General features: G+C 45.4%; 1 protein-coding gene, 1 long non-coding RNA gene and 1 pseudogene across 14 annotated transcripts in view; 2 read left to right on the top strand and 1 right to left on the bottom strand.

The window, feature by feature from the left end:
* Positions 1-206: 206 nt before the first annotated feature.
* LOC102553083 (uncharacterized) lies at positions 207-110,548 on the top strand. Of its 5 annotated transcripts, XR_005496243.2 has the most exons (4): positions 94,472-96,028; positions 100,323-101,173; positions 101,521-101,622; positions 108,203-110,548. It is a non-coding gene; the product is annotated as an uncharacterized LOC102553083 (long non-coding RNA). The 5 variants fall into 5 exon arrangements; XR_010059861.1 differs by lacking the exons at positions 94,472-96,028; positions 100,323-101,173; positions 101,521-101,622 and adding exons at positions 207-378; positions 1,443-1,549; XR_010059862.1 differs by lacking the exons at positions 94,472-96,028; positions 100,323-101,173; positions 101,521-101,622; positions 108,203-110,548 and adding exons at positions 207-378; positions 1,443-1,549; positions 31,639-34,881.
* On the bottom strand, positions 32,727-32,824 carry LOC120098341 (U6 spliceosomal RNA; annotated as a pseudogene).
* A 26,310-nt stretch (positions 110,549-136,858) lies between the features above and the next one.
* Positions 136,859-288,358, top strand: part of Nedd4l (NEDD4 like E3 ubiquitin protein ligase) — a 332,907-nt gene continuing 181,407 nt past the window's right edge. For 2 of the 9 annotated variants that reach the window (XM_063277199.1, XM_063277200.1), the window contains exons 1-2: positions 136,859-137,250; positions 243,789-243,862. In XM_063277199.1, coding sequence (XP_063133269.1) covers positions 137,203-137,250; positions 243,789-243,862 — 122 coding nt within the window. In that variant the 5' untranslated portion in view covers positions 136,859-137,202. Of the gene's footprint in view, positions 137,251-138,114; positions 138,218-243,788; positions 243,863-270,287; positions 272,918-288,358 lie in introns of those variants that run through there. The other 7 variants (XM_063277201.1, XM_039096679.2, NM_001401320.1 and 4 more) reach the window with 7 other exon arrangements.

Genomic DNA, 288,358 nt, shown 5'->3' on the forward strand with positions numbered 1-288,358 from the left:
GTCAACATTTGAGCTTATCTGTGACAGTAACTCCAGACAAACACTGAAGGTACACCCTGTGAGGATCTCTGCTTTTTAGAGTCTGAAGGTCTTACCCAGGAACCTGAAACCACTCACAGGTCTGGCTCTCTCAGACCTGTGATGTCATAGGACTGAGGTTGGCAAGCCGGGGAAGGACCTGTGACATCACAGGAGCGAGGGTGGCAAGCAGTAAATGAACCTGTAACATCACAGGAGTGAGGCTGGCAGACAGTGAATACACCTGTGACATCATAGGAGAGAAGTCAGCTAACAGTGAAGGAGCCAGGGACATTACAGGAGCAAGGTTGGCTGGCAGGCGGTAGAGCAACATGAACAAGCTTTTAAGGAATTAATCTGGTGAGCGTGATGCATCTGAGTTCATGACAGTCGGGGAGGCCAGACAACCCTGAGTGTCACCAACAGGGATGGCACCCATACAGAAGTCCACGGGGAGGCAGTTGGAGTACCTGGTGTAGCCATCTTGGATCCCTGTGAGGTAGAAGGTGGCAGCCACTGTGGGAAACAGCTGTGGTGGTTGACTGAGCTTCCTTGTCAGCCCAGAAGGAGACATTTATCTTTCCCACTCCTTAAGAAGCCTAGCTTCTTATTTTGGAAAAAAATAATGATGTTCTAATTCTAAGAAGACTAATGCATGCTAATTTAGTCATGGCTGTGTCACACATAACCCTCCTCTCTTTTTTCTTAAATACAGTCTCTGATGTCACTTTTTATTAGGGCCATAAATATGCACAGATACCTCAAAGAAGCTGTCATTTTGAGCCTTGGTTTGATTGTTTCTTTGTATAAGTCAAGGTAGCCTGGCTTATGCTGTGGGGAAAAACAGCATTCAAGTCTCAGTGGCTTTAAGTACCAAAGATTGTTGTGTGCTGATCCACATCCCCTCAAAATTCATGTGTGGAAGTCTTAATTCCCCAATATGCCATAATGCTTGTCTATGTGGAAACAGTTTTTTAAGAGGTAATTAAGTGAAAATTAAGGCTGGATCCTTTTCCTATTGGACTGGTGTCCTTATGAACAGACATACCAGGGTCAGCGAGGAGAAGACATGGGCAGAAGTGTTCTCTAGTCATCTCATCTTACGAGCCCAAGAAAGAGGCCCCTCTCACAGCCTTGGGAGGAACCAGAGCTATCAACATTCTGATCTGACTTCCAACCTCCAGACTTGACAAACAACCTCATTAGAAGTGGAGGTTAGGGGGTTGTGCTGGGTTTGGCATTGCTTTCTCTAAACTCCCAGAACAAGATAGCATTGTAGATACTTAACATGTACTTGAATACATTTGATAATTTATGTTGAGGTCATAAGATAATAAAATTACGGTTGACACTGAATAGCTATGAGTTAAGAGTTTCTTCAAAAATAATATCTTTAAGCAATTTCTCTGAAATGATCGCTGCAGGTGTGGGAAACTGCTTCCTGGCAGCTCTGAGACTTGGGAGCTGAATATGTTGTTGTCTCTGCCCAGTCTAGAAGCAGATCATCTGTCCTTGTCAGGACTCCTGAGAGGTAAAGTAACAATGCCTAGCCCAATCTAGTTTAGAAATAGAAAGTTGTTTTCTTGTTGTTGTTTAAAGAAAGTTAAATAACCAGGTTCCAACCACAGAAACAACTGGAACCAGAGTTTTGAACAGAGTGAATGAAATAATTCTTTAAATAACATAATGTGTCTTACTCTTTCTGCCTCTCTTTTTCTGCTTCCCTGTCTCTTCTCTCTCTCTCTCTTTTTTTTCTCTCTCCTCTCTCATCTGGACGTCTTCCTCCCTCCATAGCAACCTGTGCTGTCTCCTGCTGCACACTGGCATCCTCAGCTTCTTGGAACCTATCTGTTGGGTCCTTTCCTTGGGTCCTATTTGAAGACCCTCAAAGAAGCATTTTTGATTTGGGATAGATGGTCCATTGCCAAGTCAGCTGAGGCTACAGCACCTCATACTATTGCAACTCTTGTTTACTGATGTTTACTCTTGGTCAGGGCTTAAGTTGTATGGCAAAGACATGGCTACCAGCTTCTCAGTATTGTATTATAAGAGGGTTTTGTTTCTCAATAGTATTGATGCTTCCTAGATCCTTGTTCCCACTTCAGACTAGTTGTGTGATCAGCTTTGACAAGTGTCAGTCAATAGCCAGTCTCCTTGATTATTCTGACCCTTGCTAAGACATTTCCTTGACTACTGGAAGTGTCTGGTTCTTTAAAATCTGACCACTTTCAGCAGATCATGGTTTCAGCCTAGCACAAACGAAACAGAATCAAGTGTTTGCAAGGCATGAGATTTGGAGAGCCTGTGCTCGGTGGGCCTCAGTAAGCACAGTATTTTGTGAGAGGCGTCAGGCTTTGGGCAAGAGCAATCCAGAATCTCGTTTCTACAATCGGACCTTTGTTCTCTTGGTAAGTTTTCCTATCATAACTTTAAAAATAGAAACATGAATCATGCTTGAGCTCTGTTGTGCACAGGGTTATTTTGACTGTCCGTTCTTTCCTCTCTACTTGCTGTGCGAGCTCCTCTTTTCCAGCATCTAGCACAATGAATGAGTAAGTGAATGAGATGGGAGTGGCCAGGGCCTGGTGGCATGTAGCAGAGAAGGTATGAACTACACTCAAAGTGAAGGCAGCCTTCCTTTGGGAATGACCAGAACCTGAGTCTCGCTTAGGTGAGAATCATGTGTTAGAAAGGTGGGCACAGAATTACTAAGGAGAAGGAACAGTAGAGGTAAGTCCCCAAGGCAGAGGAGTCACACAGTAAATTTCTGGCTGAGCCAGGTCCCCACCCCCACCCACACCCTTTTTTGGGGGTTGGGGGTCACAGGAGATAACCAGGTTTGGTTCTGTTCTGCAGAGTGTACTAGGCTGATGGTTTTTCAAATGCAACATGGTTATAATCATCATCAGACAGTGCATCCTGCCTGTCAGGCCACTCTTGAGGTGGGAAATTCTAGTGAGATTCAAGAGGAAGGTAGAACTGCCTTTTAGTCATGTTGCCGCTGCTGCCCAATAAAGAGACAGCACATAGTCACGTTGCAGCTGCCGCCCAATCAGGAGAGACAGCACATAGTCACGTTGCAGCTGCCGCCCAATCAGGAGAGACAGCATATAGTCATGTTGCAGCTGCTGCTCAATCAAGAGAGATAGCACATAGTCATGTTGTAGCTGCTGCCCAATCAGTAGGGATGGCACGTAGTCATGTGGCAGCTGCCGCCCAATCAGGAAAGACGTCACCCATTCTTTGTGCACATCTCTCCATGTAATCACAAGGATGGATAAGAAAATGCTGATTGGCTTAGAAGCCAGAGTAAAGAAGAAAGTCAATGATCTTCTATTTGCGTGATATAATTGACTCAGAGTGGACTAAACACCACAAATGGATGCAGTTGATGACCTTGAAGTCCAGAAGAAAATCCTTTATCTGAGCCACCGGTGCTTGCTCAATGGAGTTCAGAGTTCATCTAACATAATGCTAAAGTGCACAAATAGGAACCGACGAATTTTCACAGGAAAGGTAAGGACAGAAGGAAACAATGGACATGCTCACTCCATGTAAGACCTATCCTGTGTGGACGAAGCCCTTCTCTTCTGAGTAGAAGCACAATTGCATTAAGACAGTGTGAATGGATGGGGTTGGAACAATGACTCAGTGGCCAAAGACAAGTGCTGCTCTTGCAGAGACAGCTCTGTTCCCAGCACCAGGTGGCTTACAACTCCCTCTAGTTCCAGCTCCAGAGAGATCCAACATCTCTTCTGACCAATGCAGGTACAGCACGAACGTGCACAAACCCACACTCAGATATACATGCATGCATATAGTTAGAAAAGGAAAGAAAATTAGAGCAGAGTTTACCACATGTCGGCTGGCCGCTGAGATGGCTCTATAGGTAAAGGGACCAATGGCCTGTGCTCTATCCTAGAGACTCACACTGGGGAAGGAAGAACTGACCCCAACAACTTTCCTGGAACCTTCACCTACTTACTGTGCATACCTCCCCCCAGAATAACATTTGTAAATTTTTTCTTAATAGACACTCTTTTGTAGCAGTCCTGAAAGACACCTTCGCATCTAGTTCTTGGACCTTTGGTCAGCTTCTTGAGTAAGAGAACAGTGTGAGTGCAGGTTTTATCCAGATCTCACAGCCCTGCCTTCCTGTTACTTTTTCAAGGGTGTGGAGACATTTAGCACGGCTTCGCGGTCTCCTTGGCTTGTCCCAGATCATTGCTTCTACCTTCTTTATCTTATCACTATTCCAGTTCAAGAAATAGTCTAGATCCCCAGACTAATAGGTATGGTGTTTTTGTTGTTTTTGTTTCTTGAGACAGGGTTTGTCTTAGTTACAATTTTCATTGTTGTGAACAGACATCACAACCAAGACAACATTTAATTGAGGCTGGCTTACAGGTTCAGAGGTTCAGTCCATTTTCATCATGGCAGGGAGTATGGCAGCATCCAGGAAGACACGGTGCTGGAAGAGTCAAGAGTTCTACATCTTGATCTGAAGGCATCCAGGATAAGACTGGTTTCCATTGGCAGCCGGGAAGAGACCCTCTGTCTGGGTAGAGCTTGAGCCTAGGACTTCAGAGCCTGCCTTCACAGTGACACACGTCCTTCAACAAGGTCACATCTACTCCAACATTGCCACAACTCCTAATACTGTTACTTCCTAAGCCAAGCACATTCAAGCCACTACAGGTTTTCTCTGTGCAGCCCTGGCTGTCCTGGAATTCACACTGTAAACCAGGCTCCCCTCGAACTCGGACATTAGTCTGCCTCTGGGATTAAAAGGTATGCACCACCATGCCCAGCTTTTGGTACCCTTTAAGACCTTGCAGTCTAAAAACCTGTCCTTCTGAAAGTTCCCTGTGAAAACAGAGGGGCCTGGGGTTTACAAAGCGAAGTCCCTGAAAAGTTCTTACTTGCTTTCCACATATTTGCAGCATCACTACAACCAGGGCAAGTTCTGGAGCCCAAGGCCCTATTCTGTCTATACCGCTCTGTGATAATAAGTGTTAACTGTCAATGGGACACAGCCTAGAATCGGCTGAGAGAAAAGCCCTGCTTTAGGAATTAGACAGGTCAGATTGACTTGTGGGTCTGTAAGGGGTTATCTTGATTATAGTTGCTATAGGGGGGGCTCAGCCCACTGTGGGCAGCACCATCCCTGGGTAGATTGTCCTGGGTTATGTAAGAAGGCTGATGAAGCAGGAGACTGGGAGCAAAAAGGAGAAAGAAAACCAGGAAGCAATGCTCCTCCACAGTTTCTGCTTCAAGTTACTGCCTTGACATCCTTCATTGATGGACTGTGACTCATGGATGTAAGGCCAGTAAACCCCCTCCTCCTCCAAGTTGCTGGGGGCAGAATGTATTTCTGTAGCAACAGAAAGGAACGTCTAGAGTGGGGTTTCGAAAGTTTTCTCTAAATTTCTGTCTCCAACATCTAGAGTCAAAGAGGCCATTGGGGCGAGTACCATTGGTAGTCGTGGTGATACTATACATTTAGGAGACAAGACCTGGACCAGGCAATACATGTAGATAAATTCCTGTTACTGATGAGAAGCTCATTATAAGCAAGGTGATATCACTTCATCTGGTACAGTGACCTGGATAACAGCTCCCAAAGACACAAGCTTCAATCTCCTGCTGTAAAGAGCACTGAAGACTGGCTAGTTTATAAATAGTGTGAGTCTACTTCACCTCTGAGGCTTCCAAGTTCCAGACTGAGAGGGCTGCTTCCGGTGAGGACTCTCTCCCTGTCATAAATCGGCAGAAGGCTTCATGTGGAGAAACAACCGGGGAAAGAGATATTGTTATATAAACACTGGCCCAATCACTAGGGTACTGTTCTAGTTTCCTTCCTGTTGCTGTGAGAAAATATTCTGACTAAAAGCAATTTAGGGAGGAAAGGGTTTATCCCAGACCACAAGTTATAGTGCACTATTGAAAGAAATCAGAGCAGGAACTCAAGCAGGAATTTGAAGCAGAAACCATGTAGTGATATTGCCTGTTCGCTCAGTCACTGGCTCATGTTTAGATACTTTTCTTACACAGCCCAGGCCTAACTGCCTAGGGATTGTGCCACCTATAGTGGGCTAGGCTCTCCTATTTAATTAACAATCAAAATAGTCCCTAACACACATGTCCATAACCCAATCTAATCCAGGTAATTCCTCTATGCAGACTTCTCAGATGACTCGAAGTTGACAGCTGACAGTTAAGATTAATCAGGAAAGGTATTCACCATTATGTTCTAAACACCTTACCATAACCCCATATCCCGATATCATTCATTGGAGATTATTTTACCAACACACTTTCTGGAAGAAGACGTGTTGAAAATACAGCACTTATAAATATAACAGTTTGTGGGGGAATATCACTTATCACAGATGAGAGAACAGGAAGCATACTAAGATGAGGTAATTATCCTGGGCCCTCAAAGAAATCACGTTTATTGTTAGAAGGGGAAGCAGAGGACAATTTGGCACATAAGGGAAGGTGATGGAGAGGAGAAGCAGAGATTGGAGCCATGTGACCGAAAGTCAAAGAAGCAGTGTAGCCCCGAGAAGCTAGAGGAAGCAAGAGTGGACTCTTAAACAGGAGCAAGCAGGCCAAACCTTGATGTCAGCTCAGACACTGATTTCCGTTCTGACCTGCAGAACTGAAGTTCTGTTGTTCTAAGTCACCCAGTGTGTGCTGTGCTGTTATAGGAGAGGCAGGAAAATAGCGAGCCAGTTGTAGAGCATCAGCCAGGAGAAAGACACACCTTCCTCGTGTGGCCTTTCCCAGAACCAGGCGTGGCTGCTAAATTTTTATCACTTGGTGTCACACATTGAATGCTTGAGAAAGACACTGAGGATCTGTGAGGCTTTGTAAAGTCAACTACTAGACCAGTGGCAAGCAACCTAGGCCAGTCGATTTCTTAGAACGTGTGCTTCAGAAGACAGCCCAGGCAGGCCCGAGAGATGGAATCTCTGTCACTGCACCCCTGCCACTCTGAAGATTTCGTCACAAGTCCCTGGCCAATGACAACTTGTTGTCTGCAGCATTATAAAGACTCTTGTCCAAATTTGGAGCAGAGACTGAAGGAATGGCCATTCAGAGCCTGCCCCACGTGAGTATACAGCCCTTAAATATGCAGTCACCAAAACTAGATAATATTGATGAAGCTAAGGAGTGCATGCTGACAGGAGCCTGATATAGCTGTCTCCTGAGAGGTACAGCCAGAGCTTGTCAAATACAGAGGCAAATGCTAGCAGCAAACCATTGAACTGAGAACGTGGTCCCCGTGGGAGGAGTTAGAGAAAGGATTGAAGGAGCTGAAGGAGCTTGCAACCCCATAAGAACAACAACGTCAACCAACCAGAGCTCTCAGGGACTAAACCACCACCCAAAGAGCACACATGGACAGACCCATGGCTCCAGCTGCATATGTAGCAGAGGATGGCCTTGCTGGGCACCAATGGAAAGAGAAGCCTTTGGTCCTGCCAAGGCTAGAACATCCAGTGTAGGGGAATGTTGGGGGGAGGGCAGAAAGGGGGGGTGGTTGGGGAGGGAGAACACCCTTGTAGAAGAAGTGGAGGCGGTGGGATAAGGGGGCTTATGGCCAGGAAACTGGGAAAGGGAATAACATTTGAAATGTAAATTAAAAAATCCAATAAAAACAAAACAAAAAACTCTTGTCCAAGGGTTTTCTCTTCATCATCATACATCCAATGCATTGTTCAAAGGGTAAGCCTGGAACAGCCTTAAAGACTCAAATATTCAACAATGCAAAACCAAAGGTAAGGCCAACTGCTGATGATTGCTGGAGAAGGGCACAGGGCTGGTGCATCCCTAACAAATGTAGACAGGCAACTGAAGATGTGACTTTGCCTTTGAGTCAGGCATTGCCCTCTTTGGCTACCTATTAGAATCATTTGGGAAACTCTTGGAGAACTCAACATCAAAACCGTTACTCAGGGCCAGTTATGGAAGGGTCTTCTAGAAGTAGATACCTGGCACTGAGTGCTGATATGAAATGTCTCTCTTCCCATTTGACCCCAACTGGTGGCACCAGTTTGGAAGGCTGTGAATCCCTCAGATGGTAGGACTAGCTTGGCACAGTAGGCCAAAGGGGACAGGGCTAACACATCATAACCTGACCTTGCTTCTAGTCCCATCCTGCTTCCCAATGCACTGAGCTGTGAGAGTCCCATCACATGTTCCTGCCATCACAGAGATGCTCCACTATTGCCTTCCCCTCTGATGAACTGTTCCTTGGAAACCATGAGCCAAGAGAAAAACTTTTTCCCTTAAGTTACTTCTGCCAGGTCCTCTATTATAAGAGTCTTCCAAATTTTCCATCATTCTATGCTTATCAGAATATTTATTGAATGACTAGATGGATGAGTGTATATCTGTAACAGAAATGCAAAAGAGGACATAAGATCTAGAGATGGAAGCTGGAAATAGACTTTGTGGGTTACTTGCTCAGCAAACTGGGAGACCTGTGTGTGGATCCTAGCACCCATATTTAAAAAAAAGCCAGGAAGTCTGTATCCCCTATGGGACTTAGAGACAGATGGGAGGAGAGACAGATATATCTCTGGGGCTGGCCTGCTATCAGCCTAGCTCCACTTTCAGTAAGAGACTCTCAAAAGAATGAGATAGAGAGTGACAGAGGAAGACACCTGACATCCTCTTCTGGCCTCTTGTATACACAAGTCCAAGCAGTCATACACCACATGAATATTCCACACAAAGATCCAGAGAGCCTTACTTAGAGTGCGCACTCTTTATTTCTAAACTGGTGTGCAAAGTTTGTGTGTCAAGATTCTCAGCCACAATAAGGGCACAGAGGGCAGACTGCACCTATCTGGTTTTACAGTTTTTAAATTAGGGAGGAGAGTTTAAAGACAGCAGTAGAAAGGTGTCTTAGGGTTTTACTGCTGTGAAGAGACACCAGGACCAAGGCAACTCTTATAAAGGATAACATTTAATTGGAGCTGGCTTACAGGTTTAGAAGTTCAGTCCATTTTCATCATGGCAGGGAGCACGGTGCTGGAGGAGCTGAGAGTTCATCCAAAGGAAGCCAGAAGACTAGCTTCCTGGCAGCTAGGAGAAGGGTCTCCAAACCCACCCCTGCAGTGACATATTTCCTACAACAAGGCCACACCTACTACAACAAGGCCACACCTCCTAATAATGCCACTCCGTGGGCCAAACATATTCAAACCACCACAGAAGGCAAAAGTGGAACACCTTGAAAGTCAACAGAAACCCTAAAAGCAGAGAGACAACTCCATGAATTCTCAGGGTCCATCTCATACCAGGCCAAAATGGCCCAATCATACATATTCCCCTGAATGTGACATTGTTTTAGAACAGCGTAACTATGTCAGTAATAAACAAGACACTATCAAGGTGACATTCTGCTCCCTACACCATCTAAGGAGCCACAAGAGTCCAAGCAAAGCACTAGGCCTGGGTAACCAGGGTATCACAGGCTCTATCTTTGGAAACGCCATTGGGTTTAATAGTTGGCAGAAGCACTCACTATCTTGGAGATAACAGAAAAGCATAACCTATATCCTAGATGTACTTCCTAAGAGGCTCAGGGGAATTGTCTCAGGGAGCAGGCTGTCCCTCCTGTGTGTCTGGAAAGGCCTCCTATGGGGCAGAGCAAAGAAGGAGAACAGACCTCTCTGGAGAGAACATCCAGGTTGAGCAAAATGGTATATGAACAGATTCTTTGAAGAGGCTGGCTTTTCTCCCTTCTTACAAAATGCCAAAGAAAGTACCTTTCATTTGGAAAGGTTTGTTGCTTTCCTAGGGGGAGTTAGATTGCTTTCAAGCTGTATGGTGTTGCTTTGTTCTTGAGATCTGTGCTTGTCTGGGGGAAAGCAGGTCTAGACTTGGATTTCCATGGGAACAGGAATGGGCCAGGGAGGAGTCTGTAGACTTTAAGTTGACCCCACACTGAGGAAAGATTGTATAAAGGAAGTGGACTTACCTCAGATGCAGAGTCATTGAGATCTGGATACGCCAGAATGCAGGGACAACCCTATTACAGGTCCACCACAGGCCTACACAAGGCCTTATTGCAAGTTCTTTGTGGGGAAGGAGGTTTACTGAGTGCAATGGCTATTCCTGTGGGCCAGTCAGGAATCCTACCAGTCAGGAAGTCAAAACCTGAAAGGTAAACTTTAGCCTAAGGAAGGAAGAAAATTTCTTTCCTCTTCCTCTTCTGAGTCTTTGTCAATCTGGATGTAGTGGATGGCAGGATGGGAGCTCACCTGCAGAGGGCAGCGGTGCGCAAAAGAACAGTGAGGGCTCATTGGTTAGTCTCTGAGAGAGAAAGAAGTGGATGGCATCATAAGAAAAAATCTCTCTGTCTCTCTCCCCCACTTTGCTCTGTCTGTCTCTGTGGGTGCGTGTGTGGGTGCTTGCATGGGTGCATGTGCATGCGTGGGTGTGTGTGCATGTGTGTGTGTGTGTGTGTGTGTGTGTGTGTGCGTGCGTGCGTGCGTGCGTGCGTGCGTGTGTGTGTGTGTGTGTGTGTGTGTGTGTGTGTGTGTGTACATAATCTTGCAAAGCAAAAGCTATGGCAATAGACCCCCAGAACTCTACAAAGGACAAGCAGAAGGGTGTTAAGTCCTGATAATCAACAAATCAGGACTGGAGCCGATGTGATTTTAATATTTTGTGGAAACGATGTCCACAAAACATTGGTCCCTTAATATTTAGAAAACTGATGGTCATTTACAAGTTCTGTGACTCCAGGTAGCCTACTGATGCCTACTTTCATGTGGGACAACATCAAGACATAACTGGTCATAAGTCATAAGTCAGACTTCTGAAGGTCATTTTTTTAGGATCAAAGCAAGTAACGTTCAAATATGCCTTATAAGTGGTAAATATGTTGACCTGAACGGTTATTTTGCCTTTGAAAGTTTTCCAGCTGAAATGATGAAGCATACCTGAACATATTTTTTTTTATTTTTTTGCTTTTGCAAGTGTGTTTTTAACAAGCACACCAGGGGATTCTGCCTTGCAGGTGTGAGGACCACAGATGGTGCCTATCCTGACTGTCAGTTCACTCTCCTTCCTCTGAGGGAAGGACGGATCCTAGGAGGGGTCAGATGAGGGGACAGTGAATGTAGGTGCCAGTCATCCCTGGTTGACAGGAAGAACAGAAGCTGCTTCTAAAGATAATTAAGTATGGAAGAAATAACCCAAAACCTACACACTCAAGTTAACTGAGCAGAAGAAAATATTATTTAAGTACTAAAATGTCAACTTATATTTCAACATTTTTTGAAGGAAATCAATTGATTCATCAACAAATTCTTATTTAATCAGATTTGTTTGTTTGTTTATCGTGGTGCTACAGAGTAAGCCCAGGTCTTATACAATCTAGACAAGTGTCCTATGACTGAATTACCAGCCTTCAATTTACTTGAATTGGGTAATAATTGGCCAGCAGCTCTTTTAGAGGAGGCACTTTGGAAGTTAAAAGGCCAACCTGTTGTCTGCCTTACCCTTAAGCAGTCACACTCATAGAGAAGGCATGTATCTATGTGAAAGGTGCATATGACAGGCTAGACATCTCCAACTCAAGTGACCGGTATGACTGGTGGCCCTGAACCATGGGTGACTTCTGAGCCCTCATATTGTGGGCACAATGAGAGGGGTCACTTGATGGCCAATCTGGGCTATAAGTGTAACTGGACTAAGAAGTTCTCAGAAGGCTAAATTCATCCATAATACAGCTATGGATGAATCCCTGCGGTTGTTCCAGAGACAATTAGGTCATGAGGTCTCTGGCCTAAAGAGTGGTACCATCAATCAGAATTTGACTAGAGAGTAGGACGTGGTGTAGCTGTGGAAAGAGAGGTCTAGATGGAGACGAAGTTCCCTGGGAACAAACCCCCCAGACTGTACCTTGTCCCAGGTTCCTTGCAGCTCTTCCTGACAGCTGTCTGCCATGAGTAGCTTCTGTCACATGTTCCTGTCACCATGATTGTCTTTCTCACCACAGATCCAGAATCAATGGAGCCAAAGGCTGTGTACCAAAGCTTCTGAAACTATGAGCCGAAATAAAATACTTTCTCTTTCAGAGTGTCTCTCTCAGACATTTAATCACAGCAATGGCCAAGTAACTTATATGGGCTGCATGCCTGTAAATACACACCTAGATGTCAAATGCTTGGGGGAGACCTAATTATTAATGTTTATATATTTATATGTTGTACTAAATTAAAATACTGGGGTGAGGGGGCGTGGAATGGGAATGTGGCTGCACATATTGAATATACATTCTTGGGGCAAAGATTGTAGAAGACTCCAGGAAATGAGGCCAGGCTACAGAACCTCAAGGCCTGCCACTCTCTACTGACCTACTTCCTCCAGCCAAGTCCCGCCTCCCAAAGGCTCCAGAACCTTCCTAAGTTTCACTACTAATTGAGAACCAAGCATTTAAATGTGAGCCTATAGAAGGTATTTCATATTCAGACCACAAACTCAGTGTTAACCACAGCTCTGTCTATAGTCTGTATCCCCTTCCTTTCGTGTGTGTGTGTGTGTGTGCGCGTGCGTGTGTGTGTGTGTGTGTGTGTGTGTGTGTGTGTGTGTGTGCGCATGCGTGTGTGGCCCTGGCCTGGGAGCTCTTGGAGTTTCTCCCTTTTGCAACACCAACTCATACAAAGCAGGTCTCCAGCAACTCCAGGCACACTCGTTCCCTGTAATTATTAAGCACAAAAGATATAACTCAAGGAGGCTAGGTCTGAAAGTACAAATTCCACTTCCGCTAAGCACCTTACATCTAGTCTGGCCACTGGGGTGGTGGAGGATGACTCAGTAAATGCATTACTGACAAGAATGTCAAACCAGTAGAATGGCTAAATATTTTGAGCAACTTCTTTAAGTAGATATTTGGCTCCCTGGTGTCATCTCTTATAAACTGTTTGCCCAAGTTGGGCTACTTCAAATTTGCTTCTCTGCATTTTTATTCTTTATTTATAGGCATTTTTTTAAAGATTTATTTATTTTATGTATATGTATACACAGCCACTGTCTTCAGACATACCAGAAGAGGGCATCAGATCCAATTACAGATGGTTGTGAGCCACCACGTGGTTGCTGGGAATTGAACTCAGGACCTCTGGAAGAGCAGTCGGTGCTCTTAACCACTGAGCCATCTCTCAACCCCCTATTTATAGGCATTTTTTTATAGTATTTGTCAGATATATGCCTATTCCTTCTGAAGTGTCTGATGGGGTTGAAGACTAGATAGTCATAGTCTTACTCTAAGCATAAGTAGTTTAGGATTAGAAGATGTTTGTCTAAGAAGATGGTTTTAGGTTGATAATGCAAGTTGGGATAGAAATTGATTTAGATACAGAGCTCTGAACTTACCAGGATAGGATAGATAGTAAAATACTTTCTCCTGAGTTGCTGAACATAAACAAAATGGACTTTTGAATGTAACTCTTCCCTATTTTCATAATTATTCATAATTTTTCCTACTGTATGTTGTTTATTATTTTAAGAGAAAGAGCCTTTTTAGTTAGGAAAAAAGGGGAACTGTTGAGGTTTGGTCTGTTGCTATGTATGTGCACAAAGGGATGCTATGAGCCCTTGTTCCTTAATTTAAAACTTTTGGTTGAATAAAGATGCTTACAGCCTATAGCTAGAGAGGTAGGTAGAATTTCATTTCCTGGGCTTGGATGTCTGAGGCAGGAAACCACAAGAGATGAGGAAGAAGGTAGAGAGAGAAGACAACATGGGGTGGGTGAATTATGAAAACATGGCATGAGGGCTAGCCAAGTAGAATAAGAGTAGCCCATGCGGAACTTGGCTAGTCATATTCTCGGGGTTATTGGCAGGGAAGTAGACATAATACCATAGAGGGTAGCTATCTGCTCAGCTTTAAAACTGTCTAAGACTTAGTATAAATAAAAAGGTTTGTGTCTTTTATCTGTGAACTAAATGATCTAAGGAGGGGTAGAAACCCCCAAACTATGGCATTTGCTCCCCCACCCCTTTACAATTTGTCTGGTTCTTTAAAGAGAACATTTCTTTATTTATTTTGGGGACAACATTTCATGCTGAAGTCTAGGCTGGTCTGGTACTCACAGACCTCAACTTCTGTCTGTTTGCCTCAACTTCTGAGTCCTGGAATTCTAGACATAGGTCAGGATGCTTGACTACGCTCTATATTTTTCTTTTCTTTTCCTTTCTTTCCTCCTCCTCCTCCTCCTCCTCCTCCTCCTTCCCTCTTCCTCCTCCTTTCCTCCTCCTCCTCCTTTCCTCCTTTTCCTCCTCCTTCTCTTTCTTCTTTGACAGGGTCTCTCTATTATGTCCTTGAGTGTCCTGGAATTTGCTATGTAGACCAGACTGCCCTCAAACTCACAAAAGTCCACCTACCTCAGCCTCTCAGTTCTGGGATTAAAGACATGAGTCATGATGCCCAGATTTTATTTATTTTTCTTAAGAAAATATCTCCATGAACTGGAATTTTAATTTTCACTTAAAAGATTTAACTTGTTTGGGGGGAGCAGTACTAAGATTGAACCCAAGGCTTCCCATATGCTGGGTAAGCAACCCACCACTGGCCTATACCACAGCCTTCCTTCCTTTTACCTTTTACACGAATGCATACAGTTATCAAATCCCATTCATCTGGACAGCCAAGGGCAACACATTCCATTTTATGCCGCCTACACCTCGGTTTAGATACATGTTCTAAAGGCTGGGACTGTGACCCCTCCCCTACATAGTGAAGCTTCTCCCTTTCTGTGGATGGCTTCGCAATGGAGTGGAGGAGGGAGACAGCATGCCGAGCTCTTGCTCCTCCCCGTTCCTGAGTTTGTGAGATAGATTCCTCCAAAACCTTGGCTGGGAGGTTTGCATTCAAAAACCAACTGAATACATCTTGGGACTTCTGCGGGCACCCCTCCCCCTCTGTTTGGAAAGCATTTTTCCAAACTGTGGTGCATTTTTCCTGAGCACACTGTATTTAGAAGGCAGTCGACATTTGCATAAAATTAGGCCGTAGCCCACCTGCTCAAGGATTGTGTAAGAACCAACACCCACTCATTGGAGTGTGGCATGTGAACTTGTGCACTTAGGTTGTGAGCTCTTCCAAATAACGTTCAATAGCCCTGTGTTTTTGACACTGAGGGGGAAATCACAGGTACTATCCATTTTAGGGGAACTGAGTTGCCTGGGGCTTTAAATTTGCATCCCTGTGGCATCCCGCTGTAGATAAGCAAGGTTGTGTGAATAGTTTCAGGGAGTGTGGGCTAGAAGGAAAGGAGTTTGATTATTTCACCCTGATATCTTCACTACTGAAGACCACTTGTAACAGTGAAGCAGCTGGAGGGGTAACATGATTCATATTAATATATGCATGCAAATGGGTTAGAATGGAATTAGCATAATTCCTGCGCTTTGGTTTTCCCTCGGAAGTTGAGACTATTGGTTTATTTACAGTCTGCAGTGAGACCAGCCAGGCACTTACGTTGCTGACAGATGGTAGGGAAGAGAAGGCCATGTGCTGTGGCTCAATGGGTGAATGTTAACATTAGAGTGTGTGGGTACAGCTCTTCAAAGAGGCCGGAGCCAGGAGAGAAAGCCTGGGAAAACAAAGGCTCCCTTTGTCTAGAGTTCTCCGCCAGTCCATTGACTCCCTTTCTCATAGTTATCCCTACCAGGGTTTTAGAGAGAAGGGGAGTTGAGAGACACAGGGGTGGGCAGATGGGCAGGGGTGTGCCAGGACCAGGGCAGAATCCTGTATGAGGAAGGAATGGAGAGGAGGGTAGGAACTTTCACCCAGTAAGAAGCTGGGTTCTAAAATGCTGGAAACAAAAGCCAAGCCAGGAGAACAGTTCCCAAGCCTGGCCAGTCAGACACTATTCTGGAGGGAAAGGGTTGAGGAGACAAAGAGCAGACTGGGAGACAGGACGTGGGGTACCCTGAGAGACTCTGAGATCCCTGATATTGAGAGGAGGCCCTAGCCCATTTGTGAAATACTGTGGCCAGCCAGGGATAGAGAAGCCTGTAGCTAGAAGGTGAGTGCTTAGGCAGGCCTGGGCAGGAAACTCAGGTAGTTTGTAATTGCATTCCCTCTTTGGCCTCCCATCACAACCCATGTCTTCTCAGGCCAAGCTCAACCCCCATAAACAATTTCACACACACAGAAGACAAGTAAACCCCACCCCTCACTCTATTTCTTTGTGTGTCCAGAGGAGGACACACCAGTAAGTACAGAAATAAACCACAAGTGTTACAAGAATGGTTGTCCCCACATTTGGAAACATGGAGTAAGGAGAAAAATAGTTCCAGTAACACCTAATTGTAGGTTCTCAATATGTATTGATACATATTCTGGTGAATGAATGTGCAGTTTAGAAAGTGTGTTTCATTCTTCTGTAATCTGTCTTCATAGTTAGCATGATTTATGACACATATAACCTTTTGCTTCTTACCACAAGTGTATGTGTTATAAGCAACTGCGTGCACAGGCGTGTTTGTCTGTGCACATGTGTATGAAGACCTGAGGTTGAGTTAGGGTATCTTTTTCTACTGTTCTTCACCTTGTGGTTGATAGCTCTCACTGAACTTAGAGCTTGTGGGTTTGCCTAGACTGGAAAACAACCTCTTAGCACCCCCAGTCTGGGGTGGTAGGTATGAGCTACCACATCTGGCTTGTAAGTAGGTTCTAGGGACCCCATTCAGATACACATGATTGTATAGCATACACTTTACCCACGGAATCATCTCGCAGCCCCTCACGATGGTGGTTTAGAATGGTTATAAGCCTCCATTTCTTTGCATGGAACCCATCGGCTTCTCTGAGGCATCAGGAAATGCACTTTGACTTCCTTCACTGAATTTCCCATGACCTTATACTTTCTGTGAGGTTAACTGTATTGGTCAGGAAAACAGGGTGAGTCTTACCAGCTCCGGATGAAACCCTGGGGCCCGGCATTGGTTAGCGAGTCCGTGAGGGCAGAAGATGCAAGATATTTTGCATAAAGCATGGCTATTTTCAGAAGAGGTTATGGAGTCGTGCGTTTCTCTCTGGCCCCAAGTTCTGTGACGGTGCCTGGGCCTGGCCATTCTGAACACAAGTGTTAAGGGCAGTGAACATGCACACATTTGCTCTTACCTCAAAGACTCCAGTGCCACTGACTACCTCCCATGCCAGCCTCCCTCTGCTGACCATCTCCGAAATTCTGCTGTGGTGCTGAGAGTAGACAAGCTTTGCTAGCACTCACAGTGCCCCTAGAGGTTAACGTTAACCTTAGTTTCCACATCAGGAACTTGAGACTCAGGAGGCATCTGAACTAAGATTTTTATTCAAAGCTGCCCTGTTCCAAAGCCCATTCTTTTCGATTACTAAAGCCTTTATGATCCTGGTAGTTTCCCAATAAAGGAAAACCATGTGAAGCAGAATTAAGGGTCATGCTAACATCTTGCCTTTGTTATTGAAATGTGGGTCGGTAGCAATAGAGATTTGATAGACAATTACCCACGAATGGCAGAGGGACCTGCTAATGACAACCAAGAGGACAGAGAGGAACCGTGATTAGACTCTTTGGCTCGCTGTGCAGAAATCTAAGGGGAAAAACAAAAGAAAATAAAAGTGATGTCAGGAGGGTCATTCGTCTTTATTTTTGTAGCTTAGTATCTGACCCGCCTCTTATGTTCGGCATTCCTGAGTTAAGTGCTCTAATTTCCAAGGTAAGATGAACCTCCCAACTTCTCCCTCTCTTTTAAAAATAACAACTATGGGGGCTGAGACATAGCTTGGTGGTTAAGAACAATTACTGCTCTTACAGGAAATCTGAGTGGAATCTGCAGCACTGTCGTCAAGGAGCTTACACCTGAGTGTAACGCCAGCTCCAGGGCAGCTAATGAAGTCCTCACTCCATAAGATGGACTCAGAACTACGTATAATTATTTGCTCTGCAACCTTCCAGCCAAGCATCCCTTCCAAGACTGAAGGGAGGAATGCTAGTGGCATCAAGGCCGTCTAGGCCAAGAGTAGCAGTGTGCTTGAGAAAGAATTATATATTGGCCCAGGCCCTGGTGCGCGCTGACCAGGGCAGGTGGTCTCAGAGGACACTTCTGCAGAATGTTCTAGGGCACTCTTCTGAGCTTCCTTACTCTGATCATGGCTCTTCAGTCCCCCTCAGAAATCTCCCAACTGCCCAACCTCCCTCTCTCATTTAAAAATAACAATTATGGGGGCTGAGAAGTGGCTTAGCAGTTAAGGACACATACTGTTCTTGCAGAGAATCTGAGCTCAGTTCTCAACAGTAACATTGGGAAGCTCACAACTACCTGTAACGTCAGCTCCAGGCTACCTGACGATCCCTCTCCTGGTCTCTATCGGCACCCGTCCTTGCATGAATATACCCAGTCACAGGTATATACTCACACATGATTTCAAGAATAAAGCAAATCTTAAACTACTAGCCGTATGAGATCCATAATTCATACCCCAGAGAATCTGGTCTTCAAAGGTAAACAAGTCAAAGTTTCTTGGAATATTTTCAGCATTCCACAACCATCAAGGATATCTACTTATGAAGATATTAGATGTGACTCTGAACCTTTAATGATCTCTCCAGCTCTAGTTACAGATATGAATTTTCACTTCCTGTCCATTCACCTAGAGTATCCATTCACAGACACTTCCCATACCGTTCTCACCACTTCACCCTCACTCTGTGGGAATTGCTAATCTAGTGTCTGTTTCTGTGCATCAGCCTAGTCTAGATATCTTAGTGCATGAATAGAATCATACGCTATGTGACCTTCGTATTTGATTTTCTTTTTCACTTAGCGTAGTATTTTAAAGCGTGGTGAGCGTGAAGTGGCATTTTCTGACCAAGTGACATAGCATTGTGTTGGTAAACTACAATATGTTCCTCAGTTCACCTCTTGATTAACGTTCAGAGCATCGCCAGATGCAGAGGAAGTGAGTCATTGGGGGGTGGGCCTTAAGTATTAAGGCCAAGTTTCATTTCTAGTGCTCTCCCTGCTTCCCTACAGATACAATGTAAACCAGCGGCTCACATTCCTGCACCCGCCTTCCTCACCACAGTAGGCCTCACCCCCTCCAGCTGTAAAGCCAAATTTAAACTGCTTGTCAAGCAGTTTGATGAGAGCAAAAAGAAAAGTAGCTAACACACCTGGTAACTGTATACAACTTTCCAGCAAGGTATCAAGCTGTTTAACATAGGGGCTCACTGATATCCCTGCCAATGGGTGTCCGCACTAACACTTTTTGCATTAAAAATTGTATTCATCATTGTGTGCATGAACTTATATTTCTCTAACAATTAATGATGATGAATATTTTATGGGCTTACTGACCATCTGTTTATTTTATTTGAGGTTTGAGGACACATATGTTTGAATAATTTGCCCATGTAGAAATAGTTTTTATTCTTGAGTTATAAGAATTCACTATAGGGTTGGAGAGATGGCTCAGCGGTTAAGAGCACTGGCTGCCCTTCCAGAAGTCCTGAGTTCAATTCCCATAACCACATAGTGGCTCACAACCATCAGAGCCCTCTTCTGGTGTGTCTGAAGACAGCAACAGAATACTCGTATACATTAAATAAATATTTCTAAAAAGGAATTCATTATATATGGTAGTCTCAAGTCTCTTGTGTATTACTTGCAAATATGTTCTCCCTGTCAGCTGCCTTTTCATAACAGCGTCCTTCAAAGCACACATAGTTTCAATTCTGTTTCCTTGAGCTGCTTGTATTCTGTCTTAAGTAAAAAGCCACTGCCTAAGCCAAAGCCACAAAAATGTAATTCTATACTTTGTTCTAAGGGTTATGTAGATTTACATTTTCCACCCAGGTCCAGGAACCACTTTGAGTTAATTTTGTGTATAATCTGAGATAGAAGTTCTCGTTCATTCTTTTATGTATTGGTATCCAGTTGTTCGAGTGCTAACCAACAAATAGACTAGACTCATGGAATTGTCTTTGTAACCTCACCACAAGTAAATGAACCATATCTACAGTGTTTATTTCTATGATCTCACTTCTATTCACCTACGTGTCTGTCCTTATGCCAGTGTCTTCTTGACACAAACATCGGCGGTTGGGTTCCCACAAGGGACCTGTCAAGAATCATACAGTTTTACCTTTACAAAGCAGGGTTCTTCAGTATCGGTTCATGACCCTGATGGAGCCAGGTGTGGTGCTGAGGCCGATAGACTGTAGATTGTGAGTTTGAAACAAGGGGAGGGAGGGAGGGAAAGAGGGGAGGGAGGGAAGGAGGGGGGGATGGAGGGAGGGAGGGAGGGAGAGAGAGAGAGAGAGAGAGAGAGAGAGAGAGAGAGAGAGAGAGAGAGAGAGAATTTCTGGATGCATGATAGGAAAGGAATGGGAGAAGACTTGGAAGGAATTGGAGTCCGTCTGTTTTTTCAGTACTCTGTGCCAACGAGCAGGGAAGCATTTCTCTCAGTAGTTTAGTCTGCCCACTATAGTTGCCTCCTAAGCACAGTACAAGAACGGTCTGGTCACACACAGGATGCATATCATGTATGGTATATATTCTGTACATATTTTACAGCGGTATATGATGTTTTCCAGAGGTACATAGGATCTGACTGTAATCTGTTTCGTTTTGGTTTTTAGGATTGATTGATTGATTGGTTGATTGATTATAAGTACACTATAGCTGTCTTCAGACACACCAGAAGAGGGCATCAGATCTTATTACAGATGGTTGTGAGCCACCATGGGGTTGCTGGGATTTGAACTCAGGACCTCTGGAAGAGCAGTCAGTGCTCTTAACACTGAGCCATCTCCCCAGCCCGCGTTTTGTTTTTTAACTCTGGCCAGATGTACTCACCTCACTGCTCTGTCTTCTAGCAGATCTCAGACATTCAATCCCTGCCTCTCTAAGCTGGGCACACAACTCAGTTCTATCAGCGGATGTGGTACCCCATCCTCCTCATCCCTCAAGCCCTCCCCCCCGGCCATCTGCAGCCTGATATTCCCAGATGTGTTAGCTTCCTTCGGCTGCTGCAGCAAATGACTGTGAATTCTATGGCTTACAATTGCATAATGTAGCCTCGGGTGGTTCTACAGGTCAGAGCTCTAAATTGATTTCACTGTACTAAAAACCACACTGTCAACAGGGCTGTGGCCTTCTGGAAGCTCCAAGTAGAATCCGTATCCTAACCTCTGCTTCTAGATGCACATGTGTCCCTTGGCTCATACCCCTCCCTTCTACTGCCAATGCCAGCAGCCTAGCATCTTGCTTCCATGGTTACATTGCCTTCCACTTGCTGTGGTCAAATTCCCCTCTGCCTCCCATTGTGAGAACACCTGTGATTTTATCTAGAGAAAGCCTGGAGGAACCAGGATGATTTTTTATGTCATGAGATCTTTAATCACATCTGAGAGATCTCTTTTGCCATATAATGAACATCTCCACAGGGTCTGTATTTAGCCCCTGTGAACCCCCTATGACTTATGTGGCTAATGAGAGATAGGGTCTGTTGCGACCAGTTGAAGGCTGTTATTTCTTTGTATCTTAACTTTACTTTTGTTCTGACCAGTTTTAAGATATTATAATGGTATCCTTGTAATTAACTTTCTTTACTGAGTTGTTGAATAGATAAAAATGTGTAGGGGTGATTGATTGATGTGTGGTACTCTTCATGGGGAGACATGAACAAACATTTGCTTACCCCAGGTAGGGAACCAACCGAGGACCAAAGTAAAAATACCATCAGAGCCCAACTTGGTGAACCAATGATTTGGATTGAGACTACTTACCAGAATCTGAGTGAGGGGTTACTTGTAAAAGCAGAAATGACTCAAACACACATGCGTCACTGAAGCCCACCCCTGCATCAGTAGCCTGTGAAAGCCAGAAACCTGGAGCCCATTGCAAAGCCCACAGGCAGCTCAGAAGGTTGGAGAGTGTCCTTTCCTGGTAGCTCAGCTGGTCTTAGCCTCTTCCTGGCAGCTCAGCTGGTCTTAGCTTCTTCTGGGCAGCTCTGCTTGTCTAAGAGTGTCTCTCCTGACTGCTCATGTATGCTTGGGGAAGAAGGGGATCAGAGACTGGTTTGTTTCAGGGACTTCCTGAAGTGTACTGAATTGTTTAGTTCCTGGGCTTAAGAAGCTTCCCAGCAGGATGTGGGGAGGGGGAGTGTGTTCAGCTTTCCTTAGAACATTCTATTGTTTTATTGCACTGTAAATATTCTGGCCCTAATGAGCTTTCCCCATAGAAACATCCTATTAGTCCACCACCCTTTTAACATTCATCTTAAAATATTCTGATATTTCACCTACCCTTTAACGCCTGTGCCTTAAGGAGTTTCCCTCTAAGATTCAAGGTTTTAATCTAGACAATGGTATGTGGGTATTTGGGAGTGGGCTTTCATTGATACAGGTCCCTTGTGTCATCTCTACTTCTGTAAGGCACCAGTAAATAAATCCATTGGTTTACTAAGCTAGACATGGATGGATTCAACTCCTTGATTACCAGTACCCTAAATGGGGCTGAAATTGGTAACTAGGGAAAAACAACAAAATATGGAAATGATTTGGTACTGCTATAAAGAAGGTCAAATGCAATTGAGAAGAATTTTTTCAATTAGAAAAGTCCAGCGATGGCAATGAATGTGAAATAACAGAGGCAACTAAGAGAAGTTGCAGGTGAATGAATACCAACACTAAGCAGGTAGTAAGCACCCTGAGGGTGGATTCTGGGTTTTCACTCTGACCTGAACTTCAGGTAGGGAGCTAGCCTAGAACACCCAACAAAAAGGACTGTTTTCTGTAATCAGTTGATCAGTTGAGCAGAGAGCCTAGGCTAGCCTGGAAGTTGGACTCCAAAATGGGCTAAACAAACACCACCTTGTGTAATGCCTTTCTTACACCCAGGTCTCTGGACCTTCTGTGTGACCCTTGCAGTACTGCCTAGAGAGTCGCCCAGGGTCAGCTTGGTAAAAGGTATGGCATGGGCCCATATCACTAGAGTCTTTGGGAAAGGGACCTGGAGTCTAAATTTTTTTTTTTTTTTTTTTTTGGTTCTTTTTTTCGGAGCTGGGGACCGAACCCAGGGCCTTGCGCTTCCTAGGTAAGCGCTCTACCACTGAGCTAAATCCCCAGCCCCGAGTCTGAATTTTTATAAAAAAGGACAATCCTCACAGGCAGGAGCATGGTGGCTGTGGAGAATGGGAACCGGCAGTTGGGAGAATCCTGTGCAAATCGCTTTGAGTATTTAAAGGAGCACAGCCTGAGAAGGCAGAGAAGCTTCAACCTCATTGGCCAATTATGATTGACTGGCAGTAGCTGCCTAGGTCGTGATGAAGACGTGAATAATGAGGACTTGCCTCGGCTTTCACGAGAATAAAGCCATATTAAATTAGTGACGTTTGCCAAAGTTAGAGATGGTGAATCGTGTTGAATGCCAGTTCCTTTGCTTTTGTTTTCTCCTAGAAAGACCTAACTATACGTCTTCATTTTATGCCGAAGTACAGTGTATGTACAAAAGTGAATATATATATATATATACATATATATATATATTCAAGAATCAAAATAAAACACATGCTTTAAAAAAAAGTCTTTATATAGCAGGATCCAAAATCCTGGATAGCACACTGCATTGTCTCACAACTTTCTTAATGTCTAATTTAAATAAATCCCTCTTGGCATAATTTAAGCCCTTTCATTCTCTCCCCAGAGGAGAGCACAGCAGCTGCCCCTCCTCCTTTTCCTCCATATGCCTCCCTATTTTTAAGAATTCAGTTCTCCAGAAACACATTAATGAGACACTTCTATTTTAATGAGTTATTTGTTTGGTGGGTTGGCATTCTTCCTCTCTAAAGCTCAAAATTCTTTGTTATGGAGACAAATTGGAATAGGACATGGAGAGCCAATGGAATTCGGAGCCATCCAAGCTTGCTTTTCCTTTCACAGACGGGGCAAGAGGCCCTCAAGAATAAGGCCTGTCGGGGCTAGGGATTTAGCTCAGTGGTAGAGCACTTACCTAGGAAGCGCAAGGCCCTGGGTTCGGTCCCCAGCTCCGAAAAAAAGAACCAAAAAAAAGAATAAGGCCTGTCTTACCCACACAATAGAACCAGAACTGAGTCCCAACCGTCTCACCTCTTACACAGAGTTTCTTCCACCACGCCATGATGGTGGAACTCTGGGGGTGATTTGAAGTGAGAGAACAAGCCCCAAACTAACACTTATCAGATTCTTATACACCAACACCATTTCATTCAAGTTCCTGGTCCTTGTGCCAAGGTTTGAAGCCATGAAACAGTCCAGACCAGAAAGCTAGGGGACTCTTTTAGCAGGAATAACCTTAATCAAGAATGGATGGACATGGGTAGGTAAATGTTCAATTTATCACCCCTTCTTTGATACAACCACTTGTGCTGAGATCTTCGCAGGCAATGACCAAATTAAGGGGACGTTATCCTGTTTTGAAATGGGCTCTGAACACAAACACATGTATTCACAGGATACACATACATATATATACATACATACATACATACATACATACATACATACGATAAAATTCATGAAGTTACACTTTTATATGGGTTCATTACATTTGAACTATGTCTTTACAAAATTGGCTTAAAAATTTTATTTTGTTGCTGGTATTTTTTTTTTAACCTACAGATAAGATCTCACATAGGCTGGCCTAGATCTCACAATGATGGCGTAGAACTCCTGAGCCTTCCCACCCCCACCCCTACCCCAAGTGCTCACATAGGCATGTGCCACCATGCCTGGCCATTGTTTCATCGTGTGAGTGGTCCTGAGGATCAAAGGCAGGGCCTTGACTATGCTGATTCAGTGCTTTATCACTGACCTTCCTCCGTTGAGTCCCAGGAATGCATTATCTTTGGTTCAGTGATTCTGTTTGCAGGAATTCTTCATGTAGAAAAACTTGCGCAATTGTGCAAAGGTATACGAGTATAATTGCATCTTGCAGGATGGATTGTAGTTGTATAAAAACTGAAAATATGCAAGTATGATCAAAGGCTAAGGGGCTGCTGTAGCCTGCCCTGTAGATTCAACAGGGACATTACTCCATGCACATGGCATAGGGCAACTTATATACAGATGTGGATGGCAGATCAAGACAGTTTAATGAAAAGAAACCACTTGTCAAGTATACATGAGCCCACAGAGAGTAGGGAACTATTTATGCCAGAGGCCGAGCTCATTTCATGACTGAGGTTCTTGTGAGGAGCCTCTGCTCCTGGGTAAGACTGAGACATCTCTAGAGCAGGCAGATGAGGGAAACATGCTCTTTGCTTCAGGGAGGAAGGAAGTCACATGGTGAGGTGAGCACCAATTTTCCTTGTGTAACAGGCATCCACTGGGAGTGCTTGTGATCTATGGCTTTTCTTCAGTCATGGCTTTGTCAGTGCTGAATCCTGGGAGATGGCTTTATATCTGTAAGGTACTGTAACTGTAGTGCTCCGGACCCAGGGCCTCTTGGAACCTCCGAGACACAGGGCTGATAGAAAGGGAAAAGGAATGTGTGTCCTCCTCAGTGGGACCTGGGACTTGTGCTTTGGATCCTGAAGGGATGCAGAAATCATTCAAGTGAAAACAGAGGTGGACACAGTGGCATTGCCTGATTCCAGCCCCTGCTGGCATAAGTTGCAGCTATTCCCATCTGATAGGCAGATAAAACTTGAAAGCTGTCTAGAGTACACAGCAAGCAGGATAGAGCTTGGCACAAGGACTAGCTTGGCATCCAGCTACAGTGAGGGAACACTAGCATTTAGATGGACTGTAAGACCAAGGGCTGATGCTGTTACAGGAGAAGAAAGTCAAGAAAAACATCAGGAAGAAATACAAGTGACAAGTGACACGGTAACAGAAACGGGAGGATTTGGCAGCCAGTCATGAAATATCAAAGAGGGAACCAAAAAATGAGGATTCCCACCTGCACCTTCGAGAAGGGGGCCCAGCCAAGACTTTGGCCTCCAGAGCTGTAAGAGAATCAGTTGTCGTTCTCAACCCTACTTACGATTCTACTCTACAAAGACCCAAGGAAAGCCATACAACAGTGTTATCTAATAATATTAATATGTTATAATGCAGTGACATGATTCATGCTAAGGTGTAATAACAATCTTGTGATTACATTATTATTTTATTATTATGTAACATTATTATTAGTAATAATAACAGGAAGGTAAAATGAAGCAATGGCGTGATTGGCACTATTTGGGAGGCAAAAAGGTGAAGCAAGGCTGCACTGTGGGTCGGAGAGATGACTCAGTGGTTAAGAGCTTGCTTCTCTTCCACAGAGCCTGAGTTGGGATCCCAGCACCCACATCTAGTGACTTTCAACTGTCTGTAAGTCAGCTATAGGGAATCCGAGGCCCCTTCCTGTCATCCACAGACACTCACACATATGTGGCATACACACACACACACACACACACACACACACACACACACTAGCTTTTTACACAAGATGGTTTGTTTGTTTGTTTGTTTGTTTGTTTGTTTGGGGGTTTTTGTTTTGTTTCTTTTTGGGTTTTGATTGGTCTTTCAAGACAGGGTTTCTCTGTGTAGTCCTGGATGTCCTGGAACTCACTCTGTAGACCAGGCTGGCCTAGAAGTCAGAGATCCACCTGCCTCTGCCTCCCAAGTGCTGGGACCAAAGGCGTGCGTCACCACCAGCCAGAAGAGGAACTTTAAGTTAACTAAACTTAGAGGATAAGTAACTTGTCATTTCAGCAACAGGAGAAGATCCTTGGTTCTGGTTATCACTTTCCCACCCGTATAACCTTGGGGACATTGCTTAGCTTTTCTGGTGAATCAGTTTTCTGTTCGATCTTTAATCTCCCTCTCTTCCTTGCTCTGCCTTCACAATCCTGGGGTTACAGGTGAGTACCACCACCTCCAGCTGACGTCCAGCATTCTTTAGACCAGCATGTATGGCTGCTGCTGCTCTGTAGTCAGTCAGATAAGACACGGAGCTACCTCATGCTATTTTTGAGCTCCCTATAACTTGAAGTTGTTGATTGTGCTTCTAAACTGGAAAATGCTTTCCTATTGTCTATTCCGTGCACCGAATAAAGCTCCTTTGTAAGTCTCCCTGATGAGCTATCTCTCAGATGTGACAATGGTGTCACCTTTGCCATCTAGGTGTCTATCTTAGCCAGTGCTCTGTTGCTGGGAAGAGAAATCATGGCTATGGAAACACACATAAAGGAAGTCATTTAATTGGGGCTGGCTTACGGTTTCAGAGCTTCAGCTCATTAGCAGCATGGCACGAAACACGGCAGCAAGCAAGCAGACACGGTGCCAAAGAAGGGGCTGAGAGTTCTACATCTGGGTAGGCAGACAGCAGGAAGAGAGGGTGACTCTGGGTTTAGCATGAGTTTCTGAAACCCCAACACCCATGGTCAGTGACACATTTCCTCCAACAAGGCCACATTTTCTAATCCCTGTTAAGTAGCATTAGTCCGTAATAACCAACCACTCAATATATGAGCCTATGGGGGGCTTTCCCTTTGAAAACACCAGTGTCTCACTTCTGTCATTAGTTCACAGGGAAGAGCTGGGCTCAGCCCACACCCCACAGATTACCCTCACATGTTCCAACATCTGTATTTATCCTGTGCCTAAATTAATCCAGGGTCTGTTTTAAAGCTCATACATAAGTTCTGGGGAAGATATAGAAAGAAGTTACTTCCTTGTCTTATTGACCAAATACAAGCATATGGATGGTCTCCCCTTCCTCCTCTTATGTGGGAGCAATTAGACTCAAGTGTCAATTACTTGAGATGTGACATGCCAATATCTTTGTTCATTGTCTAAAACTGATTTTACTTTTAAAAGCTTAATTCCCCTCCCACCGTGTGTGTGTGTGTGTGTGTGTGTGTGTCTCTGTGTGTGTCTATGTGTCTGTGCATATGTGTGTATGTGTCTGTGTGTGTGTGTGTCATATGTGTATATGTGTGTATGTGACTGTGTCTGTCTGTCTGTCTGTCTCTCCCTCTGTGTGTGTGTGTGTTTGTGTGTGTGTATGTATCTGTTTGTCTGTCTGTCTCTGTGTGAGTGTGTCTGTGTCTGTCTGTCTCTGTGTGTGTGTGTGTCTGTCTGTCTGTCTGTCTCTCCCTCTCTGTGTGTGTTTGTGTGTGTATGAGTCTGCCTGTCTGTCTGTCTGTCTGTCTGTCTATCTCTCTCTCTCTCTCTCTTTCTCTGTCTCTGTGTATGTGTGTGTTTGTGTGTGTGTGTGTGTGTGTGTGTGTGTGTGTGTGTGTGTGTGTACATAAAAGCAATCCAAAGTCGGTACTTGGACTTGGACTCCAGTTCTCTGGAAGAGCAGCATGTACACTTACCCAACAAATCCCTTCGCTCTTAACTTTGATACCACATACACACAGCAACAACAAAAACCACCCAACAGTTCGAGTCACAATAGAAGAGGTTTTTTGTTTCTTTGTTTGTTTTGTTTTGTTTTTTGACAGATCCACTGAGCCTAAGGCCCAAAGATTGCATTTATAATCCTACATTACCCTCCAAAGAGATGGCCATATCAATTTAATCCCACAAGACTTGTTTTCCAGTGTAAAATTTTTGTTCAGCAAGGTGTAACTGATTAGGGACTCCGGGCATCAGCAGAGCCTCTCGTTCTGACAACTGTCACATCAGTTGGGATGAAAACCTCTTAACTAGAGAAAGAGAGAGCCAGGCTGCAGTCAAGCTTGCAGTCATACTGGGGAAAGAGACTCAGAGAGCCAAAGGCAGGACAGAAAGAGCGAATGGGAGGAAGCCAGGATCAGGACCACCACAGTGGAAGCTCAGCAGCAGAGAACAGCAAGTAGAGACTTCTCCAAGCCATGCTGGAGGCCTGGCTTCATTAGCCTAAGAACTTTCCTCTGAATAATTCACGCAGCACTCAGCAGGGTGTCACTTTGTTTTTATGCTGGCTTAATAAATATTGATTGTGATGTCAGAAAAGGTAATTAAAAATTAAAGCACTCTTATGTTTAAGACGTTGACCCTCACTCGCTTCTATTGCTTGGCAGATTGTTGGACGTGAACTTGGGTATCGCAGAGCAAATCTTTCAACAATAACAGAACAGAGAGTGAGTTGTAAGGTAGAGCTACTGAGTGAGCAAACTGCTCTATTTCCCTCCACAATGCATCTGTGTGAACACACAGCCTCCCCCCCATCCCGCTCTCTCTTCATCAGAATCCAAATATAAACCTATTCATTTAACCATTTCCCATTAGCAGCTTCTTTTGCTGTGACTAATGCGTAACTATTTCCGGTTGACTACATTCACAAATGACTATAAAAGAAATTCCAGGAAACTCAAGTTTATTTACTATTTACTTTGTAAAAAAAAATTGAAAAAATGTTCCTATTATATACTTACAAACTCTGTGATTCGTGATAAGTCAGCTAGCTATACTCACAAGCCAACCTCTTTAAAATTAGCATCCAATGTGTCTGATATTAAATGTATATAATATTAAAAATGCTGTAGTCAGTACTGGTGAGATGGCTCAGTGGTAAGGGCACTGGCTATACAATTCTGATGATATCCAGTACCCCCATAAAAGTGAAAAGTAGAAACAGGATCCATAAAGTTGTCCTTTCACCTCCACATGCTCGCATGTACCCGACTGTGAAAATGCACATATATAATAATAAATATATCTAAGTTATATAGTCTGCCCTCTGTTCCTACGTGTTCAACTACTGAAGGTTCAAAGGACTGCAAATTGGAAATATTTGAGCCAAGCGTGGGGGGCACTCCTGTAAGCTCCACTTGGGAACAAGAGTCAGGAAGATTATGAGTTCAAGATCATTCTCAGCCACAAAATGGAGTAAAAGCCTGACTGGATGGTGTGAGACCCTGTCTCAAAACAAACAAGCAAACAAAAAGAAGGAAAGGAAATATTTGAAAACAGTACATCTTTATTGACCCTGTCTTGGTTAGGGTTTTACTGCTATGAACAGACACCATGACCAAGACAACTCTTACAAGGAGAACATTTAATTGGGGCTGCTTACAAGTTCAGAAGTTCAGTTCACTATTATCAAGGCATGGCAGTGTCCAGGCAGGCATGGTGCAGGAGGAGCTGAGAGTTCTACATCTTCATCTGAAGGCCGCTCAGAGAAGACTGACTTCCAGGCAGCTAGGATGAGGGTCTTAAAGTTCACATGTACAGTGACATGCCTACTCCAACAAGGCCACACCTCCTAATAGTGCCACTCCAGGGCTAGGCATATTCAAACCCTGACAGACCCTGTGAATATTTTTTAATTGGCTCAATTTCTGGCACTCTAATTGAAGTGGAATTTGTACTATGTAAGGCAGTGGTTCTTAACCTTCCTAATGCTGTGACCCTTTAATACAGTTGCTCATGTTGTGGTGACCCTCAACCGTAAAATAATTTTCATTGCTACTTTATAACTGTAATTTTGCTACTGTTATGAATTGTAATATAAACATCCAATATGCAGAATATCTGGTGTGCAACCCCCAGAAGGCTTGTGACCCACAGATTGAGAACCACTGAGTAATTTAGAGATGACCTAAAGCAGAGAATAAGTGTGGGTTCTATGCAAACAATGCTGTATTTTATTTACAGACCTAAGCATATGTAGATTTCAGTATCCTGGGTATGGGGCGGGCTATGACAGAATCCCCACAGACAGCAGAGGTGGGAGCAGAGGGACTAACATGGTGATCCAAGAGGGACTGACAGGGTCTAGAGAGATGGCTCAGAAATTAAAACCACTTGCTACTCTTCCAGAGGACCCAAGTTCAGTTCCCAGCACCTCACATGGCAATTTACAATAATCTATAATTCTAGTTCCAGGGATCTAAATCCCTCTTTTGGCCTCTGCTGGCCACAGGCATGCATGTGGTACACAGACATACAGGCTGGCAAAACACAAATCACATAAAATAATTTTTTTAATTAAAGACTTACAAAGTTGATAAATTATTTAAAGAAAACAAGAAATCATTCATGGTAAACACAGGTAATCATGAATCCAATTTTAGCACGCTTGCTTCAACTTAACACGTGTACATTTAATAAAATGTTGGGATCACATTGCATGCACAATTTTGCTCTATTTTTCCACTGTTGTTATGTAATAATCATTATATATTGCCAGATATTTAGAATTTAATACTAGAAATATTTGATTATATTGAAGAATCTAGTAATAGAGGTAATAGCAATATGTCCATGCCAGAAATATAACTTCAGATACAACTGTGTAAATGTAGCTTTATTTCCTCAGATGATGGGATGAAAAGAAAGTGGAGCCCAGAACATTTCCTTCTGTGTTCAAACTATCCCTAGGCCTAGGCCTGGAAGCTTCTAGCCTCTGTACAATCTAATCTTCCAAGCTGACTGATTCAATTTGGTGTCTCTCAGCTTCTGACTGAATTACTCACACCACACATCACCACCATATATTCTCATTCTCTCTCTCTCTCTCTCTCTCTCTCTCTCTCTCTCTCTCTCTTCTGCTGCTACTGCTACTGCTGCTGCTGCTGCTGCTGCTGCTGCTGCTGCTGATGATGATGATGATGATGATGATGATGATGATCTTAAGAAGCCTCTCTTTCCTGCGGTATTTTCATGTGAGTTAGGTGTATCATATCTCTGACTCATTCTATAAATCTTTCTCTGATTCATCACTTTGTCTGCCCCTCAATTAGACGTCACTTACAAACATGGCTGCTTCCTCCACAAATTAACTTTCTTACCTTCACTGTTAAGTATTAAAGGTGTGTACTAGGGGTGTGTCTGTATTCTAGCTGGATAATACAGACCTAGGTGGTCTTTGGATGTGACCCCTTGCCAGAGCGGCCACAGATACAACTGTGTAAATGTAGCTTTATTTCCTCAGATGATGGGATGAAAAGAAAGTTGAGCCCAGAACATTTCCTTCTGTGTTCAAACTATCCCTAGGCCTAGGCCTGGAACTGCTAGGTTAAAATTACAATCGTATTATAGAATACTAAACTCACTCCTTTTTTGAGACTAGGACTCACCATGTAGCTCTGGTAGCCTGGAACTGTCTACACAGACCAAATTGGCCTTAACCTTCCAAGAGTCCAACTTTCTCTGCCTCCCAAGAACTGGAACTAAAGGCATGTACCACCATACCTGTCTAAACTTGCATCTAGTTATTTGCTACATCATGCGAGGAAAATATGTTTTTAAGAATAATATTTATTTTATTTTTAGTTATGTGTATATGGGTATATGCCCTTGGGTGCAGGCATTGACGGAGCCAGAAGGGTTTCAGATCCCCTAGAGCTGGAGTTGAAGTCTGCTGAGAACCAAATTCTTACCCTCTGGAAGAGCAGAAATCACTCTTGACAGCTGATCTGTCTCTCCAGCTATAGCCTTTACATAAACATCTTTTGCAGCATCTTTGAATGTATGCGATAGATTTTAAAGATTTATTTTATTTTTAAAATTATGCACACATAATTTAAGATATGCATATATTTAAAGTTATAAGTGTCTCTGTGTGCAGCCATGTGCATGTGTGTGTAGGTGTCTGCAGAGTCAAGAAGTATCAGAGTCCCTGGAGCTAGAGTCACAGGCAGTGTAAGTCACCCAGTGCTGGGAAACAAATTTAAGTCCTCCGAAAGAGTACTACCCATTCCTGTCCACGGAATCCTCTCTCCAAAAACTATGGGCCACTTCACAGATTGTCATGTCACCTTTGCACAGAGGCCAGGCTAACTTGTTCTGTCTCCTTCCAATTTTAGGATATGTGCTGTCACGTGTTGTGTTTTGTTTTTATCTGTTTGCTTTGTGTCTTGTTTTGTTTGAAACTGGGTCTTGCTCTGTCTGGCTTAGAACTTACTCTGTAGCTTAGTCTGATCTCAAAGTCTCAGACTTCTGTCTCATCCTCCTGAGCACATGGACTACAGGCTTTCACCATAACTCATGGATTAAACACATTCACTATAACTAACTTGCGGGCCACAGGCACTCATCATAACTCATGGACTATAGACATTCATCATAACTAACTCGTGGACTGTAGGCATTCACTATAACTCAAATGTGTGTCTCTGAGCAGTTCTAGGGCGCATATTTCTAGAAGTTGGATTGTAGGGTCAAAAATTATAGACACATTAAAGACTCTTAACTCTATGTTCTCCCACAGAGATACTTACATATCCATGCTTATTTTTACTCCATTCACAAGAACAAGGATCAGCCAAGATGTTCCTTAACAGATGAATGGGTAATGAAAAACGTTTTGCAAGTATACAGTGACAATTTATTCAGTCATAAAGAAAAATGAAACTCACAGGGAACTGAATGGAACTAGAGATTGTCGTTGAATTAAATGAGGTCTCTTGGACCCAAAGGCACAAATATCACACATTCTCTCTCATATGAGATAACTAGCTTCCCGGTTTTATGAATGTGAATTTGTGGAGGAGTAAGTGTGGGTATAGGTCATAAAATTAGAAGGGGGCCTTGAGGTATGGAAAAGAGGTTTAAAGTTGGGAAGAAGGGGAGTGATAGAACACCTTCCCATGGCTTCCTCAGTTTGTGTTCTTACACAACCCAGTACCAACAGCCTAGGAATGGAACCGCCCACAGTGGATTGGTCCCTGCCACATCAATCAGCCATCAAGAAAATACCTGACAAACTTGCCTACAGTCTGATGGAGATAATTCCTCAGCTAAAAATTCCTTTTCTCAGACATGTCTAGGTTTGTTGACAAAAATCTGACTAGTACAAATATTGATCAACAGCTGCTAAATATAGCTATTAAACAGTTAAATGTTGTAAACTCACCACTAAATAAATTAGTAGAAGCAAGGATGATAAACATTCAAGACTTATCATTTTATAATATTGCTACATTTCAGTATTTTATATTTATGTTTTGTTATATTTATCTTTCAGTTATTTTACATCCACTGTATCTCTATAGGAGCTAAATACAATCCCTTTCCAGCTCTGTGCTCAATGATGTCACCATGGCGGTAGCTTGAAATAGTTACACTAAAGAATTGGCCTATGCTTTAAATTGGTACTTGACTAAACATCTCGTTGTTGTCTAAACTTATAAAAATGATAGAGTTCTGGGATACAGCTCAGTGGGAGATCATTTGCGTAGCGCCAGTTCAATCCTGGATACCACAAGTGTCTTAGTTAGGGTTTTACTGCTAGTACACCATGACCAAGACAATGCTGTAAGGACAACATTTAATTGGGGCTGGCTTACAGCTTCAGAGATTCAGTTCAGTATCTTCAAGGTAAGAGTATGGCAGCATCCAGACAGGCATGGTGCAGGAGGAACTGAGAATTCTACATCTTCTTCTAAAGGTGCTAGCAGAATACTGACTTCTAGGCAACTAAGATGAGGGTCTCAAAGCCCACACCTACAGTGACACACCTACTCCAACAAGGCCACACCTTCTAATAGTGCCATTCCCTGGGCCAAGCATATACAAACCATCACAATAAGGAAAAAAAGGAATTCTGTCCAGTTACTGTGGTGTACACCTATAACCTCAGCCCTTGGAAGGTAGAGAGAGGAGGATCAGGAGTTCAAGGTCAGTCTTGGCTACATAGCAAGTTTAAAGCAATACTGAGCTACATGAGACCCTGACCCAGGAAATAAAAATTAAGCAAGAAAATGACCAAAAATGTTTAACAAATGGTCTTTTTTTTTTCTTTTTTTCGGAGCTGGGGACTGAACCCAGGACCTTGCGCTTGCTAGGCAAGTGCTCTACCACTGAGCAAAATCCCCAACCCCACAAATGGTCTTTTAAGTTGTCTATGTTGTTAGGGATCAAACCCAGGGCCTCAGACATACTGGGCAAGCACTCTACCAGAGAGCTGGATTTATAACTTGGCTAATGTAGATTAAACTTAATAGTGCATAATCTTGGGGGCTGGAGAGATGGCTCAGCGGTTAAGAGCACCGACTGCTCTTCCAGAGGTCCTGAGTTCAAATCCCAGCAACCACATGGTGGCTCACAACCATCTGTAATGAGATCTGATGCCCTCTTCTGGTGTGTCTGAAGACAGTTATGGTGTACTTATACATAAAATAAATAAATAAATATTTTAAAAAAAAGAATAAAAAAAATAGTGCATAATCTTTGCAGCTATTACATGCTTATTACAAAGTGAGTGGGGGGAGAGTGTTCTAGCATTGAAACCATTACCCAGCTCATCAAAGGTGACAAAGGGGTGACGCTCCAGCCTTCATCAACATCATTATGACGTCAAGTCCAACCAGCATTCACTTCGACACCACCTAGCAATGGCTACAACCACTATGCGGATTTAAACAGTGATCAAACACTTACCAATATCTAATTTTATGAAATGTTAGTCATGATAGAACGATTCAAACTGATAGTAGATTTTGAAGAAATTACAAGTCGTATTGACGTAGAAGTATAAATTGGAAACTAAAACCATGTAAAAGAAAATATAACGAAAAATCTCATATCAACACGCAAGTGGTGGGGCACAGCTAGACAACGTGGGCACGGGAGAGTGGAACTTGAGGGCTACAGGCTGAGTCCACTTTAGCCCAGTCGCTTACTTTAGTCTGATTCTTGACTCATTTGTAACCAGCCCCTATGCTTTGCCCACTGTGATGGACAGATATTCTCACAATGAATAATGATCAGAAAATAATTAATCATAATAATGATAACAGCAACAACAACGTCTTCCTCTATGGTGGTTTGAATATACTTGGTCCCTGGAGAATGTTACTGTTAGGAGATGTGGCCTTGTAGGAGGAAGTGCATCACTGTGGGGTGGGCTATGAAGCTCTGTCTGCCCTGTGCAGAGAGTCAGTTTCTCCTGACTGCAGTCAGATGAAGATGTGGAACTCTCAGCTCCTCCAGTACCTGTCTGGGTGCTCCCGAGCTTCCTGCCATGATGATAATCTAAACCTGGCACCTCTAAACCTGTGAGCCAGCCCCAAGGAAGTGTTGTCCTTATAAGAGGTGCCATGGTCTGGGGCTGGAGAGATGGCTCAGTGGTTAAGAGCACTGACTGCTCTTCCAGAGGTCCTGAGTTCAATTCCCAGCAACCACATGGTGGCTCACAACCATCTGTAAAGAGATCTGATGCCCTCTTCTGGTGTATCTGAAGACAGCTACAGTGTACTTATATATAATAAATGAATAAATCTTTAAAAAAAAAGAAAGAAAGAAAGAAAGAAAGAAAACCAAAATATTAAAAAAAAAAGGGGGGGCTGGGGATTTAGCTCAGTGGTAGAGCGCTTGCCTAGCAAACACAAGGCCCTGGGTTCGGTCCCCAGCTCCGAAAAATAGAAAAAAGAAAAAAAAAAAAAAAGAGTTGCCATGGTCATGGTGTCTGTTCACAGCAATGAAAACCCCAACTAAGGCTGCCCCCCTTACACTTCCTGACAGTTTCTTAACAGATAACTGACCACCATTAATGAATACAGTATGCCAGTGGTTTTCAACCTTCCTAATGCTGTGACCTTTTACAACAGTTCATCATGTTGTGCTGACTCGAATTATTTCATTGCTACTCTATTACTGTAATTTTCCTATTGTTATGAATATAATATATAAATATCTGATATTCATGATAATCTGATCTGTAACCCCCAAAGGGGTCATGACCATTGGTTGAGAACCACTGCAATATGGTTTATATAGTAGAGTATGAATTCATTATAAATTGTGCTAAACACCCATTAAGACAAAAAATTTGCAAACAGACACCTATGATTTGTGAGAGATCTATTGAGCAATTCCCAGCACACGGCTACCCCCATGCTATGCTGCCCATCCCATGACATGAATTACCGTCTAGGTTTCCTCCTCAGTTCTGGTCACCTATGGTGCTCTAGGCCCTACCTAAGACCTGTGCTTCAATGTCAAGGTCAGTACATTTGGAGAGAAGCCGTGCACAAGCCTTGGCTCCGCACAGCATCCTTCCCCAGTTGGACTGGGCCCCAGTGTCCCTCAGGTCTCTGGCTACTTTCCCATCACTGCAGAGAGAGCTCTTCTAAGATTCAGCTATCTCCCCTACCAGCCTCAAATCCTTGATGAAATCTGAAATAGTTCTACACTTCGCAGTTCGGGGTTTGTTTGGTTTTTATCCCTGCTCTGGAAGAAGTCGCCAAGTGCATATTCCGTCTCTCTGGGAAGTCTCCTGTTGACACTTTAACTTGTTGAAAAGGCTGCATCCTAAGCGGTTGAGGATGGATTTGTCTGTGGGAGTGAACAGGGTCTGCTCAGCCCACAGAGCAAATACACGGCTGGTTCTCACTGGAGCCAGCATGGTTTTGTCAACTCATTCCCACAGTGGTCTCAACGGGCCTCTGCCAGCTATAACTTCCCTGCCAATCAAAGTGAAGAGGTCCAGGGAAACCAGAAGGGCAGATGAAGATAGTGAGTTGTTATTCAGTGGCTTGTTCTCTGGCGTTAGACTTAGCAAAAGCATTGCCTTAGACAGCCCTGAGCTGTACATGGATTCGTTTCCAGGATCCTGCATCCCCGTGGCAAACTCCAGAGGAACGACTATGTTGGTGTTTTCAGAATTAATTTACGAGCCCCTGAGAGCCTCAGAACAGTCTCCTTTGCTCAGTTGGGTACCACAGGAACTGGCTGAGGGTTTGCACCAGGCAGATGCTGTCTGGAACAAGAACGAAATGCTAATGTGGCAAAGACAGCATAAGGTCTGAGCACACAGAACAGCTTATTATTTTTACTGTCTGAAAAGCCTGGAAGGTGGAGGCAGGGTGCAGCCAGCTTTGGGGCCATAAGTGAGTGAAATTAGCACAGGAATTCGGAATCATTTTTTTTTAAAAAACAGTGTGTACGGAGAGTAACCCCAAGGACATAATTAAATAAATCTTAAATAAATGAACATCTTAAATAAATGAACATTCCTTAGAGATGCTTTCCGTTAGTCCATTATCCTCCCTCACCGGGAAATTCTTGAGGCTGAATAACTTTAGAAAGAAAAGAAGTTTTGTGAGTCTGTCGGGGTCTTTTGTTGTTGTTATTGTCATTTAAAATCTCACAGTTCTAGGGATTTAGGGGACAGAGAGAGTCTCAACAATGGCAGGAACCCCTAGAAGACAGCAAAATCACATCATCAAAAAGAAGGAAGGACCCAGTTCTCCTTTCTTCATTAAAACCCTCTCCTGAGTACCTCTGGGTTCCATAAAAATTCTCTTTGCCCCTTCTGAGGACAGAGATTCCCCTAAGTACTCCACCCTCTCTATCCTCTTCCCACACACAAGCTCTCAGGAATACACTGGAACCCTATCTGTGTCCTAACTTGCTTGGCAGATAAAATTCTGTCTCCTTTTTTCAATTCAAGGTTTCAGAGAAACCTTGGAGGAAGGGTGGTAACTTGAAGCTAGTTTTCCCCCTGAACTTAGTAACAGAGTTTAAAGGGAACACACCTCAAAATACATAACAAACTTTAAGATCAATGACCAGGAGAACAATATCTTTCTTAAAAAGGAAATCCATAAAACATTTTCATTGAGAAAATTAGCCCGGTTGTAAACAATTACCTCCTAAATCCTTCCTTGTGTAGTTTCTCATTAGCCAGACAAAGATCCACACGCTCCAATTCAGATGCCAAGAAGAGAAAGCAACAGAAGGCTGACGCAAGGCATGTACCCAGTGCAAGCGTTTGCAGGGAGCCTGTTTCCTGCAAACACAATGTCCTGTGAGCCTTTCCAAAGCCCTAAAATAACAGGCCTTCTTGAGGCCAGCAAGCGGCAGGGTGGCCAGCACCTGCCCAGCACTGGAGACTGGGAAACCAGAAATCCTTTTGCCTGGCCCTGAAGTCTCCCTGGCTTTCTTTCAAGCTCGGCTCTACTCGGCATAGATAAGGCCCACCACAGGACAGGCTAACACTTGTCAGGCACCACCCACTCCCCTTGCTTCTGAGTGGGGATTCCTTTCACCTTTGTTGGCCATAAACCACTGGGAAATGACCTAGGGAGGAAGTGCTAAAATCTGGTTTCCGTTTTTTTAAACTTTGTTTCTTTTTGCTTTGAGACAGAAACTTGCTAGGACTGGCTTCAAACTCTTCCTACCTCAGCCTTACAAATGCTAAAATTATAGGTGCACACTACCCTACCTTACCCAGATGCTTATCCAGTTTTTATCATTGCCTAGAATTATGTAAGAAGATGTGAGGCATGCCCATGTGTACCCACATGCCCCCACACACAATATGGGCCTGGAGTGGGGAGACTGGGCTTTCTGCCTCTCCCGACAGTTATAAACGCTCTAATTTAGAACACGCCCATACATTCAAGATGTAGGTTTCTTCTTTTACAAAATGAGAGGGAAAGATTAGATGGTCCCTGGAGACTATCCTAGATGTGACAACTCTTGACACTTGAATGTCAGAGAATTGTTTTAGGGGGATTAAAACCAGCTCCCACCCTTCCCCCACACCCAGGGCCTACACACACAAACAGGGCCTCCACATACACCCAGGAACTACACACACACACACACACACACACACACACACACACACACACACACACAAGCTAAACAAACACCCAGGAACTATACACACACACACACACACACACACACACACACACACACAAACAAGCTAAACAAACACCCAGGAACTACACACACACACACACACACACACACACACACACAAGCTAAACAAACACCCAGGAACTATACACACACACACACACACACACACACACAAGCTAAACAAACACCCAGGAACTACACACACACACACACACACACACACACACACACACAAACACAAGCTAAACAAACACCCAGGAACTACACACACACACACACACACTCACACACACACACACAAACAAGCTAAACAAACACCCAGGAACTATACACACACACACACACACACACACACACACACACACAAACAAGCTAAACAAACACCCAGGAACTACACACACACACACACACACACACACACACACACACACACTCTTAGGGTCTCCACAACGGGGAACAGATGAAGATGTTTATTCAGGACAAGATCTACCCGGTTGTTGAACTGTCATCTTCCCATTTAGAATAGCCTGTAGTTATCACCCAGGAGTGTCTATTGGAATTTTCAAAAGACCCTTCCCGGGTAGAGTGAAGCTCTATCCCCCAATGCCTATGCTGTGCACCTAAGACCAGATGAAGTGACTAGATTGTTGCTGGGGGGAAAGGCAATGTCCTGGGGGAATTCAGAAAAAAAAAAAACTGAGGTAAGAAAACAAGGCCTATGGCACACAGAACTATCTAGATGGAATGCTCCAGCTCATGGAAGCCCACAAACTTCTTGGAGGTTTCCCTGTATTCTTATAGATGCCAATGTGAAAACCAACCGAGAGGTTCAGGCATTCCCTTCCCAAACACAGAGAAGCATCTTCTACTGCTCCCATCACCCCCTGCTGCAGAGAGCTGACTTCAAACAGCAGAGGTATTTCTACATTATGTGGTTTGGGCACCAAGGAAGGGTGCGGCTGAGTGATCCTTCTATTCCAGAGGGCATCCTTGGATGTCACTTAGTGACAGCTGGATGGACCACTATGGAGAGCTCACACCCCAGGACACTTCTGTTCTGCCTGACACTTCAGCAGGGTGGGCACTAGACTAGGCTTAGCTGGGGCTGTTGACTGAAGCACCCACAGAAGAGTACTTGGGCACAGGGAAATCTGAGGGTTGCCTGTGCCACTTTGCCCTTCTGCATGGGAGGGTCCTAGGTGAAGGCCCTCTCTCTAGATGCAGAACCCTCAACCTTGAACCTCCAAGAATCAAGAACTGTAAGGAATAAATTGGTTTTCTTTTTTTTTTTATCTTTATAAATTGCCCATTATCTAGGCTATGTGATAATAGGAACATAGAAGACACTTAAACAATAAGCACCTCTCGTAGTTCCAGATGTCACCATGTCCAAGACCAAGGTGCTAGAAAATCCAGTTTCTAGTGGAGGTTTCCTCTCTGATTTGTGTCCATGTGGCTTAGAGAGAAGAAAGAGTGAGTATTAGACTTGAAGTGAATCTTAACTACCGGGATACCCTCCAAGTAAGACACAAGAATGGAGTTCAATGCAAACACAAGAGGTTTATTTTCCCGAGTGTCAGGTCAACCTTCAATCAGCCCCTCGTGGCAAGTGACTGGAAGGCGACCCCAAATGGCTAAAACAAGCAGTTTTTATACTTTTTAGGGGTACAGGTTACATCAGCAAGATTACAGTTTAAACTTATTGGCTAAGAATATTGAATCTATTGTCTGGCAAGCATATGATGTGCATTCGAACTCTATCTGGGACCAGAGGGTCAGGTGACTATCAGTCAGTACATTCTGCAGATTTTCAAGAATGTCCCTGCTCCTCCTAAGAACTGTGGGTGGAGAATGGAACTTGGCCTAGCCTTGACCCAAGGCGGGAAGCTGATACTTGGCCTAATCTTGACCTGAGGCAGTGGGTATAAAGCTAGAGAAAGCCCTTAGGGTCCTTCACAGGAACTCCATAACCTACCTACTTTCTACCAGGCCAAGCCTCTTAATAGCACTTACACTTCAGTAAGAACTAGGGTCCTTCATGAGCATCTGCCCACTGTGTATTCTTTTGAGGCATTAATTTTATTACAGGGACTCCATCCTCATGAACTAATTGTCCTGAAAGGCCCCACATCCCAATACCTTCACACTGAGGCAAAGCTTCAACTGTGAATTTGGACATGGGGAAACCACAAACTACTTTCTGGCTTGTGTGTGTATTTGATTCTTATCCTGCTTCCTTTTCTCTTGGTATTTATTTATTTATTTATTTATTTATTTATTTATTTATTTAAGAATTTCGCATATGAGTACTTACATCACCCCTCCTCTCGCCTCTTCAATAAATAACTCACTGCCATTTTCTCCAGTTATCAAATGCACTTCATGAGCATTCGCCTTGAATGCCCATCTACCGCTCTGTCACACCCAGGGCCATAAGCCATCAGCGTATGGGTTCAGGTTGCTTGCCTTTGGTAAACAAGGATCTGCTCCTTCTCATCCATCAAAATGTGCCCCCAGGTTTACTATCCTGTTAGAAAAATTCAATGAGTAGAATCCCTGAGGACTCTGGGGTAACACTCCTTATTTTGAACTATGTCTTCTTTTAATATATGAGTCACTCTTACTTCTAGGATCTTACTCCTCACATAATTGGTTCTTAACATGACCCTTTTTCTTTTCTTCTGTATGTAGATGCTTATTAAAGTCACATGGCCTGGGAAGATAGGCTAGAAGTATGTAAAGTTCTAGAAAAAGAAATGAAAACATTAATTAATAAACTATTACTATTAATTTTAATGAAAATATTAAGTAATTATTCCTAATGAACCCAAAGAAGTGGGCACAAAAATCAATCAAAGGCTTTTTTCCAATTTTAAGGATAATTTTATTTAAAAACTTTAAAACATATATAAAATACATGACTAAAAGTAAATAAGTATCTGTATGCTATTATAACCAATATTGTTTGAGTAAACTTAGGCACTTCCCTACCCAAATTCAGATTGACTTGTGCAAGTTTAGTAAAGGTTGTCTAAAAGGTCACTAAAACATCTAATTTTGTCTTTTCATTTCAGCATTATATGTAAAGAGAAAATATAATATTTTAATGTTCAGTTGAAAGTAGAAATTTGCCTAAAGAAGTTTCAGAAAAATACCATGATTTTTTTTTAAAAGATTTATTTATTATATGCAAGGACACTGCAGCTGTCTTCAGACACACAGGAAGAGGGCATCAGATCTCATTACAGGTGGTTGTGAGCCACCATGTGGTTGCTGGGATTTGAACTCAGGACCTCTGGAAGAGCAGTCAATGCTCTTAACCGCTGAGCCATCTCTCCAACCCCCAATATCATGATTTTTAAAGAAGAGAAACATGGTCAAGGTGACAACTCTCTTCAATTAGAAAGCAGAGTTTCAGCAGCGTTGTTGAAGCTAAAATTCTCATCGCTTACTCTATAAAACCTAACACAAGACTAGCATCCCTTCAGAGACATAAGAGAGCACTCATCAAAAGAGCGTCGAGAGATGGCTCTACCCGAAAAATCGACTTTATTTTAGCAGCAAAATAACACATCAGTATCTGCTCTAAAGTACATAGAGTGACGGAGCAGAACAGACACAGAACAAGTTCTCAACCTGTGTGCAAAGATATGATGAGCTGTAAGAAAGCAAGCCAACGAGGGGGCTGGATAGTTGGATTCTCCTAAGGTAAGGCCTCTGGGACTGGATTAGAAGAAAAGTTAGTTGGAACCCATGCTTCTCATGGGCGATGTCACTGAACTAAATACTTTTTAATTTGTAACGATGGATAAAATAGAATCCTGAAAGAGATAAGCAAAGCAAGCCATCTGTACACATTTTTTGAGCAATGAAAGTCCCTGCCAAGACAAAGAACGTTACTAAACAAACTGTTGGGTGCTTGTCCTCACTAAGGAGGAGCTTTGGTTGCATGTTTCAGATTCACATGTTTTTCTTAGTAGGCATTCCTGATGCTCTGTGTAGGTAACAGCTCTTTATGAGGGCGTAGCAGTTCATCTTGGCCATCATTGCCACAGTAGGGTTTATAATCACCCCGCAGGTAAGACTTGGGGTGCATCAGTCTCCAGGGAAGTTTGAGCATGGAAGGAAGGCCTACTGTGAGTGTGGGCAGACCATCCCCTAGAGGAGTTTCAAACTGAGTAAGCTGAACACAAGTCTCCATCTCTCAATGGTCATGACTGTGGGCATGATGTCACCAGAGTCCTCAAGCTCCTGTTACCATGTTTCCCTCCTGTGATGGACTGCATCCCTCCTGAACCCTGGAGGCAAAATTAGCATTTCCTTCCTTAAGTGGCTCTTGTCCGGTGGCTTGTAATGGCAATGATAGAACTGATTATTACAGAAAGACGTTTTGTTTTAAATACACATAGAGAGCGGGGCATAGGAAGAAGTCCTTTGTGGAAAAAACCCTTCTTACAGTGAGCATTTACTGAACACATCTATCTCTAAATCTGGACTTTCGTATTCTGTTCTCTGTAGGAAGTGCTCTCTACAAATTTATCCTCTGTTCAAATTAGAATTCCTCTGTATTTATGCAGCCTCAAAAATGTCACTTCTAAGGCAAGTCACCAAGTCTATCAGATAAGTCCAATCCATCAAGAATTCTAGCTCATCTGGTCTTTTACCCATACTTTACAAACTAAAGCTCTCTACCTTAGTCAATTCATGCTACCAAAATGGCACACCAATGATTTGGTGGCTAATATACAACAAACATGTTTCTCACTGTTGTGGAAGGTGAATTTCAAGATCAGGGTGTCCTATGGTTGGGATCTGGTAAGAGTCCTCTCTTGATAGACTGCTGCTTTCTCATTGTGCCTTTGCATCATGGGAAAGAGGATAGGGAGTACTATAAGACGGTGTTCATAGGAACAGTAATCACATTGTGAGGGCTCTACTCTCAAGCAGCAGTCACCCCCTAATAGCATGACCTTGCGGGATAGGATCTCAACATGTGGATTTGACGTGATACAAACATTTGGTCCATGATAATGTCACAGGACAGAGAGGTGTCTGGTTTCTTTGTAAAACCTCAAGACAAAAGAGTAGTGCTGCTGCTGATTACTGTGTTAAGAAGAAGCTTTAGGTCACTAGGACTCAGTAGAGAAAGTGGAGAAGATGCACTTGTGTCAGTCACCACCCCAGGGAGGCGTTCATAACATCCGGTGTCAGGGTCTGGGATGTGGTTCAGCAGTGGCACAGTTGCCTAGCTCACACGAGGCCATGGGTTCCATCCTCTAATACTGCAAAATAAAACAAGATATCCCGTGATGTCAACGTGAACAGAGAACTGTCACAACTGAGCAGACATCTCTGGAGAATAATTTTGAAAATTGTCATAAATTTTTAAGTGCACCTATTTTCTGACCTAGTGATTTCACACTTAGAAGCTTTCAGTACACGGCTGTGCGTGTGCACGAAGACACATATTGAAGGATGGACATTCTGGTTGCTAAAACCGAGAAGCTGAAAGAGGACATATGTTCATTATAGGAAACTGGTCAAGCAAGTAAGGGCCATGCCCTGGAGTAATACCCAACACTTACAAAGGTATCATAATGTGAGCTAGAGAAATGGTGCAGCCATGGACAGTGATAGCTGCCCTACCAGAGGACCAGAATTCGGTTCCCAGCATCCACATCAGATGGATTACAACCTCCTGTAAATCCAGCCTCAGGGAATTAGATGTTTTCTTCTAGCTCTGTGAGTATCTGCATTTCTGTGTGTGCACACACGTCATAAGAAATATAAAATAAACTCTAAAAGAGAGAGAATGTGGTAATGCTACATGTTGAGAAATAAAATAAAGCTCAAAAGGAGAGACTGTTAGCAATAATATAAAGATACGTGTTCTGATTTATAAAGATTTCCAGTAAGGATAAGAAAAAAAAAGTACAAAAGGATACTCATACTCAGTTCTTCTGTTTAAAAACGAAAGCTTAGACCATAGAAGTACAGACGGTGTAGGTTGAGTTTAGACACAATGCATTAGAAGAGTTTGACAGGAATGCATGCACGTTAACATGAGGGATTAACTGTGCACAGCTAAGTTACATGCGAAATAGAACCTGCTTTTTAAGCCCCTTTGATTTAGTTTCATCCTTTAAAAAGGCCCACGCTACGTGGCAATTGCATGATTTTCAGTTTATAGCTAGCCTAGGACATTTGGGGTGACCTGGATACCCTTCTGATCCTGTCAGTGGAGGAGGGAATGTGCTTTTTCTTCAGACGACCACTTCTCAAGGGAAGCCCCAGCCAGGTTCCCACACTGCAAGGTCAGTCTTTCTTATACCCAGCCTCATCGCTTCTTCTGTAAGGAGGTTTCTGGAAGAGCACCCCCAGCTCTGATACTTTTCTATCCTTGGGGATTTTTTTTTTCCTCTTACAAGGCCATAGGAAAGATCATTTAGCCAGACTAGCATATATGTATTGAGTATGTTCAAATGCTGACCTTTCCCTCCATGTCTGTGCATCTTGGACAAGTTCTTTAGACTAAGTTTGAATTTGCTTCCAATAAATGGAGCTAAGAGTGGCGACCACCGCCTGATGCCGCTAAGAGCTAGAAGAGCTTAAACTCATTTCAGTGTCACACAGAGTGGAATCAGTGCCCTCCAGCAGGGCAGTGAGGTTACACACATCATTGTGGGTGGATTTAAAACGTTGAACTCACTTTAAACACTTAGCCACTATTTCCCCACTTATAGAAGCCTGTTCACAAATGCATTTGGTTTCTGAACGACACTGTGCTGCTGTGGGCGGCCATTAGCTTCTCCATTATATAGGGAAGACAGCCAAGGTTTGGGTTGGCAGCTAGGGTCAAATGAACAAAAGTTGTGGAGTCAGAATTTAAGCACACCACCCACTGTTTATTTTACAAACCACTTGAGGACACATTCTGTGTTAGATACTGAATGTCTTAGCTTGAGCTTTCTTGCTGTGAAGAGACACTCTAACCGGGGCGACTCATGTAAAAGAAAACATTTAATTGGGGCTGACTTACAGTTTAGAGGTTTAATTCATTGTCGCCATGGCAAGAAGCATGGCAGCATCCAGGCAGACGTGGTGCTGGAGGAGTCAAGCATTCTACATCTTGATCCAAAGGCAGCCAGAAGAAGGATCTCTTCCACCCTGGGCAGAGCTTAAACATAGGAGACCTTAAAGTCTATCCCTACAGTGACACACTTACCCCCAACAAGGCCATACCTCCTAATAGTGCCACTCGCTATGGGCCAAGCATTCAAACACATGAGTGAATGGGGACCAAACCAATTCAAACCCCCCACACTGTGGTAAGTATAAGGGTGAGAAGATGAATCAGGCCCGTTTGGAGGGACCACCGAGGCTACAAAGGGTACTAGAATAGTTACTGACACCTTGTTGCCTCAGTTTCTCTGTCTACGAGAAAGCAAACACAAAATTTATTTGGAGGTCAGCAATGCAAAAGGACTTCATGGGGACATCACCTCGATAAACCCATCTCTATGAAGGCCAGAGTCCTTAGAACAGAAGGCCTTGAGTTCCAGCTTCTCCAGAAGGATGAGTTCAAGTTTTAAAGCTGACCTCCTAACTAGCTGAGCACAAGGTGTGATGATCTCTGTCACCTCAACCTATAACCCTCAGTGATATAGGAAATCGCAGATGCCTGAACACATCATATTTTCATAAACAAAGCATTTTTGCTCCCTAGTGGTCCAAACCTTACTATTTGATAGACAAGCTTTCTCAGGATGATGCTGGATCCAGATGGCCAAGGTATTTGCATATATCTCTATATTTTCTTGATATTTTATGTTGACTCTGATTGATGTATTTTTTTCAGTAGCATGACTATTTTAACACTATCATTATTACTATGATTTTTAAAAGCATGTCCCATGAAGGCTCATGTGTTGAATGCTTAGTTCAGAGTTGTTGATGTTGTTTGGGGAAATGATTAAAACGGGATGTTGCAGGAATAACCAGGTTTCTAAGGGTGAATCTTTAGAGCAATCCCGTTCCTGTCCCTCTTGAGTATGTGTGTGTGTGTGTGTGTGTGTGTCTGTGTGTGTGTGTGTGTGTGTCTGTGTCTGTGTCTGTGTCTGTGTCTGTGTCTGTGGTGATTTGAATAGGAATAGCTCCCATAGACTCATGTGTTTAAAAGCTTGGCCCATGGGGAGTAGCACTATTGGGAAGTGAGGCCTTGGTGAAGGAAGTGCATTGCTGTGGAGATGGGCTCCTATTCTCAAGTTCTGCCAACATAGTCTCCTTCTGTGGTCTGTAGATCGAGATATACAACTCTCAGCTCCATTTCCAGCACCGTGCCAGCCTGTGTGCCACCAGGTTTCCCACCATGACAATAATGGACTAAACCCTGAAATTGTGAGTCCCAATTAAATCTTCCTTTAAAAGAGTTGCCATGGTCATGTTGTCTCTTCACAGTAACGAAACTCAAACGAAGCCAGTATGTGTGGAAGTGGGTATTTCCTACCCACCATGAGATGAACACCCTTATTCTTCCCACACTGCCACCACCATGATGTTGTGTCTTGTCAGAACCACAGAGCTGTGAGTAACCATGGACTGCAGATCCTGAAACCATAAGCCAAAATAAATTCCTCTCTGTGTGTTATTTCTGTGAGGTATTTCATTACAGCCACAAAAACAGTAGCTGGCATGGAAAATTGGTAACAAAGAAACGGAATTATTGCTTTGACTAAATCTGATCACAGACTTCTTAAGTCTTTTAAGTGATCTGTGGAGGAATTTGAAAGAGTATGAAGGCAGAGGCTGGAGAATGTTGAGATTGTTTTAATCATTAATGAATGATTCACATGTGATCCCAAGGATCTTAACAGGGGTTGGAATAGACATTTGTAGTAGAGCACTTGCCTACCATATGTAAACCCTAAGGTTAATTCCTAGCTCCTATAAAGGGTAGCAGGGACCCAAGTATCAATTGGAATGTGGATAGTGACGTCTAGGCTTATTAAGTTACAGGTGAAAACAAGGACCATATTAGGAGTTGTACTAGAAATATATTCGTATTACATTCAGGAATATTGTGCATATCCTGAAATTTTGGATGAGTTTAAAACTAAAAGTAACGTATAACCTAATGTGGTAGAGGAATATTCGAGACAGCAGAGCATTCCCACTGTGGTGTGATGGTTCCTGGCTGGTTTTATTCAGATTTGTATTGAGAATCAGGAATATAAGACAGAGCATGGAGATTAGAAAATTGTAGTTTGTGCTGAAAAAAAAAAGGAACAAATTTAAAGAGGTAGGTAAGAAATCTCTGGTTGTTAGAGAGTCAGGCCAGTCAAACAATATCAGGTACCTAACACCAGAACAGAAGGAAAGATGAACTAACTGGACCCCACCACAGTGATTGAAAGAGGACCTAGATAAAGGAGGTAGGTCACTGGTACTAGCTCCTTGGAGGCATCTCATCCCTGATCTCTTCCTGTTTGTCTCCCTGCATTCTATCCAATGTGAAGTGAAGAGACTCCATAGTCACCCATCCTTAGCACCACGGTGTTTTTTGTAAGCATATGGGACCAAGCAACTGTGGGATGAACTCTGAAACCATGAACTGTGCAAATCCTTCCTCACTTAGGTAGCTTCTCTCAAAAGGACAATAAAAGTAAAACAGGAATACAATTCTGACCTCACGTAGGGTGTGGCTGAAGGACTCTGCCTTCTGACAATAGGGTGAGAGCAATCACCCCTTCCGCAGGACAGTCCCTAAGGTGTTTCAGACAGCAGCCTCTTCCGTCACTACCCAAAACAATGGGGCACAGACCAACATTCACCAAGGTAGCGGTGCTGGCTGGGTTTTGTTAACTTGGCATAAGCCAGACTCCCCTGGGAAGAAGAAATTTCAGTTGAGGAAATGCCTCTCAGATTGACTATAGGCAACTCTACGGGGATTTCTCTTGATTAATTATTGATGTGGGAGTGCCCAGCCCATTGTTGGTGGTGCCACCCCTGGACAGATGGCTTATTGGAGTCTCATTGGATATAGCAACCACACGTAAGAGTAGATCCTATGCCCAGCAGGAGATGGCAAACACAAAACAAACTCAATGGCATTTTAGTAGACTTCTTGTCTCATATTACTTTGTTAGGACATTTTTCCTATTATTGGTCCTTTGCTTGTATGTTGTGATTTTCGATTATGATATAGGATTTGGGGTTGTTTTTATGGCTGTCATTTATGTGTGTTTCTTTTTTCTTTTTTTTTTTTTTTTTTTTTTTTTTTTTTGGTTCTTTTTTTCGGAGCTGGGGACAGAACCCAGGGCCTTGCGCTTCCTAGGTAAGCGCTCTACCACTGAGCCAAATCCCCAACCCCTTGTTAATGAGTTTCTTATGTTGTTGGTTTTTCTTAAAAATTCTGATTGTTTGCCTGTTTGCTTTCTAAAGAGAAAGAAAGAATGTGGATTTGGGTGGGTGGGGAGAGAGATCTTGGATGAATTGGAGGTGGGGGACTATGATCTGAATATATTGTACGAAAAATGTTTTCAATAAAAAGCTGTATGGTTAAAAAATAATGTCAGGGGAGAGTTTCAACATCAAGACCCAAAACCCAATGGAAAAGTATCCATTTTCATGAAGACTAGATACGTCTGTAAGTAATGTGTTTGGACCTTGAGGCAATGGTCTGGGGAGAGAGCCCAATCAGATCCGTCTGTTTATCTCATTCTGGCATTTCACAGTGTTTCTTGTTCCTGAGACTGGGACAGAGCCCTGTCCGTGATAAGGGTTGCATATTTTACTGTAAGACACAATAAATGGAAGAATTTCTTCATGGCCAGTCCTACTTACAAAGGGAGAGGAAGAGTTGAATAACATTTCAGTGTTTTGTGATTGACTTTGAGACAAAGGGATTCCAGGTTCCATGCATAGGACAGAAGCTTTGTATAGCATGGTGGTATTTTTGTCACCAACCCCTCTACATATAAAAAAAAGTTCTTCCCAAGGTAACATATTTTAATGTACCCATTAAAAATAGTGTCTGCATTTTTTTCCAGTTTAGACGGAGAGTCACCTCATTAAAGGGCTATAGAAATGCAGTCCCCCTTCTTCTCTATGGTGTGTTCCCGGATGCCTGTCTCTTCCAGATTCGAGTCCTGAGCTAAATCACTAAGGTGGAGAAGACTGACCTCAGGGTACCTCTCACCCCCTTTAAGCAGATCACTGCACAAATAACCTAGCAACAGAGTAGGCAGAGGGCAGCTGAAAAACAAAAGCAATTTTAATTTGTTGAGAAAGAAATCCTATTGGAAACAGGAAGTTCTTAGTGCTCTGCAAAGTTTCACACTGTGGTAAGGCTCAGAGTGCTCCAGAAAGCACTTCGGGATCAGAGCCAGTCCTGTTATTAGTAATCTGTTTGCTTTCTCACATGTGGCAGGTAATGCACGCCTTGGCTCTGTGGTCCAGGGGGCCAGCTCTGCCAGGAGAGATTGAGAAGCATTTTTGCAACGAGTATCATACAGGTGCCTGCAGGGTAGTGAGGAGCTGCCCTGCTGCCTGAGTTAGTAGATCCACTGGGGCGATGGCTTCTCCTAATTTATCTGGACAAAACAGATTTTGAGTCTTAGCTGACAGGAGGGTAGAGCCTGAATCCAAGGCTCACTGGGTACCTCTGGCGATATGCTACGTGCAAATGTCATAGTGAAATCTACTCCTTCCTACAGTCGATTTATGCTAATGAAAAATAATTTCAAGTAGGATAATTAATTGGGCAACGATCCAGAGAAACACAGGAAGGAAAGTAATGAAGTAGTGAAAAGCAGAGAAAACATTCAGTTGGATGGACATTATCAGGGAAGTTACCAATGCATGGACAAGTGGAGTTTCTTTCCTCCAGGGAAATACTCTGAGACAGTATAGACTCTGCACTTTAGAGTGATCTCTCCAAAAGGCAAGGATGCTAGGGAAGCTATATGGGCTTCTAAACACAACCCTGCAATTCTTGATGTCTTGTCACTTCTTCCTTCTGAAAGCTGAGGCGTAGCAGGTCTGACAGCCAAAGAAAACCTGGGTGGGAAAGGTAGGTGCTGGCAACCGGAAGTCTGCTTGCCGGGCACTGATGTGGCCAGTGAACCAAGAGTTTTAAAGTCAATGTCAATTAAAGCCAATGTAAGATAATACATTAAGGGCCACCCTATCGAAAGGGGTGTGATCTTTATGTGTGATTATCAACATACATCACACACGCACATAGGACACATATGTATGACACATACATCATAATGAAACCCTGAAATGCCAGAAGAGAGCAGCAGATGAGGCACCAGACAGATCACAACCAAGCTCGTGGACAGAGCTTTATTGATGCAGGAACATCTTTTAAAGAGACTAAGTCAGTTTCACTAGCAAGCAGCTCCAGTTCCAGAATCTCAACAGAAGAGCTGGACTGGGTGGATGGCCAATGTGTGTCAGAGTTGTTTCTATGGAGACTGCCTGAAGGCTGATCCCGTGGGTTTTCATTGATGTCTACTACAAACTGAGGGGCAAGGAAGGGAGTTGTTTTTCTTATACTCTGTGTTTGCTGCCAGGCTTCCCTGGGACAGAACGGCATGCTCGTGAAGGTGATTTGAAAGTTTATCAATATTTATGAAAGATGAAATTTTTTCAAAGCGTGTCTAACCATCTCAACCCTGAAGGTTACATTGTTCCTTTCTTCCCATATCATGCTTTAATTCTGTGTGTGTGTGTGTGTGTGTGTGTGTGTGTGTGTGAAAGAGAGAGAGAGAGAGAGAGAGAGAGAGAGAGAGAGAGAGATTGATTCAACACAAGCTCTCCAGGCAGTGGTAATGGTAATGACTTTCTTACTTAAGGTATTAATTAATTAGGATCTATTGATTGTCAAATATATGTATACATTTTTTTTTTACTAATTCTACAAAGAAATGGAAGCATTTTTCTGCAAGAATTAAAATAAGTATTCAGTGGTCCCTTCCCTGATTCTTTGGTAGCAATTGGTAAGATATGGGCTAATCAAGGGCCAGCAAGATGGCTGAGAAGAATAAAAAAAATTGTTTAAAGTTATTAATTCGGGTGTGTGTTAGGTACATGCCTAGAGGCAGGGTCTCTCTTGGTTCTTCGAAGCATCACCTAGATGGCCAGAGAACTTCTGGCTAATTCTCTGTCTCTGGTTCCCATCTCACCACAGAAGGGCTCCAACTCCAGACACCTGTCACCACAGCTGGATTTTTTACCTGGGCCTCAGGAACTGAACCAAGGTTGTCAGGCTTACACAGCCAGTGCTTCTGCTAGCTGAGCCATGTCCCTGGTCCTGAAAATATGTTGAAAATAAACATTTTTAGGAACCGTGGGACGTTAGATGAAGGGCTTGAATACCTAAGAAATTTTGGCAGATAATATTAACAAAGAATAATGAAGAGACTTGTAAGAGGAAATAATGAAAGACAATGACTGAGAATGCTGCCCAACTGTAAGTGAAACCTTACATCAAAAGTATCTGCTCTACCAACCATGATTAGACAGAAGCGAAAGGACGCCAAAAATAGCACAAGGAAAGAGCAGACTATAAATTCCACAGGGAAGGATCTCAGGAGCTACCGGCGAGAAGAAGCAATCTGGCTACCTTACCTAAAATGTAATAAACCCATAGTCCCAGGCTTCCCAGAAGCAGGAACAGATGCTAAGGGACCCAGAGAACTCATTTCACAGTGGCAGGGCTGATACAGATGACCAGGGAAGAATGAGGCCCAACCAAGGCCCCAGGAATCCACCGTCCACCAACATTCACGACAAAAGGATGTACCTCGGCAAGAAATGATGGGATCCCAAAGAGAGACCACAAGAAAGGCGGATGAAATCAGTAAACACAGTCTAGAAGTATCATTGGTTTTTACATTTGTATTTTAAGTTTCTAAAAGACGAAATTAAAATCCTAGCGCTAGGAGGAGCCTACCGGATGGCTTAGCTGATAGAGGCTCTTGAGCTGGGCCAGTGATTTGGGTTTCACCCCCAGGACTCACGTGACAGGAGGAAAGAGCTGAGTCTCATGGGGTGACCTTTGACCTCCACGCACACTGTGATTTACATGTATATAATTTCTAATATGAATGTATGCAGAGGTTCAGTAAGGCCTTATTCACAGTTGTCAAAACTGGAAACAAGGTAGGTGTTACTAAGTAAATGGACAAATAATGCAATATATTCAAGCCATAAGGAATTATTCAGGGGAAAGGGAGGCTGAACCTTTACCAATGCATATGAATGTTGAAGGTTTGTTGAATAGAAAGAGTGAGAACCATGAGAGAATGTAAATAAAGCATGGTTCCATTTATTCACTTATACGAACTTAGAGGATGGGCAAGACTTATTTTTTGCATCAGTAAGTTTTGCCTCAGAGGGGATATTTACTGGGAAAGGTCACAGGGGACCCATGGCATAGGGCAAATGTTCCACCTTGACCTTTTATAATTCATTGAGCTATAGCCTTAAAGTTTTGTGGAAATTATATATCAGTTAAAAAAAACCTCTACCATTACAGAGAAATTACGGAAGAAGTAAAAATTACCCTCGATAAAGGTCCCACGGCTGATTACTTTGAATTTATGGTCACTAATAACCAAATAGCAAAGAGTAGCGATGATGAGGACATGGGGATACAAGAAAAAACAAAAAAAGTGACCTTTATTTTATGTCTTCAGAAGACAGGAAAGAATATTTCAGATTAGAAGCGAAAGCATTAAAATTAAGGAAGCTCCGAGAACAAAGGCGAATCAGTAGACATTTAAAGGAGAACTTCAGAAAGCTCAACCAAAGAATGGAGAGCAAAGGTCATTTCCTGGAAATCAGAGCAAGGAACAAAGAGACACAAAACTGGGAGGACACATACAATTAGAAGACGCTTGTGAAAGAGGTACCATCTGAGTCGGGAACTCTTGGTGCCAAAGGTTCCCAGAGTGTCACGGAGCTTGGAAAGGGAGACGTACATTTTAGTTTTCCTAACTTCTAACTGATACAAAGTGTTGCTCCTCTTAAGATGCAAGCAAAGGCGCAATGTTTGCGACACGGTCACTGGCAGAGTCCACGGATGTTTTAAGCCACTGAGCAGTGATTCCCAGCAATATTTTTATAGCAAGAAGAATCGAACTTTCTGCTGGGCTTATCATTCAAGCACATGTAAGTAATTAGTCTTGTGATAGATCTATATAGATTAGATATAGATATAGATGGATATGGTTATAGATATAGATATGATATAGATACAGATGATACAGGTACAGGTACAGATACAGATATAGATACAGATATAGATACAGATACAGATATAGATATAGATATAGATGGATATGGTTATAGATATAGATATGATATAGATACAGATGATACAGATACAGATATAGATACAGATACAGGTACAGATACAGGTACAGATACAGATACAGATACAGATACAGATACAGACAGATATAGATATAGATAGATAATTTTTTAGACAGTCTCATGTAGCCTAGGCTGCCCTCAAACTCACTGTGTTCCCAAGGAAGACTTTGAATTTCTGATCCTCCTACCTCCACCTCCCAGCCACCAGCATCGCAGGCATGTAGTTTTTTTAAACACTTATTTATTTATTATTATATATAAGTACACTGTCGCTGTCTTCAGACACACCAGAGGAGGGCATCAGATCTCATTACAAATGGTTGTGAGCCACCATGTGGTTGCTGGGATTTGAACTCAGGACCCCTGGAAGAGCAGTCCGTGCTCTTAACCACTGAGCCATCTCTCCAGCCCTGCAGGCACGTATTTTTATATCTGCCTGAATTTCTTTTTTTTTTTGGAGCTGGGGACCAAACCCAGGGTCTTGGACCAAACCCAGGGCCTTGCGCTTCCTAGGCAAGCGCTCTACCACTGAGCCAAATCCCCAACCCCAGCTCTGAGAATTTAACCCCACGGCTTCGGCTTCCTAAGCGAGGCAAGGACCCCTCAAGAGAGCCACATCTGGCCCTGTCTCTTAATGTCTCCCCTCTTGCATCGCAACAGGGATGTTCTCCTTCACAGACGTGAAGCATCTTGCTTTTTTTTTTTTTTTTTTTACTTTGAAAGTAACATGGTGACATCAGGCAAGGTGATGAACGGTGCAACCCTCACCTCACCCACCCCACCCCTATGTGTGAGGCAAGACGATCAAGTACTTAAGCTCAAGAATCCACATGTGAGCAACATGGAAAGACCCTCTCTCTGTAAAAGGTTATTGTTCATAATACAAAAAAAAAATACCCTACAAGAATATTTGCTCTGAAAATTGCAGATTCTAAAGAGAACAGAAGTTATCAGGAAAATTTTGGTTAAGAAGTGAAACTTTCTACAACTGAAGGGCTCAGGTGGGACCTCCGCATGCTCAGGACAATAAGGAAAATATCTACCTCGAACCTGTGTGATAAGGAACCGCCCCCCCCCCCGTCCCCGAAAAGAAAGCTGCCCTCAAAGTACAAAAAAATAGCATACAAAGACCAGGACATCATAATATCAGTAGACTCCTCAAACAAGCCCTGGACAAGCCCTGGAAATCAGAGGGAAGGAGAGCAAAGCCTGAGAATTGAGAAGAAACGCTACTCCAGCCTGGGACTTTATTTCAGCCATCAGTCTTAACTACAGTGTGTTTAAAAGAAGAAAAATCCCAAAGAAGCACAGGGCATGGGACCCAGCAGAGCGACAGTGCAGGACAAACAAGCAAAAATAAATCTTAATATTGTTGGTGAGGCTATAGAGTTTTTTCTGTAGTTTTTCCATTTTCATTTTTAAGTGTACAGATATTTGTCCTGCACGTATGTATGTGCACCATATGTATGCCCAGTACCTGAAGAGTCAGGAAGGTTGGATCCCTAGGACCAGAGTCACAGACAATTGTGAGCTGCTGTGTGGGGGTTGGGAATCCAACTCTGGTTCTCCAGGAGAGCAGCCATGCTATAACCCACTAAGCCATTGATCCAGGCCCAGGGAAATTTTTCAGAGATTAAATTTTGAGAGATTAAAAACACAAGCCAAGCATAGTCGCATGAGCCTGTGGTCCCAGCACTCAGGAGGTGTAGGCCAGAGGATCACCTGTTCAAGGTCAGTCTCCATCATGTGGTGAATTTGAGGCCAGACTCGGCTCCATAAGACTTTATCTCAAAAGCCAAACAGAAACTTGAAGAAATCATAAAGCATAAACGAGGCTGGAAATAATCAGTCAATCTTACTAAAATAAAATTTAAGACTTAAAACCAAAGTCACCATATATAGATAAAATCAAGCCGACAGGAATAGAGGGCTCAGGATGTATGTAAGTGGTTCAGGAATAGTCTTCGGTATATTTTAACTCTCACAAATCAATAAGATAAGAATAAACTTCCGATTTTCATGCCCTGATCTCTATCCTCCCTCACGCCCCTGCCAAACCCACAGAAAATGTATTGCAAAATGGAGTACTCCTCGTAAAAATGTTCTGCAAATGACAGGAGATGAAGTTTGCCTTCAGCCCTCACAATCTCATCAAAACATACTGTTCTAGTCAGGCAGACTTTCTATCTATCTATCTATCTATCTATCTATCTATCTATCTATCTATCATCTATCTATCGTCTATCTATCATATATCAACTCTATCATCTATCAACTATCTATCTATCAACTATCTATCTATCTATCATCTATCCATGTACCTTTAAAGATTCATATATATGTGTATATATATGATATATATCTTTATATATTCAACATATATTGATCTTTAAAATAATGACAACCAAACCACAGATGAGATTCTGAGACTCCAGTGCTTGGTCATGGAGGCTGGATGCCTCAACTGTCGGAGTGGTCCCAGAATAGCTTCCCTCAGTCCATACAGTGGATGCCTCAGTAGTAATAACCTGGTGCTGGAGACCAGGAAAGCCGCTCATCCCTATTCCAGGATGAACTCTTGGAAATGCCAACTCTGCTTCCAGTGAAGGAATCAGCAGTGGCAGCACCAACAGGGTAAGCCAAGTCTGTGGTGAAAGGGAAGGCCAAAGGAGAAGGTGAGGATAAATTCCCTTCTGAAGTGCACCTTCCCATTTAGGCTGATACCTGACAGCGCTGCCAGCCATTGAGGTGAACTTTCTGATGTTACAGAGGCAGCAGGACAGTTCCTCAGATGAGGCTCCCCTATGGAAGCAATTCTAATGTGTGCCAATTTAAATTAAAACTAATCATAATTTTTTTTGGTTCTTTTTTTTTTCGGAGCTGGAGACCGAACCCAGGGCCTTGCACTTCTTAGGCAAATGCTCTACCACTGAGCTAAATCCCCGACCCCATCATAATGTTTTTTTAAACTTCCATTCCTCCACCTTCGCTTATTATGAACCAATAGCACCAAAATAATGAATTCCTTCCCTGAAATCCCTTCTCAGATTGCATGGTCATTTTTGCAGCTACCTACGAAATTTCTTGGTCAAAGAAGAAGCCAAGGGTGGGAATGCCTCCCAACAGCAGATGAGCGTGAAGGAGGATACTTTTCCAGTAACTGGCAGCATCCACCACGTGAGCAGCCATGTTTTCCGTACAGCTTCCTACAGAGCCCACCCTGACTGAGATTTAGTGGAACCAGGGAGTGACACCAGCATCTCCACTCGAGGCCACCTTGAGGAAGCTGTCAGGTAGCAGCGTTCATGCTACACTCTGGAAGTATAATGCTAGTGAGTCTCTTCTCAGAGTGAAGAGAAACTTGTTCTCGGTGATGGGCCAGCACTTGATGGGCCAGCATTTGACTACTCACTGCTCTCCTGTTGCCTAACTCCAGGTAGTCTGTCATGGGAAGTTGTGTGGGGTTTCCTGCAACCCCACCCCCCACCCCACCCCCACCCTCCACCAGAGGCAACCATGTGTTACATATTGTGGTGTGCACACGCCTCTGGGGTTGTGTGGGAGAGCCGTCACTACTTTAGTGTATGTGTGCTGCATATGTGTGCATTGCTACGGGACTGTTTACTAGCGCACGGCCAACCTAACAAGGGCCGTAATTGCCCATTCTCCTTAATCAGCACAGTGAGCCAAATCAGTGATGCTTGCCCATTTTTTTTTTAAACACAGGGAAGGTAAACATTGAGAATTTACGTATTTATGCTTGGGATTTATGAAGTGACTTTCCTCCTAGGAGGTCATTTTGATTATCAAATGGAAAACGTCCTGCCCACCCCAAGAACAGAGCAAGATGATAAACCCTTGGAAGACTTTGACCATTAAGACCACTGAATGTGGGAAATGACTGGGTTAGGGGGATGAAGCTTATTTTACAGGACCCTAATGAGATCTTTCCAACCCTTCATATTTAAGGCAAAAGGAATGACCAACTATATGCCCATGAATCTTTCCAAATTCATGATTCTAAGAACACTGTAAATAATATAGGTTGGCTTTGCATTTAGCTTCAAAACACATTCAGGGCATGTGTGTACTCCCCATGTACTGTATGCATGTGTGCAAGGAAGAGCTTTTAATCCAGCCCAGCTGCACTACCGACAATTACTCCAGTATCCTTTCTCCAGGACCATGACTCTGCATCGTTTGATGTCAAAATTTTTAGGTGTCAAAGCAGATTAGCCAACTCCTGTACAAGCTGCATAAAGCAGATAAACTTGGGACTTAGTGATTTTTACACACACACAAACACACACACACACACAAACATGCTCACACACACACAAACACACACACAGATACACACACAAACATGCTCACACACACACATGCTCACACACACATGCACACACACACACACACACACACACACACACACACACACAAAGCAACCAATGATTAAAGCCAGCTCAATGACTATGGAAACACTACCTCTTTATTTGTAAACTATGTCAAACGGACTAAACGTCGTGTAAACTAAAATAACACAGAACACACTATTGTCTCTGTTACTAAGATCCCCTGCTGTCAACATTGTGCCTCACAGCTTTAACATTTGTTCTCTCTCTCTCTCTCTCTCTCTCTCTCTCTCTCTCTCTCTCACACACACACACACACACACACACACACACACACACACTTACCTCATTATCCATTATTCTCCAGCACTTGAGTGCATATTTCAAAGGGATGGAACAACCCGTTATGTAACTGCAACACAGTTATCAAACTGATACATTTGGGCTGATTCGATATTCCAACCACCCAATGTTCCAATTTTTCATCTAACCCAATAACGTCTTCCATGATGTTTCCTCCCTCTTTTCCTCTGCAGGATCAGTCCAGAGTCTGTTATTTCTTGTCTCCTCTCTGTCTCTCCAGCCTCCTTCAGCCTGGAGTGCCTCTGCACTTGTCCTTTGTCTTTTGGTTGTGACTGCCTTTAAGAATATAGACTCTCCTCCCTTTTGCAAATAGAAGATCCTTCATTTTGGCTCCTGTAATATTTCTTTGGCATTATATTGAGATCGTAAGTACTTTGAGCTGGAATACTGCAGAGGTGTCTATGAGGGATATTCTCGGTTGTTAGCTTGAGAAGACAATACCTCAATTGAAGAATTGCCTCCCATCGAATTGGCCTGGAGATGTGTGTGTGGGGCACTGTCTTCTTAGTTCACTGATGTGTGAGGTCCCATTCCACTGGGGGTGATACTGCCCTGGGCAACTGGCCCTGAGAAGTTGCCAGATAATAATTTTGGCTTTATTACACCAGAGAAGTGCCTAGAAGCCACTCCTGTGTCCTGATGGCAAACTTATGACTTGCTGAACACTTTCTGAGAGGTATTCCAGGCCAACAATGCTCTTAGACCCAGTAAGTTTCATTTTTAGAGCCTCAGGGGGCTGTGTACTTAAAGAGCACCCATCATTCTTATGCTTTCAATACAAGTTCTCCTTGGGCTCCTGGGACCCTCTGCAGCCAAGCAAGTGTGTTATTGGCTGTGTGTCATGTTTCATTTTCTCCCTTACATTCCCAGATTTAATTGCTTGTTTCTTTATCTTTTGCATAAGATGCTTCTAGCCTGGACCATAAGAGCTAACATGCTCATCTAAGCTAATTTTCATTCATTGTGTAACAGGATGAAGTTAGATCCCTGGGCTACCTACTGTTTACTGTCTGCCTTAAGATTTATAGCCCATGGGTTCCTATGCATTGGCTCTTGCGTATCCACATTAGACCTGTAGTTCAAGGGTCTCAAATATTCCCAAGAGGGCTCTACCATCAAGCTTTCCAAGAGGGAACAATACAGAAGACTGTCCCCATAAACATCAAATTTGAATATATTCAAACCAATTTTAGCTTCTGCCATTCCCTAACAGGACTCAGAATACCCAGAAGACCATTACAGGAGCTATTAGCACGTATTACAGAGGAGGGGTGCACACTGTCACCTCACATGTACAGAGATAATACAGGAAAGAATCAAGACAAGAATCAAGAGCCCTGGCCAGCCTCTCCGCATGGGGCCATGGGTGACATTTGCCACACAGCGGGACACAAAGCGTTGCCAATCCGGAAGGCTCACCCTAACCATTTGGTGTTCAGAATAATTCTTGGGGTGCTTGTTTATATGCCAGATTTTTATCTCTGACTCTTCCAGGGATTGGGGTAACGCTTATGGTCTTCCACAGGTCAGAAATAAAATGGCCAAGTCCCCCATCATAATTCACATCATTGCCTGGAGACAAAGACCAGATCTCAACTTGAACGAAGTTGTTTCTCCACTATATACTTGGCAGCATCATTGAGGACTGCCATTCTGTTATCTCTTGGTTTCTGGATGACAGAAGCAAGAGAAAGAAACATTTCTCCTGTCAACAACACTCTGCCCTCTCCACCCATGAGTTCATCATGCTTTCTCTGGGTCGTTGGTCAGGTCTTTGTAGAAGTACAGCCATCACTGGAAGAGCAAATTCTAGGAAGGCAGTGATACAGGAATGCCAGAGAACACGTGGCTGGAGCTCACAATCTTCCACAATTAGCCTGTAAAATGTCTATGGTGACATGACACAAGTTCTAGTTTACCTGTGCCTGCAGACCTTAAGCTTTAAGTGTCATCGAAATACAGTCGACTGAGTTATTAAAAGTCAAGTGTTCCCTGAGAGCTCTCACGATGAAACAATGCCAGGTGTGAGTGGCATTAGGGAGATGAACAGACAAAAACTTGTCTCCTTTCAGCACAAACAAAAATACTGAGTAAGCTTCCCTGACTGGCAATGCTTTGTGTGTATGGTCCCACAGTGTGTCAAATGCCATCCCTGACTCCATAGAGAGAGGCTGGCTCTCTGTTGTCTGGATGCTCGATGAATCCTTTCCTGTGTAATCTCTGTGCATGTGAGGTGACAGTCTGCACCCCTCCTCTGAAATATGTGCTAATGCCTAGTGTCATGGTATTTCGTGTGTTCTGTGAGTCCTGTCAGGGAATGGCAGAAGCTGAAAGTGGCTTGAGAAAACTCAAATGTAATGATTATGAGAGCAGCCTTCTGTATTGTTTCCTCTTGGAAAGCTTGGGGAGGATCCCTCTAGGGATATTCAAGATCCATAAACTATAGGTCCAATGTGGACATTCGAGAGCTAATGCCTAGGAACACACATGGGATATAAGTCTTAAGGCAGACAGTGAACAGTAGGCTCTTAGGCACAGGCATGGTGAGCCATAACAATTATGAGACATCTCCTCTGGATAGATAGGAACTTGGCCAGGGCCAGCCAGCATTTCTTTTTCTGTCTGTTTTATTTTGTTTCATTGACATGGTCCTGCTGTGTAGCCCAATTCAGCCCTATGCTCACAATTGTTCTGACTCAACTGCTCAAGAGCTAAGATTATAGGCATGCATCTTCTCCGTGCCTGGCAAAAAAAGAACAGGAAGAGGTGGTCCCTGGTCACTGGGTAGATCTTGTTGAACTTGTTTGGACAGCCCCTGTCAGGAAGCAGCTCTTCTCAGTCTAAATCTTTACTGGCAAATTGCTAGAACTCAATGGAAGGAATTTTGAAGTTTATTTTATTTTATTTTTTTAAGATGTATTTATTTGTTTACTTATTTACTTATTATATGTAAGTACACTGTACTGTCTTCAGACACACCAGAAGAGGACATCAGATCTCATTACAGATGGTTGTGAGCCACCATGTGCTTGCTGGGATTTGAACTCAGGACCTTTGGTAGAGTAGTCAGTGCTCCTAACCACTGAGCCACCTCTCCAGCCCTTGAAGTTTATTTTAAAACCAAAACTTTTATCTAAGTAGGAGATTGTATTTATTACTTGTCTCGTTGTTGTGACAAAGTGCCCGACAAAAACAAATTGGGGAAAGGTTGATTTTTGTCTCACGGTTTGAAGGCGCAGCCCATGGTGGTGGGTAGGTCATGTGACTGAGAGTTGGAGGCAGCTGGTGGCATTGTTTCTGCAGTCAGGGAACAGAGAGTACTGAATGCTGGTGCTCAGCTCACTTTCTCCCTTCCATTGAGGCCAGTGGTTCTCAACTTTCCTCATGTGGTGACCCTTTAATACAGTTCCTCATGCTGTGGTGACCCCCAACCATAAATACTAATTTAGAAACCACAGTCATATCTCGGCCAGGTTTTCTTCCCTCCTTTAAACCTCTCTGAAAACACCCTCACATAGACCCAGAAGCAGGTCCACCATGTGAATCTAAATCCATTCAAGAGAATCACTGGAACTTAGATTGTTTGCCCAGTGTCCCACAAACACAGGGATATCCTTGTTCTTGGTCCATCATGTACCTCGTTCGACGCCAGTCCTGGAATCAATCTTTCAAAGTGGATTCCATGATACCACAGGCTACTTTGGACTCTTAGACGAGCTTGATGAACACAGGCTGAACCTGTCCTTTATGACTAGCAGTTGTGGTCTTTGATCAGCTCGCTGTAATGGAGACTAGAGTCTTGGGGCAATCCAATCTTCTTTTCTCCCTACTGATACCTGTTGTCTATAGTTAATGGGGAAAAGTAACTGTATCATAAGGAATCAAAAAGGGTCACGTACTCCTTTACCTTACTGCAACAGAGTCACATAATTGTAAGCATTTCCAAAATGTGGTTAGTTAGAGGTAACCTCAGTCACAACCATATACAATGAGATTTTCTCCTTCTGTCCCTGCTGTCCCATTCTGTGGAAAACCTTGGTTTCAGACCATTTCCCAAGATTTACTCATTGATTTCCTGATATCTCCCAACATTCATGCAACACGTCCTGTCTTCTTTTTCCTCTTCTCCCACCCTTGATGATCACCCTTGGGTTTATCTCTTAAAATCATGGATCTAGTCTGTTCACCATGCTATTTATCCCTGGGGCTTGGTTTTATCTTTGGTTGTTTTGCACCCCCCTGAAAAAGAGCAAAAACAAAACCAAAAACTCGCTGTTCACTCTGTTAAACTTTAGAATAGTCGTGATTGCCATTTGGTTTGTGATCTGGGAGTGCATTTGGTTAAAGTCTTCTAGAGCACGAGAGTGGAGTAATAGGAAATCCCTCCTCAACGCCAAAGTGTACAGAGTATTTAACAAGAGATCACAGCCTCATCGGCAATTGTTTAATTTGTGGTATTAATAAACAGCTTTCAAGGACACTCGAAATGTTTTACTATTCACAGAAAATATTCTCCCAGTGTATCTTATGACATGATGGAATGTTCAGTATTATAAATAAAAAGAAACTGAGAAAAAAAAGTAGGCCCGTTTCAGAAATATTTATTTGAATTTTCAAGACTGCGAAATTCATGTTGTTTGGCAAAATGAGCTTCACTTAAAATTTTTTTTTTATTTTGACCAATATAGAAGAATAGAAGATTTCATTTTATCCTTGTATGCTACCTACACCTGTGAGCCTGGTGTTAAAGATATGAGTTCTTCAATAGGGGAGCTAGTTCTAATTCACTTTTCTGTTGCTGTCATAAAATATTCTAATAGCAACTCAGGGAAGGAGAGGTTTGGTTCTCTTACTTCCAGGTTACAATGGATTACTTGGAAAAGTCAAGGCAGGAGCCTAAAGCAACGCTGCTTACTGGCATGATCTCTGGCTTGCTCAGATAGCTTTTCTATAAAGCATAGCCTAGGGATGGTGCTACCCACAGTGGACTGAACTCTGGGCCCTCCTCAAGCAATCATCAACCAATCTCTCACAGATATAACCAAAGGCCCAACTGATCAGGGCGATTCGTTCATCGAGGTTCTTTCTCCGAGGTAATCCAGGCAGACAATAAAAATTAACTGGGGCAACTTGTGAAATATCTAGTCATTACACTGTGTTTTCTATTGTTTAAAATTTCTACTCCATTAGAGTACACAGAGGAGCATGTTTCTGCCACTCTAAATAAAATTGTATTTAAAAATGTATAAACAATAAAGCTTAAGATTACAGAACAAGCCCAGTTAGCAAAGTGTTTGCCCTGTCAGTACGAGGGGCTGAGCTGATCTCCAAAAACCCACGGGAAGAAGCCAGGGATGGTGGCTTACACTTGTAATCTCAGCATGGGGTGGTAGAGGCCTACAGACCTTGGGGCTCACTGGAAAGCCTGTCTAGCCAATCTGGCAAGTTTCAGGCCAATAACAGATCCTGTCTCAAAATGGAAGAAATGTGGACAAGAGCAGAAAGTGTCCTTTAGTATACACACGCATTACATATGTGTCACATATGCCCACACTCACACTAAAAGTGTGAATGTGCACTTGGGAGCACATACACATGAACACCCCTTCAAGTGGATGGATGGATGGAGATAGATAGATAGATAGATAGATAGATAGATAGATAGATAGATAGATAGATAAAGATAGATAGGGTTTGGATAATAAGCTTAGATATTTTAAGTATATTTGAAAACCTTAGCGTTAGTGATAACGGTCTCTTCTGTTCAATGTTCAAAACTTGGACTCTTCTAGATTTGGATAAAGTCTCCCCTCCTTGTCCTCATCTTCCTTATGCCCACCCTAAAGGAAGGCATCTCACAATGCTCCTTCAATGTTTTTGTCTCCTCTGACAGTGAAGCAAGTCATTCTTTTCCCTGACTCTGGAGACTTGTAATTACTTAAATTCATTTTCACAGTCCATGATTTGTTTTCTCAGATAAAATAAGATCCCCGAAGGTATGAGCCACGCAATTTCACAGACACCCGTTACTACACAGACACCCGTCACTTCACGAGGTTTAAGTTCTACCCCTGCCCATCAGGCATCCTCGCATCTTCTTGAAGTGAAATGCAAACGTGTCACCTGCTTGCATGGCCTCTATGTCTTAGCTTCAAGCCACAAATAACTATTTTTGTTAGTTTTTTTTCTTTACAAATATCCTCATTTCTTATCTAAATGTGCTTATCTTAATTCCATAAACCTAAGACAGCAATTCTACTGCTTATTAAATTCTAGACTTTGGGTTTGGAGCAGAAGGTTGAAGAGACAGATCATTGAGTGCTAGAAAATTTTCTCCTTAGCTAACTGCAGAAGTCAGGAAGAGTACAATCTTAAACACTTTCCATCCCAACTGGGAGTCAATATCAAGTTATCCACTCACTCTGGGCCACCTCCAGAACAGCATGGATATCAGACACCAGCTAAATTGAGAGGTCCCCACAGAAACTAAGCAGCTGAAAAGGAACCTGTCCGTACCCCAGGTTTTGTTTGGTTGGTTTGCTTTGGTTTGGTCTCTAGCATTCATGCTGCAAACTCTCCTTCACTCTCCTTTCATTAGCCAATCACACAATGCTTACACATATCTGGAGTCTTGCGTTTCTGTAAGATAAGAGATCTGGCCACTCTTCCAGTTCCTTTCAGCCCTAACTTTATGAGAACCACAACCACCTGGTCACTAAAGTAACTCCTTCCTAGAACCCAGACAGGCATCCCAGCCTCCAGCATTACCCAGCACTTGCTCACCAGGCTGGTTTTGCCAACTTGACACAAACCTAGACAACCTGGAAAGGGAATCTTGACTGAGGAACTGCCTCTGTCAGATTGGACTGTGGGCGTGTTTGTGGAGCAATTTTCTTGATTACTGATTGATGTGGGTGGACTCAGCTCGATGTGGTTTCTACCTTCCTTGGGGAGATGATCCTGGGGCATCTAAGAAAGCAGGCATTGCAAGCCAGCAAGCAACACTCCTCCATGGTCTCTGCTTCAGTTCCTGCTTCCAGGTTCCTGCCTTAAGTTTCTGTCCTGGTTTCCCCCAGTGATAAATGATAAGCTGGCTATAAAATGAAATGAACCCTTTCCTCCCCAGGTTGGTTTTGGTCAGTGTTTTATCACAGCAAGAAAAAGCAAACTTGAACAGTCATTGTGTCTCAAAAGGCTCAGCCCTGGCTCACAGTATCTTTACCATGGAGGAGGGGCACGGCCACCATCCCCACCTTACAAGGACCAATGTTAAATTCTGGAGAGAATCGTTCTGCCTAGCAAGGCTCAAGTGCATGTGGAGCGTAGAGGTTTGAACTTGACCCCACCACCAGCATTTACATTGTGCTTCTGAGTTCCATCCACTCCTGACATTATTTTACCCATTGGTTTCATAGACAGAAGTGAAACAAGCAGAAGTTAAATATATTTAACATGTAACCCTAGTTTAAATTAAGTAGGGAGTTACAGAGTTACAAAATCCTGCTGTAATCAACTAGAAGTATTTTTAACCAATGCACGAGGGAACCTTGGGTTCCTTGTCCTTTAAACAAAGCCTATGGAGCTCACCCTCCCTCTCCCCTCCCCTTCTCCTCTCCCTCCCCTTCCATTCCCCCTCTCCCTCCCCCTTCTCCCTCCCCTCCCCCTCCCCTCTCCCTCTCCCTCTCCCTTCTCCCTCCCCTCCCCTCCCCTCCCCCTTCTCCCTCCCCTCCCCTCCCCTCCCCCTCCCCTCCCCTCCCCTCCCCTCCCCCTTCTCCCTCTCCTCCCCTCCCCTCCCCTCTCCTCCCCCTTCTCCCTCTCCTCCCCTCCCCTCCCCCTTCTCCCTCCCCCTCCCCTCCCCTCCCCCTCCTCCTCCCCCTCCCCTCCCCCTCCCCCTCCCCTCCCCCTCCTCCTCTCCCTCCCCTCCCCTTTTCCCCCCTTCCCCCCTCTCCCCTCTCTCTCATGCACCATCAGCTTAATTATTTATGCTCACAGTTCTGAACAACAACAAAAAGCAAAAACCAAATTTGTAGTTGAACCTCAAACCCTTAAATAACGCAAATAAGAGTTAAGATCGGCAAATTGGCCTTTATAAACCAGTTCCCAAAAGTCTTAAGTGATTTAAGTAAAAATACATGAATACATGAAGCTATTTTATATGGTGCTACTTCAGACAGAACATACATTTCATGTAGTGCAGGACTAGCAACCGGAAAGTCTCATCCCAAATACATATATTAGAGAACTGTTATGATCTGACGAACACAGACAGCACATACCCCTGAACAACAGGCCCGTTGGGGAATGTCTTGGATTTCTAAACTCAAGTCAGGTCATCTGCTTAGTCATTTGTTCCCTTAAAAAATTGCCTACTGTACTGGCAAGGGAGACATACAGAATCCGACAAGCTACAAAGCTAATGTGCCCGTCATCCTGGAACATCGTGTTTTATGAGAGTTGGTTCTACTAAGTAAACTTTTGCTAGGAGTGAAGTTTGACTCCTCTTGGCCATTTCCACCGCTGCAGGAACGGTCAGTCCGGGCTCTTGTTAATGAGTCTCCTGTTACAAACTGTTGAAGAAGGCAATTAGGAAAGAGCAGGAGGTATAATTTTCTCTAAGTAGACTCTGTCCCCATGCAGGAACAAGTTCAGATCCACCTGAGAACAGGAGTTGTCATTCTCTGGCTCTCATCACAATCTCAGCCTCCGTTTTCTTTAGAAGTGGGAGACAGATGAAGCATTCCCACTGTTTCTACCTGGGGAAAGCCATGCTAGAACACACCTAGTCCTGCTACACTGAGACCACAACTAGGCAGAAATTTCCTTGACCAGTTTTACAGGCTGGGTTTCCCTTGGGAAATATCACAGGCGGAAAGGAGAAGGTAGTCATGTTATTTCTTAAAGAGAAGCAACGTCTTAGCAATTTCTAGTGCTTTCAGGGGGACAGAGAGATACTTCAGTGGTTGAGTATTTACCTGGCATATTTGAAGACCTGTATTTGATCCTCCCCACTTAGAGGGAGGATTTCAAAGCACTCAGAATTTTTTTAAAGGTTTTGGGGGCATAAAAGGAGTTTTAAAAATATTTTATGTATTCTTTGATACTTGCTTACAATGTATTTTGATATAGTCACTCTGATATTCTTCTGCCAATTTTTCTCAGATCTATTCCACATCCATACCAACTCTCCAACTTTATGTACTCTTTTTTAAAAAAACAATCCATCAAGTTCACTGTGTGCTACCCACAATCTCCTAGGTGTCGAGCCATCCACTGGAGCATAGCTGGTTTATGAGGAATGGCCAACCTCTTAAAGAAAACTAACTCTCCCTCAGATGCCATCAACGGTCAATAGTTAGGGAAAGGGGCTTGTAAACCCCTTCTGATTCCATGCTGGAATATTGACTGGCTTGATCCTATGCAGGATTTGTGCATTAACCACCGTCTAGCACAAAATGAAATGTCCTTGATGAGGTCTAAGAGCTGCTCTAATCTATGGATACACAGATACAGATTAGGAAGGCAGCTTGAATATCCCTTTAGCAGAAAAACAGTAGCAGGTTCATCCCTAAAGCTTGTGAGCTTCCCAACTATGGGTTCTTGGCCAGACTCATGGTACCAGGTATGTGTTTCCTCTTTAGAGTGGGCCTTATATCTAATCGGAAGGTGGTTGGTTGCCACGGTCAACTACATGCCACGGTCATACCAATAGGTGTATTTTGTGGTACCAGTCATTATCATTGCAGTTGTCAAGGTTACAATTTAGTAAGACTGTCGATGGCATGCTCCACATTCTCCCACTTCCCCGGCAGCCTACATAGGACCTTCCAGGACCATGAAAGGTAGCCAGACGAGAAGAGGCTTCCTGGTCAGCATCGACCTTATTTTTCCATGCCATGTGATCATGGGTGTCTTCAGTATAGGGACTTACTGTCAAGTTCTGGTGAGTAACCAAGTGCAATGACAGTTGTCTATACTATTTCAGAGGTCTCTGGGGCAATTCTGACCAACATGTCCAGGGAAGAGGGAGGGGGAGCAGAGAGAGGGGAAGGAGGTGGAGGGGGAGGGAGAGGGAAGGAAGAGGGGGAGGAAGAGGGAGAGAAAGCAAATAATAGTAAAACTGATCAATTAAAGATTTCCAACCTTCAAAATTCACTCAGTCTATTAACCGTGGCTTTCTTGCCTTCCAAAGAATCCTGGCTTCTCACTGAGTTTGAGTTTAGACTCATCAGAAATATTCTCAAATTTGCCAGATGTTGCCCAGAGAGCATACACAGAGAGAATATAATCAAAAGAAAGGGTTATGGCTAAGCAATGCATGTTTACAAATCACGCCAGAGTCACACCCAAGCCTCTCCAGAGCACAGTCTCGGCTTTTATTTGGGTATATTTTCTGTTCTCTCTACCTCTCAGGAGCCTTCAGCATAACGAATTCCGTAAAATGGACTTGAAAAAGTTAAATACTGCTGGGCGGGGGATTGAAGAGAGAGTGAGAAGTCTGGGTAGAACTTCGGGAGGGAGGAAGAAGTAGATGCTGCCTGACAGAGTCTGAATCTGCACAGTCATGGAGGTCTCCTAATGCCTGCCTTAAGCATTCTCTCTACCGCACTTCCTGCAATTGCTGAGGAAGCCGGAAGTGGCGCCCTGGAGCCAAGAGTCGGAATCTCCTGAAGCCCTGCTATGGAGATTAAATAGGTTTGTGAGTGTTTATCTGAGTGTTTCCTCCAGAGATACTCCTTGCATCACTGTGAATAGGGACACAAAATAAAGACACACCCTGCTTCTGCAGTGGGCTAGAAGCTCTGGAAGCCTGGCACCCAGGCTCCAACAGTTAGCTAACGAATCACATGGACTGGAAGTGACTGTTCCTTGACAGCTCTATACCTCTGCTAAAAATAAGGTCTATCTGGAGGTAGTAACGACGGGGGTGCTCCGCAAGGACAGCAGGGGCCTTGCTTCGACTTGAATAGCTACCGTTGCGGCAGTATGGAATCGGGCAGCCACTTAATGGGTGTTCAAAACTAACAATGCCTCCACTCGGTTCTTTCTTTGTGGTAATGGACAAGTGCAAGCCCTATGGCTTCTTAAATAAAACAGCAGCCATTTGTGGCCTCCTGCTTCTCAGCCGCCATCGGAGCTGGCTCAATTATTAGCTCAAAGCTGCAAGGAACAGTTGAGACTTTACTCTGCAGGCTTCGTCATGCATCCCCCAACCCCTCCCCCCGCACTCGGTATAAAAGGAAAAGAATCAGACATTTAAATAATCACGAGTTTTAAAACCATAAAGCAGAACAGACGGTTTTTATTTCAGACCTCCAGGGACAACACGGTAGCATTTTCCCCTGGAATGTATGGAGCCGAGACGAGCGGCTCGCCTGTGGCCTGCTGTTGAAGCCCCGTTTGTTTGTTTTGTTTTGTTTTCTTGAATCCGATCTCTGCATAGCCATCCTTTTTCTCCCCTCCTACCCACTGTGGGGCTGACCCTTCTCCTCTGTTACTAGATTCCAAAGCAAATGTCACCAGGAAAGATGCGAAGCAGACAAGCGTGGCCATCTTGACGTCCCTCCCGAGGAACACTTTCTTTGTGTGTTACTCCCCGTACCCAGTGCTTGCTCGATCCTTGTTCCTGCATTTACCATGGCCTGGACCTCTGCTTTCGGGTCAGTAGCAACCGCTTTCCTTCCTTAGGTCCATCCAATTTTTTTTTTTTTTTTGAGCTGGGGACCGAACCCAGGACCTTGCGTTTGCTAGGCAAGCGCTCTACCGCTGAGCTAAATCCCCAACCCATCCATATTTTTAAAAACATTTTTTTTTTACCCAGGACTAAACAGTAACTATTCAGAAATATATCCAACTATAAAAAAGCAATGAGTTGATACGAACACACAAGAGAACTGCAGACCATTCTCAGGTTAAAGGAAAATTACTTGCTTTCCTTTCTTTTTTTTTTTTCTTTTTTTCGGAGCTGGGGACCGAACCCAGGGCCTTAGCGCTTGCTAGGCAAACGCTCTACCACTGAGCTAAATCCCCAACCCCTTGCTTTCCTTTCTTAAGTTCAGTTCTGTTCCTGGGTGACACGGAAGGGGACTATTGACAATTTTCTCTTTGTAAATCATAGAAAAGGATGCCCCCCAACACACGACTCTAATACTTTCTATTTCTTGATTTGTTTCTTTTAATAGTTGCTATTGACTTTTGCCAACAATAATAATAATATGTACTATTATTATTATTATTATATTTTTATCTTTGGGTGTTTCTGTGAGTCAACAGGGAGACAAATGGAGACCTAACCAAATGAGACAGGTAAAGACGCCCTTTTAAAAAAACAAAATAGGTACTGGAGAGATGGCTCAGCAGTTAAGAGCACTGACTGCTCTTCCAGAGGTCCTGAGTTCAATTCCCAGCAACCACATGGTGGCTCACAACCATCTGTAATAGGATCCAATGTCCTCTTCTGGTGTGTCTGAAGAGAGCAACAGTGTACTTATATATAATAATAAATAAATCTTAAGAAAAAACAAAATAAAATAAAATAAAAAATCTTAAAAAGAAAAAGATTTTGTTTAAATGTGTATGAGTGTGCCTGTGCATATACATGAATTACATGCGAGCCCAGTGCCCGCAGAGACCAGAACAGGGCATATTGCGTCTCCTCCCTGGAACTGGGGTTACAGATGGTTGTGAGATACCGTGTGGGTGCTGGGAACTGAACCTGGGTCCTCGGCAACAGCAACAACCGCTCTTAACCACCGAGCCATCTCTTCTACCCTACAAAGGGTCTGTATTCTGAGCTTGCTATAGAGCAGGAATCCACGACCCACTGTCACTGCATTTTGGCAGGGACTCAAGGTCAGGCTGAGGCATAATTCGTCTCTAGAGGAGAGATGGGGAAGGGCTTACCACTTGGTCTGGCTGAAGGATGATGGTTCCCGGAGCTGTAAGTACCCAGGAGAGGGCATTCTCTGAGGTTGGTTTCATAACTGGTTTCCTCTGGCATTAAGTTGCAACTGGGGACAAAAACTAAGGAAGGTACCACACACTATCTGAGTTGTCACTATTGGAGTGGATGATCCAGAGGTCATCATTTAGATTCCTGGATGTTCATAGAGATACCAATCCAGCCTGTCTACACCCTGACTTCCAGTGTCTGTCAGTCTGAATCTCTTTTCTCAGCATCCTGGCTTAATAATTTCATGGCTTTTTCTTCCTAAAACCCCTAGGATTTATGTCTTTTTTCCTTATTGCTCTGGGGTTACATGAGGATATACACTGTGGACCAAACATGTTTCCCAAAGCTCACATATTGAAAACCTATTCTTTAAGTGGCAGGATTTAACCATGGGACCTTGGGAAGTAATTAAGTGATGAAAGTGGAGGCCAGGTGATGGGACTGAGTTCCTCACAGGAAGAAGCATGAGAAAGTACTTCCTCTCTCTGCCCTCTGCTATCTAGTGCTACATAAGGTGATTACCTGTGAACACAAGGAGGGGCCTTGCAGAGAGCTCCACCATGCTGACATCCTGAACTATGGGAAGAAATGTTGTCAGGACCTCATTTTACCTTAATTACCTCTGGAAATATCATATGCTCAAATCTGTTTGCATTCCAAGGCACCATGAGTCCATTACAGCTTCAATGTACAGATGTGGATGAGGCACAGTTTAGCACATAATAAATACTCTAACAAGAGCCCACAGAGACAAAGCCGTACGCTTCTGGAAGTCAGAAGTACAGAAGGGGTGTCTCTGTGATAAAGTCCTTCTGTAGACTCTAGCAAAGGTTTCTGTCTTAGTTAGGGTTTTACTGCTGTGAACAGACACCATGATCAAGGCAACTCTTCTGAGGACAACATTTAATTGGGGCTGGCTTACAGGTTCAGAGGTTCAGTCCAGTATCATCAAGGCAGGAACATGGCAGCATCCAGGCAGGCATGGTGCAGGAGGAGCTGAGAGTTCCACATCTTTATCTGAAGGCTGCTAGCAGAAGACTAACTTCCAGGCAGCTAGGATGAATGAGGGTCTTAAAGCCAGCACCCACAGTGACACACCTACTCCAACAAGGCCACACCTTCTAATAGTGCCACTCCCGGGCTGAGAGTGCACAGATCGTCACAGCTTCCTTTTCTCACAGATTCTGAAGATCTTTTGGTATTCCTTGGATATAAGGCCTTCCTCCACAATTGGAATCCCGGCAACTGGGTCATGTTTTCCTCATTCTGCATCACTCCATCACTGTCCTTGCTGTGAGACAAGGTCTCACAATTCCTAGGCTTCCCTAGAACTCCAGATCCCCTTGCCTCACCACCCCTAGTGCTAGGATTATAAGCATGTGCTACCAGGCATAGCCTAACATTTCCCTTCTATGGTCAAATCTCCCTCTGCCCCAACCAGGGACATACAATGTATTTAAAGCTTTTCTGCTTCTGTGATAAAAATACAATGACAACTTGTCAGAGGGAGGCAGGGGTGGAGAAAAAGGGGTTGCTTTGACTCACAGCTCAAAGGCATAGTCCACCATCTGGGGGGAAGTCAAAGCAGCAGGCTCTTGAAGCAGTCGGTCCCATTACATCTGTAATCAGAAGGCAGAGAGAGACTGACCTTGAAGATGCCCTTTGGTATGTGTCAGCCAACGAGACCACATTTAAAGTATAGAGGCAATGGGGCCAATTGAATTAGTTGTTCTTGATGCTGTGAGGAGATTGCTGTGGCTTGCAGTATGATGGGACACAGTCCTCCCTGATGGGGTAGGAAGGCAGAGTTGTGGGAGTGTAAGGCAGCAGCTCACTTTGCATCCACATGAGAAAGCAGAGAGGAACAATGCCAGTGGCCCTTACACTTCCTCCTTTTATTCAAGAAGTTTTCTTTTACATTTACTCAACAGGGGTGGGGGCTATGTACCATGGTATGTTTAAGTCAGAGGACAACCTGTGGGAGTTCGTTCTCTCCTTCCACTGGTGTAGATCTTGGGAATCGAACTCAGATCTTCAGGCATGGCAGCAGGCTCCCTAACCCGAGGAATCTTGCAAACTTTCTACTTTTTCCTTTGTGCTCAGGACAGGACACTGAGCCAAAAAGTGGTCACACTGACATTCAAGGTGTTTCTTCCCTCCTCAATTCAAGTTCTCTAGAAACACCTTCACGCACAGCCAGAGGTATGCCTCCTAGATGACTAGATGACGTCAAACTGATAGCCAGGATGAGTCATTACATCAGCGATCCTGAGCTCACGCTTTGGTTGGGATACACATAAGGCAATATTATGTCATGCATGGTTTTTAAAGAAAAAAAGCTTGTATTTGAGGAACAATCATCAAAGAGGACATAGAAATCTCTGGTCTATCTCCTCAACCACTTGATATTGGGGAATATATAGGAAGGGACTTTCCGCCGACAGGGTGCTCTGTGATCCAGGCTTATGGGAGGTGAGATGGGGGGTGGGGGTTGTGGAGTCTCTCCCATCTTCATTTACTTTGTCACTAGGAGGTCCTTTCTTGGTTATGCCAGTCAGGAGACGAATTCTCCAGTGCTCCCGTTGCAATCCACCCAGTGGCTGTCATGTTGCCTTTTCCTGTAGCAGTTACCTCCAGGGGTTGCAGAAAGGCTCTCAGCTTTAGGAACCCTCGAACATTGCTGCTTCCCTCACAGCCCGCTATGCTCCAGCCATCTCTCTGGACACATAGTGCCAGCCTCCATTTGCATCCTGGACAGTCTTAGCTCTTAGGAGCTCTGCATCCCTGATATGAGGGAACTTTTCGGGCAGTTCCCACTCACCCTAGCCCTTCCCGAGCCCTACTGGGACCAGCCTTGATTGCTCCTTTATGAGAGGGAAAACAAATCACGCTCTGGCTTTTTCCCTTGTTCAGCTTGCTCTCTTAGAGAAATAGGATAGTTCTTTGGGTTTTGTGTTTTAAATCCTGACTCTTCTCTTTTAGCCCGTTACATGGAAATAGCTTCTAATCCGGTGGTACTCGGCCTTCCTAATGCTCCAACCCTTTAATACAATTCCTCATGTTGTGGTGATCCCTAACCATCAGATTATTTTGTTGTTACTTTACAACTATAATCTTGCTATTGTTATCTATCAAAATGTAAATATCTGATATACAGGATATTTGATATTCAACCCCTGTGGGGTTTGCGACCCACTGGTTGAGAAGCAACAATCTATCCTTTTACCTGGAAGAACAGATCACTCTCTTTTTTTTGTGATACGAGGAACGCAACAAAAGGTGTTCAGAGAAATTAAGCTACCCTGGGTGGTGCTGTAATGTTGGATGCACACCATGGCACATTTGTCAAAACCCATAGATGGCCACACACACCCCAAACACGCCCTCTTCATGCAAGCTATGAATCTGAGGAGTTGACAAGAGTTCATGGGTGTAATCAGATGTAATCAATGAACCATTATAGCGTGGGATACTGATCGCAGTGGAGGCTGTGCAGATGTGCCTGCCTGGGAGGTGCATGAGAACTTCTGTGACTTCTTAATTTGGGTGTGAGACTAAAACTGTCCTAAAACAGCTTTACTTAATAAAGTCACATGTATCCACAGGATCCCTGAAGGGTCTCGTATGGCTCTTTCGACCGCTATATCTAACTGCACTTTTGAGTTCAAAGCTCATCCTTCCCATAGATGTCTTTATAATCTTATCTCATGGGGCAGTGCCTGTAAAGAGTCAATGATTTGTACAGCCTGGCACGATTTCTAATTTTGTTTTAGCGATATATTCTGTGGATTCTCCTGAAACTTCAGTATTTAAAAATTCAAATTTGCCCAAAGAGTAACAGTGTTTTATTACGTGAAAAAAATCACATGCATGTGTGAGTATATATGCGTGTGTGAGTACATATGCGTGCGTGTGTGTGTGTGTGTGTGTGTGTGTGTGTGTGTGTGTGTGTATCTGCTTCCCTGCTAAAGGGAGCTAGATAGTTTCCAGCTTTTGTGCCACTGCCAAGAATGTTTCAAAGCATACCACTGCACATTTTCCACTACACTTATTTATTTGCTGCGTGTGAGTCCCTCAGTGCACTCATGGAGATCAAAAGACAACTTATGGAGGTGGCTCTCCTGTAAGTCCCCAGAATAGAATTCAGCGCATCAGAATTATCACCACCAAGTGCCTTCACTCACGGTACCATCTCATCCCCACCCCAGAGGTACTTTTCTCTGTGTGCTATTGATTTCTGGCTTCTGTCACCTGGAAGCAAACATCCAGGGTCATAGGAAGCGTCTTCAACATTAAAGGAGTTGCCAAATCTTCTAATGTGACCTGTCATTTGCAATCCCAACACATGATCATCACTAATACTCTGCTGGGTCACCAACACTTGATATTGGCAATCATTTGAATCTCCATCAGTCTGTTAAAAATACTAAGCCAAACCAAAAAAAAAAAAAAAAAAAATACTAAGCCAAGCTGACCGTGGCAAGACAGGCCCATCATCCCAACAGGGAGGGTAGAGCAGGAAGATGCTGAGTCTGAGGCTGGCCCGGGTGACGCAATGAGGCCCTGTCTCAAAAGAAACAAAAGCTGAGTGGTAGATCTTCACAGATGTCTGTTTGCAGGACTCGCTCTGTGCCCAGCCTGGCCTGGCCCTTATTACCTTTGCTCTCGAGGGACAAGATTGCAGGCATATGTCTCTATGTCCTGAAGAGTCCTTGACATTTTTAATTTTTTTTGAGAATCTTGTGCATGAGCACACTATATTAAATTATATCAACCTCTCTTCCCTGCTCAACTCCTCTCGTTCCATTCTTCAAATATCCCTTCCGAAAAGCAAGTCTTTTTCTTCAATTAGTGTTGCCCACATGAACATAAATACAGGACCAGCCACTAGCACATGGACAACCTGTCCCGGAAGAAAACTGACTCCCCTCTCAGCAGCCATTGTCTGTCTATGGCTCTTTGACCAGGGGTGGCCTCAGGAAATTTAACCCCCATCTTTGTCAGCTGTCAACCGTTGTGGTTTTAGGCAGGCCTCGTGGAGTCTGTTGACAGTTCATGGGTACAACAGCTTTGTTGTGTCTAAAAGATACCATTTCAGATCAATCCTCCTGGTTTTGTGCCTCTTATAATCGCTCTGGCCCCAATTCAACAATGTTTTTTGACCCTTGAATATAGGAGTTTTGTTACAGATGACTCATTTGTGGATGGGCATGGCACAATCAGTTGTTTCCCAAACTTTGACCAGTTATGGGTCTCTAGTATAGTCTATTTTTCTTACTGGGCTTTCTTCCTTTTGTTGTTTTGTTTAAGCTCTTTATATATTGTGAATATCAATCCTGTATCAGCATATTCATTTCAATTATTTTGCCCCATTCAAGGCTTCTCTTCTAACTATGTTCCCTTGGTTTCATAAGGGGTTTTTGCTTGTTTTGTTTGTTTGTTTCTGGATCAAGACCTCGTCATACAGCCCAAGGCAATCGCAAAGTCAATATCCTCCCATGTTAGCCTCCCAAAGTGCTGAGACCACAGGTAAACAGCACCATACATAAACACAGTATCTTTTTTATGTAAAAAAAAAAAGACTCTAAACCATCTTTTTTCTATCTGCATGTTTTTGCAGAGCTAAAGAAACCCTTTCTTGATATAATATCTTTTTTAAAATTCTAATTTTTAAAGATGTTTTCAGTTACATCTTAAATCTTTAGAATTGTTTTTTGAGGTATGTTTTATGCTCAGGGTCTCAGTTTTATGTTTTTCATACACATATCCAATGTCTTAAACTTATAACTTAAAGCTGCTTTCCTGATAAGCTTCAACCGATAGGAACAGGAAAAGATTTTCTGAATAGGATTCCAGTAGTACAAGAATTAAGACCAACATTTGATAAAGGGAACCTCATGAAACTCAAACATTTCTGTACAGCAAAGGCTATCATCATTTGAGTGAGGAGACAGCCTACAGAATGAAAAAAGTTACCAGATATACAGAAGACTAAGGTCTAGAATATACAAATGTGTGTGTGTGTATATATATACACATATATATATACACACGTATACATATATACACACATATACATATAATACATAGTATATATACATACACATACATATAAATACACACATATAATCCAATTAAAAATGTGGCATGAAAGCAAACAGAATTCTTTTTTTTTAATATTTATTTATGTGTTATGTATACATCATACAGCTTTCTGCCTGCAGGCCAAAAGAAGATGCTAGATTTGATTACAGACGGTTGTGAACCACCATGTGGTTGCTGGGACTTGAACTCAGGACCTCTGGAAGAGTAGTCAGTGCTCTTAACCTCTGAGCCATCTCTCCAGCCCCAAACAGAATTCTTAACAGAAGAAATATAGATGACTGAGAAATATATATTTTTAAATTTTCAATCTCCTTAGCCACCAGGAAACTGTAAATTAAAACCACTTTGAAATCTAATTGACCTTAGTCCAAATAGCTAAAATCCCAAATCCAAATACTGGCCTGGTACGGCTGTGGAGAAAAGGAAAGACTTCCTCAGCACCTATGGGAATGCAAACTGATGCAACCACTATGGAAATCAGTGAGAAGGCGCTTCAGAAAGCTAGAAATAGATCCACCCTGTGGCGCAGCTCTGTAACCTCTGGGTGTGCACCCAGGGTGTCCCCGCCAGCGGGGACCCAGTTATTCAGGGTCCTGAAGAGGCTTTCTACCTGTGGGCCAAAATGGGGGTGAAGAGAAGAAGGAGACCAAGCAAAAGTTCTGTTGTCAAGGTCTCGTTTATTGAGATGAACATTGCAGCTTTTAAGGCTTTCAGGTAGGGGGGAGTGACCTTTGTGAAACATGAAGGAGGGGGAGATGAGGGTATAGGCAGTGATAGCTGGAGGCAAAGAAGTCAGGCGATGAGGTCAGGTGGTGGAGACACTGGGTGTTGACTGAGGAGATAACTGGTATCTGTTCGAGCTGAGGCATCCCTTGAATGTTATACTCCTGTGCCGTAAATTCATGGGAGAGGCTTTATCCAACAATCTTAAGATTTATGGCAGTCATCTTCGGGGTGAGCCAAACAGCCCAGAGTCACTTTGAACCATGCAGTCAAAAAGCAGCTAGGCCCAAATCCAATATGGCTCCATGCACCAGGGGATTTTATGACCTGCTCCACAGACATTTGCTCATCCCCGTCCAATGCTGTTCTATGCACAATAGTCAGAAGACGGAAACAGCCTAGCTGTCCACCAACTGATGAGCAGACAATGAACACGTGGTTCATTAACACCACAGAATGTTTCTCAGCTGTAAACGAAAGCGAAATTATAAAATTCTCCTGTAAGTGGATCACTTTTGAGTGAGGTGATCCAGGCCCAGAAAGACAAACATCGCATGTTCTTTCAGATGCAGATGCTGGCTTTGACTCTTTGGTTATGTGTGTTTGACTTACGTTACACCTAGAGGTCTCCTTTCTGGGTTAAGTGAACAATAATCTCCTTAGCTGTGAGCTCTGCCAGCTACAGTCACAACGGGCCTGGTACATCTGGAACAGTAGTGGCATGAACACAGTGCAGTAACCAGTCGCTTTTTGGTTGGATTTAATGCCTGCTGCACAGGATGGAGCCTGTCTTAGATTTCTCTTGCTGTGATAAGACGCCATGCCCTAAAGCAACATACAGGAGAGAGTTTATTTCCAATTAAAACTCTCAAGTCAGGGGTTGGGGATTTAGCTCAGTGGTAGAGCGCTTGCCTAGGAAGCGCAAGGCCCTGGGTTCGGTGCCCAGCTCCGAAAAGAAAAGAGAAAAAAAAAAAAAAAAACCTCTCAAGTCACACTTCATCACCAAGGGAAGAAGTCAGGGCAGGAACTTAAGGCAGGAAACAGGAAACAGGAAACAGGAACTGAAGCAAAAATTCTGGATGAACCTGATTACTGACCAGTCCTAGCTTGCTCAGTCTGCTTCTTTATACAATCCCAAGTCTACATTCCTTGGGGCGGCACCACCCACAAAAATAATTAATCCAGAAAATGCCCCCCCCCACTGACTTGTCTATAGACATTCTGATATAGAAATTTTCTTATTCGAAGGTTCTCTTCTCAAATAATTCTAGCTTGTATTAAGTTGACAGGAAAACACTATCCAGGGGAGAGCCCATACCTAGTTCTGTTATCTAAGCTAAGATATACCATGGCTAAGTATGACATTGGTCTACAGACGCACCTACTACTAGTCTTCTGGTAAATGGACACACAGTTAAACTGCTCCCCAATTGCTTATTTTCATACTCATAGTTTAGTACGTGGAGGTTGATGTCATTATGCAGGTGAAGGCAGGTACAGGGTAGAACGAGACCTGTCATTGGACGAGAAGGAAGGATGGGCGGGAGAAAAGTTTTAGAGAGGAGAGGAGACTGGAGGAGGGGGGAAGCAGCCAAACATGGAGACAGATGTTAAGATTTCTCTCTGCACATTTAGTGCAGACTAAATTTAGTTATGACTACTCTTAAGGGATGGATGTGTACAGGATTTTGTGTGTCTAGACGAGCAAATTATATCTTATCTAGGTGGGCTGTTTCTATCCTTATCAATTGGTTATAAGTTAATCGTGTGGATGTAATTACATATAAATCTGGTTGTTGGGTTGCAGTTTGTTGAGTCATGATTTCACTGGGTTGTTGGGAGTGTGAGCAGGGTCCGTGACAGGAAGCCGTGCTAGTATGGCCCTCAGAACGCAATGTGTGTGTCAGGCATGGTAAGAACCCGCCAAAGGGACAGCGTGTGAAAGCAGCAAACAGAGAAACAGCTAGATTGCGCCGATCCGCACCGTGTGGGAACTCGCGAGAACCTTTTCTGCTGCCTTTTCAAATATTACTGCAACGAGTACATCTCTCAACCCTCATTATATAACCTATTTATAGTAGATGACAATTAATACAAAGACTCAAACTGGTCGATGTCAAAGAAAAAGTTATACAGTAATTGTGCCTAAACTAGACACCCACATCACACCCCTCCCTCAGGAGATCATTCCAGAGCCAGATGTAGTAGGTGACTCCTACAAAATCGTGTTTTCCGAGTTGGACACATGAACTCATGATATCTGAGACCCCTTGCACAAGACCTGCACAAGAGCAAGCCAGCCTCAATCACAGCATCGACACTGAAGTTCTACCTCTAGTTGAGAAGCTATTGCCAACCGATGGCTTCTGGAAGAGACAGTTTCCTTCAGGGACAGAGACCCTGAGGGACTAGCCACATTCTAATAGATGGCCCCACTCTCATGTCGTGCTGGGCAGCACCAAATGGACTTAATGAGTTCAAATAGAGAAAATGAAAGCAGGAAGGAAAGGGTTTGAGGGCTTTTTGTCAACCTGATACAGACCCAGATGTATCTGCTAAGAAGGAATCTGAATTGAGAAAAATACTTCCATAAGATTAACCAGGAGGCAAGTCTGTAGGGCATTTTCTTGATTGATGTGGAAAGGCACCGCCCACTACAAGCAGCACCATTGCTGGGCAGGAGGTCCTGAATAGTATAAGAAAGCAGGCTGCAAGCTCTAAGGAACATGTCAGGGAGCAGCGTCCCTTCACAATTCTGCTTTAGTTCCTGCCTCCAAGTCCGGCACTGAGTTCCTGACCCAGCTTTGTTTGATGATGGACCGCGATATGGACCTGGGCGGCTGAAATAAATCTTTTCCTCCCCAAGTTGCTTTTGGTCACTGTGCTTTATCACAGCAATAGAAGCTCTAGATATGGGTAGGGGGGACCGTTGAAGGATTCTGCAACATTATGTTTTATGTTTCCCGTTACTTTGATCACCGCGTCCACCGTTTGCTACATGGCCACTGTGAGTTTGGCTCTGAGATTGTCGCTGTATTCTATTTCTTCAGCCACCTGTGCTTGCTGTCACTGCTGTGGCATTTCAATAGGTCCCCATTAGCTGATAGGGCAAATGCCTGTGATTAATTCTGCGGCTGTAAAATTATAAAAAAGATTTTCTTTTATCCTGCACTAGATCTGGCACTGAAGTGTCCCAAGATATCTGGTAGATAATCTTCATCTCAGTCAGCAAAGCGTCTGACCTGCTCTGCTCCATCCCATATCATGCTGCCAATGACTTCTCTCTGAGCCTGGCAACAATCTCTCTACCCATCTAGTTCCCGAGGCAGGTTGCCACCATGCCAGACATACATGTGTCTACAGTCACCACATACTCTCTTAAATTCAATTAAATCACCACATGAAAGAACACACAACACAAAAATCTCTGATCCAATTGATAAGATATAATTGCCCACCTAGGCATACAAAGCCCCATACACATCCATCCCTTAAGAACATTCATAACAACCTGTACATGTGTAGATAGGAATCTTAACATCTGCCTCCGTGGTCTCTCTGCTGCTTCTCCCCGCCGCCGTCCCCCCCACCCCACCTATCACCCCACCCCACCCCGTTCCAGTCTCCTTCTCTCTCTAAAACTTTTCTCCCGCCCATCCTTCCTTCTCGTCCAATGACAGGCCTCGTTCTATCCTGTACCTGCCTTCACCTGCATAACGACATCATCCTACATAGTTCTTCTAAATTTACCCTTAAAAAGAAACCCAATCTTCCCAATAAAACTTATAATTAATCTGTTAAGGTCTAGAGAGAGGGAAGAAATCTGTTAGAATTTTAAGAATTAATGGGTGGAAATCTGTCATTTGTCTAGAAGGAAAGTGACCCCTTAGCAATACTCCATCTTTGACGTCACTGTGTTGCTTTTAGTTTAGTTTTTGAAGCTTATTTCTTTTAACCTGTGTCCAATCCGTAATCCTTTGTCAGAGTAAGCATGCTTCGGGATTCACAAAGCCTTAACCTTTAAAACATGAGAGGCACTATGATGCAAACATGTAATATGTTATTGTGTCATGGCCTGGTAATCGGTGACATTCATATCTTCTCTTCGTTTTGACAGTGCATAACCTCATATATCGAATAGACATTCTTCAGTGCTGATAGTGTTGTTTTTTAATTTACATAATTAGTTATTCTCATTAGCAGCATGTGACTTGGGGAGTCTAAATGTGTGGGTCATATGACTAAGGATTGAATTTTAAATTTTTATGTAATTGTGTCACATAGAGTGGTGCATTCTTATAATCCCAGAACTCACAAGTTCAAGGCTCACTTGCTCTAGATAGTGAATTCTACACCAAGCAGCACTGCCTACAGAGCAAGCACCTATCTCTTAAAACAAACAGCAACAAAACAGTAACGACAGATAAGTCAGCTATAGTAAATGTAAATGTAAACACACAAGGGCAAGTGGCTATCATAATTACAAAATGACACTAATTATTTCCAGAGAAACGGTTCTGGGACTGTAATGGTTTTCACCCCTTACTCTTCAAAACTATCTTGATTTGTTCTCATTGATGATTTGGCTAAGAACATAATTCTGAGGTTAAAAACAAATTTACCTTCAATTTGTCTATTGATGATGTGGATCACCTTGACATCCAAGCTGCGTTCAAGAACCGTGGTCAGTGACACTGAAATTCCCCACCTTGTCACAGTGAGCAGCATTTTCCCTTTGAACCCAGTGTGTTCTCAACCCTCCTCCTGCTGTAACACTTTAATAGTCCCTCATGCTGTGGTGACCCTCAACCATAAAATTATTTTGTTGCTACTTCATGACTGTAAGTTTGCTACTATCTGATATGTAGGACATGTGATATCTAACTCATGTGAAAGGGTCCGTCACCACCTCGGGTCCCCTACATCCACTCACACCCCAAAGGAGTCACAGCCCACAGGTTGAGAACTGCTGTTTTAACCCGAAGCACTTTCCTACTCCCTGCCTGGGTGCTTTTGTTGTGGGTTTATTTCCATTCATTGTTGTTGTGGTTTGCCCGGGAGTTATCTGTATTTTGATGCTAATTCCACTGTCCCTGGATAGCAGCCTAGTCACTACTCAGGAATCAGGTGACTTCACCAGAAACTTCTCCCCATTGAATTTGTAAAATACAGGTGAGGGGCAGGTACAGGATAAAAGAAGGCCTGTCATTGGAGGAGACGGAAGGATGGGTGGGAGAGAAATTTGAAGGAGGGGACAGGAACAGAAAGGAGGAGAGGAGAGGGAGAGAGAGAAGACATGGCAGGACAATATGGCAGGTGACTTGAAGATTCCAGGCTGTACCTTTACAGGTTGTTACAAAGGTTCTTAAGGGATGGATGGTACCGGGCTTTGTATGTTTAGGTGGGCAATTGTATCTTACCAATTGGGTCAAAGGTTATTGTGTTGTGTGTTCTTTTATGTGACGGTTTGAGTGTAGCAAAGTGTGCGGCAGTAGGAGACACTGAGCCACCAAGGAGTTGGGATGTGTTTCCGCCAAGATATGTAGCAGATATCTTGGGGCACTGCCGTGCGACCAAGCGGGGTAAAAGACAACAATACTTTTTTTTTTATTTTTTATATTTTTACAACAACACATTGTCTTCTTTTAGACAGCCGATGAGCCCTTTTGAGCAGGAAATTCATATCCAATAGTTCTGTGAAGTTTTCATTAGTGATTTCTTCGTTGCTTTTCTTCCTGTTCATTTGTTGAGCCGGGATGAAGCCAGGGCTTCCTGCATGCCAGGCAAGCATTTATCATTGAGCGATAACCTGACTCAATGATCTATCTCTTCCTCTTGTTTTCTATTTCTCCCCTCCCCTGAGAACTTCTATTACTTAGACGATGAACATCTTATACTTCTAGTTTTCCTATTTTTTTTCTCTCCTTTTTATCTATTCCTTTTTGGTCAGCACTTCTGGGAAAGTTTTCAGCCCTATTGAATTTATCATGTATGATCTCATAATTTGAGTATCTAGTAGGTGCTTCTCCGTTCTCTTTTTATCACAATTGGCTCTCATTTGTGGTGCGACTTCTTTATCTCTATGAGTATTTTGCTAGAGATTTGCTTGTTTTACATTTTCCTTTAGGCCTGCCATTCCTGTTGCCTACAGAACGCGTGTTCCTGTTTCTTTGCTCTGTCCTCTATCTTGTTCGGGGCTTCCCTTGGCACCCAGGCATCCTTGGCTGTCACTCATGTGTAAGTTCTGGAAAATAACATGTTCTTCAAAAGCTTTGGCCAGGTGCCTGGGGTCTGTCAGCAATTCAACTCACCATGAAACGGCCTGGCTGAATCCTTTAGTGGAGAAACCTGAGCTTACCTGTGTTAAGGTATTCCCTTTTTACTCGGTAGCCTGGCCCCTCCTTCTCACAGAACAAAGGGTCAAAGGGATTGGCATCCAATGGAGATCAGTACCCTTTCTCTTCCAACTTCAGTACCTGTCCATTGAGTGTAGAGACTAACTTCAAGGAAATGCCATGAATCTCAAGGGAAGGAATTACAGGGGAAGAGCTATAGACCTATTTTTAAACTTCCAAGCGAGTCTCCCCTGGCTAACAGTGTCTTTTTAACACCTCATGTTTCAAGCCACCTGGAGTCATTGTCTTGGTGCCTTTGGGACCTTGGTCCTGTGTTATTATAAATTAAGCGAGGTCTCTATTTTTCTCAGTTCCACTTAGATTTCAGCTTTTATGGCTCTGCTACTCTTTTCTAACTATTTCTCTAAATCACTAACTATCCTCGCTATTGTCTCTTCCCCCCTTGGTCTCTGTTCCTATGGGTTTATGTCTTTAAAAATTCTTTTACGGTCATATTTGAGAAGCAAGAGAAACGGTTGTAGTTGTTCCTCTCCCTTTTATAATGGCAGATGGGAAAGTAGCTTCCTTTCCTCTTTCTCCTCTCAAAAGCGGGTTGATTCCAATGTACCTGGCCCTTCGCTGCACAATCAGCTAGTGGACATTTAATATGGGTTAGCCTGCTTTTGTCACTCACATGACACCAAATGAATAGGTGTGGAGTGAGAATGTGCAGAATTGCACTGAAGCTGCATGAGTGGCTGCACTAATTCTGAAGGACCTGCGAGCTGACAGCCCAGGCCCCTACCCCCTGGGCAATTCTTCCCTTTTGCCTTTCGGTACCCATGACTGGCATGTTCTGGGCTTAGAACAAACAGACTATTTGATCTGATTCTCCTGAATCCTTTGTTCTCAGCGAGCATCAAAATGAAACGGAGTCAACTTTGAATTCTTGCTTTCTAAAACTGTTTTTCCATACATAAACGGAAGAAAAAAAAAAACCACCAGAAGCAAAACACATTAACTATAGGCTTATTGAGTCACCCTCATGAGTCACCCAGTCTCTTTATTTCTAACCCCATGGGACGGAACCAGGGCATTCTTAGCCAAGGTAACTCATATGGTGCTAAAGAAGTAGTGTGTGCTTAATTAATAAAGTGTCAGTGATTTCTATGTTTAAATAGCATGTTCAATGTGACAAAAGACAACTAAATCATCGGCCACTCTAAAATTGGTAGGACTTGTCTAAAGTTTATTTTTACACGTTAAAGTTTACATGTGCTGGGTACTTTTTGAAGTATGTTGTAAATACTGTATTGCCTCAATCGATCTCATAACAGTGCTATGAGAGGACTATCGTGAGCCTCCTTTCCATCTATGAAGCAATAGGCCCAGAAGGCCCATTTAACTACTCAAGGACCCACAGTTGGTGGGAGAATCCTCAGCAGTCAAAGATAGGCACCTAGAAAGGTACAGACTGTGCATCTGTGCCACTGGTCTTCTCCCTGGAGCTATTTGTCCTGACTCCTCCAGGGGACCTTTGGGAACATCTGAAAACATTTTTGGTTGACATCGCTTTGGGACACATTTAGGAAGTGAGCTATAGGCATACAGTGGGTAGATCTAGTCAAAGATGTTCTGCTAAATGTTCTACAATATCTAGCAGGGTTCTCCATGAAAAGAAATTTACAGCCAAGGTATTGAGGTTCTGTGAATGAGCAAACTCTAAACTACAGAGACTTCTAGTCATCAGTGTTCATGCCCAGTTTTGCAAGCCTTTAAGTAGGTATTGTTATATATCTTACACTGGCCAGTGTATTGTCACTGGCAATAACATGAGTCACTTCTAGGCAAATTTTAAAGACCAGTGCACGCCACTGAGCTTCCTTCTTTCTTCTTTGGTCCTCTTGAGTCTCTTAATGACATAGAGATGGATTGCTCCTAGCTAGCTGTGCTCTCAGTTAAGGATAAATGAGAACACAGTCCTTTGAATGACCTGTGGCGTAAGTACACCCTGAGCCACAAATGCTCTCTGTAGCTTTTTAAGCTGATAAGCTTTGGGGCTGCTGGTACGTAATTAACACAGACCCTCGTGCCTGATGAGGAGGCCTCCCCTGTAAAGTGCCCATTTCTCTGACTCAGGAAATGGCCGCGGGGCCTTCCATAGTTTCTCATCTGTCCCTAAGCGAAACACAGGATGAAGCCTTTGAGGCTAATGCTACACCCATATTGAAAGCCTGACTTTGTCGCTGAACTAAACACTTGGAGACTCGTGTTGTTTCACGTCATGGAAAACTTCCAAAAGAAGTTGCCCAGTATTTGTTGCTATAGCAACCAGGCAACTCAGTTTCCCCCAGTTAATATACACACTTGCTGGACTCAGTATTCCTCAACTAGTTCTGGTGAGGTTGGAGTCATTACCATCGCAATAGCCAGGATTGCACGAAACCTCAGATCCCAGGAAGTGTGAACAGCCCTGAGTCATAGTGTTCAACTTTATTCCCAGGGCTTCTCAAAGCTTAAGAAGTCTAAACCTGTGACTTTACAACTCGTGGACCTTATTTCCTATGTCAAGTTAATCTGCCCGGTGATGAATTGGAATTTCACTGCAGTAAACCTACTACAGATCAAATGGGGTGCTTTTATGATAATCTACCTGTGTTGGTTTAAATAGGAATGGCCCCACAGACTCATGGGTTAGAATGCTTGGCCCACTGGGAGGTGTGGCCTAGGTGTGGAGTAGGTGTGGCCTAGGTGTGGAGTAGGTGTGGCCTAGATGTGGAGTGGGTGTGGCCTAGATGTGGAGTGGGTGTGGCCTAGGTGTGGAGTGGGTGTGGAGTGGGTGTGGCCTAGTTGTGGAGTGGGTGTGGCCTAGGTGTGGAGTGGGTGTGGCCTAGGTGTGGAGGTAGGCTTTAAAGTCTCAGAAGCTCAAGCCAGGACTAGTATAGCATACAGTCACCTGCTGCCTACAGATCAAGACGCAGGACTCACGGCCTTATAATTTGTGGACTCCAGCACCACATCTGCCTGCATGCCGCCCATGGTGCTAATCAACTAAACCTGTTTTCCTTTATAAGAGTTGCCATGGTCATGGTGTGTCTTCACAGCAATAGAACCCTAACCGAGAAGATTATCTATGTGATTCCTCTTGTTTCAACTCATGTAAAATCTGGAGACTCAAACGTGGTCTAGACAGAAGAACCAGAGCAAAGCAGAAAAGAAGGAATTTTTGGAACCCAGCAGTTACAAAGTCAGAGATGTAGCAGGTCACTGCTGCTACTCCCCCCCTCCCCAAAGAAAAACAAACAAACAGACAAAAAAACCAAACACCTCTTCCCAGAGCATCTCCACCCTTCAAACGCCAGGCTTCCCTCTCTGAACATCCCATAACTTCACCACACTGTTCTTATGGTTGAAACGCCTTCCCTTCAGTTTTCACTCAACTCAAACACAACAAATCCTTCTTTAAAATCAAGTTCACAGTTCCCTCCTCTGAAAACTTCCAATGCAATGCTACCTTCTAAAGCTAGACTTTTTAATCCGGGCTTTTTCTTCACTAGAAAATGTGTCCCTTAAAGGCAAATGTGTGCCTATAGCAAAATGGCGGAGCTATTCAAGAACGGAGCGATGATTTCCAGATTGTAGAGGCACGTTGTAGTTGCTTGTATTCTAATACTAATTGAGTTCCCCGAAACTGTTTGCCAGAGGAGGTGTGCGCGTAGCTGCTGGGGACCTGCCCCTCGTTAGTTTTGATTGGTAAATAAAGATGCTAGCAGCCAATAGCTGGGGAGAAGAGAGAGGCGGGATTTAGGATCCCTGTGTTTGGGACCTCTAAGAAGCAGGACGTAGGGAGAGGTGCCATGCTTTAGAAGCCAGCAGGACAGAGACAAGAGCTGCCATGGGGTAGAGAAGCAAGGTGAGCACCCTGGGCTCTGGGCCAAGAAAACGTGGCCCAGAGGGCTGACTAATTGGAGTTAAGAGCAGCCAAGATAGACCATAGAAATTAGTTAGTAGTAACTCAGAGTTATCTGTGGGAGGTAGATTTTCACAGCATAGAGGTTAGGCAGTTACCCAGCTCGTTGTGCTGCACGGGGCATCTTAAAATATAAAGTGTGTGTGTGTGTGTGTGTGTGTGTGTGTGTGTGTGTGTGTGTGTGTGTGTCTTTTGTTCAGGAACATAAATGTTCTAAGGTGGGTAGTAACCCCGCACCAGGATTTATTAACATGTTAATACTATAGCACGTGAAATGGAGGAAGCCATGATCTCATAGAACGAGTAAACGAGAAAATATACAAGCACGTGACGGCCTAAATTATACCTGTGCTCCAGGGATGGCTTTGTTAGTTATGATAAATTAGAATACAATATGAGAGGTGCAGAGAAGACTAGAAGATAGTCTAACCCAAAATTCCTAAGTCAGAAGCAAGAACTGAGAGAGGAGGGCGTGTAAGCTTCCAAGGTAGGAAAGCAGCCAAGAGTTCTACCCAGCCATGATGCCAATGAACCGCAACGGCAACCACGGTGGCGTGATAACCGTAAGGACACAAAGGGGCACAGATCCCTTGGCAGTAACCGACAGCTCTCTAATTGGACTTAAGGCCTGCTCGATAAGATGGAAAACGTTATTCCTGGTCCTGGAAATTTCTGGTCCAGCCAAATGTCTGGGGCTGGTGAAGTCATGAGTATTGGAGGGGAATTTACAGCCTTCACTTTACTAAACCAGCATAACCCCTAACCGCATTCTAATTATTTATTCTTACACCCACAGAGAGGTGTAGTTCTCACTCTTCATCAAGAAAACCTTTGCAACAGATGGAGACCATTACAGAGAACCACAACGAATCAATCTATGGAAAGACCAGCTGACCGTGGCTGCTGGGTCTAAATGGACACAGCTACAACTCAAGTCCTGCACCTAAGGCTCAGGAATTACCACAGAAGCAAAGAGCAGAAAGTTTGTCAGGACCGGAGGGAGAGGAAGTTTACTGTGAGCTAGAAACATGAGAGAAGCTATACCTAGGATGCTTTATCAACATGGCTGCCTACAGAAGACCTGGACAATGATGATACCAATAGGCATGCTAACACGTTAGGGGAACTGGTGAATGCTGAGAGTGGTAGGAACAGTCTTCCCCAGGAAAAAGGCCCCAAACTGTTTGTGCGATGCTAGCCAATGTTTGTTCTGAGTTCACATACATACAAGTAGCATTATATGGATTAATCAGGTTGTATTTATATATTTAGGAATATATATATAGATATAGATATAGATAGATAGATAGATAGATAGATAGATAGATAGAGATAGATGGACAGACAGATTAAACAACAATTAAAGAAATGTGGTCCATGAATTTGAAAGAGAACAAGGGGGAAAGTATATTGAGAAGTGCTAGAAGGATGAAAGAGAAGGAAATTAATATAATTATATAAAATATATTTTTGTCGGGGTTGGTATATATATTGTCATAAGATATATACATATGTATATGCATTCATATACGTGTGTGTGTGTGTGTGTGTGTGTGTGTGTGTGTTTTGATTTTTTGTTCGAGGCAGGTTCTCTCTATTCTGTACCTAGCTGTCCTGGAACTTGATATTTAGACCAGGCTGCCCCACAGAAATCCACCTCCCTGTGTCTTGCAAGTGTTGAGATGAAAGGTGTGTGCCACTATACTTGACAACATAATTGTGTTTCAATTTTGAACAAATTAAAAACTCAAATAAAAAAGAGCTGAGAGAGATCAGTGCCAGAGTTATCAGTACCATTAAAACGTATTAAATGTCATTAAATGCCCTTAATCCTGGCACTTGGGAGACAGAGACAGGCAAATCTCTGAGTTCAAGGTCAGCCTGGTGTACAGAGTAAATTCCAGGACAGCCAGGGCTACACAGAGAAACTACAAACAACCAAACAAAAACAAAAACAAAAACAAAACCTTATTGGATGTCAAGGAAATACCTCAGGAAAGCAAGTCAAAATACAGGGGATATTGCCGGTACTTGATCTAATGACTATGGCTATAAGAATTACCCCAACATGTAGTTGTTTCAAACCATAACTTAAATTTTTCTTTAAAATCTCTGATTCGGACATGGCTCAGCGGGCATAGCTTGTCTGCAGTCTGTTGGCCATCATCTGAGGACTCTGCAGGCTGGAATTGGAGGTCTCCATAAGCCTCCTTATGATAGTTAATCTCAACTCGCAGTTTGAGGAGATGCAGAGTCACCTGTGTGTCTAGGCATGCCTGTTGGGGGTTATCTTAACCGGGTTACCGAGGCTGGAGAGATTTGCTCACCGTGGGTGGTACCATTCCCTGGGCTGGACTGCAAAAAGACAAAAGAAAAGAGAAAGTGAGCAGAGCCCACTCGCTGGTCTCTCTCGATTATGAATGCAGCGCTACCAGCTGCCTCAAGCTCCGGCCACTGTAACTTTCTAATCTATCTTGATTAACTGTAACCGCAAACCGTGAGCTGAAACAAGCCCTTTCTCCCTGAAGTTGCTTTTGTTGTGGTATTCTATCACACAAAAAGAAAATTAAGACACCTCCTTAATTTGTCTGAAGTGGATGTGTGAAAGGCTCAGATACCTAGGAGCTGAATTGAACGCTCCGCTTTCCGGAACTGTTTGTCCCCTTTATTGCTGTGTCACCTTTCAAGCATAGAGCCTCGACAGTGGCCGGGTATGTCTCGGTCACCGTGTCTTTAGGTTAGGCTTCAAACATGACTGTTCGTTGATGGGATCATCAGCCTAGGGTCTCCCGGGACTACTGTTAAAATGTCAATTAGGCTGTGCACTCATCTGGAGACTGAACTGGGACACCTTGCCCTGGGGTTGTTCAGGTTAAGCAGAGCTTGTTCCCCAGGGCTACAAGGCTCAACTTCAGGCCAACTCTATTCTGTTTCTATGTCTACGGGCTGTCAATCTTAGCTCCTGCCCGTAGTCATAGAAACAGAATAGAGATCCCACGTCTTAGAAAAATGTGTATACATCACATTAGAAGGAAAAACATGTAGGAATGGGACTCTGCTTCTGTTTGAGTTCTGGTCACAACCTACAGCATGCCCACATGCAGAATCCATTTATTTCCTTTCTCCCCATGTGGAATTGCTTTCTGAGATGTGGACCAAGTTTGGCCAAGTCAGAGGGAAACTCCTCATGTGGTTTGGGAGAAGACATTTTAAAAAATAAGTCTTGTCATCCGAGCTGACTTGGGAGAAGGGAAATGTGTTGGTACTCTGTAGGAACTTGTTAAACAAATGATATTCACTTCAACAACACAGGCTGAAGGCCCACTGTAGCTTTCTGTTCTAGCTGTGTGTTTCAAGCTCCCAGACAAGAGTATAAACTTTAAGAAAACAGAAATATTGATTGTTTTATCTTCTGTGTTCTTTGAGTACTGCTAGTCTTGGGGGAGAGACTCAGATCATCTGGACCGAAGACAGGAATTCTTCGATTCCCATGAGAACTCAGTGTGCACACTGCTGTCAATCTGTGAAAAGGGATGGAGGGAAACAAAGCTTGTTTATCAGCCTTACCATCTCAATAGCCCTTGGCATCAAGAAACAGGATGAACTGGGCATGGAGGCGCCTGCTAATGATCCCAGCACCTAGGAGGCTGAGCAGGATGGTATTGAATTCAAGACTAGCCTGAGTTATCTGGGTGAGTGTAAGCCAGCCTGGGGTATGCAGCATGGCGCTGTCTTGAAGGAGGAGGAAGAGGGGGAGACACAACAGTAGAACCACACGATTTTATGAAGGCAGCTGGCTGTCCAAGAACATTTCTTTCTCTTCGGAATCTATCTCCACCTGACTGAAGGGCATAGGAAGGATAAACAAGCAGAGGCATCTGGCTGTTCTCACAGACACATGCCTAGGTCACCGGAAGGTCTGGTCTTGGAAAATGTCTCCAAGTGCCTTCCTCTCCCCACCTCACCCTCAGTGGAATGGAACTAGAGAGAAGGGAACGGTTAAAGGACAGTTCTGTCTCCGTGCTACAGGGAAACACATTACAGGAGATGTTTTGATTCTGTGTTTGCTTCTAAAATGTCGTAAAAACCCAGGCTTACCCTGTGCAGAGAGCTCGTATACAAACCTTCCTACCACAGCACCCCCCTCCCCCACCATTTGTGCCATTTTTCATTCTAATTCAATCTTCCCCAGAACCATTACGAAATACCCTCCTGTGTTTAATCACGGGTTTTCCTCCTCCCTTGGCTTAGAAGCATACCATCTGTGATAAGGAAAGAAACTAAAATTTACTCAGGTGCAAGTGGAAATGACTGTAAATTGCTCAGGGCTTAATCCTCAAGTTTAATGAATATCTAAGGACCACCATGCAGATGCCTGGCCTGGTCCCAGGCCCTTGTGTGAGAACAAGGGCTCCAGAGTCTGCATTCCTAAACGCTACACTACACAGTGGGAGGGAGGCTGGGCAGAACCCCAGAGCCAGCAGCCAGTCTGATGGCAGTGGCTTCCCACATAGGGAGTCTTTCTCTCCCTTCTCTACCTGCCAAGCTTGTCTTCAAGAACAGAAATCAGAGGGCAGGCTTCACTGATGAGGATCCTTCCTGGTTTATCATTTATGACACTATTAATTACATCTGTTCATATCCTATATATTCCCAGTTGGCCATAGACTCCCTTTGAGACTGGATATTTTTCTTTTGAAATCAAATTAAGCATTTACTTACCAATTTCATTTACTTATCAATATCAATTTCAACTTCCCAAGTTCTGTTCCCTGTGGAAATACTTCTGATTTAAATCCAATTCCCAAGTGAAACTAAAACTTCGCATTGGAGATTGACACCTGAAGAAGATCCCCAATCTGTTTCTTTGCTCCAGGCTTTCAAGGCACCATTTTGTTTTTGCTAATTGTGCCTTTTTCTGATTTATCTTGCCTTCGTGGTTTGAATTCGAGACAAGTCTGAGCTACTTAAGTGAGCTCAAAACCAGTCTAGGCTTCACAATATAATCTTGTCTTGAAGAAAGAGGAGGAGAAAGAAGAAGAGAACTGAAGTTCTCCAGAGAGAAGTCTCAGAGGCTAAGAACATTGTCTGTTCTTCCAGAGGACCAGGATTCAATTCTCAGTACCAATGTGGTGGCTCAGAACTCTCTGTAACTCCAGTTTCCAGAGGATCCAATGCTTGTGAGGTCTCCAAGCACACATGTGGAACACAGACATATGTACAGAGAAAACCTCCATAAACATAAAAGAAACAAACTTTTTTAAAAGAAGAATTCAGAGGCTAACTACCTCCTACAACCCCTCGAACCACCAGCTTCTGTGCCATCAGCTGGAGATCATGGTCATAGCTCCTGAAAGACCTGAGCACCTCTGACCTCTGTCTGTGGGACTGCTTCTAATGTATCTTGTAAAGGCATCTCTCATTCATTCATTATAATATTCAAAGAGCCACGGGGCACGGGGGGAAGGCTGACATAAATGAGATGTTCTACAGGAGTTCTTGTGGTTCTATGGATGAAGACATAAGGTTTGGTTAGGGACCCACTCCCTTCACCACAGGTGGGATCAAGGGATCAATGAGAAAGAAAACTAGGTTAAAGACTTTGTAGCTGTATTTCCAGTATATGGATGGTAGAGTGCTGGTGCCATCATTCTTCAGGTAATGACACAGGCTTACAGGATGCCCACCATTCTACATGTAATGACACAGACTTATGGGATGCTATTTGATGACTACTATGCATCCTGTCTGTTGTCTTCTAACCCAGGACTCTTCAGACCTCAGCAAAAAGCAAGCTGAAAGAAACAAAAATAGCTTATGTCTGTTGCCATTTTTGTTTAAAGAAATTTTTCCTGGTTGCACAAATGGGGAAACTTTCAATCTCTGTGTGTGCGTGTTGTGTGTGTTCATGTGTGTATGCAGGCATGTGTGTACTTACGAGTACTATAGGTCTGAGCTCAGGTTCTTATGCCAGTGTGGCAAGCATTTTACACGCTGAGTCATATCCCAGCCCCCACTTTTCTGTTTCCTCAGTAAAAACACACGCTTGTGAAAGTCACAGGACTTCCTCAATTGCTGTCCATCTTGTTTTGTTTGGTTTGGTTTGTTCGTTTGTTTGTTTGAGACAGGGTCTCTCTGTGTAACCCTGTGTGTTCGGGAACTCACTCTGTAGACCAGGCTGGCGCTAAACTAAGAGGATCAGGACAACTGGTCACGTAACATAGAAACCCAGAGTTCTCCATGCTAATGAGGTACGGTCCCTGAAGGTTTAGCCAATAAGTTTCCGTTCCTGGGCGTTCCTTCCTGCAAAGGTATTAATCTCTGGTCTGTCCTGAGTAAGTCATGAGCATCTTTTTCTGCTGCCACGCCTAAGTCTCTCACAGAGACTCTCCACATCCTGGCACTCACCCTGAGCTAAGTAGGTTCCCCTACCCTTCTGCCCCAGGGATTATCTCAGGCCCAAGGGCCTCCCATTCTCAACTCTTCTCAGTTCCCAGGGGGTGTTTTGTTGTCCACAAGCTTGAGAACCACAGCCTCTATCCCAGCCTGTGTCAGCCCGAGAAACACAGGTTAGGACTCCTATCTTAGGCTGCATTTCTTTTCTCCTGAGTAGCCTGTTGGTGTCCCTCAGGCTCCGCACTCCAATGGGGAGAAAGGAATGTAGCTTAGCATCCCTGTGTTTTGCCTCCTCAAGCAGTGTTCTGACACCCATCCATGAAGCAAAACTCAGAACCACATCTGGTGCTGATTGTGGGGGGCTGTTCTGAATCCTAGGGCAGATAGTGAAGGTATAAGCTGATCTTTGGGTTGGGGTGTGTGTGGAAGAATCCCCCCCATATTAAGATGTCATCCTTATAATGATATGTAGTGAGTCCTTTGTCTAAATAAGGATTTAAAGCAGTGGCCACAGCCTCCTGACCAAATGGTTTGACTGTTAGCCATTCCCTGCGAGAGGACAGTCCATTCATATCATGAGGCAGGACCAGAGTTGTTAATGGAGGTACTGAGAATGCAAAGCATTCAAAGTCTCGGGGGTAGAGAGGGATGGGGAAAAAATCAGTCTTTTATATCTATTGCTAATAAAAGGACATTGTCAGGATGCCTGGGATGCAGGGCAGCACCCTTTGAGGGGAGCCCCAGACTTGCAGTTTTGTTAATTGCCCTCAAATCATGTATTAGTCTCCATCCTCCTGAGCTCTTTTTTATATCAAACATAAGGCTGTTCCATGACTTGAGGAGGGGAGGATGTGTTGTAGTAGAAGCTGTTCTATCACTTGTGTGAAGGCTTTAAGCTTCTCCCTTGATAGAGGCCACTGTGTACGCCAAATAACTTCATTGGAGATCCAATCAAGGCAGGAAGTATCAAATCTAACAGTGGGCCTTAGAAATGGGGGTGATTTGGAGGACGATTTTTAGGGTCTCCTTGGGTATAACTTTCCTTATATTGTCATCCATTTTGATGTGATCTCTTTCTGATTAGCTGATGAGAACTGCCTCTAAGGCTTGTAAGATATCTCTCCCTGGAGGACTGGTGGCTACTTGTGCTACAAGGGGGCATATGAGGCTGGTAGCTCCGTCAGGGTCCTCCCACCTGTAGGCCTGTTTGGTGATAAATGCATGAGAGGAACTCCCTGTGCCTAGGAGCTGAGGCCCAGAGTTTAGCTGCCAGTCATGTGGGACCTTGGTCTCAAAGTTGTCTCGTCTGCTCCAGTATCACTAAGGCACTTAAATGGCTTGGTATCTATTTTAATGGTAAAAATAGATAATTCTGAAATGCTGGACACCCATAAGGCTTCTGTGGGGGTAGTTGTCTCTCTTACTGTTACTCTCTTACTTAAGAGGGCTTACTTAAGTCTAAAGGCTCCAGTCATACCATCCATGTCATATAGGGAGTCTTTTCTCCAATGGAAACCTTCGTGTCATCGGGGAGAGATTGTCTTAGGGGCATCAGGATATGTTATCGGGAGGGAGTTTTGTGGCATTCTTTTTGCCAATGTCCTGTCTCTCCACATTTAAAGCAGATTTTTTTTTCTTCTTTAACTGCTCCCACTAATGCCTGAGCCACTGGTAATCTGTGTGATATGGTTCCTATATCCTGGGTTGCCACAACCCACCTATCATAATGTTCCTCCTAGAGACCCTGCAGGCCAGTCTGGGTCCAGAGAAGTCATACCTTCTCAGATGATGTTTTTTAGAAGGAGATCTCTGGCTGTGAGGTTGGGAATTTCTCTTTCTAGGCTGGTTCTAGTTTTGAGAATAAAATCAGATGGAGTTTCCCCCAGCTTTTGACTCAGATGGGGGTTCCCCCGGCTTTTGACGGAGAATTAGTAGGGAGGAAGCAGGGTCTTCTAAGCCTGAGGACGGAGTGAACCTGTCCCAAGCTTGGGTTGCACAGAGGCAGACCTGTTCATAGTAACCTGCTGGCTGGGTTGCCTGCTGTGCTCCAGTGAAAAAGTCTTCCTGGCCAAAGAGTTCGTTAAATCCCCGGGGAGTATCATCACCTCCGTCCTGATTTCTGCTGACTTGTTGGAGGCTTTCATCTTGAAATAGGGCCTCCCATTGTAAAAATGTCAGGCTGGGCAGGGAGGAGCGGCAAATATCTCTCTAATCTTGGGGCGTGTTTAGGTTGGCTGTGCGGCAGTAGTGAGATTTACAGAACAGGGCAGATGGAAGCCTTAGCAATGCCAAATTCTACCATTGTAGAACCCACACTTTCTCCAGGTATGAGCCCTGACTGAGCAGGCTGGTATATGATGAATTGCTGGCAGATTCTTTTTTTTCTTTTTTTAGTCCACACTGAATAGGATAGTTTGTGTGATGAGTAGCATGCATACCACACATTCGGTATGTTTAATGAATGCTATTAATAAAAGTGTGACTAACCAGCATTCCTCCCATTGGTTTCCCCTGGCTAGGAAGAAACTCTGCATTACATAATTCACTGAATTGGGCAGCCAAAGTCTGTTTCCTTCTGAGGAAAAAAAAAAAAAAATCACGCAAGGCAGGCCTGGCTTCCTTGGCTTCACCAGGAATCTTGACTCAGATTTTGCATATAAAATGGTTGCCTGTGAAAGGTAACATGTTATATTTTTTTGGCACTTCCTTGTTACATTGTTTGAGTTCCTCCCTGTCTGAAGCCTCTTTAATCTGCAGGTTTTGGGTTCCGCCTTGAAAGTTTTGACTCATATTATTGATTCCAAAGTAAATACTGACTAAGGTGGTGGCAAAGTCAACATATTCTTTGAAAGGCAATTAATCTTACTGTTGAGTGAAACCAGATGCCAGAAGTATACACCACGCAGCTACAGTTCTGTTGTACAATTGAGCTTACAAGAACCCCTCTTTCCACATACCAGTTACTTCATACCAACTGTTGTGAGGAAGGATGGCATCTACTTCTGTCAAGGACCAAGGAATATTTGATTACAGGAATCTGTAACTAGTCTCAAGACCACTACTGACCTCTGATCCACACATCAGACAGCAAGAAGAGATCGTGGCAGTTACATTGCTGATAAAATGCAAACCTGCTGGTTAATCATTTGCCAAAAGGTAGCTAGTGATGCCTGATTTGAGAGAGAGAGAGAGAGAGAGAGAGAGAGAGAGAGAGAGAGAGAGAGAGAGAGCGCTGCGGAATATCAGAGGAAACAGGTGTCTGACCCAACACACCCTAGAGGAAGATTTCTCTTCACTAAGGGATGGGCAGATACTCCTTTCTCTGACTCTCTCAACTAGCAAAAGGATTCCATGCAGTGAAACTGGAAGGGTATTTCAGTGGAATCTGTACTGGAAGGGTATTTCAAGTGTAGCTACATTTTGGAATGTTCTGGTGAAGTTGTTCCATTACCAACTGCCTCCTAAAAGGGGGCTGTGATACTTCTCTTATTTTTTCATCCTTTCAATGCCTGCAGTCATGTTCTGCACCTCATAAATACATTAAAGCGAGTAAAGTGTTATTTCCACTGGGCTTCAACTGTACATTGCACAATCATCTACTTGAACCCTTCCTAGATCCCGTCTCATGGTTCATTTAAAGCACCTATTTCCTGTCTGCTGCTACATCTTTTAAACAATATTTTGCCGCGTTGTTTCTTCGTCATGTGGTATAGGACCCGATAACTATAGGTTCAACTCTCGTTTTCACCCTTTCCAAGAAAGTGAGGCAGCAGGTAAGATGGGAAGATAACACTTCACAGGAGGAAACTCATACCTGATGTGCTAAAGAAGCTGAGGCTGGGGAATCCCGGCCTTGGGAATGAGCCTACAGCTGTTAATTTGTTAAATCAACACAGTATGAAACTACCATCTAAATATGTATATCTGTATTCGTAGGTTAGTGTAGCTCTCAGTCTTTATCAGAGCAGTATCTGTGCAGAGACACAACTGGTCAAAGTGGGGAGAACCAGTGTCCATGGAGTGCTTAGTCACAATGGGACATCTGTCCCATACCTTCTCCTTCCAGGGCTCAGGGAACATCATGAAACAGGGGGATGGAAAGTACAAGTGTCAGGGAAGGTTGGGGTGAAACAGTGTCCTCTGTACAAGACAGGACCACTGCAATCATCAACTGGCAGCCACTGTGGTTGCCCCCACAAGATCTCTACAAGATCAAGCCAGTCAGCACTCCAGGATGGATGGAGGAGAGGCATAACTTCCGCACCCGGCTGAGAAGTTACTGACAGTTAATGGCTACCCGAAGTGAAAGGCAAGTTCGCTTTAGACATGGGGCCCTTGGCAGATGGCTCCTCGCCCATTCATACATGGGCAGCGCTAATTGGATTCATGGGTTGGTTTTGCTTTGTGTGGTTTTTGTAAGAGAGCACGAAGCTGAGAGGACACATGGAGGGTGTCTGGGAGAAGTTAAGGGAGAGGGGTAAATAAAAATGTATTCTTTTTAGAGAGTAGGATAATCCTGCTTAGAAATATCTTGCTGATAGATTTGACAATCCTTAAATCTAAATACAAAAAAAAAAAAAAAGCTATCGCTGAGCTGAAATAGTAAGATCTGGATTCGCCTCATCAAAGATAAATCGAGAGGCTAAGGACTTTCATCTGCATGGTGAAACAAGGGTTGGACTGCAGCATTTACAGTGATTTGATGAAAGCCTTTATTAATATTTTCTGTGTTGGCTGAAGGAAAATGAGCAGCTGAGGGCACACTAAATAAGAAAACACCAGTGATGCACTGCACATCTTTAATTAGTGTTAATGGTGCTGTGTAATTAATTCAATTTGCCATCCCTTCTTCGGCAGAAACATTTCTTCCCCGCAGTTTCCGCGAGATGCTGGAGACGAGAAGTGATCTTCCGCAGAGATGCTGCTTCTCTTCTTGACAGTGACTATGCCGTGCAAATGCATACTGCCTTTCTGATCTGATAAGCTGGGGTCACACACAGGTGATCCTTTCTGGGTTTGTCTGTCCTGTGCCCTGCATGTGCTTGTTTGTGTGTGTGTGTATGTGTGTGTGTGTGTGTGTGTGTGTGTGTGTGTGCGTGTACATGCATTTAGAGACTCGAGATCAATTTCAGATATCTTTCTCCATGTGCTCCACCTTATTTATTTAGTGTGTGTGTGTGTGTGTGTGTGTGTGTGTGTGTGTGTGTGTGTGTGATGGTTTGTATGTGCTCAGCCCAGGGAGTAGCACAATTAGAAGGTGTGGCCCTGTTGGAGTAGGCGTGTCACAGTGGGCATGGGCTATAAGACCCTCATCCTAGTTGCCTAAAAGCCAGTATTCTGCTAGCAGCCTTCAGATGAAGATGTAGAACTCTCAGCTCCTCCTGCACCATGCCTGCCTGGATGCTGCCAAGTTCCTGTCTTGGTGATACTGGACTGGATCTCTGAACCTGTAAGCCAGCCCCAATTAAATGTCCTTTATAAGACTTGCCTTGCCTAGGACATGGTGTCTGTTCACAGCAGTAAAACTCTAAGTCTCTCTCTCTCTCTCTCTCTCTCTCTCTCTCTCTCTCTCTCTCTGTGTGTGTGTGTGTGTGTGTGTGTATGTGTGTGTGTACAGTTGGAAAACAAAAGGTGTCTTCTTCATCAGTTGCTCTCTACTCTCCACCTTATATATTGAGGCAGGGTCTCTTGGACTCAGAGGTTATTTTCATACAGCAGTCTGGGGATAGTGTGTCTCTCCCTCCTGACATTCCAGTGCTGAGATTACTGGATGCCTGCTCCATACACGGCATGACATTATATGAATACCTTCTTAGCAAACACTATACCCATTGAGCCCCTGCCCTTTGTGCCTATGAGCATAGGTACCTGTAAAAGCCAGGAAAGGATTACAGTGAGTGGCCTAGTATTGGTGTTAGGAATCAAACTTCAGACTTCTACAAGAGCCGCAAGTGTTCTTAACCCCAACGCTGGGCTTACAGAGACGCTCTCCAACAAGTCAACTTTTTACATAGGCACTGGGTATCTGAACTCTGATCCTTGCACTTGCCTGACAGGTACTTACATGCTAAGCCATCTCCCCAGCTTCAACTTGCTAGTCTTTTACACGATCTTTGCAGATCTTTTGGAAGTTTGAAGTCATTTTCCCTTTCTTGTTGGTCTAGCTCAGCTGAATCCTCACAAGCACTGTCCCTAAGACCCATGACTCTTCTGTTGTAACCCTATCCCTGAAAGTTCAAGTCCAAATACAGAGATCCTGGTTTGCTTACTCCACCCCTGCTCCTGCCTTTTGACACCGGAGTGACCTCAACTTCAGCCTTATTTCTCGTCAGCGAGTAATTAGCACTTCATAAGAGACCTTGTTTCCTGCTACTAATTCCTTTTCGGTAAGTTGTAAATGATCTCACCTCTACCCTCTGTCATATTTCAAGGTGAGTTATTAGCAAACTGTCAACCTTCATCCTCAGGAACTCATGTGACATTGGACTGCCCTTCTGATGAGGGACTTCAGCTAATACACAAAGACACAGGCAGTGACCATCTTTTGGACATGCCAGAGGAAATATCTTAAATACCGAGGAACGCAAAGCAAGGCGTGTATTAAATAACACACACCACTAAGGTGAAATAGAAGATGAAATTCTGGAAGGACGGGAAAGAAAAGAACTGCAAAGCAAGACAGAAGCCACCCTCTGCATAAGGCCAGATCCCGAACTAAAATTGGCTATAATCAATGCCACGTGAGGCAGACACACAGGGGTGTGCGCTGGGTTCCACAGTAGTGCTCCCTGCTGCTGGAAAATTGACCTTTGGAAGCATAGATGACAATCAGATCTGATAGCACTGCTCTCTGGGAAAGCCATTTCTATTTCATACTCCAAGAGCCATTGTGCCGGGGCCAGAGCTGTTGCCGTCTACCCTTCTATAGGAATTCGAAGTGTCCCTCTGCCCAAGCAGCCCACTGCCTACCACACAGGCCGTGTTGGTTCTGCCGTCCTCTGCCAAGTACTTTGAAGCAGCAAAAATGTCCCATCGTCTTGTGTAGCAGCCTTGCCTGTGCCCCACTTAAGCTCTTTCCTTGGCTTGTTATTGTTCTCGGTATACAATTTACATTCCATATTTTAGCTCGGCTTTCTTCTTCATCTTCTTCTGTTTCCTTGCCCCAGTGCTAGAGAGTTGAACCCAGAGCCTCACTTAAGCCAAGTACATTCTCCACAGCCAAGCAACGACCCCCTTTTGTGTCTTTTAACATTTTTTTATGTTTTTCCTCACTACGTGTCCTGAGTTCTGTAAAAAATTTTCTCCAGATCTATTCTACTTCACTAATTCTCTCACTGGCCATGCCTGAAACCGTGCTGAGCCTGCCCATTGAGCCCCCCATTACAATCACAGAGAGTCCTCATTATGTTATCACCTAGAAATACATCTTCTAGGGGTTGGGGATTTAGCTCAGTGGTAGAGCGCTTGCTTAGGAAGCGCAAGGCCCTGGGTTCGATCCCCAGCTCCAGAAAAAAAAAAAAAAAAAGAAATACATCTTCTCTTGTGTTTGTATTTTATTTTTCAAACTTACCTATTTGTTGACTTGATTTTGATCTTGCAAAAAAAATTTCTTTTTAAAAAAATAATTTCTGGATAATTTTAGGACTGAGGGTCTGTTATGTCTTGTTTTCCTCTTCCTTCTCTTTCACTCTGAAGAACCTTGTCTCCTTCGGTGCTGCATTGCTGATTCATTCCTATGCTCTTACCTTAGGGAGCAGTTTGGTGGAATTGTGTGAGATAAGGGCTGCTGTTCCCAGCAGCACTTCTGGTCTGGGAACTCGAAATAAGCTTCTGACTTAAGGTCTTCTGGGCTGCTCAGGATGTAAACTGTGAATTCAGCTGCAGGTGTACAAGTTGATTTATTTCTAGTATAGTGTCTCTGAGCCAGGAGTTTGGTGAACCCTTGACGTTTCAGATCCCAGCAGACTTCCTTTTGGGGTACATACATTTCTGTCTGATTCATTATTAGACATTATAAGAATGGAGCCCTGCAGGATCTCAACTTCACAGGTAGAGGATATACCTTAGACTTTTGCCTACTAGTACTCAATTATCACGCCAACTCTTAAATGGTTTCAAGGATTTTTTTTTTTAAGTACGTGTGTGAGCTTAAGCTAATTGTAATTTTTTCTAACAAGATGACCAATCAGAGCCTCTAGTTCACCTCAGCACGGGGAGCAGAAGTCTTATCTGGGAGGTAATCAAGGCCAGGTTACCCATCTCAGCAATATCCAGTCTGTCTCTCTGTAAAATGGACCACCGGAAGCACTCCGGAGTCCACCCGGGCCACCGGAAGCACTCTGGAGTCCACGCGGGCCACCGGAAGCACTCTGGAGTCCACCCGGGCCACAAGAAGCACTCTAAAGTCCACCCGGGCCACGGGAAGCACTCTGGAGTGCACCCAGCTTTCTGGGCCTGCTATCAACTCCCACCTGTCAGCTGCTCTTGCTTTGTGTGTCTATTTTAGAGTTTTTTGTGTCCTAGTTAGGCTGTGATCTGTGGGGAGCGAGGGATGGTGTGAGCCTTACCAACTCCATAGCCCTCCTTCCTATCTTATAACACAGCGTATTAGGTATTCACCAGGCATTGGGAACAAGCACATATATTTCTACACTGTTAAGTGATTACAGAGGTGGGGATGATATCCCAGTGAATAAAGTACTTGGCATACAAGTGTGAGGACCAAGGTTTGGATCCCTAGAACCTACATAAAAGCTGGGCAGGTGCGGCAGCCTTTGTACTCCCAGCACTTGGGAGACAGAGTAGAGGAGTCCAGGGCTAGACTATGGACAAGCTGGAACTGGTGACCTCCAGGTTGAGCCAGAGACCCTGCCTCATTAATAAAATAGAGTAATTGAACAAAACACTAAGTATCCACTGCAGGTCGATATACATGTGAATATGTACCACACACATATGAACATGTATATAGATATACATGCATGCCACATACACATAGGCATACATGCCAAAAAAAAAAAAAAAAGAGATCACAAGCAGGATGTAGCTACCCCTTGGTAGGAGAAACAAATTGATGGGTAATCCCCAATGTGATTGTTAACTTGTTGCTTTAAACATTTTATTGATTCTTTATGAATTCAATATCATGCACCCCAATGCCCCTTGCAGCCTTTCTGCCCAGAGAAAATAGTAAATTGATTTTTAAAAATCTCATCGTGGAAGCTACATTATACTGTATGTCACATGATATAGCCTTTTGTCCATACATCTTTACTTGCAAATGCTCATTGCAATGAACCATTGGTCTGGTTTAAGGCCTCTGGCTTCTGCTACATTATCAATACTGCATCCTTACCAGGACTCCTCCCAGATACCCTGGTGTTGCGGCTGGGTCATGGAGTTTCTGCAGCTTTGGATCTGCAGGGCTGGCCCCCATCATGTGTTCCAGCAGTTCATAGATGGGGTAGAAGTTGGGGTGGGTCAACCCAAATCCCTGACTCTGGGCCTGAATGGTGGCAGAGTTGATCAACTAGCCAGCTTGCTGGCCAGGCGAGGTGCAGGGCTCACTCTCCTGCTCTCATGAGAGATTGGTAGTTTGGGGTGTCGACTTGACTTGCCATAGAGCCCTTTGAGAAGAAGGTCTCGAGGAGGAATTGAATAGAAATGCTTGACCTGCAGGCAAGCTTGCAAGGAATTTTCTTAGATGAGATAACTAAATAAGAAGACCCACCCCAGACCTGCTCGCCCACGACCTGCCCCTGCTATTGGAGAGGCTGAAGATAAAGAAATCAGCAAGCAGCCAATGGTCCAAACCAGCCATCTGCCCACCGTGGATTCCGACGCCCCTACAACTACAGGCGCCGTCCCCGTCCCCTCAACGCTGTTTCACAAGATGGCAAAGAGACCAAGGCAGGTGAAGCACCAACTGAGAATCCGGCTCCAGCCACCGAACAGAGCAGTGCCGAGTGACCCTGGCTCCCAGGCACCTTCACCACCAGCAGGGTGACCTTACGAATTAATGACCATTCAAAAACAAGGCAAAAAGCACACCCACGACCTTACCAACACCAAAGAAACATCTAAGCAATAAAACGGAAAACTAACCAAGATTTGGACATTAGAATGTTTACTGCTATTCTCTACGAAACTAACAACTGCAAAGGGAAGGAGCCCGCACTGTCCATCAAGCTGCGTCCCGGGAACCTGCACAGGCAGGAGAGCAGCCTCCCCATTTCAGCAATCTAGTGCTTTATATTTTTTTCCTGGTTTTTACTGTTTTGGTAATATGAATTAAAAGAAGAAATATTAATACCACATGGGGATTGCCCCAACCAAAGAAATCTGAAAGATATAGTAAATGCTCTTTTTCCTTTGTTGTTCATTTTGGATACTGGTGCTAAACTTTCAAGTGTCATGATTTAAGAAGAAATTTTATGCCCTTATTTATTCCTAGGATGAGGGGAGAACATTTTTGCTTTCTTACATAGCTCTCTCTGAAATGTGCAGTAACAAGTTCCTCAAAAATAAAATTTTTACCTTCAAAAAAAAAAGAAGAAGACCCACCCTGAACATGGGTGACATAATTTCCCCAGCTGAACCCTGGCTTAAGAAAGGGTAGAGAAAGCAAGCTGGGCCTCTGAATGTGTGCGTCTCTTCTCCTTCTGCTCTTTACTGGAGATGTGACTGGCTGCTTCAAGTCGCTGTCACCCCAACTTCCTGCAAAGACTGACTGTAACCTAGAACCGTGAGCCAAGTAGACTCTTACCCCTCGTTAACCTTCGTCAGAATAGTTTATCATGGCGACAGAAATGAAACCGCCGGGCAAGTTTGGAAATCGGTCCAGGTGCAAAGACATCCACTGTCTACCTCTGTTTCCTTTTCTGTCAGCAGGAATAGCAGCGCTATCTGTGTGGTAGCCGTGAATATAGGGTAAGAACAGGTCTGTAAAGCTCTCAGTGTAGTAGCCAGAGTGTGGGGGAGCTCGGAGACCTCCAGCTGCTGATACTGAGAATGTGGGTCGAAGAGCCACCTGGTAAGAGGAGAATGTGGTGCTTTCCTTGTTTCAGAAAATATGTATGACATGGTGTTTAGATGAAATACAGGAGCAACCTTCGATGTGCCTTCCCACTTAGCATTTAACTACACAAATGTACACAGTTACACAAAGCGCCCCATATCCCACCACTCTCTGCCTTTTGATTTACATAGAGAGGGATGGCTTGTAAACATTTGTCACAAGTCACCAGAGCAAAGAGTGGAAAATGTGTCCTGCAGAATGGCAGGAAGGGAATTAATCTCTGAGGCTGAGAATCCATACGACCAGGCATCTGGGAAAATAAAATCCAAATGGCTCCTGAGTACAGGTGGAAAACACGGGCTGGCCTTGAGTCTCAGCCTTCTATGCACAGTTGGAAGCACCTAGGCCTAGATTTTGGGTGCTTTTTAGTCATAGAACTTAGCATAATTTCCAGGGTTGTCTTTACTACCCATTGCTGCCTTACAGATAGAGTATCAGGTGTGTGGCACAGGTATGCTATGGAAGTTAAGTTTGAACCTCAAGTGTGTATTTCAGGCCAGTGTTTTTCTCCCACATCTGAAATAAAGAAGAGAGATAACGTTGTAAAATGAGTACCAGCCCCCACTACGGAGGCTGGTGTCGGGGGAGGAGAGGGAGGTTTAGATAACTGAAAATAAATTGCAATAAAACCAACTGAAAACATCTCTTGTTCCTATCAGAATGATGCCTTCACACTGTCAGCCCACTCGGGGCAGCCTTCCTAACTGCCAGTATGCTGTCAGTCATAGCTAAAAGGGGAAGAAGCGTGTGTGCCTTTATTTGCATAATTTTTTAACAGGCTAGCTTAAATCGAGGAATTATCATAGCCTAACCGAGTGAGAACTAAAGGTCCTTAAAATTAATTGACAGGTCGTTGCACCGACCTGTCCATACGAATCACATAGTGAATTTTAAAGGTATTATGGAATAGAGTATTCTGATGTCATGTTACTGTTGTTTTGTTTCTTTTTAGTTTTTCCAGGTTGCTACAGTGCTGCACTTTTGAAAACTGAGAACTGGTGCATGGGGTCTGGCCTCTTGATATTGTGGAGTTGCTCTGAACAGCACTGAGGATAAGGAAAGTGTGTTCCCAATCAACGACAGAGGTGCCACTGTTTCTGATTCACAGATAGGCAAACCAAAGCCTAAATCATTCAAGGGTTTGTTTGAGGTCTAGGCCTATCACCGCTCAATGAACAAAGTACAGACCCTCAGCTCCCTCCCTCCTCTTCAATAAACAAGCAATTTAATACACTATCTGTTCTCAGACCTAGGGAAGATAGCAGATGTCAAATGGGAACAAGAAAACAAAAGCTTGTTGTCCCTGTCTGTGTCCATGAATTTCTGATTCAATGTCCTTCCCCCTTAAGGTTTGTTTGGTGGTTTGAATGAGAATGGCCCCCATAGGCTTATGTACTTGAATACTTGGTCTCCAGTTGATGTTTGGGAAGGATTAGGAGGTGGGGCCTTCTTGGAGCAGACACATCACTGAGGGCCAGCTTTGAGGTTTCTAAAAGGCCTTGCCATTCCCAGTTAGCCTCATGCTTGTGGATCAAGATATGAGCCCTCAGTTACTGCCCCAGCGCTAGGCCAGCCTGCAGCCACACTCCCTATCTGAATAGTCATGACTCTAAACTTCCATAAGCCTCAAATAACCTCTTATTATAGATTGCCTTGACAGTGGCTTCTTATCACATTAATAGAAAAGTAACTAAAAATAATAATAATCGTCTACTAACTGGCAGAAAACACAACGATCAAGTTCACACACCTTTGTCCCTGCCTTCCAGTACTACACTTCTACAATTGGGCCTCATGTGGAGAGAACAGGTCGCCTCCTACTATGTCCTCTGGTTGAGTCAATTGTTTGAAGTGGGACTCCCCCTTCAAAAAAAAAAAAGTTTACCTTTCAGGCTTATAGTACTCGTTTTCTACTCTGGTGAAAAAAATACCTGACAATAACAACTTAGGAAGAGAGTGACACACCTCACAGTTTAAGGGAAATAGTCTTTCATGGGGAAGAAAGCATGGCCCCTTGCGCTCCATTGGAGAGCTTGAACAGTAGCTGGGCTAGCTTAGTCTCTCGAGCTTCACCCCCTACGTCTGACAGCTAGGTCTCACACCTGTAATGATCCTCTCAAAACAGTGTCAGCGTCTGGAACCAAGTATTCAAGAACCAGTGGGGAACATTTCACACTCAAACTGTAATGATTTTCAAGTTTGGAAAAACTCAGTAGCAATCTGAAGAACAGAAAAATCTTGTCATGGAATCAGAGGTCTAAATTCCCATCATTCGTACCTCTCTCTGTCTCTCTGTGTCTCTGTCTCTCCATGTCTCTGTCTCTGTCTCTCCGTGTCTCTGTCTCTGTCTCTCCGTGTCTCTTTCTCTGTCTCTCTGTGTCTCTGTCTCTGTCTCTCTGTGTCTCTGTCTCTCTGTGTCTCTGTCTCTCTGTGTCTCTGTCTCTGTCTCTCTGTGTCTCTGTCTCTGTCTCTCTGTGTCTCTGTCTCTGTCTCTCTGTGTCTCTGTCTCTGTCTCTCTGTGTCTCTGTCTCTGTCTCTCTGTGTCTCTGTCTCTGTCTCTCCGTGTCTCTGTCTCTCTCTCTGTGTCTCTGTCTCTGTCTCTCTGTGTCTCTGTCTCTGTCTCTCTGTGTCTCTGTATCTCTGTGTCTCTATGTCTCTGTGTCTCTGTCTCTGTCTCTCCGTGTCTCTGTCTCTGTGTCTCTGTGTCTCTGTCTCTGTCTCTGTCTCTGTGTCTCTGTCTCTGTGTCTCTGTCTCTGTCTCTCTCTCTCTCTCTCTCTCTCTCTCTGTTGCTATCTAACTTTTCCCTCCTTTTCTTTTCCCCCTTTCCTTTCTCTTCCCTCTTGCCTTTTCTCTTCCCTTCACCCACCCCCTTTAAGTGCGGTGTACAGGGTCTTGTTACGTAGCCCAGGGCTGGGCAAACGTGAACTATGACTATTCCGCTTCACCCTTCTTTGTGTGAGATCACAAGTGTGAGTCACCTGACACTTTAAAGCTACAGGAAGAGTCTCCTTCATGTTAGCTTCCTGCTTCACGAAGCACTTTGATGAGGTGGGGCTCTTCAGATAGGCATCGACTCTCTGTTTATAAGTTGGTTGTCTGCCCACCTTGTCATGTTTTCTTCACCTCCTCCCTGCCCTCTCAGTCCCCCATCCCGGGCTCTAGTACAGTCTGAGGCATGGCTTCAACGCTGGTCTTCCTTTTTTTTTTTTTTTTCTTCTTCTTTTTTCTTTTTTTTTCGGAGCTGGGGACCGAACCCAGGGCCTTGCGCTTGCTAGGCAAGTGCTCTACCACTGAGCTAAATCCTCAACCCCAACGCTGGTCTTCCACAATCCACCCTCTCACTTCATCCCACTTCATTTGTCTGAAGCTGGAATGGGTGAGATTGGGCCTGGAACTCGTGACGGGAAATGGGGTTTCATGATCCAGAACTGTGGAAAGACTGACGTGTGACAGACAGACAATAAGCAGGAGAGAGCCTGAGTCTGTGAGGTGCTAAAGGACTTGCTGGAGTATTCTGTTGTTGCCATGGAGTATGTGCCCTTCGGTAGGGAACTGTGGGGTGTGTAAATAGTCTGATGCCTACACAGCCATAGTGTCAGTTTAGGAAGAGCCTGCTTGGGGTTGGGGATTTAGCTCAGTGGTAGAGCACTTGCCTAGGAAGCGCAAGGCCCTGGGTTCGGTCCCCAGCTCCGGAAAAAAAGAACCAAAAAAAAAAAAAAAAAAAAAAAAAGGAAGAGCCTGCTTATCATAGGGCCCAAAAGACAACGGGAGTTTTATGTTGGCAAACCCAAGCTTGGAGGGAGGACTCAACACTAAGAAACTCTTCACAGTGTCATATGTACTGGTGGCGAGAGGACTGCTTGGGTGCCTGGCACACAAGCTCTAGGAACTGTTGGAGAACGAGCGTGTCCATATAGTGATACCAATTAGACACAGAGATGGGCACAGTCGTGCTGTGGACCATACTGAATTCAGCTCGTCTGCATCCCTGGCTGAGTTTGCTGAGAAGACATCTATGGGCCTGTGTTTTCTTACTTAAATACTGTCTACTGTAGAGAGCAATGTGCTTGCTATTATCTTACACCAAAAAATGCATTAAGTGCCCTGCGTGTGGAGTTTTATACTTGGTATGAGACTAGCAAAAGATATCTATGAAAGTTTTAACAAAAGACAAAGTAAGCTTTCTCTAACTATACAATCTATATTTCAATGGAAATGCCCAACATGGAATGTAAAGATGATTAATATTAAATATGATCCTAGAAAAGTATTTTCTGAAAGTCAATATATTGAATATAAGCAATATATCGAGTGTAAGTTTCTAGTTACATCTCTAATGAATTTTCATTTTAAGAAAATTAACATAGCAGAGGTGCTATATGACATCGGCCTGCTTACCTGAATATTTAATTAAGCAGAAGGTCAAATTCCAGCACCATGTAATTGCAAATGTAGCCTCATCCTACATCAGTGGAAGATTGGAATGGAAAGGAAGCATGAAATCAGAATCGGGGCCTAATGGAACAGGTCTATAAGCCCAGAGCCCTAACAGGCAGAGTCAGCCGAAGGCTCACTTGGCTACAGAGTAAGTTCAAGGCTAGCCGGGATAGCTCAGTGAAATCCTCAAAAAAAAGGTAAACTAATTAAAAAATAAAATTAGCAGGGGCCCCACCTATGGGTAGATAAAAGGCTTCCTGAGTCATGTGTTCTCGTCCCATTTCTGTCATTGTGATAAACATCCCCGCCACTCCCGCCCCCACCCCTACCCCCAAAAGCAACCTAGGGAGAAGGGAGACTGTTTGACCTACAAGTCTAGGTTGTAGAATGACATCACTTAAAGAAGTCAAGGGAGGAATCCCAGACAGCTACTCACATTGCCTCCAAGAGCAGAGAGGGGATGAATGCTTGCATGTAATGCACTCAGCTAGTTTTCTTGTAGAAAGCTACAAGATTCCTACAGAGTCCAGGACTGCAGACTAAGTGTTGCTGAAATTCCTTCCCAGGAAGAGACCTGAGTGACATCTACTGCTCTCCTAAGGTCTCAACAACAAACCAAGGCACAATTCCACCAAAGTTCACTCTGAGGAACCAAAGAGTTTATTGGGCTTCCCTCCAAGGCGTAGGTGAGGGGATACCTAGAGGAGTGTGGGTGCCCCTCCTTCTAACAGACTAGACCTAGAAAGTCCTTACACAACAAGGATAAGGACACTCCTTGTCCTTCATCTAAATCCTCTGACCCTACCAATGACTCTACTACCCCCAACCCCATGACCACATGCAGCTAGAGTAATATTGTATCCAACTAGTTGGGAAGGGAGAGTGGATACTCAGGTGAGGGTTCTCACCACCTCCTTCCCAGAGTCAACAAACCTAGTCATGATGACTCCTGAAGATGGCCGCAGTTTGGCTCAGAAGATAGTCCTATACAGTTCCAGGGAATGACTGTCGTCCACTATCACACTGAGTCTTCCCATATCAACTAAGGCAGTTAAAACAACTATCATGCTCACAAGCTCATCTGATCTAGACAGTCCCTTACTGTAGCTCTCTTCTCAGCTGATTCTGGAGTGTAGCAACTTGACAAGTTAACTACCACATCACAGATCATTATGTGCAAACACCAGAACCCAATGTGGGTTACCTCCACTACCAAGAGTTGTTGGTCAGGAAAGCACCTGAGTCCCCCAAAACAATACAGGCAATTCCCCCTGCGGTTGGCTTCCCATCAGAACTAGATGGTAAGACCCTATTGCTGAAGGTTTCAGGACATCGATAAATACAAGCTCTAACTAGGTTGACTAGCTCTTAAGTTGCCGGAAGGTGCTGTGCAGACTGCTGGGGAAGGATCGTCGTCAATACTCTGATGTAGCTGTGAACACTGTGTGCAATAAGCCAACTGACTGTGCGAGATGTACCCACTGGGGCAGTCATGGAAGATCTGTCAAGGGCTGAGTACTTTCTAGTTGGCACTGGAGCCTGTTCCAGAGGACGAGATTCACAGACTGCAAACCTGCCCCCAAATCCCAGGGCTAAGAAGGTCATCTACCCTAGGGGGCAAATTACAGCTGCTGCTTTGCTAAGTGGGTATTCTGTACCCAGAAAATTGTCTTCCAAGTGATTATGTTTGTCTGTGTGGGTTAGCGCTGCTCTCAGCTTTAGTCAGAGAAGTTTCTTTTTCGGTGGGCAGTAGCAAGTGCAGAGTGTCATGACTTATCAACGTGCCGAGAATAAGGGACCTCTGAATGCCCAGTCATCAATGGGACATCTATATTACCACACCCAAGTCTTGGATAACATTGAGGGACGGGGGGTCAACAAAAGTTAAGGTCTGGAGGATAGGAGGAAATGTCGTGGAATACTGACTTCCAGATATGATGTGGCCATTGTCTTTAAAAAAAAATGTGGGGTTGGGGATTTAGCTCAGCGGTACAGTGCTTGCCTAGCAAGCACAAGGCCCTGGGTTCGCTCCCCAGCTCTGAAAAAAAGAAAAGAAAAAAATGTATATAATTTATTTAATTTTATTTTTATGTGCCTTCGTGTGAGGGTTTCAGATGCCCTGGGGCTTCACGTCTAGACAGTTGTGAGCTGCCATATGGGTGCTTGGAATTGAACCCTGATCCTCTGGAGGAGCAACCAGTGCTCTTAACTGCTGAAGCATCGCTCCATCCTGCCGTCTTAAACTCACAACCTGCTGTGAGCATCTACACAAAGTCTGAATAAGACTGGGCCCATTGGAATCTTGTCATGGAGGAGGAGGGGGCTGAGGATCTATAGGCAGTTGATGATTGCTGGAGCGGAAGAGACATTTTCTACAGCACTGTAAGTTACTGGAGAGGTGTCCATGATCCTGTAGACAGTGCGCCTTGCTCCTATTCATTGGTCACAGAGAAACAAAGTAAAAGACAGACTAGCTGGGAAGAGAAAGAGGATGAATAGGAGTTAATGGAGGTTGAATATAAGAAAGGTAAGTCCTGTACATGAGTGGAAATGTCCTACCACACCCATTTTGCATAACTAATATAGGGTAACAAAAAGTAATTTTTTAAAAAAAGTAATAAAGGACTAGGAATAGTTTGTGGTGGAACTTGCACTTGTCTAGCTTGTGCAAGACCCTAGGATCGGTACCCAGCACCATGGAGAGAGAGAGAGAGCATGAAGGGAAGAGAAGGGAGAAGAGACAGAGGATTCCAATGGAACTCTGGCCATGGGGCATCCTTTGTGTTTTGCGCCTTGGTGAGTCACCGGCTGTTTTTGTATGTCTCCTGAATGATGATTCATGAGATTCTAAAAAGCAAAAATAAAAATAAATTATAACTACTCAATTTTAGAAATAAGAGCCAAGTCTCATATACTTCATGAACATGTTTGCTTTTAAAAAATGATGACATTATACAATTTATGATATTTCCCCCTTACTATTCCAAAACACACTTTATGAGCATGAGTTAATTAATCTTAAAAACTACCCTTATGATGATGATGATGATCTTTATTCCTCACAGAGAGGAAGGAAGATCGTGTGATTAAATTATATGTTTCATTGGGTTCCAAGGGTCTTGGTACTAGTGCTCAGTTTTAACTAATCATTATAACATGTGGGCTAGAAAAAAAATATTAGATAACCTTTTATGGCCAATTATTCACTTCAGAACAGTCTGGTCATAAAAAGAATTTTCTTCTCTTAATAAACCCCTGTTGTCATGGAAATGTTTCCGGTCCCTCTGTCCTCCAATTGGCTGCCTCAGAACAGCCATAAACAAGCAGATTAGTTGTGGCCCAAAAAAATTCTTTCACGATGGATGCAAGGTTCTTAACAGGCTTCATTACAGCTTGGCTAAAGTCCATCTCTCAGGCTAAGGACCACGAGACGAAGCACTGCTAGTCTGTGGGACAATGGGTGCTTATCCCAACCTGCTTAACACTCTTCCCTCTTTCTAAGTCATTCACACACAATACACCCATTACTGTCCACTGTGCAGAAATCCCATTTTATCTTGTTCAGCTAACTAGCATGAAATTCTCTTTACTAGGAATGCTACAGTATCTCTCAGAAACTACTTTCCCCTAAAAATCTCAAAACAGTCCAGGTCTGCTGGTTTCTTTTCATTTGATGGGTGTCCTTTGTCAACCGAGAGACCATTCCTTTCATCTGGGCCGCGGAACCTGCCTGATGTATGTATGGTTTTATATTTACAAGAAAAGAAAATACTCCACTTAAATCGCATAATAGAAAAGCCCTGCACTGCATTCCATAATGCATTTACACATGGAGGTTCTAGATTATGAAATCATAAACGTTTACTCTGGCATGGTCTGTTATTTATTGCCTCAAAGGAGCGATGGAAATGTTATGAAGTATCCATCAGCGAAGACTGCTCTGACATGGGTTTAAGTCAATAGAAAGCCTTTATCAGCTCAATGTCCAGGTATCCTGGGTGTCCAGGATCCAAGTATAACCCTAAACCTTTCTCTGAGTGATCTTTTAAGTGTGCATGCACACAAACACACACCGTATCCCTGGTTGACATACTTCAGTAAACAAGAACAGTTAGCCAGAAGCAGAACTATAGAAGCCCAAAAGCAAGGTCAGTACATTTAGAGACCTTGACACAACTGCAGACTTTGATGGATTAAGTCTTTGATTTATTTTTGGCAGGCCGGTCTGTTTATATAATGAATCTTACGGCCTGAAAGGTACTTGCACCATGGAGTCAGTTGCGCTAAGGTCTGGAGGCCGCCTAAGTACCGGGTACCTGTTACAGAGGGAGGGTTCGTTTGGACTCAAAGTTCCAAGGTGCAGCCTATTGTGGTGGGCAAGTAATTGTAGCAGGGCTTGGGATAGCCCTAACATTGCTTCTGTAATCAAGAAGCAGAGAGGGATGAACACTTGTACAGCTTTTCCCTTTTCCTTCAGTGTGGGAGCTGCGTCAGAAATGGTACCAAGCACATTTAGGGTGGTGTTTCCACCTTAGTTAACCTAAACTAAGAAATCCCTCAAATGCCTGCCTAGAGATTTGTTTCCATAGTGAGTCTAAATCTCAAGTTGACCCTCAAATTAACCTTAACGCATAGTGACATACCCCAGAAATTCCACCACTCAGGGGGTAGATACAGGAAGTTGTAAGTGTGAGGCCAAACAACAACAAATTTCAAAAGGTATGTTACATGGAATTCCTAATGTCTCTAAATGAGCTTAAAACTCCCTAAAACATGTTAGTTTGGACATCACAAACTAGAGGCCTTCTACTTTCTTCATACAGGGGTTTTTGTCTGTCTTCTCAGTAACTCGGTTTTATTTTCCCTTGACGATATCTTCCAACGCTCAGATTTTCACATCCTAGATATTTCAAACCCCAGCTTCGTCCTGTCCAAGACCACCTCTGTCAAGTCATTCTTCCTGTATTTCTTCTCCCAGGAATGACAATCGCCTGCTCAGCAGACATCCACTAAACTGAGAGCTGTCTTTTACAAGTCTCTGTCCCTCCCTCTACTATCAATTGCACCCTCTTCTTGTGAACCTGACTCCCAGATTCCTTTTCAAAGGTATCTCTCCTTTTCTGTTTCGGCACTGCTCTATCAATCACTCTCTTAGGTCAAGCTCTTATCTGGTTTATTCTAAGTACTTGGTTTTAGGGACACGCAAGCATAGGGATAGCTTAGTAGCCATGCCCCTGCTTTGCTTGAGCCACATGTACAATACCTTTCCTGAGCAATGCAATTAGCAACCTAGTATGCCACCTGCATTAAACTGCGCATGCACCCCTCCCCACCCCCCCCACACATGCACGCACAAGCATGTACAAGTGAACACACACAGACATACCAACACATAAGTACACACACATGCACGTGAAGAGAGGGGGGGTGAGGAGGGGAGAGGGAGAGGGACCTTCTTTAAACAAAATCAATCTGTTCACTCTGACTTAGAGCTTCCCAGGAAGCCTGGTAACTTCACCCACTTTGTAGCCAAGTACACCCCAGGAAATGCCAGGAACTAGGAGCAGCGGTCTTGTGCTAGTTTATTTCCTGTTGCGGTGATAAACATTGACCAAAACCAACTTGGAGAAAGCACGGTTTATTACATCTTACATTTCCCAGGGTAAAATCTAACACAGGGAAGTCAGGATAGGAGCTCAGGGAAGGGACCTGGAGGCAGGAGTTCAAGGCAGAGAGAGCATGGAGGAGTGCTGATTACTGGCTTGGTTTCTGACTCACGCACTTTTCGTATATAGCCTAGGCTGACCTACTAAAAATGGCACCACAACCCCTGAAGTGGGCTGGTCCTTTCTCTATCAGTCAGCAATCAAGAAAATGCTCCCATGGTCATGTCCACAAGACGATCTGATTGATAAAGGCATGTAGGATGATGTCACAGGTGAGACAGGTACAGGAGATAAGGAGGCCTGTCATTGGAGGAGAAGGAAGGATGGGCGGGAGAGAAGTTTGAAGGAAGAGGAGGAGACTAAGGGAGAGAGGAAGGGACAGAGGAGAGAGAGAGGAGAGAAGCTGTGGCAGGACAAGATGGCAGGTGAGGTTAAGATTATGCTCTGTATATTTACAGGTTGTTATTAATGTTCTCAAGGGATGGATGGTACTGGGCTTTGTATGTTTAAGTGGCCAATTATATCTTATCAATTGGATCTAAGATTATTGTGTTGTGTGTTCTTTTATGTGAGGGTTTGAATGTAGGAAAGTGTGTGGCTGGGATGTGTTTCCACCAAGATATCTAGCAGATATCTTGGGGCACTGAGGTGTAGACCCAGCGGGATAAAAGACAACTTCTCAATTTTACTTTTATATATTTTTTACAACAACAGAGGCAATTCTTCAATTGAGCTTCTCTCTCCCCGGGTATGGAACGTTAAAAACCAAGATTAGTCAAGTTGACAACCAATCCACCCTCTACTGGTTTTGGATGCATGTGCAGTTAGGCCAACTGTCTTCTGCATGGATATGTAGGGGAAACTTCTCTTTATAATCTGATGTCTATGCATGATTGGGCCTGCAGCCATATTAAAATAAGGTGTTTCTTCAGAAGGGAAGTAAGTGGTGGACACAGGCTTACATAACTAAAGCCCATCAATACAAACAGAAACCTGTCCATTGACCAACTTCTCATTGACCAACATGAGCCCTGGGCAGTAATCAGACACTTCTGAAAGGTCCTCTGCTCTCTTGATTGCTTCTGAAGAACGCCCCCTTGCTGCTGTACTGTTGGCACACACTTCAGTTCTTAGAACAAGAAGCCAAGAACCTGGAAACACCAACTAGACTGCACTCACTTATAACAGCCTCGCTGTCTTCACTGATGAATGTCGCTGCTTCAATTAACTTTACTTTTCTTGTTGTTGCGTGAAAACATCGGACAGCGACAACATAAGGGAGGGAAGGCTTGCTTTGACTCGTGGTCTCAGAGCGGTTTTACTTCCATATGCAGGGAAGGTAGGCAGGAGGACTGGCTTTGTCCATGGTGACAAGACTACATGGCAAGGTCTTTTCTCATTGTGGGAGTGCAGGAAGTGGAGAGAGAAGAGGTGGAGAGAGAATCTTTACATTATCTTATCCAAAAGACTGAGAAGCAGTGATTCTTCAAAGGTCCGTCCCCAGCGAGCCACTCATGCAGCCAGTCCTCACCTCTTGTATTAGTCAGAGATTTCTAAAGGCACAGAATTTATAGAGTGAATACATATATATGTATTTATACGAGTGGCTTACAAGAGTGTGGTCTGGTTAGTCCAACAATGGCTGTCTCCTGACAGAAAGGTCAAGAATCAGTCTGTGAGACTGTATCTCAGCATACGGTGCTGGGCTCCCAGAGGATTCCTACAGAGCTGTTGGTCTTCACTCTATATTGGGATCCCAAGGAGCTTAGTTCTGATACCAGCAAAGGCGATCCAGCAACGGCATGCTGAACTTCCCAATGAGGGAAGGCAAGCAGGCAGAGAATAGAAGCTTCCTGCTTCCACCAGAAGGTGTGGCCCAGATTTAGGATGGGTCTCCCACCTCCATTGATCCAAGAGAGAAAATTCCTCACAGCTATGCCCAGCTGTTTGGGTTTTAATTGATCCAGATGTGGTGAGTTGACCACCAAGGTTAACCATCTCGAGTTCGCGTCTTGTCAATCTGACACACAACCATATCACTTTACATCATGCTTCACATGTCCACACCAGATGACAATAACAAGCAGGTCTTAATTCTGCCTGACATGATATAACTCTCCCATGTAAAGCTGGATCCTTTATGTATTTTGGAATAGATGGCAACATCCCTTGAGGATGCCTTAGTCTTCGAGTGTCTCATAACCAAACTATGATATTATCTCAGTCTATAGTACATTACACGAGAGAGAGATAGAGGAAAGAAAAAGTATCTGCTTAATGTGAGTATGTGTGTGTGTATGTGTATGTGTGTATGTGTATGTGTGTATGTATGTGTGTTTGTGTATGTGTGTATGCGTGTGTATGTATGTGTGTTTGTGTATGTGTGTGTGTATGTATGTGTGTTTGTGTATGTGTGTTTGTGTATGTGTGTATGTGTGTATGTGTGTGTGTTTGTGTGTGTGAATGTGTGTATGTGTGTGTATGTGTGTGTTTGTGTGTATGTATGTGTGTGTTTGTATGTGTGTGTTTGTGTGTGTGTCTGTGTGTGTGTTTGTGTGTATGTATGTGTGTGTTTGTATGTGTGTGTTTGTATGTGTGTGTTTGTGTGTATGTGTTTGTATGTGTGTGTTTGTGTGTGTGTCTGTGTGTGTGTTTGTGTGTGTATATATGTGTGTGTTTGTATGTGTGTGTTTGTATGTGTGTGCTTGTGTGTGTACGTGTGTATGTATATGTGTGTATGTGTGTGTATGTGTGTGTATGTGTGTGTGTGTTGTACACAGTCTCAACAAAATGGTGCTCTGCATGTTTGTCTGTTATAACCTTGGTTTCTGCCTCTAGTCACAAGGCCTTAGCTAGTATCTATACCAGCTCTGCCCGGTTCTTCCCGTATTTCCAAATCCATTCTGTATTTCCCACATTCTCAGCAAGCATCTAAGCAGGTCTTAGTTCGTTTCCTCGAGGAGTGACCCATACCTGCTTTCTTGAAGGATCTGAGCCCTTTGTCATCCTGCCTGAACTGGATTTCTGTAGTTTCTCGTTGACTTTGATCATATGACACCATAGCACCATAGGATCTCTTATAGTCCAGGCACACTTTTCTTTACCTCCATTGTGGAGAAGCAATCCAACTCCTCCTGGTAATCTATCTAGATTACACACGCATGCACACGCACGCACGCGCACACACACACACGCACACCAACACTGTTATTCTTTCCTTATTCTGTTGTTTCAGGGCAGTGATTCTTATCCTCCCTAATGCTGAACCTTTAATACAGTTCCTATGTTGTGGTGACCCCCCCCCATAAAATTACTTTGTAACTGTAATTTTGCTAGTGTTATGAATCATGATGTAAATATCTGTGTTATGTGATGATCTTAGGTGACCCTGTCAAAGGGTCATCTGATCCCATGGGGGTTGCCACCCATAGGTTGAGACTCCCTAATTTAAGGGGATCTGAAGCCTAAAGTGACGGGGGGGGGGGGAAAGTCTGAGCTTCAATGGATTTTTTTTCTTTTTTCTTTTTTTCTTTCTTTCTTTTTTTTTTTTTTTTTTTGGTTCCTCTGTCTGGAACCAAACTTCTAGGTCAGCAGAACGAACTTAAGATCTTGGGAACAGGAACCAAAATGTTTCCTTGTGAGTCACTAGGAGATAATGAGTGGAACAATTCCTATTTCTACCATTTGATTTCTGGACCTATGTTCTGCCTATGGTGGAAACTGTACATTAATTCAAAGTACATACTTCATTCTGGAGAACCCTGCCCCAGCCCCCTGTCCCCCACAGGCTACTGCCACCTAACTGGTGACAGAACTGTGCCTTCAAAAGGCCATTCCACTGTCCCCTCAAGTCAGCTGTTCTAGAATGGCGGGGGAACATGTGTAAGGGCTGTGAATTCCTTGATTATGAGCCCACAGTCTTACTTTTCTAGCTGTGAGCTGAGTTCCTGGGTCAGAAGCAATGCTGTGGAATATCATGACAGTGGATAAGGCATTCTGTGCACAGATGGTAATGTTGGCAGAAGCATTATATGTAGGAAAGTCAACTCCGTAACCAGAATAAGTATCTCATCCAGTAAGAACAAACTGTTGCCCTTTCTATAAAGGATATGGTCTAGTGTTGGCAACCTGTCATCAAGTTACTGGCTGGTCACCCCTGGGACCAAGTGTTCATCACATGAATCGCCTGGAGACTGTCAGACTCAAACAACAGCATGGTACTAGGCTACTTCCTATTGTCACGACTCCATAACTGAGAAAATAAGCTAAAAGGAGGAAATCTCTCCTTGGGCTCGCAGTTTCAGAGATTTTTATCCTTGGCTAGCTGTCTGTGTGTTTAGAGACAGAGTATCATCGTGGGGAGCAAAGACAGAGAGAGGAAAGGACCTGACTCTTAACACCACTTCCCATATGCCTACTGCCAATGACCTAACTCCTTTCCACAAGGTTCCATTCTTCAAGGCTCTCCTCTGTCTCAGTAGGGCCAAGGCTGGGGAGTCAATCTTCAATGCTTTGCCTATAGGTGGCCTTAAAAATCCAAACCAACTCAGAATGGTGGCAACACCCCTGTAATCTCAGCACTTGGGGGCTGAAGCAGGGGAATCCCAGGTTAAATATCAGCCTGGACCAAATAGCAAAATCAGTCTCAGATTAAAAAGAGAATCCAAGTACTAACATTGTGCTTAGAGGCAGAGCATGGCTTTACTCTTCCTATGTCTTTCTCCTTCCACCCACGGGGTGCTGAAAGTTTTATTTACCTCTAACTTGCACCTACAGCTAAAGTAAGTTCTCTAAAGTCCAAATTAGATTTCCTTTTTCTGACAGTACCTTCCTAAGGAGGAAATGGTAAAGATGGCCCTGGCAACTGTAGACTCATAGCCTATTACGTTGTCTTAGGAGCCCCACTTGGGTCATGTGACCATCCCTGAACTAATCATGTGGTTGGGAGTTCTGACTCTTGCGCTAAGTCTGGGTCCACTGTAGATACCTTTAGGGGATGGAGACAGCCATATAAATCAGAGAACTGAGAAAGATTGGACCCCCCTTACGCAAAGAGGAACTTGGCTTTCGATGGAGTAATGAAGCAAGGGTAAGCAAGCACTTCAGATACTGGTTAAAACCTTTATTTTAAATACTTTTTTTTTTTTAAGATTTATTTATTTATTCTATATGAGCACACTGTCGCTGTCTTCAGACACACCAGAAGATGGCATCAGATCCCATTACAGATGGTTATGAGCCGCCATGCAGTTGCTGGGATTTGAACTCAAGACCTCTGGGAGAGCAGTCGGTGCTCTAACCGCTGAGCCATCTCTCCACCCCCTGGTTAAAACCTTTTATCTCGCTTTTCCCTTTCTTTTTTTAAAACCTATTTGTCAGCATTCCCAGCATCTACCTTCATTCCTACGTAGAGCTTTGCCTCTGTCTCTCATCATATTGGCTGTTCCACTTGGAGTTTGTTTGAAAGCAGGTGGGTGGAAGAGGTGACGTATCCAGTGGACAGCATACTGACCTGGGAGAGAAGGTTTCAATGGACAGCATACTGTGTCCTGGAGTGGTTACTATGTGGCCAGGTAGATCTAGACATTCATGCAGACTGAAACTCAGAAGGGAGCTGGGTGAAGATATGTCAGGATTGCTGGGGAAGAGGTCACTGAAGCAAGAGGGCAGAAAACAAAGGAGAAAGTGGGAGGGGCTTGCAACAAGACTCTCAGATCTCAGAGGACATGGAGTGGGAGTGTGTGTGGGGGCGGGGAGGGAGGAATGGAGTAATATGGTGACTGGGATGTGCACCGGCTGGGATCAGAGGGACCCTGCCAGCATTACTGGACTGGGAGAAGGTACAGTAGATTGGAGAATGGATAAATTAGAGGGTGTGTGTAGAGAGGAGGAGGAGGAGGTCATCAGAAAGAAAAGTGAAAAGCACAGTGCTATAAGCCCATAATGCCAGCAGCACTCGGGAGCCCAAGAGAGAAAGTACAAGAGTTCATACCAGCCTGGGTTAGATAGAGAAACCTTGTCTGGAACAAACAAGGAAACAGAGGAGGAGGGTGTGGGGGTGGGGTGGGGCACAAGAACCTGAGAAGCCTGGAGTCAGAGGAACACCCCGATATAGATTCATTATTGTACCCCGGGAGCTGGGTGAGCAGAGCAGGGGTGGTCAGTCACTCAGTGTGTGTGGGCGAGAGGTGCTCTGTGGTATTTAAAATCTATTCTAAATATCAAATAAGAAGGATGAATTTTTAATGTCTGGCAGTACCCACACAGAGTAACCGGAGCTATAAAACACAGTGGACTTCTGATTTGTTAAAGGACCCGAGTCTATGTGACTGTGGGAAATTTCCATTGTCATAATTGGAGAGGTCTGTTTGTTGCATAGTAATTGGAGGTGAGGCCTCTCCTAGCAGTTCCAGGGGACCCCATGGTGTAAGTGGCTATTTGCCAGCAGGGTTGCTGGGAATTGCCTACCACAAGGTTACTTCTCCTGGCTCAGTTTCAACTGCAGGAAGCAGAAGATTCCCCTAGCTCTGGTCAAAGGTGTTTGGTTTTAGGAGAAAGAAAAAAAGGAGAAATGGCTTCTGTAAAAACAGGTGCCAGCATCTGGCCTTACAAGTCTGTGCTGAAACATGTAGGAAGTCCCCAGAGAACCCCAGTACCCTGAGCCATCCTCAGCCTTTTTGGATATGCTAAGACTGGTGTGGTGTGATGTGGTGTGGTGTGGTGTGGTGTGGTGTGTGTGTGTGTGTGTTGGCCGGAAACATCTTCCAAGGTCATTAGCTCCTTCTGGTAAGTGCCACCCACTCATCCCACTCTGGTCTCCATTACAACCACTCAAGGGAGTTCCAGCGAGGCCACACCAGGGAACCAGGGCAGGGCTACTTGGTAGGAAACAAAATGCCAGCCAGCCAGTACTGATTTTTATATTCTATCTTTGCAGTCCAGATTTCAAATCCAGAGCGAGAGGCAGAGGCCACACAACAGAGAGTAGAAAGAGTAGAAAATGCTCACAAAAACAGTTGTTCTAGCAAGGACATGAGGGTTGGACGCGCTCACCTGCTTCCTTAGAAGACCATTTCACTATACGTCTTGCAGCATTCTGTCACTAAAAATTGAGTTAGCGAAATAGAAAGCCCAGGAGTCAATTATCATATACTCTCCCATATTAATTAAATTTGGAACACTGAATAATGGTACAGAAACATCTTTAAAATGCTAATCCATGCTTAATATTCACTGCCGGCACAGCGGGGGTGGGGGTGGGGTGGCATCTTGGATCGCACATATTTGGAATTCTGAAGATTAGACATCATCTTTGTGCATGGTCTCATTTGTGTAAGTCTGAGTGTGCGGTGGCTTCCTTTTCCTCTTGGGGTCCCCCCTTTCCTCAGTGGATCTTTCCCCTCTTCCTGTCACCTAGTCCAGTGGATGGGGCTCTCAGCTATTCTACGGTGCCTTCTCCATATCTCATGCATAGGAGTGGACCAGTAACCGAGGCTGGGATTTCCATCGGATAGACTAGTTTGCAAAGGACCAGTTCTTTCTAACTTCCTTCCACTTTACCGAAGTCTTAGAAACAGAAGCTCTATTGTTGTGGTTTGCCTTGGAGTTCTCTCTGAATTTGTAAAATAAAGGCAAGAGCTCGAGATTTGGGCAGAGGGAGGAGTCGGGAGCAAGAGGGGAGGAGATAGGAGGGGGAGGAGTCAGGAGGGAGGAGTCAGAAGGGGGAGGAGTCAGGAGGGGGAGGAGTCAGGGGGAGGAGTCAGGGGGAGGAGTCAGGGGAGGAGTCAGGGGAGGAGAAAGGAAAGAAGCAAGGAGAGAGTTGTCATGGGAGAAGGAGAAGCTGGAGACCTGGCAAATAAAAGGTGCAAGGAATGAGGGATTTGGGAGCTAGGAATAGGACAGTGTAGGGTGGATCTGCCCAATCTAGACGCTAGATTGTTTTCATATTAATTGAGTTGCGTTTTCTTTGTACTGGCCGATTCGGGTTGGAGAGGAAACTGCAACAAACTGTAACACTCTATCAAGAGGACAAGAGGGGTTGGGGATTTAGCTCAGTGGTAGAGCACTTGCCTAGCAAGTGCAAGGCCCTGGGTTCGGTCCCCAGCTCCGGAAAAAAAAAAAAAAAAAGAGGACAAGAGGCCTTAGGTTACTTACTCTGTGAAAGTCCCAACCTTCAGAAGAAGCCAGGCTGAAACACTCAGCCAACTGACAGATTCCTGACCGTATAATCTGTACTTCTAAACCAAGGTAAGTCTACTCATTGGCACACAAATAGTGTCCCAGTGTAAACATGGCTGTGCTTGTGGATTTGTCTCCTTAGCCTTTCCTTGGGCTTCCTCTGCATCAGTATAGAGCCCATTCTCATTCATTTTTATAGCTCCTTGGTGCTCCACTGGACAGACGTACCAATGATAGTTTCTATTGATGGCCATTTGGGACAGATCCCAATCTTTTGAAATACACGTGCCGCTTCCTATTTTGCAGGGCAGATAGTCTCAGAAGCAGATTTCTGGGTTAAGTACACAGCTAGACACGTGATCTGCTAGACACGGGCTCTCCACAGAGAGCAGTGTGTCAAAGCCTTGGCTTCCTTACTGGCTTCCAGCAGCTTCTCTAGTTGTCTTAGTCACTGTTCTATTCCCGAGGAGAGACACATCACCAAGGCAAATCTTACAAAAGGAAGCATTTAACTGGGGGCTTGCTTATGGTTTCAGAGGCTAGTCCATTATTATTATGGTATGGAATAAGGTGACAAGCATGGTGCCGGAGAAGTAGCTAAAGCAGCAGCAGCAGCATCAGAGAGAGAGAGAGAGAGAGAGAGAGAGAGAGAGAGAGAGAGAGAGAGAGAGAGAGAATGAGAATATGAGCACCTGAACCTGGCATATTTTCAAACCTCAAGCCCCACCCCCAGTGACACACTTCCTTTAACAAGTCCACACTTCACAGTCCTCTCAAGGAGCGCCTCCCTGGTGACTAAGCATCCAAACATGTGAGCCTATGAGGACCATTCTTACTCAATCCTTGGTTCACTTTCTCTCCTGTGTTTTAACCCTGCCCTCCTTCAGAAGGTGTGTAGGGACTGAAGGTCGCTCTCGAAGGATGCAAATTAACGGGAGATGCTGCCAACCACATCTGGGGCTATGAGAAATCATCTGTCTTAACATCGCCACAAGGAGAGAAAAGCCCACAGGACCAGAAGACCTCCCACATGCAAAGGAGCAAGTGTGGGCTGCAGGTGGCGATCTCATGGGGTTGCGTTTGAGGCTGGAGATGGGAAAACTCACTGAGAGAAACAAGACTCTTGTCACCCGCTATTAGCCGGAGGGTGGCTTAGGCTTGTCGGGTGATAAGAAGGCGTTTCAAATACGTGAATTGAATAACTCTAGTGTGCCTTCCTCCCCTTCACTCACACCCTACCTGCACAGCAGAAACCTGTTTGACTTTGTTGGGGGCATCTTCAGAACTGTTAGGTGAGTCGTTTAAGCACTTTTCCTTGGTCATTCTGCATCTAATAAGAATGATACATACAGAGAGCATCCTGAACTATATACATTCAACATTTTTTATTAGTGGATTAGTGGGGTTTTTTTCAGGTTACTAAAGAAATTACTATATTTAAAAATTAGTGAGTTTAGTAAAATTGTTCCTTAAAGCATCTGTTTTAGAATTCTTACTATAGAGTTGAAGGAACTACTAATTTTTTCGCCTCTGGAAAAAGAAAATACAAAAAAAAAAAAAGAGTAAGATTTAAAAAAAATCCATGTAATTTGCTCTTATCTCCCCCAACCACTAGACTCAAATCACAAAGCAAGGATGGAGGAGTATGGCCATCCCTCTTTTTGTTGGGAGGACTTATCAGGTGCCCCTAAGAATCTTGAAACTGAGGGTGGTGCCACAGACCTGCAATCCCACACCTGATGCAGCAGGACTGAGTTTCAGGCCAGCCTGGGCTATTTAGCAAGACCCTGGTAGAAAGAAATAATAGGGAGAAAGGAAAGGAAAGGAGAGGGGAGGAGAGGAGAGGAGAGGAGAGGAGAGGAGAGGAGAGGAGAGGAGAGGAGAGGAGAGGAGAGGACAAGACAAGACAGGACAATGTTTGGTGAGATGGAGAGGTTACTCCCAGATAGGAGGCAAAGAAAGTCTGACTGTGAACAGAATAACAGTGGGTAAGGTTGTGCCCAGCAGAGAGGAACTTGAAGATGCCACTGGCTTCCAACAGGGCTGGCAGCCAACAAATACTGCAGTTCACCTGGAGAAATCAGAAGGCTAAATCACAGATTCTTCCCTACACACCCAGAAGAGGTCACAGCATCTTGGTTTGGGTCCAGATCTTTTACATAAGTTTTTATTTCATTAATTACTATTTTGTATGGGTGTGTGTGTGTGTGGTGTGTGTGTGTGTATGGGTGTGTGTGTGTGGTGTGTGTGTGTGTGTGGTGTGTGTGTATGTGTGTGTGTGTGTGTGTGTGTGTGTGTGTGTGTGTGTGTGTGTGTGTAGTTGCAGCAGGGAATGTGGAGGGTAGACTGCACATGTCCACAGCGTTCCTGTGAGGGTCAGAGAACAACTGTTGCTAAAATTCCTTCCCAGGGGGAGACATTAACATACCTACCCCTGTTTCCCTCCGAGGTCCCAAAGGCACCATTCCACCAAACTTCACTCTAGGGAACCAATGAGTTTATTGGGTTTCCTTACAGAGCAAAGTGAGGTGTTATCTACAAGGGTGTGGGCATTTCTCCCCACAAAAGGCTGAAGTAAAAGGCCTTACCCATCAGAAAGGAGGACTTCTCTACAGTCACATGGATGGAGTTCCCCTCAGTCTTCCCATTTCCAGCCTGTATACTCTAGGCCCTCCTTGAGGCCACATGTACATGACAGGTAGTAGGGAGTGGCTACATAGTCAGATAAGGGTCTCAAGACCCTTCCCACCACTCTAAGGGGGACTGTGAACAGTCAGTGAGCCTAGCTGGGGTGATCTGCTATAAGCAGGCACATCTAGATGCTTCAAGTTGGTGATTATTTGATTTATAGGATAGTCCTGTACAACACCTAATGACTCTCAGAAAGTCATTTCTTTCCCTTCACCCTAGGCTGCAGAAATGGATCTCAGGACAGCAGGCCTGCAAAACAAGTTTTGCCCAATAGACCATCTAGCTGGCTCTCTTTGTTTTGATGCAGTCTCAGGTAGCCCCGGTTGGCCAGGTAGTATCTGATGCCAAGGATGACTGTGAACTTCTGGTCCTCCTCACTCTCATGCCCTGGAGTGCTGAGGTTCCAGGCCTATAGGCCATGACTCCATTTTACCAGACGCAGGGGGGCAAACCTGGGGTCTCTGGAATGCTAAACCAGTACTCTATCTACTGGGCCACATTCCCAGCTACTTTGGTTGGCCCAGAAATACTGATTTTGAGCCCCTTTCCCTCTAGAATGTTGAAATGTATTTCTGCTATTTCAACCACCAAGCTTTTAGTCATTTGCTACCATGGCAAATTACCAGAAAAATTAATTAGCAGACTTTCTGATACTGTGATTATTATTATTATGGGGGTTTGCTACACCCCCTTGCTGCCTTTAAATATCTACTAGGGGTTTCTCCTCCACTTCCCTGTTCCCAGATAAAGGACACAGAAACCTTTAGATTTACAATCAGCTTAAAAGCACCAGAGCTAGGCAGATATCAACCCTCTGTGCGACTTTGTCTACTTCCCCGTGGTGATCCCCAAGATATCACTTACCACGTTCCACTCACGTGGTACTGTCCGTCCTGGCAGAGAGGGTGCGGTGGTGGAGCGGCTCAGGCTGTGGTGGCAGGAGCATGAGGCAGCTGGCCACATTCTATTCGTCGAGGACGCTGGGAGATGTGTGCTGGTGCTCAGCTGAACGTCTCCTTTCCCCTTCTTACCCGGTCTAGGATGGCAGCCCGAGGATGGTGCTGCCTACATTCAGGCTGGGTCTCCTATGTAAACCTGTCTGGGAACACCCAGGGCTATGTCTCTTAGGCGATCCCGGGTCCTACCATGTTGGCATTGAGTATCCACCATCACAGGCTAAAATATGCTTTGAAAATAATGTACCTCCTCATCCAGGCTTGAGGTACAGCTTCCTCCGGGCTTCAGAGTCCTGCAGGTGGGAGGCAGGAGCTCTGAAGAGGTGGCACGAACTTGTATGGCTAACAGTCTCTGCTTTGAGCTGGCCCCACGGCCACTTCTTACAGTAAGCCTATGTAAAATACATGGCCAAGTGCGGAATCCCCCGGGGCAGCAACACTAGAGAGATAGGGAGATGAAAACCAATGGACCAAGATGCCATGTCCCCATTCCCTGAAAAAAGATAGCTAGTCTCAAAAAAGTAGTAAGTAGGGGGTTGGGGATTTAGCTCAGTGGTAGAGCGCTTGCCTAGCAAGCGCAAGGTCCTGGGTTCGGTCCCCAGCTCCTGAAAAAAAAAAAAAAAAAAGTAGTAAGTAAAAGCTCCCCATGCCAGGACTGCTGAAGAGGCGAGAGCTAATCCTTCAGCTAGTGGCTAAACTGATACTTATGTATTGAATGGGGACTCTCAAGTGGACCTAGGGAGGTCTTGTTCCTTTGTTGGTTGCAGAAGTAAACCTAAAATCTACTTTTGATTTCAGGGGACTGGCACTAAATAAGATGATGACCCAATGAATTCACAATAGTCAAATATGAAATAGAGTTACTGTGAGTGAGAGCCAGCAGAAACACTGGTCAGTACTACTCAAATGTTTAGATGTTAAAATTGACACACTGTATAGTAGTTAGTTAAGACAATGGGCAAGGTTAAGACAATGGGCGGTGATACATATCTTTAGTTGCAACATTCAGGAGGCAGCGGCAAGAGGGTTGCTGTAAGTTCAAAGCCAGCCTGGTATACATAGTGAATGCTAAGCCAACCAGGGGTACACAGAGCAAGACCCTCTCTCAACAAATATAACAAGAAATTAAAAATTAATTATGAGACGTTTGATCAAGAGGCTGGGATATAACTCAGCGGTAGTGGGCTTGCTTAGTACATGTAGGGCCGTAGGACTTAGTCCTCAGCAGTGTTAAGAAATAGATAATAAAATAAACGATAGAAACAGAGCCAGAAACTATCAAGAATGATGACCGCCCCCATCCCCTGTTAAAACAAGCAAAAAGAATGATAGAATTGTTTTGGAAAAGAGTTTTTTTTTTTAAAGCTTATAATTGTTCAATCAAAACTCAGTTGCTGAGTTAAACGGAAAATTAGACTCAATGAAATAATTCTTTAATAAAGTGGGGGGGGGGAGTTGAAGAATTCATTGGAAATTTAGCAGAGAGAAAGGAGCTAGAGTCCGTGAAGGCAGCTGACAGAAGGAAGGGAACCGAAAGACGCAATTAGCTGAGTTCCAGAAGAACAGAACATAGAGAGTGGGCAAGAGGTCTAAATGAAGACATAAGAGCCAAGTGTTCTCCAGGGTTTATAAAAGATTTAAATCCACATAAGTGCAAGGGGTTTGAGGCAAAGAAAAACAAAAGTCCCAGGTGTGGAAATAATAGAGTTTGGAACACCAAGATCCTGAAAGCAGATATGGCAACCTAATTAGACCAAGAGCAGGCATTTCATCTCCAACAATGGGAGCTTGACTGGAGAGGCATAGCTCCAACCCGCTGAGACTGGGACACATTCCACAAGGACTTTGAGTCATGCACCATCTCGTCATGTGTCAAGGAAGGGCTAGGGGAGATGTTTTCAGATGAATGAAGCTTGAGTTTATCTCTCTTGATTCTTCACAAAGTCATTTAAAAGGACCAACTTCTAGAAAAGATGACCCTAGAGAAACATATAAAAAACGAGGAAGCTAAATGTGGAAAAGGCACCGACAAACTATATTGGCAAAGCTTTAAAGGTTGTATAATAATAATGTCCGATTTGCAGTAAGAGAGAGGGTGGGTCAGTGGGGAGGAAGGAGTGTAGCTCTCTTGCCTTGCTCTCCTGTGGCTCCAGGTGTAATGTTTCATCATCACAAATATAATTCAGAATGAAACTTAATATCAATACTGAATAAGGGATTTAAAAAAAGTAATACTAAGCATAACCCAACAACAGTGTTTTACCTAGTCATGGTGGCACATGCATTTAATCCCAGCACTTGGGAGGCTTGGTGAACTTCTGGTTCAAAGCCAGCCTGATCTATAGCCTGAGTTCCAGGAGAGCCAGAATGACACAGAGAATCCCTGACTGGGAAAAATGAAACCAAAATCAGCCAAATAGATAAAAGCAAAACCCAGCGTTTTTTTTTTTCTCAGAAGTGGGGACATAACTCTGACTTATTACCTTAGGCACAGGTAAAGAGTCAAGTGCAACCTGTGAAAGAATAGAAATGCGGGCTTGCTTGTCAATCAGGAGAAGCAGCACAGTAGGAAGGCAATAAGCAGAACACTCCTTAATACAAACTCTCAGAGGAGGAGAAGGGTACACAGTAACATGGGGCAGGTGTGTATCTTAGACATGATGATTTTTGAAGGAGGAAGTCACTCACACAGCCAGTCAGAGGGCAGATGCTTTGTCAATTGAGCGAATAAGGCATCATACGTTTAAATCTTGGTATTTTGTTATTTTTAGAGTGCCAGAATCGATGGGTCTTCAAAATATATTTTTGGAAGGTCTTCAAAAAAAAAAAAAAGTACAGGTCTTCAAAATGTACTTTGTAAAAACCTCATAAAATCTTAGCTCCTTTTATATAAAAGTAGTTATCTGCAAGTCATATGCTGTTATCTACATCTGTAACTGTCAAAAACCCAACGTTAGTCTAGTGCCAGGGAAGTTTCAGTGATCTCCCAAAACAGAGACAGGAGCCAATCTGATGCAACTCACAGAAGGGTCTTTATTCTATTCCAGCTAGCTTGCCCCCCTACTCCCCAACCGCACCATCGTCACACAGGGGATGGGCTGGTAACCTGGGGGTGGGCTTGTAACCTGGCAGTGCAGGTTTGTTGGGGGAATAACCTGGAGATGCTGGTCTTGTGGAGGTGTAACCTGGAGACACCGGTCTTCTTGAGGATTAGCCTAGAGACTGGGGCTAGGCTCGGGTTTTGTTGTGGGGTAACTTGGAAACTAATGCTAGGAACCAGCGTGTTTAGTTTACCTGAGTTCAAACTTAAGTCAGGTTCTCTACAATGGAGTCTGAACTTAAAAGATTTGGCCTCTCACTAGTTATTTTTTTTTTTTTCATATAATCACAAACACCTTGATTTTTCAAGGTTTTCTGGGACTCGAGGAATGTTGCTAAACTCCACGGTGACACCAGCCTTTCCCAGCTTTTCCTGGTCTGTCACCATTTTCAACATGTCTTCCTAGGAAAACATGGGTTTTCCCACTTGGGGAAAAAAATCAGCTTTAACTGATGAACCCATGCAAATTTGTGGTATACCACATTATTCTATACTATGGTTTTCCCAGATGGGATTAAGACTCCCAGAATTTGGGGCTGGGGATTTAGCTCAGTGGTAGAGCGCTTACCTAGGAAGCACAAGGCCCTGGGTTCGGTCCCCAGCTCCGAAAAAAAGAACCAAAAAAAAAAATGTAAAAAAGACTCCCAGAATTCTACTAGACAACTCGGTAACCTGCACACCGGCAGCTCAGCCTTAACCCGTCACCTGTTTGTGACTACCTTTCTCATTTGAAACGTGTGCTTGCTAAAACTTCATTTTTGATGATCCCACTGAGGATCATCTGCCAAACACCCCTCAAATATCAAGTCTAAAGTGTCTAAGACAAAACACAACAGCTTTCAGAAGAGAAGCCACTGCGTGGTCTCTGAATAGACGTGAAGCTGATGGGGGAGAACTGATTGTTTTACCTGATAACGTTGTGTAGTTTCTCTTAGCTATCCTTTTCCACCAACCCTGCCCATAACAACCCCGAGATCCCTGGGCAACGCTGATGGATATCCCCCCACGAAAGGGTAGATGTTCACATCCTAGCTTACTCTACAAAAGATCTGTGCGTGCTTGTAATATATAGTTTCTTCTCAAGTGAAAAAAAGAAGGGAATTGGAGCTATCAAAATGTACAAGTGCAAAAATAAGGCCCCGCTCCAGGGGCCCCTAACCCTTGCCGTGTTTTAGAATCATCTGGAGAGCCTTAAAACCAACCCCAGTATTAGTTACATTCTGGGTTGGTGGATCCTCAGGTGTTTCTCTGTGTAGCAGTCTGGGAGCTGTTGGCTTAGGATCCGGGTCTCAAGTTAACCTGCATGTGAGGGTCACCTGGGCTGCTACGGTAATCACTGACCCCTGCCCTCCTCCACTGACCCCTCCCCCTCCCCATGAGGACAACCCGACCTTTGGTCTATTGTTAAAGCTCCCCAGATGCCCTTTAATGTGCATCAAGTGTACAAGACCATCGGTGTGGGGAAGCTGATAACCAGCCGCCGCCAAGGAGACGATAGTTTTAAGTGGGTTCTTTTATGGCTTAATGCTCTACATCTCTGGGAAGCCAAAGTAACTAGGAAAAAAAAATCACAATCAAGTAAAACTTTTCGGTCATCCACAATGCAAAAACTCATCAGTTCCTTAAAAGACAATAAGGTTTCTTTATTATCCATATAGTAAATATCCACATAGTAAATAAATGTTCTGTTTGAGCCTGTTCACAGAGGACCTTGAACGATGTCGCAGATTATGATTTCGTAAACATGTCGTAAACGATATGTGTAGTTCAATATGAACGGTTGCTGACTCTTCCTTTGAGAATGTAACACATGCATACACTATTTTGATCACAGTCATGCCCCACTTCTACTATCTGCCCCTCAGTGACTGTCAAGGGCGTGACCCACACTGCAGGTGGCACTGGCTGTGATGGGAGCGGGAGGGAGCAGGATGACAAGAGGTTGGATGAGAAAGTTTGACAGCCCTCTACAGTATCTGGATGACTGTGCCTGTTGTCTGACTTTACCCGGAGAGATGAACAGATGTGTCTTCATCTCAGATAGGACACGATGAAACAGTTCCTCCTGACATAGCTTGGGGAACCGATGAGTTTATCGGGATTACTCAAAGGAACTTGAGTGACTCAAAGTCAGCTGCACCTCGGAAAAGCCCATCTATACTATCAGAAGGCAGCGTCCCTACAGCTCCCTGCCCAACTTGCAGGCACTGCTGGTCTTCCCTTCGGGAACTTACTGTTCTCAGTAAGCCTTGCAGCTGTCTGAGCCAATCTGAGGAGCCTCCCTCCCGGAGAGAATGTTTCGGTTTAGAGAGAATAGTTATTTAAGTCGGCCTCACCTCTAGAATGACAATGATAATTTTTCTTAAAATTTGTTTTATTTATACGTATGTCTGCATGGCTGGACGTGTGTGAAGACAGAGGAGCTCATTTGATCCCTTGGATCTGGAGTTGCAGGCATCGCAGGAGGATGGGCTTGTTACCAAATCATCTCTCAAGCCCCTGGAAACAGTTTCCTTTCAGGAAATTTAAAGAGTTCATCGCCCTTGCCCCATAACACAACGTGAACTGCAAATTTGACAAAGGCCTGCTCGTATATGTTGAGAAGCAATGACTTTCATTTATGTGGGTCATAGACACATAGAAGGTCGTCTGAAATTGTGTGTGTGTGTGTGTGTGTGTGTGTGTGTGTGTGTGTGTGTACCTTTTATTAAAAAGAAAAATAACATAGGTTTCATGGAAATCCTTGGCATGAAAAAGCCCAGGACAGCATTGGCCTATGACATGTGTGCTTTCACAATTTTTATTTCTTAGTAGGGATTGAGGGGCTCATGTTAGGGCTCATGTTAGGTCTCAAACCCAGGACAGATGGCTGAGGTGCCCATTTAACATATCAAAGTCAATGGGGGGGACAGGTTCTCTGGTCTCCCAGCATCCCTCAGTCCCTACTTGTTACAGGGTATGGTTAGCACACCCCCACTCAGTACCCTAAAGTTTTCCAGCCCAGGGGCTGGGCTTCCTTTCCCCCAACTACCCGGTTTTTTCATCTACTCCTTTGGCCCTGGCTGTCTTGGCTGGAAGTTGCTCCCTGTGTCCCCACCCCGTCCCCCATCTCAGGGTCATGTCCACTCCGGACTCTCCCAGATGTCCCTGTCTTTGGCCATGCTCTCCCACATATTTATAGTAAACTTTCTCCACCATACTTAGGAGCTTTTCTCCCCCACCCCCGTGCCTCCCTCCCCCTCCTTCCTTCCCCCCTTCCCTCTCTGAGCAGTGTGCTGATTCCATGGGGCTGACTTCAAAGGAAAGTCATCACATTGGGACACATTGCAATGGAGAAAAGAGAGGACTTATGTTTGGGGCTGGTGCAACATCCTTCGTTTTGATTTGCAGGTGCACAGCAAGTACTTGGCCGCTTAGCAGGGACAGGCGAGCTGAGTCAGTTGATCTTGTGAGTTCTCTCTTCCTTCAGTGAAAATCCTAAGCACCCAGACAATACCAGACACTCTGGTGCTTTCTATTTAAAGACAAACAAAATGTTCTTCCTGTTTTCTTTTCTAATTTACCACTGCACTCAACATTTAAATTTAAGGAGCAAACGGCTTCCTTTTTTTTTTTTTTTTTTGGGACAGTGTCTCTCTGTATAGCTGATTGTCCTGAATTTACCATGCAGACCTAGCTGTTCCTCGAACACACTAAGATCCGGTCTGCCTCTGCCTCCCGGGTGCTGGGATTAAAGGCACGCCCCGCCACGCCCCTCTCCTAGGAAAGACTTCTTGAAAAAAGTAGAGTGACGAATTCCTAAACATCGAAGGATTAAATGAAGGGCTTGCTAGAGAAACTCCCTATCTGGAACGTGGGAAGATTCCTACGGTGGCTAATAAGACATCTCCATCGTTTGCGTTTGTAAAGGACAAACTTAAACTTGAATTTGGTATTTCACGTTGTGCCTCACAAAACGAGCTTTTATCAAAGAACTAGGCAGCCGGTTTCAAGTGGGTGGGTGTGTACTTAGCGCGGGCGCAGAGTTGGTTTTGTTCCCAGTTGAGTTGACACCAGCAATGGCGACTCACGGCCACACCGGGGCAGCCTCTCCAAGGCTGGCCGCCCGGCCAGGAAAATCGCTTTGGTGAGCTGAAGCTCTTAGCCAAGTCTGGCCTGCCATAGCTGCCAAGAATTTAAAGGGGGTCTAGAAACATGCATCTTCGCTCTTTTTTAGAGCTCCTGGAGACTCTGTGTTAAAAAGGAAAAAAGAAAAAGAGAAAAAGACGGGCATAGTGGTTTTGTTGTTGTTTCACGGTGTCTTCACGGTCCCCTAAGGTCCACTCTACGGGTACCCAAAACAGAAAGAAGCGGGGCAAGAGGAGGGTCAACCCGGCAGGCCCAGCCCGCCAGGGCGCGCCCCAGCTCAGCACTGTGCGCCGGGTGACCCAGGAGGCGCGGGGGTGGGGTGGGCGTGGGGCGAAACACCACCACCCCCGCGGCCCGCCCCCCAGCCCGGCCTGTGATTGGCTTGGGGGGCGCGAGTGCCCGCCCCGGCGAGCGGGAGGGTCCCCTTGGGCGCCGGGCGGCGCAGGCGGGGCGGGGAGAGCCGGCCGGGCGGAGCAGGCGAGGGGCGGGCGCGCGGGTCCCGGGGATCGCCGAGCGGGCTTGGGGGAGGCCGGGAGAGCCATCAACCGGGGCGGGAGCCCGGCGGGCTCAGCACAGAGAGGGGAGAGCTCCGGGCCAGCTGCCGTTCGGCGCGCTCTCGGAGCCGCCAGTCCGCGCGTCTCCGCAGCCTTCCGGGAGGAAGCGGCGCCGCGGCCGGGTGCAGCCTCACCTGCCGGCCCTTCCCCGCCGGGCGGCGCAGAAGGACAGAGGGTCGCGGCCCCGCGACGCACTTCAGCCCGTCGCAGCGTCTAGGACCCCGCGCGGGACGCCGGCTCCATGGCGACCGGGCTCGGGGAGCCTATCTACGGACTTTCGGAAGAGGAGGTGAGTTCCTGCCCAGAGCGCTGTGAGGAGGGGACAGGGCCCACTCTGCTGTGAGCGTCCCCCGCCAGCAGGGGCTTCGGGACTACGGGTGATCCCGAGCGGTCCCGGGCAGTGGGTGGCTTGGTCCTCCCTCTTCACCCGGGCGGTGCGCTTCGCCCGTGGCTCTCGGGGTGGGCGGAGGCCGCGTGCGCCGCTGCCCCGCGGGTCCCTTTCCTCTGCAAGCTGTCTCTCGGGGCGGTTGGGCAACTTTTCTGGACTACGCTCCTGCAACCCGGAGTCCGTGACGTGTGTCACGTCTAGGTGGCCGCAGGGGTCTTTGCGTGGTGCCGGCGATCTGGGGGCTGCTAAGGAGCCTAGTGGTGTCTTCCCCCGGGACTTTTCTTGCTAATGGGCGCTCCGTAGCAGATGTGTGCAGATCCCGGCAAGAGTGAGGGACACCGGAGAGTTGCGTGCGGCTGACCCTGCTCTTGCAAAGTCTGGAGCTGGGATTGTGTGTTTCAGAGTCTCTTATTTTGGTGTGTGGAGGTGATCTGGGGAGGAGGCAGGTGCTGCAGGAAACTTAGGGGAAGCTTGCAACCCTGCCATTTCTCTCCGGTCCGGAGGATTCAAAGCCCGGCATCTCTGGGGTGGGTGGAGAGAAGAAAGCTCCATTGATCTCTTTTATTAATAAAACGAATGAAATAAGCCACACCCCCAAACGGTCGGTTTGACTGGAGAGGGCTTTGTTTTTAAAAACCCTACTCGCTCATCGCGGTCCCCACTCCCCCTTTTGAAACGATCCTGCTAAATCACTGCTCAGCCCTCACTCGACCAGCCATTCTCGACTCTTATTGGTGTGTTGCTCTGCCAAAAAGGGGGGTGGGAGGCCTGTCGCGGGCGCGGAGTGACAGGCAGGCTGGATGGAGCAGGTAGGAGTGGTTCACCATCTGGCGGGGTGCGCGCCCAGGTCTGGCTCCCCTTTCGAGAGGTGAATTTACAACCCATGAAGCATTACTCAGCAGGGAGGTATTTCCTATCCTGGTTGTGCATTTCATGAAAAGTGGATGCCTGGAAATTTGGGCTTTCTCGGTCTCTCTTACCCTCCCTCCTTTCTTTCTGAGGTTCCCTCTTTCTCTGGTGATGGGGGTGGGGTTTAAAGGGAGTCTATTATCTGAGACAGGCTCACGTTGTGGCTTTGCTTTTTCCCTGCTGGCATGGGGTGTGTGTGTGTGTGTGTGTGTGTGTGTGTGTGTGTGTGTGTGTTCTACCTAAGTGTGGAATGAAATGGGTATCTTGTGGAAGGCAGGGCGTGTAGGGGTTGATTTTATTTTATTTTTTGATAGTGCTGGATAAGCTTACTGGACTGCTTGTGATCAAAGAATGATCACAATGCAAGTAATGTGTGGTGTGTTTCTGATTTGCTTGTGTAGAATAAATTGTGTGTGTGTGTGTGTGTGCGCGTGCAGTCACCTGGAGATGGGCAAAAGTAGAATTGTTTTGTTTACCTAGGGGAGTCTCCTCCTAGCTCCTTATCTGGAGCTGGAGAGCAGTCAGATGTCTTGAGGTGCTGAGATTCTGCCCTTCCTAAACAAAGGGCTTCCTGGGTGAGGTATCAAGGGAGTTGAAGACAGCTGTGTTTCATCTTAGATTCTCTTTAATTTTTTTTTTAAAAAATAACAGGATTATTTTTAAAAGCTCCTTGAAAGGAACATTTTGAGACTGTTTTGGAAAATGTATCTGCATAAAGGAATTCTTTCTGTCACTGTTGCGTCCATCTCTGCTTTGTTTACCATGACAGCCTGTGACAGAATCCACCTCAGGGCGCATCTTGCCACTTTTGTTTTCCAGAGAATCCCTGTAGATCTTGACCGGTGTGGGGTGTGAAAGTGGAGAGCACAGACACGGAACCGAGTGTGTGTGGGCTCGCCTGTGACTCTCCCCTCCTCCTGTTATCAGAGGGACTGGATAGGGGATAGAATACACAATTTATCTGGGTATCGCCTTGCTATTGACGGTTCTGTTTAGTTACACACATCACATATGACACAAAATAAGCCTCACCTACCTCTTTTCATTTTTCTCTTACCAATAGACAATGGATGCCTTCATATTTCTAAGGTATCTGTTTGGTATGGGAGGTTTCTTTCTGTTCAGGGGGGCCCTTGAAGACAGGCAGAATGCCTTTGTATAATATTAATATCGATTTATTAAATGTATTTGGTTTGTCTCCGGAATTAGTCTGGAAGCAAACAAAGGCCAGCAATTAACAGGCTCTGGATGTGGAATGCCCAAGCACCTCAGGCTTGCCAAGTGTTAAAAAGGGTGTACCAGTGGGCCACAAGTATCACGCGAGGGTGCTTGTTTAGCTGTAGAAAGGAGTCCACTTATAAACCTCTCTGCAAGTGGAGGGTACCCAGGGTTTCCTTGTGAGTAGACTTGTGTTTATATTTGATGGTGCCAGAAAGCATTCTGCATTTGGAATGGACTTAGTCATGCCCCGTCTTATAAAGCACTGGCGAGCTCTGTACTGTCTGTCAAGCATAGTGCCAATCTAGAACCTAGCAAGATAGCAGAGCCAAGATGCTGCTGCTTGGGGTCATCGGGCTGAGGTCTGGCTAGTATACACATGTATATGGGAGAATGGTTGGGATGTAGGTTTTGCTCCTGTGGGCATACATGCCACACAGCTTTTTGCCACGCTTTGCAGCTGAATGTCTTCGGGTGATTTAGAATTCATATTCACTCTTATTTAAATCATTTCGGTTTCGGGAACCAAAATCAAAAGCTCCCTCCGTGGAGTTTGGGTGCTGAAAGGGATTGGGTAATGAACAGCAGTTCTTATTCACGGCTGAGGATCAGATTTGGTTTTGAATCAGAACGGCTTGGACTAGTTTCTGCAACTGGCCTGGGTCCTTGAAGAGCCTTCTTCTTGTTGGTACTTAAAATTGTGGCCATCTGAGGGCCTGCTGGCATGGTTTACTCAAGACTGCTATTGTTACTTTTTTGAAGTGTTTCATTACACCTGAGACAGGGGTCTTCTCTGGGTCGGGGAGAGTTTCTATTGGATTCAGGGTTTCAATGACAACCGTTTGAAAAGATGCGCTGTGGTGTCCCAGCACTTAGGGAGCTGAAGAAGGGCCGGTGAGCTTGAGGCCAGCCTCGACTAAATGCCAACAGACAAACCAAGAAGCAAACATCCACAACCCAAAAACAAACAAAATGATGGGATATGTCACTTAGCATATTTTTGGTGGCTCGAATGAGGCAAATGGCCGGAGCTGGAACTTGGAATGTGTCTCTCATTCTGTACAAATAAGGCTACGCAAGTACCAAGCCTTAAGCATATGGCATCTAACTTCCGCTTCATTAGAGACCCTACGGTACGCTGTTATTTCTGGCTGAGGAATGGAAGCTAAGAGCGCTTAAAAAAAAAAAAACCTGCAGGAAAGACATGCAGCGAGTGAGTGGACCCGTCGGTCCCACAGCCCTAGTTCTTAAGGTGTGAGGACGGATCTCCCTTTTCTTCAAAGCATCTTGAAAGGTTTTCACAGTTAGGTTATTCTTCGTGATAGTGGCAAGTGAGCTAACCATTGTGGGTTGCATTCAAACACTCCTTAACCAGAATGGCCTACCTGCCCTCGTTAGTGCGGTCTCCATACTGTGTTAAAGCTTGGGAGAGTTCATGAAAAAAAGGTGAGACATCTAGCTTCTCTGGGTCATGTTCTCACCTGGAAACAAAGTAGCCGTGCGTGCCTCTCCTGTGTGGCAGTGTGTGCAGTTGATGCAGTCAGCTCTCTTCTCCAGTGCCTTTTGGGTCTTTACTGATTTGTATATCATTATAAACTTGCTAATGAACACTTAAGGATAACTTGGCCACAGATAGCATATTGGTTTCATTCTAAGGGCAGGGTCCTCTTAAGATGCATCATGATTTTATATGCCCAAAACTAATATTGTTGTCCTAGTAAGACTGGCTGTCAATTTTAGGAAGTTATCTTTATTTCATAGATGTTAAAATATGAAACAAGGATGTTTCGGAACCGATGAGTACTATTGATTAGAAAATCCCAGTGATTTACTCCAAGCTTTAGGTCTACTTTAGAATGTGTATTAATGGAACATTTTTCCCTGTTCTTTGCCAGGATGTTTGGGCTTGAACTCAGGGCTCTGTGTATAAAGTAAATGCTTCTCTGCTGAGGTCGCAGCTCTAGATTAGCACTTTCAAGACCAATTTCTGCATCTGCATCTGAGCAAGTGTTAGAGGGAGAGAAACCATCTTTAATGGGCATTCGTGGAGGAAAACCCAGAGCCAAATAGCCATCTGTAGGTTCACCCTGGCAGCTATGGAAGACAAGACGGACAAGACAGCTTTACCGTGTACATAATGTTTGTGTCCTAAGGTGTGGGGGCTGCCAGACTGTTTTCCCAATGGTGTCATCCCTAGTGCTGTGTTAGGACTGCCGTTCTCATAGGCCGTGAGGGCAAGACCAGTGGGTGAATCGTCTGCTGCACACTTGCTAAACATTGAAAAACTAAAGCAGATTTGGTTTTACAGCGCCATTTAAAAACTTTGCTGTTTGTTTGTTTGTTGTTTATTCTATAGCTAGAAGCCAGGGCCTATGTGACAAGCCCTCTCCCACTTATGAGAGTCTCCTAGGTCCCCTTTTTGTCAGTGGGCAGGAGATGGCAAGCTGGAAGCTTAATTAGGCTACATAGTGAGACGGGGACTCAAAGAGCAACTTTGGCCTTTTCTGTATAGAACATTGTTTTCTTTTCCGGAAGCTTGAATGAATGTTATTATGGAAAAGCAGGTGACTTAACTGAAGGAATAAAATAATTTGTTGCAAGGGCTGAGAGCAGTAGCAACATGGAAATCCTGAGATGACAGCAGTTTGTTCTGCTGCCATGGAGAACGCAGATACCTTGTGGTTCTAGGGCATGGCTGAGACAGTGGGCATTCCTATTACTGGGGAACGTGTGTCTGGAAGTTGGTTTGGGGAATCTGGAGAACTTCTATAGGTTTACTGTGTGTTCAAAAGAAAAAGGAATGTGTTCAAGGAAGAAATTCCTGTGAATGGAGTAAATGCATTGAGTTCTCTCCTGTAAACTGGTGAGAACAGTTTACACAGGAATCACATGTCTTTAAAGCCATTTAAAGTTATGAATCATTTTAGAATGTAACATTATTGCAACAACACACGTGACTTCCTTGTAAATTAGAAGAACCCTCGTTCATCCACGGCTCATTTAATCACCTTTCTGCCTTGTGTAGTGTTTCAAATAGCATAATAAAAACAGGTAAGGCCCGAGGCCTTGGGTTGGATCCACAGCCCTGGGGGAAAAAACCAAACCCAAATCCTAATTTAAATGGCTCTGACTGAATGAAAGCTTACTGCTTTCTCTTTAAAACAATTTTCTCCTTTGAGTTAAAAGATAAGCAAGACAGATTTTATTGTCCTTAATTTTGTTTTGTTTTGTTTGTTTTTGAGACTGGGCTTCTCAGTGTAGCTGTCCTGGAACTCAGTTTGTCGATCAGGCTGACCTTGGACTCAGAGTCCCACCTGCCTCTGCCTCCCTAGGTCGTGCTGAGATTAAATCATGCGATACCACCGCCTGATTAATTTTGCATTTTGGGTAAGTAGCAGCTCTGAGAGGGAGGAGAACACTGGAGGACCAGGAGGAGGACTTGGAGGAGGAGGAGGAGAAGGAGGAGGAATCTCACAAGGTTTCAATTTTGGTGTTGCAGGTCTTTGATTAGATAAGTTTGTCATTCTGTTTTTTGTTTTGTTCCGTTTTAAAGAGATGGGTAAAGGTGTGTCCTGAGCCTCTGGCCTGCCATCCTCTCAGCTTCTGAGACTAGTGGTTTAGACTGCGCGCGAGCGCGTGCGCACGCGTGTGTGTGTGTGTGTGTGTGTGTGTGTGTGTGTGTGCTGCCACACCTGCCTTTGAAATATTTTTTAGTTGGGAATACAGGGCACTTTTGACAGTCCACATTGAGAAGAATGGACATTCTGTAATAATTAATCCAGTATTGGGCTTAATGAAGGGCGTGAGGAGGATAAACTGAACTACTGTTGTCACAGTGTTTCTCTTGCCGGTGGCAGTGCAAACTGATACTCTTGCTTTCCGACTATAGGTGGCAATGTTTATACTGTTTACTGTTATTTGAGCACTGTGCTGGTTGGTAGAAAATGGAAATGAGAGCATAATTTGGAGATGGAATATATAGAAACTAGATTTAGAAACCAATATATTTTGTAAAAAAAAAATCAGTTATTTAATAAAAACACCCAGAAGGCCTATTCTCAATGGATACAGCAACAGAGGCCATCAGTTTTTTCAGTGTTTTCAATGTTGTCTTTACCCAGATGTATACAAACAGTTTCAGGAGAGGGCGGCGGGCTTTTAGATTTGAAGAGAGAAGTTACCACAATGTCCCAGTGCACAGAGATCTCTTCTGCACCAGTCCTTCCTTGTCTGATGGTTCTGGTTGTGTCGTGTGAGTCTCCTCTAATTCCTTGTCATCGAGGAGCTGGTTAGCACCATCATGCCTAGGCTTCGCTGCTGAACAGATTGTTTTTTTTCTTGAAACACAGTTTCAGGGTTATTTGTATCTGGGTCTAGTTTCCAATTTACTGTGGAGCCCAGGCCAACTTTGAACTTCCAATCCTCCTGCTGGATTCTAGGCATTTGTCACATGTCTCCTTTATGTAGGGACCAGACCCAAGGCTTTGTTCACACTAAGTAAGCACCATATCAACTAAGCCTCATCACTAGCCCTGCTGAAGAGATTCTCCATTCCCAGTGCGCACCTGTAGCGCAGCCTGTTGCTGAAGCTGGTAGGTGTACCTGTCTAGACTTTTTATTATAGTCATTTAGGTTTGCTCTCAATTCAAATGTCCCGACTGCTGACTGTTGCCGTAATACTCGTAAGTGAGAAACCACCCCGCCCCCCACCACATGCGTCTGGGTAACTAGCTTGAATTTGACACTTCCGTTGACTTTTTGTCCCTGACTGTGGAGCCATGTACTGACTCAAAACTCACCAAGTCTAAAGTCAAGCCACTCAGATCCCCTAACATTCAGTGTTTGGCGACTTGTTGGCAGGCAAGCATCCTGAGGGAGTGTGGATTCTCTTTCTGTCTTCTGTTCTCCGAGAGAAAAGGGCCTCTCAGAGATGTTTTCTCTCAGTTGAAAGAAGCCGTGATGTGCTATCCATCTGGACTCCGATCGTGAAAGGGCTCATTGGGACAGTGGTCCCACAGAGAAGGACATATGCACTGTGGGAAATCTCCTGCTATGGGTGTGAGTGGCAGTTCCATGATACTTGGGCAGGGCTCTAGGTACTGGAGGTTTTCAGCCAGTTGAAGTCAGGTGGGAATAGTGCTGGAGTTCTTTCTGCTTCCTGTCTCCCAGGCAGAGGACATGTGTCCTGTTTGACAGGGTCTCACTATGTACCCCTGGCTGTCCTGGAACTTGCTTTGTAGACCAGGCTGGCGTTGAATTCATAGAGATCCACCTGCCTCTGCCTTCCAAGTGCTAGGGTTAAAGGCATATGCCACCACCTCCTAGCTACAAGTGTTTTAAAACAAAATAAGCAGATTTTTTTTTTTTTACTTATTTACTTACAATGTGAGTATGTATGTATGTATGTCTTTGTATGGTGTTTTGTCTGTGGTAGGTCTGTGCACCACAGGCATGCCTGGTATCTGCAGAGGCCAGAAGAGGGCATTAGGTCTCCTGAGATTGGAGTTCTAGATGGTTGTAAGCTGCCCTGCAGGTATTGGGAACCCAACCCAGGTTCTTTGGAAGAATCATCTTTCCATCCCTTAGTTTTATATGCACATTTTTGCGTGTGTTTGAGACATCACCACTGAGAAGCTCAGGGAGTCCGAATTGAAGAGTTTACTGGGTTCATTAGTTGTATTTACGTATGAATTTCGTTTCTAAGACCTGAACCCAGGGTCCTTCTAGGTAAATGCTCTCCCACTAAGATCACCCATCATCCCTGTCTTTCTTGTTTCTGTCTGTTCCCCTTCTCTCCTCCCCTTCAAGCCTGCTTCCGGGTGCCCTGGGGGCTAACCTATGGCCTCTGGCTTGCAAGGCAAGCACTCTACTGACATCTGGATATCCCCAGTTCCTTAGTCTTGCTAAACTCTAGAGTAGTGGTTCTCGAATACATGAGTTCAGCGGCTCTTTGAGCTGACCTCTCCATGATGATCGGGAGCCCTAGGGTACCTTCCTGTGAATTCTCCGAGAAGCTGGCATTTGGCATGCCTGCCTTGCAGTCATGTCTTAGCTTCCAGTGAACTTTAATCGAAGACGACACATTGAGCCCGGGGTGAGAGCTTTCCTGGCTTCACTTCCAGAAGGGGGCTTGAGGAGAGTCAGGAGGCTTTAGAAGAGTCGAGCAGTCCGGGGTGTGGGTAGGAGGTAGCACTGAAGAATATTGGCTAATATGGAAATGTGTTAGTAATAACATCTTTGGGAATGACACTTAGAGGCTTATAAATCCAGTATAATAGAATTCTGTTTATACATATTAAAAATGTCTAGGGATATCCCAGCAGGTTAGTGCCTGGATATGTCTGAACTTTTAGCAAAGGAATTACAGGTGATTTAAAAAATTATTTTCTTTGTTACCTGCGTGCGTGCGTGCGTGCATGCGCGCGCGCGTGTGTGTGTGTGTGTGTGTGTGTGTGTGTGTGTGTGTGTGTGTGTATGACCTTTTCTTTTTTCTTTACAAGTTTAAAAATAAGGCAGAACTGTGGGACTTATGACTGCAGAGAACCTATTATGTATTTTACGAATAACTAACGAGAGCGGAACCTGAAGACTCTAAACACAAAGGCGGCAATAGATGGAAGTGACCTAGCTCGGTCCCTGTAGTGTACGTGTAGCTGCAATCACATACTGTGTTTGAATAACTGTGTCCATAAATATGTATGGTTACTAGAGGTTAATCTCAAGTTTAACATTTAAGGAGATAGAGCAAATGTATAAAAGGAAAATAGAAAGAACGCCCTCTCCCTCCCCAAGCCTGTGCCTCAAGGTTCAGGTAAAAAACGTGAGAGCGCTTTGGTACGAATATGGATATGATATTTGCTCAGTCAGACACGTGTTTATCAAGGCTCTGCCTTGTGCTCTTTACCAAGGGTACCAAGGTCATCTCTTTGCCAGCTGGGTACTCCCCACCAGATGGGAGGAGAAAGGATACACGATTGGCTGGTAGACTGGATATTTTTACAGATGTTTTCTCTACCGTGACACTTGACCTTTGTGTTTCTATCCTTCTGTGGGTGACAGTTGCATGAAAATGATTTAATTCTAGTTGCATTTATATGCTCTCTGAAAGCTTTTTTGGACTGTTCTATGAAGATTATGGACTGGGACCTGACTTGAGTCTGTCTCTGTATCTGTTCCCTTAGGTTTGCAGTGACACCTCTTAATATAAATCTATGTCAGTGCATTGGCCTGGTGTTGGTTTAATTACATTTTGGATCTTGCTATCCAGGCTGGCCTTGGAACTCAGAGGCCAAAGTGATCCCTCCCCTCAACCTCCCAAATAACTCCCAAATAGCTTACGGGCACCACGTCCTGCAGGTATTTTCCTGTTCTAACACTGTGTACACTACAGAATTCTGCTCTATCTGTTTGCATAAATATCTAAGTGGTCCGAGGCTCTTTGTTTTGCCTTTCAGCTACTGCCCTTTAAGTGTTGGGTGTGACCTAGAGGTTGTCCCTTCCCAAACAAAAGGGTGGAGTCGACAAGTACTGTGCTGTCTCTAATCTGAGGCAGATCAGAGCTAGGCCTACCTCAGCTGACCAGTATTTCTGAGGGGATGAGCCCGCCTTCCAGTCTATGTGCGCATGGTCTGTCGATGGGCCCTGTGTATTCCGCTCCTAGTTCCCCAATCTCTCTGATTATAGGCTACAGTTGGCAGTGCCGTACAGTTTAGGGGTTTGGGTTGGCCAGTCTCTAATTGTATGTCATGATACTTAAGCTTGATGGCAGGTTGTAGTAGCTGTCCCCGGGACTGTAACTGCACTTGGTGTATTCACTGCTCATACGCCATTTAGGGAACATACTCCCAGGTCAGGTCTGTCAACCCAGTGATGTCATTAAGAAACTGCGGGAGCTCTTTGCTCTGCTCTGCCATCCATAATCCTGCTCTCCTCAGAGGCCTTATTTATCTGAGGGTAGTAGCCACTGGCAGCTGGAGCCAGACTCTTTGTATACTGCTTGGAGAGGAGAGAGAATGGCTTCCTGTGGCTTTCTCTTAAGATTAAGGACCTTTCATTCCCACAATAGCGCAGGAAGTCTCTCTCTGTGTGTCCCTCTGGTCCACAGAGGCTTAGATCTGCTCATCTCTCAGCAATATGTGTCAAGGAGACTGGAATGGCTTGTATTGCCCTACCCCTGGAGCTTTGCCCAAGTCAGCTGTGCTGCCCTGTGGTCCACCTCTTTACTACTCATTCCGTATTCAGAATACCCTTGGCATGGGCCTGGGAAGATGGTAGGAGCATGAACGCACGTGCGCGCACACACTCTCACACTGTGATAATGCTCTCACAAGTAGTGTACTTCTCTTGTACCTGAAGGAAAGGTTTGGTAACTCATGACAGACTTATTCCTTATGACATATGTCCTATATGTAAAGACAGAACAGGACAACTAAACACCCCCAATGAAGGTAAGGCTGAGGAAACGTGATGAGGTGGTTGGCCAAATCAGAGGAGCCAGCAGTGCTGGACTTGGTTGCCTATGTGGCAGCTTCTGGTTCTGCCCAAGTCTGTCCAATATGCCATCCTTCTTGGTCATTGTCTCTATGGCCATCCTTGGGCTGAACGGACATTGTTCCTTCCCTTGAGTCCAGTTTGGCATGACTTTAGGGTCTTGAACGATCATGAGATAAAAAGCACCAAGCTATGTTAGGTCTCTGGCCAAATTGGTTCTATGAGAGTGTGGGCTCTGGGTGACGTTATCAGCAGCTTATTCTTGGGCTGTGACTGCAGCCAGAGATCTCAGTTCAGGTGAAGACTCGTCCACAGGAATTCTGGGTCTTAGCATCAGGTCTGTTTGCGCTGCTCCCCCCACCCCCCGCCCCTTCCTCCTTCTCACAGAATTGACTGTGTCGACCATATTAAGCAGTTATAATATTAAGTACATTCACAGGGTTGTGCAGCCTCCACCCCCATCTGACCACACACATTGACAGAATGCAGAACTGAAACACTTGGGCTCATTGGTCAAGAACTGTTTCTCTATTTCGGGCATCCAAGCTTTGGTTTGTATCATCATTTCGATACAAAAATCTGTGACCTTGTTGTTAAGTGGGGTGTGTGGAGGTTAGAGGCCAGCTTACCAGCATCCCCAGCCCGTGTGGTAGTGATCTTGATGATGACCAACAGCAATCCAAGGGTGGAGAGAAGCCATCTGTGGTCTGAACGCTTGAAGTTCTGAAGACTGAGTCAGAAGGATCTCGAATTGCAGTACAGGTTAGCAAGACCTCAAGTGAAGCAAAAGCCAAAACTAGCATATTTTGAAAAAAAAAAAAAAAAAAACCAGATGGGATTGATCGAAGAAGTTGCACAGAAGTGCCTGCCTCGTTAAGGAGAAAAATGACTCCATACGTCCTTTTGAGTCTAAGCTGTGAAGAGGAGTCAAAAGACAGGTGCCAAGCTTTGAAGAGTGATCCCTATACTTGATTTTTAAGTAAAAATAAATGCCCTAGCAGCTGCACGTATGGAAGTCTAGCTGTTCTTGGTTGTCCTTGACCCCTGACCTATTTCTTGGATGGACAAAGATGTTTGGAAATTTTGGGACCAACTCACTGTCTTAGCGTCTGTTGCTGTCTTGAAACACCGTGACCGAAACAAAAGTTGGCTTACACTTCCAGGTGACCGTTCATCATCATCAAAGGGAGTCAGGACAGGAGCTCAAGGAGAGCGGGAACCTGGAGGCAGGAGCTGATGCAGAGGCCATGGAGGCGTGCTGCTGGCTTGCTCCCCCTGGCTTGCTCAGCTTGCTCTCTTATAGCAACCAGGACTACCAGCCCAGGGATGGAGCCACCCATACTGGACTGGACCCTCCCCCTCAATCACTAATTAAGAAAATGCCTTATAGCTGAATCTTATGGCGGTCTCACTGAGGTTCCCTTCTTTGAGATAACTCTAGTTCGTGTGTCCAGTTGGCTTAGGACCAGCCAGCACAGTCACCCCGGTTATCTGCAGACCTGTCCGTGTTGTAAGTGCTGATGTAGTTACATAGTATGTGTTCTGTATTAGAGACACGACACCAGTTGCCTACCGTGGCATAATAGAGTTAATAACAACGTGCTACATTTATTCATTGGGTGTTTATGTGCAGGCGCACCCGTGTACAGGTGCAGCGCACCCGTGTGCATAAGACACGTATTGCATTCTTGAAAGTCATGGAGCACATTTTGAGTGTTCTTCCCACAAAAATAATGTCAGGCAAACATGTCCCGGCTGACTCGATTTAGCCCAACTTACGTATATTTTAAATCACACACAGTAAATGTGATTTTTTTTGTCCACTAAAACGAAAGTTTTAAATGAGCCGAAACATTTACAATAGAGCTTTGAGGCAGGTTTTGAGATCTCATTTTGCAGCTGGGGAAACCAGGACACAAAGGGGTTAAATAAACAAGGTAGTAGGTATTGGGCAGGACTTGAACCTACACAGTCTTCATCCAGGAGTGGAAGCTTCAGGTTGTATTGTGTTGGGGAGTTGAGAGCTGAGGGGATGGTCTGGAGGGCAACCTGTGAAGTAGGCCTTGTGGGCCTCAGGAAGTGACTGGGCCTTGGTTGCTTGTGTGAGGTACTCCGAGGAATCTGTTGAGGTTTAAGTTTTCCTAAAGTTCATCCTGGGGCCTGGGGATGTAGCTTAGTGACTGCTCATCTCCAGTGGGCTGGACAAATAAACGAATCAATACAGAGATAAAACTTAGCACAGAGCACCAGTGTGATGGTTTGTGTTTGCTTGACCCGGGGAGTGGCACTATTTGGAGGTGTGGCCTTGTTGGAATGTGTGGCCTTGTTAGAGTAGGTGTGTCACTGTGGGCGTGGGCTTTAATATCCTAGCCCTAGCTGCCTGCAAGCCAGTCTTCCACTAGCAGCCTTCAGATGAAGATGTAGAACTCTCAGCCTCGCCTGCACCATGCCTGCCTGGAGGCAGCCATGATAAATAAATGAGACAACCAGGGAGAGCAGATTTAAGTCGGAGAGCCATAGAAGGTCACGGAGCTGTCCTGGTTGAATGGTGGTGATGAGGGTGGAAACTAAGGAGGGGATGAGGACCGAGGATATTTGGGGATAGGTACCCTGTTACATTTTGTTACTGCTCGTTAGGCAAGAAAGAAGAGTCTGGAATAATCCCACAGGTTTCTCAATTTCAGAAGACTGAGAAGAAAGGAGGTAAAAGTATCTGTTCATTAAGGACCTTCGACAGTGGTCTCACCTAGACGCCTGTCTTAGTTAGGGTTCCATTGCTGTGAAGTAATGCCAAGGCAACTCTTATAAAGGAGAACATTTAATTGGGGCTGGTTTGCAATTCAGAGGCTCAGGCCACTATCATCACTGTGGGAAGCATGGCAGCGTGCAGGTAGACATGGTACAGCAGAGCCAAGAGTTCTACGTCTTGGTCTGCAGGTGACAGAAAGAGACCTAGATGTAGCTTGAGCATATCATCTCAAAGCCAGCCCAGACAGTTGTCACACTTCCTCTGACAAGGCCACACTCACCCCAACAAGGCCATACCCACCCCCAAGGCCACACCCACCCCAAGGCCACACCCACCCCAACAAGGCCTCCTAATAGTGCCACTCCCTGTGAACCAAGCATTCAAACACCTGAGTGGGGGGGGCATTCCTTTTAAACCATACAGGGCCCAATTGCCTTGTTCCTTCTAGGCGTCTGTGACTGCACCAGCCTCGGAAGGTGCTATACAGCGTCTGGAGGATAGAAGCCAGGATTGCTGTTCAATATTTTACATGTCATTCTCTACGACAGGTTTCTGGCCTCTAATGTCAACAGTGCAAAGACCAAGAACCCCCTCTTCTATCGTGTTGCCATTCTTCATGGTTAATCTAATTAATCCACGAATGGGTCATGGAGATCATGCTGTTTTTCCTGGTTCCAGAACTGGGGAGTAGAGAGGATGGCGGATCACTTGGCCAAAACCATGTACTTAGGAAGTACCCAGAAGCAGGCTTTAAACTTGGGTCTTTGTGAAAACTTAAACCAAATCGGATAGGGCGTGTCTCCTGGGTGCCCCTCCCCAACCCTCTTTGACTTTCCCTTACCACCATCATCACCATCACCATCACCACCACCACCACCACCATTCCCCCAGGAAAGTTCAGTGACTTCTTGGGCTTGCCTGTCTCAAATGTCCCCATCCTTCCCTCCATCTCCCAGCCATGGAAGCCCGCTTGTTCACGCTGGGTTATGGAGTGCTTTTTAGTCGTTGCTGGTTTCATACTGGAGGTGGCAGGAAGGAAGGTGGTTATTTATAGTCCCGCTCTGCAGTGGATCGAATTTTCCAATCTCTAAGGACTCACAGTGGTAGTCAAAGAAATATAATTTAGTTGTCAGCCTTCTGCTGCAGCCTTGAGATGAGAACATGTGCCGCCATTGCCGTTAAGGTAAGACGAAGTGAAGGAAAGCACACAGCCAAAGCCCCGGCTCTCCGTGTGGCCATGAAGTATCCCAGGCGTCCACAGTAATGGCTGTGCCTCTGAGAAAGTCTGAAACGAAAAAGGGGAACCCAAAATGCCCTCTGGATTGAGAGGCAGTGGAACTAGTTGCTGCTCAATAAGCTTAATAAGTATCATCCTGTCCTGGGTGTCGTTTTAGATGCGACAGGTCCTTCCTATGCAGGTTACCTTCCTTAGTGTCATGTCAGGGCTCCAGGGACAGATGTCGTGGCTGTGCTCTTTGTAAGTCATTAGCAGTATTTTCAGTTACATATGTCTTTTAAAGGCTTTAAATTACACTTGTGTGTGTGTGTGTGTGTGTGTGTGTGCGCGCGCGCGCACACACACACACACACACACACACACACACACTTGGACCTACATAAGCAACATACATACAAGGTCAGGAGATGACTTTTGGGAGCCAGTTCCTTCTAAGACACTTTTTTTTTTTTTTGGTTCTTTTTTTTTTTTTCGGAGCTGGGGACCGAACCCAGGGCCTTGCGCTTCCTAGGCAAGCGCTCTACCACTGAGCTAAATCCCCAACCCCAAAATCTCTTATTATTTTTTTTTTGGTTCTTTTTTTCGGAGCTGGGGACCGAACCCAGGGCCTTGTGCTTCCTAGGTAAGCGCTCTACCACTGAGCTAAATCCCCAGTCTCTCTAAGACACTTTGACCCAGGATCATCAGACTCAGATCATTATCTTGGGAAGTGTGTGTGTGTGTGTATGTGTGTGTGTGTGTGTGTGTGTGTGTAAACTCATGTGGGCACATCTGCATACACAAATGAAGAATAAAGACATTTTTGGCCCACGTTGTCAACTTACAGCGTCAGTTTTGGATAGAACCCGCAAGCTGAAGGTTGTGTTTATTAATACATTAATATCGTTATTGCTCAGCATGCTTTTGACTCTCAAGGAAGTCGGACCTAACAGGGAGGGGACTCCTAATTGGCAGCAGAGGCTTCTTGAATGACTGATAGACCACGGCATGTCAGCTATGGAGGATTGTCACCTGGCCCCAGCTCAGCCCCGCTGAGATCTGTCATTTAGATCTAAGACATCTTGCCCACTGTCAGTTTGATTTTTTTGCCCAAACCCAGCCTTTGCTTTTAAAGGTAGCTCAATACAGAAAATTCCCTAGGTGAATGAATGTGCTTCATTTACTTGCTTATTTTCTCATTCCTTAGCAACATTTCTTTCCCTTGCCACCACTAGAAGACCTTAATCATGTCCCAGGTGGTAAATGCTTTCGCTGTGTGTTTTTTCCAAGGCAAACAACAACCAGTTGCCAGCTGTTTGGTGAGTCCAGGTGTTAGAGCCCAGACTTTAGGTCACCAGCATCTTCTATATAGCTTTGGCCCTTTTCCGCTTCTTTTTCTTAGCTAAGATAACAATGATAAAATAAGGAATGGTAGTTATTTTTAAAGAGTGAGGCCACACATGGCCATCCGAGTGAGCACATTCAGGACAGTCTTTGGGGAATCCTGTATTTACTCTTGAGTGGCGTGACCATGGGCCAGTGTGTTTCTCTAGATTCCTTACTCAGTACTGTTAGATCAGTTAGATCAGACCCATTACTTTACAACAGCACCTTAATAATGTGGTTTTTCCCTAAGCCAGACACTGATTAGCTGCTTTGAGAAACTAAATTTATCCCCTGGGAGAGCACACATGCCCACTACTCACTGTAGTGGCTGTCATGGGATGCAGGCTTCCACAGTGACAGCCCCAGCTGAGAAGGCCCAAGAAGGTATTGTATTAGCTGACGACTTCCAGTCGATGTGTGTAGAGTTCAAAGGTGGCCGTCAAGGCTCAGAAGACTTCCTGGTGTTTAAACTCTACTCAAGAGGAGAGAGCCTACCCTTGGGAATACTCCTGCCTTGGAAAATCTGCATCAGGGAAGAAATTCATTACATCTTACCTTGTAGAAAAAGGGAAGGAGTGGCAGTTAGCGGTGGATTTCCACACAGTACATGTGTGTACACACAGTACATGTGTGTTTTTCTTTCTTTACCGTTACTTCATTTATATGACTGTTTGCCCTCATGCCTTTGACACCTTGCTCTGTCTCACTGTCTTTGTGTTTCTGTCTGTCTGTTTTCCTGCCCTCCCTTGTGTGTGCATTCGTGTGTGTGTGTGTGTGTGTGTGTGTGTGTGTGTATACGTACGTACGTATCTCAGGGGTCAACCCTTTTCCAAAGCCTGCATTTTCACAGAAGTTACATAGATTACCGTTGATTTCAGCGACCTAGGAAATTAAAAACTAAAATTTCTTGCTGAATGCAGAACCTGTTTGGAGTTGAGCAAATATTTGTAAGCTTGGATCTTGTGCATATTCAGTGGAATTTAAAGGTTGTTTTTTTTTTTTTTTTTTTTTTTTACACCCAGTCTAATATTTTTTCTTTTGGTTCTTTTTTTTTTTTTTGGAGCTGGGGACCGAACCCAGGGCCTCGTGCTTCCTAGGCAAGCGCTCTACCACTGAGCTAAATCCCCAACCCCCTAATATTTTTTTAAAAGTGATTAGTACTTAAATAATTTAAGGCCCGGATTCTTACAGTGAGGTTAAATGTGATTTTGTTTTGGCCAAGGAATAATAATGTTATTGAACACATGAGAAGCATAAGAGAATGTAGCTTCACAGAAGCAAACGGTCATAGACAGTTATCTTTCCAGTTTGTTTTAGTGTTCATTTAAAAAAGAAAAATGGGTCTGGAGAGATGACTCAGCAGTTAAGAGCAATGGCTACTCTCCCTGGGGAACCCAGGTTCAATTTCCAGCCCACATGTTTGCTTACAACTGTCTATAACTCTGGTCCTCAGGGACCTGATGTTCTCTTCTCATCTCTAAAAGGTATTAGGCACACATGTGGTGGTGCATAGACATACACGCAGGCAAACCACTCATACACATAGAATAGTGTGCTAATAAATTGGACAAAAGTTTAGTTTATACAATTTCATAAACTGGATATGCATGTGCCCCAACTATCCTCATTCAGGCCCCTCCCACTCTGTCAACTTGCTGCTTCTTTCCAACATTCTCTCCTCTCCTTTGATGTCTTTAGTTAGCTAGGGCATGTGTTTTAGTCAGGTAGAGTATAGCTCCAGTGGAAACTTGTGATGTGGCTTAGAAGTGATTCCCCCCACCCCACCTCACCCCACAGTCTCTGCGCCAGAACCTTCTTTCTTCACGTGTTGATGTTGGGAAGAGGAAGGGAATCTTTGAGGCTCAGGGCTCTGTAGAGTGTTCTAGGTCTGTTGATGATATTGTGCCCTCCAATGGGACTAAGATATTTCTCACAGGATCCTAGTAAATTCTAGAGAGGGTGATGTTGGAAATACTCGAACCTTATATGAGGCTGGCTTCCTGTTTAGAATAGTAACTCCCATTGGCTTTTTTTGGGGAGGGGGGACCGTCACCAGTGTTTGTGCCAAGCTATTTGCATTTTTTAGCCAACCAACTGGCAGGTAAATAAATCTCTTCTTTATATAATTATCTTGTCTTGGGTGTTTCAATACAATGATGAAAGGCTGACTAGGTCTAGAGGGAAGTTCACATTTCGGTACCCTTCATAGGATGTTTGAATCTCGTTTTGCAGATAGACATATGTATCTGATACCATGTCTGTCGACATTAGACTTCCGGAAGTGAAGGCCTCAGATTCAGTGTCTCCCAGCATTCTCCCTCAGTGCCCTCTGAATCCGCTGCCATCAGCAGATTCACGGGTAGTGAGCTAACTTGACATTTAATGCTAAGGCGGTTTTTTAAAAAAGATTTATTTTTATTTTTAATTATCTGTATTAATGTGTATAGGGATACGTGCATAGGATCGCAGTTGCCCACAGAGCCCAGAGGAGGGTGTTGGATCCCCCTGGAGTTGAAGTTACAGGTACAGGCAGTTGTAAACAGCCCCATGAGGGCGCTGGTAACTGGACTCAGGCCTTTTAGAACAGAGAACATTCTCAGGAAACTGCTGAGCCATCTCTCTAGACCCTGGTTAAAGCAGTTTCTGAAGTAGGGTGAGTTGCTGGGGGCAGGCGTGCAGGAGTGGATTTAGCTTACCTGGCTGGGGGTCTGTGCGGGCACACCTGATGCAATTCAGAATCCCAAGGACTTGGGTCTATTAGCTAAGAAATGGAGGTTTATACCAGACAGTGAGCTTGTGGGACTCCACTATACCTTTCCAGCTCTTGTGGTCATCCACGCAGTGACTGATATGTGATTTGTGACCTCCTGGAGCTCCAGAGTAGTGGGACAAGGGAAAGGGATGCTTTATTACAGAAGCATGGAGGCAGGAAGTGAGGTGTGCAGCCCAGGAAGCTGGCCTGAGAGTGCAAAGATCTTAGATGAGGATGTTGTGGTGATGGAGGAATGCAGTCTCTGTCAAAGTAGGAAATGGGGGCAATCTCTCTCTCTCTCTCTCTCTCTCTCTCTCTCTGTGTGTGTGTGTGTGTGTGTGTGTGTATGTGTGTATGTTTGTTTGTTTGTTTGTGTTCTTGTGTTTTTACTGATTACACATTGATAATAAAATGGTTGCTGGAGTAAAATAAATTCATGTGCCCATACCTCACATGACCTAGTTATATCAATTGCCTTCTCCTTTTCTACCTCTGACCCCCAGACTTGTAAGATAATAAATAAGCCACTAAGTGTGGTTTATATCAGCAGCTGCAGGGGAAAGGAAAGCATGCGTGCTTCCTAGATTCTGTTTTAAGAATTATAAATGTAACAAGTCACTTTATAAAGTAAAACAAAGATACATAGAAATAAGGGGAGAAAAGAAAAGCCTTTTAGTTTGAAGTTATGTGAACTGTGGAAATTAAAGATTCAAATAATCTCAAGAATGATTGTTCAAGGAAGACATTGGAATCTTAGTAGAAATGATAATGCCATGGTTGTGCTCAGCCCTTAGTCTGTTTCTTCTCCCCACCTGTATGATGGTTGTGAAAACCATCAGTCCTGCAGCCCCTAGATGGACAGAATAAAACTGTAGCTTCTGGTCTCAACTTCCAACACACACACACACACACACACACACACACACACACAAACACAAACCACATACCACACACACAAACACAAACCACATACCTATACACACATGCATACACACACTAACACACCATCACATACGAACACACATACATGCACATACACACAACCACACACCACACACCTACACACACATGAAAACACATGTATACGCATTATACCACACACACACCACATACACCCACATACATGAACACACAATACCACGTGCAAACAAACAGGAACATCCACATGAACACACAAACACGCACACACACTGCTTTGACCTGTCTGATAGCTTTCCTAGTATAGCCCCTTTATGAAGAATGAACTTTTTTTTTTTTTTATCTGACTTAGCTTTCTTTGGGCAAACATCTCTGAGTACTTGTTGAAAGCAATCAGTGAACCTGTAACAGTCATAGATATTTGAAAGCATGCTGCTATTTGAGGCCAAACAACAACAAAACCGAACCAAAAACCCTCAGGTGTCTTTCCTTTCCTTTTCCCCGTTTACCTTTTTTTTTTTTTTCTTAAATCAAAATTTCTTGTTAGTTCTTTTATAATTCTCCGTATGCTTTGATCACATTCATTCACCCCCATAACCAGTTCTCCCTTCCTTCCCTTTGTGTTCTCATTTATTTTTATTAAATCCATCAAGACCCATTTGTGCTGCCCTGACGGGTGTGGACATCTGCTGGAGCACAGTAAACTTAGCAGAGTCTGTACTGTTAGAGAAAACGGACTGTCCCCTGCGGTTGGAGAGGTGGTTCAGCAGTTAAGAGCACTGACTGTTTTTCCAAAGGTCCTGAGTTCAATTCCCAGCAACCACATGGTGGCTTACAACCATCTGTAATGGGATCTGATGCCCTCTTCTGGTGTGTCTGAAGACAGCCACCCTGTACTTATATAATAATAAAAAAAAATCTTTAAAAAAAATGACTGTTCCCTTCTCAGCTAGCAGTTGCCAGTAGCTCAATGCCTAGAGGGGAGATTTCATGCCCTCTTCAAGCTGGGTTTTGGTCTTGGGCTTGTACATGCTGACACAACCACTCTGAGTTTGTATATGAAGCTACCTGTCTGTTTTCAGAATATACCGTTTCCCTGTAGTCATCCACCACTTCTCGCTCTTACACTCCTCCTGTCCCCTCTTCTACAATGATCCCTTAGCCTTGGAAGGAGGGAGTTGGGGTATAGATGTCCCGTTTAGGGCTGAACATTCGGCAGTCTCTTTTTGCATGTTGATCAGTTGTGGATCTCTATGGTTTTTGTTTGTTTGTTTAACAATTGTTTATTTTATGTACATGAGGACACTGTAGTTGTCTTCAGACACACCAGAAGAGGGCATGGGATCCAGTTACAGATGGTTGTGAGCCACCATGTGGTTGCTGGAAATTGAACTCAGGTCCTCTGGAAGAGCAGTCAGCGCTCTTAACTGCTGAGCCATCTCTCTCCAGCCCATGGACCATCAATTTCTAGTAGAAGCTTCTCTGATAAGGGTTGAAGATGCATTAATCAGTGAGTATAATGATGTCATCAGTAGGCAATTCAACGCTATATCCATTTAGCTGAATCATAGTAGTAGGGTCTCTTTTGGGTTCTGTGACCTGCCTACCCAGTTTGTGGTGCCAGGTATGGATGGATTTCTTCTTGCAGAGCAGGACTCAGATCCCAGCAGAGAGTGGTTGGTGACTCCTATGGTGCTTGTATCACTGTTGTACCTGTGGGCGTGCCCTGCACAGCCAGTTCCTATTGGCCTTGCAGGCTCCACAGCTGAGTAAGAACATGATCCCTTTCTTTCTCTGATGGTGTAGATATCACCTCCCAGCACTATGGAAGCTAGCCAGTAGGAATGAAGCTTCCAGGTTAATACCGGCTTGAGTTGTCCATTACGTCACACAAGTAGGCGCTGTCTTCCGCAAAAGGGTCTTATTGTCATGTGTTGTATGGTAACCAAGTGCATTGACAATAATCTGTAATGTTTGGGCGTCTGTGGAATCTCACTGGCCAACAACTCTGAAAGACGGAACCCAATCCCGGCACTGTGTATTTTATAGTGGAATAGGAAAGGTTAAAGGGAGGTAGGGCAGGATAGAAGTGGGAGCATGGCGAGGGGTAAAATAACACCATTAAAGACTTTTTAAAACAGTCATATGGAAACTGATATAGAAGCTTACACACACACACACACACACACACACACACACACACACACACACGTTAAAATGGAGTTGTGGCAACCACACCCACCCCTCCTAGATATTCATTGTTTTTTGAGGCAAAATCTCTTATTGGTCTGAGCTTACCACGTAGGTTAGGATAGTTAACCAGTGAGTTTAGGATTCCCTGCTTCCTTCCCTAAGGCTGGGATTGATTACAAGTGTGAACCACAATGCCCACACTTTTGCCAAGTGTCACCAAGCATCTCTGGATTGGAGGGTCAACTTGGTGACACGTAGCACATTTTAGTTGTCATTCTGGGAGGCAGGAGAGCCACAGACAGCTACTGAGTGAGTAGAGAGAGGCCAGGCATCCTGCTAAGCATCTCATAATATGCCAAACAGCTCCCCCAGCAAGGGAGGCATCGGAACCCAAAGAAATGTTCCTTTTACCAAGGTTGAGAGAGGTTGACAACCTTTTTCTGACTTAGAAGAAATTTCCTAAGAGGAAAAAAAAAAATGATGCCATGACGTGGGCTTTTAAGAGCCCAGGATGTGCCTTATTTTAAAATAAACCTCATTTTTGAAAATGTTGTTTCAAGATCAGTGACGTCCAGCATCCAGTGAGCGCGTGTAAAAAAAGGTCGCATTGTTCATGCCCACTGGCTTCTTGCAGGCCATCTTATGTAACATAGGAAAACAAGACAGTGCTCAGGTTTGTAGCAGTCAGTAGCGCGCAGGTCCACGGGGGAGAGCTGAGCTCCAGGGTGTGGACAGAGGTGGGGTGAGTGGGAGAAGGAGGCTCAGGAATTGTTAAACAGGCCCCGTCAGGTTTTGAATGCTAATCACATTCCTGGCACTGTGTCTTTTATTTGGGAACAGGAAAGGTTAAATTGGGGTAGGGGAGGTAGGGCAGAGGCCCTGTAGAATGAGAGGATATATTGTTCTTCGTACATGCCTAAGTTGACTGTGAAATGAATGGCTCTCCTGTGTCTTATCAAAGATGGCCTCTCTCTCTCTCTCTCTCTCTCTCTCTCTCTCTCTCTCTCTCTCTCTGTGTGTGTGTGTGTGTGTGTGTGTGTGTGTGTGTGTGTGTGCCCCACAGGTGTACTTTCAAGCATGCTTGTGTGAGGGCCAGAGGTCAGATTAAAGTATCATTTCCCGGTAGCTTTCCAACTTGTGTTTGAGACAGTCTCTCACTGGGACCTACCTGTGGCTTGCTCATTAGGCTAGGATGGCTGGCTGGCGAGCCCTAGGGATATCCCTGGCCCTGCCACCTGAGCACTGTGGTTACAAGTGCCACATGCCACCACACCTGCCCCACACCTGCCTCACACCTGGCTATTTACATGAGACCTGGGGTTTAGAATTCAGGCCCTTATGCTTGCATAGCAAGCAGTTAGTCACTGTCTGAGCTCTCTTCCCTTACCCTGAAGAGACACATTTTAATCGATGTTCTCATTACCTCATCTATGTTTCCCTGGTATTTAAGGAGAGAATGTGTGAATTGGGGTGCTGTGGAGAACACAAATCATAGGTAGGGTGCCTTGAAGGAGAGTGAAGGGAGCTGGTGTGGAATATGATTTTCTCTGAGGGAGAAGGGTGATAATGGCTAGGCCATTTCTTGTTCAGTTGGTCTGGGACCGGGTGGGACACATGGCCGGAAACTGACTGCTGGGTTGGGCTGAGTGGAAACGGGCTTCATTGCCCTGCGAGTGGCTTTGTATCACTGTCTGTTGTTGAGGGAAAGCGATAACCCCACTTGGCTTTGGGAAGACTAATGGAGACAGAGAGTGGACTGGTGTCACAGACACTGTGTGGTGCAAATGCTAAGTGCTCCTCTCCTCGCTGGAGAGAGCACGTGGGGCTGGGTGTGGCAGTTACTTGAGGCCCTAGCCCTGCAAGGTGTGGGTGCTGGGGGTATTGAACCTGGATCCGAAGGCAAAACAGATATTGCTCCATCCAGCTCCCCCAATCAGAATTATAGATCTAACTCAAACAGGAAGGAAAAAAGGAAGTGACATGACTCCATCCACCCCAAAACTGCTCCTGCAATTCCAGGTTCAACCTTCAGCTCTGAAGAACATAAATGTCCCTCCCTAGAGGTCCCCAGTCTACATATGGCCCTCAGCAGCTTTCTCTAAAACCCAGGCTTAAGGGTTTGGAGGTAGGCGGCCTGCATACTATCAAGATACATCAGTCCTCAGTCATGAGCTGGGCGAATCATGACCTTCCCAAGCCTCAGCTTCTTCATGTACATAACAGGAGTAGGAGTAGCACCCACCTTGTAGAGCGTTAGGACTGTTTTTGAAATCCCATGGTCAGGGCCCGAAACACAGTTAAGCACTCTGTTTGCCATTAAGAGGCCGTATGTGCACAGTCACTCGACAGTTCCCACCCACCACACTCATAACTCATGCCATTCTGGTTGCAGAAGTCCTTTCTTTCTCCTCAAAGCCCAACACCCAAAATGCATAATGCTGACAAGACTCAACTGTCCAAGGACCGCATTCTTGGGAAATTAAAAAAAAAAAAAAAAGGAAACCCCATTGAGAAGCATTAGGGAGTAGTTGGCCCAAGGACATAGGATAATCACTTCCAGAGTTGACAAGCTTCCTATGGTAACTGCTGGCTCAGCACTAGATGGAACAAGGTTGGCAAGTCGTCCCTCCAGGCATACATGCAGGCAAAACACCTATACGGATAAAATAAAAATAAAATAAACCTTCAAAATTCTGAAGGCAGTGTCGGTGAACAGGAAGAAAGGACAGTTTGAGGTGGGATGGGACCCCAGTGGTTGTGTAGGAGAGCCTTTCGGTGAGGAGCTGCCCTGGACCAGGCAGGCACCAGCTCTGAAGTGTGCGGTCAATCCGCACGAACAATTCCTCATTCAAGGCTGACGCTCTGGTCAACGCTTTGGGCTTGACATCATAATCTTTGAGGCTTTGGCCACTCCGGTAGAACTTGTGGCTTTGGTACAGGCAAAACCGGCAGGGGTATTTCTACTAGATACCTCATCCCTTTTTGACAGATTTGGTCTGGGATGGTGGGGAGCCACCTGTTTTCATTCCATTTGAGTCCCTTCCTGGATAAATGTATCTTACGACAAACACCTGACTGTAGAGAATAGGAGAAAGTTCCTCATTCCTGTGCCCGCTGCCTCCTGGGACCAGATCCCAATTCTCAGGGCACACATTCAGCTCTTCTCTGTGGGGAGTCAGGTTTGACCCATTGACTCTGAAGGAGAAAGGCAAAGAATGGTGTGCTTATTAGCTAGAGACAGTAGAGTAAATGTTGGACCACACAGGTAAGCTAAGGGGTCTGCATTGTGACAGAAAGTTACAGTGAGGTACTTGGTGACTCCTGCAGCTGGAGTGGACTTGGGACAGTGGTTCTCCCCGTTCAGCTCCCTGGAGCAGCTCACCAGCTGTGAGGAATAAGGCTTCCTCAGGGAGCAAGAGAGGCCAACTTGAGATGAGAGAACAGGTGACTATCGTTAGTGAATTTAAGCAACCCAAATCCCAAGCACGGTCACTCCAGAAAGGAAGTGTTGCTTGGCCTTTCTAAATGACCGTGTGCAGACTGCTGTTACCTCTATTTGCTGTTCTCCATGAACCGTGAACTTTCGGTACTTCAACTTCCGTGTGTGTGAAACAGGTGTCTGTGGACTCACTTTGGAAATGAGATCGCTCTTGGAGAAATGCATCCCAAAGTTGAAACAGCTACGCTGCTTTGGAAGGAAACCCATGCAGGAAATTTGTTTGGTCAAAAGGATGTTTGAGCACAAGGAAATCTGTGTGGCCCTGCCCTGCTGCTGCTGCTGCTGCTGCTGCTGCTGCTGCTGCTGCTGCTGCTGCTCCTGCTGCTGCTGCTGCTGCTGCTGCTGCTCCTGCTTCTGCTGCTGCTGCTGCAGTGTGTGTGTGTGTGTGTGTGTGCATGTGTGTGTGCTGTTAATTCTTGCTCTTCCTCTGAACCCATGTGTTTGCAGTCTCCCTTTCAGAGCACTTAACTTAATTATCATAGAAAAAGCAATTTCCTTCAGAGTTGGCTGACTAGATCAGGGAGAGGAAACCGTGATCAGAGTATATTCTATGAAAAAAAAAAAGAGAAACTTTCTTTTATTTTTAATGACATTTCTTTTTATTTTATGTGTATAGGCGGTTTGCCTGCATGTTTGTCTGTGTGAGGGTGCCAGGTCCCCTGGAACTGGAGTTACAGATGATTGTGAGCTGTTATGTGAGTGGTGGGGATTAAACCCTGGTCCTCTGGAAGGGCAGTGTTCTTAACCACTGAGCCATCTCTCCACCCCCAAATAAAAGATATTTTCAATTAAAAAAATTAGAGTTGGCCAGCTCTATGCCGAATTGTCTGGCCTTGCCAGCAGTTTCTCTATTGCATAGAACTCAGGTTACCTCTTTCCCAAGCATACCTTCCTTCTAGTGGGTTGTAACAACCCAATCTAATAATGTCTCCTTATAGTTAGTTGCCAGGGCCATGCATTTTATTTTAGCAGGAAATGAAGACATTTATGTTGTTTTAGGAAGGAATGGAACAGAAGGTGACTGGAAACCAGGATTAAAGATGCAATTTGAAATCTTTAATTCTAATTCTATTCATTCCCTCCCCCTCCCTCTTTTTTTTTTTTTTTTTTTTTTGGTTTGGTTTGAGACAGGGTCTCACTATGTAGCCCTGGATGTCCTGGAACCCACCATGTAGACCACACCGACCTCAGGCTCACAGGTGCACCAGCCTCTGCCTAGTGCTGGAATTGAGAGCTTGGGCCTTTAATGTCTGGCTTACAGTTCTATTTTTTAACACATATTCTTTAGCATATTTGGGATAATTCTGTTTATGGCTGTTATGCTGCCTTTTAAATTATAAAGTCATGTTTTAAAAAAAAGTTTTAATAAACAAATAGTGCAAATGCTTCCTTTTTGTACGGCACCCTTCTATTCTTTCTTCTTTAAAAAAAAAGGTCCTTTGCTGTCAGTTTCTTGGAATAACTCAAAGGGAGAAATATTTTTGTTAGGAACGTGGATTCTAAGTAGAAAAGTTTCTTTCGTCATCCTTGTGTGTGTATCTGTGTATATGGTGTGTGTGCATGTGTGACTGTGTGGGAGAGGTGTGTGTGTATGCATATGTGTGTGTACATGAGTGTGTGTGGGCACATTGTGGGTGTGTATGCATGCGTGTGCATGGTGCATATGTGTACCTTAGAGGACAGTTGCCCTAAATACACATTTTAATAGATCAAAACTTACAGAAACAGTGACTTATATGTGCTGTTAATGGCATATATAGATCTAATATGGCACTTTATGATAACAGAGACTTGGTGGTTGTTGACAGAAAGCCTGTAGAGAAAGGCACAATTAATCGTGTGTGTGTGTGTGTGTGTGTGTGTGTGTGTGTGTGTATGTGTGTGTGTATAGAAATGTGTGATAGTGTAGCATGAGATGTTTCTCCTGCTGATTATATCATGGCATTTGGAGAGTTAACCAGATCTACCTGCTGGCTTTAAGATCGAAGTGTGACTCCAGACTCGGGTGAAAATAGCCCAGGTGTTCTTTAACTATTGAGGACGAACAACAAAACATTGTGTGTCTGTTCTATGAATAGGCCTGAACCCCGAAAGGAATGAAGTGAAGCAACCAGTCCTAGAAGGCTGTGTGGTGTATGAGCCCAAAGATACAGGAGGAACAGCCGCTGGTTTAGTGGTGTTACACAGGATTCCCGGATAGACGAAAGGAAAAGCAGCTGCTATTTAAGGTGCGGTGTTAATGGCTGATGTTACGAGCATTCGCCCAGGTATTAAACCTTTTCTCCAATCAGGTGATTGTACAGCCTTCCGAGTACCATAAGAACTGCTGTAACTTTCGTAGGATTGAGTTGTCTGGTGTGAACTGCAGAGAGGCTGCTAAGAGCTGGGCGAGCTTCGGCGCTGTGGGAGGAAGGTAAGGGCAGTTCTATTATTAGTTCACTATGGCTGCCATAGCAAAACACCATCCCAGAGACTTAAAGAACATACATCTGTGTCCTCACAGCTCTGCAGGCGTTAAAAGTCTAAGATGAAGGTGTCATAGGATCTTTCCAGGTCTGTCTCCTGGGCTTGTGGCTGGCTGCTTTCTCACCATGTCCTCAGGAAGTCTCTTTGTAGACACACCCCTGGGGTCTATATGTGCCCACATGCTATAGGTTTGTGTGTGTGTGTGTGTGTGTGTGTGTGTGTTTTGTTTTTTTGTTTTTCTGCTGCCTGTCAGATTGGCTAGAGGCCCACCCTAATGCTTTCATTTTAACCTAACTTCTTTAAAGTCGTGGTCTGCAAATTCCGTCACACTGGAGGTAATGGGAGCTAGGACTTAAGTGCATGCAAACTTCCAGTGGGGCAGATGTTAAATCTCTCCGTTACAGTAATCTGGCAATGTGAGGATCTGATGCAGGTAGGAAAAGCTGTATGGGCCCATGGGGTGGCAGCAATGGGTCAAGGTGGAGGGCAGTGTGCCAGCCACTCCAGACTATGGTGACACATTTTAGATTGTGGCGGGGATAGGGGTGGACCTGAGGAGATATGGGACCAAAGGTGATATCATCAAAGTAGAAAAAGCAAAATGGATGTCTAGAGAGCTGGGGTATAGACTGATGGGAGAGGCTGGAAAGATAGGGTCTGATGTACGAGATGAATGGGCAAATGGGAAGCAAAGGGGCTGGAGACCTTGCAAAGACAAAGTATGCTCAAGGCTTGGAGCTTGGAGTCTCAGATGGGATGTCATCATTTGAAGCCTTGACATCTCTCAATGTGGAAAGGGGACACTTGGTAAATGAACGTGAATCCCCCATTGCTGGCGTGGTTGGTAAAGTCTCACAGGTTCTGTATTCATTTCCAAGTGGAACTGCATCTGTAGCTCTCTTCTGAGAGAGGACTAGTCATTTCTTCCCTCGTTAAGAGAAGAATATTTTATGCTAATTAACCACAGATTCTCCTAAGAGATTTTTCAGGACCCTGAACTGGAGGTTGGCGAGAGACACATGTGCTTGTTAATCATTGGTGTTGGCTCAGATTGTACAGATTTTACAGCTGGCTGCCTGGCCAGCCGATGACAGGATTCCTGATAATTATTATTTTGTGTTTTACCTCATTTAGAAGCATTAGAACATGGGGTGTTACTCCTCGGTTCCAGCTGACTTTGCTTAGATACTGAAGTTTGAGTTGTGCTTCCTGCATACGTCATCTTGACTTGTAAGCACGTAAAACCCTCGGCTGGAGCGTCTTTGGACTCTATAGATTGCCTATACCTATACCTCTGTGAAGGAATGGCCTCTGGAGTGGCTGGCTGTTTAGCTTGTTCAGATATAGCGGTGAGATAGAGGGAAGGAGGTTTTTATATTTGCTGGTATCTTTAAGAAAGACTTCAGAGGAATTCCCAGGAACCTAGCAGCAGCTGGGTCACTGTGGAGTATGTGTAAGTGGGCAGGAGTGGGGCAAGAAAAGAGACCCAGAGACTAGCATCAGAGAGGGATGTTTGCATGGTGTGTATTCCAGTGCTCATTTTTGGATCATTGGAATATATGACCCATTTAAGAAGCTAACTGTTTGTGTGCATTGGTGTGTCTTATGCACACATGTTTGTGCATGTGCAGGTACCGGAGCAATGCACAGGACACCCTCAGGTGCCTTCTACTTTGTTTTCCAGATAGGGTCTCTCATTGGCCTGCAACTCATCAAGGAGGTTGGACTGGCTGGTTAGATAGGATCCCCCTGTCTCAGCTTTCCCAGCACTGGGACTACAAGCCTGCCCTGGCTTCTTAAAATGTCTTGTATTTTGAATAAGATCTGTGGGGATTAGATCTTCTGTCCAGTCCTTTAAAGATTGAGCCCACCTCCTCAAGCCCCAAACTTTACAGAAAACTTTACAGAAGAATTCCTGAGCCCGGAGTCTTAGTCCCTTACTGTTGTGGTTTGTTCTGCTACATCAAACAGGGCTGGTGATCACATGGCCAGCGTAGTTTAAGTGTAACTCAGGCTTCGAGTTGGCTTCCATGACTCTCTCCTCTTTTTTTTTTTTTTTTTCTGAGAAAAGCATTTTTTAATCCAAGGCAATTAGTGGATGGATAATCTCGAAACTTCATCACATGGTTTTTGGGGGAAGTGTATAATTAGTATATTATGTAAGGCTGTGTGGCACACAGCTCCAATGTTTGGCACTAAACAAGCACTCGCTATATCACATCTGTATCATTTTTATTGACCAGCTGTGTGTGTGCATTCCAGCCGCTTCCTACCGGTAGAGCACCAATACTAGTGTCTCTGTGTCTTTCAGTGCCAGTTGAAGTGAGGTCTTCCAGGACAGTTCTTTCAGAAAAGGTTGTGGGCCTTTCCAAGGGTCACTTCACTACAAAAGCAACAGCCACTGCTTACCTCAAGACAAGGCACCCGTGTGCTGCTGTTTGGCTGACGCCGCTGAGAGCAGTACCCTGGCTTTTAGGAGCCTCTTTGTTTGCCCTGATGCTTCCCTGAAGCACTTTAAAGTTTTAGATTAAAACAGTTTAATCCCATGAAGCTTTCCTTTTTATATGTGCCTATTTTTAAGTAAGTGTGTTTCAGTATATATGTTCATCACATGGTGATAAGATCAGGGTAGGTACAACTCTTACCTTTAGGGCTGGAGAGATACTCAGTGTGTAGGAGTTGCTGTTCTTTCGGAGGACCCGAGCTTGGTTCCTAGAACTGCATCAGGTGAATCCTTGGGAAGCAAGCAAGCAAGCAAGCACGCACGCATGCACTCATATAAATAAAATAAAACAAATCTTTACAGAAAACCTGACTTTCCCCACCTCAGAACTTTTGGAAGCATTTTGATTCGCATGTATTGTAGTAATTACACATTTATGAGCTTACAGTGTGGTATTTCACTACATGTACAAAGTGTGTACGGAGGGTTGGGGATTTAGCTCAGTGGTAGAGCACTTGCCTAGCAAGCACAAGGCCCTGAGTTCTGTCCCCAGCTCCGGAAAAAAAAACAAAACAAAAAAACAAAAACAAAAAACAAAAAACAAAAAACCAAAGTGTGTATGGAACAAATCATGGCCAATCTAATGGGCTCGTTGTTGAATGATGCACCTTATAGACGACTATGACATACTGTGATAACCTGGTGCTAGTGGCCCATGTTACTGACAGCCCATAATATGCCTCCTCTGAACTTCAACTGCGCTTGCTACTTTGTTACCGTTTGGTCTCTAGAGAAAGCTTCTTACAGAAAAGGTGTCCCGGGTAGACAGTTTACTTTGTTTCATCTGCCATTGCAAAGACTAAGAACTTTATGGTTGTATCTTGTGTAAATGCACCTGGCGCATTACTTTTCTTCTTCAATGCCAACTGTAAATTGTTTAGAGAAGCGCCCCGCCCCCTTCCTGTGTAAGGAAAAGCTTGGTTTCCATGGTCACCCTGGCCGTGAGGGAGCTAAGTGAGACTTGTGGTTCAAGTGTGGTGATGACACTGACCAGACTGCGTGGCATATTTCTGCCTGGCATATTTAGTATGTCTCTATGTGGAGGTTCCAGTTTATGTGGGGGACAGAGAGCTAAAATAAAATATTTTCAAATTCTACAGATGCCCATTCAACTCATCTTGCTAGCTTCACATCATTGCATGTGCCGAGGGTTCAGGAGACAGACCGGTCTGTGTGTCCCTGCAGCTGCAGCCTCAGTACTAGAGATGACTTCAGTCTTTCCTTGGCTGTCTGCAAGTTGTGGTCTCAGAGAAAGCATAACTTTCATGCGTTGCTTCCCCGTCCAACTCAGGGTTTGCTTCATTCTGTTTGTTTACAGAGGAAATGGCTGGAGAAAATGCCGCTCCAGAGGGTTTGGGAGAGGTTGATGGGCAGTGAACGAGACAGGAAGATAAGAGGTTTGGAATGACAGTTGACAGGAGACTCTAGATTCAGATGTCTTCCAGTATACCTTGTGAGCACCAAAGTGGGATGGGCTATGTAGTATCATCAGAAGAGCAGCTCTGAGCTAGGTCTGTCTTATCAAGGTGTAAGTGACAAGCTTATGTCTGCTCATACTTCTGGGAGCTAGGACCCCAATATCAAGGTATGATCCTGGTTACTTCTGTGCCTCTCCTTGTTTTATTGATGGCTATCTCCCTTTGCTTATATGAGTTTTCCATTGTGCGTCCGTATCCTTAGTACAAGGGTACAGGCCCACTGGAATTGGGCCTGCTTTGGTGATGTCATTTACAATTTGATGCTGAGTACAATTTGAAAGGCCCTCCCTCCCTGTTGCAGCTACATTCTCAGGTAGCAGCCCATCGCAGAGATGGGCAGAGTTCAGTCTTTTCAGGATGATTGTGACATTTTGAGGGTTTTCTGTTCTTGAGCTGTAACCCCGGCCATGTCAAATGTTTAGAGGCTTGGTCAAAGACAGTATTGCTAAATTATTATAAATTATTTTGAGAGTTGGTGTGAGGACTCAAAAGCCTAGGCCACTGTATCATAAGATCTATTAAAACTTTAAAGAGTGTTTGTTGGACTGGGTGTGATGTTATGAGCCTTTAATCCCAGCATTTGGAAGGCGGGAAGGCAGAAGCAGGTAGATCTCTTGAGTTTGAGGCTAATCTGATCTACCTAGGGAGTTTCAGGCCAGCCAGGGCTTCATGGTGAGACTGTGTCAAAGAAAATAATTGGTTGGTTTATTCCATTTTCTTGAGCCAACCACATTTTCCTGTCTTATTGACATTAACGCCTCTGATTTGTTTTATTGAATGTGCAGGTAAGATCTTTGTTCTTTTCATAGAAAGTCTTATATAGGGGCCTGCTATTTGAAAATACGCTGATTGAGAGCAGACTCAGCTTGGACGAAAGCTGGGATGTCTTCTTGTGTTGGGTCCCCACAGATGTCCTCTCATGTCACGGTGGCATGTCCTTGCTGTCCATAACTCCATGAGGAGAGTAGCATCTTCCTCATTCTGAGGTGTATCTGTTACACTGTGCATGAGGCCCACACACCTTATTCCACTGTGAACCTAAAGAAGCAGTTGTGAGCCCAAGTGCTCATGACAGCCCCTTGAGGTCCTTCTGCGTCCCATGAACATCTCCCACCACATCAGGACCCAGGACCCTTCCTACCCGCACGATTCTCTATGAGCCTTGGAGCAGTTGGTCTGTGTCTTGAAGTGTGGTGAGTACAATTTGACACAGCGATGGAGGGAATTCCAGCACTTACCAGCCCACCATGGTAGGCAGAGATCAGACTTTGAAGCTTCTGAGATTTTGAGTTGAATCTCCCTGGTCTTTGGGATGATGGACCCTGCTTGGAACCCTTCCCCCATTTTCTCATCTACAAATCTAGTATATAATGACACAGACCTTGGTGTGGTGGCTGCTCATGGACAGTGGCCACCTGCATACAGAGTGCTTTTTCTGAGCCAGGATTTTGGGTGAATTCACTCCTTTCATCTCTGCTACAACCTGGAGTGTGTGCGCTTTGTCTCTACTTTGAAGAGACCTTAGCATCCCAAGCAGCTAGGGCTCCTGGCAGTGCCGCTGTATCTGCTAAACGAAGAGCCAAGCTTTCCACTCAGCGTCTGATCTCTTGCCTCCGTGCTGGGTCCCGCTAACACACTGTGGCACAAGATTCGTCTTCATGGAAACACACGTGTAATGTGTCACTGATGTTGCCCATGACACTAGGAGTTCCTTTGCCCACTATCTGTATATTATGATTACAGACTCATTCCTTCTTTAGCGATTGGAGCCAGGCATGCCTTGGGAGGGAGTTTGTCCTCTCTATCCTAGTTCTTCTCTGGTCTTGGTGCTCCAATGTAGGCATCCACTCATTAAATGTCATTTCAGGAACTTACGATTCTGTCATCCTCGATTAGGTGTTCTTTGTAGGCCCGTGTGAGCCCCAAGTGTGGCAAGCAAGCCCTTTAAGAGCCATGGTAAGTTGGATCCGCTGGTGAATGGCTTTGATCTCAGCTTTTCAGGAGGATGATTGCTAATTTAAGGCTAACGGGGGTAACTAGTGAGGCCAAAGTAAAAAGAGGGCTGGGGGCATAGGTCAGTGGTAGAGAAGATGCCTGGCGTGCAAGGTTCTTCTTGCAGGGATTGAAAGAGGAAATTAGAAGTTACCATACAGGTGAAAGGTGGGATGACACGGGAAGGGTGGAGTTGGAGAAGCCTCAAATTCTTGCCACCCACACCTGCCCTTCAGTCGGGCTATGTAACTAACTAGGGGCCACTGGCAGCATAGGAGGTAGAAGTGTAGACAGTGAAGCCGTGTGGACTCTCACTGTGCGTGAGATGGATGGTAGGATGCTGGAGGCCGGCATGTATGTCATTTCCTAGTTGCAGATGCAGAGGTTGTGTTGAATAAAGAGGAGTTTCTGAGTGACTCTGGAATTGGGAATACGGTAGGTCTGGTGGGGCACGAAATGCTATGCATATCCAAGGGGCTTAGCAGAAGCCTTGAGTGTCAAACCGACAGGGAAGGAATATAGGCCGTGAGTAAATGGTGGCACTTAAGAAAGACCGACGATATATGAGGATTGTATAGAGTTAGTGAATGTGAGATAAAGACTAGAACTTTTGTGATGTAGAAAACTTATAAAAACACAGACGCCACTATGGCCCAAATTCAATTTTTTTGTGTAATTTGAGAACCACAAATTTGAAGGGGATATAAAAAATTCTGAACCTTATTCTAAACCCAAGAGACTAGTCTCTTACTCAAATGCCATTTCATCCATACACAGTTTCCTTTAAAGCAATAATGTAAGCAATACTTATGCCAAAACAACGACGACAACAACAACAGCAACAATAACAACACAAAGATACTTCATTAAAGTGGGCAGGGCAGGTTATCAGTTACAAGTTGTGAGGGATTGGGACTGTGTGTTTTGCTAAATGTAAAATTAGAATTTTTTCCCCCCCAGATATCCAAGGTGGAGTATTTCAAGAAGTATTAATCTTGGGGTTGGGGATTTAGCTCAGTGGTAGAGCGCTTGCCTAGGAAGCGCAAGGCCCTGGGTTCGGTCCCCAGCTCCGGGGGGGAAAAAAAAAGAAGTATTAATCTTACAGGCATCTTGAATAACTGAGTGCTGTTTGATAAATATGAGAAAGGCGTGTTAACTACTCATATTTACCCAGCTTTTTAGTCTGTCAAAGGAGTCACTAAATACCTCCCTCAAACTACCCAGATCAGGGTGTGTGTGTGTGGGGTGTGATGTGGTGTGTGTGTCTGTCTATATGATCTAAATCAATGAACTAGAGTTGGTCAGGGCGTGTGTGTGTGTGTGTGTGTGTGTGTGTGTGTGTGTGTGTGTGTGTGTGTGAGAGAGAGAGAGAGAGAGAGAGAGAGAGAGAGAGAGAGAGATCTGCCATCCCTCGCATCAGGAGGGTGAGCAGCCCCTATCACCAGTGTCACCAGTGTATGAATCTGTTTCACTGTGGAAGCTCACTGGAAACTTTGTCATATAGGGAGACATGTCATACATTTGGGGGGGCTGCTTGGTGGCCTGGGCTTATGAGTCATTTGACAGCAGTGACTTCATTTGTGGTAAGGGAAAAAAAAATCCCACCAGTTACCCAAACAGTATTCCACACTAGAAGGGAATTATGTGTCTGAAGGGAGAGCGATGGAGAAGGCCTGGAATAGACTAAAGCTGGAGCCTTGTAGTCACTCTCATACAATTGGCGCCATTTTAAAAAGGTATTTATGTGGAAGGCATACAAGATGTTAGAAAGGGACACGGGAGATTAGGGGTGCAGCTTAATGACAGTGTATACCCAAGATGAGTGAGGCCCTGGATCCTAACACACTCCTTCCCTCCCTGCCTCCCTCCCTCCTTCCTCCTTTCCATCCTTCTCTCTCCACGCATTGACTTAGTTGAGGCAGGCCTGAGGTTTCTTGGAACCTTGGCCCCTTTCCCTCCTCACGGTGTGCTGTGGCCACAGACAGTAGTGCTGTACCCTGTCTGCATAGTTAAGTACCACTTCCTTGCTGTCACTGGAGCTTGCAGAGCCCTCCTCAGGGACGCAGCCTGCAGCTTAGCCTTTGTACATTTCTCTTTGTCACTCTGGTCACCCAGGCCCTGGTGAACAACTGCTCCCTTTTTCTCCTGGTCCTTCCCTCGTCTTCCCTTGCTCACTGCTGCCCATGGACCTCTGCTGAGGTGATGGCTCCCCTCCTCCCACGCTGAGTAGGCTTGGTGGGCTCATGGCCAGGCTGCATAGGGGTTGTTTTGGGGAGGGGTTGCAGTTGAGGTCATGTGTGTCCTCAGGTCCGACGAGTGCCTACAAAGAACACCTAAAATAACAATAAAGTTAGGTTGTCCCCCACCCCAACCCTGCCCCACACCCTGGCCTTGGCTTATGGAACTGAAAAGAGATATCCAATGTCTTTCTGTTCTTGTCTCATTAGCATGATATTGACTGTTATCTTTTGACAGGTTAGAAAGATCTGAGTGTGTTTCTGGGATTTCAGACACATATTCAGTAGCTCTTGATATTCTTGCAGATCATAGTTAAACTGTGGAGGGCTAGGCTGTGGTGGTGCACACCTTTAATCTAGCCCTCAGGAGGCAGAGGCTGAGGCAGAGGCAGTCAAATCTCCAGACCAGCCTGGTCTACAGAGAGGACAACCAGGGCTATACCGAGAAACCTTGTCTTGAAAAACAAAACAAAACAAAACAAACAAACAAACAAACAAACACAGAGAGAGAGGGTTGTGTGTGTGAAGGCCTTGCTCTAGTCTTTAAATCTTCTGTCAAATACTATAAGACTTGTGTTCTTTCAAGATTTATTTATTTTACTTATGAGTACACTATTGCTCTCCACCACAAGAAGGCATCAGATCCCATTACAGATGGTTGTGAGCCACCATTTAGTTGCTGGGAATTGAAGTCAGGACCTCTGATAGAACAGGCAGTGCTCTTAACCACTGAGCCATCTCTCCAGCCCAAGACTTGTTATGACAAGACATAATATCTCTCCCCACCTTGTAGGACTTTTAAGCAAAAGTTTTAATCTTCCCCTCCTAGTGAAACCTGTTTACCCTGGAGGCCCATTGCTCTATTCTAAGAATTTGGTGGCCTGGAGCAATGACTCTTTTCTCCTTGAAGTCGTGACCATTTCCCCTTCCTGTGCACCAGTTCTCTTCAGCCAGCACATGGCATCTATAAATGTAAATGTCACGTGCTTATCAACATGTATAGCTACTTTGAGATGTGTTTAGTCCTTGAGCCACAGGTTGGACACATCTAGAACGGTATGGACAGTGGCTAGCACTGACGGCACTATCATGGTGCATCTCTCTGCACATGGCTGGCCCACCCTCAGGTACACATCCCACCCCTGCACATGGCTGGCTCACCCTCATGCACACAGATCCTGAGACTCCTCTCATTCATAAGCCCTCAACTTCCCCTCTATTGCAGTTGGAATCTTGCTTCTTCCTCTCTCGCTCTTCAGCCTCCATGGGATTCAAGCTGTCTTTACACGGTGAGAGAAATGGGGAGTCAACAGATATGGAAGGCAGTTTCAGGCACTGGCCTGGGGGGGGGGGGAGGGAATGACAGAGGGTAGGTAGAGAGGCCTAGAAACGTGGGTGGCCTTAGAATCCCAAGGTCCTCCCAGGGCTCTAAGAGAGGGAGGGACAGGGCACAGGGATCAGCCCACACCAGGGGTGACATGGAGGAACCCTTGCCTGCTGGGGTCCTCAGCAGTTATGCCACCAAGCTTGAAGCGTGGCTGCCAGTTCCTTGTAGGCATTTCTGTAGCCTCTTATTTCATACTGGGAGCGATGCCTGCATACCTTAAATCCTGTCAGAAAACCGCCTTGTGCGATCATGTTTTACCTTATAGCTTTTTCAGGGTGCCAAGTGCTTATCTGGGGCTCCTTCTTTGGGATGATGAGCTTGCTTTTTTTCTCTGCTGAGAACTCCTTCAATCTGCGATTTTCGTTGTTGCTGTTTTTTTCTTTAATCTGGGCAGATACTGTGTAGTCAGCAGCTCTGTGCCTGGAAATGGTGGATTAATGGCTTTGTGTAGACCCACTTCTTTCGGGGAGGTTTGATTTAAGGCATTCAGTGGTCAGCCATGTCCCCCCTGTCCCCTAATGGATCCACCTTCTAAGTTTCCCTTGAAATGAGGAAACCTCAGCAGGTTCTGCTAGCAGCTCCACCACCATAATGGCTTTTTCCTTTCCAGTGGAAAACTACAATTGATCTTTCCCGCTGGCCTGTAAATGCCCATAAATCAGGAATGCAGCCATGTTGGGATGAGAATTCTTTTGAGCCTTGCAAAAATCTTTATCACGGTGGCAGATTGTTAAGAGGAGCAGGTGGCAGTGATAACTGGGGAGATATTTTTCTCTACAGATTACTCATTGGCCATTTAAGGTTCTGGTCTTCTGAGCATTGGGAGCCAGCTCTTCATAGCATTTCAGACAGCAAATCTCAGGAGGCGAAGCCATTTGGAACTCTGCCTTCAATTACAAAAGAGAAAGTGAACGCCACGAGGACTGTTTTGTTCCCAAGAATTATGACACAGCCCTCCAGCTCTGTGGCCTTTTTATTCTGATGGGGGAAGAAACGAAACCATTGTCAATTACCGTGCAGAATAATATTTTAGTGGCAGCTCTTCTCAGAGTGCCGTCAAGAACAGGGAGAGAGCCATAGAGTGTCCTTCTGAACTGTCGCCCAGGCCACAGGGTGTGTGCACTTGCAGGCGGCTGCAGGGCCTGCTCCAAGGGGAGAAGCATTGTATTCACCAGAGGAAAAAACAGAAAACCTAAAATAAAGCCATGCTTAGTTGAACTAATAAAGCACCGGCTAAGAAGTTCCTTTGATTTGTGAAGGACCTAGGGAAAAAAAGCCCTCCTCTGCTGCTGCTTGGTTACCTTGGGGCTCTACCCAAGTCAGTCCCCCAGAAAGTGATATCTTATCTAAGGGTTTATCCTAACAAAGGGCCTTCACTTCTGAGCAGATACCAGATATGCCTGTCGACAGGGATGTTTTGCATACTGATCTGGTGGTGGTGAGTGCTGGAGGGGATTTAATGGAAGCATTTGCATGCCAGAGGTTGAAGTAAGAGACTTCAACAGAGGATCATAGGGTGGAGGGCAGGCTGGACTACAGAATGAGACATGAATGAATGAATGAATGAATGAATGAAGCATTTAACAGAAATAAAAATAGAGCTGGTGGGAGAGTTACTTCTCTTCTAGTTTTATCCAGAAAATTGTTAGAATAATCTGGCAGAGGGCAGAGTGCTAAGCTGTTTGCAGGGAGAGCGCAGGGTTAGGATGAGGCTAAACAGGATTTGCCGAGAAAGGACAGGAGGTCTGGTTTCCCTGGTCGGGAAGGCAGGCAGTTATGGCTGCCATGATGTCAGGGGTGTGCCATTGAATTAGGGGTTGCATATAGATGCTCTGGGAGTCCTAACCCCATCAGAAGTCACTCTGATGGGCCCCTCCATGAAGTTCAGACTCTCAGTCTTAAGATACCAGATAGGAGCCACTGCTGTCTTCTCCATGTCTTCTCTATTCCCAGTAATTCTTCTAACCTTCAGGCCTTTGATCATGGGCTGCCGTGAATACAGGGGAATGGTGTCAGGAGCTCCCAGTGACAGCTGTCTGGGTTCAGATCATCTGCTGTTTTTTTTGTTTTTTTGTTTTTTTTTTTTTTTCAGTTCTATGCACACTCCGTACCTCAGTTTCCTTCCTCATCTGCACCATAGGGATAGCATCTATTTTACAGTGTTGTTGGACTATGTGTCAATCACTGTGGCCATTAGTATATCGTCCTCCTATCTCAGCAGTTTCCAGAGCTCTCAAACACTTGGAGGTTCCCCCGTGGAGGCTGGAGAGGTCGCAGGGTACTTACTGGTTTGCAAGGATATCAAATGGCTTATAGCATCGAGCCTCAGATTTTCAGCATGAAAAAGGGGTGCAGGTGGCCATCAGTTCTCACACATTTTTGTCGAGAGACCCAAGCCATAGTACGAACAGGTGCTCACAGCCAACAGTGTCAGGTGGACAGAAGCAGGAGCCTAGTGAAGATACTTTGGGGGTGCTAGCCCCAATGAGAAATCACTCTGGCCCTTCTGGGCTCCATGTTGCCTGCTAAAGGTTCATACTCGAAGTCTTACCAGAGCTGGTCAAATCCTTGTCATGTAGTACTTGCCATGATGAGTTTTATGTGCATTCTTGTGCGACAGTTATGATACTTATTCTACTGTCCAGTCACAAATTACAATACACCAATGACAGTCAATGGGCTTGTCCAGATTGGTCCGATTCCAAATGTTTTGATTTTGTTATACAGATAGCTAGGCCTTATGCAGAGGAACTTTTGAGGCTGCACCTGTCTGGTTATATGGGTCCTTGTTTCCCTCACGGCATCCAGCCCACAGTTTTACTGTGACAACTGTTTATTAAATGCCCTGGTTTAGTTTCGAATGGTGAAAGCAAGCAGGCCTAGATTCTCTTGTACGTCACTGACATTCGCTGAACGTCTGCTATGTTCTAGGCAGCAGCTTTCCTTTTTCAGTGTTGCTCGGTTAGGAGTGGGAGAGGGGTACTTCACCAAGTCACCCAGTAAGCAGCGAGGACTGTCTTAAGGTAAAGGAAACTTCCTTTATGGCTTAAATAAAGCCACCTCCCGAGTGCCATCAGAGGGCGCAATCCACCTCATACCCAGGAGGCCTGCCTACTTGGATGTTAGCTAAATAGGTTCAGATTTCAGGATGTTTTGGATATTAGAGCTTTGAATATCAGTGGATAGCACGTGTTCAAATATTTCTAAATTCAGGAAAGTCCGAATCAGAAATAATTCTTGTCCCAAGCATTGTGAATAAGGACTTGATCTTATTAGAGGAAATATAGTCTAACTAGGGATGGAAGGATAATGCTTTGGTATTAAGGTTTAGGAGGGGCTTGCAGGGACACTTTCCTGGTTATACCCTGGGCCACATGCCCAGTATGGGAACATTTAAAAGCAACTTCAAGCAAAATGGGTCAGACTCCTTTTCTCTTTTCTTTTCTCTTTATATTTTACAGAGGAATTTGCTGTACATTCCTTGCAGAGAGTGAGCAAGAGAGGGAGAAAGAATGCTCAGACAGACAGACAACATGCAGAGCTCCTATATAGCAGGAAGTGTCCCAAGCAATGGTGTACCTATGAACCTCAGTGCCTGGGGAGTTAATGGGGGAGGGGGGGCGGAACGCAGAAGAAAGGGAGAAATGGGAGATAGAGCGGGCTGCCCTTCCTGCCCGTAGCTGTCACAACATTGGTTCAGGTACTCACTGCTGTGTTTCCTGGCCTGACTCACGAGCCACATAGGAATAATGGGGTGTCTTTGAGAATGCTGGAGCTTTTCTCAAGGAATCCAGGAACTACAAAGGGTATATTTTTGGAAGAAGTCTATTAAAGGTTAAGACTGGGGGTACATAGGACCTCCATGCAGCAGGATACGTTCCAGGAAGTGGGTGCTTAAGATGTCCCATTTCTGCCGCTTGCTTAGTTTCTGCCTGCTTTCACAATATACTCGAAGGCTGTGTCTGATAAACGGGTAGGCCCAATAAAACAAAAATGATTAACGCAGGACCAGGAAGGAAGGGATAGGAAGTGGATGTCAAGGACTTCCGGGACAGATGGTAGTTCTGCGCTTCCTGGCAGCCAGGCCAAGAAGAAGCTAGGATGATGTATGTGCTTCCCCCACCTTCTGCTCTGCTTCACTGGAAATGGGTGCTAGGTGGGGGACAAGCAGGACACATCCTTGGGTCACCAGTTCTTAGATCTTTCAGCCTCATAAGTGAGTGAAATTATCCTGTAGTCTAGTGGTCCTCAACCTTCCTAATGCTGTGTTCTTTCATACAATTCTACATGTTGTGGAACCCCCCCCCCCAACCATAAAATAATTTTTTTCTTTTTTTTTTTTTGGAGCTGGGGACCAAACCCAGGGCCTTGCACTTGCTAGTCAAGCGCTCTACCACTGAGCTAAATCCCCAACCCCCATAAAATAATTTTTGTTGCGATTTCATAACTGTAATTTGCTATTTGCTACTGTTAGGAACCATAATATAAATATGTTTTCTGATGGTTTCAGGCGACTTTTGAGAAAGGGTCTTTCTTCCCAAGGGCGTCACAACCTGTGGGTTGAGAACCATTGCTCTAGCTGAATATGGCGGTATTGGTGATAGCTTGTGAAGATGGTGTTAGGCAGTAGTTTTGGGCCAGTTCTCTCTGAAGTCAGAATGAAGACTGTGTGTGAAGACTTCTGACACCTGCTTGTGGGAGATAATTGTCAGCTCATGTTGGTAGATGGTTGCTTCTGAGGGGGGCCTGCTAGGACAGTCTCCTGACCTGTGCCTGCTCTTCCCTGCTCACCCATGATCCTGAAATCACCTGTTAAAAGCAGGATTGGACCATATTTAGTCAAGCGCATGCTCAGTCTATCCAAAGCCCTGGGTTCAGTCCCCAGCATCAAAACGAAATCGTGCTCTCTGAGGAGACTTTTTACTGGGACAGCATTGCCCTTTATTTGATTTTTGAAGACCTGCGGCCTAGCTGTAACATCCCAACTCTTTCTTCTGGGAGAGAAAGCGAAGCCTGAACAAACAAGACCAACCAACTCACCAAAGAAACAAACGAAACCCCAACGTTTTTGGTTTTGAACACAGCTATCTTTCTCTCCTGCTGGCCTTCCGCAGTCTGTCCACTGAGGGGTGTGCAAAACCCCAGTGTGCTCAGGAGAATGGCGGTGCTTCCTTCTCTGTGAGCCTTGAGGAAGATGTCTTCTCTCTCCACACTTTACTGATAGAGCAGTTAAAGGAGTTATGGATGCTGGAGGGTGAAGCTCCTTGTAAGGGCGCAAAGGAGAGAGCTGATTTTAGACTAAGGGGGTGTGGTCACAGCTTTACAAAGTAGCGGCAGGGCGAACACCCCTGCCTTTTTTTTTTTTAACATGAAATTTTAGAATTGAGCCGAGACAGGGCTGAGTGGAGCCCTACATCCTCTGTGTAACATTGTGTCAACACTGTTACCTTTCACATCTTCAGCCTGACGAGCTGTGTTACTGAGGGTGATGTAGTCCTCAGAGCCTGGGAACCGCTGGACTGAGAACAAGGGCCTAGCAAGCTGCCGGTTCTCAATGAGGGTTTTGTTCTAGCGGTTTAATTTGCACTTGGTGTGTGGGGCGCCCGTTGATGGGAAGAGCTGCTCTTTGTTTTGGGTAAGGAGGGCTGAGGTTTCCAATAAGCATTTCTGGCTTCCGTCTGTGTTCAGTGTCATTTGAGGAGCACGGAGCTGCTGCTCTTCTGCTGCTGCCGTTCCCCTGAGCACACTGGGGTTTTGCACACCCGTCAGTGGACAGACTTCGGAAGGCCAGCAGGAGAGAGAGACAGCTGTGTTCAGAGATGGAAATGCCCTCCCTGAGCTGTGCCTTCATAGTCTGGGGCAGATAGGAGACACCTTCTCCGGTTCTTCCTTTGGGTTGGTTTGCCTTCCTTTCCACCATGAGCCAAGACAAGGAAAGGGCCTCTCTTCCCCTCCTTTATTGTGCCAAGCTAGGTGCTCCTGGAAAAGTGAATAAATTATTCATGAGGAAGTAAATTTGGAAACAGTTAATGCGGAAGCAGTGGTTAAAGACCATTTATTGAACTCCCCACTTTGCTCAGGCTACCAGAAAGGTCTGAAGCAAGAGCCAGCAGTTGGTGTGTGCTTCGGTTCGTTTCTGTCTATCTGCCTAATTTCTGGCCTATGAATCCTCTGGTTATGTCCTCACCCACATCAGAGGTCCTATTCAGCTCAACAAGAAAAAACTCCTTGTGATCTAGAGAATATATATTCTGGCCCGGTTGGAACCTAACACCTTGCCTTCCTTTCTTTGATTTTTTTCTTTGTTGTTGTTTTTTTTGTTTGTTTGTTTTTTGTTTTTCAAGCTCTGATAATTTGTTTTAAAGTAAGATTGGGGATCTAGTTTCCTTCCTTCTTCTGCCTTTATCAGAGGTGGTATTTACAGTTTGGAGAGCTATAGTCACATGCCTTTAGGACCTGGTCCCTAGAAGTCTGCTTTAGGATACCAGTGTGCACCCCCTTTTGACTACAGATCCCCTGTCTGGAAGTTACTTTGCTTTGTAACCCCCACATAGAAGACATGGTCAGAACCAGGAAGCACACACAACTGCTCCTTTGAGGTCTCTGGCAAAAATTATGTGTTATTGATAGACCATACTTTTCCCCTGACACATTTTTGGACCAACTTTAACATCAAGATTTCTTCCTTTTAAAAAAATCTGAAATAAATAAAACCGGCATGAAAGTGTAGTAGAGGTTTCACCCAATGCCTGTTGCTGCTTCCAGGGCACTCAACCCTTGCTGGCTTGCCCAAAGTCCCATGATTTAGTTTCCAAGTTCACAGTGAGGGCGAAAGGTTGAAACTGCTACCCCCTGCACTGAGGACTGTGCTTGTGTCCTCCGGTGGCCCCGAAGTCATAAACACCGCCCACCTGAGAGGATGGTTCCGGGAGGGGCTAAAGGTGATGGACACGAGACTGTCCTTCGCATGTTTCTCTGTCGTTATGGTGGCCCATGATTGGTTGAACTGTTAGCTAGCCTCAGATTAATTATGAAATGCTCCAAATCCAATGTGTGCTATACATAGATCTCGTCTATAGTCTCTCACTGTGCTCACTTCTAAAACACACACACACACACACACACACACACACACACACACACACACACACACATTTCCAGTGTTCAAAAAGTAGCAGTCCCAAGGTACAACAGAATTCAAATTTTACTTCTACTGTGTAAGTCAGTGTAGTATGTGTTTGGGTGTAAAACACACAAAGTCATGCTGGCACTTCTGTTCAGGAACCGGATGAACTTGGACCTAGAATCAACCACGGCCCTTCTTACAAAACCCTTGTGACTGATTTACGTTATATATTCTTGGCTCACATGCAAGAAGTGAAATGCATCGTTGTGTGGCCTTCCCATCCACCAGAGATACGTTGCTGTGACACTTACCAAAATGGCAGGAACCCTAGAGGACTTGTGGCTTATCCTGCCCAAGACAAAGTGGAGCTTAAGGCCAGGGACAGATAGAGATAGATAGATAGATAGATAGATAGATAGATAGATAGATAGATAAGATAGATGGATGACCATTCCAGTCAACCCAGCTCCATTACTTATCCCGCCCCACCCAGGCATCTTCTACGTTCCCTGGTTCTGGTTCCCACGGCCATCTTCACCCAGTACGGCCATCTTCAGAGTACGGCCGGCCATCTTCCCCGAGTACGTTTGCGTTCGAAGATTCTACCGAGTTCCTCTTCCTCCTGCTCCGGCTTCATCATCGATGTATGAGTCCCAAGGGTGCTGGCCTGCTTTTGTAAATCAATTCTTTTTAACCATTACTTTGAGGGTCCCACCCGCTGTTTACTGTAGTGGCTGATCCGTCCCTACCCCACCCCCACCTCCCTCCCACACAGGCAAAGAAAGTAAGACAAAGACATAAGATTGTAACAGTATCGAGCGTGCTGTCTGTGAGGTCGCTTGTGTGGATTGGCAGAGGAGCGAGTGGCCACTGGGAAGTTGGCAGCGTGGCCACTGGAGACAGTGTTGCCTGGAAAGCAGTGACTGTGCAGCCTTGTCCATACAAACAAGGAGAGTGGAAGCTGAGAATGAAGGACCTGGAGGCTGTGGCAAAGGAGCACAGAGAGCTGGATCCCAGCATAGAGGGCCCAAGGGGTGAAATGTGTGCGTATGGCAGACAGTACTATTACAGCGGTTAAAGGCCATTCGACCCCATTATTGTCAGTGTACGCAGACCACAAGACAATAAAGTGGCCTGTGGATTAGCAAGTAGCTGTGGCGTGGCATAACTGTGTAAGTGGAGTATTAGTGTACTGCAGCATGGACAGCCCATAAAATACCACACAATGCTAAGAAGCCAGGGACTGGAATGACGGACCAGTGGTTAAATGTGCTTCATGCCCAGTTGTGAGAAACAGAGCTCAGCGTCTGTGGAACACCCTGGGCATCCCACATAAGCCAGTTCCAAGTGAGCAGTAGAGGGAGGAGGAACGTCGGGGCTTTCTAGCTTCAAGTGAAGCTGAGGAGAAAGCAGAAGCCCCCAGGTTCAGGAAGAGACTCTGCTTCGAAGGAGTAGGCAGAGAGAAACAGACGACAAACCTTAGGGCTCTCTTCTGGCCACTCAGTGTATATATGAGCATATATACTGCTCTGTGTATCCAAGTTCACAGTGTATATAGTCTCTCAGTATCATATCAGGAGCATGACCCTGCATATGTACACATACTCTCGAAGATACACTTGCAACACACATAAGTACGCAAATCTGAAACAACAGAACAATAACAACAGCAGCAATGAAACTGTATTAAGGGTCTGCAGAGACGGCTCAATGTTTCAGAACACTGGCGGCTCTTGTGGATGATCCTGGTTTAGTTCCTAGAACTCACTGGGTGACTCACATTTTATACTTGAGTTCCAGGGGCTCCATGGACCCTGTAGGTGCCACACACATTTAATGGACACGCTTACACGCGGGCGAGACACTCATACATAAAATAAATCTAAGAAAATTTTGCAAAACAAAAGCTGTAATAAGCCACACACTAAAAAGTCACACGTTTTAAGGTTTCGTGCGTGTGAAATGTCTAGAGTAGGTCCATCTATAGACACAAAACAGAGTGTGGTTGCCAAGGTCTGAGGGAGTGAGAAATGGCAGTGTGTGAATGAACACAAGGTTCCCTTCCCGGGACATACAATGTTGCAACAAGATAGCAGTGCTGTAGGTACTGTGAAAGCACTAATCCTTCCTTTTAAAGTTGTTAATGTTGATGAATTTGACCTCCCCTAAAGTAGGGGTACTTTTTACCAAGGTATGAAAAAGACACGGGTTTCCAATAAGGAAAGATTCCACGTACTTTAAAAACTATAAAACCATGTCATCATCCGCAGGGTTTTATAAAATTAGATTTATTTTAATTATGTATATGTGCGCACCTGTCTCGGGTGTTCGGAGGTGGCATGTGTGCACAGGAGCAAAGGTTCCTGGAGGCCAGTGGCCTGGGGCCCCTTGGAATTGGAATCACAGGTTATTGTGAGCCACCCAATGGGTACTGGGCACTGACCTCAAGTCCTCTGGGAGAACAGCAAGGGCTCTTACCTTTGAGCTAACTCTCTAACCCCTTTCTTAATGTTTTGAATGACCAGTGTACTGTTTTCTTTTTTTTTTAAAGTTCCTGCACATTTATTTATTTATTTATTTATTTATTTATTTATTTATTTATTTATTTATTTATTTTTGGTTCTTTTTTTCGGAGCTGGTGACCAAACCCAGGGCCTTGAGCTTCCTAGGCAAGGTTCCTGCACATTTATAATTGACTTCTTAAGAAAAGTTTTGCTAATTTTCACAGGTCAAAGAATGATTGCAGTGTTTCCCCCTATGACCGCTAATGTTTCCTCACATTTTTTTTATGATATTAGTACTTTTAATTTTTATGACATTAATACTAGACAGATCTTGGGGATTGCCTACACATGTGTACGTGTGACAATTAATACTCAACACTCCAGAGAGCCAACCCTACCTTTTGCCACTGAGAATTCCGAGAGAATTTTATTATCGAAGAGGTGTTACGCGGGTGCCCTTAAAAACAGAGTAAGTTTTATTAGTGCTTACGTTAGTATTACCTTGGCTCCTTCTGGGATAGGGGAGGTAATGTCTAGCGGGCATAAGAGCTTGGCAAAGAGCCTAGACTTTAAGGGTAGGCACAGCATCAGAGAAGCTCACGAGGACTGACTAGCGGCTGTATGTCAGATATGATGACCTGGTTATGTCTTAGCTTCAGGATACCAGGAGGACAAGGGCTGTCAGGTAAGATACCTGGTCATGATGATGCCATCACTGGGCCCTGATGGTGCAATGTGCCATAGGATGCTATGATGATACTTGTATTCTACTGAGGCATGATATTCTCATGGGCCACGGGGGCTTATGGTACTGTTTACTATCAGTTCGCTCTACAACTGTGTTTTGTTTGCTTTTATGCTTCTGGTTTGAGGTCTTGTTTATGGAGCCCAAGTTGATCTTGAACCTTTGTGCCCCCAGGCTGGCCACCATCTTTCAGTCTCCACCTGATGCTGTCTTCGGTGGTGTGTGTTGCAGTTTCTCCTGCTGTCCAAGGATTCAGGCTATGCTTGTGTTGCAGCTGGTTTACTCGTACTTATCCAGAGGCTGGGAGATAAGCATTAGTCAATCTGGAGGCACAGTGCTTAATAAACACTTGTTAATGACAAGTGTTATTAAGGAGGTGATACTTGGAATACAAGGAAACCAAGATCTTAATCTACATCTTTTAAAATGCCAAGGGAGTGCTGGAGAGATGGCTCAGTGTTTAAGAGCACTGGCTGTTCTTCCAGAGGTCCTGAGTTCAAATCCCAGGAACCACATGGTGGCTCACAACCATCTGTAATAGGATCTGATGCCCTCTTCTGGTGTGTCTGAAGACAGCTACAGTGTACTCCTCTATAATAAATAAATCTTAAAAAAAAATGCCAAGGGAATCAGTTAATCTTTGCTTACGATCATTGGTAATGTGTTCTGCTCCAAGCCGTCTCTTTCCCACACCCATGGTCTTTAAATTATTTTTTACGTCTCTTTCCTATTTATATTTTGAACATGGTTAAGAACAATAGACCGTACCCACCATGGCCGGATGTAATAGGTCAGTGTATTACCGTGAAGCCGACTGCCTAGGATGGCTCATACCCTCTGCTCGCATCTTAGACTTTATTAAACTAAAATCTAATTAATCCAGATTTTCTCTATCGGGGTTGCTCATGGGCTCTCAAGTGGTGCCGTTTTGGATGAAAGAAACTTGAAAGCCAACTTAAAAGCACTTGCCGTTGGTGAGAGCAGCCGGCGAGGCAGACCCAGGGATAACTTGTAAAGTGTGCCATTCCCCTCCGGCAGCCAGCCTTCCAAGGGTATTTAGATCAAGGACTGGACTGGCCCCGAGTAAAGAAACCCTAGGAAGCCCTGCAGCCTGACGCGTACACCCACAGTCCAGCCAGGGCTGTTTCTCGAGCTGTAGGAAGAAACTCATTCCTGGCCAGCTGTGTGTCCCGTGATCTTTGTAGCATCTGTACCTGGCCCAGGTGTCAGATGGCCTCATCCAGGTACAAACACATTTTTAGTGCTTGTTTGTTTCTGCTCAGCTATCTCTCTCCAGCACTATAAACTTCAGGACCCTCCACCGCTCTGCTCAGGGAATGAATGATGCCACCCACAGTGGGCTCTCATGCCCACAGGGCAACCTGATTTGGACAACTCCTCAACTGAGGCTTTCTTCCTCAGGTGATTCTAAGTTGTGGCCAGTTGACATTTAAAGTTGACCTCCACAGTATTTTAAGATAATTTCAAATCACTGGGTTGTGGAAAAGTACCAAAGAGGGCAGAAGCTGCCACTCACTAGGATGTTATAGGCTGGTCTTTGCTGTGTCTACTGATTGCCTGACACTGAATGAAGAGAAAGCTGGATACGCAAACTGTGCAGTGGATTGGGTGAGGGCTCAGCATATGAGGGGTGCGGTCTGGGGCGGGGGAGGAGACTGGACCTCATACTTCTTTGAGATGTTTGGGCAGTTTGCTTACTTAATTCTCAGGCATTCTTCTTCTACATCTACAGAATGCTCTAATGAGGGACTCATCCCAGAAGATTAGGTAATTCAGTGCATGCCAAGTTCTGAGAGGATTGGCTGGCAGAGAGAGTAAATGTTTAAAAAATACGCTCGCTATAGAAATATGGCACAATAAAATGTCTGGCCACAATTAATCCGCAAAACATTCATGCAGAGTGGGTGGTCTCAGTCTGCAGTGAGGAAGTAAGAAATTTCATCAGTTGCCTAAGGCCAAGGAGGGAAGAGGGATTTGACGCAGGAGCTAGACTTGACCCAGTGGCCCTTGTAGCCTGTGTTGCTTGACTGACAAGCCAGGAGAATGGTTACAAAATGTGTTCTTTGCAAGGACTACCAGAAAGGACCACCATTGCGTGGCTTAAATGACAGACATTTATTTTCTAGAAACTGGAAGTCCAAGATCAAAGTGTGAACAGATTTGGCTTCCTCTGGCCTGGTCCTGGGCTGGCAGATGGCCACCCCCTCCCTGTGCCTTCTCCAGGCCTTCCCTCTGTGCTTCCAAATTTCCTCTTCCTGTAAGGAAGTCCTATTGGATTAGGGCCTGTGGTAGTCACCTCATTTGAACTCGATTCTCTCTTTGTGGATCTGTCTCCAAATGCAGTTGCAGTCAGGGGTCCTGAGGTGGGGTGGGCCTTGAGTATATGCATGCTCTGGGCACTCTTTAGTCATGAACAATGGGAGCTGACTGCTGGAGTTCTTGGCTGGTAAGGGTTAGAGAAAAGACATCTAGCACCTGGAACACAGCTAGTGGAGTCAAGGGTTTGCTCCCTGAGATGTTTGAAAATGACTTTCAAGGGACCAAGTCCCCAAAGGTGGAAAGGCCCATTAGTATGCTGAGTGAGAGTAACCCCGCCCCCCATATAGGTGCTTGGGATGGGATATGGTCCACTGTGGTGTGAGGCTGTGTTGGTAGAAGAGGGGACGGTAGTTACATTGTGCCAGCCGCCTGAAAGCAGAGATGAATGTTGGTGCACAGTTGACTTCCTCCTTTTCCTGTTTTCTGTTCAGTCTAGGAACCCATCCTGTGGGATGGCACCGCCTAGATGTAGAATGGACTTTGCCCCCTCAGTTAAACCTCCCTGAAAACATTCTCTCTCTCTCTCTCTCTCTCTCTCTCTCTCTCTCTCTCTCTCTCTCTCACACACACACACACACACACACACACACACACACACCCCAGAAGTGAATCTCCTTGGTAATTCCACATCCAGTCAGGTTGCTGACTGCAAAGATTAATCATCCCAAATTCTTCACGTTAGCCCCAGAAATCAGTGTTTCATTTTGACACGTATTTATTTGACATTTGGATTTGCTGAGTAAATAAATATGGTGCCATTGGGACTGGGGGTGTGGCCCGGTGGTAGAGCAGCTTGTGTGAGGCCCCATGGAAAATAAAGCGGTAAAGCAGAAGCTTCTAATGGGCCATGGTGTAATTCTCATCATGGTGTCAAGTAGAGAGGACAGAATTTGAGTTTCGAGTTATAGCCTTGGAAGTGGCTTCTGCTCTAAAACTGTTACAATGTTTTCTTCTGTTAATGGCTCTCACTATGAAGCACCTTGCTCCTTAAGCATGCTTTAATTTCATACTGTTATTATTTTAATGAACACATTATGGTGTGGCAGAGATTAAAGACTGGGGATTAAGTCCTAGCTCTGTCACCTAGCAACCTCACATAAATGGATCCAGCGGTCGCAACAGTATCACACACCTCTCCTTATGTTACTGCATGTAGCAGTGCATGGAAGGTTCTAGCACTGAATTATCGTCCAGGCTGGCACTCAGGGTGATACTGTCTATTGATGGAGGCAGACAGGTTAAAGGTATTTACTTATTCATCCATTTTTGTAGCTTTTATGCTTTAGAGATGGCACTGCGCGTCCCATGTTTCCCTGGAGCTCACTGTGGAGCAGAAGATAATCTTGAACATCTGATTCTTCTGCCTCCGCCTCCAGAATGCTGGATTGCAGGTGTGTGCCCTCATACTTGGTTAATAACGGTGGTGGGCATCTAACCAGGGTTCATTTGAGCTGCATCCCTAACCCAGTCATCAGATAATGCAATGTGGACAAATCAGGGAACTCTCTCTCTTTTTATAAAAGTATTGTTTTTAGTAGAGCGAGGGAAATAGCTAAGAGGAGTGGTTCACTATGCTTTATACAGGCGGTGGAATGGCCCCATGGGTCTGGGTACTCTGGGAAAGGACCTTGAGTAGATGAAAGCATCTCTTTAGGGCCTTGTCCATGAGGGCTAGGACCTGGGATTTGGAGTCGAGGTTGTTTGCAGATGTGGATCTCTATCCACAGAATAGGTAGAATTTCTCATCCCATGGAGCCTCATGGGTGGTAGTCATGTGACTACCCTTTAAAGAAGAGTAGGATGGGATAGGATGTGGATGGTCTCCAGTGTAGCTCAGGCTAGCTTCCAACTCACCAGCCTCGTGTCTCCGCCTCCCTCCCACACGCTAAGAGGCATGTGCTACAAGCCCTGGCTGTGTGACCACCTTCGATGCTGTGTGAACCAAGAAGCTCCTACTGGTTTTGAGCTCAGCAGTCCCTGGAGCCCCAGAGCTCTGACTCTCCCTACCAAAGCGTCTAAGTGTGTTCTAGAGGGCAGCTCTGGTGGTCCTTGATGGAGGGAGGGAATCTATGCTCCAGAAGGACCCTTTGTTTATGAATAGAGGATGGTGTGGGCATCCGGGAGGTATTTTCATGAATGCCCTCGCCCATTTGGACTTGTATGTGAGAGGCTGAACCCTACTTGTTTTTGAATTGCCAAACCACACTCATTTTGAGTTTATTGTTTCTGTCATTGTGTATCGGTCACATATGCAGATAGATACGCATAGTTGGAATACTATAAATAATGTAAAAGACATTTCTTTTTGCTCACAGTATCCCTTTAGGGATACCCTATAGGATGGTAAAATGCTTTGAGTGTCAGCAGTGCACATAAAGCTTATTGAGATAAAACCCACATATGCACATGCGCTACCCATTTAAAGAATATTGCTGATCAGGGTATGGTAACTGTATGTAACCTCAGCAGTCTGGAGGTTGAGGCAGGGAGATCTGATCTTCAAGTCCAGCCTGGGCTACACAGCATGACCCTATTTCAAAGAAGGAAACAAGGGGGCTGGAGAGATGGCTCAGTGGTTAAGAGCACTGACTGCTCTTCCAGAGGTCCTGAGTTCAATTCCCAGCAACCACATGGTGGCTCACAACCATCTGTAATGAGATCTGATGCCCTCTTCTGGTGTGTCTGAAGACAGCTACAGTGTACTTATATATAATAAATAAATAAATCTTAAAAAAGAGAGAAGGAAATAAAGAATACAATTGACTTTTTTTTCGTTGTTGTTTAAAATCATGGTCCCATTGGGACACCCTCGTTTTAATTTTGGAATATTTTGTTATCCCACAAAGGTGGTTAGCACCACACACCCATCAATTTCCATGTCTCCCCCACACCCCTTTCTCTTGCCTTTAAGCAATTGCTAACTTACTACCTGAGGCTTTAGATTAGCCTGTTCTGGTTGTTTCCAATAACCAAATCATTCCCTGTGTGGTCCTTGACAACCTCAGTTAACATAGAGTCCTTGGGGTTATCCACACCATTGAAGCAAGTATTGGTACCCCATTTCTTTTTTAGTCATCAAACCATATCCACAGTATGGGCTACAGTATATTCTAAAGCTGTGCCATTTTTGAAGGTGCAAACTATGTGGACACTGTAAGGTACTGCTTTCTATGTTGATGGACAATGGGCTTCTACTTTTTTTTTTACTTTTTTTTTTTTACTATTAAAAATAGTGCAGGATTGTCACTAAATTAGTTAATTAACTAGTTAATTATTTTGAGATAGGTCTTAATATATAGTATAAACTGGCTTCAGCCTAAGCAGTCCACTTGCTTTAGCCTCCTCCCGAGTGTTGAAACTGTGTGTAGCCCCAGGCTCGCTCATGACAGGTCTCTGTACACAGAGATATGCACTTGCCTTGGCTCTGTGTCTAGAAATCCATCGGCCTCCTCGATCATGTAGGAAGTCCACAATTGACCGTCCATGGAACTACCAGGCAGTTCTCAAAAGAGCCCCTGCCACTCTCCATCCCCATTGGTAGCAGATAAGGGCTCCCAGATTTCCTGTGTCATGGCCGAGAGCCCTGTGTGTCTGAGTATAGCTGTCCTAGGAGTGTCATGGGCTGTTTTCTGTCACTTCTAGTATAGTGGAGAGCAGTTTTTCTCTCCCATATGTTTGCGTTTTTCCACTTGTAGCTTAAGCTGTTTTTAACTGGGGCAGATGTATAGTGTATGGTTGCTTACTGAGAGATGTCTACACGATAGTGTTTTAAAAGGCAACACTTCCACTGCCTACTCAGTTTTAAATGAGCTTCTTTTTCTTTTTAAGTATTTGACTCTTTAGCTTAATCAGTTTGCAAAACCTCTGATTTAGACTCAGGTTTAAACTGAGACGTGTATTACGGTTTTAATGTGAAATTATATCCTGTCACTTGTATGTGTGTGTGTGTGTGTGCGCACACGTGTGCAGATGTGTATTGTGTGCGCCCATATGTGTTGGAATGTGTTCCTGGGGGTGGCTGTATAGATGCAGGTACACGTGAAGGCCAGAGGATGATCAGGGATGTCTTTCCCTGCGTGCCATTCATCTTGTCTTTTGAGGCAGGGTCTCTCACTGGCCTAGAGCTCACCCAAGGAGTTTGAGCGGACTGGCTGATCCTACCCTGCTTCTTGGCTTCTTTTGTCAAAGCCAGAGAGGATTTATTTTTGGGTTACAGCTTGAGGGTTCTGTCCGTCATACAAGGAAGACAGAGCAGCAGGACTTGAGGGGGCTTGTCAGATTGCATCTGATGCCTGGAAGCAGAGTAGGAGGAGGAGAGGGAGAAGGAGAAGGAGATGGGGAAGGGGAAGGGAGAGGGAGAGAAGGGGAGGGGGGAGAAAGGGGGAGGGGGGAGGGAAAAGGGGAGTGGGAAAGAAGGGGGGAAGGAGGGGAGAGGGAAAAGAAGAGTCAGGAGGAGAGGGAAGAGGGGGAAGGACAGGGTTGAGGGGGAAGGAGAGGGATGAGGGGGAAGGAGAGGGAAGGGGGGAAGGAGAGGGTAGAGGGGAAGGAGAGGGATGAGGGGGAAGGAGAGGGTAGAGGGGGAAGGAGAGGGATGAGGGGGAAGGAGAGGGATGAGGGGGAAGGAGAGGGTAGAGGGGAAGGAGAGGGATGAGGGGGAAGGAGAGGGAAGGGGGAAGGAGAGGGTAGAGGGGGAAGGAGAGGGTAAAGGGGAAGGAGAGGGTAGAGGGGAAGGAGAGGGGTGAGGGGGAAGGAGAGGGATGAGGGGGAAGGAGAGGGATGAGGGGGAAGGAGAAGGTAGAGGGGAAGGAGAGGGTAGAGGGGGAAGGAGAGGGTAGAGGGGAAGGAGAGGGTAGAGGGGAAGGAGAGGGATGAGGGGGAAGGAGAGGGATGAGGGGGAAGGAGAGGGATGAGGGGGAAGGAGAAGGTAGAGGGGGAAGGAGAGGGATGGGGGGAAGGAGAGGGATGAGGGGGAAGGAGAAGGTAGAGGGGGAAGGAGAGGGATGAGGGGGAAGGAGAAGGTAGAGGGGGAAGGAGAGGGATGGGGGAAGGAGAGGGATGAGGGGGAAGGAGAAGGTAGAGGGGGAAGGAGAGGGATGAGGGGGAAGGAGAAGGTAGAGGGGGAAGGAGAGGGATGGGGGAAGGAGAGGGATGAGGGAGAAGGAGAGGGATGAGGGGGAAGGAGAAGGTAGAGGGGAAGGAGAGGGATGGGGGAAGGAGAGGGATGAGGGGGAAGGAGAGGGAAGGGGAAGGAGAGGGATGAGGAGGAAGGAGAGGGATGAGGGGGAAGGATTCAGGTAAGTTTCTATTTGTCTTTTTTTCTTTAAATCTAGTTTGTAGTTGGTAAAAAAAAATAAAATGCTTTTTCAATGTCTATATTTGACTTCATATTGTCGAACCATATGGTTTCTGCTGTGGGCAGAATGTTTAGTCTCCCCACAACCTCGAAATCCTGTCCCGCAGTGACGTGAGAAGGTGGAGCCTTTGGGAAGTGGTGAGCCCAGGAGCCCTCTCCTGGGGCCAGTGTCCTGAAAAAAGACAGACCCCAGGGGCCCCGTTAGCTCCCGACCCTCAGAGGCTGCAGCTGGGAGACCTGGCTGTGAGCCAGGAGGCGTCCCTCCCCAGACACCGGAACTTCAGGAGCCTTGATCTTGACCTCACAGACCCCTGGGAAGGGAAGTCTGTTTGTGACCCGTCACGAAGGGAGTTCACCTTAGGAACCCAAACGACGATGGTTTCTAAAGACGAGAGCAGTGCCCTGTGACCTCTCTGAGTAGCCAGCCTGGCATCATGCCTGCTTGGCTCTCTGTGGTGACAGAGCAGATGGCCTGTGCCTTCCTGGAGTAGATGGGCTAGCTAGGGCCAGATGGTAAAAGAACTAGTGTGGATGTGATTGCACAGGGCTGCGAGGAAGAAGTCTTTCCCCGTGTGTAATACATATATAATGCATATTTAACGAGGCAGTTTTGTGACATTCTATGTAGATGACTGTTGTCCCACGGGACTGTGATAGAACAGAAAAATCCCTGGTCTTTAGCGAGTTTTGGGCTGAGTCATACAGGCCATCCTCCTGTGTTCTGGTGACGCAGCTATAAGTGGCTGCTGTACTGTCAGCAAGTCACGATACAGCAGAACCTCATACACACCGCACACGCTTGCTAAAGGGAGACCGCAGTCACTTTATCCATTTGCTGTCACACCTTTGGCTGTCATTTCAGAGTATATACCTTCTTGCGGGTTTTGGATTTCGTGTGCATATGTATGCGTGGTGTGGGAAGGGCGTATAGATACAGTTTTATTTGGAAAACAAAACAAAACAAAACTACATGACTGGTGCCCAAGTAACAGATGGATTGGAATTGGAGGTGTGTGGACAGAGGCAAGGACGTGAGAACCCAGAGGGGTGGACTGAAGCCGAGGCGGTACTGGGGATGCTTCCTTTTTAATGAGTCTCCTTTTCCTTGATGGTACGGGCTTTCAGACACTTCTGCCTGCTTGTGTTTGATGTTGGGATAAATCTTTACGTGAGCCTGGAGAATTGGCTGAATGGTTAATTCGCTGTGTGAATCAGAGGACCCGAAACTATTTGCCAGGTCCCATGCGAGAAACCACATATGATGGCATATTTGCAGTCTGGGACTTCCTCTAGCAAGGTGGCTGGCAGAGACGGGAGGATTGCCTGGAAGTGTACAGGCCAGCTAACCTGAGATACACAGTGGAGAAATGAGAGAGACCCTTCTTCAACAGAAGGAAGGTGAAATCTAACTCCCGAACGCTGTCCACCGGCTGCCACGCCACGCCACTCCATGCCACGCCCACACGCCACGCCCACACGCCACGCCCACACGCCACGCCACGCCCACGTGCTGCGCCAAGCACACCCACACAACCACATAGAACAGTTAAATGCTAGAAATTGAAAATGAACACCTCTTTTGATAAGGGCCAGGCAGAAACCTCTTTTAGAGTTTGCAGAGATATATCTTAGATGACTGTTTGAGGGAACTTGTGCAGTGATAATGCAGCAGCTGAACTAGAGAATGTGTCCTCATGGCTTGCTCCTGCTCTGGTACATTTGGAAACTGCAGAGTTTGCTTTGGGTCCAGTCTGCTAGGTATGGCACTCACAAATTGTAGGGGAAGATGCTTCTGCTATTGGCATCCCTGGAAGGCCTTAGAAAGCCTGTTTCTAAAGTACGTTTTTTTCTTATTGGGGTTACCAAATGCAGCATGCATTGTTGGGTAGCATTTGACACAGATTAGTAGACATCATTCTGGTTGGTGGAGAAACTAGACATTTATGTGGACACACATATGGGTTCCTCTGCCTGGGGACACTTGTACACAGATGTAGCAGCTTGAAAACATCAGGGATCTGTTATTTTGCTTTGTGTGTGTGTGTGTGTGTGTGTGTGTGTGTGTGTGTGTGTTTATATTTGTGTGTTTATGTGTGTTCCAACATGTGTTCACTGAGCTAAAATCAAGTGCTTTGGGGGCTACATTCCTTCCTGAGGTTGTAGGAGAGCACTTCCCGAATGTTCAGCTTCTGGAGGTGCCTGCTTTCCAAGGTCCCCCTTTCCAGTTTAATGGCCGCTGAGCCATCTCCGCGCACACTCATGGCTACAGCTGTCTGTCCGTCCCCTTTGCTCAGGCTTCTTTTCCTACTTTCAAGAAAGAACTGTTGTGATTACGTCATGCTCACCTGCATAATCAAGGAGGGTCTTTCTGTTTTAAGGTCAGCTGACTGGCAACTTGAATTTCATCTGCAGACTGAGTGTCCCCTCTCCATGTAACCCAGCAGAGTCAGGGAGTCTGGCTCAGGCTGTGGGCACCTCTTCAGACCATCGTTCTGTCTCCTGTAGTGGTAGGCTTAATTTTAGTCTGCCTACGTTTTGAATTTATTTAGCTTATCGGCCTTGGTCTGTCTGTCTTCGTTCTCTCTCTCTTCCTCCTTTTCTAGTCTAGTCACGCGGCACGAACTTTAAAAATCACAGAATTAGATTTCCTTCTGGGAACGGAGGCCTCCGTGGAATTCCTGTCTGTTGGCGATTGTTTTCCTGAAGTCTTTGGGTAGGTGCTGAAGAGTTGTTTAGGAAGGCCGGAGAGCTAAATTGTGTTGACTCTCATTAGTGCAGGATATTAAAGCACTAAGAGGGGTGCCCCAGGGGTCCTCTCATGATGAACCTCAAAGCTTGTCATGGGATGCTCAAAAGAAACACTGGATTCTTACATCCAGTGCTTTGATGGAGGAAGAAACCAGGTCTGGGTTGAGATGGAGGAGCTAGGGTTCTATTATTGGACCTTCGGAGAATGACTTGCACTTTCCGTGCTCGGTTTAATATCTTCTTCAGTGGTGAGAACACATCTATCTTGTACGTGTTATATAGCAAAACAGGACGGGGGTGGGGAAGTGAGCCGAACTGAGCCCGTCGATGGGAACACTTCTGTAAGCAATCTTAATAGAGGGGATTTTTAACCTCCACTTGGGTGTGAGCTTGACGTTAGAGATCTTAGAATACGATTCTCTCCCCTTACCCCCTAGTAATATAGGTTAGAGGAATCAATGCACGGCATATATTTAGCAGACTTTAGGAAGAAGCCCTCCTGTACTTGTGAGCTGTAAATTCCAGACGGAGATGGGTGACCAAGGAGGAATGTTGGTGTTGGTTGAGGCTCTGCAGGTTTTTTGACCATACCCAGTAGGACCCAAACTCTCACCCAAACTCTGTGCCTTGAGAAGCCAGGCACACCTCATAACCTGCCTTCTGGGACCATGGTTAACTTAATGCTCGCATCCTGGCTGAACCGAGACCAACTGGGTCTTTGTTTATGGTACCTGGCCCAGAAAGCTTTTCAGAATAATGACTTTCTCGTTTGCCTTTCAGCAAACCAATGTAGGAACATATCCGGGCCCTTTGGCAGCTTGCTGTGGGTCAGCAGATTGTTCATCAGATCACCTCGTTTTTACGGAATTAGAGTATCAGACTTAATGTCATAGATGTGATCCTTAGAGCTCAGTGGTGTGTGTTTTTCTGTGCCTTGTTTGAGCCTTGATTATTCATCCCAGATAGATTCCTGATCCTCTCCCCAGATCTTCTGCAGCAGAATTCAGGAGTGTGGGTCTCAGGACCCTGCGGGGAGAAGGAGCTTCTGAGGAAGCTCACACAGTATTGATGTGGCGCCAGAGATGTGCCTCAGTAGGCTACAGAGCAGAAGAATCTGCAGAGGGGACCAAATGACCACATTCTTTCTCAGTGCCAAAACTTGCAGCCTAGGGAAATGTAGGGTAAGTCGAGTTTGCAATGTGGAGCTAAGCTGATGTGCCTCACCCTGGTGATCGTGGGCTGGAAAGGGCAGACTCATTCAGCAATGAGATCAGATCTCCATGTGCAGGATGGTGAGGACCAAGGCAAGGAATGGGCTTGAGTAGCCGGCTTTCCCCCTACAGCCATGCACGACTTCCTGGCTGGCTCTGATGGGATGAAGGATGAAGGGTAGATGTTAGAGGAGCTGCTGGCTGGATCTCCCTTCACCTGAATGGAAATCCCAGGCTCGCTCCAATAGGAAGGCAGGGCTTACCTCATAACAGGGGAAGGAACCAAGGCTCTCAGGACATAGAAGTTTTGAGTCCAATGCAAAACTGGCTCCTCTCTTTCTGGATGTCTTGTTTTTCTTCCAGAGATAATGTAGTTCACCCAGACACTAATTGTAAACCAGCGAGTGGGTTGATGAGAACATAGGAACATATCCAGCAGAAAAACATCTCATCCTTATTTCCATTCAGAATAATTTATGCTCAAGGTAATATGCAATCAATTAAATTTTTCATCGGGTTCAAATTTGATTTGGGTCCATTCTGCAGTTTGGAAGTCAGCCACCTCTCTACCGAGCATTTGTCTTTATTTACCGGGAAGCAATCAGCCATTTTTTTTCCTTTTTGTTAGGGAGCCATAGAGTGGTGAAAAGAAAAAAAAAAATCATAAGTTAATGAGACCATTTCTGTGTACACGAATAGTCAACCTCATTACTTCCTGGATACTGTTTGCCAGGGAATCCAGAACCCATGCTTGTGAATTGAATAGGAAAGTTCCCCTCCTTGTGGTTATCAGTGGAAGCCTTGATTTTTAACCTCAGGGTCCTGGCTGCCTCTGCTGCACCAGATCTCTCCCAACCCCACAACCACTGGTCCAAATACGTAGTGAGTCTGGGTGACACGACAACACAGCAGGATCTTCTTCTTTTTCTTTGGACACAGGGACACATGGCCTCATTGTCTTTGACCCTAACATGATTTAAGGGGCTAGCTTACCATTTCAATCATGACACAGCATAGAAGCCGGCACAGCATTATAACAAAACTTCCAGCAGACCTTAAACTTTGTGACTCAGTGGGGGCCGGTGAGATAGGCCAGGTATAGAGTACTTGTGTGCAAACACGAGGGCCTACCTGAGTTGTATCCTTAGCACCCATGGACACAGGGAAGCTTGGGCATGGCGGCATACACTGGTAGCCCCAGGGTTAGAGAGGTGGGGATGCACAGACCCTTGAGGCTTGCTGGGCAGCCTGACTAATCTAAGCAGTGAGCCCCGGTGTCAAAAAGCAAAGTGGGCAGCTCCTGAGGAGTGACACCTAAGGGTGACCTCTGCCTCCACATGCGTATACACACATATATTTGTACATACGTGCGCGCGCGCGCGCGCACACACACACACACACACACACACACACACACACACACACACACACACACACAAGCAAACAAAAAACCCATTGTAACCAAGCAGTTGGTTAGACCCAGCTCTGTTGGAAAGCACACTGGATCAAGAGTACGCCCCTTCTCTGCGTTATATAGGATTCGCTTAAGCCTTGGCCTATACTAAGCCTTACTTCTGAAGTGCCTTGGTGTCTGGGACCAAAGTAAGGAAAAAAACCTGAGCCCTAAGAACTGCCTCATCCCCTCCCCAGGCTCAACCTTCTGGCCCAGGCTTAGTCACCACACCACGAACTTTTGTACCAAATCTTTGAAAATTTCCCAACGTTTTCAAGAAGCCGTGAGCTGTTGATGCAGAAGAGAAATCTGTCTGGCTTCTTCATTCCCAAGGTTGCAAGTGACCACTTCCATCAAAATAGCTGTGACTCAAGGAGAGGCACCTCGCATCTCTCCAAGGAACAGACGCTCCCTTCGGGGCCCGTTGGTTCAAGAGAGCTGCTCTTATACTCAGTGTTCATCCCATAACACCTTTGCCATCCTGGCCCAAGCCGAGTTCCCTCTGAAGGCTCCAATCTTTGATGTCTTTCTGAGGCCAAGGCTCGGTATCTGTCTTGGTTCTGGCCCAAACTAGGCCTCAAGGTTAGTTAGCCTCAGGCCTGTGATAGCCCACTGTGCAAATGAGCTAGCCTCAGCACTTTTCACATAAGTAAGTCCAGAAGAGTCTCTCTGCATTTAATCCAAGCCCTGTCCAAGCTGGAATATGACTTATTTCTAAGCAGTCACATTCTGTAGCCTTGCCTGCTGACCGGATGCCTGCATCTCACCTTTCTGTGGCCCTCTTCATCCTCTTCTGATCTAGGGGACCTCATGGGGCAGCATATCAGAACTGTGTAGGTGGACTTGGAAAAACCTTAGCTGCCTGTTCACGTTTCCCAAGGGCCAGAACTGTAGGGTAAGCTGATGGAGGGTGGCAATGGTAAGATAGGAACCCAGTGGGTTCTGATGTCCCTCCCTGTCTCCAGTCTGTTCTTGTGCCTCCCTGGAATGAGTCTGGCAGGTGTGTTTTGTAGCCGTTTATGGCCGTATTCCTGTGGACTCATTCATGAATTGGTTCCACAGTGCTTTTGTACCCACACTGTGTGCTTTTACAAAACTTAGTCCACAGACCTTTGCCTGGGTGCACCAGGTAGGCTCTGGACTAGTTTCTGACATCAGAACGTTGCTATGGGACATCACCATGTACTGCCCACTTTGGCTAAATGATTAGCAAGAGTTTGTATTCCAGTCTCCAGCCTGTTGGTAAGGTCCAGTCCTTCTGTGACTCACAACAGCTCCTAACTGTATTGGCTGTGGCGGGTAGGCACGGATGGAGGGTTGATTTCAAAGCTTGCCTAGGTTAGTCTGAGAAGCAGGCAGAACTGAAGCTTGACTTCTGATGGTCACTGCCTCCTTTAACTGCCTTCTAGCTGAGTGTCACCTTGGAGCTGTCAAGCAGGGCAGTTGGAAGTCCCTTCGCCTGTCGTTATTTGAAATTCCATATTTGAAGGTCTTCCCTCCACCTGCCGACAGTGCCCAGGGATGCCATATACTGTCCCTCATCTCTCTGTGGTCCCTGTTAGGTTTCAATGTGAAGGGCCTCCCACAGGCCCTTGGGTGTGGGAACACTTGTTCTCCCGGTTGGGAAGGCTATGGAACCTTTGACTGTAGTGTAGCTAGCAGAGGGGGGTTGATGAGGATGGTGTCTTAGTTGAGGTTGCTCTTGCTGTGTTAAAACCAAAAGCAACCTAGGGAGGAGGCTTATTTAGCTTACACTTCCACACCATAGTCCATTACTGTAGAAACTTAAACAGGACAGGAACCTGAAGGCAGGAGCTGACGCAGAGGCCATGGTGAGGTGCTGCTTACTGGCTTTCTCATCATGGCTTGCTCTGCCTGCTTTCTTAGAACCCAGGACTCCCAGCCTAGGGATGGCATCACCCACCCTGGGCTGGGCCCTCTCCCACTGATCACTAGTTAAGAAAATGTCTTACAGCTGGATCTTATGGGGGCATCTTCTCAGTTGAGGTTCCCTCCTTTCAGATAACTCCAGCTTGTGTCAAGTTGACATAAAGGAGCCATTACAGTGGACTTTGAGGATGATAACTGCTTTGGGTCTGTGCAAGGTCTTTGCTTCCTGACCCACTAAGATGTGAGGGAGGAGCTCTGCCACATGCTCCCACTGCCGTGAACTCTCCCATGCCTTCCTCACCATGATGGGCTGAGTCTGCAACTTCAGTTCCTGTCAGGTATTTTGTCCCAGTGATAAGAAAATAAACTACCCCCCGCCCCAACACACACACACACACACACACACACACACACACACACACACACCTTCCCACTCTTCAGGACTCTGGGCCCAGGAATAATCCCCTGCTTCCCGAATGCCAGCTGGATTAGATGTTGTAAAGAACACTGTTTGGGCCGGACAGCAAGGACAGAGAGGGAGTAGGGTTGCAATGAGAAGGAGGGAAGCTGGTCTTTCTGATCGGCTCCTCCCAGGACTTGTTGGGAAAAGACGGAGGAAGTGGACTCCGGTTGGCATTCCAGTCTTGCCATTTCCAACTGCATGACAAAAGCCTGAAGTTACCTCGTGGAGGGTTTGAATGAGGCGACTGCACGGATGCAGCTTGGAGGTTGTCTTGCTTAGGGCTTCTGTTGTGATGAAACGCCATAACCACAGCCACTCGGGGAGGAAAGAGTTTATTGGGCTTACATGTCCGTATTGCTGTTCACCACCAAAGGAAGTCAGGACAGGAATTCAAGCAGGACAGGAACCTGGAGGCAGGAACTGATGCAGAGGTATAGACCAGGTGATGACTGGGGCCTTAGTCACTCGTTACGGACGCATGACACTTTCTATCAAGACTTGAAATGGCAGCAGGTGGCTGGTAGCATGTAGGAGGGGGTCACAAGCTCTCTTCCTCGACACCTCCAGGCTTTGGGAAGGAGTCAAGAGAGCAAAGAACAGGGTGATGATTGGCAGGCAGAGAGCTGATGACCAGAACCTTCATGCTAACACACAGAGCCGAGGCTTCCAGTATTTGGGGGTCCTGAAGGACAGTTGGGCTTAATTTCCTTCTTTTACTTAAGCTGACGAGTGTTTTGTCCATATATTTTTATGTACTTTATTTCTTAATTTTCAAGGCATTTAAAAATGATGTCAGCCTATGGAAATACTTAGTGTGACCTACTCCCCTCGTGGTCTCTTCACACCCTTCTCATTTGCCCGGAGATAAGCCATTGACTAGGAATGATAGCCTTTGAGACCCTTTTCTCTGCATACCCACGTACAAGTCTATTTATTTTACAACATTTCACGTTCTTTGAAAAATACACGAACAAAGTTTTGGAACCCGAGAGAATTTTCAGATTGTTTTTTTGTAGTTAAAGCAGGGCCCAGGGAATTGCTCAAGTTTTGGGGCTGTGTCGCCCTCTAGTGGTAGCAGGCTTTGGCTGAAAGCTGTCATCCTGCGTAGGCAGGAGTGCATGGCGTAGAAGAGGGAGGTCATAAGCTCACTGCTATTGCTGAAACAGGGTTGAGTGAGCTCTGAAGTAGCTATTGCCCTCGGACTGCCGGTTTGTCCTGAGGTAGACAAAGAGTTTGGATTGGTGCACCTTCCCAGATGAAGCCCGTTTAGGCTGGGTGAACCACCTACTGTCACTCACGGATGATAATTTGCTGTTGCCGACCATTCATTCCGTGTTTTCTCCAGTCTTTGTCTATTAGGCTATTAGGTCCTCATGTCCCGTGTATCCCCTCAGTGTCCCATCACGTTCTGGTCTCTTAGAAGCTGAGCAGGCTGTTCCCGAAGACACCCCTTGTAGAGTCCCTTCCTGTCATTTGTATCTTGTCTGTCTGTCTGTCTGTCTGTCTGTCTGTCTGTCTCTCTCTCTCTCTCTCAACCATTCGTTTTTTCTTCTGTCTTAAAGCTTCACCTCCCTCTGATCCTTATGCCACCAACCATCCCTCCCTCCCTCCTGTGCCTCCTCACCGAGGTGCCTACCTCCTGCCCCTGCCCTCCTATAGGCATGGCTCCCTCTGGGGTCTTCCTGGCTCCACTCCTTGTGGAAGCCTCTATGTGCACTTACACCCCACTCTGTCACTCTTGACCTCTTAAGCTTCAACAGCTTATACCACTTTTCAGTGAGCCTCTTTAGGCCTCTCTGTCCTGGTAACTTCTAAAACACAGATCTGAGGCCTCCTCGTCAGTGGATTTCATTCCTTTCTTGCTTGAGATTCCTACTTGGAAACGGAAAGTTGGATCTTGGCACACTCATGGGTCTAACTTCTCACTCAGGCTTCCTCAACACAGACCCTCTAGGACACTTCTGCAGATCAGATGTCAAGAGTGCCCTCTTATGAATAAGCAAACAGCCGTAGGTCCGTTGGAGAGACTCCAGCCCTGGTTAGATTTAAAATTTCTGTTATTCCAAAACCCTGGCTGTTCCACAACTGCCACAGCCCTGTGAGACATCTTCTTACACCTTTAAGGTAATTTTGTCAGTTTGGAGAAAGCCATTTCGCACTTTCTACGTTTTTTTTTTTTTACTCTACCCACGTATCGTTGGATGATGTCTTGGCTTTTTATGCCATTGAGAAAGAGAAGCCTGGCGTTGGTAGGTCAAGCTTATGGTTTTAGCCACGAGATCTGTCTTTCTTGCAAAAAACTACGACTGGGTCACGCACGCCCTGTTCAAGGAGGTGTCTCGAGGATGTCACTCCTGCAGTTGGCTCCTCCCATTGCCTCGTCTAAAGGAAGTCTTAGGTTTTGCTTCTTCATTCTCAAGATTCTTCTGAACCATGCAAAACAAACCTCACAGCGCTCAGGTGCTCTAAGTCCAAATTCCATGTTCTGGGTCTGGAGACAGAACTAGGTGACGCTCTGGTGAGGACCACGGTTCAGTCCCGGCATCCTCATGGTATCTCACAGATGCTCACAGATGTCTGAAATTCTAGAGGATCTGACGCCCTTTTCCACCTCTGTGGGCACTGCAGGCACACAGTGCACAGATGCACATGCGAGCAGAACCCTCAGACACATGAAAACAGTTTTGAAAATCCTTATTTTTTAAAAATCTTTATATTATGTGTGTGTGTGTGTGTGTGTGTGTGTGTGTGTGTGTGTGTGTGTGTGTGTGTGTTGCATGTGTGCTGGATCCCTCAGAGGTCAGAAGTGGGTAGCAGATCCCTTGAAAGAGTGACAGTTGGTCGTGGGCCAGTATGTGTGCTCCTAACTGATGAGTCACCTTTCAAGCCCTTAAGAACAAATCTTAAAGAGAAAAAATGAGAAAACCATGTTCCTTAGCCACCACTTTGTTTTGCTGTTCACTCTGTAACTGACCATTGGACAGTCCATCCACCACCTGACCCCTGTTTCCTTTCCTCTCCAAACCACTGGTTTCTTCCCTCCCCTTATCTTGCTACTTGGAGGTTCCCACTAGGTTGACGGGGTGATCAGTTGTCACTTCTTAGAGGGCCACGTGTCTTCCTTACACCAGACCCTGTTATTCATCCCAGCATTCCTTGTGGCTGCTAGCAAAGCTGGTAGCAAAAGAGCTTATGAGGTGAGAGAACCTTCCCTTTGCAGTTGTTTCCATAGAGGGGATAGAGACGTTTCCAGGTTCACATGTCTATATTGTGGCCCTTGAGCCAAGGATACAGGCACCATGACAATGTGAAACCTTTTTTCGTTTGTTTTTGAGACTGGGTCTTGCTACATAGCTCAAGCTAGTGTCCAACCGAGAATATTCCTGTCTCCACCTCTGAAGTTGTTAGGATTATGGGAGCCTATAGTACAAACCCTGGCTCACATGGGGTTTTGAGTTCCAAGACAACAGGTCTGTTATATAAACAATGAAATCCTAATTCCTAAAGCCCGTTCATTTCTCCTGTCTACTCTCATTGCCCGCTCTTATCCATGCTTCGTCAGATTACAGAGTGTAAGGAGGGCGGGCAGTTTGGGGCGAGCCTCTCTTTCCCAGCTTTGGTGGGTAGACATGGCTCGCTCTGGTTCTTAACCACTGTTCTGCTCTGTGCTGGGGTGTGTGACCCTGCTTTGTGTGGTACAGTGTGGCAGAGGACACACTGAAATGCCTGGAGCATAGGACGAGGTCTAGGCTGAAGTCTAGGAGGCTGAGGGCAGAGGGCTTTTTCTCCTGGGTTGAACTTGGCCTCTGGGTTGCCTCGAGCACTCTCACTGTACAGTTAATGATTCCCTACCTACAGTAACCGCTCCACTGAGTGCATCAAATACAGTGTGGTTAGTTCCACACTGTGGAGCGCCCGTCACGCATGCATAACGGGCTGTGCTCGGGAAGGGGCTGAGTTTGGTAGGAGGTGAGATTTGCTCGCAGCGTTTGTTTTCAAAACAGAATTCCAGATGACGCATGTGAGATTTAAAAAAAAAAAAAAAAAGGAACCCTTGTGCCTTATCGTCTTATTGAGCGTATATACGTATGTGTTGGGGGTTCAGCTGTGATCACTGATAAAGTCCCAAGAAGGTGCCCAGTGGGTTGTTTATGCCGAGTTACAAGGGAGTTCATGCTGGTATAGTTCTCTGTCACCAAGGGAAAGAGGGAAATGCAGTTTCAGTGACAGTCATGTGCCTTTGTCCTCCTTGTGCCACTGCCCTGAAATTCGAGTCTAGCGGTGTCTCTGTCCTGGCTTGGGATCAGATAAAAGAACAGAGACTTACAGTGAATTCATCATTTCTCCTGGCTGGCTGTCTCCTACCACAGAGCACCTAACTTTCCTTCAGCTCTCTGGCCCCATCTGCCTTGGGGAATCAAGTGTTACAGTGTTTCAAACCCTGTGGGGGGGGGGGCACGATACGTGAATGACTCTTGACAAAGCACCTGCCCACGACTCTTTAATAAACTCACTTGTAAATTATTTATTGCTATTTTTATTTATTGTGTGCGTGTATCTGTGGCACATGTGTCTGGGTGCCCTCAGAGGCCAGGAGAGCGAGTTGGATCCCCTGGCACTAGAGTTACAGGCTTTTATGAGCTGCCTGACATCGGATTATGGGAGCCAAACTCTGGAGGAGCTCAGGTGCTGTTAATTGCCAAGCCATCTCACCGGCCTCTTGTAACAAACTTGGATCCGAAAGGCTCCAATAGGGCTCATTTAGCCCATGCTTTCAGGGCTGTGTGTTGGTGGCTGTAGTGTGAGCAGCTAATATAGTAGGAGACACACACGCCTACTACCGTTCAATCACCAGCTTGCAGCCTTTGAACTTCTGTGCCCTGTTCCTTTCTCCTCGTGGGAACTTAAAAAGAATTCCAAAAGCAGCAGAAGGAACTTCAAGAAATGGGAAGCAAAGAGGGCCAGCACCGAGTGAGCAGTTGCTAAGGCCTGTTCACCCACGGCGAGCTTTTAGTAACCGAGACTGAATGTCTACGCAGAATTCCAGGGTAATATAATATGTGGTTTGGCCAAGAGGCAACTGCTTTAATTGTGACTGAGTAATCCTTACTGACATTTAGAAAGGCAGCATTAGCCTGTGCTCCCCATCCTGACTGCTGAGTACCCCTAACCCAAACAAGCAAAGCCTAAAATGCTGCCCCGACGTGGCCCCACAAGCTTGAAAACCGAACAGTCTGGAGATGTTTCATGGTACAGAGTTATTAAAATTATAATTGTGCAAAATTACCTTCAGGCTGTTCACAGGACGTTATGTGTTCCCGGGAGTGGGTTTTGTGTTTGGAACAGAGTCCCAGGCTCGAGATGTTTATTGTGAATGTGTAAATACTTCAGAAAGCACAAAGAAAACACTGAAATCCAGAACACTCTGGACGCATGCCTTTTGGGGGAGGGTTATTCAACCTGAAGTATCTTTTCACTTCACTCTGTGTTTTGTTTTAGCTGCACACACACACACACACACACACACACACACACACACACACACACACGAGTTATAAGGTTTCGTAGTGGTGTTTTTGACAGTCGTTGGAGTGGGACTTGAAGGCACCATCAATGGGACATCTTTGGGATGACTTACACCAGAGGTCTGCCACAGAGGAGTGGCTGCCGTGGATGTTGCGCCGGAATGATTAAATTCCTTTCGCTGTGCTGAATTTAGCTCCGCAAGAAGTTCTACAAAAGAGTTAGACATCGCTGAGTGTGCCTGAGTATATCTGTAACCCTAGCCGTTGGAAATCGGAGGCAGGAGGATATCAAGTTTGAGCAGCACCCCTGTACTCTCCCTAGCCTCCCATATAGCCAGTCCCCTGTCTCAACCACAGAGATTAAAGCAGTTCTGAGGTTTGGTTGGTATATAGCAGAAGGTGCCCCGGCTTAGCCTTAGCTTTTGAAGCTTTTCGTGTCGGGCAGGGTATGATTACTTCGCTCTGGGCATGCTTTCAGCAGGTTAATTATCCTGTCACCTACTCTGGGGTCCTTGTGTGTAAGGGGCCATAATAACAGTCTCAGTTGGAAACTAAGGAGTCACAGGGAACAGTGCCCAGCCGCTGTGGTGCCCTTACCTGTGCGGTGCCTTTCTGAGCTGAGAGACCCTAGGGCCTATACAGGCTTGGACTCACTAGTCAGTATTGTTTCCTGCTTCCCCCCCCCCCCCCCTTTTAGTCATTGTTTATTATTTTTCTGAAAGGGCTGCAAGCTCTGTTTGTTAAGTTTGAGCTCATAAAAGCTGAAAGGTTTTGTTTACGGAAAATGAGCAGAACCAAGTTGGGAGACAGAAGATGGAAAGCCTGCAGCGACTGTGGCCGGAGGCTTAGGCGCCCACAAGTCAGGAGGCTAGGATTAAGTGAGCAGCTCAGTCAGTATGGAGCATGGCCGCTCACACCTCAGTCATTAATATTGGCTTGAAGAGCCAGCAGGGACTCAGGACACCTTAGGTGAACACTGGAAGGGACAGTCAGAACAGCTGGGAAGAAGGGCTTTATTCCCTGTGCTCTGCTTCTGCTGAAGGTTTTCCATGCTTAAATAAATGTTTCCCTCGGTTTTACTCGGGTGGGTGGGCGCTCCTCCTTGAAAACTTCTATGCCTGTTTCACCTTTCATATTTGCACAGTAGTTTAGAAGGTTCTCAGTGGCCCCTACTGAACCTTGTCCTGGAAAGTAATACCACCTCCCCTTTATAGAGTTGGGACTCAGGAATATCAAAACAAAAAGAATAGTTTGTTTGTTTATCAAGACGGGGTTTATCTCTGTAGCCCTGGCTGTCCTGGAACAGGCTCTGTAGACCAGGCTGGCCTTTGAACTCAAAGATCCGATTGCCCCTGCCTCCCTAGTACTGGGCTAAAAGGCGTGTGCCACCACACCCGGCTAAGGAATGTATTCTTACTGCCCTGAATTCTGCTGGCTGATGTGAATCTTGAACCCAGATCTTCTTAGTTCAGATCATAGAGTGCACAGACGATGGCTCTGTGGTGAGCATAACTGTGTACCAGATATGGAGTTGAGCTCCTGCACCTCTCTATTCTTATTACCATTTTTAGAGAGTTTCTTACAGCAAGGGCTGGCCTCGGATCACTGACCTTGACCCACCGGCCCTCCTACCACACCTGTCCTTACTTTCCCTGTTATCCTAACTCCCACAATTCCATAATCTTACTTTTGTCCTGTGCGTGAGTTAGATCATCGTAATGAAGGTTGTTATCGGTAACCATGAGCGGCTCACAAGCAAGTACTTTGCTCTTCGCTAGCCAGTGTCCAAATTCACATAACCCCCATGACACAGCCTGGATTGGATGTCAAGGCCCCACCCCCAGCCAGCCCATTTCCCCTTCCCAATTTGGGGATGCAGGTGTCAGATACAAAGGAGTGGGCTTTGGGGCTTTTATGGTTTTAGTTTGGCTGTTATTAGGATCCATCAGTTCAAGCAATTCTGTTTCCTTCAGAGAAGATGTCAGAATTCGGGTCCGGGAAGGTGGCTCGGAGGATAAGCAGTTGCAGGAACACGAGGACTTGTGTTTGATCCTAGCGCACAGGTTAAATGCTTCCATGCTCCTGGTGTTCCACAGAGAAACAGGAGATGGGGAGAAGAGAGTTCTCCAGAGCTGGAGGGCCAGCAGTGTGCACAGCCAGGAACGAGAGGCTCTGTCTCACATGGTGGAAGGTGATGGCCAACACATGCATCATGGCCTCTGCATCTATACATACAGGAACGAGTGAACACACGTGTCACGTACACACATCACACATCGCACACGCATACACACACACACACACACACACACACACACACCCCGTTTCCCCCTAAAGGTCAGAACGTCTTTCTCTCTTTTTGTAAAAAAAATTGGTTGTTGAGGGTTGAGGGTGGTGGGCAAGGTTTCATGTACCCAAGACTGGCCTTGAACTCTGTGTAGCTGCGAATAGCTCTTCCCAGGCCGTCTCCATCATTCCTCATTTATGGAGCGCCACGGCTCAAACTCGGGGTTCCCTGCGTGCCTGACAAGGAGTCTCCCAGCACGGCTCAAACTCGGGGTTCCCTGCGTGCCTGACAAGGAGTCTCCCAGCACAGCTACATCTCTTTACCGGGCTTTACCCAGAGTCGCCTGCTTCTGTATTTCTGAAGGCATCGGGTAGGATCCCTACTTGTTTACTGAAGTGTAGACCACTGAGATAGAGGATGGTAAGGAATGAGTGCCCGTTCCTTTCGAGCAGAGAACAGGGGTAAAAAGAAAGCAGCATTAGCTCCGTTCTGAGCTCTACAGCAGCCCTAGCGTTGGCGATGCACTCTTGTCTAGCAGGGAGCCCTCCCTTTAGGCTACAGTTTGTCAAGAGCTTGTTTATGCCTCTTAAGAGCCAACAGTGCGGTCCCTGCTGTGTCTGTGCCTCCCCTCTTTGTCTGGTCGCTCTTCTGACTATAAAATTTATGTTGGTACAAAAGCTGTCCGACCATAATGAGCGATAAAAAACACTTTGTCTTTCTCGAAGCTGTGTTAGCGTAGACTGTGAGATCGCAGGTTCTGTTCTCCAGCTTTTTGAAGAGCCTGACCTCTGGCCTACTTGGACACAGCCAGCCAACCTCTTTCTAGTAAGTTCCGCACTGCTACTTGGCTTTTCTGCGGCATTAACGCACGAGGTTTGCTTCATTGACATTCCTAGTGCGTGGCCTGGAATATTCCTCAGCCCTTGACTTGTGGGATTGTTTGGTTTGGTTTTTGAGTCACACGTTTAATGAGAATAAAGTCGATGAGTCAGATGAAGTGTGGAAAGAACGGAATCGTCACATGCGAGATGCTTCCGGGTTAAGAGAGTCACTGTGTGCACTTCCTGAAGACCCTGGATTTTCTCTACACCATGGGGTCAATGCCCCTTGCTGTTGTCCAGAAAGCCGCGCCCACCTGTGGCTAATTTAGTGTGCATGGCTCCCCTGCCAGACCCAGTAGCCTGTTTACCTTCTAAAGAATGAAGAGAGGATTTAAATGTAAACTCAGTTTGAAACTCTTTGTGACTAGAGGTAAAAGAAAGAAAAAAAAAATGAAGGTGACAAGTGTCACGCCGAGGGTGGTTCATATTTATTATGGTGGATATTAATAGCTCTCTCTGGGAAGAGTTGCCCATCTTTAGTCAGCCTGAATATCAAGTGCTTCAGGGAGATCCCTTCTGCGCTAGCAGAGAAAGTGGAGTCTCCAGTAAGACTCTCTGAGCCTGTTCTGCCACTGGGTGGAGATAATGTCTTCTGGATTTATCTGCAGATAAAAGTATTTATCACACACTATCTGCTTGCTCGGGTGGCTGTATGTGGTGTCTTTTGGCCAAGAGCTCTACTCCCAGAGTTGGAGCGGATTTGCAATGAGTCACAGATGCATAAAAGGTTGCCATCAATGTCTTCAAAAATTGAATTCCGTTTGCCAGGCAGGACGCAGGGGAATGAGGAAGCAAGAAGCCTGGTAACTAATTTCCAGCTGCAGCCAGTTTGTGCTCCAGGAAGACCTGCAATGCAGTGCTTTGAGAAGTAGTGAGGGGAAAAGGTGAGGAAGGAAGACAGAACAGAGGAAGTTTTGCAGGCTTAACAGCCAATGAAAAATGAAAGCAGCACACCCTAGAGCAGTGGTCTTCAACCTTCAGAGCGCTGCGACCCTTTAATACAGCCCCTCATATGGTGACCCCCAACCATAAAGTCATATTCATTGCTACTTCCTAACTGTAATTCTGCTGCCAGTATGACCCAGAACGTAAATATCTGCTATTTCCAACGATCTTAGGTGACCGATCTCCAGAGGGATCGAGACCCACGCTCTGGCAGGACCTATGAGTTCCAAGAAAGTAAGGCATTGAGGTTTGTGGACTGTGAGGACAGGCGATTTAGATACAGCACTGTCTAGGACTTGTCTTTGGGCACATTTTTTATATTTTGATTCCTTCTAAATAGATAGCTCAGAACTAAACATGCCATTTCACAAGGGGTCAACCATCACTGGACATTAATTAGCAAAAATGTATGTACAGTTACTCAGCACTTTCGCATTTATACTTTATTTTGACGTTTTGGTACCTGCTGTTATGTGTTTATGTAGATAAATATAAAAGGATGGCAATAATACATTATATCTATATGTTACATAAACAGAGGAATATATGATGGACAATTTGGCAAAAATGTGTGTGTATGTGGTTGTGTGTGTGTTAGTGTGTGTGTTAGTGTGTGTGTTAGTGTGTGTGTTAGTGTGTGTGTGTTTGTGTGTGTTAGTGTGTGTGTTAGTGTATGTGTGTTAGTGTGTGTGTTAGTGTGTGTGTTAGTGTGTGTGTGTTTGTGTGTGTGTTTGTGTGTGTTAGTGTGTGTTAGTGTGTGTGTTAGTGTGTGTGTTAGTGTGTGTGTGTGTGTGTGTGTGTATGTGTGTGTGTGTGTGTGTGGTGTGCATACAACTAAATCCAAATTCAGGGCCTTGTGCACACTAGGCAAATACTCTACCGTTAAACTACACCTCACTTGTCCTAGACTGGAGACAATTAGTATGGAGGTGTTATTTAGCAATACTTACTGGATTTCAAGAAGCAGACAGCACTGCCTCAGTGGGTTCAGTGCCCCTTCAAGTCTGGAAGTGCATTCTGGTTGTCCTCCAAGGAGAAATGTGTCCATGGTCCTGACAGCCATGATACACAGCTTCTTCACTTATTCCTGTGGCATTAGGTAACACACCGTGTCATATGTTCCGTGTTGTATGTTCCATATCAAAGGGCAGGGAAGGAATTCTGTCCGTGACCAGCAGGACTTGCTGGGATAGTGTGGGGTGGGGCTCTGTGAGGAGGAGGCAGGCCGTCAGGCATCAGTGGGAAGCCGGTTTAGTATCTGGGAAGAGAAGCTTGGATCTCTGACAGTGGGGAGAAAAGCCTCAGAGTCCAGTCAAGCCTCCCATCCTCACTTCTTAAAGGCTGCCACTTCTGTCACTGTGACGACTCTTCCTCCTTTATCTCCAAATCTCCAGAACATGGTTTTGCTGCTACTTCTTTAGTTTCCCCATTATCATCTTCAGCAGGTCACCCTCACCTGTCCCCCACCGCATCAGGTACTGTTCGTAGTGAGTACCTGCAGTTTGGTTTTTTGCATCCACCTTGTTCTGACTTTGGGAACATGCGCATGGCTAGGCGCAGATGCCCCAGGAACTTTCCTTGCCCCACTCTGCCTCTTCGAGGTTTGTGATTATTTGCTAACACTCATCCCTGGTGTTATATGTTTCTGCATTTGTGAAATCTTTTTATATCACTTTCCATGTCTAGACAGTGTCCCCTGGCTGACTGCACATGTTCTGGGCTTGCCTGCTTAGTTTGAGTTTCTGTTGCTGTGACAAAAACATCATGACCAGAGAAACTTGGGGAAGAAAGAGTTTACTTCACCTCACAGCTTCGAAGTCCGTCATCCAGGAAAACCTGGAGGCAGGAGCCTGGAGGCAGGAATGGGACTGAAGCAGAGGTCACAGCTGAATGCCGCGTACTTGCTTGCTTCGGGCTTGCTCAGTTTGTTTTCTTATACACCCTAGGACAACCTGCTTAGGTGTGGCACTACCCACAGTGGGATGGGCCCTTCCCGTTTACCATCAATTAAAAAATATGTCCTTCAGACTAACCCACAGGCTAGTCCTGTGGGGACATTTTCTTGATTAAGTTTTCTTCCTCCTCCTCCTCTTCCTCCTCTTTCTCTTCTTCCTCCTCCTCCTCCTCTCCCTCCTCTTCCTCTTCTTCCTCCTCCTCCTCCCCCTCCTCCTCCTCTTCCTCCTCCTCCTTCTCTTCCTTCTCCTCCTCTTCTCCTTCTCCTCCTTCTCCTCTTCCCTTCTTCTCCCTTTCCTCCTCCTCCTCTTTTCCTCTTCATCCTCTTCTCCTTCTTGTCCTCCTCCTCTTCTTCTCCTTCTCCTCTTTCTCCTCCTCCCTCCTTCCCCCCCCCCACCAGTGGTAATCATTATAATCAGAAAAACAAAAAATTAAAGCAACCCAAGTCTCTGAGAAATAAACAAAAAGAACAGAAAAGAGGGAGCTGGGAGTGTAGCTCAGTTGGTAGGGTCCTTGTCTAAGACAGATAAACAGCAGCTGGGTTTTGATTGCCAGTACCTTCTGCACTGGTGTGGCGGCCACCGGCCTATGATCCCAGATCCGAGAGGTGGTGGCAGGAAGGTCAGAAGTTCAAGGTCATTTCTCAGCTACAGAGTGAGTTTGAGGCCAGCCTGAAATGCCTGAGCCGCTGTCTCAAACAAACACCCACCACATAAAGAGCAAGGCACAGAGTGAGAAACCCTTGTTCTGGTTTCTCGGGGGCTGGAGGAGACGATGGTTTCTGCATTGCTTAATGATCGATGTAGCCAGTCTGCATTTTGGTGGAGCCTCTGATTGGTTGAAGCAGCTGGGCTGGAGGAGTCCAGCTTTAGGACAGCTGTGCACACTCATTTGTCAGCTTGTTCCTTTCAAAAGCTGGGGGCGCGGGAGTAAGGGGCCAGGGGTGGACAGGAAACCACAGCTGAACTGCCAAGTTCGGTCTGTGGCCGCAGTTAGGCATGGGACATCAGTGGTGTGGGCAGGAGTGGTTCTAGCTGAGAGGTTGATGAACTGTGCAGGTTTGGTTAAGGCCAAGGTATAAAATTTCTACTTATATGAGGGAGTCTGGCCTCAGTGGGAGATTTGCCTAACCCTCACACCTAACCCTCGCACCTAACCCTTGCACCTAACCCTTGTGCCTAGCCCTGGAGAGACTTGTGGCCCCAGGGAGTGGGGGAGGTCCGGTTGGGATACGGGGGAACGTCCTTTTGGAGACCTGGAGACCGGAGAGAAGGGATGGGATGAGGAACCGTGGGAGGGCAGATGGGGTGGGAAGGAGGGGGAGACTGGATTGTAAAAAAAAAAATAAATAAAAGTAATAAAAAAAATAAAAGTAATAAAAAAGGAAAAAAATTTCTACTTATATTTATAGTTTGTCTTGCCAGTAAATGTTGGTTCCCTGTTCACTGTACTGAGCAAGGTCAAGAACAGAGGCAGGGAGCAGTTAGGAGGCCGCGTAGACCATCCTGGGGAGAGATTAGGCCTGCTTTAGGATTGGAGCATCCGGAAGATTGCTGGAGCGGTGTTATACCGGTTCTCAGCTCCAGAGGGCTCTGGACCAGCCAGGGTCAGAGTGTGTGGTCTTCCAGCTGCCAAGAGGAAATTTGCCACAGGGAGACAAGTGGAAGGTTCTATTGCGAAATCAAGGGCTTCTCAAGTTTTGGTGGCTGAATTTGCTACTTGATTAGCATAACAATTCTGGATCCTACTGTTCTCTCACAAAGAGCCATCAGAAGGAGGAGATTCAGTCTGTTTCCTTGTCTTGTCACAGAGCTGCGTTGGTACTGTCTGCTATGAAAATTCCAATCAGATGGCTTCTTTGTGTAGAAATCAATGGATCCATTTGTCTGTTCCTTTCCATTTTTAGTGGTGCATTCTCCATAGTTCTCTCTGTGGAGGGATGCCCGTCTGGCATAATCTGTCCTTTTTGCCACAGAGTCGTGCTGCTCACTGCAGCCTTTTGTGTTGGCCAGGCCTGCCCCATTCTGGGGTCTTTACAAGAGGGAAAACAGGTGTCGAGGGCCTGGCTTTGAATGGCTGCTTGCTTTTCTGAGATCACCTGTGGCTTTAAAAAGGAAGTATTGAGAATGTCATCTGGTCCAGGTGACTGTCATGTGATTATCAATAATGTGGCTCTGATGAGAGCAATGGCTGGAGAGTGGCTTTGTGGGTTGACAGACCTGGGTAGAGACCTAGTTTCCTGTGGCAAACCCACCACCTTTCGGCCTTTGGGTGACCTTCTCTGAGCTTCAGTTCCGACAAATTTGGGAGAGTGGACTCCTGGACAAGCAGAGGTGGAAGATGTGCCTGAGCTCAGCCAGCGTATCATAGCAACCAAGTTTGTCATGGACGGTGCTTCGGTCCATGCTAGCTATGACAAGAAGGTAGTGTTAGCAGGATTGGCGATGGCCCTCCCTGATTATGTTGTCCGTCACCTGGCAGGGGAAGGAGAAAGTGCTTTAAAAGTGGGAGAAACAACGTGAGGGCTGGGAGTGTGGCTCAGTTGGTGTACGTCTGTCGAGCCTACAGGAAGCCCTCCTTTTGATCCTCAGTGTCACGTAGAAGCTGACTAGGGTAGCACACACCTATAATGCCTCCATTTAGGAAGTGAGTGGGAGGATCAGAAGTCCAGGGTAATTCTTGACCACAAAGCAAGTTCAGAATGAGCCCGAGCTACTTGAGACCTTGTTTCACACATAAAATAATTCGGATTGGGGAACATAGGGCCCCTTCATTTGTGTCACAGAGTACAGCGGGATAGTTGGGAGGGTTTTTTTTTTTTAAAAGGCATTTTGAGCTATGTAATAAAACAGTACCAAATTCTACTGATACATTGGCATAGGCAAATGACAATGTGAGATATTGAAGCTTTCTTTTAAAGGTGATTTGTTTGTTTGGTCTTTTGAATAAAGTGCTTAAATCATACCGTTTGGTGACGATTGCTGATGGGAACGATGCATATTGATGCAACCTCTCAGAGGTTGGCACACGGGTTCACAGATATCCCAAATGTGGAGGTTTGCTGAAGGACAGAGTTTGGAACTCAAACTGTGCAAAAGAAGTTTCTGGAATGCTCCCTCCTATTGTGTTTTGTAGAAACACTACCTTTACTGTATTTCTTATTGGCTTACGGAAGTTGCTTTTTTTACTTTCCATTTTAGTAGCCGCGTTTAAGGAACACTTAGACTTCAATTGGAAGAATTCGGAAATGAGAATTTAACTCCTGTCCCCTTAAAAAGGGCAAATAAGCTAACAGAGTTAGCAAATAAGTTAGCAAACTATGCTAACCTTAGAGAGCGCTCAGCAGGAGATATACGTCCATGTGAATTCGGGTGGCCCTTGCCTGCCCTGTGTTTGGTATCAGAGAGAAGGTGTGTTTGATGGTTAACAATGAAGCCTGGTGGAGTAGGCTGGCTACTATCTGCTCCTGGCTCTATAAAGACTTGCATAGGTATTCACCCCTTTCATTTCTCTAAAACAAAATACCAATTCTATCAAGCCCAATCCATCCTTTTTGTTTGTTTTTGGTGTTGGACCTTTTTGACACGGCAACATGATACTGTCCTCTATAGCATGAGTATCCTTGAGCACTGGCAGTCATGGTCCTAGAACAATTGCAAAGGACCTCCAGAATGTTTTAAGTAACTCAAGAGTCTATGACCTCGGGTTGGGCTTCGCCCATAGCTGCCCTTGACCTCATGTGGGCTGCAAGGTGTGAGCAGGACACGTCTACCACCATTGGGCAGTTGATAGACAGGCCAGGGAGGATTTGGAGTTGAGACACGGTGAAAAAAAGAATGCCCGTACTACGTGTCATCTGTACTGGTTTCTTTTCTGTTGCTGGGATAAAATACCATGACTAAAAGTGACTTATGGAAGAGTTTATTTGGGCTTATAGGGCCAGAGGATTAAGTCCATAACTCAAAGAACTACATGGCTGCAGGTATGCATTTTTGACTGAAATCATGAAGTGGAGAGAGCAAACTGGAAGTGGGGTGAGGCTATGAGCTCTTGAAGTATGCCCCCAGTGACATGCTTCCTCCAGTATGGCTGCGCCGTCTCCCCAGGTAGATTGCTGAGCCTGGGTGATATTTCTTATTCACTCACTATGTTGTCCTTAAGTGGTAAGTCTGAAGGCAGGTTCCGCTATGAACTATACGTCTTCAGCATTGGTGTGTGTGCTCTGCATTGTTTTCACACGGGCGAAATCTGGTGTTAGCTGCTGATCAATGTCAGCCGCACTTGACATTTAATGACTCAGACAGCCTTCTCCTCTTTTGGAAAGTCCACTGAGTTTTAAGGGTTAACTGGCAAAATGGCAAAGTGTGGTCACTATATTCTAGATGACAGTACCTGGTGATTGTCAGGGTGATGGTCGTTGCTGCAACTGAGTTTTCTAGTACTGTTGGACGTATAGCTAAAGAGGAGTCCTTCTTCTTAATGAAATTCTTGCAAGGGTATCTGCTCATTTGTCTGATGCTTCGTGGAAGAGGCTTTGAGAAGCACTGTCTGAATCTCTGCCTCCGGGCTCCGCATAGATCTAACCACATTGTTTGAAATGCCACATCAATTTTCCCCCAAATTCTTGCCCCAACACGATCACCAGTTCTGGGTGGTTTTATTCTTTTTACTGGTGGTTAATATTGTGGTGTTTTAGGCGGGGTTTTTATTGCTATGACAAAACACCATGATCAAAAAAGCAAGTTGGGAAGGAAAGGGTTTATTCAACTTACACTTCTGTATCACACTGCTCATCATGAAGGAAGTCAGGACAGGAGCTCACACAGGACAGAAACCTGGAGGCAGGAGCTGATGCAGAGGCCATGGAGGGGTGCTGCTTACTGCCTTGCTTCTCCTGGCTTGCTCAGCCTGCTTTCTTAGAACCCAGGACAGCTAGCCCAGTGACGGCACCACCCACAACGGGCTGCTCCATCCAATTAAATAATTTTTTAAAAAAGCCTTATAGGCAGATCTTACAGAGGCGTTTTCTCCATTGAGGTTTTCTCCTTTCAGATAATTCTATTTTGTGTGTGAGGTTGAGGTAAGGCTAGCCAGAGCAGTCCAGTTTAGAAAAGCATCCTATTGTTTATTGCATTTATCGGTAAATTTGCCATTGTTTCTCAAAGACACAAATGGAGACAGTCGTACTTTGGGATCAGGGCTGAGGAACTAAACAGACTAATCAGTGCATGGGGTAACGGACTGACTGACAGTCTGAAAAGGTGAAGTGCGCATGGCTACAGGCATAGGGAAAAACGCTAAAGATTCTTAGTCATGGTGGCCATGGCAGAATAAAACCTCACGGAGATCCCATCTCACTGCAGTCAGAATGGCTGTCATCAGAAAATCTCCAGTGAGATTGTTGGGAGAAAAGAGGGCACCCCCATACCCGGCTGGTGGGGATGCAGGTTAGTCCAACCATTCAGAAATCAGTATGGAGGCTCCTCCAAAACCAAAAACTAGGAGTACCCCATGACCCAGACAGACCATTTCTGGCTGTTAAAAGAATTCTAAATCAGCCTGTCACAGAGACACTTGCATGTCCATGTTGACTGCAGCTCTAGTCACAAAAAAACCAAGCCGTGCTGGTGGCAGCAGATGGCGGCATGAAGAAAATATGGTCACACTGGAGTTTTATCCAGCCATAAAGAAAAACGAAATTGATCTGGGCAGATGGCTCAGTAGATAAAGCCTTTGCTATGCAAGCGTGAGTGCCCGAGATTCATCAGACATGGTAGCAAGCATCGGTAATGCTTTCACTCCCACAGTTAGATGGGAAGGAAGCAGAGACAGGAGGATCTCTGCGAGCTTAAAGGCCACCTAGCCTGCTGGGAAAGGCAGGGACTTCCCCCCACTTATTTGTCCCGACCTTTATCCATTATCATTTACCTATGCAGAGGTGGGAAGGAGGAGAGAGGAAGAGGACAGAGAATAGTGGGGGGAAACCACGAATTGTTATTTGCAGAGAAAATGGATAACATTTGGTGAAGTTAGACTGGCAAATATTACCTGGTTTTGGTCACTCACAGGTCCTAGACTTTTATATACGAGACGAGTATATTTGTATTTAGGACATCAAAGTAGAGTGAGATTGTTTAGATGAGAAGAGGATGAGGGGACAGAGAGGAGGCCGACTAGTGAAGGAGGAGGAAATAGGAGGAAAGAGAGGAGGAAGCAGGGGAGGAAGCAGAGGAGGAAACGGGAGGAATCAAGGGGAAGCGGAGGAAGAAACAGGGAATATAGTCAAAGTATATGACGAACTTGTATGAAATTGTTCTTATGACACCCATCTCTATGCCCAGTGAATGTACATCAAAACCCTAAGCATAATTTTTAAAGAGCCGGAGCTGGGAAGGTGGTTCCCAGCTTGTTCTAAGAAGCCCAGCATCCTCCCTGCAGTGCCAGCATCGATTTTCTCCGCACGGGGCGGGGCGGGGCGGGGCGGGGCGGGGCGGGGCGGGGCGGGGCGGGGCGGGGCGGGGCGGGGCGGGGCGGGGCGGGGCGGGGCAGGGCGGAGGCACACACAGAGGGTTACTCTGAGATGACGGGAAAGTGTTCAGTTATGGGGCCTTTGGTGGGTACGTGCTTGGCTCTTGCTAGCTGTTGGATGGGCAGGCAGAGAAGCCTGATTAACAGAGGACCCTTGAGTGAGGTGTTCAGAGACAGAGAACGCGGGGAAGATGCCCAAGTTCAGTGTCGGTGTGGATGGGGGTTCAGGGTGGGTGCAAATGTCTGGAGGTCTGGACCAAGGGTGCTGCAAGGGCAGAGGCCTTAGTGTGATCTAAGATGGTGCAAGATTTGGGTCCGAGAAACGTTAGCGACACAGATACCAGTCACTTGCGAGGATGGGATGGGTGCCGTGATCGTGAGTGGCTGCCGGTAAAGACAGGATGATTGATTTGGTTGCTATAGGGAAAGTTCCAGGGTGTGGGCTTGGGAACCGCCCTCCCAGGCCTTCCTCAGAGCCAGGCTTTGGCTGTCATCAAGTAGCTGAGAAGGTGACCCAGTTGTTAAAGTCTTGCTGCACAAGCAGGGGGACTCGAGTTCAATCTTCCCAGAACCCTCGTAAAACAAAACCCAGATACCTGTCATCCCAGCGTTTAGGAGGAAGAAACAGGAAGATCCCTGGGGCATACAGGGGCCAGATGGCCTAGAATCCTCCATGTTCACCAAGAGACTCTCAGACAATGAGATGGAAAGCATTTGAGGAAGGTACCGGCAGGCTCACATGAAGACATACAGAAGTCATGGGGGCCATTTGGGAATAATGATGCAGTAGAGGAACTGGAGAGGCAGAGGACAGCCAGCTCATGGTGGGCTCTTCCTGTGTGTCACTGGCCCCTCACACCAAGGGATTTGGTCTGATACTTCGTTCTTGGCATCTCATTATTAATAATGGTAGATAGAGCAGGGCCTCTGAAGGTTTTGCTTCTGTCTTTAAAGGTTAGAGAGTATGATGGGAGGTTGGCTGAGACGGGCGTGAGCTGAACACACCACGCAAGTGTGGACTCATGTGGGCTTGAAGGACCCGATGACCAGGCGACGTCTGCAGGTTACGTAAAGGGAGAATGACTTCCAGTGGGCGCGTGATGGCAGAGCACGGTTACTCTAGGTAGTGCTTGGAAGGCTGAGGCTGGAAGGTTAAGAATTTAAGGATAGGGCCTGGAGCCATGGCTGAGCGGTTAAGAGCACTGACTGCTCTTCTAGAGGTCCCGAGTTTGATTCCCAGCAACCACATGGCGGCTCACAACCATCTGTAATGGGATTCGATGCCCTCTTCTGGTGTGTCTGAACATATCAACAGTGTACTCATATAAAATAAATAAATAAATAAATCTTAAAAAAAAAGTTCAACACAGGCTCTGTCCAGAACTATAAAAATAAAACAATAGAGTCTGAGAAAGGTTGCCATGGGGAGTATGTGCTGCCCGGAGCTCCTCTAGATGTAGCAGTACTGGTGGTTTGGGAAGAACCATTTTCTTTTAGAGAGTTGTCCTGCGCCTGGGGGTATGTCCTACACATCCTAGCCTGTACCCAGCAGATGCCCGTAGCATGTCATTCCACTGTGATAGTAAAAGCCATCTTCATACAGTGCCCTGATTTCCTTTTGGGTTGTAAACCCACCCACCCTTACCCCAGTTGCAAAAAGCCTTGAGCTCTCTGTCAAAAAGGTCTGAGCTCTCTGTCCAGCCTCAACTTCGTGCAGCCTTTGAACTCAAGGCAGGCATTGGTCTCTTCGAAGGCCTCAGCATGCTGCTGTCTGATCGTTTTAATAGTTGTGAATACCGTACGCTGCCTTGTAAGTACCCAAGTGTGTTAACGGTTTTAGAGTTCACACATTTCAGAAATATCAAAGTACATGTGATTTTAATTTTGGATGGAGGCCGTAGCAATCATGTTTGTCGTTGTTACTGGTTTTTTGTTTTTGTTTTTTGTTTTTGTTTTTTTTTTTTTTGAGACAGGATTTCTCTGTGTAGACTGGTTGTCCTGGAACTCACTCTGTAGACCAGGTTAGCCTTGGACTCAGAGATCAGCCTGCCTCTTCCTTCTCTAGTGGGTGCTGGGACTAACGGCCACCACCTCCCAGCTCATAAGCATTATTAATATGTTTGCTCACGGTCTATTGCAGGACTGACCCTCTGCCCAGTTGTCCTGTTTGGTTCTCCCCTGGGGAGTCAGAATGAATGTGATCTCCTTTTCTTTTTTTTTTTTTCCTTCGGAGCTGGGGACTGAACCCAGGGCCTTGCGCTTGCTAGGCAAGCGCTCTGCCACTGAGCTAAATCCCCAACCCCGTGATCTCCTTTTCTTGTGATTTTCCTTTGGCGCCAAATTTTACCCATCCTCTGAGACCCCTCCACTCCTGGCACCTTTGATATATGATCAACCTACTGTGTTCTGGCCATGCTCCTGAGACAGAATTGAGGTCTGAGTGGAGGTTGCTACTCAAATTGTTCCTGGCCAAGAGCGTTGGACCCTGGAGCTCACCTCTGTCTTTCCCCTGACTCAACAGTGTTTTGGCTCTGAAGAATGTTCTGTCATATACTGTCGCCTTGCTTATTTGCTCAGTGACTGTTACAATGCCTTTCTCTTTCTACAACAAAGAAAGACCACATGCTAGTTGGCTCCTAACACGAATTAACTTCTCAAAGTTCTGCAACCAGGTCACCTCTCCAAGGCAGCAGCTCTTGACCTGTGGGTTGTGACCCCTTTGGGGGTCGCACATCAGATATCCTTCATATCTGATATTTACATCATGGTGCATAACAGTAGCAAGATTACAATCATGAAATAGCAACAATATAATTTTATGGTTGGGGGTTCCCACAACATGAATAACTGTATTAAAGGGTCGTAGCATTAAGGAAGTTGACAACTGTTGCTCTAAGATCTTCCTTCTCAGAGAGCAGATGGCTAATCCCCCTCCCTCCCAACCCTGCCCTCACCCCACCCATGTGTGTGATTTTGGTTTCTCTGCCCAAATATCCTCCGAGAACGGCACCAGTCACGTTGGATTAGTGGCATCTAAATGACCTCTGCTTTATTTAACCCCTTTATTTAAAGGGCCTGTCTCCAAGTGCAGTCACACTGTGAATACTGGGGGATCAGCATGTCCAAGGGTGAATTTTTAGCAATGTTTTAGAAAATGGTACCTTAGATTTTTTTTATTCATATGTGGCTATGGGTGTGCCACATTACTTGTAAGACAGAGGACAGCTTGTGTAAGTGGGTTCCCTCCTTCTAACATTTGGTCTCCGGAAATTTAACTCAGCGTATCAAGCTCAATGATAGGCACTTTTACCTGCTGAGCCATCTTCTGATGTGAGGGGACTGGTTTAGCCGCTAACTTAATTTTACACTTTGTTTTTGAGAATATACCTATGTACAGAAGATCATTGAATCGCCTTAGAAGGCGGCGAGCTTTCTAAGGTCTGGCATTGTAAGGTTCTGTTGTTCGATTGCTTCTGGTTGGAGTGACTGGATGTCTCTTGGGAGAGGGATGGCCGCACATTTACGAGGACATTGATTGTTTGTCCTGATTGGGAACAGTGTTGACCCTTTTTCTTCTGAAAGGTCCACTGCCAGGTGTGTGTTTGCATAGGCTGAGAGAGACAGAGGAGAAACTTTGCACAAGGTAAAGATGGGCTATTCCAAGGGTTCCTTTAAGACACAGTGTATTGCCAACATTTACCGAAGGAGGAGGGATGTGTGCAACCGATGATGTCTTCCCAGGATGTTCTGACTCTGCTCTCAGTGCACTTGGAAGAGGCCATCTTGACAGGGAGTCTGAACTTGGGCGTCCAGGTCGAAGGCTCTTTAGACACCTGGGATGTGATAATTACAGGTAATAAGGCAGGCGTGATTCAGAGAGGAGCACCAGCGTGCACTGCTCCTGGGAATAGAATTAGAACTGCAGTTCTTTGACCTTGGCACCACCGTCGGGGAAGTTACCAAGCTGCAGTCAAGACTCGTGTAGATGCTTCAGAACACAGGGATGCTCTCGACTGTCTGCTTCTTTCACCTTCGTTGTATAGAACTTTTTCCTGTGGGAGCCATCTTACCTCCAAGAGAGCACTGATGCTGGGTAAGGGTCTTCTCAATGGGGGAGAATGGCTTACCCAATGCCTGTAGCATTTAACAGCTCTATAAACCCATCCTCACTTATAATACTTTTACATTACCTCAGGATTCACTTAAGAATCTCTTCAGTATAAGTGTGTAATCTGTATGTGTGAGTGCATCTCTCTCTCTCTCTCTCTCTGTGTGTGTGTGTGTGTGTGTGTGTGTTACATGTATGCCACTCTATGTATAGGAAAGTCAGGACAACGTTAGGTATCAGCCTTTGTCTTGTCCTCTAGTGGAGACAGAGCTTCTCCACTGCTGCGCTTGCACCAGGCTAGCTGGCCTCTGAACATCCAGGGATTCTCTCATGTCCATTATTGCACGACTGTCCACAGCTATGTGGTTTATGGGGATTCCAACTCAGGTCCTTCTGGTTATACAGAAAGCACTTTACACATTCAGCTCTCTCCTCAGCGCTTGTAAACAGTTTTCGGTGCTGGGGATTCAGGCTTGCTAAGCAATCACTCTCCCGTTCTGTCACAGAGCCACGCCCACAGGTCTACGGCAAGGTCTTTGAGCTATTAATACAACATCAAGGTAGTTTCCTTAGCTTCTATTTTGCTCCAAGCATCTCGTGTAGACCTCAAGGTGGTGAGCTTTATTGAGCCAGGGCAACCCTGAAAGGGCCTGGCTGGTGTTCTAAAGGCCGGTGTTGCTTTGGGAAGTAAATCAAGAAAATGAATGGATTGAAATGGAATGCGCGAACACTGTGAAAATTGTGAATCTCTTTTTCCTTACCGGTGGGGGAGGGGGAACTGTTATCTTTGAATACTTGTCAGGTGTGTAGTGAGAACCGATTTACGTGGGTAGCAGTTGAGTTCTCTGTGGTTTAACCTGGTCAGGCCCCTTTGGAGTTTTCAGTGTTGAGACTTGCTAGTATGTTTGGAAGAGGTGGATTTTTTTTTTGTGAAGTCATAATGTCTCCTTATTTGCCTGTTAAAATAGTATATTGAGCGTCTTAGTGGACCTGGCCAAAGATAACTTTTTGTGTCCCTAAAGAATAGCGCCTTCTCTGGAGCCAATATCTCCGTTCATCTGCTGTCCACATTGCCGCCTGGGTCATCTGTGTTTCTGGTTTTGATAAATAGTACATTTTGGGTTGAAACTTTTGCTCCCAGGGTTTAAGTAGAAAATTAAAAGCACTAATGAGTGGCTTAGGCTGACAAGAAGCATTTTCGGTCTCAGGAAGCTAGAGGCCACTGTGTGTTTGCTGAGGAGCAGAGAAGGGACAGGAGAGTCGCTGTCTGAGAGGGCTGTGCTAACTTCTGTGGTGCTCTTGGGCTGTGGCGGCTGTCTTGGGGTGGGCACACTGCTTGGCTACTCATGGCGGCTGTGGTTAACCAAAGTCTCGCAAGAGAACTTTTCCATCCTTGGAGGAGGGCTGATGTTCTAAATGCCCTCCATTTGCTGAGGTCTTGTCACACTCCCCGTCCTGCCCCTGAAAATAGTCCTTGATACCCCGGATAGAAAAAGGACTTTGAACTTTGACTTTAATGGGAGACCAGGCCACATCTCAAGGAGGCAGAGAGATTGGAATCTTATTTTTAATAGACCTCTTAGAGATTTTATAACTCGGCTTTTGGAAACCCTTCCTGTTTCAAAGACACATTCCTCAGGTGCTTGCCTCACAGATTCTTAACCTTTGCCTGTCCATGGGTCTCACTGGCCCAGGGCGCTGGAGCTGGGCCAAGGGTAGTAATCTTGGATAGCGTTGCACATTGTGGCTCAGCCTTAGCCAGCATCCTTCCTTGCTTTGCTCCACCTTTCTGTTTTCTTTCTCCTCAGTGTTTGTTCATCTCCCTTGTCAAAGCTTAGCATCCTCACTTTGTTTCTCGATCATGAATCATGGCCTGCTTCACAAGCAGTGAGTGGTAGTCCTTCTGAAAAGTACTTTTCTGTTGCAAAGAAGATACTTAATAGTGTTTGCCAAGCAGAAGGTCAAGGGTCCGGAGTCAGTATGAATTTACAGAATTCATCATGGTTGGGCAGTTCAAAGGATGGCTCTATTGCTAGTGGGCCATGAGGGAACTCAGAGTAGTGTGTATGAATGAATGTGGATATGCATTTATGTGCAGGTTACGTGTGTGTGTGTGTGTGTGTGTTAGAAAGTGTTCAATCAGCTGTAGAATTTTCACGGTGGAGTCTTAAGAGTCTTTGATGAATAAAATCTTATCCTCTGCAAATAAAGATATTTTGAATTCTTCCTTTCATATTTGGATCCCCTTGATCTCCTTCAGTTGTCTTGTTGCTCTAACAAGACTTAATTAAGTACTATATTGAATAGGTGAGGAGAGAGTGGACATCCTTGTCTTGTTCCTGAATGCTTTGAGTTTCTCTCTATTTACGTTGATGCTGGCAGTGGGTTTGCTGGAAATCAACTTTATTATGATGAGATATCTATCTCCCTTGTATCCCTGCTCTTTCCAGGACTTTTATTATGAAGGGATGTTATATTTTCTCAAAGGCCTTTTCTGCATCTAATGAACCTATTATGTAGTTTTTATCTTTCAGTTTATGTGGTAGACTCTGTTTATTAATATGCATATGTTGAACCATCCCTGAGTCTCTGGAATGAACCAACTCTTTGTTGTTTGTTTGTTTCTATATCATTGATTTAAGCCATGATTTTGATTATTTTTTCCCACCTATTTTGGGTGGATATTATCTATTTTTCCTTGTTTTTGTGACTCACTAACACACCTATTTAGAGGCTGTGCCTGTACAAGTTCTCTAATAGAGATCCTGTCTTGCAGTTTAAATAAAAGCTAAATAGACATCTTGACTTAGTTTACACTTGAAATTAAGAGGGGGTTGGAAGGGGTTGGGGATTTAGCTCAGTAGTAGAGCACTTGCCTAGGAAGCGCAAGGCCCTGGGTTCGGTCCCCAGCTCCGAAAAAAAAAGAACCAAAAAAAAAAAAAAAAGAGGGGGTTGGAAAGAGGTTCATGGTTAAGAGTGGGAACTGCTCTTGCAGAGGACCAAAGTCAGGAGACTCACAACTGCCTAGCTCTAGGGTGAATCCTATGCCCTTGACCTCTATGTACACACACACACACACACACACACACACACACACACACACACACACACACACAGCAAGAAGCCCAAACCCTGCAAATTAGAACATAGACAGACAAAACCTCAGATCGCAGGTATTTTATGAGGAAACTGGCCACGCTTATCCATTTTTTGTTTCATGTTTTTTTGTTGTTTTTGTTTGTTTTTTAAGAAAGGGTCTGCAGCCTTTGGCAGTCCTGGAACTCACTCTGCAGACTAGATATGTCACAGGTAACCGCTTGCCTCTGACTCCCAAGTGCTTGATTATGCATATGCCACCACCTCCCAGCCTCTATTTCACCATTTTCAAGGTGTCGGTTGAAACACAAGGCAAGTTTTAGAAGTTGGAGTTTTGGAGCCAAAGTTACCTAGTTAATATGTTACCTTGTGGTTAAGAGTACATCTCTGTAAAGACATGAATGAAATGATGAGGTTGCATTGCACAGGCTGTGGACAGACACATTAAGTGTAGTCTGATGGTGGCCACTCACACATTTAAGGAGATGAGGTTATAGAAGCATGCGTCTTTGAAGTCACTGAGTCTCACAGGCTACCCTCTTCCCCAAGGCAAAGCTAGTGACTGTGAACACGATAGTATTCTAGATGAGAGGCAACCATCATGCATTCGCCAGGCTAGAGAGAAGGCAGGAATTAAGAATGTGTTCAAAGTCTGGTTGACTTTGGGAGTCTTTGGCCTTGGACGAGGAGCCATGCCATCCATGTATTGGCTGGCCTTTGGCTGGAGCCTGCAGCTCTCTTGGTCCATTACATTGGGCCTTGGGGCCATCTCGGTGTTTTTAAGTTGGCTCAGTTCCCTCTGCAGTGCTTCCCGAGGCCAGGGTTGTCTTCTCGCTCTTGCCTAGTGGTGATTCTGCTTTCCCATGTGGTGTCATAGTCCATCGTAGGGCTGGAGCTGGCTGGACTGCTCTCCTAGGCTGTCTTGTCACGTTTATATCCCGAAGCGTCGAAGCACGAGTGTCTTACTCTTCCTAAGAGGCTTTTACATCTTGGCAGAGTGGGCTCTGCAGTGTAAATCATTTTTGGAATAAGAAAAGTAAGACACAGGACTTCCAAATGCTGGAGTCATAGACTAGTATTTCATTGCTATGTTCAGGCTAATTGGAGACAGACGGTGAGGAAGTGTAAGCTTTTGAATGAAGTGTGCACTGTGAAGGTAGTGGGAGTGTTCATTGTTCTTGTGCTTTCTCTTGGAGAAGCCCCAACTCCGCGTGTCAAGTATTCTGTGATACTACACTTCCTGCTGAGATGAAGGTCTAGCTTCTCGAATTTGAGTCTGAAAGAGCCAACATTCAGGAATGAGGAGGGACATGGAGACCCTCTGGTTTATTTCCAGCCCCTGTTGGTGCCTCCAGTGGGATGTCAGCCTTAGGTCTCTGGCTAGAACAAACTAGGGTCATCGCCTATTCCCGGAGGCCACCTGTTCCCAGTGGGACTCTGGTAAGGACCAGAAGTTCCCTCCCTACTGTGAAGTACATCTGCTTTCTGCAGTTTCCCCTGAGTTCATCTTTCTCCCCACTCCCAGCAGAAAATGACCTCACTGTTCTGGTCTTTTCCTGCAAAAGGATTATGCTTGCTTTTTCTTTCTTCCCTAAACCACGATTAAACATTCATTCGTACACTATTTTTTTGGTTCTTTTTTTTCGGAGCTGGGGACCGAACCCAGGGCCTTGCGCTTCCTAGGTAAGCGCTCTACCGCTGAGCTAAATCCCCAGCCCCGTACACTATTTTTCTAAGCTTATTCATGAGTGTTTTGCCTGCATGTATGTACGAGTACCGTGTCATGCCTGGTCCTAGTATCCGAAGAAGGGTGTTGGATGGCCTGGAGTTGTGGATGGTTGTGAACTACCGTGTGAGTACTAGGAAATGCACTTGGGTTCTTAGAACAACAAAGTGCTCTTAGCTGTGGAAACATCTCTCCACCCCCTCGTACACCATTCTTAAAATACCTTTTGTTATTTTGGTTATTGGCTATCCTGGCTAATCAACACACATTTTTAAGTTCTTTTTTTTTTTTCCGGAGCTGGGGACCGAACTCAGGGCCTTGCGCTTCCTAGGCAAGGAAGATTTAGCTCTACCACTGAGCTAAATCCCCAACCCCATTTTTAAGTTCTTAATATAACTTGATGGTTTTGATTTCAAAGAGTCAAGGAGGCTACATAGGGAGGAATCTTCTCTGCCTCTGACCCCAGAATCTTCCAGTGTCACCAGGTTCTCATGTCCTTACCAAGTTTTCATTATGAAACCTGCAAGCAAATATTTGTGTGGTAGCTGCTCCCTCCTCTCCTTCTTATATAAAGGCTGCCAGACTTCACACAATGTTCTGGTTCTCTCTCTTTTTTAATGTGCCAGTCTATTTTGGACTGTCAGTCACGCCTGTATGTACAGAACACTGTCATCCTTTCTAAGGTTGGCTGGGTTCTATTGTATACATCTCACCCTATTAAAACAGAATACTGGGCTGGGGATTTAGCTCAGTGGTAGAGCACTTACCTAGGAAGCGCAAGGCCCTGGGTTCGGTCCCCAGCTCCGAAAAAAAGAACCAAAAAAAAAAAAAAAAAAAAAAACAGAATACCAAACCAACAGAGTTCATCTTAGATCATGGCTGTTAGGTTTTAAACATCATGCTCGCCAGGGCAGTTGAAATGAAAGCCCTTGGTCTAGATTGGGAACAATCCAAAAGGCTACCCTGTCCTGCCACTCAGTCATGTAGACCTTGAGACCATAAAGCCCCCAAGATCCTACAAGTGTCCCACTTTGCGTCTTCTGCCTTTCACCCTGAAGTGGGTAGCCATTGCACACACCACCACAGAGCCCAGCCTATGCTGCTTGGCCCATTACCCAGTCTGATGAGAGCCTTGTGGATTCCGATGTGGCCAGCTGATATCTTACCCGGTTTGTAGATCCACTTCGAATTGTATTAGCCTGCTGTTTGGGGTCCCCTTTTGTGTTCTCCTGTCTCAGAGCATTGTGCTGGGTGGATCTAGTCACAGGTCCCTGCTAGCATTTCTAATGGGTAGAATTTGGGTGGGAGCTGGCACCTGGGCACAGCGGAACTCTCGTTAATTCTGCTGTGGCTATAACTTTATGTGATCATCTGGTCCAGAGAAGGGGTGAACCAGCTGGTGGATGGAAGTCCTTGCCTGCTCTGCTGGCAGCACTTCCTAAAGCTGTTAACCCCCATCAGAAAAGGAGTTCGTTTTCAGGGTTGCTTCCTCCTTTCTTTACCTCCTGGTGGCTCTTGGGCTCAAACTCAGGATTTTATATGTGCTAGGTGGGTACTTTGCCTGCGGAATTATATCCCCAACTCTGTTATCTTTTTCTTTAAAATGGATGTGTATGTGTACAGGCGTGTGTGTGTGTGTGTGTGTGTGTGTGTGTGTGTGTGTGTGTGTTTGTTCGTTTGTGTGCGTGTGCATGTGTGTGTTCATGTGTGTGGGCGTGTGCATGTGTGTGTGTTCATGTGTGTGTGTGTGTTTGTTTGTATGTGTTCGTGTGTGTGTGTGCATGTGTGTGCATGTGTGTGTGTTCGTGTGTGTGTGTGTTTGTTCGTTTGTGTGTGTGTGCATGTGTGTGTTCATGTGTGTGGGCGTGTGCATGTGTGTGTGTTCATGTGTGTGTGCGTGTGTGTTTGTGTGTATGTGTTCATGTGTGTGTGTGCATGTGTGTGCATGTGTGTGTGTGCATGTGTGTGTGTTTCTGTGTGTGTGTTCGTGTGTGTGTGTGTGTGTGTGTGTGTGTGTTCCTTCGTGTGTGTGCCTGTGCATGCACATGTGCTATGATACCCATTGGAAGTCAGAGGATAACCTGTGGTATTCAGAGTTCTCCTTCCACTATTCGGATGCCTGGGATCCAACTCAAACCAGCTCAGGCTCGATGGTCCCTGTGTCCCTGAGCCATCCCTGCTGTCCACTCCTCTCCTTTTTAATGTTCACTATTTGTGGTTCACTCTCTTGCTTTCCTTTACGCCAGCACCATCTAGTCAACTTCCCTGCACTCTCAGGTGCTCCGTTCTTGGCCAGCATCTGGGAGGACCATCTTGCGTTGAGCTATGTGAAGGGCACCTTAGGACTCTCCGGCCATGAGAAGTTGCATGTGCTCCATGGTCCCTGCTCCTGAGGGCTTCATCTTCAGGGAAAGAGCTCTTTGGAAAGCCCTGAAAAGAAAGGGCTGGGAGAGTGTCGGTGTACTATGGGGTAGTGGAAGGACTTAACTGGCCTAGGGCTAGAAAGGCTGTTCAAACATAGGAGCAGTTGTGCCGACCATCCCAAGGTGGGCAGCTGAGCTCTGTTGCAGGTTTGCAGAAGCATGGCCACCCGCAGTTGCACCTTCAGAATCAGAGCATTCGGTCTGCAAGGTTGAGATGTGTACTTGTCTCTGTCATCCAGCAGAGAACAATGGAAGTCTCTCAGCGACTATGGGCATGACTTCATAGAGCCAGTGGGAAAATCCAGGTAACAGGTCCTGAAACTCGGTTTCCCCACTTGTCTTCCTCCTGGTCACAGAGGATCAGCACAGAGTGGCTTCCAGCTGTAGCTCATATGTGGAACCGTGCTCCACGAGGGAATCAAACACACCCTAGGGCGGAATTACATTCTGAATAGGAATCCAGCAGCACATGAGGGAGTTATAGGAACAAATTCAAGGATTATCTATGGGACTGAAGAAACAGAGAGCAGCTGTGATGCCAATGTAGGGCACTTGGGCACCCTCTGTAGGGTGGGGAGGGGGGCTGTCAGTCATGTCACATGGTCAGCATAGGGCCTGGTGTGGAAGCAGGCGGCTGTCTGGAGTCTAGGAAGTAGATGACTCCGCGGGCCTATGCAGTGGGGAGTGTGGTCCTTGGGAAGCAGCGGCAATGAGCTATGTAGATGTGCCAGTCTTGAAGCTAAAGCCTTGCTCTGAGTATGCACCAGGCAGCCTGTGTTGAACTGCAGTTTACCACACTGAGGATGCTTGGCCATTGCCTCTGTGTCTTCCCGTGTATGCAGTTCCTCAGTGGAAGGGCCACATCCGACACTTGGCCAAAGCTCTTACATGTATGCTGCTCTAACCAGAATCTTACTTCCTGTTGAGTTTTACCTCTGAGGCCTGGGGGCATCTGAGGGCCCTTGGGACCCTGGCCCCTCTCTGTTCCGTTTTATTTAGACTACACATCCCAACCAAAACCCCCAGGGCTCAATTTTTACAAGAGGTCACTTACCTCTGCCATGAAAAATGTAGAAATTTAGACCCTGAGCTAATGGCTTTGGACTGTAACACAGTTCTGTTGTTTATTACGGTCATTTTTAAACACAAGATGATTCTCAGTGATCTCAGAGGAACTTAAAAATGTTTCCTGTCTTCTGATTAGAGGGGCGGAACAAAAGAACCATTGACAGGCAAGATCCTTTGAAAACCTTTTACAGGGAGTTTGACCAACTGTCTGAATAAAAAGAATTTTTAATTAACTGAAGAAAGCAGCCATTTGAGTTGGCATGTCCATGGACTTGTTTGGTGACTGCCTCCTCTACTCTCCCATCATCTCTTACTCACTGTGGATTTCTGACATGTGACGATTTAATGTTTCTAGCTGGGGTCACTGCCAAACTAACTCCACGTCCACCTGAAAGAACTTGCTTGCTCTCTGTTTGGGGTGTATAGTGAGCACACACCAGGTATTCTGACCATACTACACTTGTGTATTCTAACCATGCATCTTCCAACCAAGTACCATGATTGACGGGCCCTGTAGCTCCGAGCTGTGTCTGCAGCCCTCTTTTTATGTTCTAAGTTTGAAGCAAGGTCTCACTAAGAGGGTCATTTACTTGCGATCCTTCTGCCCCAGCTTCCTAAATTGGTGGAAATACAAGTCTTTACCACACTGGGATTGGTTAGAGCTGTCGTCTGTCTGTCCACGTAGACACTCACTATATCCATCTGTATCGGTGTGTGTGTGTGTGTGTGTGTGTGTGTGTGTGTGTGTGTGTGTGTTCAGGCACACTTGTGCCTGCTACTGTAAGTGATCATAGGAACATCTCCCTTGAAGACTGTTTTTTGCCTTCTGCCATGCTTGAGGTAGTGTGCCCTGTCGTGCACTGCTGTGAACACCACTAGGCAAGCATCTAGGGTTTGTCCTCTCTCTGCCTCACATCTCACGGTAGCAGCACCAGGATGGCTGACTTTCACTGCTGCACCTGGTGTTTGCTTGAGTTGTAGAGATTCGAACTCAGGTCTTCTTAACTGCATGGTAAAGTTTTTTACCCTCTAAGCAGTCTGCCCAGCCATAGGCCTTTCATTCTTGCTAACACACATTGAGGGGATATTTCTTGTCATAGCACTGAGGCTGGCCCCCACTCCCTCCTCAGCCTTCTCCTTGCTTTCACCTCACCCGCTAAGCTCTCTGTTCCCAAGGGAGGGAGTTTATGGCTGGAATGATGTAGAACAGAGAAATGTGTCAGGAACCCAGGTTAACCACTTCGAATGCCAGGCCTCTGCTTTACTCAGAGCCAGACACAAAGGTATCTACTGTTGTCTTTGTGGGGAGAACTATCACGTGAGCACTTTGAAGTCATGGGTCAAAGAGGATTGAGTTCTTCGTGTGATTCACTGCAGACCCAGTGATACCAGCACTGGATGAACAGGAAGATTAGTCATAGTTGAGAGCCGTGCTGCGGGAATTTGCTGGTCACCGCCACAGCTTTTCTGACTCAGATGGTGTGGCTGTAGCCTCGGTGGGCCCTCACTGGACACAGTCAGTTTCTAGACCACCTTGTCTTGTATTTGGTTCCTCCTGGAGCATGCTGTGTGCTTGGCTTCCCTTTCTTGCCAGAGGTCCCCAGAGGCAGCTTGGAGGCAATCTCACTCTCCCCTCAACAGTTTTCAGTCAACTTGAGTTTCAGTTCCAGCTTCCTGCCAGTCTGTTTCCTCTGAGAATTTTCCAGAATGTTGACAGTTCTCATAAAAGGGCCAGTGGCCCCAGCTGGGATTTTTACCTGTTTTTTTGTTCCCTGCTTCCTCTTTCTGTGAATACTGCAGGCAACGTGGTGACCTTATTGGGGTATTATGCTGGACTCACACAGAAACTTTCCAATCCTCTTCTTCTTGTAAACTACATGTACTGTGTGTGCCTGCATGCGCCATGGTGTCTATGTGCAGGTCAGAGGACAGCTTGGTTCTCTCTTGCTACCACGTAGGCCCCAAGAACTGAACTCGGGTCGTCAGGCTTGGCAGCATGCCCATGGAACCATTTTCCCAGGCTTTGTCACACCGGTTAACTTCATATGTGTACAGTGATTTTTTTGACATGTATACATGCAGGAAGATGGCACTGTCACTAGGCTTTATAGCCATTAGCTTGCAAGCATTCAGGTCTGTAAACTTTTAGAAGAAACACTGACCCTTGACTGTGCAGTTGGACAGGTCTGGTCTCATTCTCAGGTTGCTGAATTCTACAGAGAAGTGCTTCTGACACGTTCTAAGTTCTAATCCCCTCTGCCTTTCTCCTCTTTACCTCCCTGCCTCCCACAAGAGCTTGTTCAGACCCCCGCAGCAATTGTCACATTGAAGACGTGACTGAAATTGAGGATTAGGTTTTAAGTATGTTAGCTCCCTGTTGCTGTAACCAAAAACTTGATATACATTTCCTAAAAAGGAAATATATACATATGATATATATGCAAATATATTATATACATATATTTATATATATATAGATAGATAGGTAGTCCTCAGTTTGGCAGGTTTCAGTCCATTGCTTTGGGCCTGTGGTGATGTAGTGCATTGTAGGAGAATATGTAGTGAACAAAGATGACTGGCCCCACCTCCCAAGTATCCATTCACCTCACAGCACTGCCATTTACTGACAAGCCTAGCATCTACCCATTGGCTTTTGAGGAACATTCCATATTCAAAATATAGCACTACCTCAGTCTTATGGCTGTTAGATAGGAGGCCTCGGTTTCTCTCTGTACAAACTTCTCATAACACTGTAGCTGCTTCTGTCCCCTTGCGAGGTGGCAGGGTAAGGCAGAGTGTCTCATGGCCTATTCTTAAAAGTCACATCTGTCCCATCCTGTATGTTCTACTGTACAAGAGTTACTCAGCTCGGGTCCTGTAGCATCGGGGAGAACAAAGGGAAGAACGCCAGGAATTGGCAGCCATGTTTTAAACATTTCCTACAGTGTTTGAAGGCAGAGTGCTCTTGGGCAGTTCCATGAGAGGCCAGCCTTGCTCTGAAGAGACATTCCCTTCCTTTCTCCTACTTGTTAGCCGTACCTACTTGGTGTGAGAGTGGCCGTTTTCTGGTCAGGATCAAGGGGTTTTCGGTGAATGGAGCCCTCCAGTTCCTGCAGTGTTAAGGTACCATGTTCTTCAGTCACTGGTTACAGCGATGCGGGGCTGAACTTGACTGTGTGTCCTGTGTTGGTAATCATGGGCTGACAGCCATAGGAGCCAGTCCTGTGAGTTGGGACTTGGTGTCGTCACTCTTTGAGCTGGGGCTGTAGTGCAGGCATCGGGCCACGCCCATTCTTTATCCTTCTTAGCTCTGAGCCTTTCCACCTCTAGCCGCTCGGGTGGGAAAGATAACTGTGCCCATATTTAGCTCCACGGTTGTGGGAGGGCAGAGTTCATTCAGCAGTGTGTGGCCCCCTCAGTGCTAGTACCGTGCCTTGAATGTGTTGAATGTGAAATAGTCAGATGTGACCTTAGACAGGCAGAGTGGGGAATCCAGGGAAAAGTTGCAGAGACGTTCCTGAAACCTACCATGGGAGCAAAGAGTGGTGAAGGCCTAGAGGGCAGGAGATAGGGTCGAGGAGGCAAAAAAGGAAGGATACAGATGACAGGAATGTATGTGATATGAGGAGGAGGTAGTAAGGATTCTATTTAGAAGATAAGGAAGGGCTGCACTTGTCTGTGCACACACATCGACCACGCATTGTTCAGCATGGACGCTAATGGAGGTTGGAGATCCTGCTTTGGTCGTATGCACTTTCACAATTGGATCGCTGGTAACAAGCATCAGAGATGCAGGAAGTTTGGTTGGGGGCGGGGTAGGCTGTACATGAGCATCCTAGGAAAGTAGATAGCCCGTAGGAGACCTCTGTACCTTTCATTCACTTTTGCTGTGAACCCGGAACTGTTATTTAAAACATAGAAGTCTTCCAGAAATATATGATGCACGATTTTGTCTGAGCTTTGAGAGAGGGGTACAAAGATAATGATAAGCTCTTGGGTACTAAGAGGGCAGCTCCCATACGTCGGCTTACTCTTTCTAAAAAGGCAGAGTTGTATGCCCTGTGTGCAGGCTGTGGTGGAGAACGGTGGTGCTATCTTTTAGTCCACTGGTGGCTCTCCAGTGTCACAGGTACTGACTGGGTTTATGAATAGGCCATAGGGTAGGGAAGACAAATACATAAATAATAAAGAGACTAACGAGCCAGATAGTGAGATCCCTGACTTAGGACTTCCTTATCCATGTGGACAGCTGGTGTGCGTGAAACCTCGGGTCAGGGTCAGCGCTTGGTTCCCCATGAAAGAAGAAGGTGATTTCCCAGCTCGGCTCTCACATTCTTTCAGAGGTAGCGGCTGCTGTCAGAGATAAAACTAGTAGATAAGTACTCGCTGTCTAAGGGAAAAGTCGTTGGGGAGAAGGCAGATCCCACCCAGCACCGAGAATTTGGGGTAGACTTGAGATGCTTCTTTTGTTTTGTTTGCCAGGAGGAGGATTTGGACAGATGAGGTATTTCGGAGACTTTATCGGTGGACATCACCTGGTACCACTTACACGTGGTCTAAGTATGTCTAAGATGCTTGCCATCGATGCCCAGGAAAGTCACATGTGCAATGTGTCTGGGATCACCCCTGTTATATAATGGCCACGCAGAACAGGAGATTAATAACAGGAAGAGACATAGAAACTTGGGTTTGGTCTGACCTTTTCTCTGACTGCTTTTTTTCTGTGCAGTCTTGTCTTTGAGTAATATTTTTACTGTCGGTGCAGAGCCAGCCACCTTAGTCAAATATTTGATTCCACTAAAGTCATAAATAAGGACCAAAATATCATGCATAGATTTTATGAAAGTCATAACATGCTTCAGAAAGTACAGTCATTCAGCCTGCAGCCCACGGCATGTGGTCCATTAGTCACATACCTTTACCTGCTTCCGTGCTCTGTGAGGACCTCTGCTTATCTGCATTTAGGCTAGTCACTTTGAGAAAACAAAGATAAGAAATCTTTACTGTTTAAAAATGATTTTTATAGTGCGGCACTCTTCGCTTAAACTTCAGAGAGCAAGTGAGCGAGTAAGCGAGCGAGCGAGCTTTCTTACAACATCTGCTTGTAAATAGTGTTCCATAAAAGGCTCTCTCCTCTCTCCCTATCTCCCAGCTGCTGGCTGCCTACTGTTTAAGATTTCATTTCATCCCAAAATGAAGTGCTATATCTGTGTGACTTGGCAAAACAGGACAAAAGCCTCTGGGTTTGTTTGTTTGTTTGTTTGTTTGTTTGATAGAGTGGGCTTATTCATTTTAGAAATGCAGCAAGCTGGATGGGTCCTTGACCCGTGACTTACTTTTTTAAACATTTTCCTTATCATTTGTTTGTGCTGAGACTTTTGTAAAAGTTGGATTCCCTCCCAAACCCCCCGCCACGGCCCCTCCTCCCCTCCCGTTTTGTTCTTTGTGGTGCTGACTATGGGAGCTACAAACTTTTTTTGTTTTTTAAATAGTTTATGTTTCAAAGGAAAAACTACAAGTAAATAAGACATTACCCACTAGCCAGAAGTCATCAGTATGTGGCTTCTTTCCTAGATACTCTGCTGCATGCACATGTCATTGACTTTTTTTTATAAAAATAATTATTGTGTGTGCATGAGCACGTGCAGAGGTGTGCCTGTTGAAGCCGGTGTGTGTGTGTGTGTGTGTGTGTGTGTGTGTGTGTGTGTAGGTCAGGGGACAGCTCAGGAGTCAGGTCTCTACTGCCATCTTGTGGGATCGGGGATCGGACTCAGCTCTGTGTCTCATCTTCCTGCTGAGCGGTCTCTTTAGCCCTGTCATTGCCACAAAACAAAACAAACAATAAGGTGCTGAATAGAAAGGCAGGCTCACAGCTGCTTCAGTTTTTGGTTTTCAGGGGGACGATGATCTTCTGATCTGGGAGGGGCAGCAGGTCATGGGGTTGGGAGTGGGAGGCTTCCTTTTACTCTCTGTGAAGTTTCCCTCTCCAAAGCATCATGTATCCCTTTCTCCATTTAATAGAGAGATGGTGATGCAAACAGAGTGTGTCCAGCCATTGGCAGAAGCCCTCATTTCTTCCAACAGTCCATTGGCCAGAACTTAATCATGTGATGTCTCCCAAACCACAAGGAAGGCTGGGAAATGTAGTCTAGTTTTGTGTCTAGGTGGAAAAAGGAATCAGCATGTTAACAATTTGCTTGGCTATTAACTCATTTTTATTTTGTTTGTTTGACTCTTTTTTGGTTGTTGTTGGGTCTGTATGTAGCCTCGACTATCATGAAACTCACTGCGTAGAGCAGTCTGGCCTTGAACTCACAGAGATTCACCTGCCACTGCCTCTGGAATGCTTGGATTAAGGCATCTGGCACCACGGCAGGCTGGGATCAGATATTTCATTTTTAACAGGTTTTATGACTTTGTTTTGTTGAGACAGTGTCTAACTGTGCTGTCCCTGTTGGCCTGGAGCTCATGGTTTCCGTCCCTTAGCCTCTGAGTACTGGAATTACATGGACACACCACCATGCCCCATGCCCCACTGGATGCACTCTTGTTTGCTCTGTCTGGGTTACTTCTGCATCCACCTTGCTGGAAGCCCCCACAGGTTCTCTCCCTCCTTTCTGTGTAAGCCACGATGGTCACCCATGTTTTATATATAGCGCTTCCATCAAAATGATTGGTGTAATGTCCACCCTCTTCTAAACATTCCAGTCTGGTCTCTGACCTCCTCACACCATAGTGCCCTTCTGGGCACATTCTTCACTGGTCTGTCCATGTGTCCCCAGGTTTGCTGATAGCCCTGCCTGAAACTTCCTGCTCACACTCAACACGGCCTACCAGGGCTTCACTCACATGACTTCCCCTCAGGGTGATCTTCCATTACCATTGGCCATGCATCATCCACCGCCTGCCTTGATCAGCTGCTTCACCGACTGTCATGATGTCTCTAAAGCATTTACTGCCAGCCGGCAGAAGCTGTGTGTGTCCAGTCTGTCCTTCTGCCTCATTCGGATTGAACTCTGTCTTGTTTACATTTCTGTCCCCAGATACTATATCTCTGACACACGGTGGTATTCAGTAAGTGTTCATTAGATGGAGGAGGAACATCACAACGTAGTATGTGTGTGCATGTGTGTGATACATACTTATAAAATACATTAATTTAGTTTTTGAGAATTACATACACTGATCATATTGTTTCTTTTCTCCAACTCCTCCCAGATTCTCCACCACCTCTACCCATCCAACTATAAGTTTTTCTTTTTTAAGAGAAAAAAAAACAAATATACTCACAATCTCTCATACACACACACTCACACACATACACATACATGTTCACACACATGCTCACATACTCTCACACAGGCTCACACACACATACCTACACACTCACACACACTCACACACTCACATACTCTCATACACTCACACATATACACACATACACATACACACACATGCTCACACACATTCTCACACATGTTCACACACTCACTCTCACACACATACTCACACACATACTTTCACACTCTCATACACACACTCACACACATACACATACATGCTCACACACACATTCTCACACATGCTCATACACTCACACTCACATGTACTACACACTCACACACACATATACACACATACACACACATGCTCACACACATTCTCACACATGCTCACACACTCACTCTCACACACATACTGACACACATACTTTCACACTCACATACACTCACACATACTCACACATACTTTCAAAGCACACACATACACACACACACATATTCCACATACTCACACTCACACACATACATACACACTCACACACAGTCACATACTCTCATACACTCATACACTCACACACACACACTCACACACTCACTCTCACACATGCTCACACACTCATACTCACACATGTATGTACACACTCACACACTCACACTCTAACACACATACATTCATACACACTCACTTTCATACACTCACACATACACACACACATGCACACACATTCACACACACTCACACACACTCACACACACTGTTGTATCTGGAAGATGCTGTTTCCTTGGAGCCACCCCTCACCTTTGGCACTATCCGTCACTCTACCTCCTCTTTCACATAGATCCCCAAGTTTGGGGGAGGGTCTGATAAAGAGATCCTATCCTTTAGGACTGAGTGAGCAAAGTCTCTCACTCTCTACACATTATCTAGCTGTGAGACTCATGTTAACTCCCATCTGTTATAAGAAAGGTCTGTGATAAAGGTTGGTCAAACAAGCTCTGCTTGAAACTCTGGGTTCAGACTCAAGGCAGTCACATCAGAGGGGCAGTGGTAGGGGTGGGTGGTAGGTAAGCAAGGCAGGGCCAGGGTGCCGTGTGGTCCTTGTCCCAGGACTCAGTGGTTGGTTAGCTGACTTTGGGAATCCTTACTTCAAGGTCTGGTTGGAATTCAAACTGCAAGCAGTCATTATTCCATCTTTATATGTAAGTACACATGTGTGTGCAGGTACATGTGTGGAGGGCCGAGCTCCATGCAGGGTCTCTTCTTCAATAACTTTGAACCTTATCTTTGAGACTGGGTCTCTCACTGAATGGGTTTGACTAGGATCCCCCAGGAACCATCTGATCTCCCCTTCAACATCACTAGGATGGCTGGCACTTGTACCCAGAGGGTTTTGCTTCATTTTGTTTTACATATGTGTTGGATACTAGGGATCCCAACTCAGGTTTTCCTGTTTACCTGAACCATCTCTCCAGTCCTTTATACCTATTATAACGATATTATACCATTATATGATAATTACATCATATTGCTACGATATAGCCTATTATACCATTAGAATGATAATATTGTAAGTTCATTGTTGTAGAGGCTTTTAGATTTTTCTCAGATGAAAATGAGTCTTGACCTCCAACTCTCAAGATACCTTTTATACTTATCTATGACTTAAAAGATCTTTCAGTGTGTGTGTATGTGTATGCATGTATGTGAGTGCATGTATGTGTGAGTGTACGTGTGCATGTGTGTGTATATGCAGAAAAAGGAGTGTATGTGTATTTGTATATGAGGGGGAACATGCATATGTGTACCACACATAGTACACATGTGAAGATCAGAGAACAGCCTTTGAAAGTGGCTTTGAAAACACCGCATGCACGTGCTAGTTCTTCTGGAGCTCCTGGGATTCTGTGTCCACCTTCCATGCTTCGTAGGAGCACTGTGGTTACAGACTCCGTGCCTGGGCTCCGAGGGTCTGAACTGAGGTCCTCGCATTTGATATGTGTGGCAAGCGCTGCTCACTGTGCTTTCTCCCCATCCTCCTAAGATTTGCTTTTTTTAGGACAGATTCATAAATGAGATTCTGTTGAGTAGATCATATGAATGACATTTTAGGGGATTTAGAGACACTAATCCTTTTAGCAAGCGTCTGCTGGGCTGTGACTTCCTGTATTATGAGGGCTCATGGGAGGTGCTCCCAGAAGCAGGGAAAGGCCGGCTGCAGGGCAGGTTGACCTCAGTATCTTCCTTGTAGATTTCAGGTCAGGTGCTCACATTCACTAAGGGGAGGACCTGATTTCTCCAGAAAAGTCTAGCTTTCTCTTTATTTCAGTTTATTTTTCATCATTTACCTATATGTGAGTGTTGCCTGATTTTTGCTTAATTTGGGAAATGGGCCACCCAGGTAAGACCATTCGCTCGGTGGGAACGCAAATACTTGGAACCCGGGTGTGAACTAGCCTCATCCTGTTTGCTTCTCCAGACCGCATAACAGTTTGGTCGAGGTCCTAACAAATTATCTTTGCTGGGCAGGACTCGGGATGTCTGAGTCTCCCGAGAGGAGGGTGAGCAGCTTGTCTTCTACCCCGTGGCGTGTGACCGTTAGTGCCTTGCGCTCGATCATAACTGTTATCCCTTCCTCTCCCCCATATCCACCGTCATGGGTGCAGAGAGCCACAGCTGTGTCTGAGTTGAACATAAGTGACACTCATGATTGAACAGGTACTCGCTTCTCTGCATCAGGGCCATTTTATACATCTCCCCCTTGCTGCCAGATGTCCCTTAAGTGGCATCTGGGACTAGCCTGTCAAAAGTCCAGCCATTGTGGTGACCTCAGATTCCACCCCTCCCACTGTTCCACCACACAGGTCATACACACACACACACACACACACACACACACACACACGCACACGCACATTCACATTCAGTATGGCTACATTTAGGAGCCTTCTTGGCTCCAGTATTTATATTAAGGCTCCTTGTTCTCCCTGTGATCTGGCATGGACCTGTTTATTTGGTAGGTGCTTGGCCAGTGCTCAGTTCTTATGCATTGGGCACTAGCAAGCCACACATACTTCGTAGGCATGCAGAGAATTCTGCAGAGGCATGCTAACAGATTTTGATCCATATGTAAAAAGTAGTTTCACTGTGTCATCATCTCTCAGTATGAGCAGGCTCTGGGAGGTACTGACCGTGAGTAAAGGACAGCTTGGGGAGAAATAGAAAAGAGCCTCTCTCTTTAGAATACCATGTGCATTGAACTCTGATCTGTAAGTATATAAGAGATAAGTCGGGGCTATCCCAGTGGCACTCAGAGGTGCTTTGGTAACTGCTTGGGAGGCTGTCTCACGAAGGTGGCATGGTGTCTTCGTTATCCCTGATGACTCTGCCCTTGCTTTCCCTTTCCTGGTTAATCCTTCAGGGCTGCCAGACCCTACTGTTGATTTGGATGCTGGGGAATGAACCCAGTTCCAGCGAGGTACCACCGAGCTGGTTCCCCCAAGCTCAGATACGATGAGAACTTCTTCCTTTATTTACATCCTTGCTTTTTCCTCTGTATCTGTGTGGAAGCAGGGTTGTCAGGGAGGGAGCCAGGTGCGATAGGGGATGGATGCAGGGTGGATGGAAGGCTCCTGGGGTGCAAGTCATCTCAAGCATGTGTTCTAGTTGTCCATACATACATACAGTGGACCTGTGGCTAGTTGGCAGATTTCCATCCACCTTTGGTTTGCCCTGGCCTTCTCCTCTATGGTCACGTGACCACACAGCTTTTCTTCCTCGGCAGATGAGTGTTTGGTTGCGGCTCTCCCATTGCTCAGCACTCCTGTGCCAAGATCTCCATTCCTAGTCATTGCTTCTGTCTTGGATAACTTTCTGCAGACCATCATCAATCACTACCAACCTCCAGGCCTATGCTGATCAGCTCTGACGTCTCCAACTCGGACCCAGTCTTTGTCCCATTAGCCATCTGATTTGTAGCCTCTGTGTGCTGGACACAATCCTCTATTTCAGCTTATGTTGTTAGTGAGCCAAACTCAGACTTCTGTGACCTCAGGCTAGCCCTCCTTCTATGACACCTCATCCATTCTCACGTGTCCCTCGACCTTTGGCCCTTCACCTGCTACCGGTGTGTCCGTGTCTGTTACTTCCAGTAGACCTTTGTTTTTATCTGAAGGCCAAGTTCAGTGCCGGTGCGTAGGAGAGATACTTAAATGCTAGCAGGAGTGAAGAAATGGCTGACTGGGTTGGTGGATGAGAAGCTGACTAGCCAGTCTGAGAAGGTTACTGCCCAGAATGAGGCTTTGGATTTCTCTTTATCAGAACCAGGGAATTATTTTCGATCGCTATTACTAAATTTTGAAAAAACACTTTTGTTTTCTTAGGAGATATTTTACTACTTAAAACATCTTTCTATTCTATTGCGGGCCACACTTAAAAATATATGCACCTGAATCGTTTTGTAAGCTTGAAAGAAGGAATTATTTATAGTGATGTTGGTACTTGGTCATTAGAAGATACTGCCTCAGCGTCCCCAGTGGTTGTTTGTGATCTTGGTACAAGTGAGCAGTATTTCCTCAAATATCCGAAGTAATCAATGTGATGACCTGCCTGCTTAGAATTAAATCTGGGTTTGATTAATCAGGAAGCTTTAGTTTCCAGAGTTTTAATATCTTTTCCCATTGGGTTATGTATCAAATGTCACTCCTCAGCGTGATGTCTACCTTGTTTGTTTGTTTGTTTGTTTGGTTTTGTATTCTCCTCACTCCTCCCCTCCCCACCCCTCCCCAGCCCTCCCCTCCCCTCCCCTCCCCTCCCCTCTCCTCTCCTCATCTCTTCTCTTTTCCTTTCTTTAAAGACCTGGTTTTCCACTGGCCTATAATTCAGCAGATCAGTCAGGCTTGCTGTTCAGTAGCCCCAGGGATTCACTCTATCTCTGCCCAGCACTGGAATTGCAAACTTACACCATATATACCCAGTTCTTTTATGCGGGTCCTGAGCCTTGAACTCAGCTTCTCCTGCTTGCAGGGCAAACTCTTTACTGATTGAACTATCATCCCAGCTGCCCATTTGGACTTTTTAATACGGAGTCTCAGTATATATCGTTAACTAGCCTGGATGTCACCATGTAGACAACGGTGGCCTGGAATTTGTGGCGAACCTCCTATGTCTGCCTCCTGAGCGCCAGGGTTATCTGTGTGTTACCATTCCTGGCTTGAGTCTTAGCGTTGTGTAGCTGCTCTGTTGCCTTCTGAAGACTGTGAGCAGGAATTGTCTAAGCGTATTTCAGTGTTGGACTGAGTGGAAGTTACCGACTTGAAGCTTCAAGTTGAGAGAGCTGTCTATTACGGGATCGGTTTTAACCTTGTCGTTTTTTCCTCCCCTTTTCTAACAGGGAGAATCCCGTATTCTCAGAGTAAAAGTTGTTTCTGGGATTGACCTCGCCAAAAAGGACATATTTGGAGCCAGGTACGTTTGCTTTTTGTGTGTGTGTAGGGGGTGGGAGTGCTTCTGGAAAAGTGATAAGCCTTGGTGTTGATGGTAGTGGTGGGGTTTTGGGGATTGGTCCTAGGGCCTTGTGCATGTTAAGCAAGTGCTCAACAACTAAACACACACACACACACACACACACACACACACACCTTACTTTTTCTTTTGAGGCAAGGGCTCACTAAGTTTCCTAAGGACCAGCTTTGAACTTGTGGTCCTGTTGTCTCAGCCTCTTGAAGGCTGGAATTATAGGCCTGAGCCTGAAGGCCTGGCTGGTAAATCCTTTCAAACTCAGGTGTGCACCTGGACCACCCACGGGCTTCTGCAGAGGTTTGGTGGGAGGATGGCGATGGTGATGTCTGATGATGATGTAGCTGGCCAGGGCTGGTATTAGCTTGGATATCTAGTCATTATCACCAAGTGCATTACTGTGGTACTTAGCTGAGGCCCTCATTAGGGCTGACTGCTTGAGGAAAGTAGATCCCAGTGAGGTTTTCTTCCTCCCCTCAGTTTGGGAATTTGACTGTGCTTATGTAATTGTATCACTCCTGCTGGTTCTGGATCCGAGGAATCTGCCAATCCCCAATCAGAAATACTTAGGGGAAAATGATGTTGGTGTTGAACTTGTACAGTGGTACCCACCCCCACCCCATCGTTATTTCTTAAACAGTACAGTACAACAGTGACTGACACAGTGTTCAAGGTAGGTATTAGGAGAGATGTAGACTTGAGTCAAAGTCTTTGGGAGATGTGCACTGGTTATTTATTTACAAATGCCGCAGCACAGAGATTTATTTAAGGGACACAAACATCTGACATTGGGGATCCCCGGGAGGAAGTGGAGCAGTTCTCTACACATGTGGAGGGCGTGGCCTTTCTGGGGTTTGTTTTGTGCTTTCAATTCCTAACTAGGGGGAAATAAAAGTCTGTATCATTTCTTGACCTTGGTGTCATTGACGTGTCTTTGTCCGGGGATGGGGTAACTGGGTGTTGCTGGGGATGGACATTGTCTCACCAGTGCCCTGGCTATGGAGCTTTCTGAGTGCTTTAGCACTCACCTCTTAGTGCTGCTGGTGATATTCCTGGGCCTTTTTGGCCATTTAGGCTCTCTGTAGTGTGTGGCAGTGTGTTATGGGAAGGAGGCGGGAAGGTGGTGAAATAGCTTGAATGGATTTGAACAGACTCTGGAGCACAGAGCTCTTGAGCTTTGACCCAGCTGGGACCTAGAAATGTTTAAACCTAGCTTTCTCGTTTATGCTTGAGATAGTTTGGTGATGTACACAAAGTCCAACTAGTCGCTTACATCACACAGGTCAGCAGCTGTAAGAGTGACTAGACAGACTCCTGCCCCTGTCCAAGGCCGGTTTCTCTTTCCTGGTGGAATGATCTCGAAGGAGGGCGGGTGCCTATTGAAGATTCGTGTCATCATGTTCTTGTTGGCCCCATGTTTTACCCTATGGCCCTCTTATGACAGCATCTCTGCCTGATTCAGGAGACCGTGCACACTGGGGCCTCTTTCCATGTCACTCCCTGTCCTCCCTCTTGCCCCCCAAATCCCAGTGAATGTCCCATCCCTGTTGTCTGACTGCTCACACCTCACACGTCACTGGACTCTGCCTATTGATGATAGCATGCGAGTTTATAGAATGGAACCGAGGAATTATTAAGATATAAAACTGAAGAAAATATTGGCGTGTTGTTTAAAGAGCTGTCTTCTGTGTGCTTCAAACAACTAATGGAAGATAAGCTCCCTGGGTGGATGGGTCCCAGAGAATGGGAGTGTCTGAAAGCCTGGGCATTTTCCCTGTGCTTGTGGAACTGTGTGAGAGACACACATCCCACACATCTCTCCTTCGACTGTGAACTTCCACTGCTGGGCTGACCACCTTTTTTCCTATGCTTTGGCAAGGGAGGCCTGCCCTGGAGGTGGGGACAGGAAACCCTGTGCTTCCCTCTCTTTCCTTCCCGGGCAACCCTGCCACTGTTTCCAGGAATCCTCCTCTTACCAGTCTGAAATGACACCAATTGCGGGAATTCTCAAATTCCGTCCCTATGAGAACTTCACCTCCTATCCTGCCACTACCGCCCAATTTAGCCCAGATGACCTTTGAAATAATAATAATAAAAAAAATCGTGTGTCTGGGTATCCACGTGCTGCGCTGTGCATGTGGAAGTCGGACGACGGCTTTGCAGGGTTGCTTCTCTCCTTGCACTTATATGTGGGCTTGGGACATCAAGCTCAGGCTGTCAGACTTGCATGCGCTTTATCTGCCAGCCAGTCTACCAATCTTTCCTTTCTTAACCCTTTAGCTTCCAGAGACAACACCGTGTCCTTTCAGCATCTGTCGGCGGGTTACCTGGAGGTTTTGCTTGTCTCTGTCACTGAGAGAGAGAGAGAGAGAGAGAGAGAGAGAGAGAGAGAGAGAGAGAGAGAGATAAAATATATTAAGAGACATTTTTAAAAGATAAAAAAGATTAAGGTCCCATTTCTCAGTTTGTTATTAATATAATGGAATTGGGCTCAGAATGTTATGAGAACACAAGAAATTTCAGCTCTAACATTTTCCTATTTGTATGAAAATAAGGACTTTTCTTAGGGACCGTGTGCAAAAGGAAGATGCAAATTGCAGAGACAAATAGTATAGCCTAATAGGTCAGTGCCAGAGAGGGACCCAGACACAGAGTGCCTTCCCTTTTCTCAGACCAGCAAATGAAAACACCCCAGCACATGTATCCCCTTCCTTTTTTCCTCCCCTCCCCTGCCCTCTACTCCCCTCCCCACCCTTGCTTGGTGAGTATGAAGATAATTGTTGTTGTTAGTGCAGGCTAAGGCGGTTTGGCATTTTGCTCTGGCCCCTTACTCTTGCAGTCAGAGAGCAGACACCAATTGGCCCCTACAGCAGCCTTCAGAATCTATGTGCCCATGGGGTCATAGGATAGCTTCATGGAGGGTGGGGGTCTGTTCTTTCATCCATCTTATAGGTCCTGAGGGTAGAACTACTTGATGGTAGGTATCTTCTGAGCCATCTCCTGGCCATGAACTTGAACTCTATTAGGAAGACATTTTAACGAAGATTTAAACATGAAAATTAGCAGAAAGACAGGAGTTCAGGGATAGTACATGCTCAAATGTGGGTCTGGGCTCCTTGAAGAAACTGGGTTCAAAGGGTTTCCAATGACTCTGTATTTCGAATGGGATCACAGGGTGCCTCCTAGGGTGCTTTGGATAGGATAAGAGTCTGGTACGGGAAAACAAGAGTCACAGGACTGTAGAGCAAGGGGAAGGTATGCCTTTTACTGTGGGGTTTCCATGAGACTCTCAGAAATGTTGAGGTTTTCAGTTCTCCAAGCTGTCCTTGGCCAGATGTGCTAAAGCCTTAAGCATTGCTGTTCAGAGATTCTTCTCTGAAGTATCTCTGTATACAAGGGGTCTTCTTATACAGGGGGCCTCGGCAGCAAATGTTGTTACTAATGTGCTGACATGCTTGACTCAGCTGTCTGGAGTCTTCAGCCAGATCCAGGGTCTCCTTGTTGCTCCCTCTTTTTATCGACTTGTTTGTTCTTGTTTGTTTGCTTTGATGATGTTTTAAACCTTGCCTCATTGCTTGGTATTTTTCTGATGCCCTCCATCCTCTTTCAGCCTGACCTTAACAAATCTTTCAAAACCATCTGTGTCGCGGTATGTCTGTGAAACAGATAACTCCACCCTGCAGCAGAAGGCTGGAAGCCAGGGCGAACCTATAGTGATCAGTCAGAGGACGCTCTGAGGTCTCGTTAAGCCATGGTCACGAGCACAAGAGCAGGTTTTGCAGTGTGTTTCCTGCCATCCACTGTGTCCTTCCGAGCCCTGAGCTAGCAAACATCCTCCCTTCACCCCCAGCCTCAGTATTACCTAACCCATGCCTTGCTGGAACCCTGTCTCCCTGACAACAGTCAGGGTAAGAGTTGGAACTCTCACTGCGGAAGTTCTTTGGCTTGAGGCACAACAGGGGATACTGGTGTAGGAGGCCAGGGAGACAGAATGTGATACTTGGCTTGCATGGTAATTTGGGGTACTTATGGAGAAGTAGGGTACTTCCTCTTTGTTCTTCTAGCATGGCGATGGCTACCCCCGAAGGCTCGAAGATCTGGTGTTGGGAGAGCTGCACCCTGATGGCCTGGATCCCCCTAGTGGGAGCTCACCAATCCTCTCTTGAGAGACCTATGCAGAGATGCCCTTCTCCTCTTTTGGTTCTCTGGGCCACAGTCCAGGACTTAGGATGCAAGATTGTTTTTCGTCTCTACTGTCGCCAAGTCCAAGTTCTATTAAAAAGACCCTTTGTTCAGAGCAGATTGGTTATCTGAGCTTTGGTGCAGACTGCCCATGTGAAAAATGGCAGCAGGGACTTCCCTGCCAGCCTCACCTGGAGGTCAGGAAAGGACAGTCATACCATTCTTCATCTAAGATTCGGACACTTCTGCCTGAAATCAGCACTGTGTAGAAGGGGATGGCAAGGCGTAAGATGCAGATCGAGTCTCTCGTCACCCTAGGTCACAGACACCCAGTCTTTACACCCTTTACAGTGACAAAGAAATGCAGTGGTTTTCCCCCTCCTTCCAAATGTGTTGTTTGTTTGAGACAGTCTTGCCGTATCCAGGTGGCTAGTTTAGCCTTAAGCTCCTGATTGTCCTGCCTCTGCCTCGCATGTGCTATGCTCACACGCATATGCTGTGCACACACACACACACACACACACACACACACATACACACACACACACACTCACACACCTCCATGCCTAGCTCCAGAACAGTGCAGAGCAAAAGATAATCCTTTAGAGAGTGAGAGGACATGTGAGATGCCCGTGAGACACTAAAGCATTGTTCTGCCATCTGCAGGGGCAGAGTGAAGCCCGGCTGCTTCTGAGCCCTTTTGTTCTGTCTTGCTGCCCCAGGGTTGCAACTCTATCTTGGCCTCAGTCAGCTTTGGCTTTACCGCCCCCCCCCCCCCCCGTGTGTGTGGTATATTTGTATGTGCACTTATGTGTGTGCACTTGTATGCACATCTGTGTGTGTGCACATGTATGTATGTGTGCACGTGTGGGTGTGCACTTGTGTGTATGTGTGTGTGCACTTGTGTAATGTCCATCTTGTTTGTTCGTTTGGAATTTTTGGAGTTTGTTTTTTTTTAAAGACAGGGCCTTCCATTGGCCCCAGACCTCACTGATTAGGGTAGTCTATTTGGCTAGCAGGCCCCAGGGATCTAGCTGTGTCCACTTCCCCAAGCACGTCATTACACTTGCCTTTTAAACATGGGCTGTGGGAATTGAACTCAGGTCCTCATGCTTGTGTGGCAATCCCTTTACTGACTGAGCTTTCTCCACAGCCCCTTGGCTGGCATCTCTGCTAGCTTGGCTTCTGATGGCTAGGATGGTATTCTATTTCTCACCTTCTAGAGTCTCTTATAGCCCCTACTGTCCTAAGAAACAACCTGGAGTCTGCATGAATCTGGCCCTCTTCACCTCTTCCTTCTTCATTGTCACCACTTCTACTCTGTCATTGAGAACTCACCACACAGGTTGCTGCTGCTTGTCCTGGCTACTGCTTTTCACTATGCTGGGAGTCTGTTTATATCCTTTGTGGAGGCTCCTCATTTGGCGCTCTCTCTCTGTCTCTCTCTGTCTCTGTCTCTCATTGATCTGTTCCAATGGCAGAATACTTGTAGAGGTCCCTTCCCTGTGATGTGGCCCAACAGGGTGGAGCAGCCATTGTCCCTGGTCTACAGTGGGTCACCGAGTCTCCATTTTCCTCCAGTCTCACCTCGCAAAGCTGGTATTGTTGGAGGCTAGCCTTGTTTCATCACTGTTGTAGGCCCAGGAATTTTGCACGCGACTCGGGTCAGTACCACTGACTTGAGCTCCTTAAGTGCAGTGTGACTGGAGTGTTTAGTGTGTCAGGGCTGCTAGCCTAGAGAATGGGTATTTTTTTCTTCCTGGGGGTGCTGTGAGCTCCTTACCTTCCTTCCCTCCTCTCTTGGGCATTCAGGGGAAGTTTCTATTCTGATTCTCATGGGAGCTCTGGGACACAGCAGAAGTCACATGCCAGATGAGTGTGGAGAGAGAGGAGGCTAAGAAAGGCAGGCAGGAGCATCCATAAAATAATGTTGGGCGAAGGGTATTCAGTACTGACATCTGTGAAAATGTGCATATCTTACAGAGGGATGAATTTATCCATACCATAGTAGATCCCAGAAATTTCTCTTTGGATAAACAAGGCCAAGCTGGGTCCAGGAATGAAGGGTGAGGGCCCTTGTACCAACCCCTTAGCATTAGGAGTCAGGGAAAAGCTGTGGACATGGGAGATAGATGGGGGACACATGTAGGTGCTATGGGCCACCTTGGCCGCCATCCCACTCAAATGCCGGTAGTGAATCAGGCATTGTTTGAGAGCCAAGGTTGAAGCTGCATGCGGTCAGCAGGCCACTCACCTTACCCAGACATCCTTGTGGATACGTTTGGATGGGACAGGCACAGGTCCTGCTTTTTACCACAGTGAAGTATGCAGTCAGGATAGGAGAGGCGTGAGGTGGGAGTCATGGTCTCTCATGCTTATTAGACAAACAACACATGAGTACCAGTACCACACAGATGACATGGCAGCATGTTGGTGTTAGAGGCCTTTACTATGGTACCTTCCTGTGCTGGCGGAGGGATCCTGTCTATCTTTGGGACCCTGGTTGAAAATGAAGCCCAGCTTATATAGCTGGCCTTAATACCTAGGCCTCAGTTTAAGTCTTGGCGTATGGCCAGCCCAGTACAGGCCAAAGAACTGTGGATGTGGGTACCTGTGTGAGTAAGTAAGGCCAAAGTACACAGGTACCTGTTTATGGTATTCATTTCCTGTGTCGATCTGGTAGTCCAGCTGGCAGCTGACACCTTTGGGAAACGTACAAGAGTCTTGGCATTTGTGGCCTGAGTCATCTTGGCCTACGAGTTCTTCAGATTCTCGTTGGGCTTCTTGACAGGGTACAGTCTGAAGAATTGAGAGTCTCTCCTGTTAGAGATTAGTATCTGTGGTAGAGGCTTACCCGTGTGTTGTGGGACACTGTGCACTGGCCGTGCACACACTAGCCAACGCTGCTTATGTGACTGGGACTGGAGGTTGGACCTGTTTACACACAGTAGGTACCTTTGTTTTTCTACTTTGCATATGAAGAAATCGAGGCAAGCCAGAGTCAGTTAATCTCCACAGTGGGTGTGTGGAATGCTGCTCTTGCCAGACACTGCCTGGGTTGTCAGAGCAAGTGACCAGCAGAGATCTTCCACCCTTTGATGATTTTTGTACTCTGTGAGCAGATTCAACCCACTGCCTGTTGAGTTCCATGGTAACTGACGGGTGCTTTTTGAGTTGGGGCTGGTAGGTTAGAATAGATGTGCTTCGCCGTATCATCTGTGAGTTTTCCTTTAGACCTAGATCATCTGCTCTTCTTCAGCACCGCTTGAGTATCCAGACATTTGACTTTTTTGTCATAGATGTAAACAAGAACTGAGTAAGGCTACGTTTTAGTAGCTGCCAACCTTTCCTCCCTGAGGTCTTCTCAGTGTGAAATTTCGGAAAGAGGAAAGCAGAACTACTCTTTAAAATAGAAACTAGTTCTGGGATTTCATATTTCCTTACTGAAAGTGATATTTCACAGGGCTGAGTGTGTGGTGAGCTCTACTGTGCCCTAAAAGACTGGATCACTGTCATGTGTGGTGAGTCCTTAGTACTGACCTGTGCATGGTTGGCTCACTGTCATGTGTGGTGAGGTCTTAGTACTGACCTGTGCATGGTTGGGTCACTGCCATGTGTGGTGAGGTCTTTACCATCATTTGTTCTTTTGGCAGCTTCTAGTTTGAATTCTGAAACAGATGGGCTTCGGGGCTTCGGAAGTATAACATGTAGAGAAAGTCCTCTGTCCTCTGATTAAGAATCATAAAGCCAATGCCATGTAATAAAGGTTCACATCCCTATGGTACCAGCTCACTTCGGTCTCCTTTATCTAGATCTAAGTTAATATTTTCCAGTGTTTGCTTCATCAATTTCCCCCCAGGAGTATTCAAAAGCAAATTACAGATAACACGATTTTAGTCCCTAAGTACCTCAGCCCACATCTCAAAAAAAAAAAAAAATCAACAAATAATGCCGGTATAACCACAGAACTGTCTTCACAAACTTAAAAGTGATTGCTTAATGGACACTATGACCTTGTCCATTAACTGAACTCCCCTGAGTGTCTCTAAAATGCCTTTTCCAGCTAGACTGATAGAAGTGGGCTGAGGCGCTCATGTCGCATCTAATCGTCAGCTCTGTTGGACTCTGGTCTAGACTAGTTCCTCTCCTCTTATCCTTGAAAGACTGTCTGTCTCATTGAGTACATTACATTGTTTCCTGCTGATGTCATCAATCGGTGAATTAATATGTTTATCTCAGTTTGGTCTCTGTGATAAAACGCCATGACCAAACGCAACTTGGGGAAAGATGGTGTTTCTTCAAAGGCTTGCAGGTTCATCCTGGAGGGAAGCCGTGGTTGGAACTCAAGGCAAGAGCTTGGGGCAGAAGTCTTGTACGAACACTGCTGGTAGGCCTGCTCTGGCTTGCTCAGCTATCTTCCTTAAACAGTCTGGGCCCACTCATCTAGGGATGGCTCTGCCCACAGGGAGCCGGGCTCTTGTCCATCAATTAGCAGTTAAGAAGACACCTTACCGATAAAGCTACAGGGCAGTGTTATCTAGGAAATTCCTCAACTGAGGCGTCCTCTTCCTGACTGTGGGATGTTGACAACGGAAGCCGACCATGACAAGGCCCTCATTCTCGTGTGTTTCCTGCATATTAGACGTGAAATTTAAACACCGGGACAGGAGACACATCACAGTATCTTGTCATGCTGTTGTTAGTGGTGCTAAAGTGGTTCTTGGGTTTCTGTGGGGACAGTTTGATCCCAACAATATCAAACATTTTCCCTCTAGAATGGCAGCAAGTAAATGACCACTAAGTTGATGCGTTGGCTATATCCTAAAACATTAATATAGATTCAATATTAATTTATTTTGTCCCTAAAGATTGGTGGTGTTTTTTCCCACCCCTTTGAAAATAGCACGTAAAGCAACCCCCCTTCCTTGATTTCGACTGTAAGTACCTTGAAGTCCCCCTTTATCGATCTCAGACACTTCTAGAATAGCATTCAGGCTAGCGTGTGGGGACTGTTGATCCCCCTCCATGGACTAGAAGAAATCCACAGGTCTGTTAATTTTGCTTGTGGTATACTAAGAAAATTCTGAGCTAACATTTGGAAGATGCTGTCTTAAAAACCCAGATTTCCAGGAGATCTTGGTGATCTAGAAATGTCATGCTATCGTCGGCGTAAGGATCCATGACTGAAGGTCACTGATGGATTTCTCTTCTAAGTAGAACTGAGGACCCTGGGTCCCAGGGACCTCATGCCTCTTGTATTACATACACCTGGCTTTCCTCAGTGGTAGAGCTGGGCCTGCATTTGGTGTTTCTCCCAGACATTGTTTCTTGAATAACTGGAGCTGACTTATCTTACTGTCTTGCCACAGAGCACTGACATTCTCCAGAGCCTAGGTTTAGGGCCTGTAGAGTATTTCCCAGCCTCCATATCCCGCCAGGGGCCCATTGGGAGCAGCCTTGCCGTCCCGGGGCATTGCTGAGCATCACATCTGCGTTTGAACCAACATGTGTTTGTCTTAAAACCTCTGCACCAAGTAGTGCGTTGCTGCTATGATTCATGTGGAATCCCAAAGAACCTGTTCTCGTTCCCTACCCCATCCCAGAAAAATGCCAAAATAACCTGAAAGAATATTAACCTTCTTCCTCAGCTATAAATACCTTCCGTTTACCCTGGAAAGACCACGTTGTTGTTTATATTTTATCCTATTCCTGGTCTTTACGTGGATGAGTGCAGTGTCCTGTAAAAGTAATAGCGTACAGCTTGCATACCACCCAGCCCACCTGGTTCCTGGAGGTGAAGGAAGGAGCGAGGCGAGTTGACGCATACCCAGGACAGCCTGTATCTAGGTTGTCAGACCTTCAGGCTTACTGCACTCTATCCGTGCCATTTGCACAGGTCTTTCTGGAGATCTTGAATCATGGAGAAAAAGCTGTGGTGTTTCTGGTGTGCAGTCTTACAGGGTATATGTCTAAACATTTTTGAAGATATATTTCTTCATAAGTTATAGGTTTTTTTTTTATTTTAAGGATCTTCCCTAATGTTAGCAAATGTCACTCCCTCAGAAGTGTGTCTCCTGCTTTCTCTGCCCTCCTGATTTATGAATATGCTCAGATTAAGGAAAAGCAAAAATAATAAGACTCTTTCCTTCCTTATTTCCGAACCTCAGTGATGTAGAAGTCACCGAGGATCTCTTTTCAGGAATAGAATGCTCTGCGTGGAGCAGGTGCTTGGTCGAGTTTGTTGTCGTGGCTAAAGCCAAAAGCAGCTGAAGTTCTGTGTGTGCTACAGACTTGATCATGGCAGGCCCAAGGGCAGAGTGATGGTTGTCCTGGGATAGAGAAGGGGTCTGCCGTGCAGTCTCACTAGTAAACGTTCTACTGTTCCTAAACTCAGGCTTTTAAAAATGCACAATACAGAATTTATGCTGGAAACCTGGCACTGGAATTCTTAAATGTGTGTGTATATGGTGTTTGCATGTGTATGGGGTCACATATGTACATGGGCATGTATGCATGTGTATGCACATGCATGTGAAAGCTTGAAGCTGCTCCTGGGTTCCTTCCTCTTCATTATTCTTTTTTGTCATGTCCTTATAAAACCTTTTCATAATTATATTTTGAGGAACAAAATGGTTGAAAGACAACCATTTTTAAAATTATTATCCTTAAGCAAAAAGAATAGGTTCTTAAATGGAAAATAAAACCTTTCCTGGTGGCTATAGGTAGTTATCTGAGTCAGAAGCCATGTGTGCGCGTGAGTGCATGCATGTGTCCAAGTGTGTGTGTGTGCGTGCGTGCGTGCATGCGTGCGTGCATGCGTGTGTGTGTGTGTGTGTGTGTGTGTGTGTGTGTGTGTGTGTGTGTTTCTGTTTCTATTTCTGTTTTCCAATAAAGGGCCAGATAGGTAGTTGAGCTTTAATAGGACTTACAATCTCTTGACAACAGCATAAAACATATTTGAACAATCTATAAACAGTAATGCAGCCTTTCCCCTTGATGATTTGAATGAAATCTACTCTGGTGAGATGATAATGGAGTAACAAAGGTACCTAAATTTCCTTGGATCCCCAAGATTGGCAACTGAAAGGTTGAGTTTTATGCAACCAAGATAGCATGTAGAATGTGGCTGGACAGATAGGGTCTGAGCTCATAGAAACAGACTGACCAGGGCTTTCCCTGGCCCCTCAGTTTTAACATGTCTTCTTCCTAAGTCTAGGGCAAGACCCCTCTAGGAAAATAAATAATAATGGAAAATAAAACCTTTCCTGGTGGAAAGGGTCTTTATTTCTTTTGGGCCAGTTGTTATACAGAAAAGCAATGTTGAACATTAGAGAAATACTGTTGTGTTTTATGGCTGGCTTTGAAGAAGAGAGGTTCTAGTTTCTATGATCTCTCTTGAAAAAGAGATTAGCTTGTTTCTTTCTAGCTTGCTTCGTGGGGAAAGGTGGGGTGAGAGCAGGAGAGTGCAAGAAAGTCACCAAAAACCTTGCTTCTGAGATTTTGATTTGGGTATATTGTTTCTGGAGTCCCAACTAAATACAGGGACGTGGCTATATGCTAGTGATCTACAGGCCGTGGTTTGAATGTGTAATACAGGCCATCGATTTATAGAATTTATAGAATTTTCTATAGGAGATAAACTTAGAACCAGGAATGGGGTGTCAATAGTACTTGGTTATGGTTTTTAAATTAAACTCTTTAATGGAGATTCTGGGTGGCAAATGACAGAGTAATTTTGCTTAGTGTTGGCTTTTAGAGCTTGAGGGAGTCTGATTACTAGAGAGTGCAGCAACTTTTATTTATTTTTCTCTTCAGGGGCAGGCAGCCTAAATATATTTTACGAAATTTTTTGATGCACATCACAAAATCTAAGACAGATCATGGATACAATTGCAGAGTGTTTTTTTGTCTTAGTGAAAATAATTATTCTCGTCGCTTCGTGCATAAGATATGTGAATAGTAGCCAAAGTTGGATTCATGCTTGGGCAAGCAGATGAGAGACATATAGCTGTGTATCAAAATTAAATTATTGTCTGTCTTCCTTCCTAAATATTTTGGAGACTTATGACCCTAGTTCAAATAATGTTTAATAAGGAATCTGCAATCTGTTAACTGCCCAGTAAATTATTGAAGGGCTGGCATGTAGGACATCAGCACAGTTAGTAAATACATGCTTGACTCTAGTGAGTGTTCCTATGGTTCAGAGAGAAAGGGTGGTGAGTTTATCTCCAGGGCTGTTTACATTTCTATCCCTCTGTGTTCTCTGCCTATTGTTGGGCTTGTGCGATTATTGTCTTACATCACTGCATGGTAAGAAACTGCAGACGTTTGAAAGAAAGACTTCCAAATTTTAGTGATCGGACAAGAAATCAAAATGGGCAATCAATCTTAACACCATTGTCACTGTTTTCTCAGTCGGAAAGCGGTATGGTTGGTACATCAAGACATCCCCTCCTTCTCTTGCAATAATTTGAAAGTTCCTTGAAAACAAAGATTTAGTTGTTTTGTGGGGTTGTGCATGTACACACACGATGTATAAATTTTCAGCCCCAGCCAACCAGCATCGAGTATCCCGGCAAAGCAAGGTTTCACTTTAGTAGTTCTGATATTGTTTAATCGCAGCTGACTCTTCAATCACAGCTAACAGAACAACAGAGAATTCACAGAAAAGGTCAGTGGAATCTTTGCTGAAAAGTCACAAGTCCATCTTCTGTATGCTTCCAACATTCTTATCCTCCAAGGTCCTACAGAACACCCCACTGAGCTCTCAACACTCAGTGGCTTTTATAGCCCAAAGTTCCAAAGTCCTTCCACAATCCTCCCCGAAACAACATAGTCCGGTCTGTCACAGCATTACCCTACTCCGGGCACCAACTTGTCTTAGAGTTTCCATTGCTGTGACAAAACACCTTGGGGAGGAAAGGGTTTATTTGGCTTACACTTCCACAGTACTGCCCATCATTGAAGGAAGTCAGGAGTAGAGAAGGATTCTGGAGACAGTGACCCAGAAGAAGCCTTTCTTCTCTCAAGCACTTCTGTCAGGCATTTTGCCAGGGCAATGGGAATAGTAACAACCATAAAGCAAGGAATAAGACAGAGCCTGATGTGGGCTTTTGAAACTCCAAAGCCTCTCCCCCATGACACACCTTCTCTAACAAGGCCACGCCTCCTAATCCTTCCCAAAATATGTCCACCAACTAGGGGCCAAACATGAACCTACTCAGGCCATTCTCATTCAAACCCCCACAGGTCCATGCTTGCTCTCTTCTTTCTGTCCTTCCTGTCCTTGGCAAAACTTTCTGTGATGCCTATGGTGACACTGACACAAACGCTTGTTGTGACATCCTCCAGTATGTTTTTTGCACCCTGCCCTTAACTTTTCCAAACAGCTAATGGTTAAACCTTTGTGTCCTCAGAAGATCCACCATTTCTCTGTCAATATGGGTTGTGTCATCCCTAGGTTCTCCATCTGCATGACCAAATTGTTTTCTTCCTGGATCATTCAGTCCGTATCCTAGGTCTCTGCATCTACCCTTTGAGACAGACAGGCCTTGACATTGGCTCCCTCCCCAGTAGTGGCAGCGAGCTTTTCACCTTCCTGGCCTTCAGGTCCATGAGAATAGGGGATGAATCTTTTCTACTTACTGCTTTCCTACACTGACCCAGGACCCAATGCCCATGAAAACAGTTACCCATTTATTTGCTGTATGAGTTACTATTCCCATTTCCCTGGCAAAATGCCTGACAGAAATGCTTAAGAGAAGAAAGGCTTCTTCTGGGTCACTGTCTCAGAACATCTATGGCAAAGGCAGTAGGGAAGCATTCACAACAGTAGGCATGAGCAGCCTGGACTCCTTACATCCTAGCATTAGACAGAAAGCAGAGCACTTGGGCCAGGCCAGAAAGGATATACCTCCAGGGTCTGGCAGAAGCAACCCAAATGGGCTAGCTAGGCCATGAGTCTTAAAGGTTTTACATCCTCCCAAAACAGCGCCACCATGTGGAAATCAGGTGTTCAAACACAGAAGCCTGTGGGGGACATTTCAGATGCAAACCACAGCCCCACATATCCACTGCTTGCATGTGGCAAACTAGATCCTTATGTGGCTTGTCTGTCTGTGCTCCAGCCTCTGGGCTGTATTTCCTGTTCTCTGCTCGAGCTATTTTGCATGCTCATAAGATCAACACAGATGCATTTATTTTTAATAAAGCCCCATGTTAATCTCCATCCCACTCCTCTCGAGTCCTAAGAGGTAGGGATTGTGACATATCTCTGCGTGGAGGCCTTCTGAGTGGCTGTGTTCAGGTGTATTGTGGAACCTGCAGCTCCCTCTGGTGGCCAATCACCAGGTGCATTTTCATGCTAGACCATGGGAATGGGCTATGAATCGCATACTCATTCTTGTAATACTGTTGTAAAGAATATTAATTCATATCTTGGTAGTTTGGGCACTCATTTTCAAGCAGTTTCACATAGAGGAAAGAGTTATTTTTACTTTAAGCAATTTCTATTTTTGTTACATAGTTGGTATTTTTAAAGGTAGGTAGACACCGCATTAAACATCATTTTGTCCTCTTATCTGCCAAATAATTTATAGACTCATCAAAATAAGATACAGTTCACTGAAAAAGAATAATTAGCAGAGAGTGAGAAGAAATGAAATTCTCCAATTGACTGCTGCAGTCCAGTGTAGTCTTGTAGGTACAGTGTGTTGCTCTGTGCTGCTAGTTTCAAAGTTTATGGATCAGGTTTCCTTGAAAAAGGAATTTCCAGACGGGCATTCCTAACACAGAAATTTATATTACTATAATTTAATTTATATTTCTATAAATGGTTGCCTCTGCCCATCCAGGAAGCAGGGTAGATCATCTCAGAATTGTCCAGATTTGGTTTGGATTTAAAAACATCCCCTTGCCTAGGGTTGTCCCCGAGCTCCTGCTAGAGGGCAGAGAAGCTATTTTTAGAGTGACAGAAGAGGATCGATTGGAAGGTGCTGTGTGTTCCCCTCTGTCTTTCTCTCCTCCCCGTGGCCCCCTTCCTAATAGGTACACTGGGTTGATTATCACAGTGACCCTCAGAGAGCAACAGCAGCAGCAAATTTAAACGGCAAGTTCTTACATGCACGTTTTGTTGGTTATTTCTCCCGAATTCTTGAGTATTATTTCTGTGTCTTGATAAAATCCTACAGTGGGCAGGGGAGAGAGATTCGGTGATTCTTGGGCATTCTGTTTAAGTGGTTGTGTTTCAGCAAAGGCCCCCAAACCAGGCAGCTGTGCCTAGAATACCCCCACTCATTTTGCACTAACATCCTTTTCCTTTGCCATCATTTAAAGTCTCCTCTTCAATCCACTCCCCTCCCTTTCCTCTCCTTCTCCCCTCCCCTCCCCTCTCCTTCCCTTCCTCTCCTCTTCCCTTCCCTCCTCTCCCTTTTCCCCTCCCCCTCCTCTCCTCCCTTCCCTTCTCCTCCTCTCCCCTTCCTTCCCTTTCTCTCTCCTCCCTTTCCCCCTTCCCATCCTATCCTCTCTGTTCCCTTTCCTCCCCCTCCTCTCTTCCTCCCCTCCCCTCCCCTCTCCTCCTCTCCTCTCTTCTCCCCTCTCCTCTCCTCCTCTCCCCTTCCCTCCCTTTCCCCCTCCTCTCCTTTCCATTTCTTCCCTTTCCTTTTTTCCCCAAGACAGGGTTTCTCTGTAGACCAGGCTGGCCTCGAGAGATCTGTCTACCTCTGCTGGGATTAAAAGTGTGCACCACCAGCACCGTCCATCACCACCTTGGCCCTTTAAAGTCTTAAACACCAACAGAAGCGGCTGAGGGGCAGACCAGGCGTGCTTGCAGTGGGACAGAAAGCAGGGAAGGACACAGCTCTGTGGGATGACGGGAAAGTAGCTTTTGTAGACATAATTAATTAGCATTTATTTTTGGCTCTGGGGGTACAGTTCTTACCACCTTTCCAGCCAGCGATCTAGGAATGGATACATTTTTAACACACCTGTTTTTAATCAGAAGACAGTGCATTCTTGTACTGTTTTCACAACAGACAGCCCCCCAGGGTGCTAAGGCTGTAGAAATAGAAACATTTTCATGCCCTTGAAATTCAGGCCTCTCGAGTGAACACAGAAATAAATGAAAATACTCAAATGATCTCAGCTAAGCTGAAAAGTGTATTTTTTTTAGTGGTACGGTGTTCCCTGACACCTAAGCTAGGCCATGAGAAATGTGCTGGGGGCCACCTCGCTCTGAAGCGGATGTTAGGTGCCTAGAGAGTGGCACACCCTTATCACTGAAGGCCATCCGTCCTTGAGGTCCACAGTATCTGTCTCCAGCACGCCTCCTCCACCCACCTCCTGCTAGATGTATCCTCCTGGGTCTTCACCAGCAGAGCCAGCTAGATAGAGCAGTGTCTTGAAAGCAGCAAGAGGGTGACTGGTAATGTTGATGTCCTTGGTTTAGCTATAAATACTGCAGGCAAGCGTGAACTTGGAGGGATATCATAAGAATTAGAGATACCTTTGCGACAACCCATGGGAGAAAGACATCTGTTCCTTCCTTTCTTCAAAAAAGAGATTCAGCGTGCCCTAAGTCCTTTTTCTTTTCTTTTTTTTTAATTGGATTTTTTTAAATTTACATTTCAAATGTTATCCCCTTTCCCAGTTTCCTGTTCACAGCCCCCCTATCCCATCCTCCCTCTCTCTTCTTCTATGATGGTGTTCCCCCACCCATCCATTTACCCCTTCCTGCCTCCCCACCCTGACATTCCCCTACACTGGGGGTCCAGCCTTGGCAGGACCAAGGACTTCTCCCATTAGTGCCCAACAAAGGCATCCTCTGCTACATATGCAGCTGGAGCAATGTGTACTCTTTGGATGGTGGTTTAGTCCCTGGGAGCTCTGGTTGGTTGGTATTGTTGTTCTTATGGGGTTGCAAGCCCCTTCAGCTCCTTCAGTCCTTTCTCTAACTCCTCCAATAGGGACTCAGTTCTCAGATCAATGGTTGGCTGTGAGCATTCGCCTCTGTATTTCCTAAGTCCCTTTTCAACACAGATGTGAAACGGATGGTCTTCTTAAAGTTAAACTTACCTATGGTTTATAATACTGAAAGTGTTGCACGCTGGGAATATCTCAGTAGACATACCGGAGGCAGGAAATAGGCAATGTTAGAGCCCTTTCCTTCAGTCTCACAGAGGTAAACCCCTTGGGCGTTTCTGTGGTTTGATGATTTCCCTCTAAACTTCAAATACCAATAATGTTCCAGGATTCAGAGACCAGGCTAGATAAAGGTGATTAAGCCTGGGGAGTTCGGGGTGGGAGTGGTGGGGGAAGCAGGGGATGTGGGATTAGAGGCCTCCTATAAAGCTTCCTAGAAGGAACTTTCTTTTACAAATTACTTAAAGCAGGAGAGTGCAACCCCGTGCAGACCCTGGATGTTGTTGCTCTGCCCTTGGTCTTGTTGCCTCTGTAACTGTGGAGAATAAATGTCTGTCTTGATGAATTAGCCAGCTGCCAGCGTTATTTTAAGGAAGCATTCAGTGGGTCCTGGAGTTTAGCTGCCCTGAATCGCACAGTAACACTCTTGCTGCCTCGGGCTCCCAAGTCCTGGGATTGAGGTGTGAGCTACAAGCTCTTCCTCATTTTCATTCCAGGATTCAGATGTTTCCAGGGCCCAGCCCACATCTGTTTATCTTAGCATTCTCATAACTGTTCCATAGCCCCCTTATTGGAGGGCTGTTGTCACTCTGAGAATACTTGTGGTAGAAGAAATGACTACGTACGTGGCCCTCACTGTTGCTGCACTCAGACATTTGCCATCTGTGCCTGTTGGATGTCATTTTATAAAACACACTTTCTCCTTTGCCCAGGACCTCTGACTCCTCTCAGTAACTAACCCCCAATCCTGGAAAGCTGGGAGCTGCTGTCCACACTCCACCAGCCCCTCTTGGCTTCTCTCTTTCTCTGCCCACCTTAGCTCCTCAGAAGAAGACACTCAGACAACTTTATTATTTTAGGACTTGTCAGGTAGCACAATGCTGGGCACAGAATTTCCTGCCCTAACCTTATCAGCTAGCCTATTTCAGCCATCGGCCAATGGGAGGCCACCGTATCCACCCACCCCAGGATCTTACATGGTTGTTGTGTCTCCTGTTCCAAAAGTCTGGCCAAAAACCTGTTCCCTGAGTCTGCTTTTCCTCTTGGGATCCAGAAGTCTCACCTCTACCCTTCTCCCAGCAATTAGTTTCTGCCTTCTTTATCAACACAGTCACAAACCAATTAGGAATCAGCCCCTCCCTCTACATGTGCCTTAAAAATAAAAGATGTGACCCCGTATCACATTCTATGCACCATGGATAGAAATGAGGCACGAGGCGAGGCCCATGCCCACTCAGAACACTGCTGTCATCTCTAAAGTCATTGGCTAACTTCAAGGTGAACTACTTTGAAAGACCATCCCGCCTATTCCCTTTATCAGTTTCCTCTTGTCAACCCGGGTTGCCTAGGGAAACCCGTCTCCCATAGGAAAGATGCTCCAGGCAGAGGGTGCTTGGACAGCGCCAACTGGCCCTCGTGCCAGCGGTTGCCTGGAGGATGACATTTAGCTTGGCATTTACAGCACTTTTAAAGGTAGGAGTTAACAAGCTGTGTATCAGCCTTTAGTGTGCATCTGGCTGGTGGAAACAGTCTCTCGTGCTCAGGATAGCTTCGCGCCTGGGGTGGAGCACCCTGGGTATCTCGCATGCCTGGTTAGACATTCACTTTAGAGCCCCGTCCTGCCCTGGGGGTGCTCTTACAGTTTACTCTTTCTTATACCTGTGGGCATCTTTTCTGATTGCCTCTCCACACTTGATTCACTCTGGTTTTAATTTAATTCACTATAGCTTCTCGGAAGGAAAAACCTAAAGGCCTCGAGGAGAAACGCCATTTTTTAATCATTATTAATTCTTCAATTTCCGTCTTTGTAATGTATTTTATTCACTTTAACTTTCGGAGTCAAAGGAGTCATGGGAAAAATAGTTATGACATGAATAACTATCCGAGTGATGGCGGCTTGTGCCTTTGGCGCTCAGGGATGCTGCTAGGAGGGCTGGGAGTTGGGGGGTCCTGGTGGGAACTCTGGCCTTGCTGCCCCTGTTCCATCAGGAATTGCTGTGCAATTCTGCGTGTAGCAAAAGTTCCAAGACCACTCTGTTGCTTCTGTGTGTTGAGTAGAGCCAGGACCCGCTGATGGCATTGCCACCCACCCCAGAGCCTGGTAGGCACATGGCAGAGCAGACACAGTCTAGAAACTTTTCTCCCCCATGCAGTGTTGGGCTTTGGGCTCAAAAAAAAAAGGATTTCCAAGCCATTCTGCACCTTTTCTAGCAGTGGGACCCTCGCTCTCTCAGAGAGGGAGCAGTGGGCTCTGTGTTCCCATGGTGGTTAGCACCAGGAATGCAAGGTCCCAGTCATATTCTTTGTATTAGGGGGACAGTACAAATGTGTGAATGCACAGGGACACATGCTGCCAAAGTAGGGAGGCCTTCACTGTGACAAGACAGAGGTGATGAACGGCTACAACACAGTGTCTTAAATTAGGCTCACTTGCCTTATCGAGCTGCTGACACCAGTTTTTGTGAGGGCCACTTCCTTTCCATGAGGCATACTTTAAAGCTAATAATATCTACCAACCTTAAGGTTGTGTGTGTGCGCGCATGTGTGTGTGTGTGTGTGTGTGTGTGTGTGTGTGTGTGTGCGCGTGTGTGTGTCCGTCCGTCCAGGTGTGCAGGTTTTCATTCATATATGTGCATCTGCTTTTGGAGGACAGAAGACAACCTTGAGTGTTGTTCTCCAGGAGGTGCCCACCTTGAATAGATAGCACATCTCAGTAGGTCCTGGGACTTGACCATTCAGCCAGGTTATCTGGCTACCAAGTTCTAGGGCTCTGTTTGTCTTTCTCCTCTATCACAGGGATTAGTTACAAGTATGTGCCACCACATCTCACTCTTTGGTCCTGGCGATCAAACTGGGGTCTTTGTGCTTACATAGCAAGAACTTTTACCCACTGACCCATCATTTTCCTTGCTCCTGACCTTAAGTTTTAAAGAGGTTCAAGCTGTCCATCTCAACAACAACAAGACAGTCAGAGAAGGTGCAGCTACCAGACTGACTGACGAACATCTGAGAACAAGAATTCATGGCAAAAACAAAACATAGAAGCTGGAGAGCCTACTGCAGGGTTCTGTCACAGAAGAAAAGCTGATTTCCCTAATGTACTATATGGTCTATAGATCAATAAGACGACCAGTAACCTAGCAAGAGATGATCGCCAGAGCCTGTGAAAAGACAGACTGGGCAGGGAAGAAAGAGTGCTACCTTCAGTTTCCAACTTTCAATCATCAGATGGTCGATATGCTCTGGTAGACTGGGGAGCGAAGGAACAAATAGTTACATGGCCGACACAGGGTAGGTGTGTCAGTGGGTTCAGCCTCTAACAATGTGGAAGGTTTATCAAAATAGCACATCCCTGCACCATCAGATCAAGCCTGACCATTCTATTTTTCTAACAGATGGACAGACCTGGGTGTCCAATGAGAGGCAGGCAGGAATGGCCGTTCCTTGGTTGGTAGAGAAGATGGGAAATAAGAACTGTCCATTGTAAAGCATCTGATCCTGGGTTTAGAAACGAGCATCCCCGCCCGCCTCCCCTGCTGGGTTTGCACTCAGTCAAGGTCTCTCCACCAAATTCAGTCATGGAGGCTGGTGGTTACAACGGACAGACGTCTAGGTGTGTCTGCTGAACTTGGACTCCGGAGTCGCACATCGGACTAATGATGTTTAAGTCGGGCTCCACACTGGATCTCACAGAGACCATCCAAAAATATTTCACTGGGGCCTCATCCCAGAAACTGACTAAAACAGCTTAGAGTAAGGTATAGGTAGGTAGTTGGGGTCAGGAGCCACAGTGAACTCAGCTCTGCAGTTGGGAATACAGAGGCTCGGAAAGACCACTTGTTACCCCAGGGCTCTAAAGATACGGAAGCAGCTGGGTCAGACGTGCACCCATGACTCCGTCCTTACCTACATTGAGCACAACACTGTTACTGCTCTCCAGTCCCGAGTTACCCTGTTGACCTTTTCCACGGCACAGGCACATTGTTGGTGAGTTTTACCTGTGCCTGCACCATTCCAGTGACCGCCGTTGTCACTTGAAGGGTGGATGTTATGCAAATGCACATTTCTGCTCTCTTAGAGAAAAGTCTCCTTGAACGAGCAATCTGTATTCGTTAGCAGACAAATCCAGGTCTTCCTATCGGAGTCCCTGGCATGCCTGGATTTTCTCCCAGTCTGCTATGTCCGGACAGAAGCACAGGGTCCTATTCAGTACTGTTCTCTTGAATCAGAATCCAAGCCATGACCTTCTCTCGAAGTCCCCTTTGTCCAGCAGGAGGACTGGGAACAAAAGGTGTTTCTTCACCTTCCCAGGGCTCCTCTCTGGGTTTCCAATCCTCCCAGACAACCCAGGAAGCCTTTATCCTCCTCTGGTATGCAGTGAGCAGCTAACACCTCCTGAGAATCCTTAAAATCGTTCCCCAAAGAAACCACTCTGCTGCAGATGCCTATATTTAGACCTCAGAAAGCCCACATCAGATTTCTGCTGCCTTTCTCTCCCTGCTCTGAGCCTGCTGTTTGAAAGGCAAGGGGCTCCTTTGTCTTTAAAGTTCAGCACTGTCTGCCTAGCTCCCACCTTGAACTCTAATGCCTTGGAATGTCCTGGGGCCTTTTCTTCCCACGTTCTGACCAAACTCCAAACCACGGGTGATAACCTTTACACCATAGGTGTAGGAACAATACAACAGGGCTAGAAAATATCTTCCTAACAGTGCCACAGTTAAGTGAACAAGAGTGTATTTTGGTAGGCCTCACGATTTGATTCATCCCAGATGCATTTAACTAGATCACGAGGCTCCTTTGAGCTGGTGGCTCTCCAGGTGGCTGTCCATAATCAGAGCACACCTGATGGTTAGTAGCATAAGATGCTGGCAGGTTGAAACTATCAAGTTCAGTTACAAGCTGCATAGAACAGGATTAAGATGTTGACTTGGAACCTGGTTTGGATGGGTTAATGTGTTAAATTGTCTTAAACAGCTGGGCATTGTAGTGCACGCCTTTAATTCTAGCAGTGGGTTTGGCTATCCTGATCTATAGCAGGTTCCAGGACAGCCGTTGATACATAGAGAGACCCTGTCTCAAAACAAACAAACAGATGAATGAATAAATAAATAGAAAAAGAAAAAAATTTTTAAGCAAAAATGGGGGGTGGGGATCATTAGGGTCAGTTCTCAGGTCTCCTAATTCCTAGCTTATCAGGTTAATTGTTTGACAGATCATCGGTTACTTCAGTGGTATCTGCTGGCTGGCTTTGACTCATTCCTGTGTCTCCATGGTACTTTTGCTTTCTACCTAACCAAACGCAAATATCATTGCTTTCTGTCCCATTAGTTGGTGGTGATGCAGCCCAGGAGGACTTGTCTCTCTGTCTCTTGGTCGAGTTTAGTAGGCCCAGACACATGCTGACTGACACTTTGGAAGGTGCTGTAGCAGAGATGAAGGGAAAAAGTGTGTGCCTTCAGAAGCTAACCCATTCTTGCTCAGTCCCACTCAGCCTGGCCCATGAACATAGATCCTAAATATCCGAGCAGTTTTGCTGTGGTCTTTTAGGGAATCTTAAGGTCTTTTAAAGATATGTGCAGATTCATGGGCGTATCCAACATTTTATCAGGGCACAATAATGGAAGAGTTCACACTCTAGAGCCCCTACAAAATTCCTTCTAGGGAACCAAGCCATAGAGCCACTCCCCGCCCCCAATCTTATAGTGTCTTAGACAAGTTTATGATTTTGCTCTAGGCTGTATACATGCCTACCCAAGGCTTATGTATGGCACTATACCCTTTCCGTTGGCTTCACTTCTGGTTGTTTTAAAGGACTGGTTGGTGCATGCTGTCATGCTTTGGCGTAACACTGCAGGCTGTGCTGTGGCCTTGGGCCTTGCAGATGAACTTGTGGTTGGTTTTGAAAACATTTAGAGGCTAAGAGGAAATCAAGGCTATGAATGTATACACACTTAGGAGAGGGGTGAGTGTCTGTGTTCTTTCCATTCTGTGGTATCTTGTTATGCAGCCTAGCCTGATGCTCTCAGTCTACCTGCCTCCAGCTGTCAATATTAAGGTCCTCCTACATGATTATAAGGTGGGCATCACCACACCTGGCTGAACTGTATCTCCTCCTCCTCCTCCTCTTCTTCCTCCTCCTCCTCCCCCTCCTCTTCCTCTTCCTTCTATCCTTTTTTTAATATTTATTTTTATTATTTTTTGTACATCCTGTATTTACATATATTTACATATACATTTGCACACACTCCCTCCTTCCCCTCTTTCATCCCTCAAGTCTCCTCTTAAACTCATGGCTTCATTCCCTTTAATTATCTTTCTTACACAAACATAGACATACTCAAATACATATGTACCTAGAATGATTTGGAAGAGTCAAGCTGGATCTGCCTCCTCCTGAGGACCAGCCTTCCCAGTGCTGCAAGGTGGGCTCCAAGATGCTGTGGAGAAAGTAACCAGGAGTCCTACCCAGCAGCGATAGCTAGGAACCATAACAGTAGCCAGAATGGTAAGCCTTCCCAGAATGCAACAGTAGCCCTTATAGGCTGGTGCTGGCCAGCAGCCGCCTAATTGGAGGTAAGGCCCACTCCATAGGAGGGAATTCGTGCTGCAAACCTAGCCAGCTGGGGAGCACCCACTCCAACTCCCAAACCAGGCTGATCTTTATCTACATTCTTTTTTTTTTTTTTTTGGTTCTTTTTTTCGGAGCTGGGGACCGAACCCAGGGCCTTGCGCTTCCTAGGTAAGTGCTCTATTTATCTACATTCTTAAAACTTATTCTTAATAGGCGTAGCTCTCACCCCTTATCAGGGAAGGTTGTTGTTGTTGTTGTTGTTGCTGTTGTTGTTGTTGTTTGCAGAGATGGATACCATTGTTGAACTGGACTAACTGATCAAAGCCCTCTTGCAAACGAGCTATTTCTTGGCATTACTTTTTCTGTATACTCTGGTTGGAATATAGAGCTACTGAAATTCACCTCTTGATTGTTCTAGTATAAAATTAAGCTTATTACAAGTGAGATTTCTGCTGTATTTGCACTGACACGTACAACCAACACACTGGGGCAGTGAGGTTACAAAACAGATGTTTTACGGAGGGTGAAGTCCTGACAGTTCCTGTCTTCCTCGTCTGTTACACTCCAGACTCCGACTGCCTCCCCCCAACAGCCCCTCTCCCACCCGACCCCAGGCCTCCTGTATCACTGCCAGCCTCCTGGCAGCTGCTTATGAAACCTAACGTTTATTGTGGTCTCCCCTGTTGCTTTCCGGTAAATCACAGCGTTGCTTAAGAGACTTGACGCAGAGGCATCTCTTAAACACGAGTTTCCTAAGGTCATCTTTCTCACAGTCCTCACTTCTGGTAGTTCCCCCACTAAGATTGGTATCGGTCGTTTATAACTTGCTGGATGTAGAATAGTCCAAGGGGCTGAATGGACACCCGGGGGAAGGGAAATGGTTAGGAACACTGCTTTAGATGTAACTGGTTGCCAATACAGTCCCCAGTTGCACAGAGCAATTTGTAGGAACCCCTGAGAGGCACACGCGCACAAACAGTAGAGCCCAGTCCCGAGGTATTCCCTTTTTTGGTCGTTTCAGAATCCTCAGCTGCCTTCTTCGGTGTACTTGGTGATACCGTCTTCCTCTCGCTGGTGTTGTGGCCCTTTCTGTTCTACGTGTGGGCCACGCTGGCTCTCACTTCTGTTTTCTCCCTGTGTGCTGAGAATTTCTGTTTTATAACCACTCTCCCAGATGTTAGGTGGGGAGGCAGAAAGAGAATACTTTCAAGTTTGTGTGTGTGGGTGAAATGAAGCTTGGAAGTAAGATCTGATGGAAGAGAATGAAGGCTGTCCTTGAGCAGTGTAGCTGGCTATCGGGAGTATTTGTGACAGAGTAGGAATCCCATGGCTACCTCTCCAGAGTTGATTGAAGGTGGACCAGGGTTCGTGACTGCAGTATACAAGGGCCACCAGCAGGTGGGGCTGCAGTCTCTTGGCCCAGGTAGGATCCTCTTAAACTCCTCCTCATCATTATTAAAGAGTGGTACCATCAGCAAGCCTGATCCCAAGCCCCTCAAAGGGAATCATACAGGCAAAGACCCCTGGCTCTGCCATCAGCTCCTCTCTGTATTCGCGGTCCTTAGAATGGAGCATGTTCCTGGCTGTCTTAGTTAGGGTTTTACTGCTGTGAGCAGACACCATGACCAAGGCAACTCTTATAAGGACAACATTGGGGCTGGCTTACAGGTTCAGAGGTTCAGTCTATTATCATCAAGGCGGGAACATGGCAGCATCCAGGCAGGCATGGTGCAGGAGGAGCTGAGAGTTCTACATCTTCATCTGAAGGCTGCTAGCAGAATACTGACTTCCAGGTAGCTAGGATGAGGGTCTTAAAGCTCACGCTCACGGTGACACACTTCTTCCAACAAGGCCACACCTACTCCCACAGGGCCACACCTCCAAATAGTGCCACTACCTGGGCCAAGCATATTCAAACCATGACACTGGCTTTCCAGTGGGAATTTACATTGAGCCTTGGGCGGAGGCCCCCCTCTATCTTGGGCTGCCTCTTGGTATCCTAGGCACAGTTGAGTCTAAGGAGTCATGGGCTCTCTCTCTCTCCCTTCTCTTTGACTACTGGATTCAAAACTTAATTTAAAACTGGTGCTTCCGACATGTTGGAGACATTGGTGAAAAGAAAAACATCTTATGTTAATAAATGTGCACTGAGGTGTGGATTCGTTTAGTTAGCGGGGCTGGGGATGAAGCCAGGGTCTTGCACCTGCTAGGTTTTAGCTCAGGCAGCCTACACTACGCCTCTTGAGTTCCTCCTTGAGGGAAGCAGAAGGAGGTAGCTAGGGTTGGTTGAAGATAGTGGTTCAGTGCTACCGGGTAAGGAAATGCAGAGGAGTTAAAAGGGTCTTGATGGCAGAATGCTGCTTTCAAGAACACTGGGGCCTCACTGCTTCTCCGTCCAGGGCGGGAAGGAGGGCTTAGAGGGGCTTCACTTGCCAAGGATCCGAGTGGTTCAGAAACATGCTGGGTGCCACTAAGCTAAAGGGCCAGCCAGTTTTAGTGAATAAAAGTGAAGATTCATTTCGTCTTCATGAGGATGACAAGCAATGTCCGGATGGGCGTTCTTGCCCCCTTAGCTATTCTTCCTGACATTTGTGTGGCCTTTTAAGAGAGACTCTGGGGGGCTGTCCTTCCTCACTCCCACACCCTGTGTCCCTCACTGGGTGTTCCAAATGGCTGAGAGACTTGGAGGTTCCAGGTCACCTGGGGCAGGCTGTACACACCTTAAAACTTGGCTGTCAACTTCCAAGGTACAGTCTGGCTGCAGGGCAGCATGGCAGAACTTGAGTTGTCCTCCGTGTCTCTGGAGTCCACCAAGTTCCACCTGGTCTTTGGCCCGGCTGCCTCTGTGAGGAGCTGTTTCTGTCTTCCCCACGTCTGACGAGACAGGCAGGCGTCAGCAGCAGCTTCCAGCCCAGAGAGCTCTTGCTCAGCACAGCTCCCGAGTGCCCTGCCCTGGTGGAAGCTCTGCAAAGGCTCTACCTGGGCAGCAGCTACAGAGCCCTCCCCTCCCAGCACCTTGCTCCGCCCACCCGCTCCAGGCTGTTGCTTGCCTGTAGGGAACTGGAGAGACCAGGATTCCTCTTCCATTCTTGCTGTTGTTAAGGGAAACAGACCAGCCATCTGCATCTAGACCAGCCTTCCTCTCCCTCTCTCTTTCAAAGGAGGTTTTTTTTCCTGCCTGGAATCTGGTAAGTGTGGGCAAAGGCTCTGTCTCCTTTCTTGATCTGTGCAGAACGGTCTCGTGTGGTGGATCCGTGAGCTTTAACCTATGTGTGCTAGAATTCAGTGGAGTCTTTGAGCTTACACCTTCTCTCAAAGTGCTCGTTGAATATTTTTTAGTGTGCCTTGATACCTGTATCAAAAAATATAGCATATTTTTTTTCATTCCTCATGTGCTTAACCTCTGTCATTTTGCCTGAAGCTTCTTCTTCCCACTGTACGGCGCTGAAAATGATGCGGATAGTTCTCTGGTGCCTTCCCCATGAATAAATGATGCATTTGTCATTGCTGTTTTCCTGAAATGGTCAAAAATAGACACAGTGAAAGGATCTGTCACACCAAGTTCAGAAATTTGGTATAAAATTCTAGGTGGAAATAAGGACAGGTCTTTCTTTTTAGGCTTCGTTATGTGTTTGTTTCGATTTATAGCATAGCCACCGTGGTCACCTGGGTTGCCATGAGATATGTGTGTCTCTTGACCCCTGGAGATTTACTTCCTAGGACGGGACTTGTCACAGACCTTCATAGGGAACTCCAGGGGACAAGTCCTATGGATCCTCACTTTAGCTTTCACAGAGCTTCACAGATCTGACCATTTTGCTCTTGTGTGGGGAGAGACGTCCTGTCAGGAAGTTTTAATACTGAGAAGTGAGGGGCCCAGCGACTCGGCCCTTCCTCACTAGCGTCTCATAGTTCTCAGTCTTCAGAATAGAAACTGTTATCCTCTTTTAGAGAAGGTGCAATGGGCCTTTTATATTTTCCATGTTTGAAGTTAAAGAGGACTTACATAAATGCCATTTAGAAAAAAAAATACAGGAATTAGTTTCTTGGAGTAAGCTGTCTTTCCATGAGGTCACTTGCAATAGCAAGAACAGTATGGGCTTCTTCTTCTCTCTCTCTCTCTCTCTCTCTCTCTCTCTCTCTCTCTCTCTCGAAAAAGAGAGGGAGAGGGAGAGAGAGAGAGAGAGAGAGAGCGCACGCTTTAGTCACAAAACATATATGACAAATATGTGGCTTGAGGAAAATGGAATTATATAACCCTGAATGGAAGACCGGGCATTTGGGGAACATGCCCATCAATAAGAAGCTCCTGGGCCCCTTACACAAATGCTGAAATGGAGCATGCATGTTCTGTGTGGTTTCATGGGTTTAGGAAGAAGGAGGAAGTTAACCTTGTGGAGATGGCTTAAAACGGGCCAGAAAACAAAATGTTTGTCAGGAATCTTCAAAACCAGGGGCCTTTGTAATGTGTGAAATTGAACTTCTGACCCTTCTTGCTTCATGGTGACTTGTTTTCCTCGCAAATTATGTGGTGTTGGGTCTTTAGATATGGGGCAGACAGAACGATTTAATTTCTATAGGGACTCACTGTTCTTTTTGTGGGTGACATGAGATTGTAGGACCAAAACACCACCAAAAAAAAAAAAAAAAAAAGACAAAAAAACAAAGACATTTGAACTTGCCAAGAAAAAGGCCTCGTCCTCCTTATCTGTGTATAACTCCATCCTCGTAGGCTGCTTTGCACGGGTGGTAATGTTTGTCCCCCCTAAGAGAGCAGGAGGAGCAAAGAGACTCTGACAGCTCCAGGAGAAAATCAGTGTCCTGTTCCCCGAGCCAGGGGTGACCTCATTTCTGCTCCTGCCTGGACACTGATGTTCTCTTCCTGGTGACTCAAACTCTGTGTTTGGTAACACTCTTTCGACTTCCAGACTCTCGCCTCTTGCTAAGAGGCCTGAGCACCTAGTTAATGATCTCTAGGGTAAATGATCTAACCTGGTGGGGACGGCTCGAGTAGACTTGCGTACCCTCCTCTGGGGACTTCTTCCCCGCCAGCCACCTGCCCACCTGTAGGAACTGGTCAGAGCCAGTTTTCTGTGCTTTCCTGGATGGTACAGGTGAGGTCAAACTACAAACGGTAGGGAAGACAGCAGCTACAAACTCCCCTGCAGGGGACTCACAGGTAGCTAACTCCGGGAGGAGTGGGGTAGTCTTGAGGTCCACAGGCACTGGGGATGGTGGCAGGGTAGTGGCAGGCAATGATGGTATTAAGCGATTGTATGTCCTGGTCTGCGTGTGGTAACTGCCCGGGTCTCCTGCAGGCACCTTGGCTGCCATCTGTTCCTGCTCATCTTTGATTGACAGTAAATGGCAGGGCTGTCTGGGTGGCCTTTGAACTTGTAGGGCGAGCAGGACGCGCAGCAGTGTTTCCTTCTGACCTAAGGGCAGCACCGGGTGGTTTCTTTATGCTCCACCGGGAGACCTAAAATAAGGGTAAAAATAGCTTTTATAGTAACAGAAGCAAGACTTCCCCTTTGTGATTTTTGAAAGATAGCCATTAAAGGTTTCTTTTCTTTCTTTTTTTTTTTTTTTTTTTTTTGTGTCTGCAGTCTCTCAGGTTTGACTGGGGAGTGTGTTTCTCACAGGTCTCTGTTGAGTTGTATTAAAGTACTTGCCGCTATAACCTTCTCTCTAAAGAAGCAGAACGGCAGATATGAAATCAGGAGACATTTACATAAGTCATGTATTTTAGCATCCTATCCAGAGGCATCTTTCCACTCTCCCTACCTTTAATTGTGTTTTAGAGAATGGAGCCAGCATTAATTGTGGATGGCAAAATGACCCTTGAGCTGTGTGGCCCTCTGAGGCAGGGTGTGTTCGGATCCATCGTGAGCCATTTCGGACTCGTTCTCAGGCCAAGTCCTGCCTCACACAGGCCAGATTGTCCGTTAGCTGGGACTCTGATGTTTATTCTAGAATCATGGAGTAGGTAGAATTAATTGTGATTTTTAACCTGAATTCTTTGTTATTAGTGAATTATAAAATGTATCTATGTAATGCTTTTTTTTTTTAAAGTACTAACTCAACTGGATATAGTGATGGATGCCTAGAGTCCTCCTACTTGTGGGGTGGAAGCAGAAATATTAGGAGGTCAAGGTCATTCTTGGTTACAGTGCAAGTTCAAGACCAACCAGGCTACCTGAGATAGTCTCAACGTATTTAAAAACAAAAAACAAACACAAGAAAGCATCATGATCCAGCATAGCTGAGGGCAAAACATTGACTTTGCATTTTTGTTCTTCAGTGACTGTGTTTTATAGATAAACACTGGTGTGTATATCCTAATAAAGGGAGTTTTTAATTATTCTGTTATTTTCAGTGGGGTGAGTGCAGTTATGTGTGACAACACTCATGTGGGGGCCAGAGGGCATCTTCAGACAGCACCTGTCTCCTTCCACTTTTCTCATCAATGTGTGCAGCAGGCTAGCTGACCCACTGGCTTCTGGGGATCCTTCTGTCCACACGTTCCGTCATTCCGTCTTGTAGGAGGGTTGAGATTCAAGCTGCACAGTACTCACCTGCCTTTTCTTCAGTGTACAGAGCCAAACTCCAGTCCTGCGCCTGTAGGACGAGTGCTTTATTCACTGACCCCGTTTTCCAACCAGTACTTTGTAAAACTATTCATTCCATTCTTGTTGAACTCTGGTATGTAAACTTACCATCGGTTGCTTAAAGTGGTTCTCAAATGGCGGTTCTGTCTCCCTCACCAACATGTGGCGGTTTCTGGAGACTTGGGCTGCCACAGTTTTGGGGAGAAGATGATGGTGGGAAGTGGGTGGGCACTTGTGGGTTGGGGCTCCTTGCTGTTTTCATTTTTGCATCTGTTGTAGGACACCTCTATCATGTACATCCAGCCTCAGGTGTCTGTCTGGCTGGGATGAAGAGCTTGACTTTAAAGAATCTGTCTGCATGGTCTGTTCATAAGGAGTAAAACGGTGTGGGGTGTGTGTGTGTGTGTGTGTGTGTGTGTGTGTGTGTGTGTGAGAGAGAGAGAGAGAGAGAGAGAGAGAGAGAGAGAGAGAGAGAGAGAGTTAACAGAGAAAAAGAGCTGCCATCAATACAGCTTTAAGGTAAGAAAGTGTCTTTGACAGGGCCAGGGAGATGGCTTTGGTGAAGGTACATGTCGCCAAGCCTTATGGGCTGAGTGCCACCTCACGACCTGATGTGGTAGGAGAGAGCTTACTCCCAAGAGTAGTCCTCTGACCTCCACATGCTTGCTGTGGCAACCATGGCCCCACGTATAGGCTAGACAGACAGACAGACAGACAGGAAGGCAGGCAAATTGTTGGATAGATGGATGGACAGATGATAGATAGACAGATAGATAGATAGATACATACATACATACATACATACATACATGCATGCATTGAAAGGTAATGGAGAGATGGATGGACAGACAGATGATTGATAGACAGATGGACAGATAGAGAAAAATAGGTAAAAGTGAAATGTTTTTAAAGTGTCTTTCAAGTTCTAATTATTGGCAAGGTGCCTTATTTTAATATAACTTGATAATTAATAAAACTATAGTAAATAATTACCTGATCCTTTTTATGCACATTATGTGTGTGAGGATGCATGTGACTATGTGTGTGTTACTTTGGTGGAAAATCAAGGCCTTGCAGCCTTTGGGCAACTGTTCTACCACTGAGCTATATGCCCCGCCCTGACTTGACAATTTCTTGCACCAACTGTTTGCACTGGGGCTTCATCGGTACAGAGAGAAGCAGCAAAGTGGGAGATGTGGCTGTGGGGCTCTGTGTCTCTAGATGGGCCTGGGCCTCGTCCCTCACAAGGTGGGGATGTGACAGACCCATGTCTGTGGCTGTCGCTGTGAGGCCGAGGCTGACGTGCAACTCTAGAAACAGACTCTGCGATCTCAGAGCTAATTCGGTCTAACGTGCTCCCTTTGGGGATGAAGGAACTGGCTCCAAAAGGTTAACTTTCCTTTTCTAGTCTTCTCTGACGTGTTTTCCTCCCTCCTTTCAGTTCTCAGGGCAACTTCGCCTGTTAATTAATTCACTTTTCAGTTAATCGTGCGCTCAGTTCTGACACCTTTTATTGTCATGCCGCCTGCTCTTAGAAATCTTCAAGATTAATTTTTTATGCATATGCTTCTTGACGCCTTAATTAGATTAAACGGGCTTTGCAGTCGGGATAATGGTAAAGGAAGGTGCTTTTGCGTGCCTGTCTGTCCCCAGAGACGCGCTTGGTAAATTTCAGACCCAGAGAAGAGATTCGATGACCTGATCAGACTGGACCTGACTGAGCAACTGTGAAAATTAGAACCAATGTCAAGAGATGTCCTTCATGTGAAGACTGACTTGCTTCCCTCATGGGTAGCTTTGCATGTATTTGAGAGGGCCAGAGGTGCCTGTTACTGTCCATCAAGGCTGACTTGTAAAGAATCTCCTCTCAACTATGTTTCATCCAACATTCCTGTTTTCTTTGGACCTAACCCAGCACCCTTTTGCCACGCGGAGGGCCCACATGTGCACTGGATGCACAGAAAGTACTCCAGCCCGCTTCTGGTAGACTTGGCTATTCCCGAGGTGTGGCTGGTGTTCTGGAATAAACAGCCCTGTGTGGGGTTTATTCTGGCATTCTGGTGGGATTTAGTCACACACTCACTCATCTAGCAAACAAGCGGTCTCTCCAGAGCTATACTAAGCTCCGCCTACCTCTGTAGAGCTCTGCTAGGCTCCGCCCCACTCTGCTGAGCTCAAAGAAGAGGTCCCTGCCCCACGTTTAGAAGACGGCTAGAGAGGGCTTGCACATGAAGTCTATAAACTGTCAGTCCCTGTCTCCTAACCCTCCCTTCACACACTCATTTCATTCCCACCACAGCAAGTGTATTCCTTCTGTTTCCTCCTACCTCCCTCTGCCTGCCTTGGCTAGGTTTGGGTCTAGGGAAGTACTAGTCAAAGTGGGTCTAGGGAAAAGTGCAGACCATGGGCCAGTAGCAGAGCTTGTTAGGCAGACAGGTGTCAGGCCCTGCCCCTGATTTGTGGGTTCCAAGGGGCCCCCTATAATAGGTGATTATGAGAAAGCCCTCCCTCATCTGATGCCGCCTTCAGGAGGGGGACACAGCAGTGGTTGGTCACCAGGAACATACGGATTCTCACTTTCCTCCCATGCATCCTCCAGCCTGCTGTCTGTGTATCACCCAGACTTCGCCTGGAATGGGCCCCCCTTTGCTGAGGGGTCTTTTCTAGATAGTTCTGCCCACCATTTCCTGCTCAGTGTGTTCATCACAGCTTCTCTTCTCTAGCCATCCTGGAAGTCCTGACAAGTGCCCCTGCTCTCTTTACTGCATGCGAACCCCGTAGAATCCACATCTGTGGTTCTGGCTTTCTTTATTGCATTTGTCCCCTGTAGAGTCCACATCTGTGGTTCCAGATCCACAGCTTCAAGCAATCAGAGACTCAACAGAAATCTGAAAATACGTGAGTGAGAAAACTGCATCTGTATCGAATGTGTCTAGACCCTTCTTCCTTGTTGCCCTCCCCTCACAACACAGGAAGACTATTTTCTGTGTCCCTGATATGGTATGGAGTATAATAAGTTATATAGAAATGGCAGAAGCTCTGTGGTGGAGTGTGTAAACAGTAAATATGTGGCATAGTGTGACATACAGGCTTTGAGCGCCTTCGTGAACACTGAACAGCACTGTGGTCCAATCGTTGCCTATATGCACACAAGAGCGTGTTAGCTCCACAGCCTTGCCTTATGGCGGCCATGAGGTGCATGTGTGAGCATGCATGAACACAACCTTATTAATAATTGCTTCATTAGACTCCCGTGTGTACTTAAATAAAAGCTCGGTTGTCAATCACTCCTTAAGTTACGCACAAACAGACTTGTTGGCCTAAGCCCTTGCAAGTAATAAAATTGTTGTCAAGATAAAAATCATGTTATGTCAGATTCGGTATTTCTGGTGTCTGGATTGAAATTCCGGGTGGCCAGTCTTGGAAAGTGTCAGGCAGTAATCTAAGTGGATGCGTGTGTTTTGTACAGTGAGTGTGAGGTTCTAGTGTACCGTCGTCTAGTGTTGATAAAAATACACAAATAAAGGAAGGGTTGCTTTTGTTTTAAAAAGAGGAGTCTCAATACTGAGAAACAGATCATCTTCCCCCCATATGCTATGCTAGCTGCACCCAAATTAGTAAACGCTGAAATAATTATGGCTGATAAAAAACATTTCGCAAATTCTTCTTACTTTTTACATAATTAAAGTAAGCTCTCCACTTGATCGTCATCTCTGAGATAAACCCAGTCTTGCCAGGCTGTCTGGGAAGCTTGGTGAATCAGACCCTAAAATTTCATAACATTTCGAAAAATAACCACTATGTACTGTGACTTATCGAGGATACAAAGAAGTTCCTTAGCTCTAAGATTTGTGTCAGTCTTGTCAGCCCAGCCCAGTGCAAGCCAATCCCATTATAGAAGTCCACTGTGAGAAGGCCATTGCTTTGAGCTTTACCTAAGTGAAATTCAGCTCTCACAAGTTGTGAAGCATAGCTAGATTTATGACAGACTTTGCCACTGTGTCTGCCTGCCTTCCACTTTCTAGGCGTGCTTTGTTTATTTATAGTGTTTGTCTGTGGGCTTTGCTTAATATACAGTGCAAAAAGGATTTTTTTAAGAAAAGTCTCTTGATATTGTGATGCTGATATTCTATGGGTACCTTGACATTTCCACAGAGCAGGGTTATCACCAGATAAAGTCAACCAAATCAGCGCCCCACACATTTAGACAGACAAACATGATTCCTGTGTTGCGTTGATGAGTATTTGTGTCTACGCTGACAGGCAGTGACGTGAGGGAATTGCATATATTGGTGAGCTTTAGTAAGTCTTTTCCAAACTAGGTATAGCATTTCCATATCCTTCCTAGCCTTAAACACATATTATATAAGGCCTTTGTCTTCACTGAAGGGTGCAAGGTCACATGTAGAAATCTGGGACTCCAGAATATACCATACACTGTTAGAAATGAGAAGTCATTTGTTTTTTCAGATAAAAATCAAGCTTCCCAGCTCTGAAATTCAATAGAGTGCAGTGAGGGGTAAAAGAGACTAAGAACGAAAGGCAAGAAAAAGAGGAACTCTGCATCCTACCCGTGATGGTTTAGAATGTAAACCAGATGCAAATATCCAGTGAACTAGGAACAGCTTAACAGACAAGGCTCTGACTGGGTGCCTGGAGAGAAGGCTTAGCATTTGAGAGCATGCGCTGATCTTGAAGGGGAGAGGGAGTCAGGCACTAGGATCCAGGTTCAGCAGCTCACAACCTCTTGTTACTGTGGCTTCATGAGATCTAACACCTTCTTCTTCAGTCCTCCATGGTCGTCCACACTGACAGACACCTATCAACAAAGACTAACCCTCCCCCCTACCGTGTGTGTGTGTGTGTGTGTGTGTGTGTGTGTGTGTGTGTGTGTGTGTGTGTGTTTTAAAGAACATCTCACTACTTCACCAACAATCACAAGGTACTCCTAAGGTCTACCACAGCAATACAGAACCCACTATAGACACGTATACCTACCTGTTTGCTATGACAAGGTTATATGGCTGATTACAGCATCAGTCTCTAATGCAGTGAACTAATGTGGTTTTATGATCATCAGCCAGCTAGTACTTGAACAATTGTGAGTCTGGATCTAGAACAGTCAGGCTGGGTAACGCTGGCAACGAGTCCTGGTCATCACAGTTGGCCGAAAAAGTAGCAGAGATTGAGAAAGGTAAACGGGGTCGCCTGGCAAGGATATTTGCCTTTTCTCAACAGGATGGAGGCTATATTTAGAGGAAATGTTTGTAGTGATAATATTTGAAAGTTTTGTTTTGTAATCCTAGGGAGCTTGGGTTATTTCAACTAGAGGGAGGTGGGGAGCGGGGGGAGGAGATGGAGAGACGGGAGTGTGTCCAATGGGAGAGGAAAATGAGATGATTAATCATTGCAGAATAAAAATAGAAAGCACGTGGGAAGCAGAATCTTGAAGCTTCAGGGCTATCCGTTAGTCCTTAGAAGAAGATTTTGCTTTAAGAGAACTGATGGAGACCCGCCCACATCCCTAAGGAACTTCTAGCCCTCCCATTGCATGCAGGTAGACTGCTCTAAATATATTCTGCTCTAGCCTATTTCCTTCCCTCCTTGTTCTGCTCCCTTCGCTCTAGATAAGAATCACTGCCCGCTCTTTGCCTCCACGGTCATTCTTGTTTCCTTTGCACCATGTCTATGTTCCAGGGTCCTCTTGTACTGGTCCCTCTAAACCAGCAGTTCTCAACCTGTGGATCACAACCATTGGAAAACACATCTTTCCGATGGTCGGTAGCAAAATCACAGTTGTGAAGTAGCAATGAAATAATTTTCTGGTTGGGGGCCACCACCACATGAGGAACTGTATTACGAATTGCAACATTAGGAAGGTTGAGAACCGGTGCTCCACACCCCCTATGCAAGGATGTCTCCTTATACATTCTTATACCCTTTGGGGTACAAGCATCTATGAGAAGGCTTCCTCCCCATTTCTTTCTGTCTTCTCCATGTTCGGGACCCTCTCCCCATGAGGGTGCTCTGCACACTGAGGACCAGATGTCCTAAGCATCCAATAGGAGCGTGGCTAAATGAAGTCAAGTTTCTCAGTCAGAAGCAAGCGTTCTCTTACATTTGCAGAGCTGTTTGCACTGGGCTGCTCATTCCTGGCCTCATAAAGAAACCCTTGGAGGACAGCCACTCTGCCCGAAGTGCCTAGAGATACTATCTTATAGCTTAAGATAGGAGGGAGAAGTATTACACACAAAAGAGAGGAACACAGAGGTAAAGGGTCAGGGGTGTACAAAACCGACAAAGTCCTGTTGAGATATGGGATACTGCATGCAGTTTTACATTCTGCTCTCCTTTGCGCTGGGAAGTGGCCATGATACCGGCTCCCTTCAGGCTTCCCTTGAGTCCTGGGATAAAAGACACAGACACACAGTCGTTCAATTTCAACTTGCCTTCTAGGCACAATTGCTGGACACTACTGTCTCCCACCTGGAAAAGTGTGCTCTTACCAATTTCTTATCTCCATCTCATCTACCTGCCGTCAACTTCAGTGATTAGTTCCATCTCGCCCCTGCCAAACATCCCTGACCACCTGCCTGGAGTAGTGGCCACAGGTCCCAGCTCCTCCCAAGACCTCACATCTTCTCTCTCCAAAGCATGGCAGCAAACCCCGTTCTCCTTCCTTGTGTCTCCCTCCCTCCAAGGACCCCGAAGTTCTGCCTGTCCCTTCTGCCCAGCAACTGACCCATGGCCTTCTTTACTGACAGATCAAGAACCAATTGGAGAACAGGACCTAAGAGTCATAACCACCTCCTACAATGGGAGGCCTTGAGTAGTATGTGGATATTCGAAACGGGCATGATGGTGTGTTAGTTCTTGACGCCATGTGGCAAATACTACAGAACGAACATGTAAGTTGGAACCAATGACATTCCTACCTCCAATGGGCACAGGAGAGGTGCCAGTAGTATTGTAGATGGCATTGTCCCCAAGCTGTTCATCCTCCTACCCATCCTGTATGCAAGCTTCTTGACACAGCTGCTCTCTAGTTATCCTGTACACTAAAAACACACCTTAGTTCCGCCCTCTCCCACTTTCTCCTTTTCTTAAGCTTTAATGAGTACTTGTTCACTAAGAATGGCAATCGCCAGCCTAGAACCTGATTGGAAAGTGCTTCAACATAAGATGAGAAATCTGCAAGGTGTAGCAAGGGCAAAGAGGTGATTTCTGTACCCGAACACAGAGCTGATGGCCAGTGAACTTTGAAAAACAGATCATTCCGACAATCTCTCACGGGTGAAAAGTAATATATAGGTAGGAGAAAGAACCAGCACCTAGGCAGATGCCTTATTCACAGGTTTTGCGGAAAAATGGGGACGGGTGCTTGCTTAGAGTCCCAACAGAGCGTCGGTCTGCAGTGTCAGAGTTGTTTTGCTCACTATAAATGGAGTCCAGTCTTTGTGTATGTGCATGGGGGTAGGGTTTGTCTATAATCTGTGGCTGTTCCTGTGCAGTAGAAATGTGTGAAGGCAGTGGTTCTCAACCTTCCTAATGCTGCGACCTTTTAATTGCAGTTTCTCATATTGTGATGACCCTCACACCATGAAATTATTTTAGTTACTACGTCAGAACTGTAATTTGGCTATGTATTTGCTATGTAAATATCTGTGTTGTCCAATGGTCTCAGGCGACCCCTGTGAAAGGGTTGCTAATGCCTCTAAGTGGATCATGACCCACAGGTTTAGAATCACTGTGTGGATTAAGGCACCTGGGGTGTCCATCTTAGGAAGAGCCAGCTAGTGGAGTCTAAGAGGCTTAATGCCTAAGAATCCCCGAGCCCCGCTCTACCTTCTCCACACGTCTGGACTTGATGGCAGCAGCACTATTGCCCTTCTCTGCAATGGTGTTCTCTGGGGACTCTGTCACCCTGAAACTTGCCTCTGTTCTCTGGTATGTGTACCCTCTCCTGTGTGCCCTAGTAACCAAGCTCTGGCCAGCCTTTGGGGTCTACAGGGTGCATAAACAGGGTGCAGTTCGTTAGTTGCTGTTCACTTAAGGTAGAGATGTGACTCTCTCCCAGCAAAGTACATTTGGCCCCCCAAAGAAGAGATTGTTTCCTCACAGGTTCTGGAGACCCCAAGGAACACTAGGTGGTAGCCAGCAGAAGACTTGCTGTTACCAAAGTAGCATCTTATTGACACTTGCTGGGGGAGAGGGTTCAGGAGTAGATGAAAGAGGTATAGAGGATACTCGGTTTTCCTTCTGGCTTTCATAATAGCCGCCAGCATCGCAGACAATAGTACTTGCTTCAACTCCTAGATAAATCATTAGTGTGTCAATTGTTGTCATGAGTCAGAGCCTCTAAAGTGTCTTCCCTTAAAGAGGCTGAGCTTTCTTCTCAATCTCTTGTCATAGGGTCTAAAAATGGAAGCATGAGTCCAAGCTCTTTCCAGATCATAAACTAATTCTGAGTTAATAGAGCATAGGCGATTGAGTGCCATTTTCAAATGCCTCCAGCCAGGTTGGGACCTTTAACACCTCAAAATTCCCTGGAGTGAGGATCAAGGGACTAGCAGTCATGTGGCTTCTGGTCTTAGATGGCCTTCTAAGTAGGTCAGAGCCTCCCACACCACTCTGGGATGCATAGGCCTTGGTCTTTTCAGCATCCACTTCTGAGACTTGCCTCATTAAGCCAAGAAGGGCTTTCTTCTCATAGTGTGTGTGTTGGCTGAACCTGGGACTGCAGTGGCTTCAGAAGGACTGATCCTTCTCACTCACAGTTCCACATAGCAGTTCATCATCAAAAGCAGTGAGGGCAGGAACCTGAAGGCAGGAGCTGATGCAGAGGCCATGAAGGGGTGCTGCTTACTGGCTTGCTCCCCACGGCTTGCTCAGCCTGCTTTCTTATAGAACCCAGAACCACCAACCCAGGGATGGAAACACTCACAATGGTCTGCTCCCCACCCCATCAATCACTAATTAAGAAAGTGCCCTACATGCTTGCCTGTAGCCCAATCTTATGAATTTCTGTCCTGACTTCCTTTGATGATGAACAGATGTGGAAGTGTAAGCCAAATAAACTCTTTCCTCCCTAACCTGCTTTTGGTCATGGTGTTTCAGCACCGAAATAGTAACCCTAACTAAGCCTAAGACCAGATGGAGCCATCATCTCCTGCTGGCTTGCTAATGCTCTACTCAGAGAAGGCCAGCTATGTGTTCATACCCCGACTTAATTGCACGGCTCTCAAAACTTTCATCTGACTTAAACCATGTGTGATGTGTAGACCAATGGCCTCAGGTGGGGCAGGCAAGAGAATCAAAAAGTCAAGGTTCTTTGGCTACCTTGGGATTTTCCAGGGCAGCCTGAGCTAGAGACTCTTAAAATTCTTGTTTCCCTCTGTGGTTAGTTTTTCTTCTTGCTCTTTGTAGAAATTTTTAAATGTTATATAATATTCGTCTAGACTAGGGAAGGTACTTTTAGTATCGAAGGTTGGGGGTACAAAAGTCACTTGAAGGAGTGACGTTTGCACCGTAAGAGTTTGAAAGACATCGAATAGAAAATAGGCAAAGCAAAGGAAAGAGAAATTAACAGATGAAGGTGACCGTTAAACTAGAAGCAAAGCAAAGTCCGGATTGCTAAGGAAATTCAGCAGCTGGTCAGTCAGAAGGACAAATGGAAGACAGGAGTCCATACAGAGTAGGGGCCCAGGATGGTGACTGAGCCACTGAGCCCAAAGAACAGCATGTGGGAGAATGGCAGAGCGCCGCAATGAGCCATCGGTGATTTAAGAGAAGCCGTCCATGGTTTAGAACACTAATTCTGAGAACCCTAGGACCTTAGCACATTCCTTTTGCACTAGAAATAACAGTCTAAACCGTGTGCCCCAGCCCCCCATGTGTACACACACACAAGCCTCTCTGCCTTGATGAATTCTGCAGGGAGGAAAGTACAAGTCCTTGTCGAGCAGGTAAGACCCTGCATGGGATATGAATGAACAAGCACTGGTGGGGTTTTTTTGTTTGTTTGTTTTTTGTTTTTTGTTTTTTTAATTTTCCATGAAGTCCTTTAAAACAGAGTGAGAAAGGGGTGGGGGTGGGTGCGACCCCGAGTTTCAGGTCAGTCTGAGTTCTACAGCAAGATTCTTTCTCAGAAAACAAACAAATAAAGAGAGTTGGGCAATAGTAACGGGGAAGAGAGACGGGTTGGATGCACGGCAGGTGGGTAGCAGTATTTACAGGAAAGTGCTGGGCACAGCCCTAGCCAACACACTGGAAAACATAGGGCTGATTCACTAGTAAAACACCAATGGCCAAAACCTACCCAAGAACCAGTGTAAAGCTGGATAGACCAGTTTCTATAGCAGAGACAAGAAGGGCAGCTGAGAGCAGAAAAGGGCAGGCAGGCTGCATGGGGTTTCCTAGTTTTGTTTTTAGCTATCCTAGCCAACCTTTAAAGAACACAAAGTTTCAGTGTTACTTGTACTACTCAAAGGCCTGGAGACACACGGAAAGGCTCCCAGTACACTTAGAGAATCAGCATAATTTTAACCTGAGAGCTGGGTTCTCCCATCGTGGGTGGGGGAGGGGCTCGTGAAGTCCTACCCTAACTGAGGAGCTGTTGACCATTGGTGGCTGCTGGGTAGGTGGAGAGCCAGTTTTCTGCAAGGATGCAGTCCCTGAGAGGTTGCCCATTCTCCAACAGAGGGTCTTCTACCAGTGCACACACAAGCAGCACTAAATAGATTTGGTAGACTTTACAAAAGTAAAAACAGCACAGTAACCTGGGAGGGAAGAGTGGTGGGGGCGCTAGGGTGGGGTTGGGGATAGGCGGTGGATTTTATTAAAATGTGTTAATGGGTTTATGGAATTGTCAGACAATAAAATACGGATACACTTTGAATATTTTTTTTTTTTTTTACGAGCCACCACACTGGGAGTCAAACCCAGGACCTCTGCCAGAGCAGTTAAGCACTAAACCATCACTGTAACCCCATGGAGCAGTGTAGACTAATATTATCTATGCAAAGAGTTTACAATAACTTATTAACGAATAGATTTGTGGGTTATATTAAAAGGTTAATACGTCATAGTCGGTGCTTCCCTCCAGTGAAACTGGGTGCTAAAGGACTGGAGACTTTTCTAGATGCTATCAGGAGATGTGTGTTTACCAGGGCAGCAGAGGCTGAGAAGCTGGCTGATAAAGATAGTAGCTATTAATAATATAATAAGTTTGAAAAGGCAAACCAGGAGGAAGAAGAATAACAAAAGGTATGCTCACATGTGTGTGTGTGTGTGTGTGTGTGTGTGTGTGTGTGTGTGTGAGAGAGAGAGAGAGAGAGAGAGAGAGAGAGAAAGAGAGAGAGAGAGAGAGAGAAAACAGCAGAAATTTAAAAGTCAAAACTCTCAAAATGTTTCAGTTAAAATTTGGAATCAGCAAGGAGTCCCCTTTTACAATTATTTAATATTGCACTGAAGGCTCGATGAAAGGTTTGTGTGCCTGGAATTCTAAGAGCCTCTAAGGGAAAGCAGTTTCTAAAAACAGTAACAATTGTTGGGGGGCTAGATTTAAAACACAAACAATAAACATTTTATTTAGGAAACCGCCTGCTCTTTCAAAGACGAATGCATGGAAACGCAAGGCAACCATTTGTCTTAGTTGGGGTTTCTACTCACAGCCAGAAACAACTCTGGGAGGAAAGGATTTGTTTCATCTTAAAGCTCTGGTCTCCCTTCATGGCTGAGGGAAGTCAGGACAGGAATTCCCGGCAGAGACCTGGAGGCGGGAACTGCAGTAGAAGCCATAGAGAAACAGTGTAACTAGCTTGCTTAGCCTGCTTTCTTAGCTACCATCCAGGACTACCTGGCCAGGTGTGGCAGCAGCCCAGTGACCTGAGGCATCCCACATCAAGAAAATATACTTTGCCTCCAGGCAAATCTTAAGGAGGCATTTTCTCAATGAAGAGTTCCTCTTCCCAGACGACCCTAGCTTGTGTGAAGTTGACCCAAACAAAACAAAACAAACCCAAAAACCATTGAGCACAATTGAACTTGATACACAAAAGTTTGACACTGCTAAAGTTCCTTTCTTTTTTGCCCCTCATCTGATTGCTGAAGTTCCTTTCTTTTTTGTCCCCCCCCCCCCATCGGATTGCCAATATCACAATATAAAGCCTAGTATAACTTTTAAAGTTCCACAGTCTTTTTAAAAGTACAGTCTCCTTCAAATATACAAAGGATTTTTTAAAGTAAAAATACAAAGTCTCTAAAAATCCAAAGTCCCTCAACTGTAGGTTCCTGCAAAATAAAATGAGTTACACACGTTAGAACCAGAGCACACTGGAAATTTCAACAAAGCAAAACCAACATCCAGCCCTATACGTAGGATCATACAGTCATCGTCCTCGGTCTGAGACTCATTGACAATCGTCGGGCTCCTCTTGAGCCCTGCCCTTCACAGGACAATAGCTTGTCTCCTAGGTTCAGGCCAGCTCCACCCTATAACTGTTGCTGTCCTGGCATCTCCAAAATTCTGGTACCTCTGTTGCTACTTGACTGCCCTTCACCAGTTGCCTTCCTTGGGCTGTCGTCAGGTACTGTGACCATGCCAAATGATTCCAAGCCCCATCTTGTCTGCATGACTCCTTCAACTGCATCTGAGGCTGCATCCACAACTCTCCTGATCTCTCATAGTGCCAATCTTCAGACACTTTCCATGTCTTCAAACCAGGACCACCTGAGAAGCTCATACCCATTACCAAGTTCAGCCACGGACACAAGGCACACCCTTGCTACACCACAGCTTCTGGTCACTGACCCAGAGCAACCACTTCTCAGAAGATTTTATCTCAATGCTGCTGGCCTCTTCTTACACACCACTAATTTTCCAGCAAAGCTAAGAATTCCCATTAGTGGTTCTGGGCTCTTAAGCACAGTTGATTCATCAGCCCCAGCTGACCAGAACCACAGATTCTTAATTTGAAATATGGAATGGTCCCGATAGTCTTGAAGGGATTCTCAAAAGTTCCCCTGAAGCGTCACAAGCCGGGCCACCATCTTCTGCACTGCTGTCAACCTTCTTATCTTCCAAGCCTACCCAGCAGCCCATTAAGCTCCGATTGCTCAGTGACTGTTTTAGCCCACACTTCTGAACTCCTTCCCAGGCCTTCCCACGATGGTCACAGCATTCACATCCCACACTCCTGGTGTAGTTTCTGTCCTCACTTCCTTTCTGTCCGTGTGGTATACAACATGACAAGGCCACCCAGGAAGCAAAGAGTCTATGTCAGTTTACACACACTCTATTTTGAAAGGCAGTCAGGACAGGAACTCAAGGAAGGAGCTGGAGGCAAGAACTAAAATAGAAGCCAGGCAGGAACAATGCTCACAGGCTAGCTCAACCTGCTTTCATATACTGTCCAGGAACACCACCTGCCCAGGGGTGGCACCACCCCAATGACCTGGGCCCTCCTACACCCATCATTAACCAAGAAAATACCCCCGCACACTTGCCTAGAGGCAGTGTGTGTGATGAGACCTTCTCTGAATTGAGATTCCCTCTTCTCAGATGACTGTAGCTTGTGTCAAGTTGACAAAAACAACAACTACAACCACAACAGTAACAACAAAACAACAAGCACACTATTCCGACATCATCCTTAGTGAAAATATGAACTAAATCCCCAAAGAGTGAAACTATAAAGCCACAAATGTATTTAACACAGATTAACAAGTAAATTTATTGTGATCCTTTTTAGAATCGCAGAGTTGTTCTTTTTTTAAATCGAATAAAAACCAATCCTGATGTCTCTATCAAAGGATAAATGCATAATTCTGGGGGAAGAGCCGAGGTGAATGTGAGGGAAGAAAGTCAAGCGAGCACAGATTTGGCCCAGAGACGATCACAGGATGCTGAGAAACGTTTCCACGCTCAAAGCCGCATGGTTCAGGGTC

Source organism: Rattus norvegicus, chromosome 18, assembly GCF_036323735.1.
Source record: "Rattus norvegicus strain BN/NHsdMcwi chromosome 18, GRCr8, whole genome shotgun sequence".
NCBI lineage: Eukaryota > Metazoa > Chordata > Mammalia > Rodentia > Muridae > Rattus > Rattus norvegicus.